This window comes from Tiliqua scincoides, chromosome 4 (assembly GCF_035046505.1).
Source record: "Tiliqua scincoides isolate rTilSci1 chromosome 4, rTilSci1.hap2, whole genome shotgun sequence".
NCBI lineage: Eukaryota > Metazoa > Chordata > Lepidosauria > Squamata > Scincidae > Tiliqua > Tiliqua scincoides.
In genome coordinates, this window is record NC_089824.1 from 185,916,474 (window position 1) to 186,204,831 (window position 288,358).

A 288,358-nucleotide genomic window follows, 5' to 3' on the forward strand; every position below is an offset into this window, starting at 1 on the left:
TGCCACTCCCCTGCATCTAGCATTCTGTAGCATTCTGTTTACCCTTGCACACCCCCAGACAGCAGACTGCGACTTGGGTTTAACTTGGGCCAACTTATTAAACACAAGTGACCAATTTTTAAAACATGGAACCTATTGAATACATTGTCCCTCTCTCGCGAGTCTGGGGTAGGTGAAAAAACTGCCATCCACAGCCAATTTGGATGACCGAAAAAAATTCCTACCTGGCCCTCATGAGTGACCAGGTAATCTCAGACATGTTCAGACCCATAAAGGCTTGTAACCTGTAATGGAGTTTTTTTTCCCAGAAATCTGTTCAATCCCCTTTTAAAGGCAGCTAGGCCAGATGCCATCACCACATCCTGTAGCAAGGAGTTCCATAGAGTAATTACATGCTGAGTAAAGAAATATTTTCTTTTGTCTGTTCTAACTCTTCTGACACTTATTTTTAGTTGCTGTTACCTGGTTCTGGTGTTATGCGAGAGAGAAAAGAGCATCCATCTATCCATCCTATCCATCCTATCCATCCCCTGTGTAATTTTGTATGTCTCAATCATGTCCCCCCTCAGGCGCCTCTTCTCTAAACCGAAGAGCCTCAAACTCTGTAGCCTTTCCTCATAAGGGAGATGCCACAGTCCAGTAATCATTTTGGTCTCTCTTCTGCACCTTTTCTAATTCCACTATGTTCTTTTTGAGATGTGGTGACCAGAACTGAACACAATATTCCAGATGTGGCCTTACCATTGATTTGTACAATGGGATTATAGTATTGGCTGTTTTATTCTCAATTCCCTTGTTAATAATCCCAAACAAGGAATTGGCCTTCTTCACCACTGCTGCACATTGGATTAACATATTCACTGAGCTATCCACCAGCACCACAAGATCTCTCTCCTGATCTGCCACAGACTGCTCAGAACACATTAGCCTATGTCAAATTTTAATTTATTTTTTTTTGCCCCAAACAGTGCCATTTGCAAACTTGGCTACTTTACTGCTTATCCCTGTCTCCAGGTCATTTATGAACAAGTTGAAAAGTACCAGTCCTAAGACAGATACCTGGGGCACACCGCTTTTCACCTCTCTCCATTGTGAAAATTGCCAATTGACACCCACTCTCTGTAATCCATAAGAGGACCTGCCCTCTTTCACTGACTGAAGTTTTCTCAGCAGCCTTTGGTGAGGAACCATGTCAAACGTCTTTTGAAAATCCAGCTATATCATATCCACGGGTTCTCCCATATCCACATGCCAAAAGGTTTGTGAAGACACTTGCCCTTACAGAAGCCATGTTGATTCTCTCTCAACAAGGCTTGTTCTTTTATGTGTTTTAAGATTTTAACTTTAATGAGGATTTCTGCCATCTTACCCGGAACCGATATAAGGCTGACTGGCCTGTAATTTCCCAGGTCCCCTCTCCTTCCCTTTTTAAAGATTGGTGTGACATCCGCTATCCTCCAGTCCTCTGGCACCATGATGGTTTTAAGGGACAAATTGTATATTATAGTTAAGAGATCAGCAACTTTGGGTGCAATCCTACCCTGCCCTGAAACAGGCAGGCCAAGAGGCTTGTGCTGTATCCAGCGCAGGATAGGAGCCCAAGGCTGCTCAGCCAGAGGCAAGGGGAAATTTTTCCCCTTACCTCCGGGTAAGGCACCCTTTCCTTATGGGTGTCTGCGGACTTGCACCACTTCCTGAGGTGGCACAAGTCCGAGGAGAGTGGAGCAGCTTCATGCTGCTCTAAACTCCCCGGGAATAAGTGCTGGATCCCAGCCCCGCCTCCCACTCCCTGCCCACCCACCCGCCCCCAGGGCCACCCCCTGCCCACTCTCCCCTGCCCAGGAATGCTTCCCTCCCACCTCCTCCCCGCCCACCCCAGAGACTTGCATTGGCCCAACTGGGCCGACACAAGCCTCGCCAAGGAAGCCGGCACGGAGGCTTGTATCAGCCTCTGCAGGCTGGTGCACCTCTGAGTGCCAGCCTGACTTCCTCCTGAGGAGGTGCAAGGCCTGGGCTGGTGCAAGGCCCTTTGACTGCGCCCTTCATTCTTCAGTTCCTTAATAACTCTTGGGTGGATGCCATCTGGGCCCTGTGACTTAGTGATCTTAAATTTATCAGTTAGGTCTAAAGCATCCTAACCAGGTCTACTCAGGAGTATTTTGTTCAATGGGGCTTACTGTGGTTAGAATTGCAGCCTTAATTTCTTAGTGAAGAGGGGCTGTTTGGGCAGTGGTATCTGGCCAAGGTCTGCTGTGAAGACAGTTACAAAGAACTCATTTAAATTATCTGCCATCTCCACGTCCCCTTTTATCTCTCCTTTCCTGCCCTCTCCATCCAGTGGGCTAACTGCCTCTCTGGCAGTTTTCCTACTTCTATCATACAGTACTTGAAGAAGCTTTTATTATTCCCCTTAATGCTGCTAGCCATGCATTCCTCAAAGTCTTTCTTGGCTTCCTGTATCACCTTCTTACATTTCTTTTGCCAGAGTTTGTATTCTCCTCATTTGGGCAAAATTTCCATTTATGGAAGGAAGCTTCCTTGCCTTTTCCAGCCTCTCTAACTTTGGCTACAATCCTAATCACACTTTCCTGAGAAAATAGGACTCACTTCTGAGTAGACCTGGTTAGGGTTGTGCCCTTTGCTCGTTAGCCATGCTGGCACCCTCCTGGACTTAGTCGAGCCCTTTTTTCTTTGCAATACACACTTTTGCTGGGCCTCTACTACCATTGTTTTAAACAGCCTCCATGCACTCTGGAGAGATTGGACTCTTTTTCCTACCCTTTCAACTTCTTTCTAACTAGCCTTCTCATTTGATGGAAGCCTGCTCTTTGGGTTTTTGTATTGGATTTTGCCAAGGTTTTTTGTATTGAATTTACGTGCCATTCTTCCCCCAACATGCATGTCCCCCAACAAAATCTTAGCACAAATATAAAGCAATAGGAGCTAATAGTAAATGTACGTAGAACCTTAGAGAACATTATGATGCAATTGCCTTGTTATAGTGTGCTGGACAGATTCCTGTTTACTACTTGCTGTAGCTCAATTTTATACATTTGCTTGGAAATAAGTCCCATTGATTCAAACAGGATTTGCTCTCAACAGAGCATTTAAAAGATTGCAGCCAGAATATTCTAAATTTTCTCATGGGGCTGAAATGTATTACTGAGCATATTTTTATCCCACCTTTCTCCCCCTTAAGGGGTCCCAGGTTTTTATCATGGTTTGCCTCTATTTCTTTAATTTAAAAATCCCTAACTTTAAAAAGTCTCCCAATAAAACATTGACCATGTCAGTGTACATATATGGGATATGCATATTTGACTACAGACTTTCTTTTATGAAATGAATGTTTGAATTGGAATATTATAAATATTTTTTGTGAAACAATGAGAAGAGCTTTGTGATGTTCTTTGGAAATGGAATTTCCTTTCTCCAGAACCAAGCGCTCTGAAATGTGTAGCATTTTTGCTTATTAGATGAAAGAATGTATTCTTTGCCTATGCGCACAACTAATGTAACTGGTAATGTGAATGACAAGTGTGAGGAGAACTAAGGAGACAATATTTATAAGAATTGTACTGTAAGCTCCAGCAGGTTTTGCTGGCAAAAAGACTATGGAGCAGTTTACATATGAAGCTGTAGATAAGGCTGAAAAATTGAGCCCATATAAGTTTTGATGGAACTGTGTCACCATGGATGGTCTGGCTACAGGATTGTACCTGGGATAGGTCCTAGTCTGTGAAAACATTTCCTGACTCCTTGAGGTCTAGTGTAGAATGTGTAATACATTACTGGGCCCAGCAAAGACTCGTCTGTGCTCTTTGCTTCCCCTGTTATCCTTGAAGGAGGCAAGAAATAATAGTACTCAGTGTCTTGAAAAATGAGAGATATCAATAGCATGGAATAATCCAGTGTTGACAGTGCTTCTGAAGTCATGCACTTGCAACATTTTCTATGGGGGGTGGTGGTAGAAGGGGAGTCCTATACCAGAGCGGGAAAGGGAAATGAATTGATATTGTAGTATACTACTGTTGAATCCTATGGGCCCACTGCACCACTAGAACTTGTATTCCAGTGGCAGGGTATACTTTACAAAGGTTTACGAAGTCAGTGTATGGATTTGGGTGGTGGGTGGGTGGGTGGAACAGGGAGGGGGAGGAATTGGATGGAAACAGGGCATGGAGGGGTGTGTGTTGAGGCTGGGAAGGGGCAGTGTTCACAGCAGCAGTTCCACCTATATCCTATCCTAGCACCTGGCCTTGACCGACTTACTTGGGTCCACTTGGACTTGTGCCAGCAAAATCACTGATGCGGGTCTGAGTAGACCCATCAAGACAATGGAGGCTTACCCCCAGACAAGGAACAAATGTTTCCTTACTTGGTGGAGACCACTGAGACTGCTCTCCTTGCAGGATACAACATGTACTCCAGTGGTGCAGCTGCATTGGTGGGGGAGGAAAATTTGGATAGGACAGGACTGCTAATTAATGAGCAATGAAATCCTATGCATGTTTCGTCAGAAATATGGTAAGCTCCACTATGTTCACAGGGCCTTACTCCCAATTAACTATGCATAGGATCACAGCCACTTGGTTAAAGGAATGGTGAATTGCTATTAAAGCACTATTGTGGAATTCAGAAACACAGTTTAAACACCTGATAAAAATGCTGATTAAATGATTTAAAAACATTGGACTTTGTACATGCTCAATTGATCTCATTGATGACAGTTCCATGATGCATCAAGATGCTTCTATTTCAAACAAATATTTACAAAAAGAGATAGCAAGTGGCAGCATTCCACCCAGCCATCCTTTTTTACCTTTTGCTGCTATATGCTGGAATGAGCAGGACAAGCTTTTTTAGCAATCTATAAAAGGGTTGCACATGCCATGAAGTAACTTTTCAACCCTTTCAACTCTTTTAATATAACCAAGACTTCCCTTTCAAACAAGACAAGAAGCCTGAATTTCGTTGTCTCTTTAACATTTTTATCATTTCTAATCTCTCTATCCAAGCCATGACAAATGCAAAGGGTCATTCTTTCCACTGGTATGAATGGAAAGAATTGAATTTGTCTCTCCCTCTATAAAAACTCTCCCAGTATCCCTTTTCAATCACAGAAGGTCTGAATATTTTCATCATGTCAGGCACACATCCAAATCTAAGATTATGTAAATGCCCAGAGAATGGCACATGATACAGCCACTATGCTGATGGCAACTCTGATGACTAAACTGAAGGGTGACATTTATTGTGAATTACTAGTAATTAAGTAAGAAAGGACTAGCATCTCACTGGCTTTGGGCTCCTTATTCTTTAGCTTCCCTGCATCCCAAGACCTGAGATACAAGAGAGACAATTCCAGAGAACTGATAATGCATGAGGGAAAGTATTAATGGAAAAAGTTCTTCAACAGAATCTACTACTGTACAATCTGTAGCAGGACCAGTCTTAGAAGCTGCGAGGCCCCCTCTAATTTTGAGGGACCCTCCTCTACCAATTTTTTTAGCTTGATTGGACCCAAACCAGGACAAAAAATGTTATTTCTGTGCAGGTGGATAGGACTCTGGTACGTTTAGTGGTACAGTGCGCACCCAGCCTGCAGCACTCCCCAAATCTAGCCTGTGGCTATCCTGCCCGCAACAGCTCATTCTGGATGAGATGGGGGAGAGGATGGTGCTGGGAGGGTGGGGAAAGAATGAGGCATGCATGCTGCCACCTGCATGGTATCCATTTTGGGCCAGTTGGAAGCAGTGGTGAGCAGGAGTCGTTTCTGAAGTGACCCAGTATCAGCCCAATTAGAAGCAGCAGTGAACAGGAAGGCAGTGCAGGGCCCCCACTGTGTATGGGGCCCAATTGGGTGAAATTGCCCCAATTGCCTAAAACAGGGGTCTCCAAACTTTTTGGCCAGTGGGCCACATCAAATATCTGGCGTGGTGTGGAGGGCTGGAAAAAAAAATTTAATATAAAATTTAAATAAATAAATTAGAGATGGAACTTAGATGAGTGAATAAATGAATGAATTGACTCATTCATTCAACCTCCCTGGCCCTCAGAACACCCTCCAGACACAATCAGAGCACAGTTCCGGTTATGTTCAGTTGAGTGGGCCAGAGGCTTTCAGGGGACAAGAGGTTGGCTGCTTGCCAGAAAGAGGCTTGCTGAGGGCTGCATCTGGCCCCTGGGCCGGGGTTTGGAGACCTCTGTCCTAAAAGCCAGCCCTAATCTGTATACAATTCTTACTTTTTTCTATCCTTTCATAAATCACATCTGGAAATCCTCTTGTTTTGGTAGGAGAGTCTTGGCTCTTGATGTTTAAGAGTAACCAGCAATGTTCTCTTTCCTCAGGTTTGCTTTTGGAAAACAACAGAACATCTCAAACTGAATGAAGCAGTGGGAGTTAGAGCAGAGCATGGCAAATACCTTTGTGACAGTACCTGATGCATACTGTCTCAGTGAGCCAATTCAGTATTATGGTGAGTCATATGGAAGTCATTTAGAAATACTGGCGAGACACAGGGCAATGATACTCCACTTCCCTCTCTCATGTTTGATGCATCGGGTACTGGTTTAAAGTAAAACCATTCTGCTTTAAAAACAATGTGTGGCATTTTAAAAAAGGAATATTTATATATCACTTTTCTCATGTCTCTGTCTCAATTGTCTTGTATAGAAGAGAGATTACAAAAGATTCCATATAACTCTCATCAGTGTTACTGTGGGACTAGATAAGTCAAGAATTTACAGCCCAGTCGTAACTAATGTTTATGACAGCAAAACAGAGGCTGCGCTGTCTCAAATGGCCATACAGCAGCATGCACAGTGTGCTGATCGTGGTGACCATATTGGAACTGCCATCACAGATGGCAGCAGTGTTGGTGGCTTGCTGCCATAGCTGGCTACCTGCAGGAACACAGGTAAGCCAAGGCAGGAGATGGGCAGTGAGAAGAACAGGAAGAGGAGGAGGAAGAGTGGAGGGATGTCTGGGCAGAGAAAGGGAATGGTGGACGGTGGATTAGGGAGGGATGGGGTGAATCCTGGCAGTAGTGACTTGTGCTGGGATCCTATCCTTGTCCCTTCTCCCCTTCCCTTCCCTTCCCTTTACTCTCCTTTACTTATGCCAGCAAAATAGCTGATATAGATCTGAGGAGACCCATAAGCAGAGGCTTACCCAAAGATAAGGGAGCAAAATTAAGCTCCTCCTTACTTTGAGGAGGCCTCCATGACTGCCCCCCCCCCAAAGCATGATATAGCACAAGCCCTGCTGGCATGCCTGCCTGAGCACTAGAGGAGTTAGGATTGGGCTCTTACTCAACTATTTGATTTCCCATTGATACAAGGTGCAAGAGAGAAAAATCTTTCTGATTTAAAAAAAAAAATACATGCTAACTGGTCTGTTCTCTAAAGGATAGTTTACCTACATTATAACCATGGCTTGGATCCTAAGGAGTGCATGTGGAATCCCAGGCACCTTATCAACATCTCAGCCACCTTATCAACATCTGTGCCCAATGGAAATGCATTCTGTGGGGTTGGGAGACCCACTGATACACAACCACATGGAGTACAGAGGGCTGCAGAATGAAGGGGAGACTGGCAAAAATAATCCTCTCTTTTGTAAACAGAAGCTTCTATTCACAAGAGAAACTTAAAATACAAATTGATGATTCTAAAACACTGAAAAGAATAGCTATTTTTATGTTGGCATTAATCAAGACACACACAGAATTTAAGTTAAATTAACTGTGGGCGCAATCCTAACCCCTTATGTCACTGCTTTCCAGCACTGACATAAGGGCAATGCAGCTCTGAGGTAAGGGAACAAACATTCCCTTACTTTGAGGAGGCCTCCGTGAGTGACACCCAACTGCAGAATGCAGCACATGTCCCATTGGCACCGCTATGCCACTGCTGGAAAGCAATGACATAAGGGGTTAGGATTGTGCCCTGTGTCACATGTGTGTTTTAGGACCCAATCCTTTTCAACTTTCCAGTACTGATGCAGCTGCAGTGCAGCCCCAAGGTGAAGCAACAAACACTCCCTTACCTTTAGGAGGCCTCCATGACTGTTCCCACCACCCCAGGATGCAGTCCATCCCTCATTGGCACAGCAGCATCAGTGCAGGGAAGTTGGATAGGACTGGACCCTTAAAGTAATTAGAATTTTGTTGAATTCACAGTGCAATCCTAATCCTGCGCTGGTACAGGCTGCATGGCCTGCACTATATCATATGCAGGGTAGAAGGCAGATGGAGATCACCTTGGGGTAAGGGGATATTTTTACCCTTACCTTTACCCTTAGCCTCCAGCAATCCCTATAGGGCTTCTCAGATTTGCACCAGCTATTTAGCTAGCACAAATCTGAGAAGCCCAGTGTAATGCTGGACCAGGAGGGGGGATATGATATGGTGTGTGCTGCCACGGCCAATTCCGCCACTTCCTGGGCCTGATCCTCCTCCCCCTCCCAAAAATACCCCTCCCTGCCTCCTATCCACCTTCCTCTCCCACCACCTGCACCACCTAGTGCAATCACACCTGCTCCAGCTGGTACAGGCACAGGTCTCCATGCCAGTCCAGTTGGCTCTCATCATTGCACTCAGAGCTGTTGCAGGGAAGCCTGAGCTGGCTCAGGTTACAGTCTGGATTGGGCTGTAAGGTTTTCTTCTTGGTTATGAAATGGCTACGGCTAAAATAATAAAATGGAATTTGTCAGTTGTCTTGTATCTAAAATGGTATTTCATAAGATTCATGGTTTACTCAAGTACCACATAGTTTCAAAGCAGCGTGTGGTCACAGTGCCTTGTAGATATTTTTGAAAATCAGCAGACAACTTGCTTTAATGCTGCCAGACATTCTATTAATGGCGCAGTCTCTCCATCAAACATACAATTCCTAGCAACAGCTTCTGCAGGCATTTGCAGGTTGCACTTCCAAAAACAGTTCTCTGGATATTTTGCAAATAATTAAACTAATTTAGGGCGCAATCCTAACCTCTTATGTCAGTGCTTTCCAGCACTGGTATAACTGTGCCAATGGGACATGTGCTGCATCCTGCAGTGGAGTGTCACTCATGGAGGCCTCCTCAAAGTAAGACAATGTTTGTTCCCTTACCTCAGAGCTGCATTGCCCTTATGTCAGTGCTGGAAAGCACTGACATAGGGAGTTAGGATTGCGCCCTTTGTCTTTAAAGATGTGAAATCCTAAATTAACCTACTATTTTATGTGCTTTTTCAAAATAATCTAGACGTCCTGCCAGAACATATCAGTTATCCACTGCAAGACCTTGACTTCCAGGCTGCTCCTTATTGTCAGTATTCAACAGTTCAGTTTCCTCCAGTGTTACAGACCCCACCTCCCCAGTCACAGTACAGTGCGTACAACTTGGACTCTCCGTACAGTGATGGACAATACATAATCAGCAACTGTGAACTCAGCAAACCCCCCTGCATGGGTGCCCATAATGATGGAGGAGGATATCTTGGACAGAAAAGACCCAGGCTTAGCCATTCTGCCTTGCGAATAAAGGGACAGGAAGAGCTCTGTGTGGTTTGTGGGGACAAGGCTTCAGGATATCATTACAATGCACTCACCTGTGAAGGCTGCAAAGGTAATGAGACAAGAAGATTGTTACTGGGAAGCAGGTACTCAGTGTTTCAAATGGAGGAGAATACTCATTGTCTAAGCATTGGTTAACAAAAGCCAGTTAAATCTTATGCACAGATAATAGGACTTACTTTTGGGTCAATTTTGAGTAGACAAGCAGAAGATGATGTATTGGTTTGGCAGTTGGACTTAGATCTGGAAGATCCAGGTTCAAATCCCCACTCAGTCATGAAGCTTCCTGGGTGACATGGGGCCAGTCACTATCTCTCAGCCTCACCCATCTCACAGGGTTGTTGTGAAGACAAAAGGAGGGAAGGAATCATGTACATCATTCTGAGCTCCTTGGAGGAAGGGTGATATAAAAATGTGAAAAATAAATAATAAGGTTGTGCTCTTAAATTATTTGATCCACATTATTTAATTAGTATTATGTTACATATACAGATTTCTTTGTACTCTATGTTCCCAGTAATTAACAACTGTGTAGTAGATCTGGAAGCATAGCACAACTAATATCAATTTTTTGAAAACTTATTTTGAAAACTTGTTTTCTAAAAACTTATTTTACTAGATATAAAGGGTTGTATTCTAAGTAAGTGGCAGCTTAATCCCATGCATCTCTACTAAGAAGTAACAGTGCAAGCTACGCATGTCTACTCAGATGTAAGTCCCACTTAGTTGGATGAGACTTACTCCTAGGTAAGTATGTATAGGATTGCAACCTGAGTTATACTGAGTTTAATTCATTTTTGTCTGGCCCACAGGTGTACACATTTGGTCCTTGTTGCATATATGCAACATTGGGCAGAAATGGCTTAATGGAATTTATTCCCAGATAAGTGTGTATAAGATGGTAACCTTACAGTCCAATCCCAACCATTCCCTCCTCCATGGCTGCACCACTGCAGCATGCACTGCATTCTAGGGGGGGGGGGTCCTGTAGATTTCCTCTGGGTAAAGGAACATTTATTCCCTTATCTGGGGTTAAGCCTCCAGTGCTAGAACTAGTATACTTGGATCTGCATCAGTGATTAGCTGGTACAAGTCCTAGTGGACCCAGAAAGACAGATCAAGGCCTGGAAGAGAGATAGGGTATTGGTGGTGCCACTGCCACCAGTACCTCCCCCTTCTAGGCCTCATTCTGCCCACTGTTCCTTCTCAGTTTCCTCTCCTTTCCTCCCCCTCCCCATCCAGTTCTGCCCACCCCTGCCACTGTCAGACTCATTTTCCTCAGTCCTTCCATGGTGCTGCCAATTGCAGCAGTTTTCTTAAAATGGCTGCTGACAGCATACTGTGTGCACCACTGAACACTATTTTAAGACAGTGGAACTGTGTTCCACTGTCATAAACCCCTCTGCTTGCTGGCCCATTAGGGCACACAGGCTGGGCCATTAGTCATGCCTAAGAACCGTATAAATCAATGAGACAGGATACAATCCAATGGATTGAACTTTCAAAATAATTTTTCTTGGCTCTACTAAACACATCCTAAACTATCAATCCAGTGCATTTAATTTGATCAATATAGCAAGCTGCACACATGCAGATTTGGAAAAGCAAAAACTTTTGCATTTGTCAGAAATTCAGCAGCCCAAATGATCATATGTGCATGAGAATATCATAATGGAATGTGCTGTTTGAACTGATGACGACCAGGTGAAATGCATAACCAGAGACATTAGTAGATCCTCCTGTGTGCAGAAGAGAATGGAGGTGGAAGTTCCTGAAAGGTGAAAAGTTCTCTAAATATTTTGCCATCAGTTGCCACTACATTTTGCTACTTTGAACATGCAAACATCTACATTTTTGAAAGATCCTCAACTTCAAAGCAAGCCCTGAATGACTGTTGTAAGTAGACTCCATCCCATTGTATGGCAAAAAAAAAATTAGCACACAATTTATAAGAAAAGAGACATGGAATGAATTTTTGGAGGTGTGTAGCCCTGCCCCCTAGTGAGAGAAAAAATATATAGGTGCTGTAGATATATTTCCATGTTATTATCTGCAAAATTGCAACAGTATCTGTGACAGTGATGCACACCTTGCTTGTTGATTTGGAATGGTATGTACCATCTGCATAAATTCTCATTGTCTGCAAATATGTGGTTTCTCTTTGTTCTCATCCTCACTCTTTCACATTCTGGACTACTTCTAGGATTTTTTCGACGAAGCATCACCAAAAATGCAATCTACAGGTGCAAGAACGGTGGTCATTGTGAAATGGATATGTATATGAGAAGGAAATGTCAAGAGTGCCGCTTGAAGAAATGTAAAGCTGTGGGGATGCTGGCTGAATGTGAGTGTCCCAACATTGTAACAGTCTGGTTTCTAACCAGTTGTTCAGCTAACACATTGTCCTTTCTAACTACATTTAAAGGCAGCTAAATTGTATTACTAAGTAAGGAAATTTTTTAATTTAGAGAATGGCACCTAAAATTGGAATTCAGAATATAGGTGGTGTTTTTTTCTGCATCTATGAGCAGAAATATTGCCTGAAATGAGTTTGTTTGTTGACCAAAACTTGGCCCTGCAACATGGCCTAAAGACACATGCTATGATGGCTTTGCTAAAGCTAAGCAGATCTGGGTCTGGTCAGTGTTGGGATGGGGTGGAAGCCGGCCCTTGAGTTCTGTGATTAAAAAAAAAAGGCAGACTCTAAACGAAACGAACTATTACAGTATGGAAAAAGTTATACATATCTGGATCCTATTCAGAAGTCCCAAATGGGACATTGCTGTACTACTTTTTTCAGTTACAGTTAAGTATGCTGCAGTCTTATTCTTCCCACTCTCAGGGCACCAAGGTTTATCCCACTCAAGAGCAGGGGCAGAACACTTTGGAAACTTCTGAGGTTGGCTTTGTGCTGCACAGAACTCTATTGTATGTGACCGCACAGAAACCACAAAGGAGAAGCAGAAAAACTGTAGGTAGCTATGTTGATCCATCAGAAACAAACCCAAAATCCAAAGTTGGTCCATCAGAAACGAACCCAAATCCGAAGTAGGGTAATACCTTTAATAGAACCAGCTAAAAAAAAAAAATCACAAAGTACAGTAGAAAGAAAGCTTTCAAGGTTCTAAAACTTTTTTCAGACTGGATATTAAGCCAAATAAGGGAGATGCTTTCATTATTCTACATCCAATGTTGGCTATAATGTCAGCACTTATGGAACACTGGGGACTGGCAGTAATTTCTTCTTTAAACAGGAAGAAAATGTTGTGAAATAACTTGTCCCATGAAAGCATCAGAACAAAAGCAGATGTAAATATAGCACAGTACAGCAATCCCAATCTCCCAATCCTTGGTAGTAATTTCAAGTAAACATGAATAAGATGAAGCGGCATATTACGGAACCATTACTGTTGTGCATTTAGACAGTTGATAAAAATATTGGCAAAATATATGATGTTTATACAGTGTTAGAAGGTGAAATTACTTGTCACCCAAGGAGGGAAAGGGCGCAATCCTAACCCCTTATGTCAGTGCTTTCCAGCACTGACATAAGGGCAATGCAGCTCTGAGGTAAGGGAACAAACATTGTCTTACTTTGAGGAGGCCTCCATGAGTGACACCCAACTGCAGAATGCAGCACATGTCCCATTGGCACCGCTTTGCCAGTGCTGAAAAGCACTGACATAAGGGGTTAGGATTGCGCTCAAAGTTGATTAGATTTATGTAGTGTTAGACTTACATGGTCCGCACAAAGGCTGCTTAAACAATGACAACTTTCTGAAGTTTTTCCATTATTTGAGCAGGCCTCTGTGCAGACCATGTAAAGTTCTAGAATCTAGAACTTGCCTACATATTTTACATTGGTATATATTTCTAACAGGTTTGTTAACAGAAGTCCAGTGCAAATCAAAGCGGCTCAGAAAGAAGAGCAGCTTCCTTTGTAACATCAAAATGGAAGATGAGGGCGTAGATAACAAGCATGTATCCTCAACAACCAAACCTTTAAAAGTAGGATTATATTTCAACCTTTCAATTAATTGTTGCATTTAATTTTTGATTTTGCCTCAAAGTCATGTATGCCTTTCTATTAAAGGTCCAGGAAAGAATGGAATTTACTCCTGGGGAACATCAGCTCATTGATCATATTGTGGCTGCCCATCAAAAATGCACAATTCCCCTGGAGAAAGCAAAGAAGTTTGTATGTTTTCAGACAATACATGCCATGTCATTGTTACATTTAGTATCTTAACTTTGTAATGGTATACAGCTTGTTAATCCTACCTATTTTTTTAAATTTAGTTGCAGGAAACTGTCAATCCTGAAGAAAACTTTCTGCGACTCTCAGAAACAGCAATGCTCCACGTTCAGGTACTAGTGGATTTTACAAAAAGACTTCCAGGTAACTTTTTCCATAGAGTATTCTGTAAAATAATTTATCACACTTTGTCATCTATTGCATTACTATACTATATTGCAGGACTTTTCAATCTTTTTTTTTTTTTTTTTTTTTTTTGCAAGTACCACTTTTCCAAGAACCTTTTTTTGCAGGTACTGTTTCTGCAAGTACTATCACTGCCACCAGAACCAACAGCTGCACAGGAATAAGTGGCCTCACAGTTGGGACTGCTCTCCCCTTCCTTTTTACACACTGTGCCACATTACAAGGACCAAGTAGCTGCACAGTCACATCTTACCCACTAGTGCACCACCATCTCAGCCATCTCCCCTTGCAACACAAGCAGGACAGTGGGCCAAGCAGGACAGTGCCATGTGGTTACCATGGCAGTGTGACCAAGTATCACCTGTCATACCGTGAAGTACCACTAGTGTAACAGCACTGATATAATTTGTCTAAATGGGTAGTATGTTTATTTGATATATATCCACTCTATACACTTACATTAACCTGTAGCATTTTAACATTACAACGTCCCTAGCGAATCCTGGAAATTGTAACCTGAAAATACTGGTAATTCTGGACTTGTCCCCTCACAAAACCACAGTTCCCAGGATTCCCTGGGACGATGAAAGACAGTTAAACCATTTATGGTCAAACAAAATGACTTTGATTGACTAACCCAGGGGTGTCAAACATAAGCCCCAGGGGGCCAGATGCAGCCCGCGGAAACTTTTTATCTGGCCCTCAGAGACTCATCAGTGCTTAGATGTTACTGCTGTAAATTGGCTCTCCAATTGGATATCACCCCCTTCCTGGCCCTGATCCACTATCCCCACCCTATCACTGCCCCATTCTTCCCCCTTTCTGTCCCATTCTACCACCTCCCCACCTCCCTTCAACCCCCTGTGTCAATGTACCAACATCAGGGAACTTCCTGGCAGGCTGGCACACAGAGCTAGCCACTTGCTCCTTGCAGCAGTAGCCAGGCCACATCAAACAGCTTGTCATCATTTTGACAGTGATAGGTCACTTGAATGAGTGTTCCAGTAGTTCAAGGCCTAATTAGGATTGGTCCATAGGTAAGGAATAGGGGGGTGGGCTGCTCAACCCTTCTTGTGCCATTGTTGTGCTTAACTTCCTGCTCTCACTTGCTTCTCTCACTTCAGGGGAAAAATGTATGAGTCTTTTCCTCCACGGAGGGAAAACAGCTGAAGGGAGGATTCTGGTGAAAAAATGGCCCTAAGGGTAGTTAAGTAGCTCTTCCCCCATTCTTCTATTACATGCCTTCTTCCCCCACCCCTCTTCCTCTGTTCACATTCACAGAGTCCAGACATTATTTTCTTAACCCAAAGAGTTGTGAAAGATACAGCTGTGCTAATTTGGACCATGTTATCTATATTGTGATTCTACATTTGCAATATAAAATGAATAAATCTGCATAGGCAACTTATATTACCACTCAATGCACAATTATTAAAAGATATCATTAGGATTGTCTACACCAGGAGTGTCCAAACGTTTGGCAGGAGGGCCACTTCATCTCACACTGTGTCAAGGGCTAGGGAAAAAAATTAATTTACATTTAAAATTTGAATAAATTTACATAAATGAATATATTAGAGATGGAACTTATAGGAGTGAATGAAGGTCTTTCGATAGCTCAAGGCCTATAAAAGGCTTTGTGCAAAGCAAGGCTGGCCTTTCCTTCACTGCCGCTGCAGCTTCACAGATGTGAAACAGCAAGCAGCAGAGATAAAACTTGGCTTGCAGCTTGCTTGAGAAATCGAACAGTTGGCCCTTGCGCTGAGAACAGTTGCGTTGGGCCAATGTGGGCTTCAGCAAGTGTCTGGAGGGCCAAAGGCTCATTGGAGACTGGGTGCTCTTGTGGGCCAGTTTGAGGGTCCCCGAGGGCTGGGGTTTGGACACCCCTGGTCTGCACTTATAAGATTTTTCAGACTTATGCTCTGATTACCAAAGGAAGATGTTCTTGAAGATGCTTGAATACAAGCTCAATTCACTAAAGAGCTAAGCCAAGCTTAAGGTATATGTCACCCTATATTTCCTACTTGTTTTTCTGTAGGATTTGAAAGCTTAGCCAATGATGATCAGATTGCATTGCTGAAAGGCTCCACCATTGAAGCAATGTTTTTACGTTCAGCCCAGATTTACAATGAACAAGGTATAGAATGCCAGTCATCATTCAGTGAAAGTAAGTTCTAAAGTTAATAGCTTTGTAAAATTTCATTAATTACTGTGTATGCATACTTGCCAACTTCTCAGTTCACTTTATGCGTTGTGAAAGTTGTGCTTTCCCAACTGGTCCTTTTCCTTTGGTAGTAAGGCTTTATCCCATTTTCAGGGGTAGGCACCTTATGTGTAGAGGTGAGAGAAAACAGTTTTATTTTTTTCATGGATTTTGGCGTTTTCCAAAAGTTAGAAGTGTATAAAGTTGTGTTATGTGTTTTTATTCAAAATTAACATTGTAATTAAAAATTATAATTGCTTAAAAATGTACTGGGTAGATGATATTGGTGATATAATTTCAGCAGACACAGCCACAGTCATTACCCATGCACACCCCATTCAATAATAATTAAAAAACCAAATAAAACAGGTGTTTTTTTTTTGCATATTTCAGTTTTTTAAAAACCCATTTTTGCCTAGCCAACAGGTGTACACATTTGGTCCCTGTTGTGTATATGCAGCGTTGGACAGAAATGGCTTAACACAAAAATGAGAAGTGCAGAAAGCAGTGTTTTGTGTTTTTATTTTGTTATATATATATATATATTGTATTGGCAACCTTCAGTCTCGAAAGACTATGGTATTGCGCTCTGAAAGGTGGTTATGGCACAGCGTCCAGTGTGGCTGAAAAGGCCAATCCGGGAGTGACAATCCCTTCCACACCGGGAGCAAGTGCAGTCTGTCCCTGGTCTGTCTCCCTGGCTATGGGCCTTCCTTCTTTGCCTCTTTGCCTCAGTCTGTTGGCCAAGTGTCTCTTCAAACTGGGGAAGGCCATGCTGCACAGCCTGCCTCCAAGCGGACCGCTCAGAGGCCAGGGTTTCCCACTTGTTGAGGTCCATCCCTAAGGCCTTCAGATCCCTCTTGCAGATGTCCTTGTATCGCAGCTGTGGTCTACCTGTAGGGCGCTTTCCTTGCACGAGTTCTCCATAGAGGAGATCCTTTGGGATCCGGCCATCATCCATTCTCACAACATGACCAAGCCAACGCAGGCGTCTCTGTTTCAGCAGTGAATACATGCTAGGGATTCCAGCATGTTCCAGGACTGTGTTGTTTGGAACTTTGTCCTGCCAGGTGATGCCGAGGATGCGTCGGAGGCAGCGCATGTGGAAAGCGCTCCGTTTCCTCAGTTTATATATACTCCCTCAGTATATATATATATACTCAGTTTATATATACTTCCTCAGTTTATATATACTCAGTATGTATATATATATACAGTTTATATATATATATATATATATAGGAGTTTCCTCAGTTTATATATATATAAAAGAATGTTGTGTTGTTATTGAATTTCATTTCCCTTACTATAGATCATATGAAATTTTCTGACCAGGCTGTGTGTAGTCAAGATAAAAGTACATACTCCATAGAAATTTCTCATACAGAAGATGGTCCAGCATCTACTACTACAACAGGTAATTATACAATCCACAGTGTATTAGTAAAATATTAAAGCATTTCAACAGTTGGGAAAGTTTCAGAATCTATTACGAGTCCTTGGGTTGCTGGATTTTGAATGAGTGTCAGGGGAGGTGTGAGGAGAAGCCAGACTGACCAAGGGGAGTAGTGCCTAGTGGTTTCAGTGTTTCTGTGACAGTAGCTGAATGGGAGAGGATGGCATCTGGTAGTTTCTATCCACTGCCACCATCCCAGGCTAAAGAGCTCAGGTGGGACAGGACATCTGGGAACCCCCCCCCCTCCTTCCAGAAGAGCACAAAACCTCAGGGATTTTTATTTAAAATCAAGGCTACAGTAGCATCTGAGAATGATCAGGCATGACAGCCCATTTCATTACCCTGAACATGGACTAATCAGGCAAGAGTCAAAAGATATCTAGCTTATTAAAAATCCAGAAGGAATTAAACCAAGTGGGAATAAAGGGAGGGGATATTATTATTATTATTATTATTATTATTATTATTATTATTATTATTATTATACTTTATTTTTTACCCGCCTTTCTCCCTGAAGGGACTCAAGGCGGCTTACAAAACAAGGTTAAAACACATTAAAAACATAGTTTAAAACCGATAAAAAATAACATATTGTAACATATTGTAAAAACAGTAGTCAGATAAAAACTAATCAGATAAGAGCATAGCGCAGCAAATTAAAAAAGGATCATTATCTTCCAAGGACTTCCAAACAGAAGGGTCTTCAGGCCTCGCCGAAAAGTTTCAAGAGAGGGAGCAGTTCTTAAGTCAAGGGGAAGGGAATTCCATGGTGCCACTACTGAGAAGGCCCTATTTATTGCCGCTGGCCCACGTACCTCCCTAGGCTGTGGCACTTGTAAAAAGGGCTTTTCTGATGACCTAAGAGGACAGCCGGATTGTACGGGAGTAGGCGGTCTCTGAGATACCCTGGCCCAGAGCAGGAAATATACAGGCTGAAAATATTCAAGCTGATACAAGCTGATACATTATCTGAAAATATAATTACAACTTTATAATTTTGAATTTTGTTGGATTATAAATTAACTGTCCTTGGATAAAGTTTGTGCATTGAAGTGTTTATTGCCTTGGTTTGCTACTATTGTTTGGGAGTGTGGCTGGATGTTTTGACATTCTTGCGGATTGAGGAATGCGGTTGCCAAGGCTACAAGTATAAACACAGTAGATAAGAAACAAAAATAAAACAAGAACAGTGTACCAGTGACATTTAGTGGATTTAAAAAGACATTGCAAGAACTGGATTTGTGTCTATAAGTGGAGCAAGGAAGATAATACACTGAAGACATCTAGTGGTCTTAAAGAACATTAACCAAGGTGGCAGCTAAAACAGTGAAAGTCTGAAGCTTGCCAGCCTTGGAGATGGGACTTGGAAAATTAATACAAAGGGAATCAAAAGGGAAAGACTGGAAACAGACTATGCAAGATAATATGGAAAAACTGTTGGCAATGGTACAGCAACAAATCAACCAATCTGTACAGACCCAAGCCAGCATGGATGCTTTAACTAAACAATTAGATGCTTATAAGAAAAGATCAAGATAAAATATCGAAGACAGAAGAAAATCAGCATAATGCAGAGACAACGTTAATAGAAATTCAAATGGATAGTGCAACTCGAGTGGTGAGGATACAAAATATACCAGAAGAGAAAGGAGAAGATATGTCACGATGGATTGCCAGATTAATATTAGAAGGGATTGATACATTGATGGAGGAGATATTTAAATAACTGGATCCAGTGAGAAGAGTGAGGACTTTTTATCAGAGAAAACACAAATTACCAAGATAAACTTATGTGAAATTCATCAGAACCTTTTACAGAGATAAATTACTGAAGGCCTCACAGGAAAAGGAATGGATAGCGGATGACAATAAAGTTAAAATTTTGAGATATGTTCCATGGAGTGTGAGGAAGAAGAGAAAGAGAAAATGAATGAGGTGGAAATAGACAGACTTTCAGAAATTTTGGATCACCAACAAAAACCTACACAAATTGAGCAATGGAAACCTTTTTATGCTTGGTTGAAAATGAAGTTTTAGAAATATATGATAGGGCATTTAGATGATTGTATTATATATATAATTTGATATGATATGATAGATGAATGATGAATGAAAAATATCAAGAGGTAAATTTAGAAGACGAAATTGATTAAGATATGGAATGATTTATTAGTTTTAGCAATATATGATGATATATGATTTCCTGTACCCTCTTTTGTGTGTTATGTTTTTTGTGTTTTTTTGTGTTGTGTGTTTGTTTATATTAGTTTTTGAAAAATATTTAAAAAAATTTTAAAAAAAGAAAATATACAAGCTGTCTGATAGAAAATGCTTGTACTTGGCTGGATAGATATAAAGAAAAGATTGACAAACAGTCAAATCATTACTAATTTTCCAGTGGTAATGTAGCACAGACAACAGGGCTCGTGCTGTATCCTGTGGTGATGGGGCAGTCATGGAGGTGTCCTCAAGGTAACATTTCTTCCCTTACCTCAGGGCTGCATTGTGGCTGCATAGGTGCTGGAACATTGGTTAGAACTGGACTGTAAATTAGGTACAATAACTATGAGGTGTCATCTCTATGATGTCTGCATTTCATCATTGTGACATTGGCATGTCATTGGTGTGATATCTGTGTGTCATCACTGTTTCCCTTGATGTATTTAAATACATTATTATTATTAACAGTATTTATATAACGCTTTTCAACAAAAGGTTCACAAAGCGGTTTACAGAGAACAAATCAGTGAACCATTGTAGTTTAGTGGTTAGTACTGAATTAGAACCAGAAAAATGTGAGTTGAAATCTTTGCTCAGCCATGAAGTTTACTGGGCAACCTTGGGATCAGCTGCTATTTCTCAGCCTAATTTACAGAGATATACTCAAGTCCCTAACCCCAAGTCTTGAGCCAAGTCTCAAGTTCCTGTACAAATTCTCGAATTAATTCTCAGTTGGGTCTCTGACCCAAATTCTTTGATCACTGCCAAGCAGCTGGGGAGTAGAAGGCACTTCTGACTGCTGGCTCCTTGCTGCCCAGCAGATTGGCAACAGTTAATCAAAGCCTGCAGGTATCCTGGAGCTCCAGGATGCCCAGAGGCTTTGATCAATCACCACTGATCAGCTGGGTGGCAGGAGTAGGCACTTCTGTGTGCCGAAAATAGCTTCAAGTCACAAGTCCCCAGCTTTGAGTCCTAAGTTGAGTCTAAGACTTGATGGATGCAACTTAAGTCAGACTTAAAACCTAGTTGCGAGACTCAAGTGCCCATCCCAGCTAACTTACCTCACAGAATTGTTGTGAGTATAAAAGGAGGAGCCATGTTCACTGTCTTGAGATGCTTGAAAAAAGGACAGTATGTAAATGTGAATTTTTTTACCAGTTATTTAAGCTATTTAGGGCACAATCCTAACCCCTTATGTCAGTGCTTTCCAGCACTGACATAAGGGCAATGCAGCTCTGAGGAAAGGAACAAACATTCTCTTACTTTGAGGAGGCCTCTGTGAATGCCACCCAACTGCAGGATGCAGCACACATCCCATTGGCACCACTATGCCAGTGCTGGAAAGCACTGACATAAGGGATTAGGATTGCGCTCTTAAGTAATTTCCAGCTATTTACCAGCTAAGGTAATTACCATCTATTTAAGTATTAAGAAATACTTTAATAGCTAGTAAACACTTGCATATGCTAATTCAGTGGTTCCCAAACTGGTGGATTGACAGCAATGTGATTGCCAAGATCATGTTGCTGCAGGTGTTTTCAATTTACCTGGGAGTCGCTATGGCTCTCTGGAGGGTCTGAAAAGCCTGTGACCCCCTCTGCAGCTCTTCCTGAAGCTTCAAAATTTTGTTTAAAAAAAACAAAAATAAACCCAATTCTGGTTTTTGTCCCAAAACAGGAAGAATTTTTTTTCCTTTTTACAACATCTCCAACCCTCAAGGAGGGCTGGGGGGCGGGGAGTTTGCAGGCTCCCCAGGCCATCTGGAGAGTCATAGAAACTCCCAGGTAAGTTATAAAATCCCTTCCCTGCTCGGCAGCAGTGCAATTCTGGTGATCATGTTGCTGCCCCCACCCATGCAGACTTACAGGGTTCCCAAAGTCCCAAGGACTTTGGGAACTACTGTGCTAATTCACTATACATACCTACATTTTATTTTAACTCATCGTTCAGTGAATGTCTTGTCTTGCTTAGATTGTAGACCTGGCAACAGGACCTGTATCTTGCTTTTTCTTTATATAAAACATCTGATCTGTAGAAGAAAAAAAATCTTTTGATATCTTCTGTTTTTTAGGTATCACTGAGGAGTTTATCACTGCATTATTTTACTTCTATAGAAGCATGGGAGAACTTAATGTGACTGAGACCGAGTATGCTCTGCTTGTTGCAACTACTGTATTTTTTTCAGGTATATTATTTAGAAAGTAATTGAATACAGAATTAATACAAGAACTAAAGACTTTCAAATAAAATTTTATGTCACAAAGTATGTGAGAAGTTATGATAATTATAGATATTTATTTATACATTTATTCTCATATTTGATATTTTATTTGCTAAGAAAAGTGCACTTCTGTTTTAACATCTTATCCTGAATTATCATTTGGGATTCTCCTTCAACTGCTGAAGTTAATATTTACAACAAATAAAACAAGTATATTCACACATAAACATAATTATTCTTGGCTTATGAAAGACTTCTGCAAAGCCCGTAGTCAATGACACAGGAATATTTTCTCATATTAAAATTGTTTGTACTTAAATTTAAACTGTTGGTTCATAAAAGCTATTTTACTTATACTTCTAAGTAATGTTACTAACATCCAGAGCTGCTAGAAACATCTTTGACTTTGTTCAACAGTATGTGATACAATATGTAAAGATGTTACTGAGAAATAAGAATGTCCTGCTATGCAACAAACTTTCAGCAACAAACTTTCACCCAAATATTTTATAAAGGTTGAAGTTCATGGGAAGATAGATCTTAGATTGGATAGATGCCTTGGCATCATGATTCTGAATTTTTTTAAAATAGAATTTTAGAAAATGGGGTTCAGCAGAATATAATGCCATTTTACTTTTCTTGAATTTCAGATCGGCCACTCCTTAAAAACAAACAACATGTGGAGAAACTCCAGGAACCCTTTTTAGGAATTCTATACAAGTATTCAAAAATTTATCACCCTGAAGAACCACAACATTTTGCACGTCTCATAGGACGGCTCACTGAACTTAGAACCCTCAATCACAACCACTCAGAAGTGCTAATAACTTGGAGAACAAGGGATCCTAAACTGACCTCCTTGTTTTGTGAAATCTGGGACTTGCATTCAGCAATTTACTAATTACTGAAATTGTTACACAAGCCTGTTTTCTAAAACACGCTGTTTCCAAAGTGTTGTACGTACTCTTATTAAAACATCTTTTACATTAAATGCCTACAGATTTATTAAACAAAAAATACTGTGATGTGATGATTATTAAAAATATACATTTGTTAAAAAAAATTATATAGTATAAAATCATGTTTTTGCAGGTGAAAAATATGAAATGAGTACAATAGGGATCTCTCAGAATAATTTAATCAGGGAGCATGACAAAGCATTCGTTTGGGCCCCTTTTGGGGATACAAAGTTTTCTTTAGGGGCCCTTTCATTTGATCATAATTTCATATGTTCATTGGATTATAATTTCTACAAATTACAGTATGTAAAACTATGTATGTTTACACAAAATGTGAATGCTAGTCTTCACACAAACATCCCAGGAAATTTCCGTTTCCCCTGCTTTGGCTCCCAGGCCCCCCCCTTTTTTTTTTGACACCAGGCCCAGGTATAATGTACCCCCTGCAACCCTCTCTCATGAGGCCCTCATGAGACAGAAAATGTGAGATCCCAGGAAACTTTTGGGCCCCTCCTTTGGCTCATGGGCCCCCTATTTGAACCTGGGCTTAGGTACCATTTACCCCCTCTCATGGACCCTGTAAACGATCTATGAAACTTTTTGCTACAACCTGGAACACAGATGTAAAAATGTTAAGGATCTGCACCCAGTCAGTTATACATGCCATTAAGCATACTGAACCCACTAGCAAACAGAGCAATCTATTCTGAGGGGGGCAATTGGGGGCTAGAATCTCTTGCCTGTTGACTAGTGGACACAGCAGAAGGTGGAGAGGTTGTGACAGGATGGGAGAAAGAATTGGTCACCTATTCTCTATGTTATGTATTATTTTTCAAAATAATGAGAGAATCCAAGCCTATATGCAAAGTTATATGTTCATATATAGATGGGCATTGCACACAGAGTGTTCTTCAAACTCTTCCCCCCAATAATGTTTTATACATTATGGGCGCAATCCAAACCTGCGCTAGAGCAGGCAAGCCAGGAAGATTGCGCTGCATCCAACACAATTTCGTTGGCTGCAGCGGCTCAGCCACGGGCAAGGGGAAGCTCTTCCCCTTACCCATGGGTAAGGGCTGCATGCCCCTATGGGTCTCCTTGGACCTGCGCCACCTCAAGAGGTGGTGCAAGTCCAAGGAGAGCAAAGTGGCATGAAGCCACTCAGCTCTCCCCGGGGACGGGGGCTGGGATCTGGTATAACTGCCAGCCCAGCCCCGCCCCTGGCTCCCCGCACACCCACCCCCGGGCCCGCCCTCCCCCTGCCCAGATATGCCCCCGCCCCTCCTCACGCCCCCCACACCTACCTTTGCCACTTGTGTCGACACAAGAGCACCAACAGAAGCAGTGGCGTGGGAGCCGTGGCGGAGGCTTCTGCCTGCCTCTGTGTGTTGGCGCATGTAAATGCGCTGACATGGCCCCCAGCAGCGGAGGAACAAACGTGCTTTACAGCATGTTTGCGACCCTCCTATGCCGGCCCAAGGGACTTGGGCCGGCATAAGGGGCACTTTGGACTGTGCCCTATCTCAGTTTCTTGAAGTGAATCTTGGTTGATTATAGTGCTTCTGTTTTTACACAAATGCTTCGTTGGTGCGTGGTTGATTATAGTGCTTCTGTTTTTACACAAATGCACTTCTGAATAATAGTGCTTCTGTTTTTACACAAATGCTTGGTTAGTGCTTGGTTGTAGTGCTTCTGTTTTTACACAAATGCTTCTATTAAATTAATTAATGCTTCTATTAATTAAATTAATTAAATTAATTAATGCTTCTATTAAATGCTTCTATTTAAATAGTGCTTCTGTTTTTACACAAATGCTTGGTTAGTGCTTGGTTGATTATAGTGCTTCTGTTTTTACACAAATGCACTTCTAAAATAATTTCTTCAATCCATGTCATCCTCACGATAGCATACCCCTCTTGTCTGCCAAAGCCAAATACAGGCAAATTTTTTTTACCAAGTATTTATTAATATCATTTCTAAATCATAATGAAAAACAAAATAATGAAATCATTATGTGTATAATTAATTTCCATACAACACAAAAAGAAGTAGCAAATTAACAAATTATCAAACAAATTATTCTAATTTCCTCTGAAATTTATTTTTGATGTCTTTTAATCAATGATGTATTCTGCAGTGATGACCAGTTGTCTGAGCAAAAAGATAAATAATAAATAAATAAATATAAGACATCTCAGAGATGTAATCCATATAAGCCTTCTGCTTAACCTTATAACAGCTGCCTTCTGAGTTCTGGGGCATCTCCAGCTCTTTGTAAACAAAACAAAATCCTGCCAACTCCAAATCATGTTTTGCTCTTTTCAGATCTCTGGCATGCCAATTCCTGTCCTGTCACCCCATTCCTGGTACCAATTTGTCTTTGCACCCCACTTCTGGTACCACTCCTATCCTGCCAACTATGCCAATTTGTCCTCTCCAAAACATTCCCTCTCCCTTCCAATGTTCACTTTTTGGCTAATTAACATCTCCCCTTCTCCAGAAACAGCAACTGTGGTGTGCAGAGGAATAGCTGGACACCCTTACCAATTTGAGAGCAATTAACAAAATTTATTGCCACACAAACACTCACTGCAATTCCTCTTGTCCAGAGGCTTTCCCTTCCCAAAAACTTGCTTAGTACATGTCCAAAGCAGCTTCAAAGCACAGTCCAATTTTCCCAGTCCAATCCAACAGAATCCCCACATCCTTTTCCTCTGTTTTCTTCCTTCATGTTCCTTTCCAGCAGAGTCCCGGCATTCTCTTCCTCTGTGTGTCTCCAGCAGAGTTCTGGCAGTCCCCTTCTCTATGTGTCCTCCAGCAGAAGTCCTCCTGGCAGTCCCTTTTTCTGTGTCCCTTTCCCTCTTCTGCTTTTTATTCTTGCAGGTTCTTATTGTCCAAAACTAGGCTCATGGTGTGAGTCATCTCTTTAGACCAGGGGTGTCCAAAGTTTTTGGCAGGAGGGCCACATCAGCTCTCTGACACTGTGTTGGGGGCTGGGGGAAAAAAGAATTAATTTACATTTAAAATTTGATTAAATTTACATAAGTTTACATAAATGAATATATTAAAGATGAACTTATATGAATGAATGAATGAATGAAGGTCTTGCAATAGCTCAAGGCCTATAAAAGGCCTTGCACAAAGCAAGGCTGGCCATTCCTTTGCTGCCGCTAGTGCATCACAGACGTGAAACAACAAGCAGTGGAGGGAGCCCTCATCCCATAGCTCACACGAGAGGTCAAACAGTCGCCCTCAAGCTGAGAGCAGTTGCGTCGGGCCAGTGTGGGCTCCAACAAATCTCTGGAGGGCCAGAGGCTCATTGGAGACTGAGGGCTCCCTAAGGGCCGCATTGAGAGACCTCAAGGGCCACAAGTGGCCCCAGGGCCGGGGTTTGAGCACCCCTGCTTTAGACCATGCAAAGTCCCATCAACCCAAATGAAGCTCAGGTCCATCAAAGTCTCTCTTGGCCTTAAGTGATTACAGCAGTGGACACTAGCCCTTCCCTTCCCAGAACCGTCAACCAGCTGTCAAAACATGGAAATCGCTGTCAACACCACATCATCTACCCAGTGATCTCCTGATCTTCCATTACAATTATCAACTGGCAAAATGTAAAATGTTTCTGATAAATTTAGGTTTAGCATAAACAGATGTTTACTGTAGTGTAAATAGTTTATCAGAATATATAGCTAATACTTTAATACATAAGACATGCATTTTGTAGATTACTAAATTTTTCAGATATATATTTGTCTAATAAATGCACTATTAATTTGATCTTCTGTAGCAAGAGAAATGATTTTGTATCCATACAGCTGGACCAAAGATCTGTACTTGTAAACTACTGTATCCAGTACGACAGTCCTGTGCTTTAAAGTTTTGTGGTGCTGGGATGAAAATGTGGAGAAAAAGAGATGAAAGGATTTTAGAAATTAAATTGAAGAGACAGTTAAGGGTGACTGGATCTTGTTATTTCAGGAATCCTGTGTAAAGTTAATTTCAATAAAGGAAAAGGGGGACAGTATCATCTTTCAATAACCCTTATATTCTGGATTGCCTGCACTATTTTAGAAATACATTGAATCTAAAATGTTTCCCAGCTCAGCCAGTCTCTTTGAAATCTGCACTGTCTCTGAATTCTCACAGTCAAATTACACTTGATCAGACTGCTAAACCCCTTTGTGCTTTTTTGACTTTAAAACTGGTGCAGAGGGATCTGAAAAGTATTAAATATTCCCCTCCCGTCCCCTAGCCTGTGGCTGCTCCAATGAGACAGATGTTTTTAATAAAATAGATAGATATATCATATCTTCCACCTCACATGCGATTTTCAGCTCCAATATTTGGGAATGGTGCTGCAAGCTGTACAGTTTTTAGAACAAAAAAACGTAACTGTTCTTCTTGAGCCCGGGGACTTTCTGAAGCCACCTGGATAACAAAGGGTGTGTGATATTCACAAGTTGATCCCACAAGCGGTTTGAAGGAAAAGAAAAAAAGACTCATTAGAATGAGGCATTACTCAGATATTAGCCTCCTGACCATGTTTGCTGTGTAACCTGCTTTGTGAACCTTTTTGCTTGAAAATTATTATTATTATATTTTTGCACAGTCATGTTGTTTTTGACTGGATTTTGTTTGTATCCACCTATCGAGTCCTTCCCAAGGACCTAGGATAGGTAGCTATTTTTTGTCTTCATGATATTGCGTTACAAATATCGCCATAGTATATGCGCTGTTTCTAGTAAGGCAGCCTTTTGTAATTGACTGATGGTGCATGTACTCATCCTGATGGTGTCCAACTGCTTTTCCAGATGTTTCAGGATAGCACCCAAGGCCCCAATGACTATTGGGATTACTCTTGCTTTCCTGTGCCACAGTCTTTCAATTTCTATTTGTAGGTCTTTATACTTGGTGATTTTCTCCAGTTCTTATTTTCAGGTACTGCAATGGTTACTATTCAAACTTTTTTTATCCTTCTTATCAATGATGGTTATGTCTGGTGTGTTGTGTGGCAGATGTTTGTCGGTTTTTATTCTAAAATCCTAGAGAAATTTGACTTCTTTGTTCTCTAAGCGATGATGATGATGATGATTATACGCCGGTTATACGCTATTATTAATTAATTATAATAACAACTAAATCAAAGATTTTCAAATAGAAATTGAAAGGCTGTGGTAGAAGACCAAAGTGATTCCAGTGGCGATTGGCTCTGTCAGTGCTATTCCAAAACACCTTGAAGAGCACCTGAACAGCATCGAGGCAAGAGAAATTACCATCAATCAACTGCAAATAGCAGATTTACTGGGAACAGCTTACGTTTTGCAACAAGGTTTATAATATCAAAACAGGATAAAAGCCAGGCATCCCAGGTCCTGGAAAGGAGTTGATGTCTAGATAAAACAAACCAGTCAACAACACCTACTTGACTGTGCAGAAATCTCATAATAATAATAAATCAGTAAATATCAGAATCTAAAAATTGAAATCCAAATGTTATGGTGCAGACCAGTAGTGGTCATCCCAGTGGTGAATGGCACATTAGGCGCAGTCCCAAAAATGCTTGAATTACATATAAAACATCTGAATATTGACAAAATTACTATTGGTCAAATTCAAAAAACCACCCTGCTTGGTTCGGCGCACGTTATTCGCAAATATATTATGATGTCCTGGATCTGGACTAATAATTAACATCAAGTCCAGCTAAAGAACTGGCAGCTGTGATATGAGAAATAATAATCATGCAACAACATGAAAACGAAAAATGGCTACCCATCCTAGGTCCTTGGGAAGGACTCAAAATCCAGTCCAAAACAACATGTCTGTGTACATATAAGATGATGTGTACATAGAAGATGTATAGTTAGTTGGCAACCTTCAGTCTCGAAAGACTATGGTATCGCGCTCTGAAAGGTGGTTCTGGAACAGCGTCTAGTGTGGCTGAAAAGGCCGATTCGGGAGTGACAATCCCTTCCACACTGGGAGCAAGTGCAGTCTGTCCCTGGCCTGTCTCCCTGGCTATGGGCCTTCCTTCTTTGCCTCTTAGCCTCAGACTGTTGGCCAAGTGTCTCTTCAAACTGGGAAAGGCCATGTTGCACAGCCTGCCTCCAAGCGGGCCTCAGAGGCCAGGGTTTCCCACTTGTTGAGGTCCACTCCTAAGGCCTTCAGATCCCTCTTGCAGATGTCCTTGTATCACAGCTACCTGTGGTCTACCTGTAGGGCGCTTTCCTTGCACGAGTTCTCCATAGAGGAGATCCTTTGGGATCCGGCCATCATCCATTCTCACGACATGACTGAGCCATAGAAGATGATGATAACAATAACAATAATAATGGACAGCCCAGTCCTGAACTGCCCAATGCACTGGGACTGCTGCGGAGCTGAAATGGCTGCCACAACATTCTGTGTACAGGGCAGCTGCCGCCGGCTCCTTGGGGGAAGGGGACTTTCATCCCTTTCCCCCAGGTAAAGCAAGCAGCCCTGCAATGGGACTATTTGATTCTGTGGAAGGGCTGCCGCAGAATCAAGAGCCTCCAATGGCCCAACATGGAGTCTCTGGATGTGGAGGAGCAAAGCTCCTTCAGTTCCACCTTCCTGCTGCCCCACTCCCGCCCTCCAGCACGCCTCCTCCCTGTCCCACTTCCTCCCTCTGGCACGCCTCCTCCCCACTTCCCCCAACCTCTCCGCCGCCCAGGGGTTTGGGTGGCCACAGAGCGGCTGAGCAGCGGCGGTCCACCAGCGCTGAGCTAGCACTGGTGCTGGACCAGTGCAGAGGGCTGCAGACGTGCAGTTTGCAACACTCAGCACAGGTGGTGCACTGGCGTTAGGAGCTCAGGATTGGGCTCCCAGTCACAATAATAAAATACAGTCCAAAACATGTCAGTCAAAAATAGGTGATGATGATGACACCTATACCACCTATACCTACTGCTATAGGTGTCTATATTGCTATAGACACCTATAGCAATAGGAGAACAAGGAGTGTAATTAAAAACCACAAGGCAGGTGAGAAAGACAGAGCACATGGTTTCTTCACTTCCCCCCCCCCATCTCCAGCATCTGCCTCTTGAAGGAGCGCTGCACTTGTCAGCTGCTGTCTTCCCTAGAAGTGACAAGCAGCCTCGCCTGCTGAACCCCTTCCTTCCCATTCTGCTCCTGTGCGCAGCGCAGCGCAGCACAGCATTCATTCGTGGGGCGCTGAAGCCTTGGGGCGAGACCGCTCCCAGCCCAGTGACAGCACACCACGTGACAGGAGAAACCGAAGGAGACGTTTGCTCGCAGGAGGCGCCCAGTAGATGGGCCACGCCCACGCAGGGAGGGGCGGGGGGCCGTCGCTTGGAACGCTCAACCGCCCTTCGCGTGACTGGCGGTTGAGAGTGTAACTGAACATAACAGCCTGCAGAAAACCGTTAAACCGCCACCCAGTGCGCGTGAGAGGGCTGTTTCCCGCCTTTTTAGTCTCACAGTTTTCGGCTCACGAAGCTCGGGGCTGCTCTCCCTGTAATCGAACTGGTCTTAACGTTCCTGCCACCCACACGCACAGCTTTCGCCTCAGGTACTGACTGCCCTCATGCTTGGCAGAGGCAGCTCCAGAGGGGGGGGGGCACCGTCGAAGACAGCTCGTCTCCCTGGCTAGACCCACCCCATAGCTAGCTCGCCCCATTGCTAGACCCAATGCTGAATCATCTGCTGGAAATGATGAAGATGAGCCTGCAGTCCTTTGAGTTCCCACTTGAGAATTGCATCCACATTTGAATACTCTGGCAAAACCAAGAGGGCTGAACTTCAGAGACATTTAAGACAAACCACACAGAGTGGGCTTTGTACCAGAGACGTGGGGAGGCAGGTGAGGCAGAGCCCCCCCCACCGGAGTCCTTCGTAAAGCGCCGCTGCTGTGAGGCGCCCATGCACCCACAACGCACGTGCAGAGTGCATGCATTGTGGGTGCATGGGCACCTCACACGCCAGCGGCACTTTTCGAAGGACTCTGGTGGGGAGGCTCTGCCTCACCTGCCTCCCCACCCACCACACATCCCTGCTTTGTACCATACAATCCCTGACCATTTTGAGGTACAGACCGGTGACCACTAAAGATAGTGCATCTGATGAAGTGGACTATGCCCTGGAAAGCTTTTGCTGAAATAAATATGTTAGGCTACAATTCTGTACATACTAATTTGGATGAACATCCCATTGAAATCAATTGAACTGACTTCCTGGTAGACATGTATAGGACTGTGCTTTTAGGGCCCAATCCCTAAAAGGGACATGTATAGGATTGTGCTTTTAGGGCTTGCCACTGGCTCGCACTGTCACAATCGTTGCCATAAGGCATGTCTGCAGCCCTCAGCGCTAGTCCAGTGCTGGTGCTGGGCTAGTGCTAGTGCTAGTGGACCACCTGCCACTCTGTGGTCGTGCAGACCGCCAGGTGGCAGAGAGGTAGGTGGGAGTGTGGGGGGAGGTGGGGAGGAAGTGTTCTGGGGCAGGGGAGGTGGGGTAGGGTGGGGAGAGGGCAGGGAGCAGATATGACAAGGGCAGGGAGCGGAGCAGGAGGGAAGCAGGACTGACATAGCAATGAAGTTGGTACAACTTCAGCATAGGATTGCACTGTTAATTGCTGATGGTGACTAGACAGGAAAAAAATATGTAGAGGAATTGACTGATTCCTGAAAAATATGTAAATTGCTGATGGTGACTAGACAGGAAAAAAAATATATAGAGGAATTGACTCACTGTTTTGTACTGAAAAGCACCATGCAGTACTCTCAATATCTACTTAAACAAGTGCATCTTAAATCATTCTGTGCATTTCGTACAACTGTAATTGGAATGTAATACGTACGGTGTCAGGAATGTACATTTGATTAAAATGAATACTCCCCTGAACATCAACAGTGTTCACAAGTGATACATCATTTTAGACTAATAGACATTATTATTATTTGTGAAAGCACCTTGAGGTTCCTCTTTAAAAGTTCAGTCCTTAATTTTGATGGTCTGAGACAGAGACACTGAGGCAAATTCATTCTCTGCCTGGAATGTACATTAATTTATTTCTGTTGTACATAGTGAATCCAGTTGTTCAATTTTATACACTTTCAAGGCAGTTTACATAATGATAGACTACAATCCTAAATGTGCGTATGTAAGTCCCAGTGACTGGGTGTTACTTCTGAGTAGATATCCATAGTTTTGCACTGGCATGGAGTTGCCTGGGAGTTTGTTTTCCCCCCGCTTCTTTGTGCTGGATGGGCTTAGGATATGGTGGATGTTGTGCTACCGTTGCACTGACATAGCAATGATGTTGGTACAATTTCAGCATAGGATTGCACTGTTAATTGCTGATGGTGACTAGACAGGAAAAAAGTATATATTGCCTTGCAGTCTTAGAAAATATACATTGCTCTGTAGATCATGGAAAAGAGGGATAGGAAACAATATACTGAATGTATTTAGTCAAGAATATGACATTGACAAAATAATTTGAGATTTTCATTATTTTGGGTTTTAGGCTGAGAGAATGGAACAGGAGAAATCTTTTAAATTTAAATTGTTTGTACCACCAAGGTTGAATAATACCCAGGTATCTGCAGTCAAACCACAGACAAACACTGGAGATGGAGGATTCTTTCAGGTAAATAAAAGCAATGTCACTGCTTTTTTTTAAATAGATAAATCAAGGAGCCCTGGAAGCGCTCGTGCATGGCTCCCCGCACCCCTGACAGACTGCTGCAGGGACTGGTGAGTGCAACCTAGTCCCTGCAGCCCTCCTGAGTGGCACAATCCTGGGGATTGTGTTGCTGCCTCCTCCTTGACTCCCCCCTGCCCCCGCCCCTTAAGGGGAAAGAGGCCAGGGTCTTCAGGCTGGGGCGTCACAACGCCCCAGTTTGATAACCACTGCCTTGAGGAGATCTCCATACTGCTCACTTCCAGCATTGGATGCTGGCCCCACTGCATCAGCGCTGGTTAGGACTGGGCTGTGTATCAGCAAGGCCTATAAATCCCATTGTAGGGAGGTGCCCTCAGGCATTACAGCACACTGACTTAGGAGGATGGTGACTTCAGTGACCTCCAGGGCCTGTCTGTCACTAGAGGCAGTTAGCAAGATGTCATCATGGAAGACAGAGCATGTGTTCACAAAGCATGATCATACCTGTGCCTTTGCATTAGCTGATTCAGCCTTTGGCTGCAGGGTGCTTCAGAAGGTGGTACAGAGTTTGATAGTGTGATTCCCACCGTTAGGGAGGCTCTGCTTTTCTATATCCCAGCAGTTCAGACTGACCTACAGAGGGACCACAGGAGAATGGAGAAATTTGAGCTTACCCATGAGTTCCCTTTCTCTGTCATTTTTGTGTGGGTCATTCTGCCAACCCTAGCTGGATTGGAGTGACAATTCTCAGGGTTGGGCAAGCCCCCTGTGCTTAAGCATTTACATCCTGGAGATATTGTTTTCTCTTAATTTTTAATCTGATGTTACCTGTTGGCTATAAGTTTGAATGTTGCTATACAAGGGAGGCTTTCTAGGTCCTCACACTGATCTGGGGACTGAGGGAATTCTCTCCACTTGGTTACCAGACCATGCCTGGTTATCAAGAGGAGGAGCATTCCAGCAATTTTGACTGACCACAGAGAAGGGAAATTCACAGATGTGCTCAAATTTCCCTGGTAACTTTCACTTGAAGATAACATTATGCTTTGAAATTTCAATTTAAGTTTGCTGTATGTATGTGTATGCATTTTAAAATATGTTTTTATAATATTTGATTTTATCCAGGATTTTAACAAGGAAATGGAAGACAATTATAACTTGCCTTTTGGAATGAAAAGTAAGCCAAAACACATAGAAGCCATAGGTAAGAATAAAACATGGAGATGTTTTATCTCTTAATTGGAGATGTTTGGTCTCATAACTGAAACAGCTACTAGATGATAGCACCGTCCTATGCATGATTACTCAGAAGTTCTATTGTGTTCCATGGGGCTTACTCCCAGGAAAATGTGTTTAGGATTGCAGCCTGGGAGTGAGTTCTTCTGGAGTCACAATTCAGGACTTCTACAGTATTTAAAGTTGAACTGCTTGTCTTAAAATTTCACTTTGATAAACAGTATATATAATTGGTTTGCTATTATACTTCTGATAAGTCAGAAGTTGGTATATCTACTTTATATTCTCTCTATAGTCTACTGGTATTTATTTCATTGATAGTTGTATTTTATTATACATTGTGCAATTTCTTACTAATTTCACAACAGTATTTTTCATTATGTGTATTCATACTGGAAATAATCAAATGTGTAATATTATATTTTTCAGAACCCGTTTCACAGAAAGTAATACCTATGATGGGGATAGATCAAGAGGTTAGTTAGGCATATATTCTATGTAGCATAAAATAAAAAGTAATATATTATTAGAATTATATGAATGTGTTTCACATCTAATTTTTCAATTCTACCTGCTTAGTGCATCTGGCAGAGTGTTTTTTAACCTTAAGGATATTTGCTGGACTCCTATAGTTAGTTTGTGACAGTGACTGGTGCAGTTGTCCTACATGTATAGATGTACACTCACAGCCAAATCCAAACATGCACTGGTACAGCTAAACCAAGTGGGCTACGCCATATCCAGCACAGGTTGGAAGTAGGCTGGAGATCTCCTCAGGGTAAGGAGATATGCAATGCTTCAGCCAGCCCAATGCAGCTACTCGGATCTGTGCCAGCAAAATCATGGGCACAAATCAGAGAAGCCCTGTGTAAAGCTGCCAGGTTCTGGAGAGAGAATAGGATACTGACCTTGTCCCCTTTTAGGCCTGACCCTCTGCTGACCTTGTCCCCTTTTTGGCCTGATTCACCCCTCTTCCATCCCTTTCTGCCCTCTACTGTCCCATTGCATCCCCTCCCCTCTGCCTTCCCCCTGCCCCTGCATAGCTCAACGGAGTACTCACTTCCGCCAGCAGATCCTCCATTGCATAAAGCTCTGGTGGGCTGGCGCAGGCATTCCTGCCAGTGCTGCTTGTACTGTAGTCGGAAATGTGTTTTATGGCACATTTGTGACACTCAGGGCTGGTGCAGCAGCTGCTGTACCAGCAGATGGTAAGTTATAGGATTGCAGTGTCAGTCTTGCTGTATGAGGATCAAGGAATTGATATAGGAATCCACCATCTGAACATGTAAACTGGGGCTCAGTCCTATCCAACTTTCCTGCACTGATGCAGCCGCAACGCAGCCCTGAGGTAAGGGAACAAACATTTCCTTACCTTGAGGAGGCCTCTGTGGCTGCAACCCCAATTCAGAATGATGTGTGTGGCAAACTGGATAATCACTGCAGATCAATGGACTCATTGCCTTTGCTGTTAGTTGCCAATACCTGTTTCCCTGATCTAATTGTGAATTTAGGTCAGGGAATAGATAGATGCAATTAGATGCATGATTCCCATCAGATTACTGTATTTGCATACAGTTGCATACAGGATAATTTTACACATGGTTATTTCATTATCTGATGGGCAGCCCAATCCTGAACTCCCATGGCGTGCAGCTGTGGTGGCACTGGAAACAGCTACCACCACATCCTGTGCGCCAACGGCAGCCGAGGGCGGTACCTCGAGAGAAGGGGACTTTTGTCCCCTTCCCCTGGGTAAGGGAAGTAGCCCCGCAATGGAGCTACTCAATTCATCACCGACCAAAATGTCAGGGGTGAAGTAAGCATTCATGTCGGGTGCAGAGCCCCACAAAAACGCGCAGGATCCGGTGAAGCAGAGCTCCACTGGTCCTGCCTCCCTCCCTCCCCGTTCCCTTCCCCTGGCACTTCTCCCCCTACCCTCTCCCTGCCTCCTTGTCATGCCTCCTTGCCGCCTTCTCTCTGCCAGCCTCTCTCCTCCCTGGAACACCTCCCCGCCACTCCTCGGCCCCCGCTTACCTTACCGCAGCTTAGCGGTCTGTGTGACCTCCAAGCGGTGGAGGCCGGGTGCCCGCCTGGCGCTAGCCCAGTGCCAGCCAGCCTGGTCTAGCATGGGCGCTGGCCCAGCATTAGGCCTCGCAAATGTGCATTATGGCACGTTTGCGACAGTGTGCTCTGGCAGTAAGCCAGGGTGTCGAGTCCAGGATTGGGCTCTCAGTGATTCCTAACATATGATCTGCAGGCCAAATTCATATCTCAGAGCAATTTTGTCTGGTTCTGAGTGGCCCGATTAAAAATGATTTCAATTAATAAGTATAAATTTAAATTTTGAGTGTGCGTATTTGTATACTGTGTAGTTCGTGAACACATGTGAACTGCAACTGTGAAATTCTTACTGTTAGGTGATGCCAACTTTGTTAGATAGCTCACCACTTCCAACTAACTACACATTACATGCAGGTGTGTGTTGAACCTTGTCTGCTGATTTAAGATCAAACATTCTTGGAACCTCAAGAACAATATTAGTTACAATATAGTGTGCAGAAACTGTGGGGTTGGAAAGGGTTAAAAGCCTCCTCTGCTTTAAATTTCCCCCTCCCGAAGCAGCTTTTAATTTTTAAAAATGGCTTAAAAACAAAAGTTGCATGCATACAGTATGTGAAATTTTTGCCAAGTAATCAAGTTCCAATTCTCACTTCGCCTTATCTCCAGGTCAATCAGAGCGCAGAGCGTTTAGCTCTGAACAGTTTGTTTCTCAGCTGAGCTGTTGCTTGAGCTGTTGCTGTTGCTCAGCTCAGGCAGGCACCTCCTTAGTTGCTATAGTTACTTTCCAGGGACATTCCAGCCAAAGTTAAGCTTTTATTCTCCTTCCCTCTGCTGCAGCCTGGTTCTGCTTTGCAAATGGTTGCAAAGCAGATCTGTTTTTTGAAACTCCAGGATGGGACCCTCTTTTCCAGGCTACAATTCAGTGCATCATTACTTAATAACACCCATGGAAAGCAGTGGGTCTACTTCTGAGTAAAAAGGGTTGCAAATATCTCATCTCTCTGCTGTGAATTGAAGTGCACGCTCTCAGTTATGTGTTATGGGTTGTATGTTGTATGTAGAGCTTCTGGCTTAACATACCAGACACCTTAAAGGTGTCTTTGATTCATGGTTCTCCTCATGTCCACCTTAAAGGTCGATTTGATTCATGGATCTCCTGCAGTGGTTCCCAACCTTCTTCACTTGCATATCCCTTGGCAATAATAAATTGTACCCTTCATATTAGCAAAATGTTTGTAATAATACAAGCCCTCATCTCCTCTCTATGAAAACCCAGACTTCATGTATTCATCACAGTGTTTTCTCTTTTTATCTGTTTGAGGAACAGAAGACTCTGCCTTTGCACTGTTTTGCACCAGAAATGTGCTGAGAAATTCTGGATGATTGATCATTTTCCATATTATGTTTCAGCTTTTTTACTGTGCTGGTTTTCAATCACTGGTTCATAGATGAGTTGATGACCAAAAACTAGCTATTGGTGGGGCTTTCACAGCCAACTAGCTACCTCCCTTCCTGCCTTGCTGGTTCTTGCAAGGCATTCCTGCCTTGCAAGGCATTCTGGAGCCTTTTTCTGCCATTATTTCATTCTTTTTCAATTACCCCTAAAAGTCCTGTTGAGTGTCCCTGGGAGTACGTGAATCAGGTTGGGAATCACTGTTTTACTGGTATGTAGTTTACACTTACTCTGATAGTGTTTACAAAAAGGTGGTGAAGACCAGAATTTAAAAAAGAATAAAAATGTATCTTATGATTTTTTGCTATGTTTTTAATAAATTAGAGACTACAGTTCTTAGGTAACAATTAGTGGTAGGTTATTTTTCAGGATCTGGCCTCGGGTAAAATCAGACAAAACTGTAGTCAGACACCCCCCTATGTTTAACCCCTGACTTATCTGAGGGTCATAGAAAATTCCATGATTGTTGGCTCAAAACCTGCCCTCAACTTATCTGTGGGACTTATAGGTGAGGATCTGCGGTGGCTTCTTGGATTGCATAACCTGGCCATCCCTGATCTAAGCTACTGATAGAAGGGATGTGATTACCATTCAGGTCTAGACTTTAAACTGAAGTATGTCCTAGAATTAATAAGCACAAGTTAAGCACAATAATTTCTTGGTATAGGTATATAATATTTGATGGGTTTCCTAAAATTTACTTTTTATAAAGTTCCAGAATAATGCTACTTTCATTATCTCACAATTTTCTGTGGGACATTATCAAAAGCAGGAAGAAAAACTAAAGAAATGGAGTGCCATTTCTGAAATTCAGATTGTTATTTAATGCACCTACTTACCTCAGAACACAATCCTAAGCCTAAACCGGCTCCCGCCAGAGGGACAGGCATGCACACTGTTGCAAATATGCCATAAAGCGTGTTGCAACTACACAAAGGCCAGTGCTGCAGGCCTGCAGCAGCAAGACTGCACTGGAGGGTGCCCACTGCCTGGGGCAAATCCCATGCTGTGTGGTGGGGAAGTGGAGGGGGGGTGAAATGGGGTAGGGAGGGAGGGTTTCAGGGGGGGGAGGGCACGGCGAAGGGTGGACAAATTCCTGGAGGAGGAGGGGATGGCGGAGAAGGCCACCACCACCTCCTAATCCCTGTCCTGGCCTTGAAAGCCCTACATGGGACTACTCAGTTCTGCACCGGTGATTTAGTTGGTGCAGCTCTGAGAAACCCATAGAGGCTGATGGGGCTCAACACAGGGTAAGGGAACATTTGTTGCCTTACTTCGAGGACACTTGCAGCTGTGTCTCTGCCCACACTGGATACTGCTGTGGCTGTTTCGATACTGCTGTATCACAGTGCAAGCAGCTCAATAAGGTTTGGGCTGTCAAGTTGGTACAGCTCTTGGTTTAATCTACCTCTCATTGGTATCTACCACATATTGCTTGAATGCTTCATACTCTTCTTGATACCCCCAAAGGAAAGTTTTAAACACTGAGATGAATTCATACATTTAGATTAAACAAGCTTTATTCTTTAAAATACAGGTGTGCCACCATAGACACAGGGAATCTGTTCTAGTGACAACCCCCCTCCCCCGGAATATGGAAACTGTGGATATTAATATCAGAATATTAATAGCGGCCTGTGCTCCCCCATACCCATTAATGTTCTTTAAAGTCTTACTGATAAGCGTTCCATGCTTTAAACAGAGTACTATAAGCATTCTAACTTATATTGCAAAGAGAGCAGGCTGCTGGCAGCCTGAACAACTGAGGAAAATAGAACTAATGCTAAACAAGCAGTGGAAGTTAATGGTTTCCTTTTTAGCTTTATGTCTAGTTTCATCAATTATTCAGGCTGCTGGCAGCCGGTTCTCTTCGCGCTTAAAGCTTGAATGCTGATAGCACTCCGTTTAAAGCAAGAAACACTTACAGGTAAGACTTTAAATAGTGTTAATAGGTGCACGGAGCACCCTAATGTTAATAGGTGCACCCCTCCCAATCCACAAATAATTGAAATCCAGCATACTAAATCTGCCGATATGGAGTCTCGCATGTAACTTTTCAGTAAATGCATTTTAGATTAAATTAGAGAATCTTGCCTTTGTAGAATGTAGAAACAATGCATGAGCTTTATTCAAGACTTTACAAAGAAGCTGAAAAGATCAAGAGATGGAAAGTAACTGTAGAATATGAACTAAAGGAAAAGGAAAGAATATTGCAAGAAAACAGAAAGATTACCGAATCACTGCGAAAAGCCATTCAAGAATTACAGGCAAGTGTTTACAACATTTAAAATGTATAATTTAAAATAAGAATAAGATCCTACATTTAGAGCAAGATTCTTGTGCAATGCCTTGCGATGAGGGATCAGCTCACAGTTCAATATTTTTCCCTTCTGCACTTGTTGCATGTGACTGGGTCATTATGAGGAATAGGAGGTCAATGATTATGACTACATAAGCATGTTAATAAAACATGTTTATTGTTATGTTATTGTTACGTTTATGTTAATAAAACATGTTTATTTTGCAAACTGGATTGCAACTTAGCTATAATTTTGTTATTTACAGGGCGCAATCCTAACTCCTTATGTCAGTGCTTTCCAGTGCTGACATAGGGCAATACAGCTCTGAGGTAAGGGAACAAACATTCCATTACTCTGAGGAGGCCTCCGTGAGCGACACCCAACTGCAGAATGCAGCACATGTTCCATTGGCATTGCTGTGCCAGTGCTGGAAAACACTGACATAAGGGGCTAGGATTGTGCCCACAGTTAATTAACAGTAAATGAACTACTGTATGTTGTGGAAGTGAAAAAATAAACAGACCATGATATGCAGGAAAGGGATTGCATTTTTTCTCCCTAATAGTAGGAAGAGAAGCAGCCATGAGTTCAGTACAGTTGGCCCTCCTTATCTTCCAATCTTCTGGTTGCGTCCAGGAACTGGTCTGAGGCTTGGGGAGGCCATGTGCAGAAGGGCATTAGAAATGCTCTTCTGATATTCACAAAACCCGGAATTGAGTTTCTAAGACCTCCAGGAGACCTTGGAAACGTACTTCTGGTTTCCGCAATCTCCCATGGACACTGAGGGCCAACTGCAGCCTTCTGCATTATCTGAAGGGAATGATCCACGTTTTTGGCAACTTGTATTCTTGCGCCTTGTATTGGGACTTATCATACATGCATATTTAGTTCCTCAAGATTTGGGAGTAGGATTCTGACACCAGAGAGGCCTCTGTAGGCCTCAGAAGGGCCTTTGGAGCTGGCCTAAAGTTTTCAGAAAAACTGGCCTTTTTAGCACTTCTGGAGGCCTTTCTGAGTCTGCACTGGCTGTGCATGGCCTCTGCGGACCTCAAAAAGGCTTCCGTATGTGACTGAAGAACATCTCCAGTCATGTCCAGGAGTTCTGATCTGGCCTCCACCATGAGTTCAGAACCCATTGTTAGTTCAAACCGTGGGTTCCGAATTCACGGATACGGAGGCAGGAGCTGTACCACTTTTCAGCAAAAAAGCTTACAAAACTGTTTACATAGGAAAAGAAACATAAATGATTCATTGTTCCAAAAGGACTCACCACTGGCGTAGCTAGGGGGGGCGGGACACTAAGTTTCGCAGGGAACATCACCATGGAGTGCAGCAGGCCCCTTCCTTTGGAAGCCATTCACCTCCGCCCCCATCCAAATGGCTCCAAAGGGGAGGGGAGGAGCCGCTTGCACACTGTGGTGAGGTTAAACAGAGGTGAATGGCTCCCAAGGGGAGGGGGAGGGGCCGTTGCACTTTGCAGTGAGGCTCCATGCAAAACTTAGCACCCCGTCCCCCCTCTAGCTTCGCCAGTGGGACTCACAACCTAAAAGGGGGCCTAACAGACACTGGAAAAGTTGCTATGTTGTGATGAGCAGGGACAGTTGATCTCCCCTTGCTAAATATAAGAAAACCTCCACTCTTTGCACCAGTTAGCAGAGATTATGTATAATTATTTTATAAGTCAAATATATATAGATTTGAAAGCCAAACTGAATAAATCCATTTACCATAAACAGAATGTATTTCTATTTGAGTCTAATAATTAGTTCATCTAATCCAAAACATGCCTTTTGTATCTTGTTTTTTTAAATATATAGTTTGAAAATGAAAAACTTAGCCTGAAACTGGAAGATGAAATTCATACAAATAAAGATATTCTAAAAGAGTAAGTATTGCCAAAAGAATAGGTTATGTCAGCGGTTCTGAAACTTTTTAGCACTAGGACCCACTTTTTAGAAAGATAATCTGTTGGGACCCACTCGAAGTGATGTCATTAACTTGGAAGTGATGACATGGCTTGAGGCGACATCATTCAGTTAGGCTTCAAACCTAAGTCTTGATCAGTCAAAGGTCCTATTACACAGCATATTCATGCTGTTATTCTGCATAGCTCAGAATTCAAACATTCCAGCTCAAAAGCCAAAGCAGAACACAAACTTGGATCCTTCTAAAACCACACAGCTTTCCCCCCTTTTCCAATATCCCATCTTCCCACCTCTTTAGGGCAAAGCATCATGCCTCTCTCCCACCAACAACCCACCTGCCCAGCAGCTCTGTATTTTCAGCTCTGTATTTTCAGTGGCAGCTGAGTTAGGTGCTATGTGACCCACCGGAAATGGCTCACAACACACCTAGTAGGTCCCAACCCACAGTTTTAGAAATACTGGTTTATGTCTTTTTCAGCTTATATAGTATCTTGAGGCAATCAAAAGCCTCAACCTAGGACCCAATCCTTTGGGCCTGCTGTGCTGCCAGAATTCATGTTATGGTGGTGCAGTGTGCTTTACAGCACTTGCATAGTGCCATTCTGTGCAACTAGGCTGCCATCATGCATCTCTGGCTTCCCAAGTGGTTCTGGTGCTAGTCAGTTCAGGGAGTGGGCAGTGGGTGGAATGGGGTGGGTAGTGGGAATAAAGAGGTGGAGACCAGGGGAAGGAGCAGGAGACATCATTGCTGATATATTAGCCCCTTTTCCTGGCCTTGATCCAAGTAGGTCCAGGTAGAGCCATCAGGGCAGCATAGGCTTACTCATAAGCAAGGAAAAAATTTCCCTTACCCAGAGGAGACCTCTGGGACTGCACCCACTCAGGATGCAGTGCACTCCAATGGCACAGCTGCATTGATGGAGGTTAGAAAGGATTGGGCTGTTATTCTTTCAAGAGCTGTATAGTTCATTACTAATTGGTAACTATTGATTGCAAAGCTGCCTAGTTAGGGCCCAGGTAAGCACAACATGGGTGCTCCATGTTTGAAACTCCTAAAGTCTTTGCCCTAAAAGAAAACAAGGGGTAGGATTTGTATTTGGATATGGTGAGTGGGGTGGCTCCCAGCCTTTTTCTCTCTTGTTGAAGCCCTGTCCAAATTCAAATTTTAATTTCTTTTATCTGTAAAGTGTAATGAACCCTCATGATAGTAGGGATGTTATATTGGATGTAACCATTTTTTCCTAGGAACAATGCAACAAGACATTTGTGCAACTTGCTGAAAGAAAAGTATGTGCAATTGATGGAGAAGTCCAACAAGTGTAAATATCCTTAAATATTTGCATTTTTCAGTATTTTAAATAATTTCCCCCTCTTTTATAATCCTTTGTATGAGAACAGTATAGTGTAGAGCAGCTGTTTTCAAACTGTTTGTACTCTGGAACCCTTTACACTCCTGATAGGAGTCTTGGAGAATCCTGCCAGCACATGCATGGAGCCTTGGGGAGCATAGCTCTGAGCCCAATACCAAATACTGACAATGAACTGGAACAGGAGGGGAATGAGAAGGGAGGGAGAGCCACAAACATGGGAGACGGGAATGATGGACAAGCAAACTGGGCTGGGGGCAGATGGTTGCCACTTATAGTGTGCTTATATAGCCCCTGAAGGGGTCTTAGGAAATCCCAGGGTTCTTAGGAACTCACTTTGAGAAACTCTGGTGTAGAGGACTCTAGAATTTTGTTCCCTTCCTTCATATAACTTTGTAACTTCCTTTCCCATATCAGCTTTACACTAGTTCTGCTGTTGTAAAATGGCAAATCAGCAGCACAGGAGGTCCGCTGCCATACTAGGGAAGGTAGGCCTGATGGTGCCAGGGGTATAATGGGGTGAGAAGGGTGTTCCCAGGAGGAGTGGAGGGAAGGGAAGGAGGAAGAATGGGGGTGGAATTGGCAGCACTCATGTGCACCAATATCCTAACCCCTTCTTTCTGCCACCCTTACATGCCTTGGACTTACACTGCTAAATAGCAGGTATAGATTTGAGGAGTTCCATGGTGGTGGTGGAGGCTTTCCTGAGGGTAAGTGAACAAAAACTCATGTATAACTAGGAGACCTTTCCAACTGACCCCCCCCCCCCTTGTGGATGTGGATCCAGCGTTTGTCCTTTTCCTCTTTACCTTGTACTTTGAAAGTGGTTTTGATAGCTAAATACCATTCTTAGAGCCTGGTTTTTTAAAAAAATAATTAATCTCACTCATTTCAGTGCCTGAAACTCTGTGCTCAAAGAGAAGAGGCTTTTTCCATGCCCAGCACATTCACATTTTTTAGTATGCCTCTGCAGGTATACTTGTTTTGTCTCTCTGAACTCATTGTAATTGGCCACAATTTTTGGACTGATGCCCAATTGAGCCAGAAAAATATTGTTATGCACTTCTGTCTTACTTCTCTGAGTGGTGAAAAGTTTCAAGACCTGCAGCACAGCCCAAGTTTGGACTTCCTTTGATGGACAGCAGGGCCACTGCATACAGTTGTTCAGGTTGTGTAATGCAGATGGGTGCTACATCCATTCACATCAGAAGGAGGAATGCAGGCAGAACATCACTTCTGGTGGGGAGATAGGGCTACCTTTTTCTAACATGTCCAAAGGAGCCTTTTTCCAATTTGCACAAAGCCGCTGTATGGGCTAGCAGTGGCCATGATGGAGAGAGCACTGGAGGTTAAAGTATCTTTGTAATATTTGCTTTATACAGGTTTAAACATTTGGGTGGACTTAGGCAGCACATGCGCCTGCAAACAAGATCAGCTACATGTGTCTTCTAAGCATGTATGCAGCTACTAGTTACCAGTTCTTCATCTTGGCTTCCAGTGCCATCTTTGCCAGATCAAATTCTAACCCTCACTCTGCCTTTTCCAAAATCTGCAGCTCACATTGCCTTTATCTTTCTCACAGACCACACTAAGGGGGAAAGCAGAAGGGATGGGCCAAGATTTGGATGACTCAGAACCCAATCCTGGGCTTAGCATGCCAGCTCACTGCCAGTGCATACTGTTGCAAATGTGCCATAAGGCATGTTTGCATGCCCTACCAATGGATGAGCACCAGTGGTAGCCCAGCGCTGACCGGCGCCGGGCTACCACCGGGTGAGCACCTGACCTCCACCACTTGGCAGTCACGTGGACTGCCGTGCAGTGGAGAGGTAAGTGGGGATCTGGGGGGAGGCAAGGAGGAGGTGTTCTGGGGGGAGGGAATGGGGACGGAGGGAGGCAGGACCGGTAGAGCTTTGCTCCACAGGATCCAAAGCCTCCATGTAGGGTTCACCACCTTATACAGAGGCTCCTGATTCACTGCCCACCTTTGGGTTGGCAGTGAATCGAGTAGCCCCGTTGTGGGGCTACTGCGCTTACCTGGGGGAAGGGGATGAAAGCCCCTTCTCTCGAAGTGTCGCTGGTGGCTGACTTGGTGATGCAGGTTGTGGCGGCAGCCATTTTTGGCGCCGCAGCCCAGACAGCTCAGGATTGGGCTATCAGATTCGAGTCACGAAAACATGCATTTTTCATGACTTGTACAGACTCAGGTCACACATGCCAAAAACTTGGGCACTGACTTGGGACTCGGGGTATTACCCTAAAATGAAAAGACTTGAATAGACTCGAGTCAAGACTCACTTTTGTGTGTGCTTGCTTACTTGTATTTTCCCCCCGACGCTTCTGGGGCTTGACTCGTTTTTCAAAAAGGTTTGGAACCAAGTCAAGATGACTCAAAAAACAGCTCAAGATGAGTTGTGACAGCTATGACTCGTTGAAGACTAGTCAAGAGGGGTGGAGACTCGGTACCCAGCTTGAGTCTCTGCGCTGTGACTCCGGCACATCCCTGGAATGCAGTCACCTGACCCTTAGTGTGCACCAGGGTGTCCAAACTGGCGTGCATGTCGCATGGGGCTCTTTGACATATAATGTGCCTCATTTTGGTATATAATATGCAGAAATAGGTTGGCTGAGCTTTTTTTTTGCATCTTAATTAATATAAAAGGTGAATAAGAAGTTTTTTCAAGCTTTATAATTGTTTACTGGGGATAAACGGAGACTTCACATGATTAAAACAATAATTTAGTGTTCATGGTGAGTAAATATATTTAAGAGTTTAAATCCTTCTTAAATATTGCAGCTCTCAAACACCTGAAATGTATCATATGTTTCTCTTATGCACTGGCATAGCTAGAGGGGGGACGGCGCACTAAGTTTTGCAGGGAGCCTCCCTGCAGCATGCAAGCAGCTCCTCCCCCTCCCTTTGGGAGCCATTCGCCTCCGTTTAGCCTTACCACAGGGTACAAGAGGCTCCTCCCCTCCCCTTTGGAGCCATGTGGGTGGGGGGGAGGGGAAACGGAGGCCAGTGGCTCCCAAGGGGAAGGGGAGGAGCTGCTTGCACACTGCAGGGAGGATCCCTGCATAACTTAGTGTGCCGCCCCCCCAGCTACTCTAGTGCTCTTATGTTAAGCAAGTTTAGCCACCCCTGCTATATAACATGGCCCCCAACTGTCAGGTAAATGTACAGCGTCCTGAAGACCCCTGTGGAGTTAAGAATCATCAAGTAGTCTCCTAGTTATAGATTAACAAATGCACTGGCCTCCATTCCTGATCGCTAACATGTTACCATATATTTTTGTCTATAGGCAATTTTTTTTATTGCACACAGTTATTATTGAAAAGAACCGTTTTTCAGTTTATTTGTGTTCCCTATCAGCTCTATGCCATGTTATTTTCTATTATCTAGTTACTCATGTATACTTTTGTCAAACTCCATGAACCAGAGAATAATTTTAACTATTTACATACTTGGGTGAGACTAGTGTTATATTCTCTGAATTGTGCTGGTATTGTTGATTTTTTAATTTTAGATTCCAGGGGCTGCAACTGATGAGAAATAGAGCAGCTTGCCTCAGAGGGCAGCTTAACAGCTTCTTCTAGGTTCCAGCTTTTGTATTAGCTCTATTCATATGCTGTAAGAATCTGGAACAAGTTTAGCAAGTAAAGCTTTCCTTGGTATCTATATAAAGTGCTTAATTTTTATTTGTTGGGCTGCTTTTAAAAGCAAGAACTGGGCCAGTAAAAAAGTTGATAACCGTATCATTGAGAATATGTTGCTCTAGTTTTCTGGGGTTTGTATCAGTTCCCCATAACCTTCTAGGCAACAATTCAATTTGTTTATAAAACAAAGGCTGCAATCCTATTCTCACTTTCCTGGGAGTAAGTCCAATTGAACACAATAGGACTTACTTCTGAGTAGACCTGCTTAGGATTGTGCCCTAAGGGCGCAATCCAGAAAAATACTTGGGCCAGGATCCCTTGCACTGGCCCAGGAGGGTCACAAATGCCATAAGGCCAAGCTTGGCCGACACAAGACTCTGGGGTGGGCGGGGAGGAGGTGGGAGGGAGGTGTTCTGGGGTGGAGGGAGGGCAGGTGGTGGGCGGCCCCAGGGGTGGGCAGGTGGGGAGTGGGAGGTGGGGCTGGAATCCAGCAGTTATGCTGGATCCCCACCCGCATTCCTGGGGAGTTTGGAGTGGCTTCAAGCAGCTCCGCTCTCCTCGAACTTGTGCCACCTCAGGAGGTGGTGCAAGTCCAAGGAGACCCATAGGGGCCAGGGTGCCTTACCCAGAGATAAGGGGAAAAGTTTCCCCTTAACTGTGGCTGACCCACTTTGGGCCCCTGTCCTGCGCTGGGTACAGTGGAAGCCTCTTGGCTTGCCTGTTCCACCACAGGCTTCCTTCAAGGTAGAAAGGAGAATAATCCCTTTGTATTCATTGGCTTGGTTCAGATGTCACACAAAACTTGGCTTAAACATAGTCTATGTGATGTTCATGAACTTGAGTCTCAGCACTCACCCCTCCTTTTTGCACAGGAAAGGAGGAAGTTTTAAACCTCTGTTTCTGATTTAGAAAAAAAAGAATTTATTTTGCTGTCCACACCAGAAAATAGTGGCTTGTTGTGATTAGAGTGTATGAAGAAACCAGAATATATGGTATTTCATATTTTGGCTTGTATATAAGCCTGTGGTTACATCTGATGAAGTTGACTGTAGTTCATGAAAGCATATGCTGAAATAAACCCGTTAGTCTTTAAAGTGACTCAAAACTTGTTGTTTTCCTATTTTTGAAGACTGACAAAAGATTGAGTAATTATATTCAAGAATAACATGTCATTTGTTTTTCTCGTTATTATTGACATTTTATCTCTGAAGTTCTTATGCATTAAAAGAAATAGTTAATCTTTCATACTGCTAATCCTATTTTAGATGAAAAAGAACGAGAAGAAACCAGACAAATGTATGTGGAGCTTAACAATAACATTGAGGTAATAAAGAAAACAGATTTCAGAATAATGTAATTGAACATCTTTGCTTAGTTGCTGAGATCTTGAAACATTTTAAAACAAATGGGCAAGCATGTAGCTCACAAAGCTGTGCTTTGTATCCCTGGTATTGGCCAACCCACCAACTGGCTGTGAAGCCAAGCAGCTCTCTGGGGTGGTGGTGGTGCAGTCAGACTGCAATCCAGTACACACTTACCTGGGAGAAAGTCCATTGAAGTCAATGAGGCAGTTCTCAGAAACTGCTGTTTGTAAGGATCTTTTACCAAGAATATTATCTGTATCCTGGTCCAAAGGTAAGAAAATCTGATGAGTAGCACGTTTTATAAACTACCTCTTATCAATTTTTCTATGTGGGCTATTGTCTTATATTTACTTACAGTGGCATTAGAACAGTATGTGTTAGTAATACAATGCTTCTGACCTAGCTAGCAGTCCAGCTCAAAGTGAGAAAGTACCCTGGAGTTCTCTGGGACAGTATAAAAATTTTTTGGTGCTCTCCAAGTTCCCTCTTCCCTGGTAAAGGAAAGGCAATCTATTAAACTGAGGAAGGCCCTCATGCCGGCACAGTTGGTGACAGACATTAAATAGCTTCTCCTCTGCTTAAAGAAACTAGTGTTCCAAAGATTCTGACCAATTGCATCAGACCTATTTTCTCTGACTGCATCAGACTTCAAAGACTTTCTAACATCTTTTGTATTCTTTCTTCCATTAGAGCAATGCTTCCCAAACCTCTACAAGGGAGTTGGGAGCACTGTAAATTGTTGTGGGGGAGGGGGGAGGGCAGCAATGCGATCCCCAGGATCACACTGCTGCAGGGAGGAGGGGTTTTTTTACACTTACCTGCAGCCTATGCTGCAGTTCTGGGGTGTCCAGGGGCGTGTGGGAAGCCCTCTGCAGGGCTCCCCATGACTGGAGAAAAATGGGAAAAAGGACACTTGCAGTTTTCATGATGAAACTGGAAATGCCCTTTTCCCCCTTTTTTACAGTTTCTTCAGATGGCTGTTCACATCTCTGAACTCCCCAGTACTGCAGCACCAGCTGCAGGTAAGTGTAAATGCCCCCCCCCCCCGCAGCAGTATGATCCTGGGGATCACGTTGCTGCCTTCCCTCCTCCCCGCCCCTTAAAGGGGCATTGGTCAGTGCTTCCCAGATGGGTGGGTTATGACCCACCAGTTTAATTTATTATTTTTTATTATTTTATTAAATTATACCCCGCCTTTTTGCCCATCGGGCACACTTTAAGAACCACTTCATTAGATATACCCTGAACACAAGAGTCTATATGCACTCCCAAGTGGTCTGTTACTTGTGATGGTAACAGAGTGTTTCTTTTGATATACCACAAAACTATCGTATTCCAGACACTGAATGGTCTTCTCTGTGTCCAAAATCAATTGGCTCCTTGATGGGCCTCTTAATTATAAATCATCCAGGTAGGGATGAATGCACACCCCTTCCCTTCTTAAGTGACACACCAATGCCACCAGTACCTTTGTAAAAATTCATGGTGCCATCACCAGATCAAAAGGAAGTGCTCTGTATTGATAATGGTTCTCTGAGTATCCAAGTGGAGATGCTGTCTGTGACAGTCTCTGATTGGAATATGCAAATAAACATTGGTAAGATCTATAGAGAGATATTAGTAAGATCTGCAGAGCTGCCAATATTGACTTAGTTGTTTCCATCTTGAAAGTGTATTTATCTATCTGTTCAACGCAGGATTGGGAACAAATCAGTTCAAATTGCGAAAATGCATGATTTTTGCTGACTTGGCAACTCATGAGTTGCACGTGTGGAAGACTCTGAAAAAGACTCAGGGCCCTCCCGACTTGGCATTCATCCCCACACATGCTGACAAGTCTGCCTGTGTCTGAGTGTGCTTGCTTACTGTTTTCGCAGTGTGAAAAACCTTGTGGGGCCAGCATTCCTATCGGGCAAGCAGCAGGGAGTTCCAGTCACAAGGCGAGGAAGGGTTAATGCTTCCTTTCCCAGTCAAGTGGGGGGAGGCAGGAGCGGGCTTTTTGCTGTCTCTGATGGGAAGGAAGAAACTGATTATCATTGGACAAAGGATGGGTTTTCTCTTATTGTCTTTGACTGAGGGAGGGCAGGAGGAGCAGCCAAGGGCAATTGCCTTATAATTGGCTGCAGAAGCCCAGGGAGGAGGAGAAAGGAAGAGGGGAAAGGGGGAGGTTCGTAGTGATTACGCTTCTCACTGCAAGGCTAACTACTGTAATGGAGATCCATTACAATGGAGATCTATTGTTACTTGGAAGGGAGAACCCTCATTGAATGACTGACTACAGTAGGACTACTTCTCAGTAGGACTGCAAAGGATTGGATGAGCTGCTTCGTGTAACCCTCCTCCCACTTGCCTCTCTTACAGTCCCTCCCACCCCTCCCGCCCTGTTTACAGATGGGTGGGGACACAATGGGTATAAGTAAAGAGAACTCCGACACATATGCATATCCCAGCAATAGCCCTGTTTTTTCCACAGCAGGCTTTTTAAACTGGGGTGGGGGACTTGACTCGTGTCCATCAGAGTCACTAAAGGGAGACTTGGTTAAAGTGTCCCCGTTAGGATTCTTTTTCAACTTGACTTGAGTCAAGCCCCGCTGGATTTTCCCAACACTGGTTTCCTTCACCCACTCATCCATGGTCATGAATGACCAAATATGTGCAAATTAAAGCAGGCAGGCCCCAATTCTTGACTAGAGACCTGGTGTCAGCCTGATTTGAGTTTGCTTGATTTCTCTTAACTACCACTGGAAGTTGACCCAAAAGACCTTCCTTTTTAGGTACTTTTAAACTTTGTCCGTTTTGGCCTAAACTTTTGCTGTTCATTAGGCTTAAATCCTTGTTTGTAACCACAAAATGAACTCTGATTTCTTTCTTTAAAATATTTCTTCTATCTAGTCGGGAGTACTTTTCTCTCGCTGTTCTCAACCAGAACAGTCCAAGGCCTCACTGAACAACTTGCCCTCTACAGAAGGAACCACCACCAACCTTGCCTGAATCTACCTGAATCTCCCTGCCAGGTTCTCAGTCAAATATGGTGTCTTGCAATAGCATTATGTATCATTACTGTAGACCAGGGGTGTCAAAAATAAGGCCTGGGGATCAGATGCAGTAGCGGAAGCTCTTTATCTGGCCCTCAGGTTCTCTGAGCACCACCAGCAACTGCTCTCAGCTGCTGAGCTATGCTAAGGTATCACTACTGAAAGTGCAGCCTGAGTAATAATTGGGCTCTCCCATATCTTGAAAATATGATCAAGATTTGCATATTTTATCTTCTGTCATTCGTAGCTATTGTGTCCAAAGTGAGAAAAAGTACTTACTTCTGATTATCATCTACTTAATGACTCCACTTCCTGCTTAATGAGACCACTTCTGGCCCTCAGTAGGTATCATGAATGCTGTTCGGCCCACTGTATGAAATGAGTTTGACACCTCTGCTAATATCTCTCCTACAGCGCAGTCATATCTTGTACTGGAACAGGCAGGCCAGGAGGCCTGTGCTGTATCCAGCGCTAGGTTGGGGCCTGAAGTGGCTCAGCCGGAGGCAAGGAGAAACTCTTTCCCTTACCCCCAGGTAAGCCACCACAGTCCCAATGGGTCTCCTCAAACCTGCGCCACCTCTGGAGGTGGCATAAGTCCGAGGAGAGCGAAGCAACTTGCAGCTGCTCTGCACTGCTTGGAGAACAGAGTTGCGATTCAGCATAAGAGCCGAATTCTAGCCCGCCCACCCCCAGGACCACCCTCTCCCAGCCCTGGAACACCTCCCTCCTGCCTTCTCCCCGCCCTCCCCAGACTCTTGTGTTGACTGAGCTCAGTCAACGCAACCCTTCCACCTCTTCAGATAACTCTCCCTCCTTACTGGAAAATTCCTCTGAAGAAGATAAAGTGAATTGTTTTTCTAGCCTTTTTTCCTTATGCAACTCAGAGATATTATCTTGATTTGTCTTTTTAACTTTTAAGTTTTAGGTTTTTAAATTTTCCCCTCTTGTTCTTTGTCAGTAGATGATTCATTACATTCTGAGAACCCACTAAAAGAAGAAGATGAAGAAAAAGAGCCTGTTCCCTTCTCAGGAGAGGGACTAATAATTCATCTCTTTTCAGACTGCCTTTTAGATGATTGTCTCCTCCTTTCTTGATTTAACTCAGAAGAAGAATCAACCCTTTGCCCTTGTACCAATCTAAGCTCTAATACCATTTCTTAGCCAGGAGTTAAGCTACCTTTCTCCATATTAGATGTCCTTCCCCAGGAAATTCCTCACCAGATGACATATTTTAAATTTCATGTATAGAGAAAAAACAAGCCTCAGAAAACCAAGAATGCTGGCAAAGTACCACTTGTAGCTTCATAGACCTTACAAACTGGTCTGCTCTCTGCTTTCCTTTTCTTGGTTATGCCTGTGCACTCAATTAAATTTCAAAAGCACCTCAACCAAAATTTTGCCAATCAATCACAAATTGCAGCCTCACAGATAAGTATGCAAGAACCCAGTCTCCACACTGCTCTCCTTTCTTTCTTTTGCTTGTGTGCAGCAAAGATTAAGACACTTGGAAAAAGCTCTGGCAGCCAAACACCCCTTGCAGCTTTCCAGATCTGCTCTGTTGTCACGTGGCCATTCACTGCTTTCTTTTAAAACACAAGGCGATTGGAAAGAGCTCTGGCAATCAAGAACACCACTCGCAGTCTCTCAGACCTGCTCTGTTGTCACATGGTTGTTTGCAGTCTTTTTTAGATTACTCTTGTTTGTCCCAGAATTGTTGAGGGGGCGCCTAAAGAGACAGAGGAGTGCAGTGCCTCCTCTGAGCTTGGCGCTGCGCTGCTATAGGCATGATGAAGGTCAAGCCTTCCCAGGCGCAGTGAGTCTTTTCAAGTCGAAGTCAGCTGCAGCATGTGAAACACGCCTGGCTGACTTCTGCTGCAAGCTGCTTCCTGCAGGTCCAAATCTTGCTAATCAGTGCTTTCATACTCTGTTGTCTCCTTGCTGCACCTGCAGCTAGAAAAGAAATACAGGCTACCTGCCGCCAAAAACTGGTGGGAGCACAAAATTTGAAAAAGTTCTTGAAAAATGCCAAAATATTATGGTATTTTCTACTACAGACAAACATCTATTGCACAATACACCAGAAATAACTGTAGTTGAGAAGAAAAAACAAGTCAAAATCATTGATATAGCAATATCAGGTGAACTAAAATAAAACAATACTAAGATTTACAAATAGAAATTGAAAGGCTGTGGCAGAAGAAGACCAACATGAACCCAGTGGTGATTGGTGCCCTTGATGCTATTCCAGAACACCTTGAAGAGCACCAGAACAGCATAGGGGCCACAGAAATTACCATTAATCAACTACAAAATTCAGCTTTACTGGGAACAGCTTATATTTTGTGATGGTAATTATAATATCAAATAGGACAAAACCAGGCAACCCAGGTACTTTGGAAGGATCCGATGTCTGGATAAAACAGGCTAGTCAATAACACTCACCTGACTGTGTGAAAATAATAATAATAATAATAAAATAATGCAGTAAAAAACAGAGTCTGAACAGTAGTTGGCACTGGAGATGGCTGGTTTAGATGACATCCCTCAAAGGTCTGGATTTGGCTCCCAGACTGCCAGACTGTATGATTCTACAGTCTTATCACCACTGTTGTTTAATACCCATATGAAACTGCTGAGAGAGATTGCCCATAGCTTTAGAACAGGGGTGCCCAAACCCCGGCCCGGGAGCCACTTGCAGCCCTCGGGGGCCCCCAATCAGGCCCTCAGGGAGCCCCCAGTCTTCAATGATCCTCTGACCCTCCTCTGGCAAGTCTCTGGACTTGCTGGACCCCATGCTGGCCTGACGCAACTGCTCAGCATGAGAATGACTGTTTGACCTCTCACCTGAGCTGTGGGATGAGGGCTTCCTCCACTACTTGCTGGTTCATGTCTGTGATGCAGGAGTGGCAGCGAAGGCTGACCTTGCTTTGGGCATGGCCTTTTATAGTCCTTGAGCTACTGCAAGACCTTCATTCATTCATATAAATTCCATCTCTAATAAATACATTTATGTAAATTTATTCAAATTTGAAATGTAAATTAATCTTTTTTCCCGGCCCCCGAACAGTGTCAGAGACATAATGTGGCCCTCCTATCAAAATGTTTGGACACCCCTGCTTTAGAATCAGGTATTATCAATAAGGTAATGACATCCAAGTCTACATTTAATTATCTGAAGGGTGAAATAGATGTTGTTAAATCTAGATCTGGAGACCTAAGTCTACAAGGGGCATTGTTAGCTTCTAAAGCAATCCAAGGATGACCCTATTTCATTTTTCTCCATCTCCTCCAAAGTGCTTAGGATGACATATGTGCCTCCCTAGTTCATTTTTCAGTTCAGTTTAAGTCTCCCCAGTTTAAGTAACTGGTCATGTTGCTCTTTAAAAAGGGACTTAATTTTATCATTTCATTTTTAGAAGACATGAACTAGTCCACAAATAGAAAAGCATATATTCATTGGCATTTTAGAAATATTGTAATTGATTTTTAAATTTGTATTTTTTAGAGAATGATACAGGCCTTTGAGGAACTTCGTGCACAAGCAGAGAACTCCAGATTAGAAATGTATTATAAATGTGAGAATCTTATTTAATGTGTGTGTGTGTGTGTGTGTGTGCGTGCGTGCGTGCGTGCGTGCAGTTATATAGTAGAAAAAACCTATCTAAGGATGTTCAACAAGAGTTGAACAAATGATGTGAATGATGATTTATTTCCTGTTTCCTTACTTGATTCTCTAGAACTGCTATGTTTGTAAGCCATCTCAAATAGCTGAAAGAAATGCAAAAATACGACTTCGTCTATGTTTATATTCTTGACTGTTTTCTCCTATATTTGTGTTCCTGAACTCTGAACTATTCCTGAACACTGTTTCTTCTATTCTTTGCTTTGCTGCATCCCTTGCTCTGTCTGTGACATTAAGGATGCAATCCAGAGTCGCTGGCGCCGGCCCAGGAGGGTCACAAATGTGTTGTAAAGCACATTTGCGTCTCCTCTAGAGTTGGCTGGGCTGGTGCACGGACATGTGCTGGCCCACGGAGGCTGAATCTAGCCTACATGCTGACTTGGAGATGGAGCCTTGTGTTGGCTGAGCATGGCCAACACAAGGCTCTGGGGTGGGTGGGGAGGAGGCAGGAGGGAGGTGTTCCAGGGTGGGGGCAGGGCGGGGGGGAGTGGGAGGTGGGCTGGGACTCAGCTCTTATGCCAGACGCTAGCCCCTGTTCCTGAGCAGCATGGAGCGGCTTCAGATCGCTCTGCTCTCCTTGGACTTATGCCACCTCTGGAGGTGGCCAAGTCCAAAGAGACCCATTGGGGCTGTGGTGGCTTACCCTGGAGTAAGGGGAAGAGTTTCCCCTTCTAGCTGAGCCACTTTGGTTCCCTATCTTGCGCTGGATACAGTGCAGGCCTCCTGGCCTGCCTGTTCCAGCGCAAGATAGGATTGCACTGCGCAAGCCCAATCCTGAGCTCTTCTGAGTTGGTAGTATGAGCATACTGCCAGCGCTGGATGTCATAAACATACCGCAAAGCACATTTACAGCACCCTGCATGTAAGGACTGCTGGCACTGGCCCAGCACCAGTCAGCACTGAGTTCAGCACCATACAGATGCTGCCTAGAGCAAGGGAAGAGCTCTGGGTGGTGGTAAGGTTTGTTGGGGTGGGGGTAGGTGTTCTGGGGTAGGGAGAGTGGTGCCAATAGGATGCAGCGATAGCCATTTTGGTACTGCTGCTCCTCTGGGTGCTGAGCAGCTCAGGATTGGGCTGTAGCTCCTTTAATAAATTTGTTACTGGCCTTCCCTCAATCTGCTTGTTCTCTGCACATCCAGTCTGAGTTTCAGTAGTTCTTCTCAAGGGTTTTTATATAACAATTTTACGTAAACTTACATAATCTTATGTACACTACTTCTCAATGAAAGCATACCATTTATTTACCTGTGTGTCACTGATGAACATAAAATGAGGAAACACTATCTACAGTGAATGTGTTTAGTATAGGGATAAAATATTCCTTTTTATGTAAGGAATACCCCTTCCTCTATCAGGAACAGGAATTCACAGGTAAGGAAATTCCATTTTTTAAATTTGTAATTACTAATCTAATTGCTAATTGCTAAAAATGACTGTTTTTATCATGGAAGTAAAAGAAGAAGCAGAAAACACAGCACAGCTTGAAAAAGATTACAAAAGAGAGATGAATATCATGGACAAGGAGGTTTGTTTTATTTCTGCTGATATTTATCAAATTGAATTATTTGTAAACATTTATAAAAGGTATACAATCTATGAATCAATCTTCTAAACATATTTTATTAACAGAACATATTAACATATTTTATTAACAGAAACAATGCAGTTTAAGTAGCATACAAAGGGTGGTGCTGTGGGGGGGGCAATCTGCCCCAGGTGCTTGACACAAGAGGTGCCAGTCCCTTCAAATGCTGGGTAGACCTGGCCTCCTCTGGGAGGAATCTTGAAGTGGAAATCTGGTCTATCTGGCATTTGAATGCTGGGTAGACCTGGCTTCCCCAGGGGATTTCAAGGCAGAGGTCAGATCTATCTGCTGCTTTGAATTCCAGGTACACCTGGTCTCCCCCAAGGGATCTCAAGGCAGAGGCCAGATCTACCATGGCTTCAAGCAGCCAAGTACAGGACAGTGGCAGCAGTCCACCTTGGATACCAGTGGTACCAGGTATACCACTGATGCACTTCTGTTAAGAACGATTAAGTCGTAGAAATGGTTTGCTGCAGTAGAAGTAGCTATATGTGCAAGTTGAAGACATTAACAGAAATCTGAAACTTTGAGGGTAGTCATGAGACATATCATAGGACAGGGGTGCCCAAACCCCGGCCCTGGGGCCACATGCGGCCCTCAAGGCTTCTCAATGAGGCCCTCAGGGAGCCCCCAGTCTCCAATGAGCCTCTGGCCCTCCAGAGATTTGTTGGAGCCCACACATGCCCAACACAACTGCTCTCAGCGTGAGGGCAACTGATTGACCTCTTTGCATGAGCTGTGGGATGAGGGCTTCCTCCACTGCTTGCTGTTTCATGTCTGTGATGCAGTAGTGGCAGCAAAGGAAAGGCCAGCCTTGCTTTGTGCAAGGCCTTTTATAGGCCTTGAGCTATTGCAAGACCTTCATTCATTCATATAAGTTCATCTTTAATATATTCATTTATGTAAACTTATGTAAATTTGTTGAAATTTTAAATGTAAATTAATTCTTTCTTTCCCCGGCCCCCAAAGCAGTGTCAGAGAGATGATGTGGCCCTTCTGCCAAAAACTTTGGACATCCCTGTCATAGGAGAAGAGCAACTAGATAAAATATTGATATGTTTGGAAACCGATGTGATAAAGTGGCAGTAAATAATTTCAAAACATGAACTCATCAAAATGGTTGGCTAATCTGTTGTTTTGAACCAGAAAGATACATTACCTCTAGATCAGTGGTTCTCTAACTGCTGGGTCGTGACCCACCAGTTCATGTAAAGGTTGTCCTGTCCCTTTAAGGGGTAAGGGAAGGGGAGAGGCAGGGAAGCGATTCCCAAGACTGCATTCGTATGGGGGGGTGCTTTTCACTCACGTTATGTAGGCAGGGCTGCAGCAGGCTGCAGGAAGTGCGGGGAGCCCAGCGCATCCCTCCACACCGCTCCTAGAGGCTTGGAACGTTCAGAAAAAGCGGGTGCAAAAGCACTTCCGTTTTGCAGGAGGTGCTTTGCTCCTGTTGTTTCTGAACGTTCCAAGCCTCGGGGAGTTCTGTGGAAGGCTGCACTGGGCTCCCCGTACCTCTGCAGCCTGCTGCAGCCCTGCCTACCTAACGTATGTCAAAAGCACTCCCCCTTGTCCCCCATACACATATGATCCTGGGGATCATGTCGCTGCCCTAGCCCCTTCCCCACAAAGCCCCTCCCTCCCACTGAGGGAGTAAAGCTCCCTCAAAGTTTGAGAACCACTGGTCTAGAGAGCAACATTATTTTGTGGGAAGATTTGTTATTGAATGAATTTTTCCTACATCTTCAGTCAAGAAGTAAAGCTTCTGAAACTGACAGTCTCATGCTTGTGACTGCTCTAGAGCAAGCAGCACCAGTGGGAAGGCCTGCACTGTCCCACAGGTGCTGAATCCAACAGAGAGGCCGTCAGTGGAGGTGAGTGCTCCTCTGAGCGGTGCAGGGATGGCGGGAGGGCAGCAGGATGGCATAACGGAGGTAGGGAGTGGGCGGAGCAGGGGAACAGCAGAACAAAAGTTGTACCAGCATAGGTTATGATTGGGCTGTGAAATGGCATGTGTATCATTTCCTAAGACATTGTTATTTATATACTTCAACTGCTCTTCATTTTATTAGGTGTCAGTGTTGATAGCGCAAAATAATGACAAAGATAATAAAATGAAAGAAATAAACATTCAGTTTTATGAATCAAGAGAGCTAATTACTGAGTTAGAAGAAATAAAAAGTAAGAATTTTTGATCATTCTCAATGACATTATTAAATGTAATAGTACATAAATGTGAATAAACTATAGGTGTTTGATGTCCTCTCAGAAAATCTTTGGCCCTAGTTGGAAAGTGGATGGTGTGTGTACATCTATATCTTAACAGCAATAGAATGTAGAAGCCAGGCCTGGGGAATCTTCCCTCACCCCTGCCCCACCCCCAACTGGCCATGATGACTGAGGTTTTATGCAGTCCATGTTTTAGGATTAGTTCTGTGAGGATATCCTTGCTCATGGTTTCTAGTTAGAGGACTTGATTTGCCAAGATATTTAGTAACATTTGTTTAATGAGAAGTATAATATACATTTCTATGTACATGTAGAGCATATTTTATGCAAATACCTTTAAGAAATATCTGAAGAAATAAAGATACACTTTATCTTTAACACTTCTAATTTAGAACAGCAAGGAGAGATGCTAAAAAAAGCACAAATGGAACAACAAAACTTGTTCATAGAAATGGAAGAGATGAAAAGTTCTTTGCAAAAGGCAGAGGTATTATCTTGCAGTATTTTTGTAATAAAATGAAATACAAATAAAATAAAGACTTAACGTGCAAATTGTTAACAGTAGTTTAAAATGAATCAACTACAATAGCTTGTCATGTCATACACGTTAAATAATTTTAATATTACTCTTTATTCTGCTTAGAGTGCTTGTAAGAGTTTAGAAACTGAATTGCAAACTTCAGTAAAAACATTAATTCAAGTCACTGAACAAAAAGAAATGATAGCAGAAGAACTTAAAGAGACTAGAGTTTTGCATGCATCAGCTATTGAAGAATCCCAAACTACCATTTTGAATTTGAAGATGTTGCTGGAAAAAGAAGAAAAGAGGTAAAAATGGTTTTATCTCTAAAGATCACCACTAAAAGAAATGAGTGAGTTTGGAAAATTGACTGGAACACTAGGTATCTGTGGTCCAATCACATGTTCACTCACAGGCACTAGCCCTAATCCAACCTTGTGCATGTGAAGCCGTCCTAGAAAATGTCAATCATCATTTTCAATATTATCTATGCCATCTTTGCTTTACAAAGATGCTTTACAAAGAATGAGAGGACAGGAACCTGCCCTAAGGGGTTTACAATTTACAAATTGACACAAGGGAAATAGCAGAGGAAAATGGGGATGGGGGAATCCTGGGAAAAATATATTATTATTCAGCTTTACTGAGGGCCCAATCCTATCCAACATTCTAGTATTGGTGCAGCTGTGCCAATGGAGTGTGCACTCCCTTGCAATGGGGGGGGGGGTGTCACGGAGGCCTCATCAAGGGAAGGGAATGCTTGGTCCTTCAATGTTGCCGTGCGGTTTCATTGGTGCTGGAAAGTTGAATAGGATTAGGCCCTTAGACTTAATTATAGTAGGATATGGGGATTAGGGGTTGCTAAAGAAAAAAGAAAAATGTCACTTTCTCAATCAGCTATTGTGGAGGAAATAAATTCAGTCTCATCACTTCTACTACCAAAAAAATGATAGGCACAGTTGCATCTTTCTAAGAGGGCTCTGCAACTGTATGGGAAGCATGTATAGACCATTCATTTTGCACAAAAGCCGAGACTGCTGGCACAGCACCTTCTGTGCTGGCACTCAGGGCACAGCTGCCAGCACAAACAGCTGGCAGCTCCAGATGTGCACCAAGCCCTCACTAGAGCAGCTAGGTTGGCAGGGAGTCTTCCAGGGGAGGATTGGGGTAGGGTTTGGGTTTGGCTAGGGTCATGTTAATGGCAGGCCAAGGGCATATATCAGTGGTGACAATATCCAATGCCTCTGACCCAGGCTCAATATCCCCCCTGGGACCCACTCAGATTTACTCAGTCAAAGAGCTGGTGCAGATCCAATAGGCCAGCGGTTTTCAAACTCTCTGGGAGTTTGAAAACTGCTGTAAGTCCTTGGCGGGGGACCTGCAGGGCTCCCTACAGCTTCAAAAGTGAAATTGGAGCGATCACGCTCCACTTCTGCAAAACCTGAAGTTTTAATGGCATTTCTCACCATTGTGGCACCCAGGGCACACCTCCAGGGGTGCTATCCCCCACCTGGAGGTGCTGCACCCCATGCCCACACACCTCAGCACACCTGCGTCCTCTCTGCCTCCTTGCTGCCCCCGCCCCTTAAGGGAGCAGAGGCCAGGACCCACAGGCCGGGGCGTCGCAATGCCCCAGTCTGAAAAGCCCTGCAATAGGCCCTTTGGGCACTAGGCAGTGGCAGAGTAGGTAAGTATAAAATACCTTTAGTGACATATTTATTGCTGTTAATTCATTGGCTGAAAGCAAACAGTGAGGAGGCAAAACCAGCTGAAGATGGATAAAAGACATTCAGATTAAAAAAAAAAAAGTTGGCACTCATTCACCCACTCAGCTATAGCTTATCTTCCATGCCCATATTTCCACACAGTTTTCTACCATTTAGGGAGGCGCTTCCAAGTAGTCAATATGTATCTTAAAAACTGGACATCTTTTTCCCTCCTAAGTTCATAGATATTTGACTTACTGAGTTTAGCATCTTTTATATTTGTAACTAAATTACACACTTAACATTTATTTTAACAGACAGAGAGAACTCAGAGATGAGTCTGATATATTGATTTTGAAACTCCAAAAGAAAACTACTGAACTAGGTATGTTATGGAGAAAGAAATGGAGAAGCTGCCTTTGAAGAACCAATTATAATTTACAATTAAGTCATGCCCAAGTCATGCTACTGAGAACCATTCAACTCCCTTTCTGTATGTATATATGTACTTAAAGGCACAATCCTAACTGGGTCTACTCAAAAGTAAGTCCTATTTTGTTCAATGGGGCTTACTCTCAAGAAAGTGTGGTTAGGTTTGCAGTCAGGCAGCCTAATCCTGTGCTGCCTGGAGCTCCCAGACCCAGCGGCTCCACGGAGGGCTGCAGCCAGATCCTGTGCCTCCTGCGCTTCCGCGGGAGGCTCCTCAGGAGAAGGGGATGTTTGTTTCCTTCCCCCAAGTAAGGGAAGCAGCCCTGCAATGGGGCTACTCACTTTAGCGGTCGCCGCTAAAGTCACTCATGTAGGACGAGTGCCTACACACCTCATGTCCTGCATGAGCGCCTTGGTTCCTGCAGAGCTTGTCTCTCCCCTGCCCCCCAACACACCTCCCCCATGCCCCCGGCCACACCTCTCCCCTCCCTGGAATGCCTCCCCATGCCCCCAGCCACGCCCCCGGCAATGCCCCGCCTCCTGTTCTGCAGTAAGTCCCACAAACATGCCTTATGGCACGTTTAAGACTAAGGTCTGCGGCGCAGAGCCATGCCGCGGACCTCAGGATTGGGCTCTGAGGCTGCAATACTAACCACACTTACCTGGGAGTAAGCCCCATTGCCTATAATGGGAGTTACTTCAGAGTAGACGAAGTAGACATGCATAGGATTGGGCTGTAGGTATTTTTCTTGTACAGATGTGTAAATAACTGTTGCTGGTGTTGCGGCTCAATAACCACATTGTTCCCGACTGTTTGAGAAACTGTTTAGTGCTACTGTTTCTTGACTGTTAATTGAGTTATTATCAAAGTACAACCATATTTGTTCAGAACACCTTTTTTGTCCTTTGAACCACCAGCAACTTCAGCCCTGGAGTGTTAAATAGTCACAGAGCGTATCCCTGATTCCTTTGGCAGCCTCCTCACATGCTCTGTATTGAGAGTGTGGTCTGGCTGGGAGTTGGTTTGGCAGTTGTGAGTGCAGGGTACAGTGGCATATCTGGCAGGGGGTCCAGGGAACCACGTGGTCCTGGGTGGCAGATGGGTAGGGGTTCACTGCCCCCTGTGCTTACTGCCTTCCCCCCAGGGTGTGGCCTCCCTGACCTTCAGAAAGTGTTCTAAAGCCTTCTGGAGGCCAAAAATGTCACTTCCTTTTTCTAGCCAAAAACCGGAAGTGATGATTTTTGGTCTCCAGAAGGCATTAAGTCCTTCTGAGGGACAGGGAAGTCACACACTGAACCTCTACCAAAAACTCAATGTTTTTTCAGCCAAAAACTGGACTTGATGATTTTCAGCCACTGAAAGGCCTTCTGAGTGTCGGGGAGGCCACACCCTCAGAACACCTCCAGGAGGGAAGCAACAGGCATGGGGTGCAGCACCTCCAGGTGTGGAGTAGCATCCCTGGAGGTGTGCCCTGATGCCACAATGGTAAGAGATACCGTTGACAGGGAAAGCACATGATTTGAGCAGCCAAGGGAATGCAGTGAGAGGGAGGTAAGAAGCAGGGATCTTCCAACTAACAACACACCCGTAACTGGAGAAAACATCACTCATCTAGGTGATGAGTATTTGTTGAATCAGGAATTTTCAGAGATTTTATTTGTTGGGGCTGCCTGGAGATGAACTCTTTGCAAAGGGAAGGGGAAGATCTAGGAACGAAGATAGTGGGAGTAGAAGTGCTATAGGGAGAGTGGATGGGCATCCCAGCATGACAGCAACCAAGATCATGGAGGTTTCTAGGTTCTGTTGAAGGGGTGAAATTGGAAGCTAATGGGGACCATGGTGAAAGTAAAAGAATGGCTCTGCAAACCAGGCAGCAGTGTGTGCTGCACCTGGAGAAAGTATTACCTGTGCCTTTAAACAAAGGCTGCAGTGTTGGGAAAAAGGTGTAGGAAAAAAGTCTCTTATGAAAGTTGGTGTGGGGAATTAAATACCCAAACCAAGAAGTTTCTTGCCCTGAGAAAGGCAAAACCTTAGAGGGAAATTCCAACCCCTTTTCAACAAACAAAAGCTGCTGGAATTTCTGGAGACCTAGAAAGTCTTCCAAATGATAATTGGCAGCACAGGAAGGGGGACTAGTATGGTTTGTGCCAGAAAGAAAACCTTGAGGTATGATGAACGTGTTCCTGTAGTCAAAAATCCCACATGAATCAAAACCCATGGATTTGATTTACAGATGTATTTTCCTATGGAATGCACATTTGGTTTGGGGCCAGATCCCAAATGGGGATCCACTGAACTTAATGGAACTTACTTCTGAGTCAATAGGCATAGGATTGTACTGTTCATTTCTTAATTTATGTTATATTCTTTTGTATTATTTTATTTGCTGCAGAATTGATGACTAAACTGAAAAATGAAAACGAAAAACAACTTGCGGAAATGACAGCCACTTTGGTAAGGCACGTCTTGTTTATGCTGTCTTGCTAATAGAAGTTGTTAAACCTTTCTAGTACATCATCTGAAGGGGATTAGGTTATGGAGTACATCAGCTCTCCCATGCCACTCTCCACTTTCTTCCCCATTTTGACCCCTGAGTTTTGCTGGAGTGCCAAGCTGTCAGTGCACAGTTTTTATTTATTTACTCATCTTGTATCCTGCTTTTCTCCCCTAAGGGCACCCAAAGCGGCTTACAGAACCATTAAAAATAATATTTAATTACAGTAATTATTAGAACTTCCTTTAAATGTCACAAATAAACAGAACAGGACAATTATAAACAATAAACAATTGTAAATATTGTAAACTTAAAGTTCAGTAATACAAAATGCTTTGTGAAAATGAACACCTTATAACAGAACGCTGAAAAATGCTGTCTATTGCTTATTTCAATATCAGTAACAATTTCAAAAAACAGTAATTTAAAAATGACACTTGTAAATAAAGGACTGCAAATGTTCATCTCCTCCCCTCTTCTTCCCTTACTGCCAGTGGCGTTACTAGGGTTTGTGTCATCCCCGGTGCAGGAGGCCAGCGCATCATCCCCATGATGGACCTCCTCCCATGCATTGGGTAGGACAACAACATGGGTGGTGAGCGTGGTGATGTACCATCGCCTCACCCATGCTTGTGTTCTGGCTGTACCTTTTGATAGAACACAGATAATTCATTCCAGTTTTTTCATTCCATTCTGCTGTAAATTACGCATTGAATGGTATATAACATGATGGTATTATTCCTACAAACTGCAATTTTAGTGATTTTGGTCACTAGTTCTGTGCATTCTGTGACCTCCCCATGTGCATCACCTGTTGCAGTCCGCACTCCCTGCACTCCTCTAGTGACGCCACTGCTTAACGCTAACCGCAGTTAGTGACAAACTAGTTTTCAGTCATAAGTATAAACTGTGGTTAGGATTAACTCCCAATGCAGACATATTGTCTTGGTGATTTTGGAAAAGGGCCTTCACTGTGGTGGCACCAAAATTATGGAACTCCCTTCCCCAGTTGGTAAGGTCAATACCATTCTTGTTTCTGTTTTGGTGCTGGCTATAGTTTTTTTCTCTCTCTCTCTCTATTTTGTTCAGCCTTTCCCTTATGATAAATTGCTGAGTTACTGCTTTTGTTCAGGAAACCTCACTGTTGCTTTTCCTTCTGCTACTGCTATTGTATTTTATTTCGATTCCTCTCCCCTTTTCCATGATTCAAAGCAGTCTTCAACGTAACAAAAACATAATTTAAAATAACTAAAAACATGTTTTAAAAATACAATACAATAACAGATACTTTAAAAACCAACTAATAGCAATAGCATTTTACTTTGATTTTAGTTCTTATTTGGTGTTGTATTTTTTTCTTCGTTGTAAGCTTCCTTGAGTATCTACCTAATGGGAAGGGAAAGTATAGGATATAAATCTTTTAATTAATAAATAATCATACTTAAGCATACTTAAGTGACTATTAACCCTGTATTAACTCTGTTTTGGAGTCTGTATTGCTCCTACAGCTATATAATCTCTGCTCAGTCTCTCAATTCACTGTTGCCTCTCAGCCCAATCCTATCTACACTTTCCTGAGAGTAAGTCCCATTGACTCTAATGGGACTTGCTTCTGAGTAGATGTGCATAGGATTGGGCTGTAAGTCTTGATAATATGATAATTTTTTGTTTTATATACCTGATTTTAAATAGAATATGTATTATAAGATGATTTTCAAATATTTTTCTGATAATTTAGGAAAATGCAGTCAAAATTCAAAAAGAGTTAGAGCATCAGTTAGAGAATGAACGATCAGAAAAAATTGTATTAGTAAAGGAAAAGGAAACCAGAAACTTGGATGATTTGGCTATTCAGGTGAGATGATTCAGTTTTCTTTTGAAGAACCATTTAAGATGTTGCTTCAAAGCAATTTAATTGCTCCAAAGCAATTTTGAGTACATTTAAGATGTACAGACTGGACCTCGGTATCTGTTGATGTGGTTTCCACTGATTTGACTTACCACTGATACCAGGGTTCACCTTTAAATGCTTTGTAACAAGGAAGAAAAGCACCAAAATCCAATTTCCTACCGTCTTGCTGTTGAATAATTATAATTTTATTTCATTAGATTCCACTATTCACCTCTTCTAGTGACTGAATGTAGTATAGTGTTTATACCAATCAGTGGTGATGCAGGGAGGGGTGTGGGTTGGAGGTGTGCTGGGGGGAGGGAGGGAGGCCAGTCTGCGGAGCTCCACTTCGCAGGATCCAAGGCGCTCGTGGAGGGCTCGGTGCACTACACGAGCACCTTTACTTTACCGCCAACCTTTTGGTCGGTGGTGAAGTGATTAGCCTCATTGCGGGGCTGCTTACCTTACTCTGGGAAAGGGGACGAAAGTCCCCTTCTCCTGAGGCGCCTCCTGCGGTAGCCCGGGTGTGCAGGATCCGGCGGCAGCCATTCTCGGGGCCGCCAAGGCTGGGCGCCTCGGGCAGCTCAGGATTGGGCTGTCAGAATGTCTAAAAATATTGCATCTCAGAATGTCTAAAAATTTTGCAACCCATTTCTGATTTCACAATCACAAGCCAGGGGTGAGTTGTGATAACTATTTTTGACATTCAGAGGTTCAGTTCCCTGAACTGGAGGCCAGTGGTGGCGGAGCTGAGTTTAAAAAAGCCCATTTGTTCCCAGTGGTGGCGCGATCCTGGGGCAGAAGTGTGACTAGGGTGGAGCCTGAGGGGCACTTGCCCCTGGCACTATGCCAAAGGGGTCACATGACTATCCCTCAAGCTCCACCCTAGTTATTAATGAGGTGCTGGCAGCCTCAAGCCCCCCACCCCTTCTCCTTCTAAAGGGAACCTCCCCAGGAGAAGGAACAAGGAGGTGAAGCCACCACAGCAAACACTCCCTCCTCAGGGTAGAACATTGTGACATCATTGCCCCTGATGCTAGGGCAGTGCCTTACGCTTTGGTCCTGGGGATCGCATCACTACCATCCCCTGTCCCTTAAGGGGCCAGAGACAGAGCTCCCCAGGCTGGTGTTTTGTGACCCACCAGTTTGAGAACCCTGGCCTGGAGAATATGCTTACCAGTGTGAAAGCAGATATCTGGAAGCTGTACTCCTGGCTAATGAAATCTAGTTGAAAAAAACTGGGCCTGTTGCTATCCAAGGCTGTTAATGGCTAATTCAAGGAAGATAATGATCCACTCAAGGACAATCTTAATCTCTAATAGTTTGGCCTCTGCTCAAAAAAACTGAATCTGAGTTCAAAAATTGAATAGGTTCTTCAGCCAGCTGGCATCCTCTCTGCTCTTTTAGAAGACTGTTTAGCAGTTGATTGAGCAGCATCTGGAGACAGCTTTCTACAGTCTAGTCCTATTGCATGTTTGCCCAGAAGTAAGCCCTGCTATTCCCAGATAAGTATAATGTAACTCATCTGTCCTTTGGCCTGGTGACAGTCACTCATGTCTCTTTCACCTCAAATGACTGTCATTCAAGTCCTTGCAAACTGTACAGAAATCTCAAAAGAATATATGGACTGCCTCTTAACAGGAATGAGTTGCTGAAAGTATATTACATTTCAGTGTCTGCAAATGGCTCTTTTTTTCCCCCAGTAACTGATGACATTTCTAAACCCCCAAGGGCGCAATCCTACCCTGCACTGGAACAGGCAAGCCAAGAGGCTTGCGCTGTATCCTGTGCAGGATAGGGGCCAGAATTGGCTCAGCCAGAGGCAAAGAGAAATTTTTCCCCTTACCCTTGGGTAAGGCGCCCTGGCCCCTATAGGTCTCCTTGGACCTGTGCCACCTCCAGAGGTGGCGCAAGTTTGAGGAGAGTGGAGCAACTTCAAGCTGCCCCAAACTCCCCGGGAACAGGGGTTACCTGCCTGCCCCTGGGGCCACCCACTGCCCACCCTCCACCCACCCAGTAACGCCTCCACCCCGCCTCGTCCTCACCCATCCCAGAGTCTTGCATTGGTCCATCTGGGCCAATGCAAGGCTCACTGCACAAGCCACCATGGAGGCTGGATTCAGCCTGTGTGCCAATGCACCTCTGTGTGTTGGCGCAGCTTGCTCGCGATGAGGTGCAAATGTGCTTTACGGCACATTTGCAACCCTCCTGGGCTGGCAGAAGGGACTTGTGCCGGCCCAAGTGCAGCTTAGGATTGCACTGTAAGTGGTATAAGGCCAATATATCTTCCTTCCATGTCCCCTGTTATGGTATATGAGAATCACTGAGTATCCTTTCTAAAGATTCCACTTTTGAGGATGTGTCAAAAGTAATTGTTGGTGATTGCTTCCCAGTTATCAGAATCCCTCCCTTTTCAGACTATTATCTCCAAGCCTTAACATCTTTCAGAAATGTTGTAAAGCTTATCTGTTGGACTAGACATTGGAGTTCACACTTAAGTTGGGTTCAGAAATGTCAGCTAATTTGATGAAATTATTTATTTTATATTGCTAGAGTATGTTGACTCAGAGCTGGAAATAAAGCAACGCTTCCTCCACAAACCAGAATAACATTTCATTGAATTAATTGATGATGGATATAAAAATAAATAGACAAGCAAGCTGTATGAGGGCTAGGATTATTGTTGGTGCAAAAGCATTGGCTGCTATTACTGCATGACTTGGTCATGTCGTGAGAATGGACAATGGCTGGATCCCAAAGGATCTCCTCTATGGAGAACTCGTGCAGGGAAAGCGCCCTACAGGTAGACCACAGCTGCGATACAAGGATATCTGCAAGAGGGATCTGAAGGCCTTAGGAATGGACCTCAACAGATGGGAAACATTGGCCTCTGAGTGTTCTGCTTGGAGGCAGGCTGTGCAGCATGGCCTCTCCCAGTTTGAAGAGACACTTGGCCAACAGACTGAGGCAAAGAAGGAAGGCCCATAGCCAGGGAGACAGACCAGGGACAGATTGCACTTGCTCCCAGAGTGGAAGGGATTGTTACTCCCGAATCGGCCTTTTCAGCCACACTAGATGCTGTTCCAGAACCACCATTCAGAGTGCGATACCCTAGTCTTCCGAGACTGAAGGTTGCAAACAAGTACTCAAACTGAAGGCACAGTTCAATCATGGGCACAGTGTCACTTGCAACTACACACCAGTAGATGGACCCTAGCACTCAATCATGTGCAGGTAGTGCTGGTTTACAAGAGACTAAAGTTTAAGACTTGCTAGTGCTGTGCTGTTTTCCTTGCACCAGCTCAGGTTTGATTGCAGTCTTTTTATTTACAAAATAGAATTATTTGGTTTTTGAATTTTTGCAAGTTTAATCCTCATGAATGTATTCCATTATGTCTAAATTTTAATTTTGTACATTTTGGGCACTACAAATACCAGTATTATTTTTAAATAGGTGCATGCCCAAGAACTTTTAGACAGAAAACAAATTCTTGAGGGAACCATTGAGAAATTGCAAGAAAGAGAAAAAGAACTGAAGGATACTCTTCAGATCAGAGAGGTGAATAACATTTTAAAATATATTTTCATATTTGTGCGTCATTATTACAATCTTACAAGGAGAATAGTCTGAAACATTTTCATATTCTAAACCAGTTATGCAATTTGCCATTGGGCTTCTTGCCTATGATGAATAACAATTGCAAATTGATGCTACATCTAAGTGGTCTTCCCTCCTAAATGTTTGCTTCATACTGATGGGTGTGCACAGATGACTATTTCTGTAGTTCAGTGGGAGCAGCCTCTTCCATACCACTACTGTGGCACTATTGCTTGATAATTGTACAAATATAATGGAGATGTGTGTGGAATCTTACTGCAGGGGGAAATGGGTATGTCTACAGTAATTCCTGATTGCAGCCACTTTCTATCGTCCCTTTCAAGTTAGTGGCATGATGAAACTGACTAACTGGAGCTCACACCTCATTGTTATCTTTGGCTACTGGCTAGGTTGCTCCTTCTGTATTTGGCTGATATTTCCTCAGTGGAAGGTGATGGTTGGGAGATGTCTGAAGATATCTTTTAGTGTTAGCCATTAGGGTTTGGAGGACACTCCTCAGAGAAAGAGAGGGGCTAATGTAAGGTAGCTGGGGGGGGGGGGGTAGAAGCAGTTTCAACAAAGACAGAATCAGACGGAAAGGAAGGGGAGAAATCACTGACCGCCAAAATTACCTTTATGGAATATCAGGCCTCTCTCTGGGACCTGGTGTGAAATAGTGAATTTTCTGCCTGGCAGAAATTTGCATGCTGTATGCCTCTATTTATGTTCTGCATGTATTTGCAAATAAAACAAATTCTATAAGCCCACAGTTCTCCCTTATCCAAAGGAAACAAAACCTGAGTAACACTACCCCTAAACCTCTCATCACTTTGGGAAGAGAGGAGTCTGCAGCAATATCTGCACTAAATGTATATCATGAAGACAAGTGTACTGAATCTTTTTTTTAAAAAAGTTAATAGCAGCTGTATGTATGTAAATCCAAATTAGACCCATGGTAGTGGGAGGTGTGTGTGTGTGGGATAATAACTTTTTTTCCATTTCAAATTCCCACCAAAGCTATTAGTCCCACTAGGGGAAACAGGTGGATACCAGTGTTCCTATACAGGACTAATGGCAGTCTCAGTGGGAGTTTTAATTGAGGAAAAATGTTATCCCCTTCCTGTGTTGCAGTTCCAGTGGGAAAACAGTATAGAAGGAAAGGGTCCATCCATCCAAGGAACACTAAGGCCCTAATATAACCCCATCAGCTGCTATTAGTTTTATTTTAATGTGCAAAATCATTATCAGGAATCTCCTGTGTCACTCCTAGGTGCACCTCAAGTGGAAAATACCAGACAAGATTCTCAGACACAATGCAATGGGAGGAATTCCAATAGGTTCAAGGCACAGTACAGGAGCAGCCAAATTTGCTTGACATAAGAGCCACATACAATACACTTCATGTGTTTGAGATCTGCAATATTTTAGAAGCATATAAATTCTTAAATATGCTCACCATGAACATTAAACTTAATGTTTTAATCCAGTAGACTCTGAGTTTATACCTGATAAATAATTATAAAGCTTGAAAAATTTTATTTACCTTGGGTATTAATTGTGATACAAAAAGGAGCTCGGCCAACATATTTCTGCAAACTGCCGTTATATGTCAAAGAGCTGCATGTAGCTCCCGAGCTGCGGTTTGGCCAGCCCTGGCATAGTATAACATAGTTAGAGGTGATTCTTACTGCACTGACTGCAAAGGAGAAAATGTATCCAGTTTTTAACAGCCCAATCATATCCAGTGCTGGTACAGCATGACCGCACAACCCATGCTGTATCCAGCACTGGAGTTGAGTAGACTGGAGGTTTCCTCAGGGTAAGATAATATTTGTTCTCTTATCCCTTGCCGAGCTCCAGCGTACCCAGTGGGGCTACTCAGATCTGCACCAGCAAAATCACCCTATGATTTTAAGCCCTAAAAGGGGGTTAGGATATGGCGGAGGCCTCCTCCACAGACCTTGTCCCTTTGAGCCCAATCCACTTCTGTTCTGCCTTCCCCCTGCCCTTGCACCACTTGGCACTGTACTAGGCCTTCCCACTGGTGTTACGTACTCCTGAATCTTTGCAAGTGTCCTTTACGGCACATTTGTGATGGCTAGTGCTGGCGCAGCAGCTGCTGTGCCAGTGTTAGCAACCCTTAGAGTTGAGCCATACGTGTTTAAATAATGATTGTTCAAGAGCTCAGAAGAAAATTATTTATAATAGTTTTTTTTTAGAATGTTGTATGATTTGGCGAATGTTCCCATACTTTTCCTCACTGCAACATACCTCCTCCTCCCCAGTGGATTGCGACCCAGTGCTCAATATTCCACCACAAAGTACTTTTAGGAGCCTCTGGAGGCTACTTCCAAGTTGTGCCAGACCTACAACCCACTCCATTGGTCTCTTAGGGCTCCAGAATTCTTCATGGAAGCAAACCAGAAGTTGCTCTCGGACACTTCACAAGGGATTCTGAAGCTTGTGGATTGGGTTGCAGTCCCAGTGCGACCCGGAAACCACCTCTGGATTCTCTGAAAAGTGCATTCTGGCAGATCATAAGGTTGCAATCCACAGTCTGAGAAATGCTGGCCTAATTCTCTCCTGAAGTTGTTGGTAGCAATATAATTAATGTAAGTTCATATATTTTGTCTACAGGAAAAAATACATGATCTGGAAATGAAGTTATCGAGTGCATTTGAAAATAAACAAAATTGCTTACAGCAACTTGCAGCACTGAAAACAGAGCTTGAAAAAGAAAAGTATGTGTTTACAGCGATATACAACTGCATTTTAAAACAAGTAACATATTGTTTACAATTTTTTTCTTATGTTAAGTACTACATTTAACAGGCTATCTGAAAGCTTAAGCAGAATGTATACCAAGACAAAATTAATGTAGTATGGAAACAGTACATTCTGTCCTACAACAAATTTTGTCCTGGCTCCATTGTCTTTCATTGTTACTGTTACTAAATCACCGAACAGGTGCGATCAACAGCTAAAACAGTAGAGTCCTACAACACCTGAGCTAAAGCCCACTTCACCAGATATTACTGTAGTGCACCATAAGATTTGCTTTTGCTATAACAGAAACAACTTACACATTAATTCTTCACTGGAATATTTTCTTTAAATCGGGATTTTTTTATTGTTTCCCTTTCAGGAACTATGAGTATTGTGTCCATTGGATATGTGTGGCTGGAGGCTCTCTCAGATTTATGGGCATTACTGCACTGCTTATAAAAAGTGTTTGTGTCATTTTAACTTGTATACCTGGATAAATCTTTACGTCAAAGCAGTTATCTAAATTTTGCAGAGCCACTGAGGAGTATCTGTTCTTATCTAAATCAGACACAAATACATTTTAATATGTTCATAATTCTGCATTTAAAGCAGGTAGTAGGGCACAAGCCAGACAAAGACAGGTATGATCAAGTCCTACTGATTTCAGTGGAGAACGTAAGCACTTGCATAAATATTTCTCCTTGATTCATGTGTCTTAAAAGTGCTTATTTTTCACTGAATTTTGCCTAGAAAGTGCACAGTGGATAATTTGTAACTATAACAATAATTTGTAACAAGTGCATAATAATGTAACAATTCAAAGTATTGTCATTGAATAGTTTTAAAAAGAAAATTTGAAAAATATAAAATCATTTCTAAGAATTCATCATTATTTTACTAGACTAATAAATGAGCAGTTAAGAATCGACTGGAATAAAGTTTTATTGGACAAAGAACATATTGCAACAGAGAAAAGCAATATACTTATTGAACTTAAGGCAAGTTGACAAATAATCTGGTTTTACTTTCTAATAATTATAGCATATTGTATTTGTATTGAACTGTGATGTTTGCATCTTGAAATATTAATAGCCCAATCTTATAACATTTTCCCCACCATAGCATGCTGCTGAATGCTATGGTGAAGGGGGGCTGATTGGGAGGCTTGGGAGGCAAAAGGAAAATATTTTCCTGTATTCCTTATTAAGCGCTTGGTAAGCAGGAGAAAAAGGGAGTGTGTTGGCTCACTCCAGCGAGGATAGCATCTGGGGCAAGCTGCTTGTGCTGGGTTCCACCCCTCCAATCTCCAACATGATCTTGGCCTTCCCCCAATATGCCGTGATTCTCCCATCCCTTGCACCACTGACTTACCATTGTTGGCGGGCCTCTTTTTTGCTGCCACTGTGCACAGGGTCCTTCCTTTTGTCTGTTGTGGCAGCCCAAAAGTGCAGGGCTCTGCATGCTTCCATAAGGTGTTTTATGATGCTATAAAGCAGTGATATTCAACCTTTTTTGTGCCAACCCCAATAAATACATGAAGTATGATACTGGGGACCCACTATTTATCCCTCTGCCCAGGACCTACTATCCAACCACTTCTGTCCCCATTGCCATCGACTCCCCACCTTCATAACGCTGCTGTTCACTATCTCAGCACTGTTCACTTTAACCAAATATTCTTATTAGAGAGAGCAGAAAACATTACCATGAAGCCTGGCACTAGTGAAAACTATTTTAGCACAATTGCAAAGAACCTAAGCTGGGACACAATCTCTTGGTACCTGAAAGGGTACACCATGTGCCTCCCCTTTTACCTAGTGGTGCTCTAGTCCAGTGGTCTTCAACCTTTTTCATTCCTATAAGTTGCTACAACCCCAGAACTGAGGCTTTGCAACCCATTGGGGTCACAACCCCAAGCATGAAGAACACTGCTGTAAAGCACATCCCATTGCCAACTGTTAGTTCCAGCAGTGGTGGTACCCAATAGGATTGGGCCATGAATGTATCTATTGTGAAGGGTTACCCCTAAATGAATAAACTGTTTCTGACAATTTAAATCTCAAGCAGAGATTCTGTTTATTGCACCTCATGTACTTTCAGTACAGATGATGGTAATTTTTTTCCCCAGAACAATAGAATGATGGGAGAAAATGCTGAAAAGCACATAGAAAACCTGAAAGAAACAAACATCCAGTTAAGGCAAGAAATAACACAGTATATTCTTACTGTAAAATATGTTTTTTTTAGGCAATACAGTAATTTCATTTTCACTTTATATATGAATGCTTTTGTACCTGTAAAATGGTAAGGATCAGTTCACAAATATCCTACATTATGAATCAATTTCAGATTCTTAGTAAAAAAAATTTAGGTTCAAAATCAATTTCTTTTACTTCAATTTAAAAATGCGGTAATGTGTAATGAAATAGTTGTAATGACTGAGGGTACAATCTTAACTTGCTCTGGAACAGGCAAGCTGACTGACCTGTGCTGAATCCAGGGCAAGGTAGCTGCAGGCTGGGGTGTAACTTGGAGTAAGGGGATTTTATTCCCCTTACCCCTTGTTGCACACCAGCCAGCCCTATGTGGCTACTTGAATCTGTGCCCACAATTTTGCAGGTGCAAATCTGAGCAGCCCATGTAAAGCTGCTTGGGCTGGGGGTTAGGATTTCCCTGTGCTGTCATGGCCAGTCTCACCCCCTCCGGGGCTCAATCCACCTCCTGGGCCACCTTCCCCCTACCCAAAAACGCCCCCTCTCCACCTCCATTCCTCCTTTTCACTGCCCACTCCCACCCCCAGATGCTGGCCTGTCTAGGTTTGCAAAAATGTACCCCATTTGTGTGCAGGTCTGGCTTCACTAGACCTAGCCTGCTCCCAAATAGCCAGAAGCATGCTTCACAGTACGTTTGTGACACTTGTGAGCTGACACAAGGGACTTATGTCACACAAGGGGGGGGGGCAGAGGATCATGCTGTAAGAAATACATCAAGTACTAGGGACCCAATCCAGATGGACCCTTACATCCATCCTTAGTTGTGGATAGCTCAATTGTGAGAGGACTGAAAATAGGGTGACAGGAAATTCCCATGCAAGGAGCAGTGCATATAGGAGACGAACTGGAAGATGTAAAGGCCTTTTGAATCATATCCTAGTAATATAGGCTGTAAACATGAATCAGTTATCTCTATATTGTACATGAATTCATTTGTTCTGCAGCAAACTTTTCAGTTGCAACCAAGCTAAAGTATCTCTATACTTGTATAAAGTATACCTATACTTGGCATATAGGAATGAACTGGAATCTCTGAAGGAGAAGATGAAAAAGAAAGATGAAGAAACCAAAAGCAAACTTGATGAAAGTAAAGAAAACGTATGATATTCAATATTTTCATGAAAATATTTAAATACTTTAACAAGCTGTAACACATTATTTATCATTAAAGGGAAGCTGTAATAACAATTACTGGACAACAGTCATAAAGTTCTTCATGTAAGCCTATACATGTCTGCTCACAAGAAGGTCTCATTGGATTCAGTGTGACTTACTCCCAGGAGAACGTGTCCATTTACACTAGCCATCTACAAGAATTAGGGGATGGTTGAAGAGAGATTCACTGCCCAATCCTATGGGCTGAAGGCACCAGCAGAATGCACTGGAGGGGACAAAACTGTGCAGGGAGGGGAAGGGAGGCTGTGGGAGAGGTGGATCTGGTGGATATTGTGCATACTGGACCCTATCTCCTTATTTTGCAGCCTTCCCACCTCTCCTTGGACATGTGCTAGGGAAATCACTAATGCAAGTCCAAGGAGACCCATTATGGAGCAGGAGGCTTATGCAGGGATAAGGGGATTTAAATCCTCTTCCCCTCCCAAGCCTCCCGATCCACACCCCCGTAGTTACAGCACACTGGCGTAGCTAGAGGGGAGCAGCACACTAAGTTTTACAGGGAGCCTCACAGCAGCATGCAAGCAGCTCCTCCCCTTCCCCTTGGGAGCCATTTGCCTCCGTTTCCCCTTCCCCCACCCACATGGCTCCAAAGGGGAGGGAGGAGCCGCTTGCATGCTGTGGTGAGGCTCTCTGCAAAACCTAGTGTGCCGCCCCCCCTCTAGCTACACCAGTGTTACAGCACACCTGATTTTGGTGCGGCTGCACCAGCGGGGGTGGGGAGATAGGATTGGCCTGTCAGGTTATTGTGTGGTTTATTCCTCCCACTTGTTGTGCAGGGATCTTATTGATCATGGCAGAATAACCACACCTCTGTGTTGCATAAGCAACTTCGGTTCTTGGCAGCCCTTGCTGCTGCAACATGGAATTCTTTTCTACTCTAATTAGAACTATAGTTTTGTTGTCATATGCAAATGTTGAGAATGCTGTATTAGTGGTCATAAACCATTACACAACTGTTCTTTGGTGGGGAGCAATGAGAATCAACCTAGTATAATTTTGTCATGTATATAGATCCTCACTGTTCTCATATTTGTCTTTTTATGCCTCATAAATTAATGAAATGCAGGAAAGCATATCTTTTTAGGGAGCTGTGATCACATTCTGTATCATGAGTATGTAAGATTGAGAACAAGATGTGGAACTGATTGAATCTTAAAGACAGAAGAAAGCATTTTAATTATAAGAATATACATTTTTTTAAAATATTTGTCAAATTTTACAATATATTTTCAGGTTAGAAACATTGAAAATGATATTTCAAAAAGGGAAAAACAACTGAAGACATTAGAAAATAAGGTATGAGAAGTAATAATCTGTTTACTATGCATAGGAAATCTAATAGTTTTCATCAGTGGTTCCCAAACTCCTACAGGGGAGTTGGGAACCAGGTAAGTGTTTCTATAGGTGGGGAGGGGGCAGCGCCACAGGGATCACACTGCTGCCACTTCCAAGGGGCTCTTTTACTTACTTGGGGGCAGCACTGGCTTCCTGCGGCATCCTGGAGCCTCACAGACACCTCAGAATGCCTTATATGGCATAAAAACGTCACTTCTCGTTTCCCAAAGAAAACTGGAAATTGTGCTTTTTGACCGAAATGGCCATTCTGAAACCCACAGAGACAGCAGGTGGATGCACACTGCCTCTGCAGCCTTCAGAATGTTCTCCAGAGGTGACCGGAGCACTGCTCCGCTCACCTCCGGAGGGCTCAGGTGGGGCCAAGTCTGGCTCCACAAGTGTCCAGAGGACCACATTGAGCCAGATCAGCGGATGCAGAATATGTAGATATAGAGGCTCCACCTGTATTCAAAATAGCATGAGTGGAAAGAAACTTGCAGAAGAATACTTTCCTTCCTCCTCTTCCTCTCCACTGAATCCTCCATAAAAGCCTCTCATAAGGATCAATGAATCCTTGGAACAGGGTAGTTAGGGGTCTGCTGGGGAAAGGGGAAAATACACTAAAATTTGGTCAAAGCTCCTGCCCACACAAGGTGACTCTGCCTAACTTCCAGGGATTCCCCCCTCCCCTGTACTCCTCCTTGCCACTTTCTATGCTGTTCTGAGGGCTTTTTGACCACCACTAGCTGCTTACAGGGAGGTTTTTGCTTGCTGAAGTGGGGAGGCAGTATCCCTGAATTTTGGGCAGAGCCATCTTCCACAAGCAGAAGGGCTGTTCTTTGGAAGTTGGGTAGGAACATCCCTTTCCATGAACATCCTTCCTCTTGTTCTGGTTTGGATATAACCTACAATCTCAATCCTGTGCAGGATGCCACTTCATGATATAGAAGTGCTGAAACGGCCACCACTGTATCCTGTGGGGTCAAGGAGGCAGCCAGAACATCCTTGGGATAAGGGAACATTGGTTCCCTTACCCCATGTTGGGTCCCAGCAGCTCCTATGGGTCTACTTGAATCTGTCCCAGTTATTTAGCTGTGAGGAGACCTGTGTGGGGCTCTGAGGCCCAGGAAGCGGGATAGGATGCAGGGGCAGCCTCTACTGCTGTCCCTGTCCCCTTCCCAGACCTGAACCACCCCTCAGGCTGCCCTCCCCCCACTCTGAAAGACTGCCTCCCGGCTACCCTCTCCATGTTCTGAAATGCCTCCCCACTAGTTGTCAGGAAACTTACCTCTGGTGGCTCCTGGCAGTCAGATGACTGGTGTGCAGGCCCAGGGCTGACTGGTACTGGCCTCCCAGTCAGCACCTTTCCTCTCTTGACTGCTGCGATTTGCCTTATGGCACATTTGTGACTGCTGTTGCCAGGGCAGCACAAGAGAGACCAGTGCTGCCCAGCAATAGGATCATGTCCTTAATATTGATCACAGAGTGGTTGGTCAACTTCATGCAGTTATTGCTGATACATATATATCGTATTCTTAATCATGTTAGAATCAAAATAGGAACGCTAGCAAAATAGTAAACGTATAAGTGTGTGCCCAAGTATTTTTCTGAACCATGCAACCACAACTATTTTCAATCAAGTTGATCATGGCACTACTACTGTAGTCTACAATCATGCATTCGTATAAGTCCCATTATTTTCAGTTAACTTGTGCCAGGATAACTGTGTACAGACAGCAGGTTTAGCAAATTGATGCGTATGAACTATAACAGTAACTATGCAAATAAAAATGATTAAAATAATTCTTGTAATAACTTATTGTTTGAAACTGATTTTTTAAAAATACATTTTAGGTTAACAATTTAAAAAAACAAATAGAAACAAAAACCAAGAATACTGAAGAACTGCAACAAGAAGTAAGAACTGTCTTCGAGTAATAGAGATATAGACACAGAATTGTTCCATTTATGAAACACAGTGTTATTTCATAATGCCTGATATAATCCAAATTAAGCCTGATGTAAATACAGTGGTGCCTCGCATAACGAAATTAATTTGTTCCGCTAGTCCTTTCGTCTTGCGAGTTTTTCATTTTGCGAAGCGCGTTTTCCCATAGGAATGCATTGAAATTTAATTAATGCGTTCCTATGGGCAAGAAAAGTCAGAACAAAGTCAAATTTGGTTTACAAAGTGTTTATTAAGTGCTCTTTAAAGGCATACATACTGTACAGAGGATTTCAAAAATTTCAAGCACAAAACTTCAACTTTTTAAACATGACAGAAAAACATTTAAAAATCAGCAAACATGAGGCAGGACCATCTGACTTGAGGCTCAACACTGAAACTGAACGGAAACAGTCACAAACAGTCCTTGGACTGTGCAAAACTCTTCAGAAAGTACATTTTTAAGGCATGTAAACAGGGACATCATACAGAAACCAATACAGAAACTTTTTAAAATCACCAAAGGACTCTCTAAGGCTCTAGGGGACACTTGTACACAAACATTTTAAGGTTACCAAGTGAGGCTGAAGTGTCTCAACCTACAGGACCAGTCTTTTAAGTCAGGAAACTGGAGGCAGACAGAACTGTCTCCACATCACAGCAGCAGTCTTTTACATTCCCAGAGCTGCGGAGGGTCTCTCTGGGGATGGCACGAACGCTGGTCAACTGGGAGAAGGCACAGTAGAGTAGGCAGGGACACTGGCAAACGTGGAGAAGATGCAGTAGAGTAGGCAGGGACACTGGCAAACGTGGAGAAGATGCAGTAGAGTAGGCAGGGACACTGGCAAACGTGGAGAAGATGCAGTAGAGTAGGCAGGGACACTGGCAAACTTGGAGAAGGCGCAGTAGAGTAGGCAGGGACACTGGCAAACTGGGAACGGTCTCAGGCTGGCTAGCTAGGACAGAAGCAGTTTACAGTTACCCAAAGACAACCTGGAGACAGACCCCTCTGTCCCCCAAGTCTCAGCATCACTGCTTTAACTTAACAACTTGGACAACTGGGAGAAGGCTTCAAGGCTTGACTTCAAGGCTTCTAGGAGGACAAGGAGGAGGAAGAAGGCAACTGGGCACCACTGGTAGAAGCAGCTGGTTCCTCTTCCACTCTTTGCTTTTTCATGAAGAACCTCTCCATGGTCTGCTGCTTCAGCTGCCTTTTCAGCACCCCTCTGAAAGAGGACATGATCCTTGTATCAAACATGTTCACAAGGTCATGTGCCAGAGCCTTGTCTGGGTGGTGCCGCTGTGCATAAGTCTGCACGTTTTTCCACTGTTGGCAGATGTCCTTCAGTTCCGTGGCAAAGTCCTCAGCCGCAGGAACCTTGGAACTGGCAGCCTCTCCATGCCTGACCATGCTGTGGATTCCAGATCTGGTTTTGAATCTTTCAAACCAGCCTCTGCTTGCCTTGAAGACTTCTGGCTCAGCTGAGGTTCCTGGCTCTTGCTGTACGAGGTCTGCGTGCAAGGCCTTGGCCTTCTCACAAATGACAGCCTCAGTCACTGTGTCCCCTGGACGCTACTTCTCTTCCATCCAGATGAGCAGCAACTTCTCCACCTCCTCCAGAACAGCTGGCCGGTTCTTCACGATCCTGGTGACTCCCTTGGCTGCATCTGTCGCAAGGATCTTCTCCCTCATCTTCAGGATGATGGTGGATGGATTCCTCCCGTACTCCCTGGCGAGGTCTGTCACTTGCATGCCTCCGTTGTGCTTCTGGATGATCTCCTTCTTCATTTCTAGTGTCATCTTTGTCCTCTTCCCGGCCTCTGCAGGAGCAGCCTTCTTGGGACCCATGTCAGCAGTTGCTACGTTCGCAAAAACAAAAGGCAGTGCTTCACATCCGCTTCACGCACACCTTCCCACCCCTGGCCAAACCTGCCCGGGACAAAAAAGTGGCATAACAGCCCCCCCCCCAACACAGGAGAACAAATGCATATGGTGAAGCTACGCTCCCTACCTGGCCAAACCTTCCCGGGCCAAAAAAGTGGCATAACAGCCCCCCCCCCAACACAGAAGAACAAACGCACATGGTGAAGCTACGCTCCCTACCTTTCCACTGCTTGAGATGTCCCTGTGAAGAAGCTCCTTAAATCCTGGTCTGGAAAAATGGTTGCAAATGAGTTCCACAGATTCCCCAAACTGCTGGAAAAACTCCCCTAACCTCCCCAAAACAGCAGGCCAAAACTGGCCAGCTGGTCAGCTGGCCCCCCAAAACGTACCTCAAATGCTGGCCACCACTTCCCAAAAGTTATGAAAAGTTCATAACTTTTGGGTAAGAAACTTACCTTAACTGCTGGTAGTAGGTTCCCCAAGGAGTTGGTGAACTGCTCAGAACAGTTGACCAAAGACAGGGTTCGCCCACTGCACATGGAGAAGTGAGCCCAGGCTGCATTGGGGAGGCTTTTTAAACCTCCAGGCACAATGCATCCTGGGTATTAACGGTTGTGCAATTTAAAACAAACCAGGACAATAAAAAAAGGAAAAAATTCATCTTGCGAAACACGGGTCATAAAAATTCGTTGTGCGAGTCACCAAAAATTGCAAAACGCTTTCGTTTTGCGAGTTTTTCGGTGCGCGAGGCATTCGTTATGCGAGGCACCACTGTATATCCTATTAAGGAGACAACAAATAAACGTTTCCACCAAATCCAAGTGAGGTGTTTGACAGCCCAATCCTATGCATATGGAGCCTCTTATGAAGTGGAAGGCGCTTCCACTGTCATAAAATGGCTGTTGTTGAAGCTTGCAGCACACTTTCAGCAGCCATTTTGCACATGCTGCTGCAAGATGCAGCAGTGCCGCAACTCTGCCACTGTACCCTGCCATGCTTGCTGGACCAGGTTAGGTAGTAGTGGGAGGAGGGGTGGGAAGAATGGGGACTGGGAGGGTGGATTCAGCATGCCTGATCCTATGCCCTCTGTTTGGAAGCTGGTGCCTCTTCTCCTGGCACCAGCTAAAGAGCTTGCACAGATCCAAGGAGACCTATTGGCGAGCAAGAGACTTATGGAGGGTAAGGGGAAATAATTTTCCTTTTCCATCTGGACACAGCAAGTGCCTTTTTGGCACAGATGTATCAACCAGGAAAGGGAAGGATAGGATTGGGCTGTTAGTCTAAGCGTCAACCTGAGTAATGCTTCCATGAACAGAAGCACACTCCATTAATATGCGCTCCCTTCAAGAAAGGAAGAAATATTCCACTTTCACTGAGGCCACTTGATTGAGAAGAAGGGACTATGTCAGTGGGACTAATCATGTAGCGACTACTGCTGTTCACAGAGGGAACTTGTGTTCATGGAAGCATTATTCTGGATGCGACCCTAAATATTTTAATGTATGTAGTGTAACTGATAGACTATAAAAACTAGGAAGTCTGTTTGTTCAATCTTTTCAGTTTTTATTTGTAGCATTTCCCCTATGTACAGCTGACCTTGGAAGCTTCCAGAGCTTTGTTGAACATTCTGCCCTTTGTTGGATAGGATCTAGCATGCACCATCACTGCTGGATCCATCCCCTCCCACAGCCTCCTTACCTTCCTCCTCCTCCCCACCCCATGTTGCCCCTCCCTACCACTGCCACACTGGGGTCTGGTGATGGATGGGTTGTGCTGCTACCTTTTGCAGCAGTGCTACCAAAATGGCTACCAATGCAGTGCTCCTTGTTCTGTTGGTGGCCATTTTGTGATAGCAGAACTCTCTTCTGTCACGAAGTGTCCGACAAGCAGCCCATTCTGGCATAGGATCCTTGGTGGCTCACACCTTGGTGGCTCACACATCAGCACTAACAAAGGCCCCAGTTTTGGAGGTTAGAACAATTCTACTCTCCATCAAGATTAATTCTGAAGATGCTGTTTCTGGACTCCTCTCCTGGATCAAGTATTGTTGGGATCCACACTATCTCTGACAGGGAGTTTGTCAAAATTCATGATGTGCATCCTTTCCTAGAGGCAGCAGGGGGATTGGGAATACAATCAGTCTTGAAGTAGGAGCCTAGTTTACCACTAGATGATAGTGTTCTCCTGTCAACACGAGCGACTCCCCTTGCCCTACCTTCTGAGCTGCCTGTGTAACCAGAATTGCAGTTGGAAGCATACACCTCTGTCATGCCTTTGAAACCTTCACCAGGCTGGAGGAGAGTGGGAAGCTGATTCCGCCCATGGAGGACTTAAAATTATATGAGAGCATCATAAGGCATTATGCTCCATCAGAAGGTGAAGCTTATACACCTGTAACCTTATCAAAGCTTGCTGCCTTTCCTTCTGAGTTCATAGACAGAACTGCATCATTCTGGGCAAACAGGCTTTTTATCTGCTATCAAGGAAACTGCAAGGGCAAGAATGTTTCCACACAACATCTAACCCACTGGGTGATCTCTGCAGGTGTGGCTCCAATGGTTGTACCATTCTTCAAATGCTAAATTTTCAATTGAGAAAGCATGACATTTGAATTTAGGGAGTAGTCTGAGGGATTGATCATTTTGCCCACCCTTGAGACACATGGTATGCACGGAGTTCCCCCCTGAAGAGCAGAGGCTGAACATTTGACAAAGCTCTTGAAATTTCTGAGGTGAGCTCTACTCATGTGCAGAAGTCAAGCATGTGCATCTGTACTGATGGCAACTCAAACTATCATTATAGGTAAGCAACCTGCCCTTTTGCGCACATGGGTCTGGAGCACATAGGGTAAAAATAACAATTTCAGAAAGAAAATGACTATAAGGGGAAGAGCTAAACTCTTCCTTCTTGCTGTCCTTTAGATCAGTGGTTCCCAAACTCTCTGGGAGTTTGGGAACTGCTGTAAGTGCTTGCAGGTGAGGGGTGAAGGCAGCAATTTGATCACTATGATTGTGCTGCTACCAGGGACAAAAGCGTTTTCATTTAACACTGGCAGCGCCAGCTTTCCAGAGGGTGCAAGGAGCCTGCAGACCCCTCTGCAGAGTTCCCCAAGTCACAGAACAGCTGAAAATAGTGATCACAATGCCCTTCTGGTTTGTGGGAATGCCTGCTTGTGGAAGTGCTGCCTGGCAGTGTAAATTACATGCTGCTGACACGCAACAATTCGCTGGCTAGTAGCCATACACATGGGTCGACAGAGAGAGCTCCTGCTGGCACCAACAGTAAGTTGGCGGTGGGGGTGGGCAATGGGAGGAACAGGGTGGGAAAAAGACGAACAGGGAGGGAGGGGGTGGATCCCAGCAGCAAAAGCATGGGCCAGATCCTATCCCCCCTCTCCCTAATTCTCCTCAGTTCTGTGCCTATAAAATGGCATTGAGCATTTTGGCAGTGGAGACTTGTTGCAGGGTAAGGGAACAAAAGTTCTCTTACCATGAAGAGACCTCTGCGCATAGGATGCAGCGCATGTTCCGTTGGCATGGCTGCATTAGTGGGGGGGGTTTAGTTAGGATTGGGCTGATATAATTGCGTAAATATCACAATACTGTATAAATTGGACATTAATCAAATATGTAAAACTGATTAACACCTAAAACTGTTTACAGAATAAGGTTTTGCGAAAGAAAGTTGCTGCAGAAAGCAAGCAATCCAGTATTACTGAAGCAAAGGTAGGAAGAGATTTCAATATGTGTGATATTTAAATCATTATGTGGAGGTAGTAGTCAGGAATTGGAACTGCCAAGTGTTGATCATAGTGAATGAAGATTTTAAGTCTGAATCAGTAGGAGTCAATGGCATTACTTGTGACTTTGTTTCTCTAGGAGAGCTCTGAACTTCCTGCCTCTATAATTAGCAGAAAAACAAGATCCTCCAGTAAAAGATACCACCCTTCAACATAACGTTTTCAAAGCAGTTTATATTAGTAAGAATGAGAAGATGGTTGCCTACTCCAAAGGGAATAACAATCTAAAAAGAAATACAAGGGGAACAGCACCAAGAGCCACTGGGGGAGCAGCACTCTGCTGGGGTGGCCCAAAGTAAACCACCACCCAACGGAAACCCCCCAATGTGCACCACCCCAAATGTGCACCCCCACCCCCAAAAACATACAGAAGGTGGCAAGTCACCCCCTACTTCCTCACATTGCTCCTTCCTTGATCTAGTTAAATGAATCAAGTGATCTATTTGATCAAATCGGGATGTGTGGAATGCATTGGGAGCACTATCAGCATATCCTGCACTTCCTGTTTTAAGAACCTGCATGAGGAAGGAGCAACATGAACAGATGGAGGCTAGATTGCTACCTTCCAATCCACTTCCTTCTTCCTTTTAATGAGGAAAAGCAGTGGGTGAGGCAGAAAGCCAATTGGAATGGAGAAGGCAATGGGCTGGAGGGAAGTAATGACAGACTCGGTGTGAAGTACACCCTGTCTGTTTGCTGCTCCCTGCAATTTGGAGGCCTTTGATTGTACAGGGCCCAGGGGCCCCTTTTTTTGGATTTGATGTGCATGAAGTGTAGGTATTTCTCAGAGGCATCACTAGAGTTTGCCTCATCTGGTGCGAGAGCTCATTGCATCACCCCCATGATGATCCTCCTTCTGTACAAGACTATACCATACACATACAATATCATAAGCACAGCCAAAATGCAGTGACATCACTACCGTTGGTGTAACCCCCATTAACTTTATTTTAATGTATAACTGTACAGGTCACCCAGCAAATTAGTAACCAGCCAAAAACCAGTGGCCAACTTGATTACACTCAAAAAACTGAACAAAAGTTTTAGTATAGCTCTGATTCATGGAAATGAAAGCTGACTTATACTAACACCTTACTGGTTTTGTGCTGTGTCATAACAACACTTCATTGACTCTTGGCACAATCAGTCTCTGGTTTTGAGTTAAAAAAATTTTACCTTTCCAATGATATATAACATGATGATATTATTCATATATACAAATTTTCAATTTTGGTCACTAGTGGTGTTATCTCCCCTGAGGGCACTTCCTCCTTCTTCATCCTCTCCTCTACCCAGCCAATCAGCTTGTTCCCAGGGAACAAGTACACAGGGAGTGCCTGGGAGTAAGTCTTCAGTAATATAGATTAATATAGAGCCATTGCATGACTCTAGATCAGGAGTCACCAAACTATGGCCAAAACATTCAGCCTGCCACAAGATTTTATCCAGCACCTTGTTTCTTTTAGTCAGAGCATTTGCTAATGTTTGACATTTTAATGTTATTTATCATTTCTCAATTCAAGCATGGTATTGTTTCTTGGTAACAATACATGCATGGTATTGTAATTGTCACATTTCTCTTTTGTTCTGAATCATATCATACTGATTACAAAAATGATCTGAGTAAAACGTATTCATTCATTTAAATTTTATTTATTCATAAAACTGATTTTTTTTTTTTGGCCAACAAAAATGTGTAAAATATACAATGGAGCCCTCGTACTGAAAAGTACTGAGACCCCTGCTCCAGATTGTTGGATTATGCAAGACCTTGTGGAGGGAGGGGTGGAGGATGCATAGGCAAGTCTTCTGACTTTACAAGCTAAAAAATGTATTGAAGTTATTAAGCACTTCTGTTTAAAGGTGAATAAATTACAATCAGAACTGGAAAACATAAATATATTGTATAAAGAAACAGTTGATAGCTGCAACAAGGAAATTGAGCTGGCAAAGGCAACTGAAGAAAAACTTCTCAAAGAGGTAAAAGTTTATTATTTTCTTGTAAAATTGGGTATGGCATTAAGATATTTTACAGTATGATCCATCTGTCTATCTGCCAATCCCTAACAGTCTTACTCTTTGTCACAGTTTGAGTTGTTATGTTCAGTATGTATGTGAAAAATAAATGACAGAAAATTGGATTTGAAGTAAGGAGGAAAGGATGCATTGGCTTCCAGTATCCAATTTGTGAACTATTTTTGATCAGAGCCCTGAGAGCTACTTTGGGAGCAGAGAGGGCAAGGCAATACTCTTAGAGGGACCTTTACAGTCTTTGACTTTGGGAGTGGGAAGTGTGAAGAAGCATTCTAGACTCCTTCTGCCAAGCAAACTCTAGAGGTGTAGGAGAGGAATAATTTTTTCTGCTATTTTGTTCTTCTCCTAACCAAGGTAACTTGGTTTTAGAGTGTGGAAAGAATCAGTGCAATGTCAATGGAAAAATTGCACTGTTAAGTTGGATGGGGCCAAGGTTAGATTATGAGGGAGAGAGAAATCAGGGAGCATTGGATGTAGAATGGAGAATTGGGTAAGGGCAGGGGTAATGTCAAAGCACAAGTCCTTTTTCCTTCCAAGTTTGGATATGAGATGTTATGGGCCTCTATATGTTTATATTTTTATTATATTTAGGTAGTTTGAAATTTATAACGCTTTCAGTCCAGTCCTATGGTGCAACTCATGTTCTAGCAGTGCAACCTCTTTATAGCAGCATGAAATGCCAGCCACTGTTGTGCCCTGCCCAGCCACTGTGTATATGTTCTGGAGTTGGTCTTAAACATGGAAGAACCAGGTTCAAATCATTGCACAGCCATGAAGCTTCCTGGGTGATATGCAGTCTCTATCAGCCCAACCTACCTCACAGGATTGTTGTGAAGACAAAAGGAGGGAAGGAACTATGTACACCACCCTGAGCTCCTTGGAGTAAGGGTGGTATAAAAATGTGAAAAATAAATAAATGGCGAATGGCAAGGTGTGCGCAGCAGTGGCGCTGGGTAAGATGGTGGGGGAGGTGTGTCATAGGCAGACAGGGAGAGTTTCTGGGTGGATCAGGAGGTCTGGACCAAGCTGGAGGGGGTGGATCACAGCAGCAAATGTGTATGCCAAATTCAGTCTCTCTCAGTTTAGCCCATGCTGCCTGCTTACTCTCCTTGGATGCATGCCAGCTATAGCGCTGGTGTAGGTTCAAGGAGACCCATAGGACATCTGGAGGACTACTTTGAAGATGCTTCCTGATTGTTCCTCACCACCACTGTATGTAGTGTGTGCCTTCATGGCACAGCTGCATCTTTGCCAGTGGCGGGTGATAGGACTGGAGCATTAGGACGCAATCCTACCCTGCGCTGGAACAGACAAGCCAAGAGGCTTGTGCTGTATCCAGCACATGATAGTGGCCCAAGGCAGCTCAACCAGAGGCAAGGGGAAACGTTTACCCTTACCTCCGGTTAAGCCGTCTTCTCCCTGATGGGTCTCCTTGGACTTGCGCCACCTCCTGAGATAGCACAAGTCTGAGGAGATCAGAGTGGCTTCAAGCCACTCTGAGCTCCCCGGGAACGGGTGTTGGGATCCAGCAAAGTGCTGGATCCCAGCCCCGCCTCCTGCTCTCTACCTGCCCGCCCTTGGGTCACCCATTGCCCACCCTCCCCCTGCCCAGGAACGCCTCCCTCCCGCCTCCACCCTGCCCACCCCAGAGGCTTGCGTGGCCCAGATGGGCTGAGGCAAGCCTCAGCAAGGAAGCCACCATGGAGGCTGGATTTAGCCTCTGTGTGTTGCCGTATCTCCATGCCCCAATGCAGCTTACTTCAGAGGAGGCGCAAAGATGCTTTATGGCATGTTTGCAACCCTCCTGAGCCGGGGCAAGGAACTTGCACTAGCCCAAGTGAAGGGCAGGATTGCGCCCTTAGTCACGTTTCCATTTATGGCTTCTTGGAGTAGTCTATCCTTATGGGGAGAAGCTGCCACAATGAGTTAGACCCCACAGCTTCCATACTGTGAGAATTATGAATCAAGACAGAAAAAGCTATTAAATTACTGTAACACTGTTAAACTCTTGTAGCTTTCAAACATTTGTACATGCAATTTTTGAATTTCATTGAAATATTTATCTCATTCATTAATGTGTTATCAATAGGTAGAAAAAATGAAAACTGCAGCTGCTGAAGCAATAACAATGCAGAAAGAAATAGACATTCGATGTCAGCACAAGATAACTGAAATGATAGCACTTATGGAAAAGCATAAGGTAAAAATCTTACATACAGACATGGTCTGGACTCTACATAACATGTGGACATGTGAATGGTGTACTGGGAGGGTGTAGGTGCTCCTGGTGGCAAATCTAGTGAGCAGCATTGACGCCCAGCTGTGCTTCTCCAAGGACCACCTGCGCCTGCTGCCTCCTTGTCCTAAGGTGTTCTGAGGACCAGAGAGGCCACATACACAAACCATAAGTGCCTTTCTATGACAAGCTACACACAATGTAGGATAGTAGATGTTTATTTAATACATGACTGTCCCTTCCCATGTAGCATCAGTATGATAAAACTGTTGAAGAAAAAGATACAGAACTGGAATACTATAAGACAAAAGAACAAGATCTATCATCAGCAATTGGATCCTTGGTAAGAACTATAAGTAAAATAAGCATACCTCCTGAACTGTTTTCACCTCATAACACACTGGTGCAGTTAATGTGGGTTTGTCTAAAAGCTATCAATTTCTGTACCGTTAATAATATCAATTAATTATGTACTCTATGGTAAAGTGGGAGAGATGTGGCTGGCATTCTACTTCCCATCCACTGATTTGTTCAGTCCAATAGTAGAATGTCAACTTTTAGCTGGAATGGTTAGAGGTGACTATCAACCTTTAAGATAAATTTTCACAAATGCAGACAAATGTCCTAAGCATTTGAGGACGTTCAGCCCAATCCTGAGCTGTCCGGTGCGAAAGGCTGCTGCAGCACCAAAAATGGCTGCTGTGGCATCCTGAGACTCCTCAGGATGCAGCCGGCAGTTCCTTGGGGGGAGGGAACATTTGTCCCCTTCCCTGGGTAAGGAAAGTAGCCATACAATGGGGTACTCGACTCTGCACCGGTATTTAGTCAGCACATAGCCAAGACGCCTCATGTTGGGCCACCAGAGCTGACACAGGGCCCTGGATCCAGCAAAGCTCAGCTCTGCCAGTTCCATCCCCTTCAAGCCCCACTCCCTCCCCCACCATGCCTTCCCCCGCCCTCTGCCCACCTCAGAACACCTCTCCCCACATTCCGTCTTACCTCTCCACTACCCGTTGTTTCATGTGGAGCAATGAGTGGCAGACCTCAGGCCTCTGACTGGCGCTGTCCCAATGCAGGCTTGCTCTGGGCCAGCTCTGGTGCTGGACTGGTGGTAAGCATCGCAGACATGCTTTACAGCACGTTTGTGACTCTCAGTGTCAGTGCTGGGCCAGTACTGAGGGCTCTGGATTGGGCCCATTGTCTTCATTTGCTCTTTACAGCAGTTCGGATGCATGTGGAGACCTGTAGAGGGGGTTGCAGGTTCCCCAGATGCTCCAGAGAGCCATACAAAGTTTGGGAACTGCTGCCTTAAGGATACTATCTAAATATAGTAGTGCTGTTATATAAATAACTGGTTGACTATATGAATAACTGGTTGACTGGTTGATATATATATATCAGAAATGGGTTAAAGTAATGACATGTAGAAGCTATGTATCAGTACAAACACTCAAAATATGTAATGACATGTAGAAGCTATGTATCAGTACAAACACTCAAAATATAAATCCACACATTAAGAAAAATGTAAGTTGAGGCTTATATCAATACAAGTTTTCAGACTGCCAAGTGAAATAAGAATCTTTCTCAACCAATTAATTCTCGCAATTGTCATTCCTAGGAAAATGAGCTTTCTTGTAAAAAAAATGAAATTTGCTCTCTTCAGGAGCAGCTTAAAAGAGAAATAGAAAAGAAGGTATGAATTAAGTATTTTATTCTTATTACTCATATTTCATTCTGTGAAAATGATCTTGGTTGCTTTGTATTTCCCACATAACCACCAAAAGAGAGATTTCAGGGATTATAACACAGGCCAATACACATTTTGCTTCCTTACACCAATTCCTTGGTGTACTTGGGGTGCTGATTCCAAAAATGGCATCCGTTTTGCCCTATCACATCTAGTTTTGGAGACACAGCATAGCCTCTTTAGTGAATGGTTCAAGCAGCTTCCTCATGAGGACGCCTACGCCATGGCTTCCTCATAAGGAAGCTGCTTGAACCATTCACTAAAGAGACTATGCCCTGTCTCCAAAACTAGACGTGATAGGGCAAAACAGATGCCATTTTTGGAATCGGCACCCCAAATTCATATCAAACCACCATAAAGTTCGGGAAAAACTTTTCTGATCCTCAGTTTTGTAGGCCTGTGTAATAGGAGTTTGAAACTCCATATTGAGCTTGGGAATTATGATGATTCTGTGTTTTTAAGATAGCCCTTACCTGATTTCATTTTTTAAAAATACCAGGTTAGCCAGTTCACTAACTGTGAGTGATAATGTGATTCAGGGTGTACACAAATATATATATAACTTCAGCACTGAACTTGCTGTAGATGGACACTAACTACATCTTAGACTAAGGTTAAGACTACATCTTAACCTTTTACGATTACAGACCCCCAAATGGATTACCCAGTATGTCCCAATACTTCCTTCACCAGACTTGAAATCATCATCACCACGAGTCCTATTAGGTACCAGTATGACTTCAAAATATGTCAATAGCTTGGTTTTACTGTACATATGGATAGCTAGGAACAGAATGCCTCAATCCATATTGATAATGGTGATAGTTAATCTAATAACATTACAATTGTTTTTTAATTGTTTTAATACCCCTATGGGTATGGATATCCTCAGTTAAGAATCTGTTTTATGGACCAATCCTATCTAAAAGTACACTGGAGGAACCTGCATTCCGCCAGTGTGGGCTGCCACAAAGCAGCTATAAAGTGCCCAGCCACAACCTTTCCCACACATGCTGGTGATCGTTGGGAGATCCACCAGAGCAGGTAAGCCTGGCACAGGGTGGAACAGGGCAGGTGCAGGGAGGGGTGGAACTAGGAGGAGATGGGGCAGGTGTGGGCAGATCAGGCCTGTATGGTAAATGGGATTAACTATGGCAGTGCATGCCGAACACCGAGTCCCTTCCTGGGCTTGATCTGCCAGCACAGAGCAATGTGGACTTGCACCAGCCCCATAGCAGCTTACCACAAGGAGACCTTCGGCATCCAAAACTCCCCCGCAGAATGCAGTGGTGACCACTCTGATGCTGTTGCATCACTGAATGGGAGTTTAGGTAGGATTGGGCTACCCAACCTCTTCTGCCATAAATTCAGCTTTGGTGGGATAGGTTACTATTTTTCCAGTTTGCAGTAGAAGCTGGATTGGAACACCGCTGACTGACAAGCCTGACTATATCAGGCATAAAAACATTTAACCCATTCTATGCCACGTCTGCACATAGCACTGATAGGCTGGTTCTTGTGTCAGTCAGTCAGTATGAGATTTAGGGTATAATGGAGAGGTTTACTGGGAGGCAGTGGGCTTCTGGGACTCATTAAAAATGAATTCACAGCCCAATCCCATCCACAGTTTCCTGGGAGTAAGCCCCATTGAATCTAATGGGACTTTCTTCTGAGTAGACATGCATAGGATTGGGCTGTCAGTCAGTTATAATATACATAAACTTTATTTTCAACATTTTGAACTTTGAACAGTATTGTTACACTTTTATTTTTATTTCAAAAATAATCCCCACCTGTTCTGTTTCTCTTCTGGTAGCTGACAAGTGAATTGGTTAACCCAGTGTTTCTCAAACTGTAGGTCGGGACCCACTATGTGGGTCACGAGCAAATTTCAGGTGGGTCCCCATTCATTTCAATATCTTATTTTTTAATATGTTAGACTTGATGCTACCATGGGATGTGACTACATTTGGGGAAATGTTACAGACCTGTACTTTTAACAAACTACTATGTATATTCATTGAACAATGATAGTAAATGGAGCTTACTTCTGGGTAAGTGTGGGTAGGATTGCAGCCTAGAATTGTGAAACATTTTCCTGCTTGATGATGTCACTTCTGGTGGGTCCTAGCAGATTCTCATTCTAAAAACTGAGTCCTGGTGCTAAATATGTGAGAACCACTGGGTTAACCTAACAAAAAAGAAAAAGAAAATTGAAATTAGCCAAGGGCTACTTTAAAAGGACAGAATAATCATCCTTTCCTAGAAGCTCACCTCTCTCTTTTTCAGAGCACATTTTAAAATTTTATGAACAACGAAACTAAAAAAATAAAGCATCAAGCAAACATTTGCAGAAGTACTCAAGGGGGCACTTCTGAAAAACAAAGCAGAAACAGAGCAACATCCAACCTAAAGTATGAGTGGAGGGTGACAATTCACATTCTGTTTGAAGCTAAGTATATGCACCTTTCAGGAACAAAGAAAGGCAGCAGAGGAATCAGAGCTAATCTTGGATTTAAAAAAACCTAATCCTGCTTTTCTTTCTATATACTATACAGGCATGGCCCTCTATCTGGTGGGGTTCTGTCTGGAACCCAGCATGGTTAACTGAAACAGTGGATATGGGTGAATACTGCCCCTCCACCCTAAGGGCCGTCAGTGGCTTTCCCGGGCCTCCCAATGCCTTATAAAGCATTAAAAAGTCACCTCTGCTTTTTTGAAAAAACTGGAAGTCATATGTTTTTTGCTCTCAGGCCCAGTATGAGCCCAGGAGAGGCTGTTGATGGATGTCCATGGCCGCTACTGGGTTCAGACGACCTTCTGGAGGCAAGGGCAGTGGGTGTAGACTCAATCTGCGGTTAAGTGAATCCATGAATATGGGATCCTTTGATATGGGGGCCCCCCCTGTATATCTATTTATATACAGATATCAGTCAGTTATTGTTGGGTGGCAATGTATTTGGGGACCTAGTGGGGCATAAGCTACAGGCCCATGCCCAACCAACCATTGAAGCAGCAAGGGTCCACTGCTTCCAGTGTTCTCCATTGCTTCTTGATAAGCCAGGACCCTTGAAAACACTTATGGGGTAATTGTAGGAAGCAGAGGCAGTAGCAGACTTCTTTCCTCTGAGCCATTTTACAATTCCTGTTAGGAATTTTAGATGCTGGGGCATCTAAAAATTGTTAAATAATGAAAGAAAGAGTATGGTCCAATGTGCTTGCTTGCTCCTCAGTGCAAACCTCCCCATTAACATGCCCTTAACATAACAGGAGGCGGGGCAGCAGCAGTCAATCCTTCTTGTCTTTCACAATTTTCAAAATATCAGATGTCCTGTCCCAGGGCTTATGGGAGTTGTAAAATGGTGCTGAGGGAGCAAAGAGTATGGGCTGTTGTTTCTACTTCCCACTGCCTCCCTATTGCCTGCTGGTGTTCTGGGCCCTAGCTCTGACTGTGGGCTGGAGGTTCTTTGACATCAGAGGAAGAAGCAAATCTAACCCAAGGTTGTCATAAAGGAGCTTTACTTGTTTAAAATCTAAGAGCATCAAGCTTACAGGATTACCTCCAGATCTAAGACTTACAGCGTTTCCAAGTGACTATTAGGCTATGCAGCCTGCTAGCATAATCAACAAGGCCCAAGAGCAAAGCAATGGCTGAATACATAGGTTACATGACTTAGGGCGAAATCCAAATCTTTTAGAGTTTACGTGCTGTAAAGCACATTTATGTCTCCTTGAGGGGAAGCCAGGCTGGCGCTCCGAGAAGTGCCGGCCTGCGGAGGCTGACAGATGCCTCCGAGCCAGCTTCCCCTCAGCCGCTTGGGTTGGCCCACCTGCGCCAACGCAAGCAGAAAAGGTAGGCGTGGGGGAGGTGGGTAGGAGGAGGGAGAGAGGTGTTCCTGGGCGGGGGGAGGGAGGGCAATGGGCAGCCCCAGGAGCTGGCAGGCCAGGAGAGGGAGGCAGGGCTGGGATCTGGCAGTTATGCCGAATCCCATCCCCTGTTCCTGGGGAAAACGGAGTGGCTTCATACGCTCAGTTCTCCTCGGACTGGCGTCACCTCCTGAGACCTATTGGAGACTCATTGGGGCCAGCTGATGCCGAAGGAGACCCATTGGGGCCAGCAGCCCTTATACGGGTAAGGGGAAGAGTTTCCCCTTCCCTCTGGCTAAGATGTTGCTGGCCAATACAGTGCAAGCCTCCTGGCTTGCCTGTTCCAGCGCAATATAGGATTTAAGTGTATAAATTAGTGCTAAATTAGTATAACATGCCTTGTTCCCATCACTTGGGAGAAGGCCTATCAAGCAGGTGCAGCTAAGTTGATACACATGAAGAATAAACACCTGCACTGTTGTTGTTTTTTTCCTTCTAGGAAAGTCTGGCAAGAGAAGCAAAAAAAAGTGATATTTCTAAAAAAGAGAAAAAGGATAAGGTGACAAATTACTTCTGTTTTCAAGATGTCTTTGGTATTGTTGACATATTGCATTAGACTTGATTGTCATTTTTTACACTGTCATTTTTTTAAAAAAATTAATTGTTCACCCAGTCATGAAAAGCTTCAAAATAATATACCATACAAAATATGCTTAATTTCACAGTACAGTCATGCCTCGCCATCCATGGGGGTTCCATTCCTGGAATCCCTGTGGATACAGAAACCCACGGATAATGAAATCCATGGGTCAGGCAGGTTTGTAATCTTCCAAACATGACTGGAACTGTACTCTGGTTGCAACTGGAGGGCCTTCTGAGAGCCATGGAAGCCTCCCTGACAGAAGGCCTTCTAACAGCCCAATCCAGAGCTGCCTGGCATATGGGGCTGCAGCAGGTCTGAAAATGCCTGCCGCTGCATCCTGTGTGCTCAGTGGGCTAGCACCAGTGCTCCACTGGTGTTGAGCGCTGCAAATGTGCCTTTCAGTGCGCGCCAGTGGTGGGTCAGTGCTGACAGCATAGGATTGGGCCTTAAGGCCTCTGGAAGACAGAAAATCAACTTCCTGTTTTTGGCCTTCTGCGGACCTTTTTGAGACCTTCTGACATTCGGGGAGTCCATGCACAGCACAGTTCCAGTCATGTTCGGAGGACCAGGTCCAGCTGAACCTGCAAATTAGAACCTGCAGTAAGATAAAACCATGTGTCTGAAATCCACAGATAATCAATCTGGACCTTTATAATCACCCATTCCAACTCTAATCAGTTAAGCATTGAAATTCTACATATCCTAGAATGCATATCCAGTTATTATTAATATGCAATTATAAAGTTTGATTCAATACGTTATTGAAAAGTTTTAAAATGGATTAATGTCTAAATTAAGTCTGACCTTCATAAAATTCAGCAGAGAAGCCCTGTTATTAGCAAATTTGAGCAGGTTCAAAAATTTATTTGAATTCTCCCATACTGAAGATGCACATACTCTGTCAATTTAGACTAGCAATTTTCAACCTTTTTCATCTCACTGCACACTGACAAGGTGCTAAAATTTTCAGGGCACAGCATCAGTTTTTTTACAATTGCCTGCTCACATCCCTAATGACCCTACTAATGAATTACCCTCCCCAGCACATCTGTGAACCAGTGATGTGCTGTGAGGTCTAAGACTAGGGAGGCACAGCCATATGAATACTCTCCCTCGCTCCCTCAAGCTCAGTGGATCTTACCTTTCTTGAAAGAACACATTCTCTCTCTCTGTCTCCTGGAAATAAATTTTTTAAAAGTCACTTCTTCTTCCTCCACTCAGAGCTAGGGAGACCTCAGTGGCATTCCCCTTAAGGCAACTGGATAGCTGCCTCCCTTGGTGCTTTAGAGAATTGGACCCTTTGTGCACACTCCCTGCTTTTTCCATGGCTTTCTTAGAACAGAACAGAGGCAACTCTGCCTGTTGCCTTCCCAGTGATTGCTGATGCAGGAGCCCTACCTAATTTAGTGGACTGTCAGCCTCTCTTCACCTTGCTGATGGAAAATGCCTGAACTTGGCTGGAAAGCACAAAGAATAGTTTTCATCAGATGGATGCAGTAACCAGTAACATCTAGCAAATGGTGGTGGTTCATCATATTCACATATTGAGAAGTGGTAACATTTTTAGTTAAATTGGTTGGCAATTGTTTCATTCTTATTCAGTGTTATTATTGCTGTACTTAATTGTAGAAAACACAAACATCTGTTGTAGAAACACCTAATGCCAGTAGCTTAGATTCTCTATCAATTAATCCCAAAAAGAATATACCTCAACATTTTACACCTGTTAATATGAACAAGTTGGAATACAAAGAGAAGACTTCTTGGACACCTGCCAAGGTTTGTTGTTTAATACATTATATTTTTCCTTTGATCTATTTATTCTCAATAAGTTACTTGTTCAGAATTTGGTTTGGGTTTCTCATCTCTGTGCATACTTTAATTGTGTTTGAGAAAAATAGATTTTAAAAACCAGATAAAATAATAAGTGAAACTTGTGAATGAGGGGTTTGTCATCAAGATTCTGTTCCTCTTCTCTTCCATACTGAAATATGATGCCAAGGGTGCTTCTAGACCAAAGTCCCTTAGCGCTACCCAACGGTGCTTTTTTCCCCTATTTTCAGCGGCTCCAGGCTGCTCAGATCTGTGCCACCTCCTGAGGTGGTGTAGATTCAAGTAGCTCCATTGGGGCTGCTGCAGCATTACCCTGGGTAAGGGAAGGAATTCCCCTTGCCCAGAGGCTGAACCGCAACCGGGCCCCATGTGTTCTCAGTATGTGTTCTCAGGCCCGTAGAAAAGATTGTGCTCAAAATTGCAGCTACAGACTTCAGTTGGCAAAGGTCTGCCCTTTGTTAAAAATGGTTCCTGCTTCTCATGATGTTGAAACAACTCTGGATCAAACATTTCCTGAAATGGTTTCCTCCTAATCCTTGTTTGCCTAATTCCGCCGTTTTTGTTTTTAATTTTTTTTGGCACAATTATACTTTATTACTATTGCACAAATACAGGTGAACGTCATTTAGCAACAGTCTGATCAGCAATGGACCCCAAGCCTCTGGAGCTGAGGGGAACTGTGCTCCTCACCTCTGGAGGCTTTTCTGAGCCCTGCAGAGGCCGTGCATTTCTGCCAACAGCATCTGTGGGACTCAGAATGGCAGAAAAGGCCAAAAAATAGCAACTTGCAGTTTCTAGAGGTTCCACCTTATAAGGCATTCTGAGGCCCAGGGAAGCCACCCAGGAGGCATTTTTGGGCAGGTGGAGGGCAGTCTGGGATCAGGCCTGGGAGGGAGGTGGAAATTGGCTGTGTCAGCGCAGGCCAAATTCTAACCCCCACTCCCAGTCCAATTGGCTTTACACTCAGACTTGTGCCACTCAGACTTGTGCCAGTAAATTCGCAGGTGCAGATCCAAGTATCCCCATGGGGTGGCTGGCATGGGATACAGCATAAGGGGAGAAATATCCCCTTACCCCAAGTTGCACTCCAGCTGGCACCCACCTTGTGCTGGATACAGTACAGGTCATTTGGCCTGCCTGTTGCAGCACTAGTTAAAATTGGGCTGCCCATCAACCAAGACAATCTAGAAATTCCATTATAGACTAAGTGCCTTCTGTGTACATACACACTCAAATGTTTTGTATGCAGTACTCCTTGAATCTTTATCTTCAACATTCAGCTGGGACTTCATGCATGGTTTCCCTTCTTGGACCCACATACATATTAGCAACATAAGACAGAAGGAGTTGTCTTGTATACCAAGTCAGACCAGTGGTTAATCTATCTCAGACCTGCCTGTAGGCATGCATGCAAAAACTGTCACATAAAGTAGTTTAGGTGCAGCATAAGCACCACAGCCAGTGGCATAGCTAAGGGGGTGCAGGGGGTAGCAGTTGCACCAGGCATCAAGCTCTAGGGGGGCAACAAGCTGAGCTTGATACTAGTGACGAAAATTGTGAAAATCTTGCTATGTATAAATAATACCATCATGTTATGTATCATTGGAAAGGTAATTCAATGCAGAATGCAGTTAAACAAGCCACATTGGAATATCTGTATTCTATCAAAAGTTATGGCCAATTAACCAGAAAATGAAAACACAACTGTCTTGTAGAACAAAAAGTGGATTTGCTTAACTCCAAACTGACCTGAGTCTGATTGTTTTAAGTGCCAATGAGATGTTGTTATGATACAGCATGGAACCAATAACTTTTTATTTATTTAATTAAATTTGATTTTATCATGCGGGGGGCTACAAAATCTTCTTTGACCCCAGCTAGCGGATAGATGCCGTAGCTATGCCACTGACTGGGGGGAAGCAGCAGAGCAAGTGGGTGGTGAGCTGCTGGGGGGAGGAGGCAGGTTCCCCCCCCCCAATTTTCACATTTTAAAAAGCCTGCACGTGATGTCACTTCTGGTTGTGACATCACTTCTGGGGCAACATTTTGAACTTGGCACTGGGCTACACGATCATTAGCTACGCCACCGCATAATGCTGTAAAGGATCTCTAGATTTTTCCATCTCTACTATAACATATATATTCTTTAAACTATTGTGTTTATTTCATATAGACATACACTGTGAAAACACCTCCAAAATCTAAATTGCCAAGAGAAAGCATTGAACTACATTCAGAAGATGGAACAAAGAAGAAAAGAAAGGTTCTCCTAGAACTAGATACTCGATCAGAGAGCTCAGAGAACAATGACCTCCTGGTAATAATTTTAAAAATAAGAATTACATTATATTTTATTTGTAAACTCTTGAAATAGTTGAAAACATGCATATTGAATACAGGACCTAATATTTACATAATGTACCCCTTCCTTTGTAAACAACTACTGTGGTTATTTCTGATTTCATAATTAATATTTCTGGAAAACAGTCAGGACTTTATTCTTCTGAAATATAATAAATAGATATCACCTTGATGATCAGACAGAACATTCAGCATTCTTTCTCTACCGTAGCCAGGCAGATGACCTTAGGAATATCAATTGTCTGGCATGATGAAAGTAACTATCACCTGTCTTTTGTCCCCAACATATGATAGAACTGTATCCATGCTTACAAAATAAGTAACTAATACACACAAATACTTATTAGCACTCTTATTATAGTACAGCTATGTCAGTCATTTGTGGTCTAAAAGAAAAGAAAATTTTTTTGAATGTTTTCCTAATTAGTTACTTAGAGGCATTTTTACTTATAGCAAATAAGTAGGCAAATTGCTTTGTTTTTTTGTTGAATAGCACTGTTTTTGGATTCTTTAATTAAAAGTTACCTGTTAAATGAGTTGGGGTGAGCACTCAAAATCATTTAATGTATGAGAACCATAGATGCCCAAAGCCATGATGGTCAAGTATGCATACTTTTTAATTAGCAATGCATGTTTTTGTATTTTGATTCCACTTATGACTATATGCATGGTACCAACCACTATTTGTTATTCCGCCAGTGTGCACTCTCGCAAACGTGCTGTTAAGCAGGTTTGCGAGCCCGCAGTGCCAGCCCAGCGACGGAGCTAGCCCAGTGCCAGCCAGCACTGGGCTAGTACTGGTGGAAAGCCAGTGTTCCACTGCTTGGTAGTCACCCAAACCACTGGGCAGTGGAGAGGTAGGTGGGGGGAGGCAGGGAGGAGGAGTTCTGGTGCAGGGGAAGGTGGGAAGAAGGTGGGGAAAGGGCAGGGAGGACGTGTGCCAGAGGAGGAGGTGGGGCTCCAGAGCTGCCATAGAATCAAGTAGCCCCACTGTGGGGCTACTTCCTTTACTCGGAGGAAGGGGACCAACGTCCCCTTCTGCGGAGGGAGCAGTGGCTGCCTGGGGCATGCTGGATGCTGCAGCAGCTGTTTTTGCTGCCGTGGCAGACCCACACTCTGGGCAGCTCAGGATTGGGCTGCCACTCTTTTTAGGTGGGTTCCAATCCTAAAGAGTTTGAGAACCACTGATCTAGAGTAGTGGTTCCGAAACTGGTGGGACACAACCCTGGTCCCTTAAAGGGCGTCCCTTAAAGAGCGGGCTGATGGCAGCTACGTGATACCAAGGATCACGCCTCCACTGGGGACAGATGGGTTTTTGTGTTTTTTTAAAACTTACCTAAGCAAACGTTGGCCTACCAGAAGGAAGGCGCAGGGAGTCCTGCGGACACCTCCTCAGGGCTCCTCAAGCCTCAGAATGACTAGAAATAGCAGAACTCACTTCTGGTTTTGTGATCGAAAACCAGTTCCGAGTGTTAATTTTAATCATTCTGAGGCTTGGGAAGCCCTGTGGAGGCATCTGCAGGGCTCCCCTCCTCCCCTGGAGGCTGGCACTCACTGAGGTAGGTTAAAAAAAACAAAAAACTATTCTGTCCCCAGCAGTGGTGAGATCCTGGGGATCACGTTGCTGCCATCACCCAACCCCCACAAAGACTTACCATGGTTCCAATGTCCAAGTAAGCCTTTGGAACAGCTGATTGAGAGTAAAAAAGTAATTTGCATATGTGGCCAATCTTTGCAACAGTTGTGTTAAAATGAGACATTCTTTTGCACGTAACTCACAAAGTCATAATAGATATCATTATAGGAACTGAAATTCAGCTACAATAATGATATGCCAGGTTGTCAACAGGGATGTGCAGGATGTTTCTTTTCCTCTGGATATTAAAAAAAATGTAGATTTTTTTTTAAAATCCCAATCCCTTTACCTGCTGAAAGCTCTTGAGTAGGTGTTCCATGTGCTTTTTTTATTCTGAACTATGAGAGTCTGTGCAATTCATTAAGCACCCACCCATCCCCACACAATTCTAGCTCTTTCAGCTCTCTAAGTGCTTTCAGCTGCAATCCTAACCACACTTTCCTGAGAGTAAGCCCCATTGAACAAAATAGGACTTACTTCTGAGTAGACCTGGTTAGGTTTGTGCCCTTCATGGGTTAAATTAAAAATAAAAAGTAAAAGGGTTGTGTACCACCAGAGAACTATGTGATCAGATGTGCTTAGAGAAAGAAATTGCAACTGACTTAGCTGGACCATTCATCTTCTCAAAGTCTAACATATTGCAAAACAAAAACCCTTAAGAGAACAAAAAATGGAAATGTTCAGAGATAAAGAATTATGAGGCTAATTCTGTGACTCTAAACCTGAGTGGAGCATATCTTGTGATTGGTCCATTTCTTTATCCTTTAAAACTAGACTTTAGCACATCACAAGATAACTGGTGATAAGAAAATTCTAACAGATTTTATGTCAGTCAACTAAATAGCCAATTATTTCTTGCTGTTGTTTGACGAAAGTCATGTCTATTTAATCTTCTGTACTTTTTGTTATATAATGATATGTAATATAATATTGTTTATAGAATTGCATAATTTGTTACATGCTTCCCAGTCTCCTGAGTAGTGAGAAATTCTAGGAACATTACTGCAGAACTTAGTTTCTTTTAGATGAGCATCCTAGAGACTTAAGGTACCTTCATAACAGTGGTGTTCCCAGAGGAGAGTACAATGCTAACTCTTGCAGGCGCCTCAACAGGGCATATAAGTGGCCCCTCCCCCTCGCCTTTGGAGTCATTCCCAGCAGTGAGAGCAGATCCCTCCACTTTGCTCTTGCCACCCAGAATGGCTCCAAAGGCCACTTGCATGGCTCGTTGAGGTGCCTGCAAAACTTAGCATTGTGCACCCCCTTTGGGAATGCTACTGCTTCATAATATTTATTTTAAATATTTTTCAATATACAGTACAAGCAGAGCATACTAAAGCAAGCAGTGTCCCAAAAGCAGTTAGCATAGCCACTGAATTTGCATCAAATTCCTGGAGAGACCCCCCCCCCCAAGCTTCACCCCAGTTCCTAAGTAACTCCAGCCAAGACTTCTCAATTCTATCTTTTTATTTACTTTGCTTTAAAACTCAAAACTGCCTCAAACCATTCCTCTGTCTCTTACTACTAGCTGGAGAGTGATACCTCTCAAACTCTGAGAGATACTACATTCCAAAAGCTTAAGCAGTTATCAATATAACATGTTATGTCATTATCACCCATTGATAAAATATCAGCCCCAAATTTCTTATCTTTAGTTTAAAGATCATCAGTTTAACAGCATCCATAATAATATGGATGCATTATCAGATTAAGTTGCTACCCGCTTACATGTTATTTTTCAATATTATGTTAGAAGTAATTAAATAATTATTCCACGGTCTAAAAATATAGAAAGGGCTCTGTAAATATTACAATTTACACAAAAAACTTACTTTCTTTTCAAGAGTATTGTGTCAGATGAAGAAGTGTTTAAAACACTAGGTAAGGATCGTCCACAAGCTTCTCACCTGGGTATCATCACTCCAAAAAAGGTAACTTCTTAACTTGACTAAAACCCCAATTAAACATCACAATGTCTTTCTCAACAAAATTAATGGAGGATTTCAATTTTGTTTATAGGTTCAAACTACATCCACTCTGAAAACTCCCGCATCTTCAGTGAAACTTGCAGCTATTAGAAAGATGCGAGAGTCTGGATGGACTGCAGTGTCCAAAATGGATAGAAAGAAAAAAATGAAAGAAGCTGGAAAACTTTTTACATGAACCTAACTACTGCTATAGAACTAAATGTTTAGTTTATTCCTATATTTCAGTTTCAGAACTCAGTTTTACTTTTGCTGTATTCTGTCACAATAAGTTTTACATTTCAAATAGCCTGCTCATATTCTGTTGAAAAGATTGTGTTAGACTAATTAAAATGTTTTATCCTTCCCTTCCTAAGAATTTGCAGCCTGGTCTATTCTGCAGAGCTATAGTTGCATGTATGAAGGAGGATCCACCCAGGCGTCTTTCCTCCCTTCTGTCTTTGGAGCCCAAGTAATATGTATCCAGGGGCCTAGAGAGAAAGATGGCAAGTTAAAATAAACAAGAAATGTAAACTTTTTAAAATAAACTTGTAAAGACACAGTTTCATTAAAAAGTAAATAGCTAAGGCTGTTTTCCTGTAAATTTTATGATTCAATAACATAAAGCTTTTCTCATTTACTTTTTAATGAAACAGTATCTTTACAAGCTTATTAAAAAGTTTAATTATGTGTTTCCTTTTTAACTATAATCTTGCTTATGGAAAAAGAAAATTTGTATAGTAAGGTTCATGTTTTTTAAAGAAGTAGCAGAGAATTATTTATCACTGTTGGTAATGTAATAGCATCATTGTTTTAATTTATTTAAAAGATATATATCCCATCTATCCAGAGCTCAAGGCAGCAAACAAATTCACATTCAATAAAACCCAATCATAAAAAAACAAAAAATACATAGAAAAACACAAGTAATAAAATTCCAAAGCATCAGTGCCCATAAATCCCTCATAAATCACAGTGGCAGCATCAAGCAGAAGGTAAATTAATAGCAATGCAAGGTATTAAAATCAAGCCTTCCAAATACAACAGCCAAAATGGTATTAAAATAAAAAAAATGATGTCACCAGCAGCAAGAATAAAAACAACTCAGGGCCCAATCCTACCCAATTTTCCAGTGCCAGTGCAGCCATGCCAATGGGGAGTGCACTGCATCCGATGGTGGGGAGGCAGTCACAGAGGCCTCCTCAAGGAATGGGAACATTTGTTCCCTTATCTTGGGGCTGCATTGCAGTTGCACCAGTGCTAGAAAGTTGGATAGGATTGGGCCCTCACTCTCCTACCCTAAAATGCTAAAAGAAAGAAAAAATGTCTTCAGCTGAAAGAAAAAATGTCTTCAGCTCCCACTGGAATACTTCTCAGCGTGCTGTTCTTATCCCGTAAAGGAGGTTCCATCACTGCAGTGCCACCACAGAAAAGACCCTCCTTGTTGCCATCTCTTTAACTTCTACTAATGGTGACACCTGAAGTAGGGCACCTCAGATGACCTTAGGGGGCAAGCCAGAACATGCAGGAACAGAAATTCTTGAGGTACCCAATCCCAAGCTGTAGAAGGCGGCTACACCTACTTCCTTTACAGTACAATCCTATATTTATGCAGATGTAAGTTCCAGTGTATTCAGGGAGACTTGTTCTTGGGTAAATGTGTTGGCAACCTTCAGTCTCGAAAGACTATGGTATTGCGCTATGAAAGGTGGTTCTGGAACAGCGTCTAGTGTGGCTGAAAAGGCCAATTCGGGAGTGACAATCCCTTCTACACTGGGAGCAAGTGCAGTCTGTCCCTGGTCTGTAAATGTATACTGTAGGATTCCAGACTAATTCATTAGTCTCATTTTAACCCATTTTTGTCTGGCCCACAGGTGTACACATTTCGTCCCTGTTGCATATATGCAACGTTGGGCAGAAATTGGTTAATTGAACTGAATTGTACTTTTAATGAGCATAGTAATTTATGCATTTATTTTTGCTGTTTTAAATGTTCACCTGTGCCACAAGCCTTATAATTCTCCTGGTGGTATTTGAAATGTTTCATAAGTGGAAGAAGGGCTCTTTTCTTTTTCTCCAGGCAAAAATTCCAGTCTGTATTGTCCATGTTGAGCACTAAATGGTAAATGATCAATTTGAAGGTCTTCATCTTCATACACCATCAAACTGGGATTATAGGTTCTTGGTGCATCATATAAACCTCCTGATATTATGAGTGTGTCATCTGGAGTAGCATATCTGTCCACTGTAAAAAATTTTAAAATTTTTTTAATATTACTGAGAAAAGATAATAAACCCAAACAAATGCCAGGTGTAGACCCTTCTTTATTCAACAACACATTAACAGTTCTAAACTAGGCATGTCTACACCAAAGTAAGTCCTGTTGAATTGAATGGGACTTATTCCCAGGCAAATACGTATAGGATTGCAGCCTAAATGTATTATTCAGAAATATAGGAAATTGCCAATGTCCAAGCAGGATATACCAAATGTCCAATAAGACCACAACTATAATACAAAAAGTTGATATCAAGAGAAATATTTTGATTAGGATCCAAAATGCCACATGCCATGCACAAATGTGAGGGTTTTTCAATTCTACAGTGGTATCTTCCCCACTTCAGCCAAAAAGCTCTAGAACGACATCCCATGAAGCACAAAGGGCTGCTGCATGGACATGCAGACATAGTTTGTGTCCATGTAGACACCTCTTTGGATTCTGTCCTTTCCCTATAAATGCTCCTGAATATATTTCAAAACAGTATTTAAAACTGAAACGAATACTTTTTAAAATTAAAAATTGATATACTGAAAATTGCACAATATTTTCCTAGTGCGATCTCCCAAATATATTTTTTGTTTCTGTTTTTCTCATGCAAATGAGAACCTCCACATATTCCATACGTAATGCTCACTGGGTTAAACAATCAAAACTTCACATATAGGCTAATGGGTTCTGAGTTGTCTGACAGATCAGAAGAGAGATCTTGGGGTGCTGGTGGACAGCTTGATGAAAGTATCGTGAGGCAGCAGTGAAAAAGGCTAATTCCATGCTTGGGATCATTAGAAAAGATATTGAGAATAAAACCGCTAATATTATAATGCCATTGTACACATCAATGGTAATGGTACAATGAACTATTGTATCCAGCTCTCGTTGCCACATCTCAAAAAGGATGTAGTGGAAATGGAAAACATGCAGAGAGTAACCAAAATGATTACTGGGCTGGGACACCTCCCTTACAAGGAAAGGCTACAGTGTTTGGAGCTCTTCAGTCTAAAATAAAGGTGCCTGAGGGGGGACATGATTCTGAAATAAAAATTTTGCAGGGGGTGGATAGAGGGGTACTCATTTCCCTCTCACACAACATCAGGGGTCATCCACTAAAATTGAGTGTTGAGAGAGTTAGAAAAGACAAAATATTTCTTTACCCAATGTGTAATTTGTATGTGGAACTCCTTGCCATAGGATGTGGTGATGACATCTAGCCTAGATGCCTTTAAAAGGGAATTGGGCAGCTTTCTGGCCTTTCTGGAGGAAAAGTCCATCACAGGTTACAAGCCATAATGGGTATGTGCAACCTCCTTGACCTTAGAAGTAGGCTACCTCTGAATGTCAGATGCAAAGGATGGCACGAGGATGCAGGTCTCTTGTTGCCTTGTATGATCTCTGAGGCATCTGGTGGACCACTGTAAGATACAGGAAGCTGGACTAGATGGGCCTTTGGCCTGATCCAGCAGAGCTCTTATGTTCTTAAGGATGCAATCCTAAGGCACTCTTGGGTCGCACAAGTCCCTTGCGCCAGCCGAAGAGGGTCACAAATGTGTCATAAGGCACGTTTGTGGCTCCTTGGGAGTCAGCTGTGCCGGTGCAGGGACACATGCCGGCCCACAGAGATTGAATCCAGCCTCTGCACCAACTTCACAGGGGAACCTTGCATTGGCTGAGCTTTGCTGATGCAAGGCTCTGGGGAGGGCAGGGAGGAGGTGGGAGGGAGGTGTTCCAGGGCAGGGGGAGGTTGGTTCTGGGGGTGGGTGGGCGGGGGTGGGAGACGGGGCTGGGACCCAGCAGATATGAGGGATCCTAGCCCCCCGTTTTGAGCAGCGCAGAGCAACTTGAAGCCAGTCTGCTCTCCTCTGACATATGCCACCTCCAGAGGTGGTACAAGTCTGAGGAGGCCCATTGAGGCTGCGGTGGCTTACCCGGGGGTAAGAGGAAGAGTTTTCCCTTTGACCCCTATCTTGCACTGGATACAGTACAGGCCTCCTGGCCTGCCTGTTCCAGTGCAAGATAGGATTGTGCTGCATGTCCTGCATTCCCTACTACTGAAGCTCCATCTCTGTTTTCAAACCTGCAGCACTCCCCATATCCAGCAGCCAGTCTTTTTACCACTAGTTAGCACTTTGCATCAACAGCACACTTGTAACCATTTTAAATTGCATCTAGTTCTTCATTTGCATTAATGTACTGTACAGTGATTGTTTTCACTGAATGAATATAAAAGTTGAGTGCTGCAAAAAAACCAACAACAACAACAAAACTCTTGCAATCATTAATTGTGTACTGAATGTCACTGGTGTAGTGGACTTTGATCTTTCTAGTGATGGACATTGTAGAGAGAGACAGAAAAAAACTGCAATCAGAGCATTAATCTGACTGTATAGGTAAGAAGTTGTACTTATACGGAATGTAAGGTTTGCTTTAAAATGTTACTAAACCTCTGTTCCAGAGGATCAAAACAGATATGCCAATTTTTTAAAGGGCTTAATTTTCAAGAATAATAGAGAATTTCATTTCTAATCAGGAACATATTTATTATTGATCTGAGTTTAACTCGAAAGGTTGACCCAGGGTAGCATGCACCCTCCTCCCAAAAAGCAGTGAGTCGACCTCCCATCCCCTTGCTTACTGCTCACCATTTTCCTTCTTTGCAGTCTCTTCAAACAAAGCAGCAAAAGCACCCCAAGTTGTTTAGCTGCTCCTTGCAGCTTAGCGTGAGCTACAACACTTCCCACATGTTTGAGCATCCTTAGGTTGACCATACCATTTGGCAGGATGAGGTAGCCCATCTTAGATTTGAGGATACCATTAAAAGTCACCAAATTTTCAGTTAGGATGCAAATGCATTTTTATGAGGTGTACTTCCAATTGGAAGCACTTCTGTTCAAAAAAAGATATAAGGGCCTCAGATCATGAGATTGCAACATGCTGTTTTCCTGCTGGACACTACCAAACAAAACTACTTTTTGCCTCAAAACAACAATAGCCTCAGGGTTAACTTCCCCTCCTTGTGTATCACGATCTTGAGGAAGACAGGTGCTCTATTGCCTGTGTGTGTGTGTGTGTGTGTGTGTGTGTGTTTTAAAGAAGAGGTGCTTGTAGTTAAAAGTGCATTTGCATGCAGATCTATCAGTTGTGGAATGTTGTGTGAGCACTAAGACAGGATGAGAAAGCAAGCATGGGTTCTTTGACACAGTAATGATCCCATAGGTTTGTAGGAAAACACTGATTTTTGAAAGGAAAAAAAAAATGTCTCCCCAAACAGGAGGTACATGCTACATGTATGTGTTGCCTGCGTCCTGCAAGTCACCTTTGCCAGCAGTGAGTAATCATGAGCTCTCAAAGGGCTGGGTCCAGAAACTCACACTACAAAACTTATTCCTCTGCAGGTTATTAAGGTAACCATTTACAAAACCTGATTTACTAGATGCTTCTGTCCAAGATAAGCAGTATGGGGCATGGTCTGAGGGCATTGGATCAGTAGTTCTCAGACTTTTAGCACTGGGGCCCACTTTTTAGAATGAGAATCTGTTAGGACCTACTGGAACTGATATAATGACAGGAAGTGACATCATCAAGCAGCAAAATTATTAACAATTTTGGGGCTCAATCCTATCCAATTTTCCAGTGCCATTGCAGCTGTGCCAATGGAGCATGCACGGCATCCTGTGGTGGGAAGGCAGTCACAGAGGCCTCCTCAAGGTATGGGAACATTTATCTCCTTATTTTGGGGCTACACTGCTGCTTATGAAAGTTGCATAGGACTCGGCTCTCAGGCTGCAATCCTACCCATACTTACCTAGGGGTAAGTCCCATTTAGTATCACTGGTAAAAGCATATACATAGTAGCTTGTTTAGAAGTACAGAGCTGTAACATTTCCCCAGATGCAGTCACATACCATGGTAGCATCAAGTCAAATATATTTAAAATATTGAAACGAATGGGTGAAATTAGCTCATGACCTAACTAGTGGGTTCCGACCCACTGTATGAGAAACTCTGCATTCTTAGAGGCTGAGAGCCCAATCCTGTGCTCCGCGGCATGGCTCCGTGCCGAGTACTGTTGCAAATGTGCCATAAGACATGTTTACAAGCCTCACTGTCAGGCTCCCATCCCTGCTAGCCCAGCCTCCACAGCTCGGCGGTCTCCCGGACTGCTGAGCCACAGCACGATAAGCAGGGGCAGGGAGGAGGCGTTCCAGGCAGGGTGGAGGCCGGCGGGGGCAGAGAGAGGGCGGGGGAAGGCGTGATGCGGGGAGGGGGCTGGGCTGGAGTTGTGTCTCGGGGAGGGAGGGAGGCGGGTCCGTGGAGCTCTGCTCTGCAGGATCCAAGGCGCTTGCGGAGGGCTCCGTGCCTAAGTGAGTAGCTCCATTGCGGGGCTGATTACCTTACTGAGGGGAAGGGATGAAAATCCCCTTCTCCCAAGGCACCTCCCGTGGTAGCCCAGGGCGTGCAGGGTCCGGCGGCAGCTGTTCTCGGCGCTGCCGAGACTTGGCGCCCCAGACAACTCAGGATTGTGCTGTGAGTCTGCTTAAATTGCCTCTTCCATGTATGCTTGTGTGTCTGTTCATTTGGCTTGTTTGTTAATGCCTAATAAAAGTTTTTTTAAAAAAAAGAAACTGCATTGGATTGTGCTGTTAGTAAGGGTTGGGCTGTTATAGAAGGGCACTCAGATGATTGGCACTGGTGAAATGCAGAGTTTGAAATGTGATTTAAAAGATACTCACCTATTTCAGACGAGGCATTATAGAGTGGATGGTGGGAGTACTGATCTCTTCGCTTTCTATATCTGTTGAGAAGGTACACAATGAATCCTAGAATTGTCAGTGCAAGAATAATGGCAAAACCAATTGTTAAGATGGTCTCTGAATCCTTCAAACGAGCTCCTGCTGCAATGAAAAAATTTAGAGAGCTTACTAATACCTAATTTTTAACAAGTTCAATATACAGAAAAGTATTAACCCATTTCTGCCCAGCCCATAGGTGTACATATTTGATCCTTGTTGCATATGTACAACTTTGGGCAGAAATGGTTTAAAACAAAGATGATGTTGTTTTTGGTCTGCAGCATCTTATTAACTCTTTTAAGGTGTCCAGTGGCTAAGAGTTTTTTTTAAAACACATGTACTTTACCTTTCTTTGGTATGTGTTGGGCCTTGAGCCCACTCCTAGCTATATTTTTTATGGCTAGGATGATATAAGAAAAGCCCTGACGTCTGGGCTTGAAACTAAGACTCTGTAACCCTATGTGTTAATGTGAAATGATGCACAACTGTGTAAATAAGTTGGCGTCATGGACCTCAGGGAGAAAATGCTGAGTCAGAAGAGCAAGGGATTTTGGGAGCCAGTCACAACACAGTCATAAGACTATGAATCACCCTTACTGTGATTGGTGGACTCCAATATATAAGGTGGCTCCAATATATAAGGTGGCTGCCTCAGTGGATTGTTTGTGGTGGATGTGTGGAGAAAGTGCTGTTGGAGTTGCTGCTGATCTTGCTTGCTGTTATTCTACCTTGCTGTGTATCTGACCTTGGATTTATTTGATGACCATTCTTCTGCCTGCTCCTTAACAATACAAGTCTCTTTGCTGAAAGAACCTGCTGTGGCTTCTTTCTGAACTGCTTGCTTCCTTTAGTGCCCCACTATGCTGCTACTTTGCTGTGCTGGTAAGGAGACAAACACCAAACACCTCTGCCAGCCCAACAGTATGTGTCTGCACAGAATTCCCCCCCCCCCCCTAGAGAACTGAAGGTAATTTGAAATATGGATCATTGCCTGTGGTATTTACATGTATACCACTTTACCCTTAATAAACAGATGTTTGTTTCAAACACTTGTACCAACAAGGACAAGAATTTGTGGACCTTGGGAAAAGATGCTTCTCTCATACCACTTTCTTCAGCTCCTGTTTTTAAAAATTTGATATCCTGGAAAGACAAGTTGCTGGAGTCTGAGAAGCTCTATCTTTTCTCCAAGCAATTGCGTGAACATTTTCTACTTGTTACCATGCCCAGTGATAACAGATACAGTGGGCTGTGTTTCTGCTGCTGCTACCTCATTGTTACCCCTGCTGTGGTAAACTGATGATTAACTGAGATTCTTAAGGATCAAACTAGATGTTAAGTAGACATGTAATGTGATCCTGTGTGTGTGTGCTTTTTTGGAGAGTGTAGCCGGGGGGGGGGGCACTGACCAACAGACTGAAACTGCAGTGAGGGGATTCAGTACTTTCTCCTCTCGGCAGTTCTGATGCCAGCTTCCTGAAACTTTGTAACCTTTATTTACAGTAGAACCTCCAAAGTTGACCACCTCTCTATATTGACTACCTCCTTAAGTTGACCTAATTTCTCCAAAGTGGTTGTATCTTGACCACTTCGACCATTGCACAGAGTATTAATTTACCCTCCGTAAGTCGCCCACTGAACACAATACTGTGGGCCTGTGTTCTGTCTGGTTTATCCCATCATGGGAAAGCAAGAAACCACGTGACAATCCCTCCCCTACGCCTGTTAGCGCATGTACAAAAGGGTTTTTATAGGTGGGCACACTGCACATAGCCGACAGATCTGCACCGGCTGCTGATTGTACCTGGACATGTATCAAGTTGTGAGGGACATGAGGTTGCTTGTGCATAGTGAAGCCACTGTCCTTTCACTTTGGTTCCCATCACCAGTGCATTACTTTACACTTATATTGAAACACAACTGCTATTTTGCTGCCTATTCTCCCGGTCTGGAAAGATCCTTCTGGAGCACTTCACAATCCCTTCTGGTCTTCACCACTCAGAAAAGTTTAGTGTCATCCACAAACTTGTCCACCTCCCTGCTTACCTCTGTTTCCAGGTCATTTATGAAGATGTTGAAAAGCACCAGTCCCAGGACAGATCCTTGAGGCACTCCACTTTCCACCTCTCTCCACCGTTTTTGTCAATTGCCCATTGACACCCACTCTCTATTTCCTGGTCCTCAACCAGTTTCCAATCCATGAGAGGACCTGTCCTCTTATTCCCTGACTGTGGAGTTTTCTCAACAGCTTTTAGTGAGGGACAGTATCAAACACCTCCTGGCATTTAGTGAATCTGAGGAGACCCAGTGGAGACCAGGCAGCCTAAGTAAAAAAGTGTGGTTTTGGACCTCAACAAGTGGGAAACCCTGGCCTCTGAGCGGCCCGCTTGGAGGCAGGCTGTGCAGCATGGCCTTTCCCAGTTTGAAGAGACACTTTGCCAACAGTCTGAGGCTAAGAGGCAAAGAAGGAAGGCCCATAGCCAGGGAGACAGACCAGGGACAGACTGCACTTGCTCCCGGTGTGGAAGGGATTGTCACTCCCGGATTGGCCTTTTCAGCCACACTAGACGCTGTTCCAGAACCACCTTTCAGAGCGCGATACCATAGTCTTTCGAGACTGAAGGTTGCCAATACAATACTGGGGCTATGAAACATGCTATGGGCTGGCAAGGGATAGCATTGGCTTGTCTGTCTGCTATGAAACCAAGTTTTTTTTTTTTACTTACAATTTTTTTTAAGCTTATGAATTTTCAGGGATTTTTTTTTTAAACACTGATTGTGGGCTGTTTATTCTGTGTCTCTTGATATAGATATAGATGATATAAATAGTAAGCATCAGAAGAGGATCAATTCTCATTGATATTTGCAATAAAACTTTTAAAAAATCCAATCTAAATAATAACTTGGCCTTGCATTTGTTGTCCTGGGAGCTAAACATGATAATATTTGAATGCCTTTTTCCCGTATGTTGACCACCTCCCTATGTTGACCAATTTCCTCCAGTCCCTTGGGTGGTCGACTTAAAGAGGCTCTACTGTATTTAAAATGGCATGCAGTTGGAATTGTAAGTACAGCAGGAGCAAAGTACAGTACTGAATTCTCCCTATCCCACCACAGTTTCTGAATGTTTTGTGGTGCTTCTTCCTTATGTCTGTACTCTGCAAAAAAGCAGCATGCATGAAGGATGTTAATTGTCCACATCTAGTTGGACCCTAAACATATTCAAAATGCTGTGTAGTCCATCAATGCCATGCCAAACTGCTAGAGTTGCAGCCAGTCTGAGTGCTTGTTGCCTTTAGTGAAGAGGCAGGTGTTGAACTTTCCCTTTAGCAGAGAGGCTGGGTGCTCTTTGAATTCAGCAGTACATGATTAACCCTGGAATAACTTGCAGCTGGGTTGTCAATTCTATATTTACTCATAGAGGACATACAATAGCAAAAGAATCCAGGAATTAAAAAAATTTTATACACACACACACTTTGTAACTGAGTCACTTGCCACTGTGGTTCCCTCAAAGCATTTTTACTCAGAAATTGGTTCAATTCATGTTAAGGTGTAACCAGTGTTGACTTTTTCCAGGTAAGTGTGTTTAGGCTCACAACCTTTGGCAGCATTTAAAAACAGCTTAGTTACTACTTAGCTTGCTTTTATCAATTCAAAAGAGTGACTGCTCGCCACTCATCCAAACTGCATTTAAAGGAAGATAATTGGTGTTACAAAATACAACCTTATACTTTGAGAGGATATACAGCAATTACTTATTCTATGAGCAAACACATTTCTGGAACCCAGTGAAGTAAAAAATGCTTGGGATTTGGGCAGAGACAGTATTAAGCACACCCTCAAAATCTGGCTTTTACGGTTCATTTAGTGGGACTTCCTGCTGAGTAGAAATGGCTAGGACTGAGCTGTTAGCATGTAATGTGTCAATAGCTCATCATCAAGACATACCTGGAAACTGGCTAGCTGAACTGGAAAACAAGACCTTGCTACTGAATAGTAGTGGAGTTTGAGAAGGTTGAGTCATCAGCTTCCATGCGATTGCTGATGTTGTGACTTTGGAATCATCTTCAGTAGAGGCCTGATGTGCAGAAGTATTAAAAAATGACTTGGTAGCTAATGGTGTTGTCACCTCAGTTTTGGTTTCAGCAGCAGTATCTGATGGACTGTTTGATTCTGTATATGTACTCCAGTTGACATCTGCATTATACAGTGTGGTGATGTTGCCTCCTCCTTTTATGGATACAGTGGGCATTCCAGAGCTAGATACAGTAGCATTTCTTGCCTCATCAGTGGCCATTGTAATTGGCAGGTCATGGTTCCCAAGTGGTGGATAGTCTGTGGCCTGTAGTGATTGCACTACAATAAAGACCACAAGATACTGGAGATGATCATGGTATGTCCTTTTGTCCATTATAGCAGTTTGCTTTTCTTGATCACTTCTGCATTACTGTCTTTCTGTGAAAGTACATTTAAAAAAAACAATCACAAAGATGTGGAAATTAATAAAACCACTTTGGTTAGTATCTCTGAAGCAGCAGAGGGAGATATAAAGGAGCTGAAGATCTTAAACTCTGTTGTCCTCCTTATTTGGTTCTTCCATAGGGGTGCCCCTTTCTAGAATCCTGACAGGCTGGGGCTAAATACATATAGGTGTGTGTCACTTAACAAGGGGGATATGTTCTCCAATCCCTGTTATGTGATTAGGTTGTTAAGTGAACATTCAGCCCAATCTAGTGCCTTTATTGTGGTAACAGACACTCCCTTCCGGAAACTAGCTGGCTGCACAGGCTACTGGAAATAGATTGCTTCTTCTTTGCATTAAGAGCCCCTTTGCTGTGCAAACAGACGCTCTGCTGCAGGCTATGGGAGCCCTGACTGCCTCATTAAGAGCCTCTTTGTTGTGCTTTGACCACTGTCATATATGCAGTCTGTTGTTAAATGGAAGGTTGTTAAGTGATGCACCTGTATATTGAATCAATCTCCAATTGATTCTGCCCCTTGAGTGCTAAAAATGCTTAGAATTGAGACAACATAGGCCTTTCTCAACAAACACAATATTTCAATGGTTCAGTTCCAATGCCATTATTTATTGAAGCTGTCTGGTTCAAGAGAAATCCATCTCATGTTATCTCAGTTTGTTATTGGATTACTTAAACAATGAGATGAAGTTTGATTTTTTTTTTTTTAATTCATTTTCTATCCAGTGCCATTTTCCCCCCATCAATCTTCGGCTGCAATGAGCAGGTCTTCAGCTCTCAGTCTAGAATGGCTGATCAGGGGTGAGGGGAACATGAAACAAAGCCTTGGTTTATTTTCCAATTCAGCAGCAGGATTAATTAAAGGTAAAGACAAGGAACAGTCTCTTATTGCTACCTGACAATTCTTGAGAGTCATACTGCAGTGACCAGAGTTTTTCTTTAAATATAGCTAACTCTGAGGCCTGGGAAACTACAGTGCTAGAATTCACCTCAGCTGAGAAAGGCTAGACAATTTAAATGTTCCAAAATAAGAAAATGCAAAATTGGACAATTCATGTTTTCAACATACCTCAAGCAGCTGTTTTTATGGAGTAATAGAAATGCCATACACCATTTATTATTCCACATTATTACATAACCGTGTCCAATTTTTTAAGTCTCCCATCTTCACTTGGTATTAATTGCATAGATTTTAACTCAGGTAGATTTAATGTTCTATTGCATTTCTATTCCTACTTCAGTTGCACAAATGTTAGGCAAGGCTATTAATATTGTTCCTTTTGCTATCGTGTTTGCTACATGCTGTTTTAAACATACGTATTTTTCTTAGTCTGTGATTGGGGCAGAGCATGTCATGAAACCACAGCAGGGGGGCTAGGTGACTTAGTTCCTGCCATAATTTTTATCCTGAGTGTGTGCCCCCATAACATTTTGAAAAACACACAAATTGGCTTTCAGCTAATGCTTTGGCTAAGAAAAGGAAATAATGTGGGGGTGTGTGTGCCTGCAGTCTGAACAGAAACAGCAATAGAGGCTAAGAGCTAAAGCCCCACTGACCCACCTCCATGTGTTTTCAGCATTTCATGTGCCTCCTGCATGCTATTTAACAAGAAGGAAGGAAGAGAAAACAAGGACCAAGGGCTTGCATTTATGGCAAAGTCTTGTTTGGTCTTAAGGGCAGCAATTGCTCAGCTTTTTCTGGTGTTTTGGTTACCACTCCAGAGTTATTGAAGGCAGCTCAAATGGTGAATAAATGGTGATTAAATGGCACAGGGTGTGTGTGTGTGGGGGGGGGAGATATTCAGCCCCACAGCCTTTAGGACAGGCATTCGTGAAACCTGATTATATTTGGTCTGAAACACAATGACTGAGGGTGAGGTATTACCACCCTGTGTAAATGCTGTATTTGCAGTTTCTTCAGAACTTTCAAACTAACAAAGCACAGAATCTCGCTGCACAAAATATCAAGTCCTCTTTAACTCAATGTTAAATGTTATGTTTACAATAACAGAGATCAAATCCAAGTAACATCCTTGAAACTTACCAAATCAGAAGGAGGTAGTGGTGCTCATAGTTGCTGGTAGCGATCCTCATTAACAGATATTTCACCTTGGTGCGTTTCTGTTTACTTCATAACTGCAGGGTTGGGTGAAGTACAAAGAGATTGCTGTAGTAACAAGGGAAAGTATACAAGAGTTCTGAGTTGAGTCATGTTGAACTATAACTGACTGGGGTTGGGCTCACCTTTACTTTAAATATTGCTGGGAAACTTAACAGGAAGCATTTCAGTGCAAAATGAGTTGGCAGGCAGGTGTTTGTTCTGCAACTTTAGGATGAAATGTTACTCCTCCAATGATTAGAAGGAGGGATCCTTTCACTCTACTTCTGATTACATCTCTACCTTTTCTTTAGAAATGTATGAAAAGAAAGAGAAATCCAAGACTCACAATACTTGCATCTTAGGGACATACAAAATTAGATCTGCATAGAAACAGTGCTAAAAACCAAAGGATTCAGTGCTAATGAGGAAAGGAATACCAAAGAAATTGCAATGGTTATGTTAGCAAATGACCAAAAGGGATCCATGGCTTGCAAGTCTCCACTGAAAAAGTTACAACTAGCTGATGAATTTGCTTCCTGTTTCTACCTATGCAGTATTTACAAAAATCTGCACAACCTGTTTGGCCAGATATTGTAGGGCAGGAAAAGAAAGGAGCATCCGCATCAACTGTAGCCCTATCGTACCACTTTCAACTTAGAATAAAGTGTTGGCCGTATCTGTCCAGCTGAAGGTCATGTATGCATTTGCCAAAGTACACTCTAATTCCTGAACTATACCACAATGTAATTAAAGAGTGAAACAAGATGATTTTGACCATGAAAAAATAACAGGGCTGCCATGCATATTATTGTACTGGTGAGTATAACAATAGTGGTAAAAGTGTTATAACAAACTGAAATTAGGTTACCAGAGACTCTTGAACTACAAGAACTTTCCAAATGATGTTCAGCTTTGTCACTGCCTTTGAAATCTGCTTGGGAAAACCACACTAGAAAAATGTTGAGGAGGAGGTGGACATGAACTCTTGAGTAAAAATCTTGTTTGTAACAAGTTTCCTTGTGTAAAGGTTGAATATTTTCCTTGAAATAAAAATGAGCTCAGTCTTTTGAATTAAGGAAATCCCCCCATGCCAAAAGATAGGAAGCCAGTTTCATTTCTATTTCTGTCCCATGAATATTTTCCAGTATCTGTCCTTCAGAAACCAGTAGCATATTCAACCAGCTTCTGGGAACAATCCTTACCTTAACTAACTCGTATAACTGGAATGTAAACATGTTCAAATTGCTAACCAATTGGGCCTGTGAATGCTGTATGGCAAGGCATATATTAAGTGAATCATTAACTTGTACTCTATGCTGCTGCTGGTATATGAATTTTTTCCATCCAAAAGCTCACATTAAAAAATGGCCTGGTGTCAATGCTCTGAGATGCTAATTTCAGTCATGCAAGCTCATTTGCCACATGATGAAATATTACATCTCCAAAATGTCTGAAAAATCGACCATTTTTGTCTGAATGAGCTGCTCATCCAAGGGAACAGGTGCCCCAGTGTAATGGATGTTTGATTATTGGCTTTAGTTCAGGTTTTAAAGTATTAGTTTCTCTGGAATGGATCCAGACATCCTTGATATTATCCACATGGTAATGTGTGCATAGTGAGGCCTCACTGGGCATGCTCAGGAGACCTTTGCTCCTATGGGGCATGATGACATCAGCAGCTATATCAGAACCAGAATTGACCAAAGGTCAATAACTCACTGTTCTGGCTCAGAAACAATCTCACAAGTTCAAAATCTCACATGTTCTGCTTAGGAAGGAATTTAGCAACGTTTCTAATTTCTTAGACACACACAATCAGCCTTTGCCTCTTTGCTGCTCCCCCATGCATTCTGTAATTTAGCTAATTAGTAATTATAAAGTTACTAGATAAGCACTGTGTACTTTCATAGTAACCTATGATAAATATCCAGGATCCTTGCTTTAGAAGCCAAAATGATTGTGTGTCAAGAACAATAATGAAGAAACATAATGTGAGCATTGAGTTTATAAATGAAGGCATAAACCGATGGCACTTCTTTTGCTTAGAGAAAACCAAGGGAACAAAACTCATCATATCCTGGTTTGGCAATGTAAAGTTCACAGCTTGTCCTAGAAGCACAGAATGATTTCCATTGATTATGAGAGATCAGAGCTGAACAGCAACATGTCCATGAGTTGTTCAGGAGTGGGAAGGAGGGGGGAATCATGGATACATGATATATCAGGAGTGGGAAGGAGGGGGGAATCATGGATGAATTGAAATTCATCAATTCAGAAGGAATTTCAGCCAGTGCAGCTTTTCTTCATGCTAAACATCTGCCAAAATGTCCACTCCTACACAACTCGTAAAAGCACAGAAGGCCTGTTTTTGGTCACCTTAGTCCTAAGAAATGCTGGGTAGAGATTCTGTTCCCTGTCAACCTGCTAGGTCTACAGCCTTAGAACACATTTCTCGTGATAACTGCACATTTGCGCAACATCCTCATCTTCCTGCTTTTAAATAGTCATCTGTTGTATTTTTTGTGATAATACCTAACATGGAGGCACATCCAGTGCCCTGATATTGGATTCCTGGGATTACCCATCTGACAGCAACACAGCAGGGATGACTGGCTTCCATTTCATGAAAGTGTAAATCACTGATGTCAGCATGCTGGCTGTTTTGGTTAAGAGAAAGGTTAGACATGAATGATTCACACTGAAACCGGCTGTTACTGGAAGTAGCTCTCAGAGCTCAGTGGCACATGGGCAAGTCGCATAGCTAACTGGGTAACTAGCCATCCCTACTAGATAGGTCAGCTGGATTACCACATTGGGGAAGACTCTGGACAAAAATGAGATTGTGAAAAGATCTGGAAACAGGTGATAGCGCATCTTCACAAAACGTTTGGCATATGTCCAATCTGATGCAGTGACCCACAGGGCTTAGGAGAGGGGGTTAAAGAGGTAATTTGGACACGGGCCCAGGGTCAAAAAGGGGTCCAGGAGCCAAAGGAGGGGGCTCAGAAATTTCCTGGGATCTTATATTTTCCTATCTACTCAGATTTGTTGCCCACATGAGATGCTTGGGACACCACCAGGAGCGTGCAACTGCAGCTACTAGCAAGGGCCAAGGAATGCATACATGATACTCCTTAATACAGTATCAAATCTGGAAGGAAACCAAACTTCTACAGTAGCTCTTGGCTTGTGGATCGGCTTACCATAAAGGAGTGTATAGGACAGTGATTTACAACCTTTTTCATCTCATGGCACACTGACAAGGCGCTATATTTGTCAAGGCACGACATCAGTTTTTTGACAAATGACAAGGCACACTGCACTGCCAGTGAGGGGGCTCACCTCCCCCAATGGCCCTACTGATAATGACTATCCCCCAAACTTCCACAGCACACCTGCAGCCTGTTCACGGCACACCAATATGCTGTTGTACACTGGTTAAAAATGGCTGGTATGGATCAGGGACACAGCTACAAGACTACAGTTGGTGCAGAAGCAAGTTTTGGTATGCACAGGATACTTTCCATTCTAGTGTGAGCCTAAATATGATGATGCTAATTTTCTGCATGATTTTCTATATTTAAAAGATTTTAAAGAGATTGAGGAGTGTATTTGGTTTTCCACATTACTGTATCTAGCTGCAGATGCCACGTGGGTGGGTAGACCTGGGCTCCAAAGACTTTCCAGCTGTCTCCACCCTCCCCTGCTCTATTTCACCCCTCCCCCTTTGCGAAGGGGCTCAAAAGAAACTTTGTACCCCCTGATAAAATTCCTCTCAGAGGCCCCGCTGGCACTTCCAAGGGGAATCGTGTTATGTGTTGATGTCACTATCTCAAAAAGGATATAGTGGAAATGGAAAAGATGCAGAGGAGAGTGATCAAAATGATTACTGGGTGAGGGCACCTCCCTTACAAGAAAAAGCTATAGCATTTGAGGCTCTTCTGTCTAGAAAAAAAGGTGCCTGAGGGGGGGGCATGATTTAAAAATACAAAATTATGTAGAGGTTGGATAAATTGGATAGGGGGATGTGCTTTTCCCTTTCACACAACATTGGAATCAGGGGTCATCCACTAAAATTGAATGTTGGGAGAGTTAGAAAAGACAAAAGAAAAGAATTTCTTTACCTAACTTGTAACTATTATTATTTTATTATTAACAGTATTTATATACCGCTTTTCAACAAAAAGTTCACAAAGCGGTTTACAGAGAAAAATCAAATAACTAAATGGCTCCCTGTCCCAAAAGGGCTCACAATCTAAAAGATGCAAATGAATACCAGCAGACAGCCACTAGAACAGACAGTGCTAGTCTGTGGAACTCCATGTCACAGGATGTGGTGATGGCATCTGGCCTGGATGCCTTTAAAAGGAGATTGGACAAATTTCTGGAGGAAATGTTTATCACAGGTTACAGTATGTACAACTTCCTGATTTTAGAAGTAGGCTACCTCAGAACGCCAGATGCAAGGGAGGGCACCAGGATGCAAGTCTCTTGTTGTCTTGTGTGCTCTTTGGGGCATCTGGAGGGCCACTGTGAGATACAGGCAGCTGAACTAGATTGACTTTTGGCCTGATCCAGCAGCTCTTCTTATGTTAACTCTTGCCTCATTTGTGTATGGGTATGATTTATTCCCACAGAGCCTATAGTATAAATTTTCTTCTATCTGCAGTGTAGAACCTGATTGGGTATTTTAAAAGCCTTAGAACTTCAATCATTACTTCACAAAAAGTCATTTCTAGCTATCACTGTTGTGAAATAAAAAAATATAGACTTTGTCTATAAAGGGCTTCTGATATTCAGGTATGGGCATCAAATCGTATTCCTGTAGTCATACAACTTGTTTCCTAGTTGGCATCATACTAGGGATCAAAACAAATACACATCCATAAATAAATCCATGTATGTTCCATGTGTGCCCTGTCTCATCTAAATGTCTGTACCCTGTGTGTGTGTTTGCGGATAGATAGGCCACCAATATGTAATGTGGTAACTCTAAAAGCAAATGTGCATGGTAAGTATGTTTATCCATGAAGGAGTGTGCATGGGATTCTTTCATAGGCAAGCACTTTACTGCCATGTTTCTTTTAGCCTGGTTACACATACCATTCATTATGTGAAAACTAGCCAGGCTTTGATGGCTAAGAATTCTAAAGGGACCCTCCAGTCAGTTCAAGAAATGCTCTGAGGAATTTGTCTTATTGTCATGCTGAGAAAGAGCCACTGTTGGCCATAACTTTCATCTTTCATTCTCTCACACTACAATATTTTTCTATAACAATTGTGCAACAGTAAATGTAACTGAGGGATCAATGCTAGCCCACTTTCTAGCACTGACATAAGAGCAACGCAGCTCCGAGGTAAAGGAACAAACATTCCCTTACTTTGTGGAGGCCTCCATGAGTGCCCCCCAACGGCAGGATGCAGCACACATCCCATTGGCACAGATATGCCAGTGCTGGAAAGTGGGTTAGGATTTGGGCCTGAGTAACATAACCAGAGATAAAGGACCATTTGCAAGCCATGATTTCTTCTCTCTCAGTATAACATCAAGGCAAACACCTCCTAGCTTTCTTTGAGTGATTGGATAGCAGCTTCTGAATTATGAACTGACAAATGGTCCGTTCAGATAACACTGTTCATCTCAACACAGTCTCCTGCAAATTCAGATGCACGCACTCCTGGCCTACACAAATCCTGGCACCTCCCCTTGCTTCCTGGTCAGTTCTTTAGGTAGCCCAATCCAAAGCATATTTATTTGGAAATAAGTCCCACTGTGTTTAACTGGGCTCAGTGTCAGAGCATCTGTATAGGAATAAAGCTTTAATTACAGATGGGGATAGCTTGAGCCAGCATCACACCCAGATTTAGAGCATAACCTCAGGACAAACAGTTTATTGCTTTCTTTTGGGTGACCAGAGGACTTCTTCTACATTCTCCAGTTGAAGCTTTCCATTTTGCAAATGTATCATACAGCTGGAATCTAAAACTTGTCACCATGTCCCAGTGGCTGCCCACTGGTGATGTACTCACCTCTGCTCCCTCCACTCTTCAATGATCTGGCTCAGCTCCTTCTCACCACATTTCCACTTCCTCTCCATCTCCCTCTTCCTCTTCTAATCCAGGGTATGGAAGGAGTAAGTAGTAGTGGTGGAGAAAAGTAGGTGAACAGAGAAGAGTGCTCCCCCCAATCTGTCTGAGGCAACTACTTTAGCTGGCCCTCATGGATGGGCCAGCCCTGCCACTTCACACACCTCCACTTCAGTCATTGCTTGGTGACTGATAGAATAACTGGCAAGGTTTGGAGTTGATGGTAGTTTCCCTCTACTTCCAGAGAAATGCCAGCAACAATCTGTAGAAACTATTAAAGCCTGAGTTACTCTCCCATTAGGCTGTAGCGGGTAGGAGGGTGTTCATTGACGCTGCAATCCAGTGCCCATAATTCCAGTTACTTTTCCATATGAGAGCTGACTGAAACTTTTACTTTCTCAGAGATGTCCATCTCTGCCCACACTATACTGAACACCACTTGATTGTTTTCCAGCAGGAAGAAAAGAGTAAACATACACTGCTTTTCTCCCCCTGGTACAGAGGTAGCTAATGCAATGTGCTAAAAACAATACAAATAAACTGAATATAACCACTAATACAGTGCCAATCAGTGACTGAACCATATCACGACAACAGTGATGCAGGGGGACATTGGTAGTGCTGCTAGGATGAGAGCAATTTTTGCACCTTGCCCCAGCAACCACATCCAGGGCTCTTTTACATAGGCCCAAATTCTAACCAACTTTTCAGCACTGGCTTTTCAGCCAACTTTTCAGCCAACTTTTCAGTATGTGGCATCCTGCCATTGGTTGGCACTCACGGAGGCCTCCTCAAAGTATGGGAATGGTTATTCCCTTACCTCGGAAATGCATTGCCCTTATGTTGGAGCTGGAACATGGGTTAGGATGATACCCTTAGGCTGCAATCCTAACCACACTTTCCTGAGAGTAAGCCCCATTGAACAAAATAAGACTTACTTCTGAGTAGACCTGGTTAGGATTGTGCCCTTGGTTGTACAAGGGTTTGAAGAAAGGTTGAGAAATGGCTCCCTCTATAGAATCACTCTCCGAGCTACTCACTGCGTTACAGTCTTTATCGTGTTTGCTTTCACAACAATTCTTGCATGCATGTAGTACTCTTAGAAACTATTTTATAGATAGGGAACTTAAGCTGAGCAATGAATGAATATCCTGAGAATATACTGTTCAGGCTGCTGAGCAGTGACCTGAATGCAAGATTTTCTAGCTGCTTGATCACACTACCTTCCCAATTTATTACATCTTGCTTTTCTTCCATGTTGGTGTTATACATGGGGTTTCCAAACAGTTCCCCAGCTAGACACTGACCAGACCTAGACCCACTTAATTTCTGCTAACACCCCCTGCCCAATAAAAACCACCCACCCACATCATGTTGCGCCTAATCAGGTGGTACATTGCTTAACAGTTTTTCAGGCTTTATCATCTCATTGTCCTGTCCTGATTTCTGATAATACAACTGCTTCAAAAACTGGCCCTTCTCCTCCCTCATACACTATTCAAAAATATCCAGCGGGAGTTGTCCAAACTAGAGTGCGTGTGTCCTACAGATTGATCTTGCTTTTATGTCATTACAATTCTTTCCTGATGAAAAGCAATGCCAGTAAAGATTTTCTTAAATCCACATATATGTATCTTCATTTCATGAAGAGTGAAGAATTAATGTTAAAAGTAATTAACTTTGTGGTCCAGCTGCTAGGCGGAGATATTATAGTCCCACTTATTTTAATCACATTTCCTTTGCGCTCAAATATGAATCTTCAGTAGATCGTATAGCGATTAGAAGCAGCAATTAATGCAATTGTATAAACAGGAAGATCAGCCAGGAATTAACTAGGAGAGTATAAAATACGCTCAGAGCTTGCGTTAGGGTTATTTCCTCTGCAGTTCCCAAATGCAAAATCAGGTTCCTGTGTGAAAAACTGGCTGCAGGGTGGTTGGACAGGCCTTCCAGATTGGACATTTCTACAGACTTGATAGGTGCGTAATTGGCCTGTATTGCAGGTGTTGGCTGAGGATGAATGTGACCTATGTTCATGGACAGTCCTATGCAATCTGTGCCCAAAGCATCAACTTTTTGGATCAGTGTTAAGAATTTTCCTAGGGAGAAATTTGTTGAGAGTGGTCAAGGTTTCCACCAAAGGCTCATTGCATTTGCCTGCATTCTATTCATTGCTCAGAACTTGATTTTCCATTCTAGTGGATCTGCAAGTGATTGCTTTTTTCCAGCCATGGCTAATACTAGACCATGAATACCTGATCCTGAACTGTTTGTTTGATCCTTTTTGCAATGTAACTAGTGTTGCTTTTGTTGGGAGGCAGTGCCCAGTTTGGCTATTAGCTCTAGAGACAGCCATGTCTTGTTTGTGTCCTTTTGTTCTGCCTAAAGAAAGGGAGGGTCAGTTTTCCCAACTGAAAGCCTGCTGTTGTTCAATGGGCAGAATGTTATAGTGAAGTAAGAACAGCCACATAGTTAAGGTGTGGATACTTTATTGAGTGGGTGTGTGAGCATACATCTGAATAATTTGAATGTGGGGGATCACACTTGCTCTTTTATTATTGCTGATCCTTAAATACTCAGGGAGTATGGGGACCAAAACAAGAGAAAGCAATGCCTGACAAAAGAGGACTGGTTCCAATATAGAAGTTCTCTACCACAGTAAGAAAGATCAATTGAGCATGAAAGCATCCCACAACTCTGACATTCCCCAGGGCATTAATTTACATTCCAGATGTCCATATATATTTAAAAACATTTTGTTTCTGCCTTTCTTTGCTAAAAAGAGGTTCCCAAAGTGGCTAATAATTCAAACCTAATAATTCAATAGTAATTATTCAATGAAAGCATATTACAGCCTTTAACTGGTATATTATTGCCTTTGCATGAATTTACAGTTGCAATTAACATGCGGTTTGAGCACATATACTGGGGCCCAAGTGACTTTAAACTTTAGGGAATATCAGTTGCTGCTCCCATCCCAGTTCAGATCTAGACTGTAGCACTGGTAGGAAGCTTATCCTGCCCCACCTCCTCTTTCTCTTTGTCCCATGAAAATCACTCCTGCATGCTTTTAGCCTCAGCAGGGGAGACTTACCAGAAACCATATTATGAAGGATTGTGACCCAGGATACTATTCCTGTTAGTAACCTACCTGCTTCTGCCTCTGACTTCACAATGTCTAATTCAGCTTTGCTTTTGTCTCCAGCATGAATCCTGCCCTTTTAATGTCTCTCTCCATAGTCTTTGTCCTGACTTTGGGGCAGAGCATGTCGCTCTGTGTTCCAGTTGAATACATCATCCACGTGGAGAGGAAAGAATGTGCCTACTGTCTGGCTGTCAACACCACTATCTGCGAAGGCTTCTGCATGACTCGGGTACATTCTTACAAGATGTGAATGAGTCCCTTCTTGCAACATTTGACTAGCCATTGGAAGAGAATAGCTGCTTTAAAAAAAATGGAATGAACAGCAGTCAGAATATTACAAAAGTGGCATCAAGGGAGGATCATTTGAAATCACTTTAAGCCATTTGTGCCCAACGTTGCATATATGCAACAGGGATCAAATGTGCACACCTGTGGGCTAGGCAGAAATGAGTTTTAAGTATGTGTGCTGATCGTAAGGTTGGTAGCTACTGTTCTTGTTTTATTAGGCACTTAAATAACTAGACACAGACAAGTGTAACTGTAAGATACTGTCCTTGTCTGCAGACTTTCAAACCAAAGTAGACTAGGGCAGTGCTTCCCAAACGTTTTAGCACTGGGATCCACTTTTTAAAACAACAATCTATCACAATCCACATAGCTTTACTAGACAAAAAGAGATCTAGCAATAACAATAATAATATTAACAATAATAATAATTGGTTATTGGGGTCCTGTGCACCCAAGAATGCTAGAGACCTTACATATAGTATGCATGTAGGCATTTATTAGACCAGGGGTGTCAAACATAAGGCCCAGGAGCCGGATGTGGCCAGCAGAAGCTTTTTATATGGCCCTCATGCTTTCAGCTGCTGAATAGTGCTGAGGTGTTACTGCTGAAAGGCAGCTCACACGAAAATTGGGCTCTCCCATATCTTGAAATATGATCAAGATTCATATATTTTCTCTTTTGTTATTTGCAGCTAATGAGTTCCTAAAAGTGTTTTTGGTTATGACCTGTTTAATGACATCACTTCTTACCTAATGACATCATTCCGGCCCTCAGCAGGAATCATGAGTGCTATGTGGCCCTCCATATGAAATGAGTTTGACACCCCTGTGCTAGACTTTTCCCAGACATGGAGTTCAAAGACTGTTTCCCTAAACCTTTATACAGTCATTCCAGGATACCCAGAAGTCTGAACTGGAGAGCAAGATGTGCAGTTAGGGACTTCCAGGCCAGACAAAAGGCTGAAACTGGGTTCACCTGTGATCTATAGCATGCCAAATACTAGAGAAAATTGGAAAATGTTACATTTTTAATTTGGGGGTAGGAAGATTATCTCAAGCCACAGGTTAGCATTCCAGCCATAAGAGCAGTCTATCCGGATTGCCCACTGTTGCCATTTTCTTCTACAAACTCAGCAAGGCTGTTTGCAACTGGCTCGCGACCACTGGTGGGTCCCAACCTGCAGTTTGGGAAACACTGAACTAGGGGATCATAGGGGGAAATGAAATGAAAATTAAGGTTGAGGTACAAGAAGAAATTAGCCAAGAAGTATAAGAGAACAGCTTTGAAGAGCAATGTGAATACTGGAGGAAGGGAATCCTATTTGTAGGATTCAGAAACAGAAAGTGCATGTGAAGAAGGACCATGGAGAGGCAGGAGGTAGAAGCAGTGAAGGGAACAGGAAGGATTGGAGCAAGACAGGACAGCAAAGGCACAAATGAACTGGGTGGTTTTAAACAAAAGCTGTAATTGAGATGGAATAACCACTGGCATTCCTTTACAGGACAGCAACAGTAAGAAGCTACTGCTCCGGAGTGCCCTGTCCCAGGAAGTCTGTACGTACAAGGACATGGTGTACAGGACTGTGTTGATCCCTGGCTGCCAGCACCATACTGTCTCATACTATACCTACCCTGTGGCTGTGAGCTGCAAGTGTGGGAAATGCAACACTGACTATAGTGACTGTGTGCAGGAGGCCAGCAGCAATGGTTACTGCACTATGTTCCAGAAACTATATAATCCATGAGATCCGGGCTGCCTGACACACACACAATCCTACCAACACATGCAAAGCATTGATTGCAAAAGAATAAATAGAAGGGTGGCATATTCAACATTTGTTCTGTCAAATGATTCGGGGAAAGAAACATGAAACAATAATGTGCTGCTTTTGTTTTCCATTTTACATGAAACTCAGAGACAAACTGAAGTTACAGTGAAAGGGAAGATCTCAACTCCAGCAGGCATGCCTACAAGTACGTGCTTTTTAGAGCGTGGTTGTGTAGACAAACACATGTATTGCAGAATGAAACCTCTCAGGGAATCTGCATTCCTTCACTGGGTGCACTGCTCTTTTTTTCCGGAGAGAAGAGGTTGCCCTCTTCGTTTTGCCTTGTTAGTCTGAGGAGGTAATTTGCAAAGGCTAGAACCGCAGTGATTTGTTCAAATGAGCTCCTTCAAGCTGAATTTTGTGGCTGAGTTTTATGTGATCTTACTCATGAGATCTCTAGACAAAAATTATGTAAAAGATACTATTTTGTTATCTCAAAGTTGTTGAATTTCTTCTTTTGTTCTAAGCATTATAGGTCCTGATTTTACTCCATCTCACAGACAGAGCAAGGAGTGTTTATTCCTAACAGGGCTTTGCTGGCTCAATATTGTTGCCCTTGGGCTAATAAAGGTGGGTGAAATTGGTGCTGTAATCTGCTCACACTAGCTGTGCTCCACACAAACCTTGGGAACAATATGCTTAGAAAGAAATTGGGAGTTATTATATGAGAGAACATGAAACCCCCAAATGATAACAAGCAAGCTATCTCTGGTCAGTGGAGCTCTGGCCTCTGCTAACTACAATGAGAAAAAGTAGTGTAGATGCTAGTGAAGTCTTTCTGGGGAAGTTTCAATGAACAAATCAAATTGGCACTGCTCAGACGAAGTACTTGTCAGATCACATAGAAGAGAGAGAAATAAAAAATTAGATAGAAACTGATTCAGCCCAATCCCATGTTCAGACCAAGCCCATAATTACAAGCATAGATAGCATAAGAAAAGAAGAGGCCCACTGGATCAGGCCATAGGCCTATCTAGGCCAGCTTCCTGTATCTCACATTGGCCCACCAGATGCCTCAGGGAACACATAACAAGAGGCTCACATCCCGATGCCATCCCTTGCATCTGGCATTCTGAGGTAATCTACTTCTAAATTCAGGAGGCTGCACATACATATCATGGTTTGTAAACTGCGATGAACTTTTCCTCCAGAAATTTGTCCAATTCGCTTTTAAAGGCATCTAGGCCAGATGCCATCACCAAATCCTGTGGCAAGGAGTTCGACAGACTAACTACACGCTAAGAAATATTATCTTTTGTCTGTCCTAACTCTCCCAACATTCGATTTTAGTGGATGTCCCCGGTTCTGGATTTATGTGAGAGGGAAAAGAGCATCTCTCTATCCACTCTGTTCATCTTCTGCCAAATATTGTATGTCTCAATCATGCCCCCCTCAAGGCACAGTAAAGAACATACACACAGCGCTGACACTATGTTGATTTGGACCTTTTTATTATGCTAGGTAAATGCATTTTGCTTGCTTTGCACATGAGCAATTTATTATATATCTAAAGACCAGTTTATAATCCCTTAGAAAAGAACACTTAACTCCCCCCCCCCACTTCTTGATGATAGTCTCTAAGACAAGCCCAATGATATAGAAGTGTTTCTTCCCAAACTCCTACAAGGGAGTTGGGAGCACTACAAGTTGTTGCAGGGGAGATGGGAAGGCAGCAATGAGATCCCCAGCATCATGCTGCTGCAGAGGATGACAGCCCTGCTGAGTGCTACACACACACACAGTATCTCCATTGCAGTGTTGGCTGCAGGTTGGTTAACAAAACCCCTCCTATCCCCTGCAGAAGCATGATCCTGGGCATCATGTTGCTGCCTTCCCTCCTTCCAGCCCCTTAAAGGGCAGGGACCAGTGCTTCCCTGGCTGGTGGGTCACAACCCGCCGGTTTGGGAACTACTGATATAGACATTCTTAGATATATTGTTAATTATAAACAATAAAATATTTGGTTACTTTGCTGGTGCATTTGCATAGTCTAAATTCAAATTGTTGCTTTGGCATTTAGCAGTCACCACAGGGTCCAGATCTTCATTCTAGGTAACTATGGCTGCAATCCTAACCACACTTTCCTGAGAGTAAGCCCCATTGAACAAAATAGGACTTACTTCTGAGTAGACCTGGTCAGGATTGTGCCCTGAGTAGGTTATAAACACATATGAATAATAACTCATACATTTTGTTCCCCTATCCGTTTTTGCTGTATGAGAAAACAGCAGAGAGAATTTTACTTCACTGAAGCTGGAAATATCATACCAGGGGTAAATGAACATTAGCTACAAAAGCACAATGGCCCAGTTTGGTTCTCAAATTCTTCAAGAAGATTTGGCCCCACAAGTCTGTTCCACTAACAAACAAAACATTTTCTGATACATTCTCCCATAGCCAGGCTCAATAAATGGAGCCATGGTCATTCCATTCTCATCATGGTCATTCCATTCTCTAGTCTCTCAAGTCCCAGAGACTTGCCTTCTTCTTTGCACATGCAGATGTCTGTCCTGCTGTCTTGGTGTCACATTGATGACTTTTGAAGTCATAAGCAAAATACACAAATATCATGTATTAGAGAACTGAACAGCCACGGTAGCCACCAAATCTTGGAAACATTTACAATAAACCTAGTGCCCTTGGCTTTGAGTTCATGTTCCCTAACAGAAGGAACAACTGTATGTCAATCTGCCATTGTCTGCTGGTACTTCTTCTGGATTTCCTTTCAGGAAGTTCAAGGAAAGAGAAGGGAAGCCTAGGGGGAAAGTCTTCCATCCTGCCATAGCTCGATAAGGAACTCTCCAGCACCAATAAAGTAAATGCCTTGTGCTATACCAAAGAGAGGTGCAATGACCAGTGCTCTGCAGCTAGCCCCCTTGAAGAAGGCTGACGGACCCTCTTTCATCCAAAGCTTCCTAAAAACAAAAAAAGCACAACGCACTTGGTTACATGACTTTGCATTACATTCTTCAAGAATTATTTCATCTGTTTGCATCTCAAATATTACCCATAGGCCATAGCTCTGCCATCTGCCACAGTTTTGAACATTTGACTCCCTTCTGCACCTGCAATTTCTTACCCTCTCCACATAACTCTTATACACAGGAGAAAAGAACACAACCCCAAATTAGCATGATACATGTAAACTTAGTGCCAATACAAAAATGATGGTCCCCATGTGGAGGTGCTGAAAATTGGCTTGAAAGTTCTTTTCCACTGACTTAACTGTAGGGTAGTCTTTGTGGCAGGGCCACAAAATCCTGGCAGCTGCTCTCAAGCAGACTGTCCATAATAGGGATTAATCATGTGGCAAGTGGTTTTCAAATACTAAAGTTGTGTGGTTAGGAAAGATCAGTTGCATGCAATCTGAGCAGAGTAAGCACTCACAACTGCATAGGTAACTTAGGTAAACTAAGGGCAATTGCTTTGACATGGTTGAAAAACCAGGAGGCCTGGCAGAATGTGTGACTGTTTTTCATACCTTCTCAAGTGGCTAAACTCCTCCAAACAAACAACACCTTACATATACTCCTGCCAAACAGTCAAGTTGTTCACAGTGCTTTATAGGTTTTTCATTTCTTACCTTGCACAATCAATAATTCCATTATAGCTCTCTTCATTTCTTCCCCTGCCCATTGTTTGAAGACGTGTCTTTATTACTGCAAAAAAAATATTAATTGGTCAGCTAGAGGAATATTACAAGTAAGGTTGAGAGCACATGTCAATACTTCCTTCTGATCCAAACTCACTGAAAACAGCATAACCCTGGAAATAACACTCTTCCCTGAACAGAAGACCTTAAACCATCTCAAACTGTAGCTTTCAAAGACCTACAAAAACAACCTTCTTCCAGTATTTCTCTGTGACTCTGGATTACATGAAGTAGAACACAAAAGCGGGAAAGAAGGTGATGTAAACATTATCTTACCATCACAAGGATTGACAGACACGGCTGCCACCAAGGCAGCTGTGCAACCAGCAAGAAAAGAGTGGAAGAAGGGAGCCTTTTCCTCCAGAGAATCTTGTCTTGCTTTGTTCAGGTGGGCAAACAGTGGGAAGTAGATGATGGAGAATGGAACATCCCTAGAAGAGAAGAGTCATTCAGTTCACATAAAGTCATATGGAAAAGAGACAAGGAGATGAGAGAGGCAAAGAGGGTGCACCAGCTAACCTTAGCAAGGTAGCTCCAAGACCCTTGTAGAGACCCTTAATGCCCTGGGTCTGCAGAAGCTCAGCTGCTATCTGAGTGGCAGATATCCTCCTTGAAAAGGGAGCAGGTCCCACATTGTATCCTCTGGTCAGAATGGGATTGACAGCAATGACCTTGCATCCAGGAGATGGACAGGGAACCCTGCTCACAAGCTTCTGAGATGCTGCAGTACATGGAGAAAATATGTGAGTGGCTCATTATTCTGATTTGGCTCTCTCCCTTCCCTCAACACAGACAAGTCTTGGAAGCTATTTAAATCTGACTATTTGAAAATCCTGAACTGAATCCTGAACAGAAGATGGCCTAACTACTTTGTCATCACACTTTTAATTGATACAAAGTTTGCGCTCATGGGATTCCCAACTGCTATATCAAAGTCTGGACTGTGAGTTGGCTTCTGATCTCCTGCTTCTTTCTCCAATATTGTTCCTTGTCTCTGGGGTGCAAAACACTCATGTCTGACACCATTTCTAACCAAACAAAGCAGCAAGATTCTCCATGTTTCACCACGATATCTTGCCTTCTTTAGTTTGATAGCCCAATGCAACCTAAATCCCCATGCAGCAACGCAGCGGCATTAGTGTGGACTGTGGCAGCCAGCACCAGCAGTAACATGATTTGCCAGCACTGCCTTTAGTGTGCTTTGGGCCATTAGAAGCATTTCCCAGTTGTGGAACTGCTTTGATTTTCAGGAATCTTGGTGCCAAGTTGATATTATTCACAGTTCATTCATTCACAAATAATATGTGCCTGCAAGATATAGCTTTGCTAGTTTCCTGCCTGGCCCCAAAAGATCAAATCCTTATGGATGTTAGTATAGGATAAGATTGTAATTCATCACCTATCCCAAGGAAAAAAAGATTCAATGGCAAATAAAATTAAGTAATGCTGACACCCAGGCAAACTTAACTCTGTAATCTATAGTCTACCAAGATTGGGTATGAGTTTCACAGAGAAGCTTCACAAGATATGAACATTTAAAAACATGTTCTCTGAGATGAGGCTGACATATGAAGAAATACAGCAAATGCTCTTACCAAGTCTACCTGCATCCTGCAGCTGAATCTTCAGCATTTCCATTGGGGTGGTGATGATTACCTGACAGGTTCCAGCACCACAACCTGCAAGCATCTCCTTAGATAATGACAGAGTCAACCTAAAAGAAAAACAAAAAATTAATGGTTATGGCAGAGTAAACGCAATACTGAACAAAATCCATTCAGAATACCATTTTTATTATATACAAGCTAGTCACAAAGGACAGACAGAATCTAAGCTGGGTCTCCATAAGCAGTTGAAGACCGCTTATGCGGTCTTCTAAGCCCACCACTCCATAAGCAGTTGAAGACCCACTTAGTGGGTCTTCTAAGCCCACCACTCTCTTCTCTTATCTCCTCCACACTTCTTCTTCTGCTCCATTTCTCTCTTCTTCTCTGTAAGCCGCTCTGAATTTTTTGTTGAAAAGTGGTATATAAATAATAATAAATCAGGAAGCGGAAAGAAAAAAGCCAAGGAGCTAGACACTGATGCACCACTGGGTTGAGGTGACACCATTGGTTTGGGGTGGCATCTAACATCCCACCATGGTGCAGGAGGGTTGGTTCTGATTGCAGTAATGCAGGGTTATTTCTTTAAAAACCTAGTTACTTCATAATACTATCTCAAGGTTTCCTCAGCTTCTCATTGCTAAAATTTAGTATGTGTGTAAAGACAGGTACAACTGTGCAAATTCAGCATTATGCTATTAGTGTTGAATGATCATTATTATACCCATATTAAAACCTAAAATAGACCTTTCCAGAAAGGGAATGACTTGTATATGAAAAATATTATGTATCTGCCAGCAAGAGACTCAGGGAAATGAATTAAATGATATTAAATTAAGCCAAGACTGTTGGAAAAGACACAATCCAAGGGACAACAAATTCTTGCAGTTAACCTCACAACTACATATCAGTATTATAAGAACTGAAATTATCACAGTCTCATGATTTTATCTGTCCACATGGTACTGCATTTGTACTGCAGCGTCCTGGCAGACTTGTTGAAATCTTGAAGTTTCACAGAAATGTGATAACAGAATACACTACACATTTATATTACAACATATTGATTTTTGCAGTTAGGAAAAAGGACTGATGTACTGGAGTAGTGATCAATGCAAAGAGGAAGTAGTACAAAGAGGAGCAAAGTACTAAGCTTTACAAAAGCCACAGGGCGGAACCACATGATGACTGTCTAAACAATATTATTCAATACACAATAAATGTTGCTATCTCTTTCCTATTGTTTGCTTGCCTTCTCTAGGATATTAGTAATATTGAACAGAACATGGCTTCATTCTTTCCTAAAGCTTTTCAGGTTTGCATTATTGGCTGCTTCTACAGAATCAAGCCTTCAGATTCAAAAGGTGGACGTAGCCTGTAATTTATGCAACCTATAAATGAGGCAGTTCTAGCATCTCATGTAACATACCCATCCTTGGCAAGCAGATGCCTAAAATAGTCATTAGCAGCCAGTTTGATAGCCTTCTCAGGTGTTACAAGTGTCAGATTCACTGCTGCACCTAAAAATAAACACATTTGTGCTTAATAGCACTCAAGAGGTATTCCTTGTCTTAAAATCTAATCCAAATAATTCAAAGTTAGTGGCAGGCCACAACACAAGAAGTATCAGATTTAAATATATAAAAGCACAGTTCTGGTTAGCATGGGCACCCCATTAAAAATTAACCTTTCTGCTTCCTAAAATATGTTCTATTTACAATATTACACAATTTACGGTGACAGAATTCACGTCAGTACAAGACAGCTATCAGGAAGTCAAGAACTTCAAGACAGTTATCATGGAGCAAGCAGCTACAGGACTGCAGTCTTCCACACACTTATGTAGAGATGTACTACTGATTTCATCCACAGCCACATGGCAACTGCCTATGAGTAATGAGATCCCATGTGGCTCAGAACTTGTGTGGATGATCACACCAATCTTTTCCACAGAATCAGCACTCTCAGTGGTAAACTGAAAAGGGATGACAGCCTAGAGCCTAGCAGCTTGTGGTCTGAGACATTCTACTCTTTTGTAATGTCTCAATGCTGTGTTGCGCATCTCAATGTCAGCAGATTTTCTACATGCTTTTTGGAGCTCAGCCCACTGAATGTTGCATCATGTTACTGGTCTCACTTCTGGGGGGAGGCAGGTGTTCAGAGGTCCCTTGAGTACCACCAAACACCACCTCCAGTACCACTAGTGGTACCTGTACCACTGGTTGAGAAAAACCAGGTTGAATAACCCTGTATAGGATTACAGCCCAAGAACATTTATATACCACTTTTTAACATGAGTGTTCACAAAGCAGTTTACAAATTCTAGCTAGCTAAATAAATAAATTGTTCCCTGACCCAAAAGGGCTCACAGTATAACAAAGAGCCACTGGAGTTCATTGAAATCTGTAATCCTGGCTTTTTCCAGCATGATAAAATTCCACTAGAACTGTGACCACCTTTGATCATTCCAATGAAAATGAATATATTCAAGAAGTTGTATTATTATAGCCAATTATACAAAACATGGCAATAACTCACCTCTGTACATTCCAAAATAGCCTTCTGAACGTAGCGTTTTAATTAGACAATCCAACCTAATCAGGGCAGAATAAGTGCATGGTCAGAATTCCTCTATCATCAAGACATGGAATTTCTGGATGTAATATTTTGAACAATTCCAGTAATAATTGTAATATTATCTACCTCTCCCCCCCTATGCATTTACACTTAGACCTAATACAAAAATCTCAGTGAGCAATAAGGAATGCAGTATATGTTATTGTTTAAATCTTGGCCAGCATCTTGGGAAAAAGTTGCACAAGAACAAATTCAAAACTAATGACGTGCCAGCTTCATTACTGCCAAGATTTTCAATGGCAAAGGATGGTTGTATCTGACATTAGAACCTGATAGCAATGAACAGAATGATATCCATGTCAAGAGAGCATATCAAGCCTTTGAAGTACATCTTTATTTAAATGTTTAAATGGTTTTTTTTAAATTACAAGCAAAAGATCAGAGAAGGGAATACTTTATTGTTATAGCCACTGAAATGTAGCATACTGCTGAAGCCATTACAAATGTTGTCCTGGGACAACAAAAAGAAAACTTATTTTTCAACAACTTTGTTACATATTTGCTTTACTTCATACATCTGTACATAATGTACAATTTATCAGTGAGATAATATCTACTACTTTCTATACCTGTTCGTTAGTTGAAGATAAAGTATTGATTTTGCTTGTTTTTTGTTTGTTTTATACACTGTTTTTAAAAGTCATATTATTTTAATCTGTGAGGCTCCATTGTGAAACAAATGACAGGGCAGAAATAACAAACTAATCCATCACTGATGGTATATCTGTATTTAGGTGCATCTGTCTATAGGTACTGATCAATGGTGAAGAAGCTGCTATTCTAAATATGCTTTTAGGAAAGATCATTTTAGTCAAATAAACAGAGTCTGAGAACTTCCACAACTATGAGAACTCTTAGCTTGAATTAAATCATGAGTTACAAATTTAAAGAAGAAGCAAAATGTGAAGATGAAATTAAAAAAACAACAACCCAGTGTGCCTTGGATGCATAAAAGTTCTCTAAAGGAGTTTTAGAAGAACAGTATCTTTACTGGTTTGACTTTCCTTTTTCAAAGATCACTTACATATTTTTGTAGACTTGCTGCCCGCTCCTTTGATTCTGTAGCCTGGTTTTAACCAGGTCTATAGGAAATATACAAGTAACTCCAATTATCCCAGCAGCTCCTCCATTGATGAGCTTAGCAGGCAAACTGAATGAGAAGAAAATATAAAAAAAAAATGGCATGCTAAGAGGATGAGGATTTCCTGAAGTTCCTCTGGGTTATGTTGAAGCAATGTATAAACCCAATGCATCATTTCAATTTCTTTGGCCACTGGCTCTTCACAGCTTTCTGCATTAGTACTGCCAAGCTTTTAGTGTCACTTCCAGTGTAATGATGCTAGCATGTGCCCCATGTTAAAATTATTTGAAAACATGAATTGCCAAATGGATATGCCATAAGAGCATCCACTTGCTTGCTGTTTTGGTGGTACATACCCACATTAAGAGACTTGTACCATTTGGTGGCATCATATGCCAGTCATTTATTTTTTCATTTATACACTATCTTTTGCCTGAAGGTGACTAACAATAAATTTAACATAAAATCATGATTTTTAATAAATCCACAAAAAATCACAGGTAATAATAATAGAGAATAAGCAACCAGCAGACAGTAAATTAAATATTATATATTATTATATTATATATTAAATATTAAATTAATATTATTATTTACAGTAATTATATATTCACAGAAGCCCTCTTCCAAACAAATACTGAAAGTCTCATGGAATGTAGGAAGTTCTGAAAACATATACAAGGTGAGGGGAAGGGTTAACCCCACATTAGGAACTTCTGCAGCCAGGAGCCACTACAGAGAAGGCCCCAACTTATGTGGACACAAATCACACCTCACCCAATGATGACATGTAATAGAGTCCTCATCTGAAAGATCTCAACAGGTGGACAGGATCACATGGTAGCAGGTAGCCCTTAAAACTCATAGTTCTCTATCTGAATTAGGTCTTCTGCTCCATTCCTTCAATCCATACAAGATCATTGGCTATAAACTTTCTTACTATTCTCCTACCTATGGGCACTATATTTAAAAAGGAGCAACCACTCCTTACTTGTTTAGTCCACATGTGATTATTCCTCAGGTACACTTATACTTCTAGTTTTTATGAGATCTAAAGGGCCATAACAAATACATAACAATGGAGTTTAAATAAACTCCTTTTTGCAATGAAATTTGAAATATTTTCAAGGGCAGATAGAGAATAAAATCCTCACTCTCAGCCTGAAATGTCACTTCTACCTCCCCCCACTTTGCACTTCCTATGCTTGGAACAGCCAACCCAGGGAATTTTCTTGAGTATTTTACATGCCTTCTTAAATTCATTTTTTCCTACAAAACCAGTTTTGGAGCATCAGAGTCACCAGAGTTATCTGCCACTGGTTAACCTCACCAGCTGCCAACTTCACTATTACATTACTATTTGCTTCCTTCATTTTTCAATCACTTTTGCACTTTATATAGGACCTGGAACACTATTAGTCTAAATATTAAATTGAAAAACAATATTAACGCACTTGATTTTGTAGCACTTGTTCTACTCATCATTTAGATCTTTCACTGTATTTCTTAAACCTTAGTCAGGACACGTACCTAATCTGTTTCTCAGCCATCTTCTTTGGAATCACACCGGGAAAAATGTTCCACAGTCTTTTTGGTCAACAATTAATACAAGCTGCCAGTGGTAAGAAGTTGGTTCCTCGATGAGACAATTCTGTCTAATCTCTGCGGAGTGAATTGAAGCTTTAAAACCCATCAGTTGTTCTATATATAATCCAGAGCTTCTCATTGGCTATTTGGGTCTGTAGGCATTTCAAACGGCATCTCAAATTCAGTATGACAAATCAGAATACTTCTCACTCTTGTTGCACCAACTGTCATCACCTGTGTTGTCATTAATTTCTAGATGACTAACCTATACTTTTAAGATGCAACTGAAGTCGATTATTTTTGATGTAGGAATGACTGTGCAACTGTGAAATTGTAGGGAAGATGACACCTCCTTGGTGGTGAGGACAGAGAAGTAATCACACATGATACAATTTCAAACCATAATTTTCAATCAACACAATAAAAAAAACACAACCTGGGCTGCAACACTTAAACACATGTTTTAGGGAATAAGGGCCAAATCCTATCCAACTTTCCAGCACTGATGTAGCCATACCTATGGGGTGTGCACTGCATTCTACAGTAGAAGGGCAATCATGAAGGCCTCTTCAAGGTAAGAGAACATTTGTTCCTCTACCTCAAGGCTGCACTGCTGGAAAGTTGGATAGGATTAGGCCCCCCAGTCCCATTGAATTAAAGTGGGAGTTCTTAGTAAATATGCTTAGGATTACACCAAATGATTTAGAGGGAGGTTTCCCACCTTCAATCTCAAAAATGAGCACATGGGCAGTAATGTTAGGGCTGAGACCGATGTATATTCAAAACTTCTTGATGCATACTGTAGTCCATGAAAGTTTACGCTGAAAAAAATGTTTGTTTTTAAGGGGCCAGAACATTCTTTGTGATATAAAAGGGGCTAAAAGTGTGGTGAACTCTCACTCAGTGCAGTGTTTAACATAAGTGTGATTGTAGCACAGTAGTGGATTGAAAGCTGCTATGCTACTTGGCTGACTGCTCTGTCACTATCATTTGCCTCTTAGAGAATGAAGCACACTATAGGCTGGAGGAGGTTGCCGCTGTAGGGAACTTTCTTTTCTAGCAGCAGATAAGACATCAGCTGTGAAGAGCAGGCAAATGTTGGCTCTGTGCATGATCCTTCATGCACAGCAAACTTACTCGGCTGCAGCTGCCACAACTTCCTCTGGTCTCAGGGCAGCAGCTATAAGGTGTTTCATTTCCCAAGAGAAGGCAGCAGTGTTGGTGGGCTTGCAGCAGAAGTAATGAAGTAGTCAGACAAGTGGCTGTAGTGTACGGCTTTTTGCTCTTACAGTCAAATGGGCTTTTTAAAATGGACTTAGAGGTGTCAAGTCTCATTTAATCTCTCGTGGCCCTTTATTTGTCGGATAACCTGTCAAGAAGTTATCACACTCTAACCACATTGTATTCTTCTCATTTTTAATCTTAGGTTTAATCAGCATATCCTTTTTAGATGCATACAAAATCATAAATATTGTATATACCAGCGGTTTTCCAACTTTTTAGCACTGGGACCCACTTTTTAGAATGACAATCTGGTGGGACTCACTGGAAGTGATGTCATTAACCTGGAAGTAATGTTATGGCCAGAAGTGACATTATTAAGCAGGAAAAATCTTAACACCTCCCCATAGGATAAAATCAGATCAATTTATTAATACATTAAAAGTTTACAAAAAGTTTAAAAATTTTATTTAAAATAAAGAAGAACTAACCCACCCAAGCAGTTGCAAATTTGTTTTTAAAAAAATTCCCCACACTTCCCAAAGGCTGCAATCCTATCCACACTTACCTGGGAGTAAGCCCCATTGACTATCATTGTTAAAAGCATATGCGTAGTAGCCTGTTAAAAGTATAGTTCTGTAACATTTCCCCAAATACAATCACATTCCATGGTAGCATCACCTCTAATATATTAAAAATAGAATACACATGGAAATGAATGGGAACCCACCTGAAATTGGCTCATGACCCACCTAGTGGGTCCCAACTCACAGTTTTTGAGAAACACTTTGTTTTCTGGGAAGTCAAAACATATGGGTTGCATCTGCAACAGCATGCTGAAATGTGTCAGAGCAATGCCAGTGTCACATGGCTGCATAGTCCAGTCACTTAGAATTCCCTGTGCACACAATGCTCATGATGCTAAATGGGTTAGCTAAATGATATTCCATGTTAAATGAGTCAATGATCATGAAGTGGATCAGTCCTGGGGATAGAGTTTCCACTACTAGCAACAGGGGAGGATGCATTGCACAAAGAATGGGATATTATTAGCCTGCAATCTAATGCCATAGGCAGGTCATCCCCAAAGCAGCCTACAGTAACATTTCAGTTGGAATGCTAAAGAGTCTCCATTTCAAAAAGGCTGCTTTAATTCTGTTTAATTCAGTTGCGAAAAAGAATGACACCGCTAGGACTTATGGGACTGCCCCAATGTATCATAGTAATGCCTATGTCACATGAGCAGCATCACACAGTCACTAGGAATTCCCCACTGTACCCATAAAGAGATGGGTAAAATGACCAGTATTGGTCTTGCCTGAGAAAATATTGAAAGTATCTAAATTTATTAGCCTTAAATTTCTTTTGACATTCTGCAACAAACCACAGAAAAATGAAAAGCAAGTGCTAACCTTTTACGCATAATGAATTAAAAAAACAAAACTAAAATAGCCAAATGTGCTTAGTTGTTTTGCTTGTATAAAAATCCACAGGTTCACAGGTTGTTCTTGTCCACAGGCTGTTCTTGTCTTTCTCTCACTACTATATTTTAAATACATTTTCATTATATAAATACAAGTCCAATTATCTGACAATATTTATTTATTTAGAAGATTTCTACCCTGCCTTTCCTCTGCTGAAAATAAATCCAGCATCTAAGATTGATATTCAGTCTCCCCAGAAAATCTTCTTCCCCAGCTCTGTAAGAAGACATAAGAACAGACCTGCTGGATCAGGCCACTGGCCCATCTAGTCCAGCTTCCTGTATCTTACACTGGCCCACCAGATGCATCATGGGCTTGTAACCCATGATGGATTTTCCCTCCAGAAATCTATCCAATCCCTTTTTAAAGGCATCCAGGCCAGATGTAATCACCACATCCTGTGGCAAGGAGTTTCACAAACTATACGCTGAGTAAAGAAACATTTGTCTGTCCTAACTCTCCCAACACTCAATTTTAGTGGGTATCCCTGGTTGTAGTGTTCTAGGGGATAAGAACAAGAAAGGGAGAAAGTCACAAAAAAGGTGCATCTTCAAGTTATCAGAGAACACATAGAAATGACTTGGAGCCAAGGTGTAAAGGATCTCCTTCCACACATGGCGCTCTACTCTCCATGTTCATCATTGGAGGTCCTGCTTTGCACCCCAGTGCCTTCGATCTGTTTGATCGGAATGCATGCTGGGGCCTTCTCAGAGTCAGCACCTATGTTGTAGAAAGTTCTCTTTCAGGAGAGAACTGTTTTTAATATTGTTTTTAATGCATTTTAAAAAATGTATTGCAAGCCACCCTAGGCCCTTTAGAGGTCCAAAGCCAAGATGAAAATGTTACATATGCACATAGCTTATCATGGGAGAAGCAGGAGAGAGACAGCAGTGGACTGGTTATGCTTTGAAGCCATCTATCATTAAAGCAGAAACGAATGCCAATGAGAATGAGATCTGGGGATTTATTTTAGCAGTGTGCAGGGCATACCAAGGGTGTACTAACCTGGTTCCAAAAATGAGTTTTTGGTCACTATCAATTCTATTCTAGGGAAAAAAATGCACTAAACATTTCAAAGGTATTTCACATTTTACTCTTCCTGCTGCTGAGGTGAGAGATGGAAGGTGGCTTAAGCACAGCAGGGACTGTGAGTTCCCAAGGTGCTCTCTGTAGCATTCCATCAGTCAGCCTCCTGCTGGGAGTGCAGCAGAAAAAGGCCTGCAGGCAATGGGGTTGGTGCCAGATGCCTTCAGCAACAATATCTTGTTCCATTCCCCAACCCCATGCTGTGTTTGGTTTCATGGAGGAACAGCCTGCAAGAAAAACCTCTGCCTAGTAATACTGGCCTACATACTCCACAATTCCCACCTTCTTCTGGAAGGGCTTATTAACAGATGCATGCTTGGCAAGAGATTATGGGCAGGACTACCCCATCCTGATAGAAAGCGCTGCATATCATACAGCTGTTGCCACCAACAGAGAAGCTCTGCTAGAAGAAAGGTGGCTATCAACTGGGGAGCTGGAACAGACCGTCTCTTTCTAGAAGTGTTGCTTGGTACTAGCTCTGTTCTCTTCTGCCGTGGCCTCCCCTTGCCTTCCCAAATGCTGCATGGAGCAGATAAAGGAGGCCGACCTGCAGTGGCACAGCTAGCCACTCTGGAACCTGGGATAAAGTTAAGAAGTGGGTGGCATCACTTCTGGGTGTGATGCCACAACCATGTTGTTTTTTTTTAAACGGTTGCCTCCCCCCAGCCCAGCCCCTCTCCTGCTCAAGAGGCATGAGCGGTGATTGGAGTCTCTGCCCCCTCACTCCCCTTGCTCTGCTGCTCACCCCCACCCCAGCCCCCTCTTGCTTGCCCCTCAAGTCACCTGTTTGCCCCACCCCAACCCTCCAGAGCAAGTGGCCAGAGACCGATCACTGCTCTCCCTCTTGCAGAGCGCTCTTTTCCAGGCACTTTTTGCAAGAAGTGTGAACGGTGATCCGGACAGGGGAGTTGCAATTGCGCAGGCGTGAGGCCAGACTGTTGCCCTCAGGCAGCCTGCAGCGTGGGCAGTTGCCACCCCTGCAATTCCTCTAGCTGCGCCACTGCTGACCTGGAAGGTGCCAACCAATCCCTGCTGCTGGTTGGCCACCCCTGGGGCAAAAGAGTAAGCATGACTGCCCCTTTCCATCTCTCCTACAATTCCTCAAATAAAATCCCTACTTTTCTTTCTTTCTTTCTTTCTAGCAGCGGAGCACCTTTCCTAGTTACATGACAGGCAGAAGATTCAACAGGTGCAGCTTGTTGTCAGCCCAGAAATGCAGCCCCAGGAAAAGTGCTGGCTGCTGAATTTCTTCCTGTCACGCAGCCCCTGAAGGTCCAGGAGCCCCACCTGCTGGGCAAAGGGCCCACCACAGCCTTGGCACCCGCAGTTCTCCAGCTGTCTCCCACGCCCCTGGCACTGATTCCTTTCTGCAGCTTCCTCCGGCCCCAAAGCTCCTGAGACATCCGAGCCCCTGCTGGGCATCCCCGCAGCGCGCCAGCTTTGCCACGGACGCCACGTCCCCAGAAAGACCTGCCTATGAGAATGGGATCGGGGCGCCTGCCAAGCTGAAAGGCCAGCTTCCAGGGGAGTCCCTCCCTCCAGTCTGGGGGCGGGCAGCGTCTCCTGGTCTCCGTTCCGGGCAGCTCCTTCCGCGGCTCTTCCACTTACAGCCGAGAAGGGAGAGGACGCCTCCTCGGCTGCATCTGCCAAAGGCGCGCTGTGGTTGGGCAGGGCCAGCACAGTTCATCCAATGACAGGAAAGGGCCCCCTCTATGGCTCTCCACAGAGGAATTTTATCAGGGGGTACAAAGTTTCTTTGGGGCCGCTTCCCAAAGGTGGGGGGGGGGGCAAAACCGAGGGGAGGGTGGCAACAGCTGGAATAGTCTTTGGAGCCCAGGTCTACCAAACTTTCTGATACAGAGCCCAGGTCTCTGCCCATGTGGCATCAGCAGCTTGATACACTAATATGGAAAAACCAAACACACTCCTAAGTCCCTCTAAAATCTTTGAAATATAGAAAGTCATGCACAAAACTAGCACCATTGTATTTAAACTCACACTGGCATGGAAGGCGTCCTGTGTATAGCAGAACTTGCTTTTGTAGCAGCTGTAGCCCCACAGCTGTGTCCCTGATCTCCTTCATGGCAAGCGGATCTACGCACCAAAGAGCTATTGTAGCAGGCCAGCAAACATCCAGAAGAGGGAAATGATTACTTTATGCCTGGCACTGATTTTGCTGCAGTGGCTATCATTGATCAGTTGTGATTGATCAGTTATTTACAATTTAACTGTGGATGTCTTAATGTTGTGACTGCTAAGATACAGTCTAATGTTGTGACTGCTATGTGCTTTCATGCATCACATATGGTAGAAGGCTGGCCGTAGTCAGCTGCCTGTGCTGTTGCAACCTGTCTAGGGATGAATCAAAGAAACCAACCAGTGGCAGCACTAGGGTTTGTGTCCCCTGGTCCAAGAACTGATTGCATCACCCCCATGATGGACCTGCTTCCGTACCAGACTATCCAGAATTAATGACAATATCACACGCACAACCTAAATGCAGTGGCACCACTAGGATTGGTGTCACCCCCATTAACTTCATTTATTTAAATATATAACAGTATAGGTTACCCAACAAATTGGTAACCAACCAACCAAACAAACAAAAAACCCATGGTGAAAAACTCCACAACCAGGGAATAAGAGGGCAGGTCCTTTCATGGATTAGGAATTGGTTGAGGACCAGGAAGCAGAAAGTGGGTGTCAATATTTACAGTGTGTCAATTTTTACAATTTTTACAGTGGAGAGAGGTGAAAAGTGGTGTGCCCCAACGATCTGTCCTGGGACCTATGCTTTTCAACCTGTTCATAAATGACCTGGTCATAGAATGTGGTGATGGCATCTGGCCTGGATGCCTTTGAAAGGGGATTGGACAAAATTCTGGAGGAAAAGTCCATCATGGGTTACAAGCCATGATGTATAATGTGTAACCTTCTGATTTTAGAAGTGGGCACCCTCAGAATGCCAGGTGCAAGGGAGGGCACCAGGACGTAGGTCTCTTGTTGTCTTGTGTGTTCCCTGAGGCATTTGGTAGACCGCTGTGAGATATAGGTAGATAGGCCTTGGGCCTGAACCAGTGGGGCTCTTCTTATGATCCAGTGGGGCTCTTTTTCTCACACAACTGAAAAAGAGTTCTAGTATTAGCTCTGATACATGGAAATGGAAATGGACTCATAGTAACACCTTATTGGTTTCCTGCTGTGTCATGACAAAACCTCATTGACTCTTGGAACAATCAGTCACATAGGTCAATCTTGAGTTATGAAAATCCACTTTTTGTTACATAAGGCCCTTGTGATTTCCTTTTCTGTGTTTGGGGGTGTAACATTTGATAGTTATATTAGATATTTCACAGTTTGTTTCATTGCATTCTGAATTAAATCATGCTATTATTCAAAAATATCAAGATTTTCCCTTTTTGCCAGTAGTGGTGTCACCCCCACCCGGCGGTCACCCAGTGCAATCCGCACCTCCCTGCACCTGCTCATCTCTGCCTACTTGCCTCCACTGCTCCTCCTTCTCCTGCCACTGTTTGGGTGAGGAGAGGGAGGGATGGAGAGAGGGAAGAATGGATAGATGGGGGAGAGATGGATGGGGAGAGGGACGGATGGGGGGGGGAGGGATGGATGACCGAGTCATGCCAGTGGCTGAACTACATCCCAGTCCAACCCCCTCTCCGGATTAGCAGCGCGTGGTGCCTGCTCTGCTGGGGACGTGCGAGGGAGAGCCCCTCCTGCGGGGGGGGGGGGGCTGAGCTCTGGGGACCTGGTCTTGTCTCTGCCTGAGTGCGCGGCTGCAGGGGCTGCTGGGTGCTGGCCCCTTCCCCGCCTCCCTCTGCCTCTCCCTCGGCTGTGTCGTCACGGGGTTCGCCTGACCAGCAGCCCAGCAGAGCTCCGTGACGTCGCCGCTCCAGCCCTGCCTACGCGGCCCCGTCCTACGCCAGGTGAGCTACCTGAGCTCACCTGCCCAGGCTCTTCCAGTGCCTCCTACAGGTGGGCTGTGCCTGTGACGTCAGTGGGGGCGGAGGGGAGCCCCGCCTATCCCTGACCAGCCCCTCGGCTCAGCCCCTCATCGCAGGCAGACAGGAGGGGGAGACGCTCCTTTGCCCCTCACCTCCGGGGTGCTGCTGCTGTGTTCCCACCCACACTGCTTTGGCTGGGTGACTCTTCTCCTGGGACAAGGAAACCCCCCCTCCCCCACTCCTGCCCTCCAAGCAGGACTGGTCTGACCTGTGCCTGCTGGTGCCAGTGGACAGCAGCCCCCAGGGAAGCGCCCCTGCCTGCAGCAGGGCAGGGGGGGGGGGGCTCTGCACCCTTTACCCCTTCGCAGCCTGTCGGGTGCTTCCAGTCCCAGAAAGGATGGCACCTCTCTGGGCTCCAGCCACACCACTCCAGAGCTGGCCACAAAAATGCCTGCTTGCCACAGGACCTGTGCAACACCACGAAAAGACCCCCTCAGACTCTGAGAGCGAAGGGCAGGGGGGAGAGAGTCCGCCAGTCAGCTCGTGTCTAGCACCCCGTCTGTCCAACCCCCTTTGAAAGGCATCTAGACTGTCAGCTGCCATCACCACCACATCCTGTGGCAAGGAGTTCCACAGACCAATCAAAGTCAGGCAGCCCTTTTCCAGCCTTCCCAACCTGTGTGACTAACCCACTTTAAAAGGCATCTAGGCCTTCAGGGCAATGGCATCACTAGGGTTTGTGTCACTTGGTACAGGAGGCCAGCGCATCACCCCCATAATTGACCTCTTCCCCTGCAGTAGCTGCAGCTGAGCTGCACGCCCGTGGTAGTATCCCCAGCATCCCATGCAGGCAACAAGTCTGAGTAGGTAGGAAAATGTAATATTCCAGGAAATTTCTGGGCCACTTCTAGTGGCTCCTGGGCCCCCTTTTTGACCCTGGCCCCCAGGTACAAATTACCCCTTTCACCCCCCTGTCCTAGGCCCTGGCTCTCTATCCCTCCCCCTTCCCCCTCATCGAGAGAAAAAATGACCATAGGCAGGTGGCTTCTCTCCATTGTCTGGTGATGAGGAGGTGATGCTGGATTCATATCAACTGAGAAGAGTTGCAGCCGTGGTGACCAGATACAATGGTATATAACCATGGTATAGAAGAGGAATTTTGGCAGGTGCAGCTCAGGGTTTAAAAAGGAAGGATTTTTTAAAGGGTTTAAAACTGAAGGGTTTAAAAAGCCACACCTGCCAAAACTCACTCTTCTAGGTATACTATGGTTAAAGGTATAGGCACTATGTCCTCCATTGTATCTGGTCACCCTGGTTGCAGCAGTTGTGCGTACTCCTTGTATCTGTGGAGGAGAGATGATTCTCCTGAGAATGTGGATGCCTTATAGATGTTTGTGGAGGATCACAGGGAGAAGGTGTCCCCTCTCTACAAGTTCTCTTCTAGCACAGTATTTATCTTTGTTGTAAATATGGTTAACCCTGACAGCCAAACTGTAAATTATGGCTACAATCCTGGTTACACTTTTACCTGACAATAAGCCTCACTGAACAGAGTGGGACATAGTTCTGAGATTTCTAGGATTGTGCTGTGCAATGGTGTAGCTAGAGGGGGTGCAGAGCACTAAGTTTTGCAGGCACCTGAACGGGCCATGCAAGCAACCCCCCCCCCCTTCAGAGCCATTCTGGGCAGAGCCATTCTGGGAGGCAGCTCTGGTTTGCTCCCACTGCCTGGAATGACTCTGAAGGGGAGGGGAGAGGCTGCTTGCATGGCCCATTCAGGTGCTTGCAAAACTTAGTGTTTTGCACCCCCTTCTAGTTATGCCACTGGTGCTATGTGTTTCCTTTGGTGTCACTTAGTGTGGCAGGAACTCCAGTCAGAGCAAATGTGAGCATCAGTGGGTCTGTAAGGTATGTACCTTACATACATACATACATGTATCTTACATCTTTCACTCTCTTGTTTGGCTGTAGCGCCTGGACTGGAGAACATCAAGGAAAAGGTTTTTTGAATACTCCTTGGTGGTGTTATTCGTGAATTTGATTGTTGGATGGAAAATGTTGACATATTTCTTAGATTGTTCCAAGCTTACTGGGGAGAGCTATGCCTGCTGTCCTCACCCTCTGACACAGATGTGCCTGCTGTCCACAGTGCTGGCAGCTAGGGATTTGCCATTCTTGTGCAATAGGGCAGTGCCTGCATACATGTTGATGGAGGAGCTCTGGAAAAATCTAGGGTAAGGAGAGGTTAATATTGCAGACAGAATTGAGCCATGCATCCTCTCAGCTTCATCTCTTTGCTATCTAGCTGTGGCCTCCCCAGAAGGAGTCATATTAAATACCGCAAGAACTTGGTTTGTAGGCCAGGCTGTCCTATCCCAGTGGTCAAAATGCTTAGCTCAGCACAAAGACCAAATACCTCAGACCAGACCAGTGACATTGGATACTTAACTTTGAACAAGAAATGAATGAAAAGCAGCCAATTTTTAAATAATATTTTTTCCTTGGTGTTTCAAACCTGTTGTTCCCATCCCCTGCTGTTTCAGCAGCTGTATAAAATGCAGAAATTCAATTGGCTAAGTTTTCAGTCACTGAAACTCCAAGTCAGGAAAAATTCCAAATATAAACTTAGTATTTTTCTTAAATTTGTCCTAAATAGCAATTAAAGCCCATCTGCTATAATTCTGATTGGGATAATCTTCTATAAGCCCCTGCAAATACTGATAAGAGGGACTATAGTCATTGGCTTGCAAATGTCCCGGGTTCATTTTACAGGTAGGAGCAACAAAAAACAACAAAAAATTCCTGTCCAGAACTCTGGAGAGCTACTGCCAGTCAGTGTTAATATTGAGCTAGATGGACCAATGACTGTCTCAGTGTAGATGTACAGCAGAGCAGGTATGAATCTTTCTCCATAGAGGACCTCTGACAGGGTGCGTGTCTGTCTTTTTAATGTGGAGTTGGCTCTGTCAATAAGAAGGAAGAAGGGATAATATAACAGGACTGGCATAAGATTCCATGACATCTTTCCAGAAGGATCAGATTCATTTTCCAGTACTATATTTCAACAGTGTAGAGCATTGAGGAAAGGGAGGAACAGATGTTGGGAAAAGAGCAAAGAAAGGAACTAGATATAGAATCATAGACTGCTAGCATTGGGAGGTGCCTTAGGTTATCTAAACTAACCCCATGCTTGCTGCAGACAATTATTACAGCATTCCTGACAGGTGGCCATTCAGCTTCTGCTGGAAAACCTCCAAAGAAATTCCACTTCTGTGCAAAGCAGGCTGCATAAATCTCTTTCCTGGAAGTTTCCACCCATGTTTTTGTCCTGCCTTCAGGAAACACAGAGAGCAAGTGTCATGAAGAGCAAGGAGGGCTTCCAGAGACCACCCGCTGATCTAGGGCAGTAGCACCTAGTGTCAGGCACTCACTCTCTTTCCATTCCCCTCTCTTATACTTGGTTTGGATACGAAGCTTAGTGGGACAAGAGCAGTTTTAGTCTGCTGCCACCTGCCTGAGATTTGATTCCCAGAGGATTCAAAACCCCTCCCCAAGAATAATATTCAGGGTTGTTATTGCTCTCACTCTGACAGTAGTGCCTGCTCAGTAGGGAGGCTGACAAATCCACTGCACCTAGAACACCGCAGAGGTTTTAAACAAAGAGGTTTTATTAACAGATGGGTTAGCAGTTGAGAAAAAAGCAATATCATCAGGCTGATATCGTTTATCGTATGTGGCCCTTATGTTAAGTTTGGCCACCCCTCACATAGAATATACTGAGCTAGGTGGGCTAAACCTCTGGCTTAGTATAATGCAGTTTCATATGTTTGTCTTACATCTGATCTTGTCAGGTTCATCCTAGCTAATCCGATTCAGTTTTGCATATTTTTTGCATAGCAGAACCACTTATTGGAGTGCAAATGTAAATGATTCTTGGCATAAGCAATGCTTTGGACTTCCAGGTGACCCTCTATGTTCCTCTTCTATCTAGTGGCTCCAGTCCAGCCCTTTCTTCCCTTCTTCACCCTCAGTGAAAGCTGAAACATCTCTAATGGCACAGTGCACACTTTTAAAGAGGAACCCCCAATGCCTTTTATCCTCTTTTACCCTTGCAGAAGTGCTACAGCTATAGTTGCTGTAGTTTTTCATTGCTCTGAAAGATTCCTTTTAATTGTATGTGCCTAATATGGTGGGGATTATGAAGAAATCTTCATAATAACTAGAGAAGAAATCTTTAAGGATGAAGGGCTAGCCAGCTTCACAAGGTTCCATGACAAAAACTTTAGGAAAAACTTTGCCAAAGATTTTCTAAGAAAATGAATAGACAGTGCTGCAAAACTACACCATCATTTAGGCCTGTAGGATGAAGATAATACCAGCCTTGCTCTCTGTCAGACTGAAATAATTTTGCTGAAGTGTAAGAAAGAACCAGAGGTACTCCTTCATTTTGAATTTGCAGAACAGTGAAAATGGCAAAATGAAATACCCAGGGCCAAAACGTATTGTGTGCATCTCTTAATGGCCCCATTGTACTACCTGTGTGTATTACAGCACATCCTCAGTGCCAATTTTGCTTGGAATCATGAACACCTCCCCCTAAAGCTGCTCCATTCCACTGCAGAATGTAACACCAGGAGTATGTTTGAGAAAAGAAGCTAGTGTATGTCACAAACAGCCCAATAAAGGTAAAGGAGCAGGGACAAGCAATGGGAGCTCACCCTGTTGCAGGGATTCGAACTGCCAACCTTACAGTCAACAGGCTCGTCAGCGCAGAGGTTTAACCCGCTGCATCACTGTGTCCCATATATGTCATAAGCAGCCAAGTATAGGATAGGAAAAAGAAGTTGCACGTAAGTTTTTAATTTCAGATTATTTTTATTAGACTTCTGCTTCAACTTCAATAGAGAAAGGATGATTAAAAAAATGCATTCCTAGAGCAGGCCAAAGTAGAACATGTCACAGTAACAGAACAATTGCTAACACATTTAGCAGCTAGGGGAAATGACTAGGTGGTGAACATACTTGCTTTCCCATGATAACAGCTTGATGCACTGATGCTGTCTGATAATATCAGGCACACTAGGGAGGGGGTCTGTGTGGAAGATGATATTTGTTTACATTTCTACTGACATTTGAAGAGCTACTAAAGTCTCCTGCACAAACTCTAAAATATAGGCGTTTAAGGTGGAAATAACAATTTTGCACATCCACTGCAGTAGAAATGGTACACCTTTCACATAAAACAATGACTTCCAGTGGGGTATTTGCACAGACCATTATGGCATGGCGATTTTGCGGTCCCGATTCTGTTAGTTCTTGCCTGATCCCTGCTGGTTGCAAGGAGTGGTCAGGCAGGACTCTCCAACAGATATAACAACATACCACTCACTGTGGTTCTGGAACCCTGAATAGGCATCCCCATGGATCTACCTGCAATTGCAGTAGGCAGAACAGAACATCTATTACTGCATCATGTACCCAAGGCTCCATAAGGGACAAAAGTGAGAAGCCTCTCCTTATTAAATGCATGTTAAAGGGTTCTCAAATTCTTTTCCCCTCCCTCAAAGATTAACAACACTGCATGTTAGCAGTGGCAGAGCACTGAGGTAGACCACATATTCTGTGTTTGATAACCTAGGAAGTGCTGCCTGCCAGCAGTCATGTTCTAAAGACATTTGGGAGGATCTGATCAGCTACCTCCATGTCTTCCTTGGTGTTCTGTCTAATGCTCCTGCTGGGTCCTTACAGTGGCCATTTCTCACAGTGCTTCCTCTTAGGGAAGACACTGCACTCCCTGTGTTAGGCTTTGGGTATAGAAGGAGCTGCACAAAGAAAAGGTTGTTTCCCAGAGGAACCCAAGGCACCTGTTGGCCCCAATAATGACTATCAATAGGCACAGCTCTCACTAACTGTTGGCATCATTGCTGATCTAGTAAACTTGAAAGAGAGCTAGTTTTCATCACCCTATGGGCATGAAGCAAATCACTCTCACCAAGGTCTGGAGTGGTAATCTCCAGTGTGCTAACTTGTACATAACAAGAGTCTGGGTCATGGAACGAATTTTGGAAAGATGTATATCCACAAGCTGACTGAGTGATCACATGCTCACTGGTTGTACACTATTACAGTAATAGTAAAATGCCATAGAAAAGTGCAGCGTAAGAAAGGGATAGAGTTAAATAATCATCAGCCAGCAGTTGCTGGTATTGAAAGTACAATGCCTTTTACGTGATTTTCGGGATCAAAGGACTCCCCACCAATATGATGCTGGAAATCATTTCTGAGATGGTGAGGTGGGAAGGTTACAGCTGTCAAGTTTTTAAAGGCACTGATAGATTTTTCTTAAATGCATGCAGTGTTTTAGGACACAAAAAACAATCCAGAAAAATATGCATCTGGTACCAATTACAGTTCTGGCCTGGGATTCCAAGCACACCCTTGAATTATTTCTGGAAAGCAGATGAATTCAATACAGGTACAATTACATGAAACAAATACAGTGGTACATGGGGAAATCAGAATTCATAGAAAGGCATTAGTTCAAGTCTGCTTTTGATAAAATATTTACTTTTATAACTGGCACTCAGCCCTATTTCCAAAAAGGCACTTATAGGTACAGAAGCAAACTACAAATGGCATTTGGGAAGCAAGACTGTTTTGATGTCAATGATGAATGAGTCAAAAGTCAACATAGCATCACTATTCTGATGCCAAACAACAATGTCCGTTAATTCAAGCAATGGCTTGTGTATGTCCCTTCTGCGCTACTTCTTTTAACAGTGGGTGTGTGCAATGCCCAATCTCCCTGTGTGGATACTATACCCCAGCCCTTGGGATGCAACCCACAGCTTAGTTATCAGGAGTGTTCAGCTGGCAGTGGTGAAGACTGCATAGGACAGAGACATTTCATAGAAATGTCACAAGCTAAAAAGGGGATAACTTTGAGCCATTTTGGACTTAATCTTCATGGTTTTGCTTTGGAATTTACAATGTCAGATTAGCAAAGGAGTGAGTGGGTATGTGTAGCTTCCTCTGCCAGTAAGGAATTTAACTGTCAGAATGGAATAAAGGTGAACTCTCCCTTCAACGGGATATAGGGCAGCAGCTTGCCTGTCTCACTTACTAAAACCAGGCAAGTAGGTGTAAGCAATAGACAGGAGAAGGCAGAACTGCTAATCAAGACTGAGGGATAATCCAAATGGTGCTTCCAGTGCTCCTGATTTGGTTCTGGAGCATAAAATGGGAGAGCAGGAAGCTTTCTAAGGAACAACAGATAAGACAGGGATATTGAAGACAGGAAGATGTAGGGATGGGTGATTTCATGTTGGGGGGGAAGACTGCACACAAGTTGGGAATTCTCTCTCTCTCTCTGACATACATGCACATATACACATACACACACTTGGGTGCACGCTACATTTAGAATGAAGGCCCTGATATAGCAGACTTTCCCTGAGGTCTCATATGTTTTAAATATGTTTTGATGGCATAAAGGCTCATGTATATGGAATACTATTTACTAGAAAGCAACAGCTTCCCTGCTGACATATTCTGTTTGATAGCCTGCTCCCACTCAAAGCAAAACATAACTGAATCCCCCCCCCACCAAAAAAAGACAGAAATGCAAAATCATCACCTTAAATAATAGCTTGCCAGAAATGAGCCAGATATATAAAAATGCTAAGGGTACACCTCCCATTCAAGTCAATGGCAAGAACCCAGTGATTTTAATGAATTAGGATTACACCATAAACTATTTCTCATTGGCTAGATCACTGCATTTTAGTAGAAATAAATAAAAATAAAAAGCACAGATAAACTGTAAACATACTCCTGAGGTATTTCAAGGTATTTCATACATGTTACAAGGCCCTGCAGTAACCCTAGCTCCAATTCTCAGGCAGAATTAGCAGTAATTAGAGGCTTTGCGCCACTTTTTGTATTCCAAATTTTGATGCATGTGATATTAGTCACAACCCTGGGGACAGGATCTCCTGAAAAGTCTCCTGAATTTTGGCCAGAAGATCCCAGCCCTGCACTGCTAGCACTGCTTCTTTGCAGACAGTCCTACCTGAAGAACCAGCCTTTGCTCAAGCACTGTGTGCATGTTTTTCAGTCGTGGAAGTGGGTAAGGCAAAATCAGACAATTGGGCATTTGCTTTAAAAATGATTAGGAATCAGAACTTGTGTGGTGGATACATCATAATCGGTCACAGCCAGGGAAGAGAGAGAAGAGCACACTGTCCCTGTGATCATCTAGAACTTCCTACCCCTTTCTCTAGTCTCTTCACTTGTTTGCACATAACCCATTTTTCATATACGCTACTACTGGGGAGCATACTGCAAACATACAGCACAGCAGTGATTAATTTGTGTGGCACAGTCCAAACATCCTCCCTGAAAGTTGCTAGCATGAGTACCACATGGAGGAGGGTTGTGCAAGTGTCACAGCCACCTACTAATTATTGTCTGATGTCGTTAGTGATGTTAGTGGGTCACTAATAAGACCCAACTACTTCTAGCTGCCCCCCTGCTTGAATGCTGACTATATTTTAAAAAAACTCATTCAAAGTCCTTGGCATCCGTGTGCTCCTGTACAGCACAACTACCATACTGAAATGCTCACCCAGCGCTGGAAAAAAAGAGTCAAATTTCAGCAAGACTTTCCTCCTACACAACCCTGACCTGCCTTTCCTAACAATAGATTGGGTCATGATCTAGTCAAAGTTTGAGTTCCACTGATTAAAATGGGAGAGTCAAACATGTTTTTAACTATCCTCCATTTAAATCAATAGGACTCAACTTTTTTTTTTATTGAATCATACACACATATTTTTTAAAAAAATTCATCTGCTACTTATGCACTCCTTTGCTGTGCACAGCCAGCACAGGAGTGCTCTTTTAATGACCAAGAAGCTGCAAACAGCAGCATGATGAAGCAATTGCTTTGCATAAATGTTCAACTCTCTGCATCTCCATGTAGGACTGGGAAAGACTGCCTTCTGAAAACCTGGAGAGCTGCTGCCATTCAGTCTACACAATTCTGATCTAGATGGACCAATACGCTGACTTAGTAGAAGGCAGCTTCCTATGTACCAGCATGGTGTTTCACTTGGGAGTATCACATCTATAATGTCGTTCAGGCACAGTTTTTGATTGTGTGGAAAGGAGTTTCATTTTTCTGGAGGTGAGAGCTCAGCAGTGCTGCTGTGGCACTGCTTTTTTGCAATGAACTAAGAGTAGCATTAAAATGAAGATTCCACACAGCACTGAGTACAGCATTCTATTTTCCAGCAGTAACCTTCCTGCTGACCAAAACCCTTCCATAATACTGCTCACCTAAAAGTACGTCCCATTCATCAAAGATCCCTTCTGGCATTATTTGAAAGCATGCTGCTTGCTGCTCCTGCCCATTTATTGATTCTTGCTGCTTTAGAATTAGTAATGCCGGAAGTATATTAATTGCATCTTGAATAGTCTTTCTTAAGTGCTCCGTATTGACAGTTATTGTTTTCGCTTGCATCCTGAGTACACTTCTGTACTGCAGCGAGTCATGGACTCTTTGCTCACAACAGGAGAGGAAACTGAACGCTTTCCACATGCGCTGCCTCCGACGCATTCTCAGCATCACCTGGCAGGACAAAGTTCCAAACAACACAGTCCTGGAACGTGCTGGAATGCCTAGCATGTATGCACTGCTGAAGCAAAGACGCCTGCGTTGGCTCGGTCATGTCGTGAGAATGGATGATGGCCAGATCCCAAAGGATCTCCTCTATGGAGAACCCGTGCAAGGAAAGCGCCCTACAGGTAGACCACAGCTGCGATACAAGGACATCTGCAAGAGGGATCTGAAGGCCTTAGGAGTGGACCTCAACAAGTGGGAAACCCTGGCCTCTGAGCGTCTCGCTTGGAGGCAGGCTGTGCAGCATGGCCTTTCCCAGTTTGAAGAGACACTTGGCCAACAGTCTGAGGCTAAGAGGCAAAGAAAGAAGGCCCATAGCCAGGGAGACAGACCAGGGACAGACTGCAGTTGCTCCCAGTGTGGAAGGGATTGTCACTCCCGAATTGGCCTTTTCAGCCACACTAGACGCTGTTCCAGAACCACCTTTCAGAGCGCGATACCATAGTCTTTCGAGACTGAAAGTTGCCAACAACATGTTGTTTCCACATGCTCTGTATTGACAGTTATTGTTTCCAATGTAGGGCTTACATTGCTGATTTCATTTCATTATGAAATAGCACTATTTTCATATATAAAAATGAAAAGATAAACAAATTGAGATGAAACCAGTAATTAAAACGTTTCCCTCCCTTGCAAGAGCTGGAACTGGAATTAAGGGAGCATTTAGAGAGGCAATTCAAAGGGCAATGAACCATCTCCCTATCAATACATCCGGCCCTGCAACTCAAGGGGAAGCAACAAAAGAGAGAAACCAACAAGCAGGAAGCTTTTAGTAAAAGGCACAGGGAGCCCCCCAAAAGCCTCTAAAGCAGTGTGCCTATCCATGACATTTGCATTTTCAATTTAAAAAAAATTTCCACAATTCAAGTCTGGAAGAAGAAAATAAAAAACCAGGAAAATAACACAGAAAACACTAGAAGGCAGTGTTCTGACCTACAACATTGTCTCAATTCTCCATAAAAGGTGAATAAACAAAGCAGGGCAATTCCAGACCAAACTGCTAATCTAGAAGCCATCCAGTAATCCAACAGGTGCAAAACTGTGATTAAAGGAAACCAACCAACCAACCAAGAAATGGATCTGTTTCAAGAAGACTAAGCTCTTCACTGTGGCCCAGCTACAAAAGGCTTCCTTTTTTTATCCTAACAAACTTAATTTTGGACCGAGTGATTTACTAACAGATCTCAGCTGATTGGGTGCTACCCTCTTGTTGCATTGCCTTCCTTCCCTTGGGATCTCCACTGGTTAAAAATAAGGTGCCTGGCCTATCAGTAAAGGTGTTTGTTTCTGGTGAGTAAGACAGGTTTACAGCCTAAGTATTGAATACAATGGGCTTACTTCTGAGTAAGGTAAATAACACCATTCTCAAACACCTTTACCTATTAACTGTTCAGCACTTGGTCAAATCAACAAAAAATCCTGCAAGGAGATTTTGCTCAGGAATAGATCCTAGTTGATGACTTTTGTTCCCCTTCCAATACGATTGAATAAATATAAATCTCTCTGAGCACTGCAGAGATTGGATAAAGATTTTTTCAAAAGGCCTTTGCTCTTCAACAGATAATTAGCAAAGAGGAGTCCGCTTGCAAAGGGCTCTAGCCTGGGCATGCACCCAAGTGTATATACTGCAGGAATATGCATGCAAATACAGATACCCACAAATCACACATACAATCATACGGAGTACCGTATATACAGATATCTGTGCAGTTGCACCACATGCATCTGTGTGCTTAAACAAGCACACATGTACTTGAACATGGAAATACAGGCAGTGTTTGCCTACACATATGTGCAAAGTCACATTGCAAATAAATCTTAGTTTTAAATGCGGCCATTACCTTTTTTCCCCTCAAGAATAAGACATTGGTAACCCCATCCTGTTTGCGCACATCAGACTTCTTTGACTTAAAATTTTAAATGCAAATTCTCAGGTTCACCAAGTGTCCCCTTTTCTCTGTCAGTTGGTTAACACCACAAATTAAAATGGATTACAGTTGTTAAGCTGAGTGGGCAAGTGCTTCTTGCAGAGTTCTGTCCAGAAGCCCTCCAGTCCCTGGTGCGAAAATAATGCTATGCAGCAAGAGTTCTAGAGCATGTCTCTCGTGTTACGGATTGCACAGCAGAGGACCATGCTGAAGATCATGCCAAAGATCTGAAAGATAAGGAAGATATCTTAGAAGTTTCCAGAAAACACTTGCCAGCTTTTGTTGGTAAGCTTGACCTTTAATTATTGTTCTCATGCAGGTGTGTACAACTGAGTCCAGTGCTTCATTCACCCACACCATTGGGCACAAGATGACAATAGGATGGTACCGTTGGTTTGCAATCCCATGCATGCTTAGCCTCAGAGTACACCCTATGGAACACAGTGGGACTTATTTCTGTTTAAACATGCAATGTATTGTGCTGTAAAGTTTGAACGTGTAGCTTCTGATCTTCAGGTCTTGACCACTCAAACATCTGCTTACTTGGCCGAAGTCAATTTTATTCTTCTGAAGCATCTCTTGTTTCTAGACTCCTGAGTTTTACATATCCAGGTTTTTACCAAGTGATATTAGGTAGCACACAAACCTCCATCAGTGTCTTGTTCAGCTCACTTACAAGCCTGGTCTGCGGTCTCTGTCATCAGAAGGTAGCCTAATCCTTAATGTGAAGTCAGACAGGACTGACACATGTAAGGCAACTCTCACATATCCAGGCCTCTGCCAGTAAAATGCATTAGAATCAACTGCTATAGTTGGACTCCTAGATCACAGTGACACCTAGAGGCAGCATCATTCAGCTGCTGAACTATAAGAAGTTTCCGTGGAGGAGAAACAGCATTTCAGTGAAAATGAAGTGACCGAGGAAGAGCCTACAAGACACAGATATCTGTCCCATTCAGGTATAAAACAGAGGGTATGCTGCAGCCTGGGCAGGTAGAAAAGCACCTGAAGCCACATGGGAACATGTGAAAATAAAGTTTTGATGGGGAGGGGAGTTCAGCTCCTCTCACTATTTATGTCAAAATAAGACCCCCAAACCAATTTATCTGTGAAAGGGGCAGACACATGAATAACAGACATGTCTGCCCCGTCATGAGTGGTTTGGCTTAGACAACTATTTGCTAATGAATCTGGAGATGCTGAAAGGCTGTTTCTAACTCTGAAACAAGATGTGTTTAACTCTAAATTTGATCAAAGAGTGCTGTGACCAGAAATTCCTAGCTGGGCATTTCTTCTCCACAGGTGTATTTCTCCATTCCCTGAATAAATTCCATTCCATTCCAGAAAAGCTAGGATGCAAGTCCTGCACAGACAGGGACAGAAATAGTTACAATGTGTCCAACCCCTCCATGGTCAGCAAAGTTACAGCATGGGGAGAGGGGAAGAAAGAAAACTGGTTTCCTGGTCCCCTGCAACATCAGGGAGCCACGTAGAATATACCGAGAAAGGCCTTTGTTTAGTATACTGACCTTCCCCTCCTGGTCTGTTCACCTTTTAATGCCTGTGAACGCTACTATCTTTCATTAATTTATATTTTACTTTTTTCTACAATCAGACTGTGTTGGGAAAATAGAAAACTATTCCTCTCACATGCTGTTGCTGATTCACATTACCATATTTTGAACCTGTCTGTGTCAAAGACAGTTCCTTTATAAGTGATTGAGACCCCCCTCATAAATACTGGGGGGCATTTGGCCCTTTCCTCTTCTATAAATGTTTCACTTCAGCCTATGTTTATATTAGCAGGTGGCGACAGCTACATATAAGGTTCCGGGTGAGGTCTGGGTTTGTGTTGGGGATGTGTGTCTCCATTATTGCTTTTGACCTGGAATAGCCAAGGTTTTAGCCCAACATTGTGCAGCATCTGCCAAAGTATTTTACTAATGTACAGAAGAGCTAACTTTTTCCCCCAATTACAAAAGCAGGTGCTAAGCCCTGAGTTCCTAGAGATTGCAGCAACAGAATGATGGCGTTTTCCCTAGGCATCTTGCATCTGTCTTTGAGGATCAAGCCTCCACTTTCTTCAATGCAGCAGAGTTATGAGAATTCCATGCTTGGCTGTGATTTTACTGTTCTGGAAAGCTTTTGCAAACACCACATGGTAGGTAATAACAAAAACAATAACAGCATCAAAACAGAGAACTACTCACTGTAATTCCAGCAATTCCAATCCCAACAATGCCAACTAAATGAAGCTTTGAGTCTACAACATTCCGGATTTCATCCAAGCAATTCTGTTTAAGACAGAAAGAAGACTTGTATTACTTCCTGAAAATGCCTTCCTATCTCTACTAAGGCCAATTTACTCAACCATCTCAGCCAGTGGCAAGCACAGGGAAAAGGCCAGCCTGAGCCTTCTCCAAATTGCTTAATTTACCCTGTTTTTCAATGCAAATTTTGCCTCTACTTATGCTGTGGGCATTTCTTTTCCACTGTTGTTTCCTCTGGCTGCCCTTAAGAACAGCAGCCTAGCAGTCAGCTGGCAGCAGCCCTCAGAGGCAGATTTTGCCCATCATCCTTACCTTTCTTGTTGTTTCCACACTTAGGATGCTGGTCTTTTGCATGCTAACACTGTGAGATGGGCTGTAGGTGAGAGATGCATGTGACCCAGCAGGCCACCACAGAGGTTCCTGCTGGATCTTCTGTGGTCCTTTATATTTGGCTTGTCTGTGTATTAGGTGTGTCAGTGTCCAACCACCTCTTCTTACCACCCCTGGATGCCCAAGCACTGGACCCCGATAACACATAATTTTAACACTATATGCTTCATTTTAAATAATATCTACTGTTTAATGTAGATGGTATTCTCATTATCTTTTGTCTCTGCAAACTGTTTGACAAGAATCAAATAAAGCCTGCTTGGCTGCTATTTGGGTGCTCTCTCATCACTAACCACAAGAAGAAGATGGGAGCAGGGGACTGTGCAATCTCCAAACAATGATAAGGGTGTTTTGTTTTGTTTTCCCCATTGTGCAGTGTGCATGTATGCACCAGTTATTTTAGCAGAGGGTAGGAGTGAAGAGGGAAAGTGTTATTCTGCCACACAGTACTTATGACATATACAGAATTTCAGTCTGTATCAGGGGTGTCAGACATAAGGCCCGGGAACCGGATATGGCCCTTAGAAGTTCTTTATGCACCCCTCAGACTCTCCCAGCACTGTTATCAGCCGCTGACTTGTTCTGAGGTACCACTGTTGAAAGGGCAGCCCGCATGATAATCGGGCGATCTCCCATATCTTGAAAATATGATTAAGATTTTCGTATTTTCTCTTCTGTCATTTGCAGCTAATGAGTTCCTAGGTGAGAACAATGTACTTATTTCTGGTCATGATCTGCTTAGTGACATCACTTCCTGCTTTATGACATCACTTCTGGCCTTCACCAGGCATCATGAATGCTATTCGGCCCACTGGATGAAACAAGTTTGACATCCCTAATCTACACTATTACAAATGCTATGAACCTGGGACACCACTGCATTTCACATAAAACAGAAGCAGCAGGGGAAATACAAGGTTTACTCAGTTAAAACCTACTATGGAAAATTTTGGGCACACTTATTCAATTGGAGGGTTCAAGAAGAGCTGGATGGCCATCTCTTAGGGATGTGGTTGTCGTTAAGCACTGAACAGGGGGCTGGGCTAAAGAACCTCCAATGTCCATTCCAATTCTATGATTCTGATTCAGTCATGCGTTTCATGAGATTCTGCTAGGCTCCCTTTTGTCAGACTGACAAGAGTTGCCAGACTTGGACATTTAAATATCTAAGATTTCTAAGGTCACAGGTGTTATAAAATGGGACCTGAAGATGATGCAAAACTGTGGTCAGTGAGTGGTAGGTTATCTGAAGCTGTGCCCCACCATTCCTGACTTCTACTCCATGTTTCCTCAACTCTTCCATCTGAAGAGAAAGGCCCTCCTCCTCCTGCACTTTCAGGGTGGCTGAATGAACCAAGATACAACATTCCATCTGCAGTCTCTTCTTGTGCTGTGGATTCCTATCCTATCCTTGATGGGTCCAGTGTTGTTTTCTCTGCACTGGTACACTTCAATCTTTGAAAAACAGGCGTGATGGTGGAATCTGGTACCGGGGTAGGGCCCAGCAATAGCAGGGCACAGTTCATTGGTTAAAAGGTAGAATCAAATGTATTTGCAAAAATGGCCAAGATTAGCTTCTGCTGCCATCTGCCTCAGAACAGAAGAAAAAAGCTGGAGAAACACAAATCATTTTGGGTAAAGTGGTAACCCTACGTCTCAGCTGTGACATGGACAGGGGCCTACACATCTCAGGCAGCCCTTCTTCTAGGGGACAGTGATAGTGGGGGACGCTATTTGTGCTGTATAAATCTGTATGAATGTCTTGGACACTGGAAATCTGCGAAGGCAGATTTCATGTCACAATTTGTCAATGGACAACAGTTTTTTCATACTACAGGGAATCTGGAACAACTGGTTCAGATATCCTGGAAAGATGCACGGAAACATCAAGGACAAGGAAAGTAGTCAGGCTGCTAATGAATGCCTCCTTCATTAATCCCTGCTTAGTATCTTGCATAGGTGATGCACAGATTCCTAGAGCTGCTGCTGGCTGGTAGGCAGTTGCTTAAACATCAGTTCTACTGGCATACTCCTCAGTGGCATCTCAAATGACTAATGCAAAGAACAAAAATGTGGTGCCAAATGGCCTGTGTCCAAACCATCTCCACTGGCTACACATACAAATACTCCCACCAGTCTATTTGACTTGCATGTCTCATCCCATTCCAAAGCTATTCTTGCTACAGTGTCAGAAAGACATGCCTTGTCAGATGTACTTACTCTGGACTGCTCCAGGTCTTTTGGACAGGTGGCCCTCACTTGAACATCATTTTCTTTCCCACAGCATTGAAGCTAGAGAGACACAGATAAGGCTTTTAAAACCCCCACCAAATGAGAGCACTTCTGAAAAAAATCTGTTCACCTACACCAGTGGTTCCCAACCTTTAGGAGCTCAGGACCACGAAGGCAAAATTTGAAGACGGCAGGGACCACGTGCAACCCCCCTCCCCCGCACACAAAAAATACAATTAAATTTGTAATACATAAGAAGATTATTTAATAATTAATGTGATGGTTGTGCTTACATTTGCTTCACTAGCTGTGAAAGTCTTGGGTTTACATGGAATACATGGAACACAAAATAATTCCCCCCCAACTCAGAGGTTTTCATACCCACCCAATTCAATCCGGTCTCTTTTCCCCCACACCAGACCACATTACGCACAGCCCTTGCCTCTTTTAAGTGTGGAAAAGCACCTCAAAAAGGGAGAGGGTAAGCACAAGGGGATGATAGACAAGTCATGCAAGGTAGTTAAATGAGCCAAAAGAAAGCACACACATCCCTCCACAGTTCCTTTTGTTACACAGCCCTGGCCCTGCTCCCCCTACTTGTGAGTCCAGAGTCCTTAGGAAAGTGTTCAACACAATTTAGGCAGGTCGGTCCTGAAGAAGAAGCACCAGCTCAGAGCGACATCTCAGAATGGCTGCTGCATGTCTCAGGAAGAAAAGTCCTTTTGGTGTGCACTGCAAGGTCTTTAGAGGGGGAAAAGCCTCTCTTCACTTCCTGTTCTAATTGCTGTCATGCTCTAGCTGTGGACTACTTTGGTTGGAGCTGTGAGCAAGCCTATAGGTAGGCTGCAGCCACAAAACAACAGCTGCCTACTCTGCATTAGTCTGTGCAACTCCTTGCCCAAGGTGTGATGATGGTGTCTAGACTAGATGCCTTTAAAAGGGGATTGGAGAAATTTCTGGAGAAGTCCATCACAGCCACAGTGTGACCCATTCCAGGCATGTCTACTCAGAAGTAAGTCCCATTATAGTCAATGGGGCTTACTCCAAGGTAAGCATGCATAGGATTGCAATCTGAGGAGATAGGGGAACTGGCCAAGTATGGGGTGGGGGAAGGCTGCTCTCTGAGGAGGAAAAGTCAGGGGTTACACCTGCTGTACTTGGCTACGGTGGTGCCGGTACTGCAACTTCTGGAATTGCTTCTCCCCAGGTGGGCAGCTTGCAGTAAGACAGCAGAGATGCTGCCTGTTTCCCTCTCCAAAAGGGGTGCAACAACCTGGTTGCCTGGATCCCTTGCTCCACCCCTGGGCATTAGAAGAGCACATCCAAGGGGCCCAATCCTGCCAACTGGGGAGGGGGTACCAGGGCTGGGGGTTGAGCATATTGTTTCTCCCCTCTCCTGCTGCCACACTGCCTCCAACTCCCTTCCTCTGTGTTCCCTGGCCAGCTGGAGTCCGGACTCCCAGGGAAATCACATCCAGAGAAACCTACTCCCAGGGAAACTCCCCCAGCCAGCCAGCCAGCCAACCAGCCAGCGATGCCTTTGGGAGCCTGCTCCTTCTCCTCCTTGTCCTCATTACTCCCATTCCTCCCCCTCCTCAGGCCCCTCTCCTCCCCCCCTCAGGCTCCCCTTCTTCTCCCCCCTCAGGCCCCCCCCCTGCAAAAGGGACTTCCCAGGCTGGCTGGAGTCTTGATCTGACTCCTGAGAAACCAGGCTGCCAGGGCTAACCTGAAGGGTCAAGGAAATGGAGGCAGTAGGCTGGAGGCAGTGGGCGGCAGGGCACCTCTCCTCTGCATGCAGCTGAGCCATGAGGCTGCACAAATGCGCATGCACCTTGCAAGGTGCCTGCGCTTCACTTTTTCGCTTGTCTGGGCACTCACAGACAAGGAGGGAAGGGAGGTGGAGGGGGGAGGCAGGAGACAGAGAGGCTAGGCTCTGATCGGCTCTGAGTGGCTGCTGGTGCTGCAGTGGCTTTTTTGCTTCCTGGAAGGGCATTTTTTTTCTTTTTTCACCAGAGACATCATGGACCACCAGGGAAGGGGGGGGTGCTGTGGACCACCAGTGGTCCTCGGACCTAAAGATTCATACTGTGCTCTCAGACAAAAGTTGAGAAAGGCCCCAGGTACGCTTGTTCCAAATGTGTTCCCCAAAGTTTATACTTTATGCTGAAACAGGGGCAAGATTGCTCACATCAACAGCTATGATCCTACTCCTCTCCCTCACAGTCCTCCATTCTGCACCAGCAAAATAGCTTGCTTAGAACTGAGGAGACCCATAGGGAAAGCAGAGTCATTCCCCAGGTAAGGGAACCAAAAGGTAAGGGTCTCTTTTACCCTGAGGGGAGCTCTGCTACTGCCCCCCCCCCCAGGATGCTGCATTTGCCTCCTTGGCATACATGCATCTGCAGCGGCAGTTTAGTTAGGATGGGGGCTAATGATCTATACAGCTTAGAAGCAAATCCACTTAAGGTTCCCTTAACTTAGAAGCAAATTCCATTAAAATTAAGAGCCCAATCCTAAGCATGTCTTCTCAGAAGTAAGTACTATCATAATCAATGGGAACTACTCAAAGGTAAGTGTGGGTTTCTACTACCAGGTAAGTGTGGATAGGATTGCAGCCTAAGGGCCCAATCCTATGCAATTTTTAAGGGCCGGTGCAGCAGTGCCAATGGGGCATGCACTGCATGTTGTGGTGGGGCAGCAGTCACAGAGGCCTCCTTAAAGTATAGGAACATTTTTTCCCTTACCCTGGGGCTGCATTGTGGCTGCACTGGGGCTGGAAAATTGGATAGGATTGGGTGCTCAATGTACTAATTTCTGTGTTTAGGACTGGGGGGTTGGGTATAACTCAGATCTGGATATCCTTTTTAATCTTACAGGACTCGAAGAAAAGTGGTTAGGTCCTGAAACTTGATGATTTTGGCAGTTTAATGAGGCTGTATTAAGTCTGACTTTAAATGAAGTTACCAAAATTAAAGGAACTGAAGCACAGCAAATTAAAAGAACTACTGGAGTCATATACAATTCCAGTGAGAATATAAAAGAGAAAACCTTGCGCTCTTGAGTCTTTTGATCAGGCTCTCAGAACTGTCCCATAGCAAACATTAAAGTACCAATATAAACTGGGGAGTATAAATCTGCCCATTAGTTTAGGATTGGCTCAGAGTTTCGGTCACACTTTTTATTTAAAAAAATATGTATAATATGAGATTGAGGGCCCAAGTGATGGTAGGCTATGACAAGATAAGACTGGTCAGTGTAGCATGAAAGAAGACACATATTAAATAAGATTTAACACTCAGATCAGTAGAATTCTACTCACTTCAGCCCCAGTGAGGTCAGAGTGGGACCAGGGAGGACTGAATTCAAATCTCAACTCAACCTGTTGGGTCACCTCGGCCCGGTCAAATCTAACCCACTTCACTCAGTTATTGTGCCTGGGTGATGCGGGGGGGGGGGGGGGAAGGGGGAGAAAACTTGTATATCACCCTGGAAAGGTGAGATGAAAATATAATATATAAAAAGAAAAAAAAGCACAGAAGCTTGTCTTTAAAGGAGTTTATATCAGGGAAGCAAGATGGGTTGCTTTCAGCGAAAGGGAAAATTCAGGTGCTCAAAGGAGTACCATCAGGACAGAGTCCAGCCAAATGACTGAAACCACCAAGAAGGTCTTCAACATAGTTCTAGAATTTTCTGTCTATTCTAGTATGTCTGCATTAATATCTAAGCCTTAAAACCAGGTCATGCAGTCTCTGAGGAAGAAAAGAAAGAAAAAGAAGCCTTTGTTCTTTTGAAAACTCATAAAGGCAACCTTGATGTGCAAAATATATCTGAGTTAATGCAAGTAACTCACTGCATCATGAAACTGGATGAGAGTTTTGTTGCCTTTCCCACCATCGCTCACATAATTATTATAAGCTTCGTTATAGATGTTCTGGACCTCTTCAACAGCCTGCAAAACAAGACAGATCATCTTAATGAAACAGTGAATGGGAGAAAAATAGAAACAGTGGAGGTTCGATATATGCACAGCTTTTTGGCTTCTTTCCAGTCCCTGCATCCACAGGCACTGCAAGATAAATAAAAAATTGCAGCTCAACAGATGTTGAGGAAAGCTGCAGCTGTTGCTGGAAATACAATCTTAAACACATGGAAGCCCAATGGAAAATATCCTGGCTTGTGATGTTGTACAAAGCAGATGTTGAACACCTTGCTGGTTTATGGAGGCAACAGGACTGTGAGACAGGGCTTGGGTGAGGGTCTCTCTCCAAGTAAGAGGAGGACAAGTGGGCAGGTGTTCAACTATCTCTTGGCCCACCAGGCTGATCTGACATTTCACTCCAGTCATCATTAAATATGTACTTTGGGGGTGTAAAGCAGGATTTGGACAGTTGTTTCAGTTTGGGCAGCAGGGGATTGTAATGCTTAATATACATTGCAGGAGAGGATGAGCATATAGGAGCCTCAGTTCTCTACCTGAATTACATATTTTAAAGGGGCCTACTGAAGGTGTCTTGCCCAAGGACACCTCAGAACCAGCATTAGCAGCAGACCTGAATTCTCTACTGAAGGCATATTTCACAGAGGTACCATCACCACCTAAATATGTCCTGCATGAATAGGCCTGAGAAAAACCACTTGTACACTGTCAGTCTGAAAGCAGTCTCTTATATCATGTTACATTCTGAGGGCTCAAACCTCATCCACCAAATACAAGAGACCATTTCACTTACCACTTTCTTGCCAATAAAAGCAAAGACTCCTGCCGTGACTTCAGCAGCAAAAATCACCAGCAAACAAGTAAAGAACTAGAAAAGGAGGGAGACAAAGTGACAGGTTAGAGCCAACATGATGTCTTGTGCATAACATCTCAAACCTTTCATCAGGGTTTTTGTAATGAACATATGATGTTGGACAAAGGTAAGGGAGCACAGAGGATCCTTGCTTAGAAGTGAAGACAACACAGAAGAAAATGCAGGTGAAAGGAATCTATCCCAGTTGTAAAAATGCCCAGTGGAGATGGTTTGACAAAAGATAATGGAGACACTGTCAATTGATTGAAGTAATACAAGAAGCTCACATGATAACTTCCCTCTTTTGCTTTTCTCCTCTGAGATTTATAGCACATGAAGCTTCCCGGTATATCAATTACTTACTGCTCCAAGTAGACACTGAGATTCTCGTGCAGCTCCACAACATCCAAAAAATCCCACTGTCATCATCAGCACGCCTGCTCCCACCAGCACATAGACTCCTAGAGGACCAAGGAGGGTTAACAGAAGGTTTGGGGGGGGGGGAGAGAGGGAGAGAACATGAGATGTCTTCTCCTGAGATTCTATGAAAAAGTCCACATAGAAAAAAGCCTACCCAAGAATTGCCCAAAGGAAAAAAAATACCCTAACCCACTGAATCCACCCCCCCCAACCCATGTGGACAAAGTGTGTATTAGCCTTTTTCTATATGGGCTTTTTTTCTTGTTACCCTTCTCTGGATCATTTACTTCCTGTGAGTCAGGATGGTTCTCAGCTGCTTCCCATCCATTCCCAAATGCAACTGGTCCATACAGCTGCCTTTTGCTACCAGACAAGCCAATAATGCAGTAATCTACAAGAATCAAGGTTCTTGCAAAGAAAGTAATATTGGGAATTGTCCCATCTGTAAGGGCTGTATATTTTTTAGAAATGTTTTCATTATCCATATCAATTCCTCAGATGTTCACACAAACATGTAGCTGAAAACTGTTTGGACTTTGTGAACTACAAGAGAAGGCTCAAGGACTCACACAAATTCAGTTGTTGAAAGGTTTTGCAAACTATGGCAAACTGCAGCTTCCACACAGAACACCCACTTTCAGCTATCCGCTCAATAGAGGGTTTTTACAGAGGGTCTGGTTCTGTGTTATCTCAGTTATGCTGCACGACATTATTTTTCAAAGGCTTCCCTGAGGTTGATCACATTGTATGACGAGGTGAAGGCACATGAGTGCTCACATGGCCTTGGACTGAAGTCCAGCAGCTGACCGAGATCCTGCCACATTGACACAACTTTTGGAATGCCAAGATGCAAAACCAGAAGTTCTTCACTAGAGGGCAGAATATACCCTTCAGACACCCACTATGCTGTATAAGAGACGATTTTCAAGTTTGTTTCCTTCAATTTATGTGTTTTTCATTTCTTCAACAGAGCTGTTGCTGTAATGTGCACCAATTTTTCTATTCCTCCATAATGGAACATAGAGCTGCCTTATACCAAGTCAGTCCATTGGTCCACCAACCCTGACCAACACTTGCTTCCTCAGGTCTCTTCAGGGGTTGTTCCCAAGCCTGCCCCAGTGACCCAGTGTTCATGTAAACCCAACTCTGAGCCTCCAAAACATGTACTCTACCATGCCACTAGAAATCGTTTTGTTTAAGAACATAAAATAGTAACTGCTTCCAGTTTCCAGTTCCTCTATACTCTGCAGAGAGGTACTGCTTTCACTGATGTTTCGCTGGTCACCTGTTTTTTCCTCCTCCCTCACTGCTAAGCCACCAGAATTTCTCTCTCCAAAGACACTATTAGGTCTTTGGTAGCACAATCATGAATGCACAAATGCCAATAGCCCACCAAATGGAATCTTCTGCAGCAACAGCAGTAGGAATTACAGAGATAGAATTCAGCCCCGTTGCTGCTGTCTCCAAAGACTGTTCTATAGTGCCACGTGACACTCCATGACTTAGGGCGCAAGCCTACCCTGCACTGGAACAGGCAAGCCAAGAGGCTTGTGCTATATCCAGTGCAGAATAGGGGCCCAAAGCGGCTCAGCCAGAGGCAAGGGAAAACTTTTCCCCTTACCTCCAGGTAAGCCGCCTTTTCCACTATGGGTCTCCTTGGACTTACATAGGAACATAACATAAGAACAGCCCCACTGGATCAGGCCATAGGCCCATCTAGTCCAGCTTCCTGTATCTCAAATGCCCCAGGGAGCCCACCAGATAACAAGAGACCTCATCCTGGTGCCCTCCCTTGCATCTGGCATTCTGACATAACCCATTTCTAAAATCAGGAGGTTGCGCATACACATCATGGCTTGTACCCCATAATGGATTTTTCCTCCAGAAACTTGTCCAATCCCCTTTTAAAGGCGTCCAGGTTAGACACCATCACCACATCCTGTGGCAAGGAGTTCCACAGACCGACCAAACGCTGAGTAAAGAAATATTTTCTTTTGTCTGTCCTAACCCGCCCAATACTCAATTTTAGTGGATGTCCCCTGGTTCTGGTATTATGTGAGAGTGTAAAGAGCATCTCCCTATCCACTCTGTCCATTCCCTGCATAATTTTGTATGTCTCAATCATGTCCCCCCTGAGGCGTCTCTTTTCTAGGCTGAAGAGGCCCAAACGCCGTAGCCTTTCCTCATAAGTCCACCACCTCCTGAGGTGGCGCAAATCCGAGGAGACCGGGGTGGTTTGAAACAGTTCCAAACACCACAGGAATGGGGGTTGGGCTCCAGCATAAGCGCTGGATCTCAGCCCTGCCTCCTGCTCCCTGCCCGCCCCCCTGCCCCCAGGGCCACCCACTGCCCAGCCAGGAACGCCTCCCTTCTGCCTCCTCCCTGCCCACCACAGAGGCTTGCGTAGGCTTGTGTCAGCCTCCACAGGCCGGCACTCCTCTGAGCGCCAGCCTGGCTTCCTCCCGAAGAGGTGCAAACATGCCTTATGACATGTTCGCGACCCTCCTGGGCCAGCGCAAGGGACTTGCGCCAGCCCATGGGCACCTCTGGATTGCACCCTTAGGCACATTCCTAACTCCTAAACAAGGGAAGAATCGATGCAACTCACTGATGGTGCCATAAATTAAGGAAATAATGCCAGATCCTTCCACCGTCTGTTCAGTCCATGAAGCTCACTGTTTCAGGGTAGTAAATATTTAGTCAAGTTGCTGTGACTTTTGAATTGCATGGCCTGCATTTGTCCGATTGTTGAAACCAGCAACTTTCTATATCTTTTCTCTGTTCCCTGGAGGCCTCCTAATTAGAATGTGTCCCCAGAAAGGACCTAAGCTGTGCCCCTCCTTGTTTGGTATTTTAAATGGGGACTTGTAACGTCACGTTTCTTTCCTTTTTCCCACATGATTTGCAAGTTGAGCTTTTGATATGAACACTTCAGGAAGTTTCAACACAGAAGAAACAGATTTCAAGATTCAGGCCTCAATTGGAGGTCTTATGCTTTTGTGCAAAATAGTTGTGGCTTCACTTGAAAATATATTGGTGATGTAAATAATTTTCATCAACTGGTGTTCACATCTACTTGCAATATTTTAATTTAATTTTAATTTTAATTTAATTTAATTTTCCAGCATTTATGCAGCCACAATGCAGCCCCATAGTAAAGCAATAAATGTTCCCATACCTTATGGCAGAGGTTTTCAAACTCTCTAGGAGAGTTTGAACAGCTCTAAGTCCTTGCGGGGGGGGGGGAGGCAGTGAGGGCAGGGGAAAGCAGCGACGCGATCCCCAGGAGGGGCTTGGCTGTACTTACCAGAGCCTCCTGTGTCTTCCAGGGGTGCGGGAAGCCCTGCGCAACCATCTGCAGGGCTTCCTGAAGCTGAAGAAGTGAAAGTGGAGCGATCGCACTCCATTTCCAGTTTTGCAGAGGAGGGGCACGATCGCTCCACTTTCACTTTCTAAGCTCGGGGAGCCCTGCAGACGGTTGCGCAGGGCTCCCTGCACCCTGGGGAGGCTGCAGGAGGCTCTGGTAAGAACAGCCAAGCCCCTGCAGCCCCCTAAGCGATGCGATTCTCAGGATTGCATTGCTGCCTCCTCCCTGCCCCTGCCCCTTAAGGGGAAAGAGGTCACAATGCCCCAGTTTGAAAACCACTGCCTTTTGGAGACCTCTGTGACTACCTCCCCACCACAGGATACAGTGCATGACACAATTGGCATGGCTGCACTGGCACTGGAAAACTGAATAGGTTTGGGCCCTCGGTCTATTGAGTTAATTCATGTGGAGAGGAAAGTCTTCATAATACCCTTTTAGTAGTGTTGCCTGGATGGGTGTCAGCCCCCATGCCACACGACACCCATCCTTACTCACCTGATGTGACATCTGGAAGTAGTTTGGCAGTGATGCAATGATGTCATCCTGTCACTGCATGACTGTCAAAGTTCTTCCAAGAATGCAATTTATGGCTGCTCGAAGCCTAAGGAGATGGGAGGGCCCATCAGCCACCAAACATGTCATGGGCCTCCGCTTGGTGGGGGCTTGGTTGGTACACCCTTCACTCCCCAGGGCATGTCACCCAGAGCGGACTGCTCCCACCCCATGCTTTCTGCACTATTGTATCTTTTGTTTCAAGTTGAAATTTGGGGATAACAACATGTTACATAGAAATACCTGTGTAGAAATACCTCAATGCCAATTTTTAAAAATGAAAAGTGATCCTGGGAGAGAGGAATCTAGAATAGTAGCAGGGAGAGGAGGTGGTTGAGTTCATTCCCTTCCTCCAGCACAGCCTGAACCTATATTCCCTCTCTCTTGTACCTTCTTCCCACTTAAAAAAAAACAGTGTCAGCACTCAATTAACCTGCATGCATGATCAATGCATAGTTAGCTTCCAAGTTTGTATATGGGGCCACTACTAAGCCACCATGTCTTGGCATTGGACTTTCTCAATTCTCCATTTGCCATCTTTATTTCAATAAGCAACAATGCTACAATGCCCAACTCTGGCCTCTTCAAAGAGCTTTAATTGCCAGGCAATTTGCCCTCGCTCCAGTGCCTTTTAGCATTTCCCTGATCTGACTCACTGAGCTGAACTGTCATCTTCAAGCAAAGCTTCCCTTTTAAGGCATGTTCAGAGGAAGCACTTCTAACCTCTCTCAATAAATACATTCCCTGGTGGAGGAAAATGTGTGGCATGCCCTGCAAAGGCTACTGAAGACATGGATGAAAAAGCTACCTTTTCACATTTCCCTTTAAGAGGGCCTGCCCTGCCCTGCCCTGCTAAGATTAAGCAGAGCCTGGTACGCCCCCTCCCCCCCAGCGCTGACTTCAGCTGGAAAATATGAAGGAGAGAGGTTTGAAAAGCTCTCATTGACACTCATATCCACCCAACATTACTCAATCAAGATAAGGTCATTTTGGTTCAGGACTGTTTACATAATTCACAGCATTTAGACCAGGGATGCTTAACTTCTGCATTGGCAGAGAGCATACTGGTCTCTGGACAGAGTGACCCAGGGGCTAGGAGCAATTTCGCTGCCTTCTCAGACTCTCCTGTACATAGTGAGGCTCCATAGTAAAGTTAGTGCCAGCCAGCAGCAAAAACTTAGCAGTGACAGAGCAGATGAGTGCTGGCAGAACTGGGGTGTTGCATACAGAGATGTAATATGTGAAGTGTTGAGTGTGTTACATTTCATATTCTTTTTGTTATGAGCAAAACAATGTAGAACTTTAAAAAAAAACAACCACAAGGTCTCACAAAACGACACCTTAATTAAAATGTGGTTGCATCCCCTAGGGCCAGAGAAGCTTTGAAGGCCACCTGGCAGCCACTGATTTAGCCAGGGTGAAACAATTGCCCAAGTCCCATCAACTTATTCCTACTGCACACAAGATAGCGGCTCTTCCCGCCTTAGTTCTAAGAGTGATCTACCCGAGCCTGGTGGAGGAAGAGGCAGGCAGCCACCTCACAACATGGCTCAGCACCTAGTAACAAGCAAAAAAAAAAAGAAGAAGAAGAAGTGCATTTTGTGCCAGGGGCAAGGATGAACAGGGCCTTTGTCTCAAGTGGTGAATGCAGAATTCCATATCTCCACACTGCTTCTGAAATGGCTGGGGAGGCAGTTCTGCAGCTGCTAAGCCGGGCACGTTGCGTGTGTGTTGGGGATGGAAGCTGGCCCTCTTCCAGGAAGGCAAGCTATATATGACTCGATCCTTCCCTGCTTTGGAGTCCTGTCTCTGAGGTGACAGGCAAACCTTCAGCCAGTGTTTCTGCACCTAATTAACCTCAGAGGAAGTTTACTTGTTTATGCAGCTGGCATGTTGTGTGCTAGAAACCCCACAGCACCAATATCAGCCTGGCTAATGATGTAACCCCTCCGCACAGTTGGTGACTGCTACCATTGTAAAGGAGCCCAAGTTGAGAACAGATAATGCTTTGCTAGGCACGGAGCTTATGGTATTTTACGTACAGGGTGACTTTAAGTTCAGGCAGGGGCATACTGAAATGTCCTGGAACCTGAGGAGGTGATGTAATGTCATGTGATGACATGTGACATCACTTCTGGGTTCCCCCGAAACAAGAGGCAGCAGCGGAGTGTGTGCAATCTCCACACTGCCGTGTCCCTTTCTCTTTGGAGGCTCAGCTGCAGGGAGCTCTGCCACTAAGCCCAATGGCTTCTTCCTCTCACTTTGTGACTCTAAGTATACCAACGAAACAGGAGGAGACAGGGCAACCACCCCAACCTCCTCTTCCTGCTTCAGCATCAGAGGCTTTGAGATCTTGCTGCTGGCAAGAAACTAGGTTTCTTGACACATATGAATGTCCCAAAGTTTCCATAAAACAATGCCAGCCCACTGGGAAATGCAAGTATTTATCTTTTCTGCAATGTGTGAAGCAGTCTGAGCAGGGATTTAAACCCATGTTTCAAACCAAACCTTGAGCCACTTCTGTATAGCAGGGCTATGAAGCTGACATTTGCTGGGAGCTGGGCAATGCAGGGTGAGATGCATGATCAGTATCAGGATCAATAAAATTATTTGCCGCAGCCCATAATTACATTTTCCCCTTCTCAGTGGATAATTTTCCAAGTTTAATCGTCCAGAATACTGGATAGAATCTTAGGGGCATAAACAAGGCTCCCACTGACATCAGTGGGCCCATGACTGCATGTTACTTAGCCAACATTAAAGGGAAATTAAGCTCCCTACAGTCTGAATGACAATCCAGAAAGTAAATGGCTCAAGATAATTAGAAACACTGCATTGTAAATGTCCTTTCTTCTCCTCCTCTCTCAAAGTTGTTTCACTCTCACAGTAAAACCGAACCATTCTCTATCTTTTGTTTAATGGAAAAATGTTTGGAAAGCTTTTACAGGTTTGAAGTATGATTGTGATTACGTACAGTACTCATACTGTATTGAATACTGACTCCAGATTTACCCTAACAATTCAGAATTGTGAAAGCAACACCTCCCACACTGAAGTAGTCCTGGTACTGTAGTAGGCCCGTGTTTCGCTGTATGGCAAATAAGAAAATTAAAACGGAGCTTTGGTTTTATCTATTCTTATTCAAAGTACTTGTTTTAAACCCCCCTTTTCCCCTCTGTAAGTGTCCTGCCCTGTAATGGGTCTCCTTGTACCTGTACCAGCGATTTTGCTGGTGCAAGTCTGAGGGGAGAAAGGGGACAGGAAGGCTGCTGCTGGAGGGCATAGGATCTGATATGCACCATCACTGCTGTATCCACCCTCTCCTGCAGCCTCCTTGCCCGTCATTCCTCCCCCTCCCTACACTGTTTTGCTCCCTCTCTGCCTTGTTCCCCCCTCCCCCCACCTTCATTGGCAGGTGGCTGGTGCTTCATCAGCATGCATGGGAAGGCTCTGGCCTTTTCTCTGGTGCTCTGGCAGAGTGCATTATGGGCATTTTTCGGCAGTCGCTCTGCCGAATGTGCTTTTCACGGAATGCACTTTTGGAGTGGGCTGTTAAAGTGGCTTGGAGGAAATAGTCTAATTTGTATGGTAAGGTATTTGCATCAGAGAATTTTCACCATGCCACCATAAACATGTTTCTTTTTTTGGACACTTGAGGTACCTTGGTTTAAAAAAGAAATAAAATCACTTGTTCTCTATGGTGCAATTAAAAAATCACAACAAAATGGGCACCCCACATAGCAGCACTTGTAACTGGAAAACCAGCCCTTCATTCAAAAGTTCTGAGATGCTCATATTAGGTGATTACAAAGTTTATCTGGGAACAAATAAAAGTTCACATTTGTACACTTCAAAGAAACAAATCTTCTTTTGTTCAGAAGAAAAAGTCATGGTTTCACTTAAAAGCAGCACCTGATTAATTTCCCATTAAAAGTTCTCCCACAAGGTGATAGTAATGATTGCGAAGAAATGTATTCTTTTTATGCACCTTTGGGAATAAATAAAGGAACCAATTAGGTCCCACTCATATCTACATCTGCCAAGCGCTCATTCAACACAAATTCTTTAATCTAAAACACAGTCTTGACAACTTTTCTTGTGGAAACAGATTGTAAATAACATCCTCATCACTTTGGATAATTAAAAAAAAACATGCAGGCCACCTAACCTTTTTGCAATATTTTCAGCTGTAATCCTGTAAAACTTGAGGTCTATTCTTCTAATAAGAACTGTTGCCTTCTAGTAAAAAATTAACAAAGGTAGTAAAAAAATCAAGAGCCAGTGCTTGAAAAATGCTGGTACATAACGATGGATATACAATAACTGCTAGATATTTTTAAATACACAATAAAGCAAAGAGCTTGGATTTGATATCTCTGAAAAATCACTGGATCCAATACTCAATCTATATTACCAAATATCACAATACTGAATTTCAAAAGAAGCTCAGTGAAAACAGTTCTGTAGTTGACCCCAGATAAACGTACTATGATATACTTGACAAAGCTTTTAAAATTTTGGAAGTGTCAGGTCTGCTGATTTCTTAGAACTATAGTGGAGCTGTGTACTTTCTGGCTATCCTGAAAGTGACTAACTTGATTTTTAGTCAAGTTATATATTTTGGTCAAGTTATATATCAAGTTTTGGTCAATGTTATATAGTATTTTGGTCACTTGACACTCATGTTAAACGCAAGGAACTACTTTTTTAATTAATAGAGAAAATGCTGCTAGAAAATGTGTTAATGTCAGTAAAAACTGTCTGGACCCAGTAGTGGAAAATTGACTCATGCGCTGATTTCCAAACAGCTAAGAAAAAATCTGTGAATGAAGTGGAGAAATTGACTGAAATCACACAGAGTGGAAATGAGGACTATATACTATAGGGCTTTGCAGGGAAACTGAATGTATATTTTAATTAATATAATACACATTCTTCATAAACCTAACACTGAAACAACATTTTAATTTATTAATATATTATTTTCAAGATAAATAAAAATGCATTGTATACGCATGTTTATTCTCTTGTTCTTGAAAAGAAATTATTCCATGAAATGAGTTAAAACAGTTATCATAAATCAGACAGGCTTATTTTCCACCTGTTTTGTGTGTACATGTGTTTGCCAGAAAGACTTGGTAGCCCATGCCTTGGGGTGTGTGAATGTGTGAGAGAATCACTGGGTTTCCAATGCAGCGATTCCAGACAAAGATCAGATTAAATCAAATGAGATCATTAATAACCAACATCACAAATCAAAAACAAAACAAAAAGTGACACCTGGGACTGAAACCTCCCTTTGGAATGGAATAGCCCATGACTGTGTAAAAACAGGATTGTCCTATGATTTGGTAACAAGTGGAAACAATCCTGGTTTTGAACACTGGTACAACTTTACCTGGCTGCAGCAGAGACAAACCTATGAAACCCAGGGAACTGAACCCAGGGCCTCGAGTCCTAAATACCAGGCCTTAACCTCACTGCCCCTCCCCTCCCTCTCCTTTCAGGAAGTTTGTGCCTTACAAGTAGCTGGTTTTGATTATCTGAATGTCTTGCCTGCTGGAGCTATGCAATTCCCTATAGAGAGCTAAGGCAGCTGGCACTTTAGTCAAAACAACAGGTCTCCCTCAGTACCTCTGTTTGCCCGTAAATTCAGTGGGGGATTCCTGAAAGCAGGTGAAAAACAAGCCTCAGGGACTGAAGCTTGGGTACAGGAGCAGACTGTGCTCTGGTTTAAGTATATGCACAGTCACATCAGCCCTTCTTTGGCAGATCAAGCCACATGCTTGCAAAGTATGCTTGGAAAGGCATAAATCTCTTATGAACGGCCACAAAAACCTCTTTGCTCCAAATCTGCGTTAATACTGATCACTGTATATTAAAGATGCTAAATAAAAGTGTCCAGTGCTTTTTTTCATTCTCATCACAATCCTAGGATGTATATCAGAATTATTCACATATGTGAGATGGGGGAATTAAGACTAAAGGCCACAGTCTCATCAACCCACCTATCCACTAGAAAGACCATTTTGGTTTCTCACCTTCAGCAAATGTGCTCAGGCATTTCCTTATTTCCTGAGATGGAAATAAGAGGCTACTGTTAGAGAGAAGTCTTGATATTTTGATCATGGCACACACAGTTGATGAGAAATGGCATCTTGATCACTGCCCACCATCTCCAAATACAGCATGGGAAAAGACTTTTCTCTTCAGCTATATTTGGTTTCTTCAATTATTACTTTCCTCACCTGACATCTTTTTAAGAGAGCCACTTCCAAAGCTGCTGGGATATTCTAAAATGAATGTTGGTGCAAGTATCCAAAACATTAAATTTAACTCCGGAGACATTTTAGTCTGCGGTCTCCTGCTTTCGTCACCCACAGGTTTGTGGTAGCTCTTCGAACATCCTCCCATTAAAGTCATATTGACCACTGAGCAAGAGGTTTCTCCCTCATAGGCCAGTGGTTAAGATACTTCTAGTATTTCTTTCTGGTTTGGGTATCACACTTGATTCAGCTTTCATTGCATGCCAAGACAGTCAGCAGGATTTAAGCAGGTGCTGTAGTACAGAGCTGAAACCTCCAAACTTGACAATGTTACAGCCTAACAGGACACCAGAGAGCAAGCTGGAACTTGCTCTTATTAAAGCTGGGTTGCTTGCGTGGGCACCCACCTCAACGGAGAAAATCTGCTAATCTCTTTCTAGGGCAGACATTACTTCATATCCTAGAGAGCACAAGCTGTCTCTTTAGGGCTTCTCTGAAACAAAGTGCAGCCACTGAAAAAGGAAAGGCCTGGTCACGCACAAAGCTTCCAGCCCTAGCAAATTTCGCCTCCCACAAATGTAAGAATATCTTAGGATCAAAAAAAGTTTCCAGTCTAAAAGAGTTAAGGTGCTTACAGTGCAATCTTATGTGTGCCCACTCAGAAATAAGACCTTTGTAGTGTAATGGGACTCATTCCTGGGTTGCAGCCCAAGAAATTCACTTCTGTGCTAAAAAGCAGAGAAATGGTAAGTTAACAGTGACTCAAGGCTTCTAGGAGGAATTTTATCAGGGGGTAAAAAATTTCTTGGGGCCCCTTCCCTTCTCTATTGGATCATAATTTCTACAAATTACAATATATACAACTATGAAGGCTTACACAAAATGTGAATTCTAGTCTTCACACATTATATGCAAACATTTCTTGAGATCCCAGGAAAGTACTGGCTCCCCTCCTTTGGCTCCCAGGCCTCCCTTTTTGACCCCAGCCCCAGGTACGATGTAGCCCCTGCACCCCCTTTTCATGAGCCCTGGTGAGATTGGAAAATGTAAGATTCCAGGAAATTTTTAGGCCCCCTCCTTTGGCTCCTGGGTCCCCTTTATGACTCTGGGCCTGGGTACAATTAACCCCCTGCAACCCACTCTCATGGACCCTGCACTGAGCCCATGTTTTTCAATCTGCTATGATGTTTTGTATTTAATGTTTTAATTTTTTCTTCCATTTTTGATTTTTTGCTATACTCTTACTGGCCACCCTGTGCATCCCACTATGGGGGTCAGAGAGGCAGGATATAACATTTTAAAATAAATGGACAAGTTACGGCACATTTCAGCAAGTTAAGGCACCTGCCCTGGACATTTGTCCTGTGAAAACCCTGTTGTTCAATAGCCCTGGTACACATGCTAGCTCCTTAAAACCACTCCTGACAGATTTCCAGGTGCTGCTGAGAAACCAGTGCGTGGCTAGAGGGTGTCAACTGCAGCATTTTTCACATAGCCAAAACCAGATCTAGCTGACCATCGGGAAAACTAGAAAACAGTAGTTTCCGTGGGGAAAACACTTATTTGGCCCACCCAAAAGCACTTAAAAGGCTATCCATAAGAAAAGGAAAAAGAAGGTAGCAATGCTGAGTCTGTGAGGATGTGTCAGCTTTTAAACTGATCCCTGGGGGAAAGCCGACAGGAGCCGAGGGACATCCAGTTCGGGACTCCTCATCCCTATGGGATGAGGATGGGGAGGTTAGAGAACAACAAGGCAAAGGCAGAGTAGGAGAAGAAGTTGGGAATGGTAGCATGATGGGATGTGATAGACAGTTTGGCACAGAGGATGCAGGGATAAAGGAGCTAATAAGCAGCCCATCCTGGGGCATTCCATGTACAAATGCTTTTATGCAAATGCCCGAAGTCTCCGAGCAAAGATGGGAGAACTGGAATGTCTGGTGAGAAGGGAAAACATTGACATAGTGGGAATAATGGAAACCTGGTGGAATGCGGATAATCAGTGGGATACTGCAATCCCGGGCTATAAACTCTACAGGAGGGACAGGGAAGGGCATGTTGGAGGTGGGGTGGCTGTTTATGTTAAGGAAGGGATAGAATCCAGCAAAGTAGAGATTGAAGGCGGGTCTGACACCACCATAGAATCTCTATGGGTTAAATTACTAGGCCAGAGGAGTGATGTAATACTGGGGGCGTACTATCGTCCTCCAGACAAGAAACTGGAAGGGGACCCTGAAATGAGGAAACAGATCAGGGAGGTGACAAGGAGGGACAGGGTTGTAATCATGGGGGACTTCAATTATTCTCATATTGACTGGGTCAATTTGTGTTCTGGTCACAAAAAGGAGACTGGGTTCCTTGACATGCTAAATGACTGTGCATTAGAGCAGCTAGTCATGGAGCCCACCAGAGGGCAGGTGACTCTGAATTTAATATTGTGTGGTACACAGGACCTGGTTAGAGATGTCAATGTTACTGAGTCAATGGGGAACAGTGACCATGCTGCGATCTGTTTTGACGTGCATGTCGGGGGAAGAGCACCAGGCAAATCTCTCACATAAACCCTTGACTTCCGATGAGCGGACTTCCCTTAAATGAGGAGACTGGTTAGAAGGAAGTTGAAAGGGAAGGTAAAAAGAGTCCAGTCTCTCCAGAGTGCATGGAGGCTGCTTAAAACAACAGTAACAGAGGCCCAGCAGAAGTGTATACTGCAACGGAAGAAGGGCTCGACTAAGTCCAGGAGGGTGCCTAACGAGCCAAGTTAGAGAGGCCGTAAAGGGCAAGGAAGCTTCCTTCAATAAATGGAAGTCTTGCCCTAATGAGGAGAATAAAAAGGAACATAAACTGTGGCAAAAGAAATGTAAGAAGGTGATACAGGAGGCCAAGAAAGACTATGAGGAACACATTGCCAGCAACATTAATGGGAAAAATAAAAGCTTCTTCAGATATGTTAGAAGCAGGAAACCCGCCAGAGAAGCGGTTGGCCCTCTGAATGGGGAGGGAGGGAAAGGGGAGATAAAAGGAGACTTAGAGATGGCAGAGAAATTAAATGAGTTCTTTGCATCTGTCTTCACGGCAGAAGACCTCGGGCAGATACTGCTGCTCGAACGGCCCCTCCTGACCAAGGAATTAAGTCAGATAGAGGTAAAAAGAGAAGATGTTTCAGACCTCATTGATAAATTAAAGATCAATAAGTCACCAGGCCCTGATGGCATCCACCCAAGAGTTATTAAGGAACTGAAGAGTGGCTGATCTCTTGATTAAAATATGCAACTTGTCCCTCAAAAGAGCCATGGTGCCAGAGGATTGGAGGATAGCAAATGTCACGCTGATTTTTAAAAAGGGAAGGAGAGGGGACCCAGGTAATTATAGGCCAGTCAGCCTAACATCTATTCCAGGTAAGATGGTGGAAGGCCTCATCAAAGATAGAATCTCCAAACACATAGACGAACAAGTCTTGCTGAGGGAGAATCAGTATGGCTTCTGTAAGGGTAAGTCTTGCCTCACAAACCTTTTAGAATTCTTTGAAAAGGTCAACAGGCATGTGGATGTGGGAGAACCCGTGGACATTATATATATGGACTTCCAGAAGGCGTTCGACACAGTCCCTCACCAAAGGCTACTGAAAGAACTCCAGTCAGGGAATTAGAGGACAAGTTCTCTCATGGATTGAGACCTGGTTGAAGACCAGAAAACAGAGAGTGGGTGTCAATGGGCAATTTTCACAATGGAGAGAGGTGAAAAGTGGTGTGCCCCAAGGATATGTCCTGGGACCGGTGCTTTTCAACCTCTTCATAAATGACCTGGAGACAGGGTTGAGCAGTGAGGTGGCAAAGTTTGCAGACACCAAACTTTTCCGGGTGGTGAAGACCAGAAGTGATTGTGAGGCGCTCCGGAAGGATATCTCCAAACTGGCAGAATGGGAAGCAAAATGTTTCATGGGCAGATGCTTTTCAATGTAAGTAACTGTAAAGTCATGCACATTGGGGCAAAAAATCAGAACTTCACATATAGGCTAATGGGTTCTGAGCTGTCTGTGACAGATCAGGAGAGAGATCTTGGGGTGGTGGTGGACAGGTCAATGAAAGTGTCGACCCAATGTGCGGCGGCAGTAAAGAAGGCCAATTCTATGCTTGGGGTCATTAGAAAAGGTATTGAGAACAAAACTGCTAATATTATAATGCCGGTGTACAAATCAGTGGTAAGGCCACACCTGGAGTATTGTGTCCAGTTCTGGTCACCACATCTCAAAAAGCTGAGATGACCTCCTGATTTTAGAAATGTGCTATGTCAGATGCAAGGGAGAGCACCAGGAAGCAGGTCTCTTGTTAACAGGTGTGCTCCCTAGGGCATTTGGTGGGGCCACTGTGAGATACAGGAAGCTGGACTAGACGGGCCTATGGCCTGATCCAGTAGGGCTGTTCTTATGTTCTACTGAAAGATGCTCTTATAAAGCTCAAGGCACTGCTGGGGTCCTTTTCACACAATGGCAAACCATTACTCCCCTCTAACAAAATATAAGCCACTGCACTTCGATACAGAAGGTGCACATGAGAAAGTGTGTAAGGACATTCTTGCTTCCTGCAAAGTGGCACTTTTAGACAAAGCTGTCAGGTGTGAGGAGAAAGAAAGGGCCACTGTGCTTTTAACAGCTGTATAGCAAGTAGGAAGCACCTCAGGAGGTGAACTGCCTCTCAGGCCTCCGGCACTGTAGGTGAGAACATGCATAAATAGCCCCTTCTGCGTAGTTTCAAAGGCACAGGAGTTCTGTACTATACTCAGTCAGGCACAGCAGCAGTAGCCAGGATTAGAATAATCCCCCAGAAGGCATCATAGACAAGTGGACTGCAACGGCCTCTCATGAAATATAGAAAAGGGAAATACTGTAACTGGTACACAGATACACTAGTCCTGTGCTATCACTGGGAAGTTAGGTACAATAATGATGCCATCATTACAATAAAAATGGCATCCGTTTTGCCCTATCACAACTAATTTTGGAGATATAGTATAGCCTCATTAGTGAATGGTTCAAGCAGCTTCCTCATGAGGAAGCCATGGTGTAGTCTTCCTCAGGAAGAAGCTGCTTGAACCATTCACTAAAGAGGCTATGCCGTGACTCTAAAACTAGACGTGATAGGGCAAAATGGATGCCATTTTTGGAATCGGCACCCCAAATATACCCAGGAATTGCTGTGACATTTAAGGAAGCAAAATGTATGCTGGCCTGTGTTATCAGTACATGTAGCCCAGTAACTTTGATCTGGTGCTGACAGCTCGCCAGTGCCTCCAGTAAGCCTATCTGGTGGTGACAGCTTGCCAGTGACTGCAGTAAGCCTTTGTACCAGCCAGAAATTGAACTTCTGCATGCCAAGTGTGTTCTCTACCACTTATAGCCCAATCCTATTCTCTCCCCCCCCCCCCCACTGATACAGCAGTACTGAAATAGCCACTGTTGCATCCTGGGGTGGGGGACCAGTTGTGGAGGTTTCCTCTGGGTAAGGGAAAAATAATTCCCTTACCCAGGGATGAGCTTCCATGGCATGGGAGGGGGATTATACTCAGACCTGTGCTAGCAACATTGCTGGCACAAGGCATATTCCACACTATGGAATCAGGTCCAGGAAGGGGGCTAGGTTTCAGTTACCATTGCTGTCGCCAAACCCACTCTGTTCCTGGACCTGAGCCATCCACTCACTGTCCCCGCCCCATTCTGCCACCTCCCGCACTATTCCGCTGTTCCCCACTATTTTACTTCCATCAACGGGGTCTTCCTACTGCTCTGGTGCACATGGGAAGGCTCCGGACTTCCCACCAGCACTCCAGCTGCGTGCAAGTTTGCGCACTGCCAGAGCACCTTTTATGGTTGGTGTGACTGCTTTATGGCAGTCAGTGCCAGTGGAACACTGCTGTCCAGACTGATTAGGTTTGTGCCATAAGTGATTACCAAGGAAGGAGGAGAAAAACCTCTAGACCTCTCTGGAGACTTTTCGGCAAGGCCTGAAGACCTTGTTTTTTTTTTTTTTTAAATCAATCAAACCTTTATTAGGCATAAAAATTAACACATAATATCTCTAAACAATCCAATATATAAATATATGTTAAAAAGCAAATAAAGATAAAGGTTAAAACACAACAATTTACTTGCGCGGTAACTCCAGGTTGCTTAGGACCAACAGATTAGCCCTCTTCAAGTTACTCAGGTGTAAAAATTTTGCAACTGGAAGGGTCACGAGGTTAGAATCTCCCGCTAACAAAAATTGTAGGCAAACATTCTCAGAAAGACCTTTTTTAGTTCTTAATAATGGGAGAAGGTACTGATCTCTAGGCACTTGATTGCCAACACAGTGCAAAACAATGTGTAAAAGAGAGTCTACCTCTCTAAGGCCACAGTTACAGACTCGTTCTTCCTTCGGGGCATTTCTAAACTTGCCAAGTAGGTCTTTAGAAGGCAACACATTGCAGCGAGCTAATGTAAAAGCCCTCCTTGCGAAGGGGCACTCCAAGAAGGTCAGATACTTTGGTTGTTGACCAAATGTAACACTTAGTGGAAATTCAGGGGCGAACATTTTTTTTGTGCTGCACCCAGAATCTCTTGCCTTTCTATATCAGTTAATCTTGTTATCAGGAGCCTAACAGAAACCTCAGGTGTAGCAGCTCCTTGTAGATCTGCCTCGAGGCCCATTTGTCTGATTTTCTTATAGAAAAGAGCTAAGCACGGAGATAACAGTGGGTCAGACAGTATCCCTTTTAACAAGGGGTTTTGATCAGCCCTGAAGCACACTTTGGCCCAGTATTTTAAGAAACGGGACCATGCTAGAAACTCCAGCCTATATTGGCCTGTCTCCAGGCAGAGTGCCGCATAGGGAACGCAATGCGGAACACCTAAGACTTTGTATAAAAAATTTGAATGGATCTTTTCAATCAAATCATTTAATGCTGGCATCCATATAGGAATGCCATACAAAATTTGAGGTGTAACTTTAGCTTGGAGAGCAGCTGGAACAAATGAGTTACCCCAAGAAAAGAAAAAGCGGGTTATAGCCTGGACAACTAATTTGGATGAGTTAATTACTGTGAGGCGATGCGAAGACCAGGAGTGCCGGTAGTGGAACTGGAGACCAAGATACTGGAATTCCTTGACTTGTTGTATTGATTTACCACTAAAAAGCCAAGACTGCGGTTTCCAAGAGTGCCCAAACACCACAACCTTGGACTTATCATAGTTTAACTGCAGGGCGTTGTTGGTAAAATAATCTATACAGGGGTTAACCAGTCTCCGTAATCCTATTTTAGTGCGAGATATCAAGGCCATATCATCCGCGTACAAAAGTAAAGGAGTTTCCACTGAACTTAATTTGGGAGAATGCGTATCAAAGTTAGCTAAAAAGGGAGCCAAATCGTTGATAAAGAGATTGAACAAAGTGGGAGCAAGAACACACCCCTGTTTGACCCCCTTGTTGATTGGAATTGGGGCCGAGAGGCCACCCCTTGGAGATAGTTTCACTTGACAAGAAGCGTTTGAGTGAAGGGCACAGATTAATATTAATAGCCTTTTGTCCAGTCCCATCTTCCCAAGTTTATCCCAAAGTCTATCTCTATCTATGGAGTCAAAGGCCGACTTCAGATCTAAAAAGGCCACGTAAAGTCGGGATTTATTTTGAATCCTTTGTTTAGAGATTAGATGGGATAATACCGCACATTGATCAATTGCGGACTTGTTTGGCCTAAAGCCTGCTTGCTCTGGACCTATGATGTTATGATCAGAAATCCAGTCCGAGAGTTTCTTCAGTAGATGGGAGGCATACATTTTCCCTGCTAGATCTAAAAGGCTGATTGGTCTGTAACTGGGGGGAAGTTTTTTATCACCTTTTTAAAGATGGGAACCAAGATGGATCTAGTCCAGGTGTCCGTAAGTACCCCAAATTTATCAATTCTAGTGAATAGTTCTGCAATTATTGGGGCCCACCACTCTGGTGCTTCTTTATAAATATCTGGGGGAATTGAATCTGGTCCCGCTGCTTTGCCCTGTTTTAACTGATTAATGAGTAAAAGAACTTCGTCCACAGAGACTGCAGGCCAATCTGGGATATCTGACGGAAGTGGCATGTTAATGATGGAGATAGGTTTAGATTCATCAAAAAAGATTGATTTGAAATGTGCCTCCCACATTTTGGCAGGGATTGCTGTGAAGCCAGTTGAGTTTTTATAGAAACAGCCTGATATAATTTGCCAGAAATTCTTGACATTTTTAGATCTCACAGATTTGATTAAAAGTGACCATCTCGCTGTTGCATTGCGGTGTAACGAGGCTTTGATAGCTTCCTTAAGTTGGGCAGACAACTTAAAATAGTGTTGTAAATTTGATCTGCTATCAATTTCTCGAAATTTGTTATATGCACTGCGTACAGCGATCTTCAGTGTCAAGCAAGTCTGCTCTATCTTAGTAAAGTTCTTTCACCAGCCCTCTGCTCTTTGAGGCGGAAGTATCCAGCCCAATTTGTTCTGGAGAGTTGATATTAAAACCTCGAATAAGGTCATAATCCCTAGTTGGTTGTCTGGATTCAGAGTGGATAGCTGAATCATGTCCTCAGTTTGTAACAATGCGCAAAAGGACTCTTTAGTGTCTGCATCCCATTTAATTCTTTTAATTGTGTCAAGGTGGCTTTCTTCCACCTATGTGTAGGAATTATGATGGCGATCTGAGGAGTAGGCCACATCACATATTAAAGGTAAGTGATCACTAGACTGTGGGTAACCCACTCTAAAATTCACTATCTGTGAGAGGAAATGAGTAGAAACCAGAATGTAATCTATAACGCTCATACCTCTAGTTGAAATATGGGTATATTCGCCTTTATCCCCCAATAAATTTAGGCCATTTAGCCAGGTAAGGCCATTGATAATACAAAATTTAGCCAGTAGAAGCCCGGCAGCATTAATTGTTCTATCTTTGGACTGCCTTTCAAAGAGACAGAACTCTGGTAAGGTCATATCAATAGGCAGATCTAAAAGTTGATGGAAAATATCATTATTGTGTCCCACCCTAAAGTTAAAATCTGCAGAGATTATTGGTATAAGAGCAGGATATTTACCAGTCAGTTCATTAATTATGCCACTGAAATATGCCCATTGCTTTTCGGTTGCCACTTTATCATTTACAGGTGGCATGTACACATTTATAACCATAAAACTTTGATGTGGCAACCTCAGCTTAATTGCCTGGATTTTACAATAGCTATCAGCCATAAACAGCAGCTCATGCTTAAAGACTGGTTTCACTAATATGGCAAGACTGCCGGCAGGACGACCTTTTACTGCGCTCTTCCGTGCTGGGAGTGATGTTGCAGAGAATCCTTCAAACTCAATGGGTGTGGTAGCCCATGTTTCCTGCAACAGTATAACATCTCTATCCCTTAAGATTTCCTCTAGCACTTTCTCCTGTGATTTTGCAGACCAGCCAGCAATATTCCAGGATAGGATTTTCAGCTGGCCTTGGTGGGCTCCAGGAAGTCGATGTGGTAGTAGTCAGTCTGCTGGAGTTGAGGGAATTTGAATTTCTGAGCCCCTCTGCATACTTGTGGCAGGTGGTTGTGGCCCAGGCTTGACCGTAATAGTCTCCAACGATCTTGACTTAGTTTCCAAATGGTCCAGTGGATTAAACTCTTCTATAGCATTGCCTGTTGCTGCTACGGCTGGAATGCCATCAGAAACAGGATGAATCAATGGTTGTTGGCTTGATTATCTGCTGTTGAAAGCTGAGATGGTTGTGCCATGGCTTCCTCCAAAGCAGTAGAGGCAGGTTGCTGTTTAATATGGATGGGTGTATTGGGCATCTCCATCACCTCCATTTTATCATCTGGATGGCAGGGGCCACTAATGATGGTCTCTTTTAGTGGAGGGACCAGATGGTCGAAGGACTGTTTCTCACACTCAAGTGCCTAGACTGAGCTAACAAGAGGTGGCACTGTAGAAGGAAAGCCCCCAAGAGAGAAGGAGGAAGGCATGCTTCCCCTAACTGGGGACTCCTGGTACATCTCAGTCTGATAAGACACCCTCAAAGAGGGCTCATTGTCTGAAGGAACCATTGGAGAATCCCATGGAGAAGATATACTCTCACATGATGTGAGAGGATGTGTAGTCTGCATCATATCCAATAGCTCCTTCCAGAGCATTCCCACTTTCTGCACGGTGTTTCATTGTTCCTGATGAGGTAGAGCTCTGAATGCCTCCAGGGCCTCCCTAGTCAGCTTGTCCTCATCCACATCCGGTTGAGGCAACAGGTCCATAAGCTGGAAGCTTGTATCACAGCTGCAAGAACCAGATTTTACAGATGGCCTCTTTGTTTGTAAGAACACGCTAAGGAACACTCCTTAAGGACTCTCCTGCCCAGCTCCGAAGAGCCTTCAATCTTTGATAAAGCCTCCCAAGGTTTGTTCTATGACTCCTTACAAACAAAGAAGACCTTGTTGTTTAATCAAGCCTTCTGACTTCATGGCCTTTTTAACATCTTTTATACATCTTTTAGTTGCTTTTTACAGGCTTGATTCCTCTAAGTACTGCTGTTTTATGCTCTTTTATTCTGACTTTTATCTGACTACTGTTTTTATGGGTTCTGCTAATGTGTTTTTTAATGTGTTTTTATCTGTTTGTGAAATTATGTTTTAAACTGTTTTATATGTTGTTAGCCGCCCTGGGTCCCTTTGGGGAGAAGGGCGGGATAGAAATAAAGTTTTATTATTATTATTATTATTATTATTATTAAAAAGAGAACATGAATGTTCTGTGCCTCAATGTTTCCACTGTGCCAAGTATTTAGCAATGCTCATTTTAATGGCAGCATGGGTACCACTATATGAATGGGAATCCATGCTGGAAGATATTGCATGATGAATGGAAAGGATGTGGGATGTCTGACTGCAGAACAGATAGCTGAGAATTACAGGGAAGAAAAATGCATAAGGAGTGGCCTGCATTAGGAAGTTCAGAGTGCCAATGAGAATTATAACTCTGTTCAGAGATTGCAATACCATAGTAACTAAACCAACAGCTAGCAGAAACCTGGCTAGGGCATCAGGGGAAGGAAAAAGCACCTCTGGAGCAGGATTAGATCCATTAAGGCAGCCACAGCATCATCGGTGAACAAGTAGAGACTGGCTGTTGAACAAGATTTAGAGAGTGTATGAGGCAGGAAATGTGGCTGGATGTTTTCATGCGAGGCAGTGGAGCAAAAATGTATGTCAAGCCAGAGAAGAGGTACTAGGAAAAAAAGGGATGGGAAGTAGCTGCTGCTGGAAGCATTTATTGTTTTAGGTTCTTGATGCATCTGCAAAGTATTGTTCCTTCTAGCACAGCTAGACCCCATACATATAGGATTAAGGGTAAGCATTTCCAATGAGAGAGGGTCTTGCTTCCAGGTGATTTCAAACCCTTGTATCTCTCTTTTTAGAAATAGAGCAGAGCTCATGACAGCACATTCACACACTGTGTGAAGGGGAAAGAACAGGAGAATTCAGTGTAAGTGTGATACAGTGTTTGTTTGCTGCTGCAGAAAGCTAGCACGCAAAGCATATCTAAGAACAAATGAGATACTCCTGCTAGATCACCCAATCACTTCTGAACAGGAATACCTATTCTTTTCAGCTACTTAGGGCTTCACTACAAATCCAATACTTCTACTTTTTAACTTGGGAAATTATGGACAGTCCAACAATTCACACTGTACTAATCAGGCAAAATTAACACCAACCTAGTCATGACCTCCAGTAACTTCAGTTACTTCAATTACTCGTAATTTAGAATTCCTCTGCAAATTTGATTCTATTCCTTTCACACTTTAATCAAAATTCTGAGATTCTTTCCTGCTACAGGGAATTGCATGAATATAACACAGTTAGAAAGATAGAAGTATCAACAATTACTGCTGTTAAGAAAACACATGACATTGTAACATACATTAAGGGCACAATCCTAACCCACTTTCCAGCACCGACATAAGGGTAACGCAGCTCCAAGGTAAAGGAACAAACATTTCCTTGCTTTGAGGATGCCTCCGTGATTGCCCCCCAACTGCATGATGCAGCACACGTGCCATTAGCACAGCTATGCCAGTGCTGGAAAGTTGGTTAGGATTTGGACCTCAATCACACACATTGTGGTGTGTCACAGATGCTCACATTTCTGTTTTGCATTTCGAATGTTGTACTCTGACAAGTTTGTGTGTGTAAAATCTGCCAGCTAAAATCTAACATTTCACAGTTTGTCACAAAAGCTTATGTCATAGTTACAGTCTTAGCCTTTAAGTGCCAGAAGTCCCTTTTTTATTTTTGAAATACTAGCAATCCACCAACATTATGAATGGGTAATGGGGTAGCACCGGGGATCAGCCAGGTTGGGCATTGGCCAAGAGCTCAAGCACATCACAGGAGCCCCCTGGCTGGGTTTAATCCACCCCGTACCACTGGCTGCACCCAATGCACCATTAGAGAGCAGGCAGGGGTGCTGTGTGAGCCAAGAGCAGAGCTTTGCGCCAGGGCCCTCAGCTACTTGATGCTGGCACTGATGGGCGTCAACCACCTACCTACCTACCTACCTACCTACCTACCCACCCTTTTGATCAGATCCTCCATGAAGACTAGGAAATAAAGCACTGGCACTTTTGTAGGCAGGGGTAAGAATGCCAGGGCCTTGCTATATATAGCCAGCCTAACTTTAGAACCACAGTTCACCCTCTCCTCTATTGTCTGTTTATATTCCCCAAGATCTTGTCTTACTCCCAGATGGCAGGTGGGAAGATTCTGCAGAGGTCAAACAGTTTGGTTTCTATGGTGCTAGATCTGTATTTCCTGTCTGCCTGCCTCCTGCAAGCTATATATTTAACGCCAACCAAAGACGACTCTCAGCCCACCTGGCAGGGCTCTACACCTTGCATTGCAGCACACGCCTCAGCTGTTAGCACAGCTGCCTGCCTGTTGCCATGAGAACAGATGTGGTGGCTGGAAAAGATGAGCAGAGGCCTGGCTTAAAGAGCAGGGTCAGTGTGGGATCAGCCCAAGAGGGCAGAAGAGGCCTTTGTGTGGGCAGAGATGGGACTCTCCACAGTAGCACAAGCCAGCTCAATGGAAACTACAGGACTGTAATTATCAATTATTGTAAAGTCAAAAATACTGCAGATCCTGGAAAATTCCTCCATAAATAAGCAGGAGACAGAAAGCAGAAAGCTCCAGACATCCAAACAGCAGTTCCAACCAATCATACGAATACTGGCTAGGCCAATCTGGGCTGCAGCAATTAACTAAACATTCTGAGACTTTACTCATTTTTGTAGCTCCTTACTTTTTTGGGGTGACATGTTTCTCAGCCTCTCTGTTTCTAATCCACAGTGTTTGCCTTATATCTGACAACACAGAGGAGGAAAGAAGGTTCACTGGCTGCCTTAGAGTAATTCAGTGAGTGTTTTATACTACAACAGTGATTCATCAAGCCACGTACCAGGGAGTCCAGAACACCAACTTCAAAATGCGCCTTTCCCTGCAAGATTTTGTGAACTGCACATAACATACTCACAACAGAAAAGACACAAATGCTCACAGAACATTACAGAATACAGCATGCACAAATTCCCAAATAAGTTGGATTGTTTGTGCTGGATAAAAGAGATCTCATTGGCAGGTAAGAACTGATTACAAATTCCATATATCCAATCTCTACATTTAGTGACAAATGTAGGTGGACCTGGAAGGTAACTTGTTCCAGGGTCTACTGTGAGCCCTGGCTCTACAGATCAACTCGGAGACATATAAAGCTGTCCTACATTGAGAGACCATTGGTCCATCTAGGTCCAATTGTCTACACTGACTTGGCACAGATTCTCCAGAGTTAAAGAAGGGACATTTCCCAGCCCTGTGTGGAGATGGCAGGGATTGAACCGGAGACTTTCTGCATGCAGAACAGATGCTCTACCATTGTGCTATGGATAGATCCAACCAGCAATGTAGTTTATAGACTTCAGCTAAAGTTCTTAGGGTCACATGCTTATATACTTGAGAGTAAGTTCCGCTTAACTCAAATTTACTTCCAAGAAGACATGCACACGATTGTGATACAAGTGTATTAATGCAGGCAAGGTGTATTCATGCTGGAAAAATGCCTTTCTTTTTGGATAAAAGGGACAGAAATGGAAGCCTCCTTGTGTTGTGCAGCATATCACACTCCATGATACTACCAGGATTCTGCCCCTCAGCGGAGTTCCCGATTAGAATTGCATCTCTGGGGTTTGTTCAGGGAAAAGCCACCATCATGCTGAGAAGAATCCCATCAAAGTATCCTTCTGTCTTCACAATGGAAATGGAAGGGGTTTATATCTTGAAATCAAGCAGCTGAGCAGCAATCCACCGTCTGCCCACAGATGATGCCCAAAGAAGGCAATGTTGCACTGTGTTTAGTCTGATCTCATTGGAGGCGCCTGGCTGCACAAAGCCAGAGAACGTCTGTGAGGCTGCCAGTGTAAAGAGATAGGAAGAAGGATATTTAATGTAACTGAGCAGTTTTACATCTCCCTGTCACATTGATTATCCGATTCTCTTCCTTCCACCAAGTTCCTGAGCAGCTGCCCCAGCAAAGAGAACAAAAGCAAACCACAAAATGCTCTTCATAAATCAGAATGTGCAACTGTCTGCTATAATGGGCCAGAGAGCCCAACACAGAGCTCCTGATACTCTTCCAGAAACAATTTGGAAAAGTACTAGTGAGCCCACAATCAGGTGAATGGCTCTGAATGACACCATGCAAGCGGGTGAAGAGGATGGGAAGTAGCTCTGGGCTGGAAAGTGCACAATGATTGTTCACTCCTGTTCTGGGTACATCCAGCAAACCACTTTCAGAGCTTTGTCTTTTCACTGTAATTTGTCCTCAATTGCAGGTATGTCCCACTGAGTCTTGACAAATTTGGCAGTGCTAACATGAACTAGTCTGTTACCTAAGCAATATCAGTGAAGGAAGACTACAGCAGTGCTTTGCTACAGCTTCACCTATCCATGAGTTACAGATTTTCCTTTCTCTCTGCTACAATAAGGCATAGCTTGAAACCATTAAGATACTGAAGCAGCCTTATAAAGAGTTAGTCCATTGGTTGATATAACGGGCTGTAGGTTGCTGACCCCTGGCCCACACTGACTGGTATTAGCTTTCCAGGGTTTCATCCATGGGTGTTTCTCTGTCCTTGAAGACGGCAGGGATTGAAGCTAAGACCTCCTTCAGGCAATGTGCTCTATTACTGAGCCACAGCCTGTCTCCAAATGAGCATGCTCAGCTGCCATCTTGGAAACTTTAACCCAATCTAACTTAAGGCCAGTGACTACTTGGACAGTGCCATACCAATGGCCCATAAAGCATATATTTGGTTGGAAGAACGTCAACCTACATGGCCATGATTGAACAGCAAAAAACACAAAGGCAAATTTTATTGTTTTTGATACAGAAACAATTACAAGATGCTGCCTTCTTGTGGTGAAGCTTCTGCTGAATTTCCACAAGTGCACATGCTATTTAATAGAATGGAAAAGATTTTTTTTTTGCTACTCTTGCTATATCCAGGAAATAGTTAAATAGAAATCTCACCACATGGGGGCACTATGAGAAAAGTGAGACTGCCCAAAGTGAGGTACACTGACGGGAATGGTCAGTGTATCTAACAGACCATAGGAGAGCCATTTCAGAAGTACCAGACCCCATTGGGGACGGACATGCTACTGCTTGTTTACCCATTAGGCCCTTTACATAGGCAGTCACTCCATAAATCAAAATGACATGCTTTCTTCCAATTTCTCTGACTTATCCATTTTCCTATGTGAACAATGGATATTCTAGGACGGTGTTTCTCAAACTGTGGGTCAGGACCCACTAGATGGGTCATGAGTCCATTTCAGGTGGGTTCCCATTCATTTCAATATTTTATTTTTAATATATTAGACTGCTATGTGACTGCATTCAGGGAAATGTTACAGATCTGTACTTTTAACAGGTTACTATGTATAAAAAATATATACGATGATAGTCACTCCTGGGTAAGTGCAGGCAGAATTCCAGCCTAGGATCGTTAAAATTTTTCCTGCTTGATGATGTCACTTCTGGTTATGACATCACTTCTGGTGGGTCCTGACAGATTCTCATTCTAAAAAGTGGGTCCCGACACTAAACGCTTGAGAAACACTGTTCTAGGAAGATGTCTTCATTTGTGTCCCCCTCCTCCTACTCACTGAAAACCAAATTATACATTGTGCTAAATGCATCAATTAAGAAATGTGCTTCAGGTCTGGTGGAATCACTTAAAACACACACACACACACACACACAAAACACTGAAAGGCAGTCTAGATCAGAACCATGGTGTATGGGAAGCGGGAATTAATTTTTTCCTATTGTGTAATTTTCCCACTGGAAATCACTCTTCAAGCTGCAATTTACCCCCAAAGTGGCTGACACATTTAATGTGTGGTTTGGCCCTGAGAAATCGCATAAATGGCAAATTGGCAGGGCTTTTCTCAGTTGTGGCATTTTGCCTTGGGAACGCTTTGCTCATTTCAGGTTGTCAGGTGCCCACCACTCTCTGCTTTTAGGAGACAGTGCGAGATGCTGCTATCCTCCCGAGCACTGAACAGAATCTTGATTTTTATGACTGACGATTTTATCACTGTGGCTGAGTGAGTCTTTTATTATTTATGGCTTTTACCCCATTTTAAATTTTTATCACTGTATTGTGTTTATTGTCTTGAAGTGTTCTTAGCCTTCCACTGAGTGACAAGATGGAACTAGTTCAATAAGAATAAAAATTATAGGTAGCAAATGTGGGCATTCAACTTCCTTGTCTGCGATCACTGTGACCCAAAGTAAGGGTGGTATCAGGCGCGGGCAAGGCCAAGCACTGGCTGAGCAGTGCTCAGCCAGTGTGTTCACCAGAGGGTGCACTTGGCTGGCTGACCCCTAAACACTCAGGACCAATGGCAGCTGTAGTACCCAATGTGGCATCAAGGGGCGGACAGTGGGCATCATAGGGCCCTCAGTTCAGGGCTTTGCTTTGGGGTCCCAGCACTAGCCTAAAGATCTCTCATGCTGGACTGCAATCCAAAATGGTAAGGGCATTGCTTCCCCAGTCCTGGATACTTTTGCCCAGTTCAGGGCAAGAATATCTTTTTTTTTAGCCTCTTCCTTTTGTCTGGAGTTGGCCTGGGGCTGAACTTATGGAGACAATGCCATTACTTCCTGCTTCTTTGCTTGTTGACATAACATGTGCCTGGATAATGGAGTTTAGGGAAGCTTCCTTGCCCCAGTTTCTTGAAGCTAGAAACAAGAAGACTTTGAAACAGATGCTGGTAATATAAGTATGTTTCCTGTCCTGTTCTTATTAGATTCTGTGCTTGTTTGTACAATTTACTCACAAGAGTGGCTCTCGGGGGGGGGGGGGGAGGGAAGGCAGTAATTAGAATTATGAAATTTTGATTTGAACTATGGTTATACATTTAGGGATTTGCTTTAGTGACACACTTCAGACCACCCACACATCTTTGGGTTTGTCTGCACAGATCAGCAGTGACTATAGCACTTAATGATACCCTATTTATTTTCCAATGGGGCTAGCATAGTCTAAGGCAATTTGGATGCAACTCCCTATGTATTCCAAGGGTACAGGAAGCTGATGTGCTCTAACTGCATCATCTCAATGATCATACGTAAGGAAAATATTCTGCTGCCAACTGAACAACTACCATGTGCCTGTAGCTGATATCTCTTTGAAACAGCTGAGGCCAACACCCCAAGATGCTGCACGAGGGCACTACAGAATCTCAAGTTGCAAAATGAATCGAACTATTAATGTATATTAAAAGTCCCATAAGATACAAGACCTGACTGAGTAATTTACAGCCCAATCCTAATTTAATCCTCCCCCTCTGCCCATGCAGCTGCACCAAGCATGCACCGCATCCATTGGGAGCATCCATTGAGAGCCAGGGTGGTGTAGTGGTTTGGGAGGTGGACTTAAACCTGGATGATCCAGGTTCAAATCCCCCCTCAGCCACAAAGCTTCCTGGGTGACCTTGGGCCAGTCACTTTCTCTCAGCCTCACCTACCACACAGGGTTGTTGTGAGGACAAGAAAGAGGGGAGGAGCAGCTGTGTAAACTGCCCTGAGCTCTTTGACGAAAGGGCGGTATAAAAATGTGAAAAATAAAATAAAATAAATTGGGGAGGCAATCCTGAGGTCTCCTCAAGGTAAGGGAACCCAACAGATTTCCTTGGATCTGTGCCAGCTATTCTGCTGGCACAGAACTGAGTAGAGTAAGGGTGGGGGAAAGAACAGTGTTAGGAACCTGATACACACTGGGGCTACCGCGATACACCTCCCTCCTCCCCATTCCACCTGCCACCCCCCTTCCCTGCCCAGACACTTCCTTCTTGCCCCGTTCCTCCCACAACTACCCCTGCCACCAATTTACTGGCACTGGGAGGCCTCTCTACCAGCTTGTGCAAGCAGCCACTAGCCGTGGCACTTCTGCTAGTGAATTCCTGTTCTGCTGGAGATCCGCACAATTAGGATTTGAATGAATACAATCTATTTCAAATCCCCATCACAGCTCTAGGCAAATAGATGGCTCTTTCCTTCTGAACCTCCAGATCAGGTTTGGGACATTCCAACATAGCATTAGGGCATAGGATCAGATGTCAGGAGATCTGTAAATGGAAGCTCATGTACATTGAAGAATGGAGAATCTGCAAAGCAACTGGCTGCCTAGAGAATACACAGTGTCTGTATAAGGAGTAAAGCATTCATTTGTGTATGTTTCAACTTGACATGTTGATTCCAGGATAAATATTTGCACAAGGAAGGATCTTCTAAGCAATTCGGTTCTTATTTCCCACAATGAACCTAACACTGCAGAAAACTCTTCCCAAGAGAATACAACCGAGGTGAAAATTGCTAAATGTTCTGGTTAGTGTACTTGCCCAGTTCTGACAGTTGAGAAACAGACCCCCTAAGGAAGTCTTGCCCTTTTGTCCCTTTATCCTCAAAAGGCTGGGCTCTGGGCCAGCTCCTAGCTCTACAAGAGACACTTAAAGCTATCTAGACAGTAGTCAGTCCTTAGGAGGAATAACAGAGGGTCTGGGATACCATGGGGCATCTTTCATCCTCGGCACAAAGTCAGCTTTGTCCGTATTTCTCTCATTCTGCCTGTCAGCCTGTCTAGAGCTCGCTGATCGTAGCCAGGCCAACATGGCTGATTTGTGCCTTCATCCTTTTTTCTTGGATAATGGGAGTTATCCCTCCACATTTGGCACTGAATAAGGATGAAACACACATGATGATATGTTTGGTCACAGGATCCCACATTATACAGAGGAGGTTAAAATAACTGGAATCAAATTTCTCTTTTGCACAGTCCTGTGTGTTAATTCCCTGCTTTTTGGATGCTGCCCAGGTTGATGTCCACATGGGCAAATCCCCCCTGCCTTATGCATGAGCATCTGTAACTCCTCTGGTGCCAGAGTTGGTGTATTCATGAGGAAAGGTGAGGTGGATCACCTTGGGAGGCAGATGGATGCAGGTGGCATGCCAAGTCCATTGGCCACCTCCTCAGTTGCTTCACTTTTCCCCTGCTTATCTCACCTCCTGTTTTCACACAGAGCAGAAGAATGGGTCAGAAGAAGAAAGTCTGGAGAATTACCACCCTATTGCTCCAAATGGAGAAAAAACCTTCCTTTTCTGGCAGTGGGGTGGTGCTTCTCAACTTCCTTTGTCCAGCCTGCTCTGTTGTTCTATTTCAGGGGTGCCCAAACCCTGGCCTGGGGGCCATTTGCAGCCCTCAGGGGCTCCCAATTTGACCTGTAGGGAGCCTCCAGTCTCCAATGAGCCTCTGGCCTGCTGGAGACTTGCTGGAGTCTGCACTGGCCCGACACAACTGCTCTCAGCATGACGACTGACTGTTCAACCTCTTGCGCAAGCTATGGGCCAAGGGCTCCCTAGGCTGCTTGCTGTTTCACATCTGTGAAGCAGCAGTGGTAGCAAAGGAAAGGCTGGTCTTGCTTTGCACAAGGCCTTTCGTGGGTCTTGAGCTATTGCGAGACCTTCATTTATTCATATAAGTTCCAATTTCTAATACATTCATTTGTGTAAATTTATGTAAATTTTAAATGTAAATTAATTCTTTTTTTACCTGGCCCCCAACAGTGTCAGAGAGATGATGTGGCCCTCCTGTCAAGAAGTTTGGACATCCCTGTTCTATTTGGAAATAGAAGCAAAGTGAAGGCCATGGAGGAAAAAGGGAAGAAGGAACAGTGGATGTGTGGGTGGACTGGGGGAAGGCCTGCCAAAGATTGTGGCAGCAGAATTGGAGGAGGTGGGAGGGAGTTGCTTCCATCCCATCATTCTACCACCATCCACTGGTTGAATGGGGCAATTCACTCAGCTCAGAGAAGTGGGTGGCACCAGCAGCGCACTAACACATGCATCAAGGGACAAAAAAGGGAGGAGTGATGAGTGTGCGAGTGTGTTGCCTGGCACTGGGGTTGCTGGTGTGTGTACTTCACATGCACACATGCTAGTGGGTAGTGGGATTGGAGTGGCATTCCACCACCATTTCAAGTGGTAGAGCAGCTGGGGCCACTCATCTGGGGCTGCCAGCGCAACAAATTAGGGTCAGCTTTAAACAGGCATACCTTTATATTGGGGCTTGCTATTCATTTTGTCCTGCCATTTAATCCCATTCCCCCCCCTGTTCAAAAGGGGCTGCTAATTTTCCATTTGCAAATCTAATGCGGATCCAGTCATCTCTCTTGGGTCATCCCCTTCTGCTTCAGGTGGGTTGTCCACATTTAAAAAAACAAAAACACAACAAAACCTTTTAAAGCTCAGCATGGACGGTCACTTATTTCAACATTCTGTTGGTACCTTATTTGTAAAACCAACAGCCAACTTTAAAAAAAAACAAAAAAACTTGCCAAATGAAAAAAATTAAAAAGCAAAAAGAACAATAGAGACACACATAAGGCCTGGTTCTGCAGCCCAGAGACTCTATTCTCGCTATAAAGAAAGTCTGAAATGCTGTGGAAACCTCAACAATGAGCATCACACAACTTGGCATTTCAACCATGTGTCTAATTTGCACGAGTGACAGTCGGAGACTGTTGGCATTCTAGGTGGCTGTGAGGGATTGTTAGCACAGAAGGCTTGACAGCCTGGATCCTGAACACTGCACTTGATATTGCACAGATGTGCTTTCTTTAACCCTAGATGGTCAATGCTCCCAGGCCCTCCCTTTTCTGCTTGGCATGCACCATTATAACTGAGCATAGTTACCACAAAGCTGTTGTGAAAGCACGCAGAACTGTGCTCTCCAGGTATTCCGTTTCCTGACAGAGAGTGAAGTGGATGCTGACCCAGTTATGTGGATGCTTACCCAGTTGGGACTGACACAGGACTTACCCATATAAAAGTAATCTGGGGATTTTTCATCAGACGCTAAATCTCTCATCACCCCTCCAAACCGCAGCCACAGCCCAAATGCGACAACACCAGATCCTGCCAACTGGAAAAGCAAAACAAAATCCAAAAAGTTAACAGTTAAAAGGAAGGCTGACGAGACCAACAAATCAGTAAACAACTCTCCCCCTTCTTCCTGGAAACTCCCAGGGTAGATGATGTGGAGTCCTCATCCACATGCAGCAATACACAGGCTACAGTTGGCGTGCACACACTTTTGTCAGTGGAACCAAAACGATGAACGCTGCTGTGCTAACAAAGATGTGTAACAGATGTGCGTAATTTGAGCAGTGAGCCTGTTGTGGAAGCACATTTGCTTATTGAGAAGTACAGTCTTTTCTCATGGGCTCAGTTCAGGGAAACCCAGTTGTATGTGTTTAGTGAGAGTTTGACAACACACAGTTCTGACTGAATGAAATGCCATGATGTCACTCACCATTCCCTCCCTCCTCCTGAAGCAATTTTTCAGCATTTAAAAAAATGGATTCTGCTTTTAAAAAAATTAAAGAGGGGGCAGGCAAATATACATTTAATTGAATAAGTGTAATGCAGTGCATTAAAAATAAAAAAGGCAGACAGCCTGCCTGAAGCTAGTGGGCAGGGAGGGAGAGGGGAGACAGACCAGGGAATCAACATTCAATTTGCTACCCAGTATGCCAGTCATATGTGTTATGATGGCAGGAGGAAGGCAGGTTACCAAAAGTTAGGGATGAAAAACAAGACCTGCAGTGAGTTCTGATTTGCATTTATGCTTGGCCGCACTCTGAGGCTATATGCACACACAAAATATGCATTTACTCACTAGTGAGGAGTTGCTTTTGCCTCTAGTGTTAAAGTTTAGTAAAGGGTGTCAGTTTTGTGCAACTGATTATCTACACATGATATCCCAAAACCCTTTGAATAGGCCTTGTGCTTTGTAAACATCCCAACCTTGTAACTCTCAGGAAGGGCTCTTCTGCCCTAGGTGAACCCCCCAAGATTATGGTTACTTCCTTTTGTACTAACGGAGTTTACCAAGCACTTAAGTACAAGTCCATCAATAGCATGACAGTCCCAAAAGCACATCAATAACCTTTGCTAAGAATTCCCCACAGCAATTCCAGTTTGTTTCTCTCACTATGTGGAGTTATATGTGAGTTAGGAAAGCGGCAGCCTTCAGTATAGAGTTTTGTGTCAGCTGGATAGTCAACTAGTAAGTCTCCTAATAAGGCAGAAGCAAGTCTTTTTATTAAAGAGCACAAGAAGCCCAGGCAGATCTGACTGAACTGGAGATCCATCAAGCTCAGCATCCTGTTTCCAGCAGTGACTAACCAGGTACCTCTGGAAAACCAAAAGCAGCATGTGAACTTGGCCATTGTTTCCCAATAACATATATTGTCTCTACACCTGGGGGTTCTATGCAGCCACTATGACTATAGCTTAGAATTCATGTCATTCCCATTTGTGACCAGGAGCCACTGATCAACCCTCCCCTACATTAATCTATCCTGTCCCTTTTTAAAGTCATTGAAACAAATGGCCACCACTACATCATGAGGCAGCAAATTTCATAAATTGATTCAAGCAACTGATGAGTTCACTCTCACTTCTAATAAGAGGTCTCACTCCATGCCCTCAATGAAAGTCATACCCTGTTTGTTACTGTGCAGACAGAGAGCAATGCCTTTGCTAGGAAAAGCCCACACCCCGTAACAATCACAGAGGTTTGATGCAGATAGCTTCCACATCTCCAATCACACTGAAGGGAATGGAGGGGGGAAAAGTGGACCCAGCCTCCTCAAGTGGCAGAGAGTGACTGAACAAGAGACAATGGCCAAGGCTTTTAGCAAGGCCACACAACACACAGCTTTGTGCTGCTGCTCTTGGATTCCCAGCTGCAGCTGACTGACACTAGCAGCCTCACAACTCAGAGCTCTTCAGCTCCCTCTGAGGGGAGACTGCGCCACCCTCAAGGGCCTCAGCCTTTTTCAATAGAAGGACGTACCATAACTCTTCAGTTGTAATAAGGAACACACTCTTGGCTGGCAGTTACTCTCATCTACAATAGAACTTTCACAAAGACACAAAAGGAATGCTTCTGCCTAACAGAACATCTAGCAAGTTGGGGCACAGGAGCTAGGTGAGGGCAATAAAAATAAATACATAAGAGTGTACAGAGGTCTACTCTGAGTAGGAGCAGAGTCATACTTGTGAGTAAGAGCCCAAGGTACAGGCACTTGGAAAAATAAGTAAAACAGAGGAGGATAAAGTGGAAAGCAAGCTTTTCTTCTTGGTTTAAATTAACCCTATACTTAACCAAGTTAAATTTAATCTAAGTTAGAACATAATCTAAAGGTTCAGTAAATCAGGACACAGGATCTAGGTGAGAGCAATAAATAAATAAATAAAATAAAATAAAGGGGCACACTTAATAAGAGCAGAATTTTAGCAATGCTAAAAAGGATTTAAACCTTAGTGTGTACATTCTACCAAGCCAAAAACCTCTTAAACCAGTGCAGTTTAAACTCAAACAAAAAACCAGCTTTAGGTTAAAAAAACAGTCCAACCTCAGAGAACTGAAGTAGGAGGGTAAGAACCTAGGAAGGGCCAGTTCCCACCCAGCCAGGGCAATTTAGCATAGTCATTGTCCTTTAGGTCATAGCAATTGACCTTTAGGAGTTGATAAGAGCTCCATTAGGCAAATCCAAGCACCCCATTCTGGAAAATCTCACCTGGGAAGACCAGCCCCTTTTCAATCAGCAAGGAGGGAGAGAGGAGGAGCTAGCTAGGAGTATAAAGCTAGTGCCTGCCACCATGTGAGACTCTCTGCAGAAGTGGGCGTGGCCTCTGGGAACCCAGTGCCTTGGGAACAAGGTGCCGGGTAAGGCACCTCGAGTTTAGCATCTGGGTGAGTTCAGCAGCAGGGCAAGGAAACCACGGCCCGAGATACCGCCCTTTCTCTTCCCTTGAGAAGAGGGTTGCTAACCAGTGTAGGGTTTTTAAGTACCCCTAAACAAAAACAAACAAAATTAAAAGAGCTATGCAGTCAGACAGCCAGCAGCAGGGTGGGGGCTATCCAGTGTTTTGCATTGAGTGCCACATGTATGAATATATGCCTCTGGGGCATAAGTCATGGGTGTGTCCTTGGTGTAAGGAGCTCCAGGGACTCAAGGAATGCATCCGCTCCCTTGAAGCCTTGGTGACCGACCTGGGGAAGCAGAGGAAGGCAGAGAAGGACCATGGGGAGACTTCCCGGGACGATCAGGCTTCGTCCCAACCTCAGGCATGCAGCTCCTCAGCTGCCCGGGTGGGAAATCTCAGGGCTGGAGAAAGTCTTCCTGGAGAGGAGGGAAACAATCCCCTAGGGGGGACCCCTTCTCCAGGGGACTGGCCCATATCCGAATGCACTCAGGAAACTCCTCAGGAGGAGGGGGTTGGGGGCTTCTTGTAGTGGGGGATTAGATTATTAGAAACAGAGAGGTGGTTTGCGATGGATGTGAGGACCGCATGGCGACTTGCCTGCCTGGTGCAAAGGTTGCGGACATCACTTCTCATCTAGACAGCCTGGTAGATAGTGCTGGGGAGGAGGTAGCGGTTGTGGTGCATGTCGGCACCAACGACGTGGGCAAGTGTAGCCGGGAGGTCCTGGAGGACAAATTTAGGTTATTAGGTAGCAAGCTGAAAGCCAGGACTTCAAAGGTTGCATTCTCTGAAGTGCTACCTGTTCCACGTGCAGGGCCAACTAGGCAGGCGGAGATCAGGGGTCTCACTGTGTGGATGAGACGGTGGTGTAGGAAGGAGGGGTTTGGATTCATTAGGCACTGGGGAACCTTTTGGGACAAGTGGGGCCTGTACAAGAGGGATGGGCTTCACTTGAACCAGAATGGAACCAGACTGCTGGCGCATAACATTAAAAAGGTGGTAGAGCAGCTTTTAAACTGATCCCTGGGGGAAGGCCGACAGGAGCCGAGGGGCATCTGGTTCGGGACTCCTCATCCCTATGGGACGAGGATGGGGAGGTTAGAGAACAACAAGGCAAAGGCAGAGTAGGAGAAGAAATTGGGAAAGGTAGGGTGATGGGATGCGATAGACGGTTTGGCACAAAGAGGATTCATGGATAAAGGAGCTAATAAGCAGCACATCCTGGGGCATTCTGTGCACAAATGCTTTTATGCAAATGCCTGAAGTCTCTGAGCAGAGATGGGAGAACTGGAATGTCTGGTGACAAGGGAAAACATTGACATAGTGGGCATAATGGAAACCTGGTGGAATGCGGAGAATCAGGGGGATACCGCAATCCCAGGCTATAAACTCTACAGGAGGGACAGGGAGGGGTTTGTTGGAGGTGGGGTGGCCATTTATGTTAAGGAAGGGATAGAATCCAGCAAAGTAGAGATCGAAGGTGGAACCGACCATAGAATCTCTGTGGGTTAAATTACTAGGCCTAAGGAGTGATGTAATACTGGGGGTGGACTATCGTCCTCCAGACCAGAAACCGGAAGGGGACCTTGAAATGAGGAAACAGATCAGGGACGTGACAAGGAGGGACAGGGTTGTAATCATGGGGGACTTCAATTATCCTCATATTGACTGAGTCAATTTGTGTTCTGGTCACGAAAAGGAGACCAAATTCCTTGACATGCTAAATGACTGTGCATTAGAGCAGCTTATCATGGAGCCCACCCGAGGACAGGTGACTCTGGATTTAATATTGTGCGGTACTCAGGACCTAGTTAGAGATGTCAGTGTTACTGAGCCATTGGGGAACAGTGATCATGCTGCAATCCGTTTTGATGTGCATGTCGGGGGAAGAGTACCAGGCAAATCTCACAAAAACCCTTGACTTCCGATGAGCAGACTTCCCTCACATGAGGAGGCTGGTTAGAAGGAGGTTGAAAGGGAAGGTAAAAAGAGTCCAGTCTCTACAGAGAGCATGGAGGTTGCTCAAATCAACAGTAATAGAGGCCCAGCGGAAGTATTTACCACAATGGAAGAAGAGTTCGACTAAGTCCAGGAGGGTGCCCGCATGGCTAACGAGCCAAGTTAGAGAGGCTGTAAAGGGCAAGGAAGCTTCTTTCCATAAATGGAAGTCTTGCCCTAATGAGGAGAATAAAAAGGAAGATAAACTGTGGCAAAAGAAATGTAAGAAGGTGATACGGGAGGCCAAGAAAGACTATGAGGAACGCATGGCCAGCAGCATTAAGGGGAATAATAAAAGCTTCTTCAAATATGTTAGAAGCAGGAAACCACCAGAGAAGCGGTTGGCCCTCTGGATGATGAGGGAGGGAAAGGGAAAATAAAAGGAGACTTAGAGATGGCAGAGAAATTGAATGAGTTCTTTGCATCTGTCTTCATGGCAGAAGACCTCGGACAGATACTGCTGCCCGAAAGGCCCTCCTGACCAAGGAATTAAGTCAGATAGAGGTTAAAAGAGAAGATGTTTCAGACCTCATTGATAAATTGAAGATCAATAAGTCACCGGGCCCTGATGGCATCCACCCAAGGGTTATTAAGGAATTGAAGGATGAAGTTGCTGATCTCTTGACTAAAATATGCAACTTGTCCCTCAAAACGGCCACAGTGCCAGAGGATTGGAGGATAGCAAATGCCACACTGATCTTTAAAAAGGGACAGAGAGGGGACCCAGGAAACTATAGGCCAGTCAGACTAACGTCTATACTGGGTAAGATGGTGGAATGCCTCATCAAAGATAGAATCTCAAAACACATAGACAAACAGGCCTTGCTGAGGGAGAATCAGCATGGCTTCTGTAAGGGTAAATCTTGCCTCACAAACCTTATAGAATTCTTTGAAAAGGTCAATAGGCATGTGGAAGTGGGAGAACCCATGGACATTATATATCTGGACTTTCAGAAGGCATTCTACATGGTCCCTCACCAAAGGCTACTAAAAAAACTCCACAGTCAGGGAATTAGAGGGCAGGTCCTCTCCTGAATTGAGACCTGGTTGAAGACCAGGAAACAGAGGATGGGTGTCAATGGGCAATTTTCACAAAGGAGAGAGGTGAAAAGTGGTGTGCCCCAAGGATCTGTCCTGGGACTGGTGCTTTTCAACCTCTTCATAAATGACCTGGAGACAGGGGTGAGCAGTGAGGTGGCTAAGTTTGCAGATGACACCAAACTTTTCCAAGTGGTGAAGACCAGAAGCGATTGTGAGGCGCTTCAGAAGGATATCTCCAAACTGGCAGAATGGGCAGCAAAATGGCAGATGTGCTAAAATGTAAGTAAGTGTAAAGTCATGCACATTGGGACAAAAAAATCCCGAAGTGGATAGAGAGATGCTCTTTACACTCTCACATAACACCAGAACCAGGGGACTTTCTCAAATTGAGTGTTGGAAGAGTTAGGTCAGACAAAAGAAAATATTTCTTTACTCAGTGTGTGGTTGGTCTGTGGAACTCCTTGCCACAAGATGTGGTGATGGCATCTGGCCTGGACGCCTTTAAAAGGGGATTGGACAAGATTCTGGAAGAAAAATCCATTACAGTTACAAGCCATGATGTGTATGCGCAACCTCCTGATTTTAGAAATGGGCTATGTCAGAATGCCTGATGCAAGGGAGGGCACCAGGATGAGGTCTTGTTATCTGGTGTGCTCCCTGGGGCATTTGGTGGGGCCGCTGTGAGATACAGGAAGCTGGACTAGATGGGCCTATGGCCTCATCCAGTGGGGCTGTTCTTATGTTCTTAACATTGTTCTGTCTGAGCCACACATGTTTGAATATGGACTTGTTTGCCCTCCCCTGGCAGAGCTTTGCTTTGGAAAGTACATCTTCCCAGCTGCCTCGAGCAGAGTCTTCAGCCATTCCCCAATGACGCCACAGATTCCCAAGCCAGCTCCCTGAGCTGGGCATCAACAACATCACAGCTACCTTGATTGCAAACCCAGCACATTGATTCTGTTTGTATGGAGAGAATGCTTTGGTGGCTAGATGCCCAGTAGTTTTCAAAGTGCTGCTGAATTATTTCCTTTCAGGAGCCAGCCCCTCCTAATTAGGCAAAGATACACCATTTAAAGAAGTGGCTGTCTTATATTTAGGGGAAGCCCAAGCTCTTCCATCACCCAAAATGATGCATGGTAGCACCCTTGCCCAACATGGCAGCACCACCACTCCTACATCAGTGAACATGCACCATCCTCCCCCTCCTCTGCTACTGCCTCTTCTTGTTAAATTGTGCCCGACTATATAGTATCCCTCTCATAGTTGCCACTGCTGGTGCCACACCTGGAGTATTGTGTCCAGTTCTGGTCGCCGCATCTCAAAAAAGACATAGTGGAAATGGAAAAGGTGCAAACGAGAGCAACTAAGATGATTACTGGGCTGGGGCACCTTCCTTAAGAGGAAAGGCTACGGCGTTTGGGCCTCTTCAGCCTAGAAAAGAGACACCTGAGGGGGGACATGATTGAGACATACAAAATTATGCAGGGGATCCATTACAGGTTACAAGCCACGATGTGTATGTGCAACCTCCTGATTTAGAAATGGGCTACGTCAGAATGCCAGATGCAAGGGAGGGACCCAAAATGAGGTCTCTTGTTATCTGGTGTGCTCCCTGGGGCATTTGGTGGGCCGCTGTGAGAAACCGGGTAGATGGGGCTCGTCAGCCTGGGAAGGCAGCTCATCTGAGAGAAGGAAAACTCTGATCCCAAACCTCCACTGCCTTGTGGCTACATCCAGTTAAGGAAAAGGCTTCAGGAGTCAACCTTGAGGCAAAATCAGGAGCCGGAGTCCCTGAGGCAGTTCATGGCTGAACACAGTCACGTTCTGGCAACTCCTGCGACGCCGCTGGAACCAACCGTATTGGCTTCTGCCTTTCCATTGGACCATTTCAGTGACGTGGAAAGGGGGGATTTGCTGCATGGGTAAAAGCCTATCCTCCATACCTACTTTACCCAGGCTTCACATACTGAGAGGACACTGTTCCAGAGCCACCATTCAGAGCGCGATACCATAGTCTTCCGAGACTAAAGGATGCCAACAGCTGTGAGAAACAGGAAGCTGGACTAGATGGGCCTATGGCCTGATCCAGTTCTTATGTTCTTATGCTTCTTCTACGATTAATACAAGGAATCATTTTGTCATTACTTTTGCAATACAATTGCTTTGTTAACTTTGATGGAAAACAACATATACTCTAAATAGTAATAATACCTTGCATAGGCCACTCTGGCCCTCTTGATCAACTCTACACCAAGCGCTACAGTACTGTGAAAGAGATTTCCTGCAGTATCTCAAATGTATCTGTGGTTCTGCCTGGCTACCGTTTACTCAGTGGTAAACCATATTTGAGGGAATTTCTGCCACAGAAAGCTGCAAATGGCAGGCTGGAGATGCGTTCTTGACTGAATCAGCTTTTGCAAAGTTCCTGAAAAGATCTTCAGACTTGACTGGGGAATGAGTGGCTTATCCAGAGAGCATGTTGCCCTTCACTTAAGTGCCCCAACAACAAAGGCCCTCACAGGAGTCGACCAAAGCAAACACAAACAGGTCCTTTAAGTGGGGCTGGCTGTCAAATCCTATCACCAAGATGCTGTTCCAACAGTCACAACTGATTCCTTCTCCTCTCTTCAGCATCACTCTTTCCCCATGAAAGCTCAGGCTGAAGGGGACAATTGCCTGGAGATTGAGGTTAATACAATTATATTGAGACTACTACAAAATAGTTAGGAAAAGGTATGTATATCTCCTGTGCATGCATACGCAGTATGTTCCAATTGTCCCAAGTCTGTCTGTAATTTCTGGTTCATGTCCCTGGCAAAAACCAACCCTCTTGGGGGAGATGCTTTGAAAAATATTGGTTAGTGTGCACACCTTTGGACCAGAATTCTTCAGGTTTCAGTGCCCTGTCCTGGACCTTTAACCATGAAGGCCAGCCTCTCAAACCTCTAGCATTCAGGTAGCATGCGAAATGCCCCCTTTACCAGGCAGCATGCCAGCTGCTACCTCCTCCCCTGAATGGTTGGATGGATGACCCTGCTAGACATTATGTATCTGAATGAAAAAGCGGCTAGATGTGTCTTCATGACTAGTATGCACGCATGTAGGTAGGCACAAAATGTCAGGGAACAACTCCTTTTCCAACCCCAACCCCCCACAACCACCTAGCCAGTTTCTGAATATTAGTGGATACGTTGCACTTATTTTATAAGCATAGCTGCAGGCATCATGAGTTTAAAAGTGTTATGAAACATTTTTAAATTTAAACTAAAAAGGAAGTAGTTATGGTTAGTTTTCGAATACATCCTGCTTTAGAAGTTTGTGAACAGGCTTTGGCACAGTAAACGTGTTAAGAGAAAGAAGCTCGCTTTGGGTGTGAGGGAGGAGGGAGGTGTATTTTCCCCACAGCCAGTGGCCCTCAATGCAAGAGCAGATGTCACACATACAGTGTCCTGTTTTCATCTGTCAAAAACTGGAGGGTATGTGAATAGGCCAACAAGCTCAGGGTGGAGGAACTGTAGCACCTAGTCTGGAGAACAGAGAGACCCATTTTCTTGTTACCCATTAAGTTCTATGGATGTTGATGGCACTATATAAATAACACTTTCATTGCCTCTGGGGTGGCAAATTGGAAAGCCAGCTAATAAGCAGCTGGGTTTTACTTTTTGGCCTCCAGTTGCTGCTCTCTACTATATTGTGATTCAACTGATCACTCAGTGTTGCTTCTTTTCTCTTTACTTCCTTCTTTCGACACCCAGAGACGATTAGTAGAGGAAGACCTGGACTATTTCTGATATGCACCAGAGTCCACTTTCTTCATACCCAGGACTATATCTTTGCTGCCATCTCCTCTAGATGGGGAGGGGATGGAGAAGGAAGGGGTGACAATTTGCCCTGCTGCACCACTCCACATGGGACACGCTTACAGCTCATGTCCTCCCAGCTAATTTGTACAATCCACCCAACACAACAAATAGTTTGTTCCAGGAAACAACCTGCTTCAGAGCAGAGCAAAATTACCAATGGCAAATAAATCCCTTTACATCATCACAGATCCAAGTGGAAATAAACATCCCCTTGGCAGCTTCACCTAACCGTGCACTCCCAGTGAGCCCGAGTACTTGGCAAGCAGCCAAGCTCCCTACACTGCTGCCAAGAGCAATTTCAGGGACCCTGCTGGGCGGCTCTATAGTTCTACAATAGCACAGACCTGTGTGCACAGTGGGCCTGAGAATGGGGCAGCTGGGAACCATCAAGCTTGAAAGACAAAGTCACTTAGAAGGAAGAAGGGCCCTCTGTAAAAACTCTGCAGTGGTGGGAAATGGGAACTTTCTCTTATTTCCAGGCACCAAAGCAGACAGCAAGGGAGCTGCAGGTGCCATGCCCTGCTACAATGGAAGAGCAGAAAAGCAAAAAGCCTCAAAGGAAAAAAAATCCTGATTCAAGCTCAGGATATTAAAAAATAAAATAAAGCAAAAGAACAAAAGCCCAAGTGCTGGGCCCAAAACAAAGAGGTACTCCAAGACACAGCATCAGCTATAGGGCTATTTACTAAATCAAAATAAACTGTTAATTTTTTAAGACAAATGAAATAGCTAAGGTCATCTCAAGGCTGTCTCAAGCAAGAGTGAAAAGTCACTTTTGATCAATGATAATCAAAAGGGTGCACCTGTACACACAGGGGACACAGACCCATTTTATCCCTTAAATAACATTTAGCATTTAAATGAGTCATTCTAAGCATGCAAATCACTTTACGTGCATTGGCAATCCACAACAGGCCTGTAAGGTAACCAGTATCATCATCTCCACAGTGCAGGTGGGCAATTGGGGCTAAGAGATGGTGACTTGCCTAAAGCTTAAACACAACACCAGAACCAGGTGACATACACTAAAATTAAGTGTTGGGAAAGTTAGGACAGAGAAAAGAAAATATTCCTTTACCCAGCATGTAGTTAGTCTGTGGAACTACTTGTCACAGGATGTGGTGATAGCATTTGGCCTGGATGCCTTTAAAAGGGAACTGGACAAATTTCTGGAGAAAAAGTTCATCAGGGTTACAAGCCATGTGTAAGCCTCCTGATTTTAGAAGTAGGCTGTCTCTAAATGCCGGATGTCTCTAAATGCCGGGGGGCACCAGGATACAGGTCTCCTGTTGGTCTTGTGTGCTTCCTGAGGCACCTGGCGGGCCACTGTGAGATACAAGAAGCTGGATTAGGTGGGCTTTTAGCTTGATCCAGCAAGGCTCTTCTTTTGTAAAGCTATCTAATAAGGGTACCTAGTAAGGGTATAATTGAGGTGTGCTTTGAACTAGTGACTTGCCTCTTAGCCATTATACTGTACTAGCTTAAGGACATGGCTGGGGAAACTATTGCATTAGTCACAAGAAGGGCAGACATACATATAACTAATGACTACACTAACTTTTACACAGTTGATTATTCTGGGGGAAAAAACCAATAAAGAACCTTAATTATTCAATTATCCCCACAGTATTCATAGTAGAATCATGAATTTAAATGAACAATTCCACTATCAGGGTGAATTTATCAGCAAATTACAAAAGGCTTCTCTAGCCCCACACTAGTGTCATGCCCCTGAAATACACCTCCCTCTAGAAAACACCTATACAAACATGTTAGTCATGCTTTGTTATCTGCAGGGGTTCCATTCCCGGAATCCCCATGGATGCCAGAACCCACGACTAATTAAGTCCACAGGTCAGGCACACCAGACCCTCTAAGCATGACTCGAGCTGTGCTCTGGTCACATCCAGAGGGTGTTCTGAGGGGCAGGGAGGCAGTGCACAGCCTCCCCACCCTCAGAATGCCTTCTAAAGGCATTTCAATGCTACTTCTGGTTTTTGGGTGGGGGGAGGGGGGACCGGAAATGACATTTTAATGTCTTTTAAAGGCATTCTGAGGGCAGGAAAGTGGCATGGGGCCTCCCCAGGCCTCAGATCACCCTCTGAATGTGACCAGAGTACAGCTCTGGTTGAGTCTGCAGGGCATAGGTACTGCCAATCCACTGGTTCAGAGCTTGCAGTTTGATAAAACCATGGGTCTCAAACCTAAGGATAAACAGTCTGGACCTGTACTTCGATGCAGCACACTTTGGACTTACCATGGCACATCTTTCACTGTACCACACACCTAAGAGATATGCTGATGTAACTCAACTTTCTCAAACTACAAAGGGATCATATTTCAAACAGCTTCCTTTGCAGTTACTGCCCTCATGGGTCCTGCAGTGGCAATACCAATAATAATATCAGAAGTACACCAGAGTTCGTTCGTTCGTTCATTCGTTCCATCCATCCAACCATCCGCCCGCCCGCCCGCCCGCCCGCCCGCCAAAAGAAGTTGTCACCTCAGGTAGCAGAATGGCAGGGGACAAACATCTTTGTCTACCCATTCAGCTCCACTACTTCTTCTCCAACTTCTCCCCCCAGCCCTGGATTGGAAAAGGAGATGGACTGGAAGAGGAAGTGAGAAGGAGAGGAGAGTGGTGGACTAGAGAGTCAGACAAAGACTCTAGCTTACCACTCTTCTCACACATTGTGTTCTACTCTGGCTCCCTTCTGCCATTCCCTCACTCATGGGAGTGGGAAGTACACATCACTAGGTAAGGGAGGGCAGCATCTGGCAGGCCACTTCAAGTGCAGAAGATCTTGGGCCAGCCTGGTCGTCATTCTTCACATCTTCTACTGCAGCTTACCATGCTGTAGAGGAGAACTTCAGCTCATTAACCGATCATTTGACTACCAAAAACCCAGGGAGACAATAGTCATTAATATAGTAAGCTGATGCTACTTAAACCATAGAACCTTTTAAGTGAGAGAAGTGGAGAGTGTCTGCCTGACTCTCAGTAATTTTCAGCCTTTTTCATCTCACGGCACACTGACAAGGCACTAAAATGGTCAAGGCACACCACCAGGTTTTTGACAATTGACAAGGCACACCATGCTGCCGGTGGGGGGCTCACATCTCCCATTGGCCCTATTAATAAATAACCTCCCAAATTCCTGTGGCACACCTGTGGACCACTTGCGGCACACCAGTGTGCCACGGCACAGTGGTTGAAAATGGCTGCTCTAGCCTCTCACTCTCCAAATGAGCAGTGGGAACGAGCTAGAAGGAAACTAAGAGGGTAAAACAGAAAAGGAATAGGAGGAACTAGTTTTCGAGGCATGTCACTGCATTTTCCTTCCTCTGGGAGCCTCACAGCTTAAAAGCAAAAATGTATTTTGGGTGGGCAAGGCTCTCCACTTCATTTACTTTGGAGCAGGGTAATATGTGGTGTATGCACCACCCATGGCTTCTGTGCCCTGAATTGTTTAGTGCCTTATAACACAGACAGCTGAGACCACCCTACTGAAACACAGAAGGCTCTTAGGACGAACACTCAACAAACTCCAGAGGCAACAATGGGTGTGTGTGCATTTTGACTCCAAGACACAATGGAAAAGAGCAGCCCTTGAACCAATAACTTTTAAACAGTGTAAACTTTTAAACTTATAGAGTTCTTAGATCAAAATGAAACAAATTGTTTAAAAATTCAATGCCAGGACCATGAGAATTTCAGCGTATGTGCAAACACGAAAAACCTGAATCATAACGTTCAGGATATTGAAAACGGAGAGACATGCACCCAGGCTGATGAGCAGCTTCCTGTTACCCGCTTAAAGTAACGCACCACCGGAAAGCAGTAGCAACATCTGGCTGGCATTTCACTGAAAAGAGCTGTAGCTGGAAAAAGCAGAGTTGCTTTGTGCAAGCTGCCCTCACTCCCTGTTCAGATGTACAACTCCAAGGCTGAAGGCAGATGCTATCTTCAGGACAAGCGAGTATCTAAACAAGCCCTGACTATGAGCTGGGATTCTTTGTACGGTGGCATCTAGATAGCCGATGCCTTCTCTCTAGGAGAGCTCATCTTCGTAATTAAGTCTTCAGATATTGCCAAGGATGCCACAGGATGGATTTGCTTCAGTGTTGTATCTGAAGCAGCAACTTGCCTATCTGTCCCTATGATGTGTGGGACATGGCAGAACCCAATTAAGAATGCTGAGAGTCCCTAATCTAGCTGCAAGGTGTTAAATCTATAGGTTATCATATGCTCTACTATTGGAAAGTACTTACTTTCCAAAAACTTCAACACTTTGTATAGTTATGTTTAAACAAAACCCTCCCCTGAGCCAATTCTAAATTGTCTTGTCTTTCCATTTTGGTATCCCATAGATGCATGGTCTACACCTCTCTCTCTCTCTCTCTCTCTCTCTCTCTCTCTCTCTCTCTCACACACACACACACACACACACACACACACAGAGCTGCCACTGAGTAATTGCTTCTCAAGAACCCCACAGTCTCTGGTGATTCAGACACCAGTGAGATGGACCAAGTCATTGCTCAAGAGATGCAACACTGTGTTTTGTGTGATGCAGTTAATACAGCTTGCTACGATCAGCATTTGTGATGAGGATCCACTTGAGGCATGAGAAGACAATCTTGACTCTTTCACAGCCCACTCATGAACAAGCCTGGTAAGTGATCAGGCCCACAGTTTCCTGTTCAGACAGGCTGCCTCTCCCAAATGCTTTGGACACATACTCAGTACAGAAATAAGTAAACCATTCAAGCTCCATGCAGTAATGGACCTTACAAGGCAAGCATATACACAATTTAGCAGAGGAAAAATCTCATTCTCCTCCCACTCACTGACATTCCATTGTAGGGATACTACTTTCAACTTACATTATTGTTATTTGTTCCCCACTTTCCAAGCATTGAAGAATCCAAGGGCTGAGAGTTACAGGGCAGTTTCCTTTGGGCAAGAGAGAATCTTTATAACATCTATTCATAACCCTATACTGCCCCAGAGATACACTAGTTCCTGGTGGTTTGGGCTCGTCCTGACTCACATTTGGTACATCACTGACATAACAGTGTATCACAGTCCTGTTAAACAGCTACCTCAGTTGCATCCTCTGCCCATGAAGCAGCTCTGGAGTTCATCCTTCCAACTGTTCCTTAATGTTCCTTAGGAGCCCAATTATCCTATCTGGCTAACAAGACTAGACAGGTACTCTCTCTGTACATGTCCAGGATCCTCTGATTTAATAAAGTGGATTCGGAAATCAGAACCTAAAACCAGACATTCAGGATGAGCAAAATCTGAGCTACTACTATTTATTATTATTATTATTATTATTAAGAATACTTATATAAAGCTTTTCAACAAAAAGTAGTTCACAAAACAATTTACACAGAAAAACAAATCAATTTCCTAACCCCAATGGACTCATATTGTAAAAAGAAATGCAGAACAGATACCATTGACAGCCATTGGAAAACATGATATACTGGAGTAAAGAGGGACAGTTTCTCTCCCCCTGCTAAATATAACAGGACACCACAAAAAAGATGCCTCTGCTCAATTAGCAAAGAGTTGTAGCTTGCCCTTCCCCAAGAGGAACAGGAAGTTTTCAGACACACCCACAAGTCAGCCCAGGGAATGCACAGCTGTTGTACATTCCTCTTCACAGCCAGGGTTCAGATGCACAGAAGCTTCAGTCCACACTGGTAACCTCATCTAATCCACACTGGTACCACAGCCATCTACATAGCACAATGAGGCCATTGTGGGACTCCACAAAATTTGTTCATCAGGCTTTTGGATGTCAGTGTGGAGATGTTGTAGGAAGCAAAATATCTACCTTTCCCTGGGATGTTTTCTGCACTGTCAGGTTTAGTGCGCAGGAATTGGAGCAACCATATGGAATAGCTGCCATGGGAATGATGAGCTCAGCAGTGCAATTGCTCACATGGTGCTGGATCCACAACTTTGGTGAAAAAGGAAGCAAGTATGGGGTATGTCATACTTGTATGTATGGTTTGTAGGGATGGCACAAAGGAGGGGGTTGCATAGCTCTTCCTGAACTTCTAAATGTTGATGAATTGACCCCCTGGTGCTGCTGTCCTCCCACGAGTGTGTAGCTTTCAAAGACTTTTACATATCTACAAAGGTGACCTCCAGGCCACTATCTTGGTTTGGACAGCTGAACTGCACTATAGAATTTCACAGGCCTTACACATACTTTGGTATACACTATTTAAATCCCAAACACTTAAAGTTGAACAGCTGCAAAGACAGCCTCTACTCTAGATACTGTTCAATGACAAATTGCTTTTGTAACTAGTCTCAGCATTACATTAAAGTGTGTGTTGAAATTTCCAATATGTGTTAGACTTTCAGCACAATCCTATGCATGACTTCTCAGAAGTAAGCCCCACTGAGTTCTATGGGACTTACTCCCATAGGACTTACTCCTATGGGACTTAAGTGTTATAGGACTGCAGCCTTTTTTTCTTGGTTAGTCTAGCTATACAACCATAGAAAGAATACAACTCTTCAAAAACCACTTCATTGATTTAGACCCAGTTTGCATGCAATGCCAAACCATGCCTTAGCACTACAGAAATAAGTCTCAGGGAACTGTGAGTTTATATGTTGCCTCTCAGCTCCTCTCTCATAAAAGAGAAGTAGAATGAAAGCTTTAGAGCACATTTCTACACTGGGTCAGTTCAGATATCACACAAAGCCAGGATTGAATGCTGACTTTTGTGTAATGTCTACTAGCCTCACAAATGCATGCACCCTCCTCCCTTCAACACATGAAGGGAATAATTCTACTTCCGACTGTGGTTTCCAAAAAAGCCAGGGCTGGCTATAACACGTGAAATGGCTGATCCTGGTTTATTCAAATTCAGATACAGATTCTTGTTTATACTGAAACTGTGGTTTGAATAAGCCATTCAAAGCTTATTCAGCCAGGCCAAGCCAGGATTGGTTTGAAACTATGGTTTGATATCCCAGTTTGTTCTAAGTCTAACTAGACTGCAGAGAATTGCAGTTCTCTGAGGCTGTATGTAACATGGAATGGGAGTTTGTTCTTAAGGTGAAAGCAGAAGCTTCCACTCTCATTGCTTTTCATGTGATAGATGTGGGGAGGGCTTAGGCTTGTTCACATAGTGCTAAGTGATTGCTCAGTGTTGCATCTGAACTGGACTTTTGATTTCTATTGGCTTATTGTCCCCTGATGCATTGTTCCATAATGCTGTAACTTTGGGAGCCGAAAAAGAGCATATCCTGCAAGTTTTAATTTAAAAACATATTTGAAGTACACTATGGCTGGCTGAGAGCAAGTTGCATATTGTCAGCTCTCCAATTGTCAATAAGAGTCTCGTATCATAAGACTCTACATCCTGCTTTTCTTGAGCCTCAGGCAAAGAAAGAGAGGAGTCACCCCATCTATTAGCCACTTTAGAATCATCAGACAGTTCAGAATTGTCAAGTTCCAATAGAGAATTCTTTGTTCTTTCCATAACGATTATAACTCTTCCATAATGGTGGGTTCTTGCCAGATTCTACCACAGCAACAGTTCCATAAAGCACAATACTGACAAGAACAGCAAAAAGCAAAATAGAATCTAAGCTCTCATCTTGGAGTACCTGACAGATACTAATGACAGACACTGTTGCATTAGAACGTTTGGTAGAAAATGAGATGACTGATTCAACATGAGCACAGCATCTAAAAAACACTAGTCCTGTTCAATCAGAAGTTACCCTGTACATTCACTGAACATTGGAACAGGGAGTGTAGCAGCACACTGGCCAACTGAGCTCCTCTATGCCAACATGAAAGTTCCAGGTTCAAATCCCCCCTCAGGAAGGGTTATTTTGTGCAGTTGGCCAACCAGAGCATTGGGTGTGGCTAACTAGCACTCGCCTGGTCCCTTTCCTCATACATTGGTTACCTTCTATGTAAGCTACAGATGTCCTCCAAATTACGACATGAAGTATGGGATGCTCCCTGACAAAGAGGTAGGTCATTTAAGAGAAAAGGCTATTATCTGGTCAAATGGAGCCTCATAAGAGACTTGTAGACACAACAAACAGCAAAAATAGAACATCCAACAACCAAGAAGCCATATCCTATTTGGAAGAAATTCTACAAGAGTGCATTATTAGTGCACTCTTATTATTAGTGCATTGTGGCAAATGATAAAAATAGCTAATAAGGCAACTTAGAAGCTGAATTTTAGGGGCCTAAATTCTTGTAGGCATCAGCCTACTTCAACAGTCAAGTTTGATGCTTGAAATCAAAGGAGAAGATGGAGACAGTAATGCACAGTTTTGGCTGCTATCTTTTGACCTGCCACTAGTGGCCACTGTAGCTTGCCCCTTGCATTTGAAATGAAGCTTATTTATTCTGCACTTTAACTTGATTGGTGTTACCACTTTTATTCTGGTGAGGCTCCTGTGCTCAGAAAGCTACATCACAAACAAACTTCAACAGGAAAAGCTACTCCCATACACTTTGTACAGAACTGCTGTACCATCTGCTGGAAAAGGTTTCACCTTATGATTTCACCAGCTCATTCAAATGTTAAGGGTACTGGAGCCTTGGCAAAAATCAAAAGGAGATAACCATTGTTTAATCACTGTGTAGGATAAACAGGTACATTTTCACTCTTGTTAAAAAATTAAGCAGCAGAAAGCAGTGGCAAGGAAGGGGCCATGCAGTAGCCCTGCAAACATCCATGGTAGTAGCTGCTACTGCAGAGCCTCCGGTGTGATCAGAGATTGGAATTGGCCAGATTTGATTTGAACATTTACTAAAACAGCATACACAGGCTTGTTTGCAAAGGAAATGGGTGGCTCAGAAAATGCTCTTTAACCTGTACAGTGCATTGATTTTTGGTAGTAGTTGCTAAGGTACAATGAACTATTATGACCCGTTAAACATAACACAAAATGTTCCTTTCACAGGAGTTGCACCATTGTTAACTGGGCAACACAAGTCACCTTGTACCCCGGAACTGCAAGGAAATAGTATTAAATACAGAGGAAACCCCTAAGCTGATATGGTAGCAGTGAGATTTTAATCACACAAAAGAGGAATTCAACCAAAAAGTTCCCACAGGGAGGAAAAAAAACCAATTCTGTGATAGGGCCATGAGAGATGCTGATTCAAACAGTGTTTCTGATTGTAATATCTTACACCCATTAACAGCTACACGCTTGTAGAAACCAGTTCCTTAAATGTTCTGGCTTATGTGACTCAAAAAGCTAAGGATAAAGCCAGATATAAAATTTTTAAAATTGTGGGAACCATTTGAAAGCACTGTGAGTGTGTTCACTTCAAATGTACCTGTGGTTCAGTAAATTTTTGGCAAAAGTCAGCTGCATGTGATGTTGACAGGTCAGCACCTGTGATGTCACCCACCAAATCTCCACTCCAATGCCCAGTTCAGCTTTAATTTTCATTTTATAAAAAGGAAAACTTCTTTAAAAATCAAATGTATAAATGACACTTTTAAGAAAACAAGTGGCAGAAGGCCTACCTGAAGCATGGGAGAGGAAAATGCTGGCTCCTGAGCCAGCATTCTGTCTGCTGGAATGTCTGTCATTTCAGTTGTAATGCCAAATGGAAGGCAGGATCACCCTGGGGCCAATGAACCCACTATTAACTTTCATTTTATATTATCTCTGTCTTTATCCTAAAGCTTCAGAATTAAAACAATTCTAATTCTAAATGAGTTAGAAGGATTGGACCCAAGGTTTTCCATACACAGTACCCCCCCCCCAAAAAAAATCCCTCAATACCACAAAACTTCAAAATTACCACAGATTCCTAGAGCACATTCCTGTGTGAAGAAGGACCCAATTCTATATTACCTGAGTTCTAGTGCTGAGCTGGCTGGTGCTACATGTTGTAAACATGCCATAAGGTGCATCCATAGCACCTGGGAAGGAGGGCCCGCTGGCCTCAGCACCGAATGCCAACATCATGGAAGTTGCTGAAGGTAAGTCACACCACCGGGCTGCAGAGCAGGTTTCTGGCATGGAAGGAGGTGTTCATGAGGTGACTGGTCCAGGAGGGGGTTCGGACCAGCAGAGCCCTGCTCCGCAGGGTCCTATCGTCTGTGTCAGGTTGCAAAGTCTCATACAGAGGTTCTACAGTCTGCGCTGGCAAAACAGCCAGCACAGACTCAGGTAGCCACATTGTGGGGCCTGTGCCCTTACTTGGGAGACCCTCTGGCATCCTCCACAGGGCCACAGGATACAGTGGTCGCCATTTTGGCGCTGCTGCACTCTGTGGTCCTGCAGGGGATAGGACATATAGGACATTATGCCCTACCACAATCCTCCACATGTTTTCTCAGGAGTCCAATTTTGTTCAACAGAGCTTACTCTCAGGTAAGTGCACACAGAACTGTGCTGTCTGTATATGAAAATCCATAATTAAATATTGTACCACAAAACCCATACACTACTATATGGTAGTAAGCACTACTACTTGTTCCCTACTAATGAAGCAAAGAGGCACTTTTTCAAAATGATGATTCTCTTATACATAGCAAGGAAAGAGCAACTGTCCCTACTCATCCCAGCATATAATTTCTCCAGTGGTTTACTGGTGTCTCCTGTGTTTCGTGTTAGATTGTGACTTTTTATTGTTGAAAAAAGCAATATTATTATTAATAAATAAGAAGATATGTTTTGAATACTTTTTGTATAACACAAGCAAAAGAGTATCCCGAGAAGAGCGGAGGATGTTAAAAATGGCCACAGACCAAAAATGGCCAGCCAGACTTTGTTTATCTGTTTGTCTGCTCATATTGATTTCACTATTTTTTGCATGAAAACTTATGCAAATAACAAAAGAAGGTATACCCCTATCAACAGAAATGATCATATGGAAATCCATCACCCTGCCTCCACTGCATCTCACATCAAATGGAAATAACAAGATGAAACCATTCAAAAAAAATAAAGATTTAAAGTAAGAACAACCTTTGACTTTACAGTCTGAAGACACAAAGGACTGGATATTCATGCATGGATCTCCTGACATTATGCCTTGCAGCTGAACATATGAACTTCCTCCATCTAAAAGTTGCCACATTTGAACCTTAGGAAAACAGCACAAGTAGTATGTATCTGAGCTGTGAAGTTGCTGGCAGAAAAATGCGCATGACACTGCAATCTTATACAAATTTACCAGAAGTTCCACTGTGGTCAGTGGGGCTCTCTCTCAACTAAGTGTGTTTAAGATTGCAGCCTTTGAGTGTAATCCTGCAGGAAGGGCCTGTCTTTGATTTCATCAACTCTTGATTTGAAACTTGAAATAATAATTATGATGCTGAACATAAATGTGTGAATAAGGCCATAGGTAAGTGCCTGTTCCGATTAAATGGGATGAATCTGTGGCTCATTTACTTCCCTGCACTGCCCCTGGTTGCATATGTTCTTGAGACTCCTCTGGTGCCATTAATATCTGATCCAATAATCTTTCCTGCTTAATTCCATACACGTTAGAGTTGTGTGAACAGTGCCTTGGAGGACATTATGCAGCTTTCTCTCCAATTACCACCAAGTGAAGTTCATGCTCATTAAGCTTCTAATGCCATTTCGACTGTTAGGGGTGCTGCAAAAGCACCTACAACAAGTCTCAAGAGAGGAGGGTTCCTGATGTTCAGTTACAAAGGCTAAAATCCTATGCAAAGTTACGTGGCAGTAAACCCCCTTAAACTCAAACTGGGTTCAGAGTAAACATGCTTCAGATTGCACTGAATGTGCATGACGTGGTTAGCTCTTAACCTCTCGTGGGGTACATAAAAACCGATGTTTACACACAGAACCCGTGGGAGAAGCAGGCTTGTCTGCGATACTAAATGATGGCAATTGCAGCCCCATCATCCACCACAGGGCAAGTGCATGCAGAATCACACATAAGTCATGCATTCAGTTTTAATGAGGTGTGAGGGAGGTTTTTTTGTTTTGTTTTGTTTTTTGGCCAAGCTCCAACAGCAACACTGGTACAGGCCAGGCTGTCCCCAGATATTCATCTAAGTTTTAATACCATGTTTCCCTACCTTCGCTGCTAGGATGCAATAAGGTCAAGGGCAAGTTTTCATTTTCAACACCTGCTTGCCGACAACTCAAACTATGAGTTCAGCTGCTCAGCCCAGCTTGTTTGATCAAGCAGGCAGCTGTACTTTGCTTTGTACCTGTGCTTTACTCATTTGCTATTCTTTGTTTTTCCCAAAAGAGATTTTTTTTTAAAGTGTGTTTTAGGTTGCACGCTGACATGACAAACAATACAATGCATCCCTGCCACATCCTATATTTCCCAAACATAACTCCCAAACTTGTTACCAACTACTGCATATTCAATACCCAACCACATGTTGCTTTTTAAGTGATATTGACAGGTCTTCTATCCATGATCCCTGATTGCAGCTGCTCTTTAGAGCAGATTATTTCTGCTCAAATAACTTCTGATGCACCTTAACTTTCTTGAGCAAACTTTCAGCATACTGGAGAGATGCTGATTGGAGAGCCTGCACCGCACCTCTGTAACAACCACATCCTGAGGCAAAATTTCTTTTTGACTTATCATTCCTCTGGCTTTAAGTCAACCACATCCTGAGACAGAAACCACGGGATGAAGCAATGACTAAATGGGAGGACAGTGTCCTTGCGATCAGCAAGAAGTATCATCAGATCTTGGGGAGATCAGGGGATTATGTGCAGATGACCAAGGTACCCTATTCCCCAAGCAAGAGATTAGGAGGGGAAGACTCAGTAGCTCATGGCACAGCACATTCTTTGAATGTATAAAGCCCCAGGTTGACATATAGAAGCAAGGCTCTGAAAGACCTCCGGTCCGAGACCTCTGAGAGTCGCTAGCTCACAGACTGAGCTAGTAAACAAGGTAGATTGGTATTGACCAGCTTCATATGCTCAGGACAGAACTTCTACTAAAGGAAGTAAGAGAACAGGCAAGTGATAATTCAGCACAGTCCCATAGCAACTAAGCATGAATGTCAGTTGGTACTGGGCATCAAATGTATTGAAAAATCACAATTTATTTGTTTGTTGCTTTTGTTTAATGAACTGATATTTCTAACCCTTATGGCTATGGAGATTATAGCCTTCAAAGTGTATAGGCAATTATTGCTGAAACATCAAAAGACAGAAAGTGCTGTATAGATAAGAAGACAGCTATTTAGTGTCCTTACATTTCTACAGAAGCAGAATAAATTATGCAAATACACATATGCAAATGTTCTTAATTTGCACAGCTAGCAGAGCAAAATGAGGCCTTTGGTCTAACTCAATAATTTGCTCATAAATTTGTTTGCCTGCTTGCAATACTGGAATACAGGAATTAAATGTGGCACCCTTGCTCAGGACACAATTCTATGCTTCAAGCTCAGAAACCAGTTCACCTCCCCATTGCTTTCACACCCTTTTCAAGAGTAACCCAGATCTTATTGATATCTTTGACATCTGAGGTATTAGAATGAAGGGGGCACCAATCTAGATTCAAATCCAGCTTCAGCAACCTGATCTATTTTTGTGGGAGTCAAAATGGGAAAGGTGCATGGTAATGTGCAATATGACCTCTGTATTTGAGGCTTTTACTAGCTCACAATAACAGAATTCATATTTTCTTGGTGCAGATAGCTGATCTGTTTCTAGCAGGCCGTGTATGCCTCCACTGGACCACTTACATCCTGGTGCTACACAAGCTCCAAGAAGCCTAAGCAAAGATGTGGAAGAACAACAGGGCAGGTATATAGCCACACACATCATTGTGTGTGGAACTGTGGGATTGTGCCCAAATTTAAGAGCCCCAAAGCACTCCCTTAAGAAATAAATATTTTTGCTGCTCCTTGGATTAGCAGCACTGCCTAGGCGCACAGCTCTGGGCAAGTGTTGATAGCAAAACAATGGCAAGGATAAACAAATGTACCCTGTTGTGGCCGTCTATTTCCTTTGCTGTTTCTATGGTTTCACTGAAGAGCTTTTTCCTTCTAACAGCAGGCTGATACTGGTGCTCAGACCTGGGCGATATATGAGATATAAACTGGAATGCCAGCAGTTATAAGTGACGTTTGTTTATTCTGTTGGGGAAATTGGTTGTAAATATCGCTACAAACGGAAAGATTCTAGCCTGTGAGCAGCAAAGAAACCCATATTTCTTGCACGCTCGAGAGCCGAGCAAGAGAAGTTTCATCCAAATGGTTCACACAAGACAAAGTGCAAACTTCCATTCATTCTGTAGCCTAGAACGCACTGAGCCTCTGTGACAGATCCTCTGCCATGTGACCAGAGATGCAGAAATGAAGAGTGGTTTCTAAGAAAGGAGATCACAGTCCTGCAGGCGGGACAACAGAGTGCTCGTGCTTGTAAAAATAGTTACTGTTGTCAAAAGCAAAAAGAGGCAGTCTGTTCAACCAGCCAGGGACTTGACTGCAGATCAAAACCAAAGCTAACTAAACTTTATCTAAGCTTGCAAGATAAAACTAATCCTCAGCTTTCCTTTTGCGGAAGGCAAGAACTATTCAGATCAATCTTTGATATCGTCCAGCTCTAGCCATCTGGTTTTGGAGTTGAAGAACTTCTCTGTTGTCTGTATTCTCTTTGCCACTTGCTTGCAAGCACCTCGTCTCTAAGACAGCATGTACAGCCTGCCTGATCAGTGGTGGGAAGGGTGTGGACAGGGCTGCCGTTTATGGCAGCGAACATACTGTATCATAAGAGGGAAAGGATGTTATCTATACTGTATCCATTATTTGCCAGAGAGCCAGGAGAGATCAAAGCCACTGCCATGATCAACGAAGATGAAGTCTCTTAAGCCCCTTCTAGGAGACAGTGTAATTCCTCCATAAATGTGCATTGGTTGCCCAACTACAGGGGAGGTTCGAGATGATGGATACTATAAAAACATGATGCAGAGGGTGGGTACTGTGAGCTCATACTACCTGAACAGGATTCTTAAGCAGCCTTAAACAAGCAACAAGAGGGGTGAAAATCAACAAGGCTGCTACTCCTTCCCTTGCTGAACAATGGTGAAAGAGAATCTCAAACAGAAACAGAAGCTTTCCCCACTGAAATGTGTCACAGCAGTGACCTTATAGTAACTTTTGACACTTCAGAAGCTTTTTTTTCAGTTCCTTTTTGTTTAAGTTCTTCATAAATCTTGTCCTTCCTCCCCCCAACACTGAAGTTCCTACAATGATAGCAACCCAGCCATCTCCACCAACACAACGAAAGATGCAAGTCAGCAGAGTTAATTCTCTCCCCAATCCTGGAGCTTAGAGAAAGAGGAGAAGAGATCACAATCAAAAGTGGCAGTAGCACTTGTCAACAGTTGTTTTAGCTTACTGCACTACGTATGTTCATTTCTGGTAGCTGCTTATTCCATACAACAGCATTTCTCAAACTGTGGGTCAAACTGGTTGCAAGCCAATTTCAGGTGGGTCCCCAATCATTTCAATGTCTATTTTTTTAAATATATTAGACTTGATATTGCCATGGAACTGGCTACATTTGAGGAAATGTTTACAGAACTGTACTTTTAACAGGTTACTAAGTATATGCTTTTAACAATGATAGTCAATGGGGCTTACTCCTGTGGATAGGACTGCAGCCTTTGGGATGTTTGGGGATTTTTTTTTAAGACAGATCAGCAACTGCTTAAGAGAGTTAAACAGGTTCGTTATTTTAAATAAATTTTTAACCCTATACTTCTTGTATACTTTAACCTTAAACTGCTTAAGAGAGTTAAGCAGGTTCTTTATTTTAAATAAATTTTTAACCTTATACTTCTTGTAAACTTTTACTTAAACTTAATTTTGCCATATGGTGGCACTAAAATTGTCCTGCTTGATGATGTCACTTCCAACTGTGATATAACCTGCAGCCATGACATCACTTCCGGGGGGGTCCCGACAGACTGTCACTCTAAAAAGTGGGTCCCAATGCTAAAATGTTTTTGAATGACTGCCATACAAGAATCTCTATGCCATTTGGGGGTGTGCTATGATCTTTTCCGTTTTAGTTTGTACAGTACATCAACAATTTGCACCAGTGTATTTGGAACAAGAGGAATGCCTGCCTGGTGGATTGGGAGACAAACCTGCAGCCTCACACAGTAATAACTAGTATGAGTGAGATTTTCTCCTGACTATAATCAAACAGATCATGCTCCTTAAGCTGTTACACATAGCCCTTCATCCCTTACTTTTTGCAGTCCAGCCAAAACCACACAGATATTTAGACTAATGAGAACATCTCAAACAAGAATGCATAATCATGATGTATCCCAATGGTCCACATGAAGAAAGAGAGTGATGCCCATAACAAAAGAGGTCTTTCCAGGTAATCATCAAAGTGTGGGCACCCCCCTTCGGAACAAATATATTGACCAAACACACATAGGATTCTTACACATTTTGAGGGTAACATCCTTTCTCCAAGAAAATCTGCCCAGAAAATCACAATGCTTTATATGCATCTGCAATGATACAGATTTAAACAGCTCAGCTCTCTTGCAGAAGTCAGTTCTTATCACCATTATTTCAAACTGCTGGGGGTTTCTTAATTGACTTCCCAAGGCAAAAAAGTTGTTGCAGTAAAACACACCAGGATCCTGTTGGTTCTTGGGGCAAAAAGTACTTGGGTGCTTTGTAAATATCCAGCCTTTTTGTCTTGCAAGGACTGGTGCGACCCTGCTGTGCTTGGCACATTGTGAATGTGACTCTGTGCCCATATGTACTGTGAGGCACAGCTGCAGATATACATTGACAGATCACTGGCATTTTCACAAGAAGGATGAAGAAGCAGATGCCTCTTCAGGCCTGATGACCTCACTAAGGAAAATATAATGATGCTATGGAGAAAGGCACACTGAACAAAGAAAGCTCATCCACCAACTATACACTAAGCTGGCACAGGTGAGATTGCTAGATGCCCTGTATTTGAAGGATATATCTCTTATATCATATCATATGCCAGGCAATCCATTGCATGCTGCATACTCCAGAGCACACTATGAATTAGACACTTCAGTTTCACTATCTACTTAGGACAGTGGTGTTACCAGAAGGGGTGCCAAGCACTAAGTTTTGCAGGGCCTCATGGCAGCGTGGCAAGGGACCCCTCCACCTCAGAGCCATTCCAGGTGGTGGGAACAAAATGGAGGCCTACACCTCCATTTTGCTCCCACCACCTGGAATGGCTCTGAAGGGGGAGGGGTCCCTTGCATGCTGCCATAAGGCCCTGCCAAACTTAGTGCTTGGCACCCCTCTAGATACACCACTGACTTTGGAGAAGCTCCTAAGATGAGATGCATGCTCATCTATCAATACTGGGCCACCCAGAGGACCTACAGAGTCTGGATAGATGTGCCCTGCCACAGAAAAGGACCCATGTGTACGTATACACAGCAGAAGGACCACATGCATGAAATCATGCACACAACTCCTTCATGTTCTAGAAACAAACCAGCATTCCCATGGCAAGAACAGCTAGGCAGAGCTGGCCTCAGAGCCAGGTTGCTAATGCAAAATGACGCTACCAGTTTGCAAGTGCAGCCTGGTGTTGCCAACCTCCAGCCTCCCAGAGTTACATGTTACAGCCAGGGAACATTATTTGGGAGCCATTTAGTTATTTGATTTTTCTCTGTAAACCGCTTTGTGAACTTTTAGTTGAAAAGCGGTATATAAATAATAATAATAATAATAATAATAATAACATTATACATTTTACCTGCTTCAAAATGGTGATGCACATCAATGTTTTAAACCATCACTTTGGTCACAAAGCAGCACCTGATTCTGCATCCCTGCCTCAGTTGTGTGTTGAGATTCAGGGGCACCTGACTTACAAAACGAACCTTTCTTAAAATGAAAACTTTAAACAAAATAGCGAAGAATTCTGGTGCGCAACATAGTTTGGAGCATGGGCCAACTATATTGAATAGAGGCAGGAGGTTTCTTGCAAATGGTTCTAGTGGCCTCCCACCCCTGCAGCTCAGTCCCGATGATGACAACCATCCACTGACAGCTTTCATGTGTGAAAACAGCCACTGCAGATCAACCATGAGAGGCGGGATCAAACACAACAGCAGAAGCTTCTCCCCCCCCCCCTCTCCGAGATCCAGCAGCAGCAATTCAGCGAGGCGTTATTTACCTCCCAGAGATCCAGCTGAGAAGGAGGGTCAGGGGTGTGAACGCCTGGCCTCATCTCTGCCATGGGGCAGCCCCAAGAGCTGAGGGTGGGAGACCTAGGCTGGGCAGGGAGGAAACCCCAGGGGGCTGTGGAGTTGCTGATCAGGGAGGGGGAGGCTTGGAGCTCCAACTAAGGAACAAGGATCTGAGTAGGTGGCTATGCCCTGGCGGACCCTCCCGCTGCGCAGCCTCGCCTTTCTTTGCCCCCTTCCATCCAGTGGCGTAGCTACAGGGGGGCAGAGCACTAAGTTTTACAGGGAGCCCCTCCGTTCTCCCCTCCGAAGGGGAGGGGCAGGACCGCTTGCACGCTGCCGTGATTGGATCCCTGCAAGACTTAGTGCTTTGGCCCCCCTCTAGCTACGCCACTGCTTCCACCCACCCCTGTCTCCCCTGCCCAGGGATCGCCTGTTCCGCAGCCCCACACTGACCCAAAAGATGAAGTTGAAAATGAAGAGCAGGAACTTCACGCAGCGCATCCCTCCTTGCACTCGCCCCATGGCTGGCTGGCTAGCAGGCAAGCAGCTCTCGCCTCTCCAGCAGCAGCAGCACCACTAACGCCTCGCAAAGAACTCGCTGGCAGGAGCTTTCGCCGGCTGCCACTTCCCCGCCTGGGAGGGCGCGGGGCGGGGTCTGCGAGGAGGAGGCAGGTGCGGGGCGGGGTCTGCCAGGCGGAAGGAGACCGCCTCTCCCACGGGAGAACCGGTCTGTAGGATCTCCGCCAGCTGGCACCAAAGGGGCCGTGCGGGGGCTCAAGGTTGTCCGCGGGAAGAGCCCCATCATCGGTCCTGGAAGTGCTTCTCCGCGGGAAAAGCACTCTGCACGTGGTCAGGAGCATCCCCACCTCTTTCTGCAAGGAGAATTCCTGATGTTTCCCAGGGATCAGTAGTGGTTTTGGAAACAAATAGGTTTGCAATGCTACGCCCGCTTTCCTGAGAGTAAGAGCGTAAGAGTGTCTACTCAGAAGTAAGTCCCTTTACAGTCAATGGGGCTTTCTCCTAGGAAAGTGTGGATCGGATTGTAGCCTCAGAGCCCAGTCCTAGGCCTATCTACTCAGAAGTAAGTCCCATTATAATCAATGGACGGAGCTTACTCCCAGGAAAGTGTGGCTAGGATTGCAGCCTAAGTCCCACTGAAGTCGTAAGAACATAACACGTGAGGCAATGTGTTCTAAGTAACCCCGGAGAGCCTGTTCAGACTGCCTCGGTCAGTCGCCAGCCTGGAAACTGCCTGCTCTGCACACCATCAGAATGAGGTGGTGGAGTCCGCTAATAGTGGGAGGGACTGTACCGCTTTCGATTGCAGGTGAAAAACTCTCGGCCTTCTCCCTCCCGTGCTAGTTTTCTGCGTGCCAGGAGCTGGTTTTCTGAGAAACGCGTGAGGGAAGCAACAATGCTGCTGCCACGTTCATTCTGAACTGGTACAGTCCTTCCAACCACAGGACTCTACCACCTCATCCTGCGGCCCTCGTCGATCCAGTGCTAGAATGGCTCCAGAGGTTGCCATTGAGGTGTAAAGGACTGTCAGCCCAATACTAGCCGTGTTTACTCAGAAGTATGTCCCATTGTAGTCAGTGGGACTTATTTCCAGGTGAGTGTGCATAGGATTGCAGCCTGCACTGTTTATTTTATTTTATTTTTTAAAACAAACAACCCGGTGCAATTAAGGCTACCATCCTATCCACACTCCTGGAAGTAGGCCCTATGGACTATTAAGGGGCTTACTTCTGAGTAGATACACATAGGCTTGGATTCCAAGGCTGTAATTGCCTGCGTAGTTCCTCGGGAATGTCCCACTGAAGTAAGTGGAATTTACTACCGAGTAAGAGCCCAATACCATGCATGTCTACTCAGAAGTAAGTCCCATTGTAGTCAGTGGGACTTATTCCCAGGTGAGTGTGCGTAGGATTGCAGCCTGCACTGTTTGTTTAAAAAAAACAAAAACCTGGTGCAATTAAGTGTGCACCTATCCACACTTTCTTGGGAGTAAGACCAATTATTGACTAGAATGGGACTTACTTCTGAGTAGACACATAGGATTGGGCTCTACGGCTGTTGTTGCATGCGTGGAATGTCCCACTGAAGTAAGCGGAACTTCCTATCGAGTAAGAGCCCTAGCCTATGCATGCCTACTCAGAAGTAAGTCCCATTCTAGTCAATGGGGCTTACTCCCAGGTAAGTGTGGGTAGGATTGCAGCCTAAAGCGCGGTAAGAGAGACCTTCGCCGTCACTCTAGCGCTGAGCTGCGGGGGGGGGGAGCAAACCCGGTGCGGGCTTGGCTGCCTTCTGGTTATCCCCCGCCAGGTACCGAGGCACCTGTCAGGAAGAGGCCAGCCCCGCCCACGGCTCCTGGGAAAGCCCTGGGGAAGCTCCACTGGTTGTCAGGCTGACGCCGCCGCTGCCTGTGTTGTGATTTGTTTGCCGGTGGTTGTCAGGGGAGCCGGGAATCTGAGACAGAAGGGGCCGCCTCCTGCAGGACGAGGCTCTGCTTGCCCGGCTGGAAACCAGAGGGGGCGCTGGTGGGTTGCCCTGGGGCGACAGGCAGAGCAGGGTTTAAGTGCCCCATCTTGCGCATGTCTGCTCAGAGGTCAACCCCATTATAGTCAATGCGACTTACTCCCAGGAAAGTGTGGATAGGACTGCAGCCCAAGGCTGCGATCTTATCCACATATACCTGGGAGTAAACCCCACGGACTTTAATAAGATTTACTTCTGAGTAGACATGCATAGGATTGGGCTCTCCGGCTGCAATCACATTTTCCTGGGAGTAAGGCCCATTGACTATAATGGAACTTACTTCTGAGTAGACATGCAAAGGATTGGGCTCTAATGCTCCTGAAAAGGCAAGGAAATATGACCTGCCAGCTGAGGAAGGCAAAAACAAGGGGAGGGGGTGAAAGCCGAGGCAGAACATGAAAACTATGCTCACAGTGGCAACATGTTATTGCGTGGTCTTCAAGATCATGAAGAAGCTCTTTCCCCACCTCTTGTAGCTGTTCATTTAGAGTTTGTAGTTTAAAAAAGAAACAAAAGTATAGAAGAGGGAGGGACAGAGAATGGAGTAAGGGGGGGTCATTCCCTCAGCTGGTAACAGGTAGATCAGTAGTTCTGAAACTTTTTGGCACCAGGCACATTTTTAAAATGATACTCTATTGGGACCCACCTAGGTTTACCAGACATTAAAAAATGAGATCTGGAAAGATAGTTTATTTATAAGTGATAATAACCAGAAAAAAAGACCCTAGACCAGGGGTGTCAAACTCATTTCATACAGAGGGCTGAATAGCATTCATGATGCCTGCTGCGGGCCAAAAGTGATGTCATTAAAAAGGTCATTACCAAAAATAAGCACTTTTTCTCACTTGGGAACTCATTAGCTGCAAATGATAGAAGAGAAAATATACTTAACATGATCATATTCAAGATATGGGAGAGCTCAATTTTCAAATGGGCTTCCCTTTCAGCAGTAACACCTCAAGATGGTTCAGCCGCTGCAAGCCTGAGGGCCGGATACAAAGCTTCTGCGAGCCGCATCCAGCGCCGGGGCCTTATATTTGACACCCCTGCTCTAGACAGTGATTCTCACACATTTAGCACCAGGACCCACTTTTTAGAATGAAAATCTGTCAGGATCCACCAGAAATGATGTCATGACCAGAAGTGATATCATCAGGCAGGAAAATTTTTAATAGGCTGCAACCTACCTGCAATTACTCAGGAGTAAATCCCATTGACTACCATTGTTAAAAGAATATACATAGTAGCTTTTCAAAAGTACAGGTCTGTAACATTTTCCCAAATGCAGTCACATACTATAGTAGCATCAAGTCAAATATATTAAAAGTAAAATGAATGGTGACCCACCTAGTGGGTCTCAACCCACAGTTTGTGAAACACTGCCCTGGAACATTTATCTCCCTATATTTACAGGAACTGCAAGAACTCAGCTCCTTGCAGGGCAATTAGCAGCTATCTTGCAAACTGCAGGAGCTGAGCTCTTTGCTGGATAATTAGCAGCTACAGTATCTGATTTTTTAATAGCCTCAGGGTTTGAGGCAATTAGATCATTCCATCACCCTTTGGTGACCCACCAGTGGGTCCTAACCCACAGTTTGGGACCCACTGAGGTAGATCATTAAGGCTGAAATCCTGTACACACTTTCCTGGGAATAAGCCCCACTGGAGACAATGGGACTTACTTCTGTGAGTAGACAAGCATAGGGTTGGGCCCACTCAGTGGGGTTTACTCCTGAGTAGACTTTCATAGGGAGACAGACCAGGGACAGACTGCACTTGCTCCCGGTGTGGAAGGGATTGTCACTCCCGGATTGGCCTTTTCAGCCACACTAGACGCTGTGCCAGAACCACCTTTCAGAGCGCGATACCATAGTCTTTCGAGACTGAAGGTTGCCAATACAAAAGACTTTCATAGGATTGCACTGTCAGTGCTAGCTATCTTTTTATTTGCAAAATGTTTTACAATTAACTTCACAAATGAATGGGGGGAATAATTGGGAGTAGAAGAAATAGTAGGTGGGGAAAGAGTTCAGCCTACCAGCTTGCCCTTTCCCAGTTGCCTCCTTTGGAAGCAGCCTTTTCTTTTGAAAAATAGGACATCAGACCACAGTTGCTTGTGTTCCTGTATAAGTACAACTATTTTCCACAAATAGCAGATAAATCTATGGACTTACCTCACTAGATTTCAAGTGGGGACTCACATGGCCAAGCGCTCTTTGGTACAAAATGAGTCATACTGTCTTCTCAGATTTATATGCTTGATGGCCCTTTTCATGGCATATTTTGGGTGTCAGAGGGAAAGTCAAATCCAAACTGGGGCCAAGGATTAATCCTCAAGGAAGAGCTCCTGCACAAAATCTATTGGAAATAACAGCAGCTGGCCAAAATATGGTTGACAGCTGCCTGACATAGAAATTAAGCAGGTGAAAACGTTCTTGGCATGAACAGGAAAAACTTCACTTGCTAAATTTCTGTGTGTCGGGCAGCTGTTAAGGACACAGCAGCAGAGCCAGTGCTTTCCTCTTTTCTTGAAAGGTGTGGCAATTCTGGTTCAAAATCTTATTATACTAAGCTGCAGGCAACCCTGTGCTCCAGCAATAAGCCCCACTGAACACAGCAGAAACCTCTTTAGAGGAAACATACCTTGGAAATGCCTTTTCCTGACGTTTTGCAAAAGTTAATGATGCGGCTATCCCAAGCCTTTAAGCAGCTTCAGTGGCAGGATGAGAACATCAGGACCACACAGTTGTCATTTAAGGAGTGCCAAAACAGTAGGTGCTCCATCTGCTGCAAATGGAGTTTATCATTTGTTTCACTCTGGGGAGCTTGGGTAGATATGATACAATATCTGGTGCATTGCTCAAGCAAAAGATGGAATGTAATGAACTGGGAAAAATAGTTGGAATCAATAACAATTGTAATAATGTTTGGTAAATACTTTTAGCATTATACCACAAAGTGTGGTCTGTAGTGGTGCAGCCGCTTAGTGTTACCATAATTACACAGGTCTGGTTCTCATCAGTGCCCAAATGTGTGTCCTATGTGTCCCATTTCAAGTTTCCACCTGGACAGAAGGTCAGGAACATACTAAATAAGCTGATGTTTTATGGGCTTTTCAGATCATGATCCTTTTGTGTGAGTGAGTGAGTGAGTGAGAGAGAGAGAGAGAGAGAGAGCGAGCGCGTGTGCGTGTGCGTGTGCGTGTGCGTGCGCGAGCCCAAGACCGAGCAAGCATGTGCTTGAATGAAGATCTATAGAAATGAGCACACAAGCTTCTTTGCTATCATCCTGAATATGTTTTGAGATGATTAGATTTTTAAACAAAAATTAACAAAGTAAATTTTTGTTGTGTTGCAACAATGTTTAAACAGCATTAAGAAATCACATTAAACATATTTCATAATATTTAATTTTTTAAACATAATTTATTAAATATTTTATTTAATATTTAAACATAATATTTAAACATAATATGCTTATTGTAGGACAAGGTTTGCTATTGCCTGATGGTTCATTTATAAAGAGGTTGGTGCACCCTTCACTCTAGCCTAATGCAAAGCATAGCACATAATTTCTTTTTGTGGGTTTGAATGGCTTTTGCAAGTGCTCAGTGCCTGATAGAATGAAGCCACTGGGAATAATTGAATGCTTAAGGTAATTAGAGGCTTAGTATGGAAGAGTGCAGAGGGATGGGGATTAATAGGAGCCAGAGCTTGGTGTATGTGTGTTGGTATTAGGGTTCTAGTGGCATCAAAGTGCACAGACAGGACACCTCAAAGGAAGCTGGAGGGAGATGGAGTTTGGGGGGAAGGTGCTAGATGGTTCTAAGATAGTGGGGATGCAGTATGGGAATGAATTGAAGATGAAATGAAAGACACTGCGGTGAGAGGCCCGGAGGCATGGTGGGCAGGTGGAGGATACAGTTATGTGCTGTCAGCTTCACTTGCAAAATGACTAAAAACAGCTGTGCATACGGGTGGGGGAAAAGTGCACACAATCATGAAAGGTACAGAAGCTTTCAAATGTAGGGCATGCATATCTTTTATCAGTGTTGGAATACTTGCATCAGCTATTGGGGTGTACTGTGTTTCAGCAAAATACACCCCAGAAAAGTTAGTAGTATGAAAATTTCTGTATATTATTCAATACAGGCTTGTGCAGCTTAACAATCTGCTTAATGATGAACCCCATACAGGATGGCAGTCAAAGCACAATAAAGATGTTCTTAATGAGGCAATTGCATCCCCCAAAGACTGTAGCAGAGTGTCTGTTTACACAACAGAGAGGCTCTTAATGCAAAGAAGAGGTCATTTATTTCCAGTGGCCTGTGCAGCCAACTAGTGTCTGCCAGGGAATGTCTGTACAGAACAAAGGCAACAGATTAGACTGAATGTTCACTTAATGACCTAATCGCTTAACAAGAGGTTTAGGGAAATGTATCCCTGTTGTTAAGTAGTGCACACCTGTATAAAAAAATAGAATATATTGTTGTATAGTATATTAACATACTATGTTAACATACATGTTGTATAGTATATTAACATAATATATAGTATTTAGTATATTGCCCCTCTGAAGTCTGCAACAGGCGAGGTCATCCAGGATCGGGCGCAGCAGATGGAACGCTGGGTGCAGCACTACTCTGAGCTATATTCCAGAGAAAATGTAGTCACCGAAGAAGCACTGAACAACATTGAGTGCCTGCCTGTGCTGGAAGAGCTTGACAGTGAACCAACCCTAGAAGAACTTCACGTGGCCCTGGACTCCCTTGCCTTTGGCAAGGCACCTGGAAAAGACAGCATCCCTGCTGAAGTCCTAAAATGCTGCAAAGAGATCATCGTCACTGAGCTGCATGAAATCCTCTGTCTCTGCTGGAAAGAAGGTGGAGTACCTCAAGACATGAGGGATGCAAACATCATCACGCTGTACAAGAACAAAGGTGACAGGGGTGACTGCAACAACTACCGCGGCATCTCTCTCCTTAGCGTTGTAGGAAAGCTGTTTGCCCGAGTTGTACTAAAGAGGCTCCAGGTACTTGCAGAGAGCGTCTATCCAGAATCGCAGTGTGGATTCCGAGCCAACAGGTCCACCACTGATATGGTATTCTCCCTTAGACAACTGCAGGAGAAATGCAGGGAACAACGACAGCCACTCTTTATAGCCTTCATAGATCTCACAAAGGCTTTTGACCTGGTCAGCAGAGACGGCCTCTTCAAGATTCTCCCCAAGATTGGATGTCCACCCAGGCTCCTCAGCATCATCAGATCTTTCCACAAGGACATGAAGGGCACTGTTGTCTTCGATGGCTCCACATCAGACCCTTTTGACATCCGAAGCGGAGTGAAGCAGGGCTGTGTTCTTGCAGCAACCTTGTTTGGGATTTTCTTCACTGTCCTGCTGAAGCAGGCCTTTGGAACTGCAACAGAAGGCATCTATCTCCGGACCAGATCAGACGGAAAGCTCTTCAACCTCTCCAGACTGAGAGCAAAATCCAAAGTCCAGCTGAAATGTCTGCGTGACTTCCTCTTTGCCGACGATGCAGCTGTCACTACCCACTCTGCCAAAGATCTCCAGCAGCTCATGGATCGTTTTAGCAAGGCCTGCCAAGATTTTGGACTGACAATCAGCCTGAAGAAAACACAGGTCATGGTTCAGGATGTGGACTCACCTCCCTGCATTACAATCTCTGAGCATGAACTGGAGGTTGTCCATGACTTTGTGTACCTTGGCTCAACGATCTCCAACACTCTTTCTCTGGATACCGAGCTAAACAAGCGCATTGGTAAAGCAGCTACCACGTTTTCCAGACTCACAAAGAGAGTCTGGTCCAACAAGAAGCTGAGGGAACATACCAAGATCCAGGTCTACAGAGCTTGCGTCCTGAGTACACTTCTGTACTGCAGCGAGTCATGGACTCTTCGCTCACAACAGGAGAGGAAACTGAGCACTTTCCACATGCGCTGCCTCCGACGCATCCTCGGCATCACCTGGCAGGACAAAGTTCCAAACAACACAGTCCTGGAACGTGCTGGAATCCCTAGCATGTATTCACTGCTGAAACAGAGACGCCTGCGTTGGCTTGGTCATGTCGTGAGAATGGATGATGGCCGGATCCCAAAGGATCTCCTCTATGGAGAACTCGTGCAAGGAAAGCGCCCTACAGGTAGACCACAGCTGCGACACAAGGACATCTGCAAGAGGGATCTGAAGGCCTTAGGGATGGACCTCAACAAGTGGGAAACCCTGGCCTCTGAGCGGCCCGCTTGGAGGCAGGCTGTGCAGCATGGCCTTTCCCAGTTTGAAGAGACACTTTGCCAACAGTCTGAGGCTAAGAGGCAAAGAAGGAAGGCCCATAGCCAGGGAGACAGACCAGGGACAGACTGCACTTGCTCCCGGTGTGGAAGGGATTGTCACTCCCGGATTGGCCTTTTCAGCCACACTAGACGCTGTGCCAGAACCACCTTTCAGAGCGCGATACCATAGTCTTTCGAGACTGAAGGTTGCCAATACAAGTATATTAACTCAATTTTTGCATGTATTTTGGGATGAAACTGATTTTTTTTTTAAAGCAAAACCTTAAAATATAGCTATTCATGGAAGCATCCTAAGTAGGATAGAATCTTCCAGCACCTCTAATTTCCTCAGAGTGTGGTTGGACACGCCATTGGGGAAAGATTTAGTGTATCTTCACTGGAAGCTGAAGTGATCATCCTTGGCTCTGTGGATACAGGATATCAGCTTTTATGATCAGAAAATTCTTTTTGTACCCTGAAGGTAAACTGTGGAATTATTTCCACCTTGAAATCAGGCTAGTATGTTCCCTCCCTTCTGGGGAGTACATATTTAACTGTGTTTTTCTTATTTAGCTTTACTTAAATATTTTTGAACTTTGATATGTCATTGTATTTTTAAAAATCTAATTGCTGTTTTACTTTTAAATGTAATCCTCCTGCCTCTAAATTGTCTAAACCAGCTGTCTCAAAACTGTGTTCTGGAAAAGGCTTTTCCGGTGTGAACAGAACGGTCTGGTCCTTACCCTGCTGCTGATCTCCCCCAAACCACATGTGGGCCAGGCACGTCTGCCCAGAAATTCAGGTGCAAAGTCTACTGGGGCTACTGACCCCAGAAGCGTGTGGTTTGGGGGAGATCGGCAGCAACGTTAAGGAGGTTCCTCAGCAGAACAGAGTGTTCTGCTCACCCAGGGGATGGATTCGGCCGTGCGCTGGATCCAGCCCACGGGACACAGTATGGAGAGCATTGGTCTAAACCAGGGTGTCCAAACTTTTTGGCAGGAGGATCATCTCTCTGATACTGTGTCAGGAAAATAAAATTTGAATAAATTTACATAAATGAATATATTAGAGATGGAACTTATATGAACGAATGAAGGTCTTGCAATAGCTCAAAGCCTACAAAAGACCTTGCATAAAGCAAGCCTGGTGTTTCCTTAGCTGCCGCTGCTGCATCACAGATGTCAAACAGCAAGCAGCCCTCATTCCACAACCCATGCGAGAGGTTGAACAGTCACCCTTATGTTGAGAACAGTTGTGTTGGTCCAGTGCAGGCTCCAGCAAGTCTTTGGAGGGCCAGAGGCTCATTGGAGACTGGGCTCCCCGTGGGCTGGATTGGGAATCCCCGATGGCTGCAAGTGGCCCCCAGGCCAGGGTTTGGGCACCCCTGGTCTAAACTGATATTATTTTTAGTTGTAGCTTTAATGGTATTATGAACTGCCTGGGGAATCAATGTGGTTGAAAAGTGGTATACTGTATAAACACTGAGAGTTTATACTGAGACTAAACTAGGAATCAGGAATTTCCCAGTTGAAATCCAGACTCTGCTCTAACTTTACTTGCTGGCCTTGGGAAAGCCACTCCCTTTCAACCCATCTGTACTAGGAGAGTCATAATCCTCTTAAACTACAGGGTTGTTGTAAGGATTGCAGCAAGGAGAGGTGGCAGTAAGCACTTAAACACTTGAAAGTGCAAAAGTACTGTATTATGTCTATGAGACAACTCCAGCTTTGTGGGTGGTACATTTTTCATGTATAGTTGACTACGCAACCTCCAACATGTGGCTGCCAGTGCTGCATGACTATAATGTGAAGAAGCCAGGGATGGGAACTCCAGTCAATTGACTTGAGTCCAAATTGCTAAAACATGTGTTTGTGTGACTTGTGTCACACATCTTTATGATGTAGGACTTAACTTGGGTTTTGGGCCACTGACTTGGAAATGAGTCCCCATGAGTGCAGACTTGAGTCTGTCTGTAGCTGGGTGTGCTTGCTTACTTTTTTCTTGGCTTCCACATCGAGCAAAAGATCTTGTGAGGCAATCTGGAAGCTGGCATTGACTGGCGTAAGCAAAAGAATAGGTTAGTTCCAGTTAGGATGCAGGGACTGGGAGGGGGCTAAGGGGAGGGGGGAGGGTTAAGGTTTTTGTTTTGGGTAACCGAGGCAGGGGGAAGAGGGATGTGGGTCCTGTCAGCTCATGGGGGAGGGTGGTGGGAGTGGTTTCTCTTGTTCATCTCTGAAGGAATGGGCAATCCATTGGACAAAGGATGGGTTGCCTAATTTTTTCCTCTGGACAAGGAAGGGGGAGGGGGATTGATTGGTCATAGGAAAAAGTGACTTTCAGAGGCCCAGGGAGGTGGAAGAGGAGGCAGGGAAAGCGGGGGGGGGGGAGCAGTTCCTAGAGCAATTAAAACTGGACACCTGGTTTATTTCTCTTGCGTTCCCATGCTCACTTTCCTACTATTATGACACGTGTATCAAAAAGTCTCATGACTTGAGGCACAACAAGTCAGTAAAGGTTTCAGGATGAATTCCAACAGCTGCATGTTGTGACTTGTGTACAAGTTGAGTCAAAGGGGGCAGAGGAGACTTGGGTCTGGATTCAAGTCCTGGGGAGGTTCCTCTGGCACGTCCCTGGAAGAAGCCCCCCCCCTCAACAGGAGTGAATCCCTAGCTGCTTCTTCTTTTTTTTTTTTTTGCCTTGGTCTTATCACTCCTGCCTATACTGGCTTGTTTTTCAGCTGAGATTGTGCTTTGCTGACATGAGCAGATATTTGTGTGGCCAACATGCACAACAAATCAGGTTCCTTTGAGGTATGAATGGCAATATGCTGTGCTGTGAAGCCTGTCTTCAGGAGGTGCATCAAATAACAGTTTGTCCCCTTATTAACGATTTAAGTGCAATTAAGTGCAAGTGAAGTGCAGTTCAGACAAGTGTGATATTTCAGCTTTCCAGGAAAATGCAGGGAAGGATTTTCAGCAAAGTTTAAAAGTTCACTCACAGGTATAACAAAGATTAAGTTGCAAGGAGACTGTGTTGTTCATGCACAATCGTTGCAGCTACCGTTAAGAATAGCATAACAACTATGGCAGTGTTATCAATCCAAGATTATAAACTTTTACCCTTTTGTAGAGGAAAGATGCAGACACAGTACAGGGACCCATTTACTTTTTTTAAACAAAAGTCACTCATTGTGTTAGAACTAGTGATTCAGCTCTCATAAGACATCACACACTTGGTCTGCAACCTGTGTGTGTTGGGGGGGGGGTTTTCTGCTGCACTCCTTATTTTGCCCCTCTGAGTTCAGATTAAAGCCTTCTCGTCTTGTGTGATCTTGGGGAACTTTTTGGAATAGCATCTTCATAACCTCTTGGAAGGGAGAGAAGAGAGCCTGAACATGCCCCTGTCCAACTTTAGCTCTTGATCCAGAACTGGGCAACTTAGGACAGACTCTATTTGACCATACAGAAAGCTTTGGGAACAACTTGTCAGTCATGTGATAAACTGCTGTATAGCCTCAAGTTTTCAAGGATGCTTTTAATCAAGGAATACAAAAGAGTTACTTATTTGACACTGGTGACCAGAACTTTAAAGAAATAATGCCACACAATATTTTGGCTGTTCTGTCTGCTCAGAGATGCATAAATGACAGCACACGCATTTGTATTGAGCTCATGGCAAACGCTGCACATTTGAGCAGAGTGGATGAACTAAATCAACAACTCTGTGCTTTGCCCAGTAGAGAGACTGTGAGTTGTTTCCCCTAAAAGAATATATAGTGGAACATAGCTGCACTGAAAACTTTCCATGAACAGGCTCCATTCCACTTGACCTTAATAAGCATTGAGTTTGATGGTGCTGGGGCAGCTGCCAGCTCATAAACAGAGCTCTCAGTGTATGTGTGAAGCAGGCTGGAAGCTCTTGAGACATTACAATGCTAATGCCTGGAGGGGCTCATTTTCTTGCCTGGCCTATCTTGGGAGTGCTATCTCCATCAGAAGTCAGTAATAATAATAATAACTAGGTATTTTTAACCAGTAGGGCAGGTTAAAGAAACAGTAGCTGAATTTATAGTGATAGTAATAACTAGTCTTTGCAAAGCATGTTTAAAGTGTTCAAAATGCTCCACATATATTGTCCCAGGATTCCTTACAGAGGTTCTGGTGGGAAGGGACATAGCTCAGTAATAGCATGCAGAAATCCCAGGGCCATTTTCTGACATCTCCAGATAGGGTAGAGAAAAAGTCCTTCCTGAGACCCTGGACAGCTGCTGCCAGTCTGTCCTAGATGGACCAGCAGTCTGAAGCAGTAAAGGGCAGCTTCAAAAGTTCTTATTATTGCCATTCCTACATAGCACATGGCAAACTAATGCTGTGATTGCAGGAGACTGTCTTCTACCGAATCAGACCGTTGGTTCGTCTAGCTCAGTATTGTCAACACTGACTGGCAGTAACTCTCCAGGATTTCTGGAAGGAGATTTCCTCTGCCTCATCTGAAGATGGAGAGATTGAGTATGGGATCTTTGGTGTGCGAAGCATGCAGCTACCCCCTTGCATCTCTTACTAGGGGAGCTGGATTCTAATGGGAATTATTTCTGAGTAAATATGCACAGTAGGCTTGCACATCTAGTGCATGTGTCATTGAGGTGAGATTTCCTGTATAAATGCTTGCATAGTGACAGTTTTGTGACCATGGAAACAGATGTGTATGAATAAACGAAAGCTATGGTTACAATAAATTGGTGTCATATGCATAACCTAAATGCAGTGGCATTACTAGGGTTGGTGTAACCCCTGTTAACTTTATTTATTTAAATATATAATGGTACAGGTCACCCAACAAATCAGGAACCAACAAAATGGCACTCGCCATGTGGCCAACTTGATGGCACTCGCACAAACAAATAAGAGTTCTAGTATTAGCTCTGATAGATGGAAATGAGAGCTGACTCAAAGTAACATGAGTTGTTTGATTTTCTCTGTAAATCACTTTGTGAACTTTTCCTTGAAAAGCAGAATATACTGTTAATAACAATAACAACAACACATTATGGGTTCCCTGCGATGTCATAATAACACCTCATTGACTCTCAGAACAATCCATCTCATGGGTCAGTTTTGAGTTAAGAAAATCCACTTTTTGTTTAATAAGGCAGTTGCGTTTTCCTTTTCTGCTTATTTGTCCATAATGCTCGATAGAATACAGATATTTCAGTGTGGTTTGTTTCATTGCATTCTGCATTTAGTTACCCATCTAATGTTATATAACATGGAGCGCAATCCTAACCCATGTTCCAGCATTGGCACAGCTGTGCCAGTGGGGCATGTGCTGCAGATGGGGGGCAGTCACAGAGGCCTCCTCAAGGTAAGTGAATGTTTGTTCCCTTACCTTGGAGTTGCATTGCCCTTATGTTGGTGCTGGAAAGTGGGTTAGGATTGTGCCCATGGTGGTATTATTTGAAAATACCTAGATTTTCATAATTTTGTCCAGTAATGGTAACACACACATATCTCCCCTCCTGAGTGCATCACCCTGTAGTGATGTCACTGGGAGCAGGATCAGTGGAGGCAAACAGGTGGATAGAAATTGATGCTTTATGTCCATTTGCTGCCTGAGTCGACCACATAAGTTGGCCTCATGAATGGGCTGGCCTTGGATTCCAAGGTAGCTTCCTATGTTCAGCTGCCCACCAAGCAGACAGAAAGGTCTAAAGATCTCACTTTGGGTTCTTCCTGAATAAAAAATGCTTAGTAGAAATAGAATTTCTATTTGTGCTGGCAGAGAGAGCCAGCAGAAATGGCAGTACATATGTCCTCATTTATTTCATTATTTCAGTGCCAGGTAACAGCACTGTGTTCTGTGCCTGATGGAGGGTTTGGGCCATGTAACTGCTGGGCTGATGGTATATTTTCACTGGCTCAGAGAGTAGCCTGTATTGGAATTGCGGAAGATATTACCGAGGAGATAGGGTGTGGTGTCCACAGTGCCCCTTGCTCTAAGTGAATGCAGGATTAAGGCCCAGGTGGTAGCTGGAGGTGTGCTGCACAGCTGCAGCCACTAGAGGCTAAAGGAGATCCCTCAGGATATAAGGAGCACCTGAGATAGAAAGGATGGTGGGTGATAGGAGTGCAGGTTGGAGGTAGGAGAGGAGACTGACTGGGTTTATGGAATTGGGAATCGGATTGTGACTGGACTTTGGCTTTGAACTTTGATTTGGATACCCTGATTGATTGGACTGACCTACCTGGAACCTGACGGATTGGACAGTGACTTGGCTTATTGGCAACTCTGATTGGACTGGCTTGCAAGGCCCAGTGGCTTGGGATTTGGCAAAACAATTGGTACCAGGAGTGGGGTACAAGCCCAAGGCAAGTAGTATCCCCTTGTCTAACAAGAGAGCAAGCAAATGGATCTCTGGCAGATCTGGGAGGCCCTGGACCTTGCTATATGGAAAGCAAATGCTCCTGTCCTATTATGGAATGTCTGGGCTACTTTGAGCATTCTTTGGACCATTTTCCAGATGGTGCAGTATATGGGAGGACTCATTAAATATGGCATCCTTTCCCTGAAAAGGCTCAGGGGGTCAGGTGGGGAGGATGTGGAGAAGATAATTCTGAGAGAGGAAGTTGCCAAGTTAAAAGGGCTAATTTGCATTGAAAGAGAGAAAAATCTCACATATGTGAAGGCCTTTGCAAATGCCCACAAAGATATAAAGGCTGCAGAGAGCCTGTATAAGGCACAGGCAGGATGCCTGGTTGAACTGAAGTGCCGGTCTGGACTAGAGATAAAGGGGTGGGGCTGCAGGAGCAGCAAAGAGGGCCTCTTTGACTCTTTTCAGGCTGGCAGATTGGGAAGCACTGTGTTTGTTGCCAATTTGAAGTACAAAGTTGGCTGGAAGAAACTGAAGGATGTGTTCAGCATGGCCGGTGTGGTTGTCCGTGCAGACATTTTTAAAGACAAAGATGGCAGAAGTCGAGGGATTGGCACTGTGACTTTTGAGCAAGTAATTGAAGCTGTCCAGGCCATCTCCATGTTCAATGGACAGTTGCTGTTTGGTAGACAGATGCACGTGAAGATGGATGAACGAGCCTTACCAAACAGAGACTGCTCTCCTCCAGAGCAACCCCAGCAGCTTCCTCATGGACTTGGGGGCATTGGTATGGGGCTGGGACCAGGAGGGAGACCTATTAATGCAAACCACTTGACCAAGGGCCTGGAGATAGGCAACTTGGGACCTGGAACAACGGGTATGAAAGGCTTGGATTTTAGGATGAACAAAATGGGAGGAATGGAAGGCCCTTTCCATGGCATGGAGAGTTTGGGCCATTATCCTCCTAGAATGGGGCTTGGCAGGATGAATAAAATGGGCTTTGCTGCTGGAAGGGGGTTTGAAAGAGACTCCCCAAGAAATAGAATGGGAATGCCTCGTAGTTTTAGAGATGCCCTAGAGAGGGGAACAGATGGAAGTGGAGGAGCCAGCATGCCTGCAATTAATAGGATGGCCTCTGGACTTAATTGCAGGACCACTGGGATTGATAGGCTGCCCTCTGGGATGGGGCATGATATAGACCAAATGGGCACCAGAATGGATTGGACTGTATGGGAGCTTCAGCAACCGGTATGGAAAAGATGAAACAGACCAAGGGGTGGATGGTCCAAGAAAAAAGAGCAATTGATCAAGGGAACCACTGTGACACCAAGGGGTGGATTGTATTGGAATTGCGGAAGATATTACCGAGGAGATAGGGTGTGGTGTCCACAGTGCCCCTTGCTCTAAGTGAATGCAGGATTAAGGCCCAGGTGGTAGCTGGAGGTGTGCTGCACAGCTGCAGCCACTAGAGGCTAAAGGAGATCCCTCAGGATATAAGGAGCACCTGAGATAGAAAGGATGGTGGGTGATAGGAGTGCAGGTTGGAGGTAGGAGAGGAGACTGACTGGGTTTATGGAATTGGGAATCGGATTGTGACTGGACTTTGGCTTTGAACTTTGATTTGGATACCCTGATTGATTGGACTGACCTACCTGGAACCTGACGGATTGGACAGTGACTTGGCTTATTGGCAACTCTGATTGGACTGGCTTGCAAGGCCCAGTGGCTTGGGATTTGGCAAAACATAGCCTCATTCTCTGCCACCAGTGGTGCAATGAATGGTCTGCAACTGATGGGGGCTGAACTGTTCCTTGTCTCCAGGGCAGGGAAAGACTGTCTTTGAATGAAGGAAGGGACCCTGGTGACAACCAGCTCAGTGTTTGTTTCCCTTGTGCAGTCAATTGCCAAGGCTTTGCCTGGGCTGGCTTCCCATATTCCAAGGGAGAGAACATCAGGCCAGTCCAACTCAAACACTGGACATGGGGAAGCAAGGAATCCTCCGAAAATCATAATGTTGTGGGAGCTAAAATTTGATGGAAAAAGGTTTCCTCTGACTGTACACAACTTGCTGTTAGCAGCACGTTCCTTTAAGTTCTTCTGCTATTTATAGACTGTATTTCACTGAAGCCTGACCTTCTGCTCTAATTTTAAACCTGACCAGCCCATTCCAGTCCCAGTCACACTTCTGAATCCTAATCAGCAGCTCCTTTTTCATCACTGTAATTAACAGCAGTGCATCCCATGGGGAGGTGGGTGGGAAGGAACCCATGGGCCAACATTGGGCCAACATTTTGGTGGTGTATGTACAGGGAAGTTTACAAAAGAGGGGATAAAATCTGGTGTGTGCCATTGATGTTGAATCCACCATCCTCCTCACACCGGCTTCCTCCCCCCCTGCCCAGAAACCCCCCATTCTTCCCACGGCCCACTGCCAACTCACTGGCACTGGTAGATGGTGACATCTTTGCCAGGCTAGGTGTGTGACTGCCAGCCAATGTGCTGGTGGCCTCGTTGCACTTGCTGGCAGAGTAGGGGGAACCGGATGTGTAGAAGAGGTGGGAGGTAGTGGATCCTTCTGCTGGCATCCTTGTACTTCTGCTGGAAGAACACGCGTTCTTCCAACAGAGTCAGAGGATAGGTTTGGGCCAAGTCTTTGCCTTTGACAGCCACTGTGTTAGTAATGACACCACGCCCTTCCTCAGAAGCACAGTTATATTACATATTGCTTTGTACTAAGAGTTACCTATAAAACATGAGTTTGTAGGGACGCTGACTTGAAAAGGAAAACTGTTTAAAGCTTAACCTGCAGTACTAAGGACTAATCTAGATGTGACTTTAATCATTCATTGATCTTAATATTCTTACTTTGTCCTTAAGTAGCATGGTCAAGGGGCCTGTCATGAACAGGTAAAGGCTAGGCCCAAGTCTGTGTCCATCTTGAACTTGCAACTGCCCCTCTGCAGCTGGTGAGAAAGGAGCTAATTAGTGAGTGAGAAAGTATTTATCTGCTTCTCCGTGGCCAAGAGAACTAGATAACAGAGTCAGGCGCTCCTGGTGGCCCAAGGACATGTTCATCGAAGAAGATTGCTTACAGCTATATGGATTCTGGTTAGGTCAGAGCCAGTGAGCAAAAGTAGCCTATTGCCAGTCTTCCAGAAGTTTCTGACCTTTCTGTATTCTGTTTAGCTGCACCTGGGATAATTATCCTAAGGGTATAAATCAGGTGCCTCAGCGGGAGGGGTGTCTCTTGCCTGCTGCTTGTCTTCATTCGGCTCTGACTTCCAACCTGGGTGCCTGACCAGACAGGTAGCCTGGGAGCCATTTGCTTTCTCCTATGGTTGGAAGAACCAGGTGAGATATAGGAAATGTAGTGTAGGCAGCTACATTTATTTTTTTAGAACTGGTATTTTTCTGTAAGTCTTTATCTCATGCAGTTGCTGCCTTGTCATGTATGTGTAATCTTAATCTTTATTTAATAAACCAAAATATATTTTACAGGCCTGTGTTTGGTCTTGAATACTATGGAATGGGAGTCAGCTAGCCAGCCTCACTGCTTGGACTAGTTACCTCTGTAAAAGTCCAGAGGCCAGGCACAGCTCCAAGTAGACCCAGTAGGGAATGAAGGCTTACCAAAGGAAAGGCAACCAATTTTCCCTTACCTTGAGGAGGCCTTCACAGCTTGAATCTCACCTGCGGGTTGCAGCATGTATCACTCTGGGGCAGCTGCACTGGTGCTGGGGGAGATGTGCTAACCAAGTGTAGATTAGCCAATACATGAATGGCTCTTCTATGTGTTTTCCATTTGCTCCATTGGAGAGACCAGATAGGCGTACACAGATGTACAAAGCGACTGGGTCCCTCCATTTATCTGATTGGAGGAGTCGCCATGCATGGCAAACCTCTATCCACATTTAAACACACAATGGAGCCCTCTTGAGGGGTCTGAATTCCTTTCTCCAGCTGTTTTAGGTATCATAATAACCTGTTCTAGATCTTTAGGATTAGAGCTGTGGTTCTCAAACTGGGGCATTGTGATGCCCCAGCCTGAGAAGCACTGTCTCTGCCCCCTTAAAGGGCAGAAGGGGAAAGGCAGTGATGTGACTTCCAGGACCTCATTGCTGCCTGGGATTCAAAGGTTTTGTTATGTTTTTAACATACCTGCAGCCAGCACTGGAGTCTTGAGCCTCTAAACCTCTAAAAATAAAAAACAAGCACTCCCAGTTTTTGTTGCAAAAACTGGAAATGCCCGTTTTTGTTATTTTTAGATGTTTGGAGGTTCAGGGAGCCCTGAATATGGAGCCCCAGGCTGTGCCTCCAAACATCTAACATCCAGTCCCAAACATCCAGGACTTGAATATTGGCTGCAGGTAAGTAAAACCCCTCCTACCCAGGCGATTGTATCACTGCCTTAGCCCCTCCCCCTGCACACACTTACCTCTGGTCTCAAACACCTGAGGAGTTTGACAATCAAGGAATTAGAGTATGCCAGAAATTTAAATATTAAAGTATTTGCTTAAAGAAATTCTTGACAAGAATTTTGTTCACATTCCAATAATTGTAGGTCAGAGTCCTTGAGCTGAGAAATGGCATAATCAGAGTGGTGGTAGTCCTACCAAACCAGATTGGTATATTCGAACCAGGAGGATTAAAACCCTCTGCTCCCTGTTAGATATCCCCCTGCGCATACTATTTGCTCAGGGTTTTTTTAAAAAAGCATCTTCAGGGTCAATGATGTGCTTAAAGTCATGCTGAGTTTGGCCCAAATATGCTTGCTGGTTTGCTTATGCAATGAAAGTGGCTAATTTCTTTATAGTAATTAAATCAGCAACAATCACCGTATAGAACTCTTCTCCGCTGGTCTTTCCAAATGATTTGTTTAGGGCACATTCATGTTTAGGGCACCTTATTCATTTGTTTATTGTAAATGAGCTGAATGTTTTGCTCAAGATAACACTTCTATAGTGGGGAATATCCTCCAAATAGGCCCATCATTGGCAGTGTGAATGACATAGGAAGGTGATTGTGTTTGTATCACGTTCACTGATTGGAAAATGCCTGTGGCATTACTAGTGATGAGTGACTGCCCCTGCAGTGAATACTTTGTACATTTTAAAAAAGTTAAAACAAAATACTTTGGCGGTTGAGAACTCCCATCACATCACTTAAATGTAGCAGTATCAACAGTGTAAGAGCCCCCAGATAATATTACCCTGCCCAACCGCAACATGTCACTCTAATATCTGATAAATAGGAAATGGAAAGTATCCTGTGGTTGCATTTATCCAAACAGCATCTTCTGAGAATGCCAGTGCCTCATCCTTAGGCAGGCAATAAATTCTATGAGCACTTGTTGCCAGTGAACACAGTGGTTTTAGAATAATTATTGCACTATTTCATTGCCTTTTGCCAATTATTCACTCATACGCTGTATATCTTTCTCAGACCAAGGCAAATGTGCTAGAGTAGTGTTTCTCAAACGGTGGGTCGTGAGCCAATTTCAGGTGGGTCCCCATTCATTTCACTATTTTATTTTTAATATATTAGACCTGATGCTACCATGGTATGTGACTGCCTTTGGGAAAATATGGCAGATCTCTACTTTGAACAGGCTACTATGTATATGCTTTTAACAATGATAGTCAATGGGATTTACTACTGCATAAGTGTTGGTGGGATTGCAGCCTAGGATTGTTAAAAATTTTTCCTGCTTGATGATGTCACTTCTGAGCATGACATCACTTCCGGTGGGTCCTGACAGATTCTCATTCTAAACAGTGGGTCCCGGTGCTGAAAGTTTGAGGACCACTGAAGAGAAATTGGGGAATGGACATTTAGAGAAAAAGAGAAAAAATATCTGAGGTGTCCAAAGCAAGGGAGGGTTGATTTTAATGCTTTTGGAAAATGGGGACACAAGGCAGATGGACAGTGTGAACCATAATCCACTTTAAGTTGGTATTTTTGCTTCTCAAGCTGTTTACTATTCAGTGCTTCTCTCCTCTTAGAATATTAGGCAGATCAACACTGAGCAGGTTCCCAGCTGCACTCAGAGGCAACCCAGTACATCATATCTGTCTGTGCAGTTCTGGCTGCAGTTGCCCCATATAGCATTTTCTGTGCACCTGTCAGTATCTTTAAAGGGATAGACACCGGTCTCCTGTTCTAGGCCAGTCTTTTCATGAAGCAAGCACCATAAGCCTCATATGCCAAGAGGGGCATTTTCCTGCTCCTAATCTCCCTCTCCAAAAGCTCCAGCCCAAATCATTTGACTCTTTCCTTCTAGTATAAATGTAAAAATGCCTAAGGCTGGAACGGCACCTGTTCTCTCCCATGTAAGGGACTGAGGCTACAATCCTACACTCTTTCCTAGGAGGAAGCCCCATTGAACACAAAGGGACTTACTTCTGAGTAGACATGCATAGGATTGTGCTGCAAGGCTGCATCCTGCGCATACTTTCCAGTGAAAAAGCCTCACAGTGGAACTTAACTTCTGAGTAAACATGCACAGAACTGCTGTGCGGATGGGATAGCTGGTTGGTAGAGAGCAGGGCCAAGTGGCTCTTTTTCTTTTGCCAGGATTAGTGGATGTCCATATAAAGGAGGAAGAAGAGGTTTTGAGGACATTCACCCACTATGAGATGCGTTTGCCTTGCTTTGCATGGGACACCTGAAGGGAGTTGAATGTGAAGCTTTATGGAAACCAGCCATTCTGAGACAGGCAGAGCCTTGGTTAAGTTGAATGCCCCAAGCAGAGAATTCTTGATGATCCACTCTGGGTGTGTGACCACGGCTGCATCCTCACTGCCTCATTACCCTCAACCAGATTTGGAAAACACAAGTGTAAGGATAAAAGGAAATTAATGATGATTTTCCTAGATGTGGTTTTTGGGAAGGAATTGGAAATCATCTGTTTTAGTCCACCAGTTCCAACACCAGTGTGCTGAGTTACAGTCCCCCAGCCCAAATTTTTTTCCCCTGTAAGAGAAGGCTGCATGAAACAGCATGTGAGAATAGCCACACTGGGAAGTGAGGGGTAGGACAGGAGCCATAAGTTAAAAGCACGTTTAGAAGAAGTTTAACCAAATATTAAAATGTTGAGAAACACTTTTAGATGGAAAGGAAAAAGTGTGTTTGTCATATTTTCAGTCAAGTTATTTCCTTGGTGCGTGTGCACATCCAGTTGCAGTACATTGAAGGCATTGAAGTGCTGCAAGGAAGGCATTTTCTGGGATGAAAGTGCTGCAAGGGAGGGATTCCATTTAAAAGGAGGTAATCCCTTTTGAACTTGATGGGCCTTTGTGATGAATGCCCTGTGTTTTCCCCTGTTTCTATCTATGTTTCTGGACACTTTAACCTTCCCAGAAATTCCTGGACAGGGTCAGCAGCATAAAAAACTACTGAGGCAGTTATCTATAATAATCTTGCAAGCAGCCTTTATTTAGAAACTTCATTATTCCCAAATATGTGCTGTTTGTGAAGTCAGCTTCTCTTGTTGGCTACCTCCCCCCTCCCCCGCTGCCCAGAATTGGTATGTGCTTAGTGATTGGGAAGCCAAACTTGTCCATCTAGGTCAGGGGTGCCCAAACCCTGGCCCAGGGGCCACTTGCATCCCTCGGGGGCTCTCCATCAGGCCCTCGGGGAGCTCCCAATCTCCAATGACTTTTTGGAGCCCATGCTGACCCAATGCAACTGCTGTCATCAAGAGGACGACTGTTGAACTTCTCACCTGCGCTGTGGGACAAGGGTTCCCTTCACTACTTGCTGTTTCACGTCTGTGATGCAGCAGTGGCAGTGAAGGAAATGCTGGCCTTGCTTTGTGCAAGGCCTATTATAGGCTTTGAGCTACTGCAAGACCTTCATTCATTCATATAAGTTCCATCTCTAATAAATTCATTTATGTAAATTTATTCAAATTTCAAATTGTAAATTAATTCTTTTTTCCCCAGCCCCCAACACAGTATCAGAGAGATGATGTGGCCCTCCTGCCAAAATGTTTGGACACCCCTGATCTAGGTGAAGCAGGTGGGATGGAGTGATTAGTCAGCTTAATATCTTTTCCAGGTAAATAGATGGAAACCACTAACTTTCTAGAGTTCTTTGGGAGTGACAACAAGTATATGGATAGAGGCAGTCTAGTTGGGGAGAGAAGCAAGAAATGAAGCAAGAAATAAGGATCTGTCTTGGGACCAGTACTGCTTTACCTTTTCATAAATTATCTGGAATTAGGGATAAACAGCAAGGTGGCCATTCCAGATAGGAATGATCTGGGAGGAACTGGGGTCCAGGAACCAACACCAGTATTGTCAAGCACTCTGAGTGCATAAAATACTTCCATTTGAAGCCAGACTACACTAAGTAGCAGGGTTTGTCTTGGTGAATGCCTGACCTTTGGTGTTTTAGGGCCAAATCCTAGCCAGTTTTCCAATGCTGGTGCAGCCGTGCCAATGGGGCATGTGCTCCATCCTGCAGTGGGGAGACAGTCACAGAGGCCTCCTCAAGGTATGGGAATATTTGTTCCTTTATCTTGGGGTTTCATTGTAGCTACACTGGTGCTGGAAAATTGGATAGGATTGGGCCCTTAGTTGGCTTACACTCTCAGTACAGGTAGCCAGATGCCTAAGGGTCCAATCCTATTTAATTTTCCAGTGCTGGTGCAGCTGTGCCAATGGGGTGTGCACTGCATCCTGTGGTGGGGAGGCAGTCACAGAGGCCTCCTCAAGGTATGGGAACATTTGTTCCTTTGTGTTGGGGCTGCATTGCTGTTGCACCAGTGCTAGAAAGTTGGATAGGATTGGGCCCTAAATTGGTAAATGCAAGCCATCTGGGACTGCAAAGAAGCAAGTCTAGAGCATTTGGTGACTGAGCATTAACAAGGAGAGAGGCTATGGCTATTGAGCAGAGATCAATGAATAAAGGTGGCAGGGGAAAACAGTGCGTAAAGAGAGAGGCAAGAAAGAGAAATCAAAGGCAATGGATAGAGGGGGCAATTGATAGTCAGGAATTAGCAGGACCATGAACCCATCAGCCCCCCACTAAGTCCAGCTGGCTTCTGGGTACTTTTGAAATTGCTCTCTTAACACCAAGCACTCTCAGACCATGCACAGATCAGGTTACAATGGCCAGCATAGTCCATCTCCCAACCTGAGTTTCCCTGCTCTGGTTTTACACAGGGAGCAAGACACAAGCTTAACAGAGTGCCTTGGGTAGATAAGGGCCAAACCAACTGGATTCAGATACAACCAGGTCCCCTCTGTTTTCCCTAATGAAAACACAGCTGTAAATAGTTTATTTAAGAACTGAAATAGGACAGGCACTTCAAAGATCATAGGTTTAAAGATTCAGAGAGCAAAATAATACACAACAATTTAAAAATAATTAAAGCTAACTCCTAGCACTAACGCTCTAACCTAAGTAGAACTTACATCCAAGCATCTCAGTCCATTAGCCAGCACCACCACAGTTGGTGTGGCCCATACTGGAACTGAGAGACCAGAGCTCAGGTCCACAGACCAAGACAAAAGCTAACACAAAGGATTTTCCAAAAAGGTGACTCTTATATCAAACTATGACCCAGCAGCCGATCAGAAATTGGACCAGCCGAACTTTCAAGTTGGGCTACATGTGATCAGACTTCTTACTCATGGTGGGTCCCCCTCCCATCCTGAAGTGCACAGCTGTGGTGAATCTGCAATCAAGGTGTCCTTGATTAACAACCTTCAGTGAAACTCGCTATCTGCAGAGAGTAGTATGGCTGCTCCCACTATCTCCCAGAAGCAAGTCCTCTCTGATTAAAGTTCCTTAATGAGGAACTTTCTCACACTCTTGACTACATCCAGCTAGCAATCAACATGGCTTTAGGTAGAGGCTTACAATTGCTTTTACCCAACATATCCATTTCTGACACAGGGGGGATGTGAACAAAGGATGGAAAAGTTGAAAATGGGTTCCATGCTGAAGGTTGAGTATTAAAGGTGGATCCCATGTTTGTGCAAACTCATGATCTCTGCTACAAAGGATACATTCTTCTTACCTTTTGGCTGAATCACTCTGCCATGTGTAAAAGCAAGTGTCTCGTGTTCATTCATATTCCTGTCACTTCCAGAAGTGTGAATTGACAACCTTGTTCGAAAACTGCACATTATCTTTTCTGTTTGGCTCTTAACACAGTATTAGTATGGTGTATGGGAGATAATCTGATGTGGATTTATCATAATCCTTTAACAATTATTTCTTTTCAGCCCCACCTCATAAAAGGCAGTGTTTTGGCCATTTCTGCAAAAATTCTCTGTCTTAAGTGATATATACAGTAACACAGCGGGAAGTCACTGAACAGCTCAAAGTGACAAAGATTAACCCAGAAACTTCAACATCAAAAAGCCACTTTTGGCAATCTCACTTGCCTAAATCTCTTTCTAACTCCCTAGCACAGTATAATCTAGCTCTGAATTTCTCTGTGACAAATCCAAGCTTCTTGTTTGTTGGGCAAAATCTGAATATACGGGATAAGCTGAATCTGTTCACTTCATTACCTTCGTGCAACTTGAACTAGGTTTTCATTGTAACTGAAGTCTGAAAATAAATTAGCTATGTTGTATTTTATCTTTCTTACTGTTCTGTGGCACAAAGGGTACACAGGAAGCTCAAAGATGATGCACTCAAGTACAGTCCTAAGCATGTTTACTTGGAAGTCAACCCCCTTGAGTTCAATGCAGATAAGCCACAATAACTGCTCTGAGGATTGCAGTGCAGGGAATGTGGGGATGAAGATGTCTGAAGGCACCTCTGCTGCTTTTACTCTTGCATGAGTGGCAGCTCTAAGGGACCTGATCCAGATCAGAACCATGGCATAGTGGAAGGTTTATTTTTGCCCCTTTCCCATGCCACTTTAATACCAATTCACCAAGTTGTATTTGCCACCAGTTGGGGAAAAATTTAAGTATTGGGCCAAATAACAGCTTTGGTGGTAATTTTAATCAAGGTAAAGTGTAGGAGAAAAGTGCAGCCTTATTTTATTTGTATGTCCTTGTTGGTTCCAAAATCTGGGGAAAATTGTGCATGTGCTTAGCCATGCTCAGTTCCACAGTGGGACTGGGGGCCAAATCCTATCCAATTTTCCAGTGCTGGTGCAGCCGTACCAATGAGGCACACACTGCATCCTGCAGTAAAGGAACAGTCACAGAGTGCTCCTCCAGGTAAGGGAATTTTGTTACCTTTCTTCAGGGCTGCATTGTGGCTCCACTGGCACGGAAATGTTGGATAGGATTGGGCCCTTACGTCCTAGTAAGTGTACTTACGGATGCAGTCTTATGGTCTATTTTCATGACCAGTTCAGTGAGTGGCAACTATAGGAGAGGCCTAATTTGTGCTGATCCTCTAAAGTTCTGTAAACTTTTCCAGATCACTGCAAACCACCCTAAATGTTACATGAACATAAGAAGGGTTCTGCTGAATCAGACCAGAGGCTCCAGAAATCCAACAACCTATTTTTCACCAGAGTCAACCAGTTGCTTCTGGGATGTTCAGAAGTAAGACGTGTACGCAAATAGCCCTCCTCTGCAATGGCTTCTTAGCAAATAGTATTCTGAGACATACTGCTTCTAAATTTGGAAGCAGCATATGGAAATTATGGCTAATAATATTTGGTAGATGAGTCCTCCATGGATTTGTCTAATCTCTTGTTAAAGCCATCTACAGCCCAATCCTAACCTGCACTGGAACAGGCTGGCTGGCTGGCGCAGGGTTGGAGGTGGCTGTGGCACATATCGGGGCAAGGAGATGTTTGTCCCCTTACGCCGAGCTAAATTGCTGGTGCAGTTCTGAGCAGCCTAGTGTTAGGCCAGGCTGCTTGGGAGGAGGGTTAGGATGAGACCTAAATGCCAAAGGCTGGTCCCACCCTTCTCCCGAGCCTGGCCTACCCACCGCCCTCCCTGGAACACCCACAAAATGCCCTTCCCAAACCCCTGTGCTGGCAGCCCACTGCTGGCGAGAATGTACCTTTATTGGGGCTTGCTCAGGGAAGGCCAGTGCACGGTGGCATGAATGTGCTTTATGGCACAGCAACACCTGGAAGCTGGTGCAACGGACTTGTGCCAGCTTAAGCGCATTCTAGGATTATGCTTCTTGGCTGGGGTGGATTCAAGATGGCCACCTGGTAGGATCCCTGCTACTGTGCTCCTGCTTTATGCCCTGATATTTCTCTTTAGTTGGATCCTTTGATTCTTTTTCCTCCTCTGGATGCTTCCTGAGTCCTGGTAGAGCAAAGCAACACTACCAGCTGTTTCCAGTCTGCACCCTTGTCTTTGGATTACAGTGGATTTTAAAAAGCTGCTTCGATGGGGAAGAGGAGAAGGCATAAACACTCCCCTGGACAGGGCAACTCTCCTATCAAGTCAGCCAAGCAGCTACGTCTGGAGGATCTCCCAGCATGGTCAGACACAGTAGGTGAGCTCATGAATCTCGCTTCTCCCAACAGATATGAAGCTCTTCATGTTTCCAAATCAGAGGCAGAGAGGAATTATCAGTCTCCCCTCAGTCATACTGGCACAGCGTCAGCCTGCCCTCCCTCACCCACCCTTTCAGCTCCCTCTCCACAGGATAAGCAGTCATTATCTCAGCAGAACGATCCCAGTAACTGCTTCTTGACCTTGTTGGGCGATTACAATATTATCATTGGAAACACGCTCCTTTTTGTATGTAAACAGCTTAATACTATTCTTGCGCAGCTGGACTCACTTCACAAGGCCATTCAACCGCCTTTACCTTCCCTCTCTGCTCAAGCTTTGGGTCTGAACTTTAACAAGCCAGGGGAAGCTGAACTGCTGGGGCTGCGTGAGAATCTGGATTGTGGAGAAGCTGCCTATTGTTTGTTGAAAAATCAGATACTGCTGGAATTCCAGGATTCTCCCATTCATAAGGGGCGCTGGGCCAATAAACTGAGGGCAAAAGACTCTCTATGCAGATTATTATACCTTGATCCATCTCAGGCTGACTGTGTTGATCTGCAGGAAATCATAAAACTCCCTTGGATTCCCCAGTCTCCAAATTGGACCCGGCTTCTTTTGAAGTTTGGCACCTCTCAGATCCCAGGCCAGCTGCATGGGAAGAGTTTGTTTCTTCGGTCCTTTGGCATTTTCTTGCGGAGGGTGTTTACCGACTTGATTATTAAACCTCTGCTCCCAAGGTACAAAATGCAGCCTCCCCCTCCTCTCCTTCCATCCAGCCTTGCGCAGGCTGGCTCTGTGCCCAGTCACTGGAGGAGAGATCATCGTACCCAGAGTGTGGGAGTTGCCAATTGCTTTTCTCCTGATTCAAGCCCCTTGGTGCTGCCTTGTGCTAATGAGTTAAGGTCTGCAGCTGACTCTCTTGGAAATGCTTTGCTTCACCTGAAGTCTTCACTGCACAAGCCACAGGCTTTTGCTTTCTCCCAGCCAGTTAATTCAACAATTGGCTGTTCAACTGGTGCAGCTTCTAATAGCAAATGGCAGGTCCAGCCTTCTGGCACTGGCACCGAACCTCAAGCACCAGACCAGGCACATTCTTCGTTGATTTCTGAGACGATGGGAGCTCCGTCACCCTCTGTCTGCATACCCCCCCTAACTGGAGCAGATGAGTCTATGGATAGCTCTCCTTCTGAAGCCTTTAAGCCTGTGCTGATGAATGAATCAGCCAGTGAGGTGGACTATCTCAATGGAGTGGGTTTGCAGTGCCATTCAACTAACACGGAGGAGGTCCTGCATCATGTTGTGGCTATCCAACAATTGCCTAGAGACTCAGCCCAGGTCTTGTCATCTTCCCCAAGCTCATCACAGCCTAATATGAACTCCTTATCTAAAGCCCTGGATGGGGTACCATCAGGGGCAACATCTGCTGCTCCCTGCGATGAGGAATTGGAATCAGCTCTTGTGTCCTGTAAAGCTTTGCCAAAGATTCCTGGCTCCCACCTACCCTCCAGGTTCCTTGGGGACATAGAAGTGAATGACCAAAATTCAGGTTCAGCTAACGCAATTACTACTGCCCTCCCAATGCATTTACCTACTGACGACCATTCACTCATTGCAAGGGCGCTCCCAGCCCCCAAAGGCCCCTTGTCAACAGAACAAGGCCCTAGGGCAAATCCTCCTGCATTGTTGGCTAAAGATCTGATAATGGAATTACAGCTGGAGGGGGATGACATTGTGGAGGGTGCCATCAGCGCCTTTAAGGAACTCACAAGACCAGAACAAATAAATATTATCAGATCCCTGGACAGGGTTAAAGCAGAACTTCTCAATTATAATACGGAAACTTCGACCTATGAAATCCATTCTCTGACCCTTCCAGTGCCAGCATCTGCTCATCAATCTGCTTTAGAAGTAGCCACTGAGGCAATTCCCGTCCCTTATTCCAGGGATTTTACACCTTCTCCGGTGACCAACTTAGCCCTGAGTAGCTGCATGTCTCATCATCCTTCTGGTGCTGAGTGTCCATCAGGAAGCAAAGATTGACTAATTAATGCTTCTCCAGCCCCTGCTACTTCTTCCCAACTAAAAATTCTTTCCTGGAACATTGCAGGGTGGAAGAATAAGAAAAATGACAGTGGTTTCTTAAGCTATCTCAGAACCTTTGACATTATTCTGTTGCAGGAGACATGGGCTTTGGACCATCTGTATATCCCTGGCTACAAGGCTTTTGTAGTACCTGCAACTAAATCCACCTCTAATGGTCGTCCTTTGGTGGGCTTAGCCAGCTTTGTACTGAAGCAGTTTAAGTCATGCCCTCTAGACATCATTCCAGGCTGTTGCAAGATACAAGCACTGAGGGTGTCTTTTGCAGACATTGACTTAATTTGCGTCAACACTTATATCCCTCCTTTGCTTAATAGTTTACAAAGGACCCAGCTCTGGAATGATCTTTCATCATGTATGAATGACCTCAAGAGGGCCCACCCCCATGCTGAAATTCTTTTGCAGGGCGATTTAAATGCCAGGGTGGGAAATTCAGCAGATATCTTTCGCAGAGCCTGGGATGTGGTTGATGACAGCTCCCTCCCCCCCATTTGCGCATTAAGCAGGCGGTCCAAAGATGCATACTATAATGCTAATGGTATGGCCCTTGCTAAGTTTTCCATCAGCTCTAACATGATCTGGCTCAATGGTCTAAGAGAGTTCCCCAACGCTGATGAATTTACTTTTGTATCCTCTCGTGGTGCCAGCGTTGTGGATTACATTTTAGTTTCCACTAAAATGAAACATCATGTGAAAGATTTTGCCATTGGGGACCTAACCCTTAGTGACCATCTACCTTTAATCTTGGTCCTTGACCTCCATTCTGGGAGTGTTCCATCACAAGTTGAGATGGATACAAATCCAGAGGGTAGGTATAAAATTGTGGCTAATAGCGCCCTTTCCCCTAATTTCCATCGTCTAAGTACGGAACCAGCAAGCAGAGATTTTTTATCAGCCATTCTACAGGATCCGGATCCTCTTGTTCAAATCAAATCCTTTGAAGGTTTTATTGGTCACGTTTTTAAGGTTTTGAGTACGAAGCCTAAGTTGGTTGAATCCTGTGGTGCATTTGACAAAAAGGATTGGTTTGACAGTGAATGTAGGAATCTTAAGGTGTGTATTAGGGCTTCTTATTTAGATTTTAGAAAATACAATGACTCCAAGTGTTTGGTTAAATACTCTATCCTTAAAAAACAACTAAGTGTTTTATTGACAGAGAAAAAGAAAAGGTTTGTTTTAACTCAGTGGAACAAGCTGCATCAAGCAATTCAACAAAAAAATAATAAACAATTTTGGGCAGTTGTAGCAGGTTCGTGTAGATCAGAAACATACGACCCTGCTATTATTCCATCATCTACATGGGTTCAACACTTCACAGACATTTTTTACGATAAGAGCAAATCCCCAGACGCCTACCCTGACTTTACCTCTGTGGATCTGCCTATCTGGCCTCCTGTGACCCCTGAGGAAATTAAAGAACTAATTATGCAATTGAAGCCAGGGAAGGCTGCAGGTCCAGATGAAATACCACCTGAGCTTTTAAAAGGCGATCCGGAATGGTGGGCCCAGTTACTTGCCCACGTCTTTACAGTGATTGACAGTTCTGGCCTATTGCCCAATGTCTGGCTTACAGCGACAGTTATTCCTATCCATAAAAAGGGTGACCCTACCACACCAGGAAATTTTCGGCCCGTTAGTTTGCTTTCTGTAATAGGTAAGATTTATGCTAAATATCTATGCAATAAACTTACTCTCTGGGTTACTTCGCAAGGCATCTTAGGCCCCGAGCAATCTGGCTTCTGTCGGGGCAAATCAACTTTGGACAATTGTTTGATCCTATCTCATTTGGCCCATAAGCAGGTTAGGATATGCAAGGCTCGCCTTTATGTAGCCTTCCTTGATCTGAAAGGTGCCTTCGATTCTGTGGATAGGGAGCTTCTTTGGTCCAAGTTGGAAAACATGGGGATTGATAAAAGATTGTTGCTACTGATTAGGTCCCTCCATCTAAATACTTCATGCAGGGTTAGACGCTCCTGGAGTGGGAATCTAACTCATTCCATCGCTACCAACAAAGGGGTCAAACAGGGCTGTGTCTTGGCCCCCATGCTTTTCAATCTGTTTCTAAACGACCTTGCCCCATCCCTGAAGGAAATAGATAGCCATTGCCCGAAGCTTGGCGTAAGCCAAGTGCCGCTACTTCTGTATGCGGATGATGCAGTACTGATATCCCGTACTAGGATTGGCCTAAAACGTCTGCTGAATCGCACTGAAGAGTATCTTCTGTCCAACAAATTGCAAATCAACTATGCTAAATCTAAGATAATGATATTTGCCAATAGATGGAAGGCTTTTAAGTGGTCTTGTAATGGCAATAAAATGGAGCAGGTTAAGCATTTCAAGTACCTGGGAATCAACTTCCATTACAGGCTCACTTGGGCTTTTCATCGTAAGGCAGTGCAGAACGCATCCAAACTGGCGTCCTCAGCTATTTCCCGTTTCTTTTTTACCTGCGGCAATGGTTATGTTCCAGCTGCTCTGGAGGCATTTAAGGGAAAGATTCTTTCCCTGGTCCTTTATGGCTCTCCCATCTGGTATAAGGCTATTACCCAACCATTAGAACGCATTCAAGCCTCCTTTCTGCGGAAGATTTTGGGTTTACCCAGGTGCGTTCCCTACTCGGTTCTGTGTCTTGAGGTGGGGTTAATTCGGCTAAAGACGACTGCTTGGCTTAGATTATTGAAATTTTGGTTTAGGACTTTATTTAACCCTACCCCCTCTGGTCTAATGCTCCAATTATTGTCGGATTCAGTCCTGCCATTAGAGATCACTGATCTTCTAACCAAGCTCAAGTCAATAGGGCTGGACACTGCAGAGCTAGGCATGATTGGGTGTGATGCTGCTTACAGAATCGTCAAAGAAAGAATTCTTGACATCGAACAACAAGAGCTGTTTAGTGCCGCCAGAACCACATGCTCTCCACTCTATCTCCATGTTCCAATCAGTTTTGGGAAACTGGCCTCCTTCTTTTATCACTTGGAGTGCCCACAGGCTCGGAGAGCATTCACACTTGCAAGATGTAATGCTCTTCCATCAGCCGTGTTATCGGGCAGGTTCAGTGGTATTCCCTACTCGGAGAGGAAATGCAAGTGTGGTAGGGATTGTATTGAGACCATAACACATACCCTTTTCTACTGCCCACTTCATGATGTCTCACGCAAGAAATATCTAGGCCCTTTGCTAACTAGGATGCAGGGCTGGGAGGACTCAATCATGCTTCAGTCTCTCCTTTCCACATCTGACTCTGAGACCCTTGATAGGGTCGCTGCCTTTTTATCTGGGGTAATTGCCAGGCAGAGCTCTGGAACTCTGGGCAGTATGTGAGGAAAAGACTGATGTCTATGTTGTGGTGTCTTTGTATATTTTTGTTTTGTTTTGTTCTTTCTCTGTATTTTATGCCAATAAAGGTCTACTGAACTGAACTGAACTGAACTTCTTGGCTATTAGCCATCACTGTATCTTATGGCAATGAGTTCCACAACCTAATTATGCACCTGGTGCAGAAGTACTTCCTCTTGTCAATTCTGAATCTTCTGCTACTCAGTTTCATTGGGTGCTCCAAATTCTACTGCAATGGGAGAGGAATTAGTGATCAGTGTCAGTGTGTCAGGAGCTGAATTCAGAGTATAGTGGGACAGGCACTTATTTAGCTTGAAATACACAGGGAGCAGCTGGAAGCCTGCATGGGCAAAGTTTTCACTGCTGCTGCCACATGCCAAATTAGCTGCTGCAAGCCTTGGCTCTTGTCCTAATGCACTATTTCTGTCCCCAGATGGTGCCAGGATAAGCTGCATCCTTTATCCAGAAATTCTCCACTGCTGGCAGAGTTTTTCCATCAGGAGTTTCAAGTGACATCTATAATTAGCCCGTGTATCTGATAAACTGATAACATGTTTTTGGAGCAAAACAGGAAACTGCTTTAATATCTAAAGCACAGTACAATGGTTTCAATTTCACGAGTGAGGGAGATCCAGGAAACATATTATTATACTTTATTATACATATATTATTATACATATATTATTATACTTTATTTTTACCCTGCCTTTCTCCCCAAAGGGACTCAAGGCACCTTACAAAACAAGGTTAAAATAACTTAAAAACATAATTTAAAAACAGATAAAAAACATATCATAAAAACAGTAGTCAAATAAAAACTAGTCAGGTAAGAGCATAGAGCAGCAAATTAAAAAAGGATCAGGCCTGTGAACAGATGTTAAAAAATATTAAGAGTTCAAAAGATGTTTAAAAGGCCAGGAACTCAGAAGTCTTGTCTAAACAGAAGGGTCTTCAGGCCTCGCCGAAAAGTTTCAAGAGAGGGAGCAGTTCTTAAGCCAAGGGGAAGGGAATTCCATAACGTCGGTGCCACTACTGAGAAGGCCCTATTTCTAGCCACTGCCCCACGTGCCTCCCTAGGCTGCGGCACTTGTAAAAAGGCCTTCTCTGATGACCTAAGAGGACGAGCCGGATTGTACGGGAGTAGGCAATCTCTAAGATACCCTGGCCAGAGCAGTATAGGGCTTTAAAGGTCAAAACCAGCACCTTGAATTGGGCCCAGAAATGAATGGGCAACCAGTTCAGCCGCTGGAGAAGCGGACTGACAGAGTCAAACTGCCTACCTTCAGTAACCATGCGGGCCGCCGCATTCTGCACTAATTGCAGTTTCCGAACCATCTTCAAGGGCAGCCCCACATAGAGCGCGTTACAATAATCTAGCCTTGATGTCACCGTGGCATGGATCACCGTAGCCAGATCTGCACGATCCAAGTACAGCTGCAGCTGGCGCACCAGCCGAAGCTGAGCAAAGGCCCTCCTAGCCACCTGGGAATCCAGGAGCAGCTGCGAGTTCAGGTGGACCCCCAAGCTGCGGACCTGCTCCTTCAGTGCAACCCCATTCAGTGCAAGCTGATAGTCCAGCACCTGCTTTGAGGATTTCCGAACCAGGAGAGCCTCTGTCTTATCCGGATTTAATTTCAGCTTGTTAGCCCCCATCCAGATCCTCACTGCCTCCAGACAGCACTCCAGGACCTCAACCGCCACCCTGGAGTCTGGAGGAGAGGATAGAGCTGGGTGTCATCAGCATATTGATGGCACCCCACTCCAAACCCCCGGATGACCTCTCCCAGTAGTTTAATGTAGATATTAAATAGCGTGGGGGACAGAATTGAACCCTGTGGCACCCAGCACCTCAAGGGCCAGGGTGTCGAACAGGCATCCCCCAGCCTGTTATGGAGGATATATATATCCAAATACATGGATATTTGCCACAGTGCTGCTGTTTTCTGTTGTAGCACAGTTATATCTTGAAGTCCTTTAAAGATAATTTAAGAATAATTGCATATTGGCTTGTTTCACCTGGCAATGCATTTGACCCTTGAGTGCTTGGGAGCACTTGGGAGTGCTTGGCTCATTTTTGAGGCTGAATGAAGAGTCAGCCTCAGGCAGCAGATTGGCAGAGGGTGCCCAACTCCACCCCCGCCCCCACTTGCCTTTACTGGTCTGCTTTCCAGTTTCTGGACTAGAAAAGAAGGAAGAGGAAGTGCGGAAGAGAGGAGAGTGGTGGGCTAGAGTGTCAGATTCAGATGTTGGTGCAGCACCAGGTAAAGGGTGGGAGCAGCATGTGGCACACTATGTAGGCACCAGGAAGTATTGGACCAGACCAATACTTCTGGAAGTATTCTTTATTGGGGAAATAGCCATCTGCATGCATTTTAAGATGTGTTCCTGTACAAATGATACTAGATGTGCCATTGATCTGAAATTCTCCTATATTGTGGAAAAGATTTGTGAGGACCCTTGTGTAGTATGAAGTTAGCTCCAAAGAAGAATTTCCTTTCCCTAGTTCCCAAAGTATCACTTTTGAGTCTCCCTGCTGGTTGTGCTCAAAGTTATAGTATTTGATTTGCAAATTGGATTACCATTGTGCTGAAAACGCCAGTTTCTACAGCTTACTGCCTTTAAAAAAAAAATCAGGCAGATGGGCAGTAAAAGTTAATCCCAGGTCACAGGGGGCTGCTGCTGTGTCCTGTCATAGCACCGGATATTTTCCCCATTTTTCAAGATTTGGCAGTGTCTTGTGAGATCCCTAGGCCCTGTCTCAGAAATCTTAAGTGACTGGATGCTTGTGATCTGCTAACCTGATTTAAATGAACTTGAGTGAAAAAACGTCTATGACTGGGAATTTTCTTTCCAAGGAATTTGTACACATAAGTCAGGAACAGTCATTTTTGTTCTGAAGTGTGCTTGGATGACGGTCACTGCCCTGGGATGTTTTTATGCTCTTGTTTTGATTTTTTTATGTGCTTTTATTGCTGTATTTTATGCTGTGTTTTGTTATTTATTTATTTATTTATTTATTGGATTTGTATTCCGCCTTTCTCCCCGAAGGGCACCCAAGGCAGCTAACAAGTTAAAAAATACTAATTTTAATTGATGATATTTCTGATACAATAAAATATAATTTTATTTATCTTTTTTTAAATTGCATTTTGCTGTATTATTTGTAAGCCACCTTGGGTGCCCCTTTGGTGTGGGGAAATGTGGAGGTATAAATAGATTGGAGACTGCCAATCATTTCTAGTAGTTGTTTGCTGAAAGATGCTCCAGCTGAAAGATATGTGAGCCTTTTCAGTGCTTTGTACCAATTCTCAGAAACGGCCCATTCCTGGCACCTATTAAAGGATGGCCAGCTTGTGTTTGAGAGAGGGCATTCTCTGGCCTTTACAAATTGCATTTCTCCATTGTGCTAGAATGGAAAGCAGCATGGAAACAGGAAATGAAACTAAACCAAAGGGAGGAAATGTCCACAGTTTGGGACCTGGCTGCTTTTTTGTTTTTTTTTTCTCCTGTGGTAATAGTGATACAAAGCCTATTATTTCAAAGGGAGTCTGTCACACAGCCCAGCCTTATATTCCCCATTGGCTTGTATGTGATGTGGTGCTATGTAGCAGGAATGCCACAAATGATTTCAGAGGTCCAGGCTCCCTAGTCAGACTTTGCATCTCATTTTATGTGCTGCTGGTGCCATCTGCTGTTCAAAGCCATGAAGTGTTGTTCCCGTCACATTCCCAATGTTCTCTTGGGCAGAACGAAATTCTATCAGAGGCTTCAAAAACAAACCCTTTGCAAAAGGGAAAAAGATAAAACATTATTGCACAAGCCCTGTGTGCAAAGATGGATGTTTTGCTGTGAAGTAATGATAATATTATTCAGCACTTTGTGCTTTGAGGTGCTTTTCAGCCGTAGTGTTCCTAGGGCTTATGCCACCCCTGGGTTGCCCCCTGGTGTGCCTCCCCCTGATCCGGAATTAATTGCAGTGACATGATGGTGTCAAACAGCAATTACTTCCTGCATGCTCCAAGTGGCTGTGGTTGCTCGGAGTGGCTGGGTCGACCACTATTTTCATGCTAGTGCAGTTCAGATAGATAAATCATTATGATAATGTTTTAAACAGTGCTGTCCATTTACAGTACATAGTACTAAAAGTGTAAGAAGAAAAGGGCAGGTTTCTATTCTGAGGAGCTTACAATCTACATGTTTTAAGTGCAGGAGCCAAGGGAGAAACGGGTGAGCCCAGGGCACAAGGGCTGAATGAACGTTTCTTCGGCCTTTTCAGCCACACTAGACGCTGTTCCAGAACCACCATTCAGAGTGCGATACCATAGCCTTTCAAGACTGAAGGTTGCCAACATGACACTCTGTGGCTAATCCTTTCATCTAATTATTCATTTATATATTTGTATCTACTTTAACGTCATATTTATTGTTAACATGTTTTTGTTGAAAAAAAAGAAAGAAAATGGGTGGAAGAGTTGTATCACCGTTCCAAGCAATGAGCAAACAATCCCCAACTGGTCCACATGTTAATATGACCTGACAGGCCTTTCAAAAAAAATAACTCCTGCATCTGTATCCAATCCATCCTGTGGTTAATTGGTATATAGATGAGGTTCCTGGGAAGCTTGATTCTTCTTTAAATTCATGGTGTTTTGAGATCTCTGCTGTTAAAAGGAAGTTGTTACTTAACTTAATGAGCTTCCCATGTATGCTAGTTTTTCTCCCTGGGAGATGCAGCCACCCTACGAAAAGGTCACTGTCACAGACCAAGCAATTGCTGGTCTTGCTCGATGGTCAGACTTGTTTTCAGTGGCATAGCTAAGGGGGTGCAGGAGATAGCAGTTGCACCAGGCATCAAGTATTAGGGGGGCAACAAGCTGAGCTTGACACTAGTGACCAAAATTGTGAAAATCTTGGTACGTAAGAATAATACCATCATGTTAAATATCATTGCAAAGGTAATGTAATGCAGAGTGCAATGAAACAAACTGTACTGGAATATCTGTATTCTATCAAAAGTTATGGCCAATTAACCAGAAAATGAAAACACAACTGTCTTGTGGAACAAAAAGTGGATTTGTTTAACTCTAAACTGACCTATGAGACTCATTGTTCTGAGTGCCAATGAGATATTATGATAAAGTATGAAACCAATAACTTTTTTTTTATTTACTTAATTAAATTTGATTTTATCATGCAGGGGGGGCTACAAAATCTTCTTTAACCTCGGGTAGCAGACTGATGCCTCAGCTATGCCACTGACTGGAGGGAGGCAGTGGAGCAAGTGGGTGGTGAGCTGCTGGCGGGAGGAGGTGGGAGCCTCCCAATTTTCACTTTTTAAAAAGCCTGGGTGTGATGTCGCTTCCGGTTATGACATCACTTCCAGGGCAACATTTTGAGCTTCGCATCGGGTTACACGATCATTAGCTATGCCACTGCTTGTTTTGTAGTCCCACAGTGGGAACAACAAATGCCAAGGCATGTGCACTTCCATTTCTGTGCAAAAGAATCAGTTTTGCTAGGAAGAGGGCTGAAGGTCATATTTTGGAATGATGGAAGTGACAACAGCAAGCTCAAAGCAAGCAGTGCTGTAACCTAGTTTTGAGATGTTCGTTTTGTGTGTATTTTACACCATTTTTGTGCCATGTGAGATTAATCCCCCACTTTCAGCAAATTTTCCACCCATGGCCAAAGGATGCAATGCTATTTTCAAAGAGGTGGAGGGAAGAAGGCATTTGCCTTCTTGTTTGCTAGGGAGGTTCCTTGACAACTTTGGTTCTAGAGCTTACCTTCTCAGCCAACCTGTAGTTGGAGTGAATGCTGGGAATGGATCCTCTGAGCTCCTAGCATTCTCTCTGCTGGCCACTTCCCAAGAAACGGTGGCAGAGCTGGCAGTCAGAGGAGGTAAGCCCTTTTTATCCTCCTCTCTCAAGTTCTCTAAGCATGCACAAAGAAGATGGGGCACTGGCAGGTGGTAGGCTGCAGAAGGGGATACATGGCAACCCACTCCCAGCTTGCTTCCTACCTTAGCCCACCATCCTAAGTAAAAGGTTCAACTGACCTCAGGACTGGGCCAGCCCTGCCCTGGCACTGTTGTTTCATTTGCCTATAATGAGGAATCGGTCAGAGTAGAATATCCTCAGTTGTGTTTTTGGTTATGGGGAAGGGGACAGTTTTTCAGGATGTTTCACTGACTCCAATAGGAGTCTTTTAACCCCTACATTACATCCCAGGAGTAACCAACCCCTGAGTGAGCAGCAAAGGATTTTGAATTCCCATTCCACTCCTGAAATGTCATCCATTCCACCCCCACCCACAGCACTGTGGGAGTCTGTTGTGGAGGGTAGGAGTTTCCAGCAGAGCAATACATACAGCTGCGCAGCAGAAATGTGAAGCCGATGCTCAAGGCTGTCCCACAGGAGGCTCGTCAGTTGCAAATAACCACGCCAAATGAAAAGGCTGGGTTCCACCACCAAGGTATATTTACAGGAGATATATACAGCAACTTAGCAGACAGCAGCACTGGTCAAACAGACAGCAACACACATCCAGCTCCACAATCTCCTATGCCCCCGGGAGAGTTTGTTTGCAGGCCTGCTTTATGCATACGGCCGCACCCAAACTCAGGTGCACAGGGTTTGCAGTTAGTATCACCTGCCACTTGGATACATGGAGCACAACAGAATCAAATACCTACAGGCTACATCAGGTACAGTGCCTGTAACATTTCTCCTGTGAACAAGACCTGAGGGATTTCTCAGGTTTCAGACCTCAACAGAGTCTAACTAGTGCATGAGGGATGATGCAGGTGAGGCATGGGAGGCTATTGCTGACTGGTGAAAGGGTTTTGTTGTATTTGGCCTAATTTTTTCTGTTGCCATAATGTTACACTCTGCTGTTTTAAGGAGTTTAGGATTGATCAAGGTGGTTAGGATGACTCTGAAAATCAGCAGTATTGTATCCCCAATTCCATTTGTGTGGCAGGAAGGAGAATCAACATATCGTCACTGTTGTGTTTATCTATTTATAATGTGCACGAGACACTTTGTAACATTAGTCTGTTTTTTTCTGCATCTTCAGATCAGAGTGCCTTGCAGATCAGATGTAATTTTCCAACTTCCATTTTCTCTTCAAGGGTTTTTCCCTAGCCATCAGTTTAGCTTTCTTTCGAAGGATTTGTGCATATGGGTTTTTGCCATGTGCTGTCCTCGTTTGTGCTTGATTTTAACTTATGGTGTGTGTTCTATCTTATATGACTTCAGTGTGTGATGTTATGTTCGTGCCCTTAATTCGCTTGAAGTCTTTTATAAACAGCCCAATTTGGTGTGCACCTGATACCTACCTTTGCACAAAATTCTGGCTCCCACTTTTGATCATGCTGTTTTGTACTTTCTGCACTCAGGCCTTTGCCAAGTTCAAATATTGTGCAACTCTGCAGAGCAAAGGCTAAAGAAGAAACAACATCAAGAGTCTGGTTTCCCATCTCAAGTGAGAAATTTTCATGGAATTGCAATTTAATCTCAAATTCCAGGCAATCATGCAGAAGTCTTTGGCTCTGTCTGACTCTTCTGGAATCAACTAACTGGCATTCACTCATCTGTTTTCAAGCACTGGCTGGGTCTTTCAGTTTGCAATCCTCCAGATGCTGATATGGCTGCTATGCACACATGGAAGATCATTGGGGGGAGGGGCTGAGAGAGTGATATGGGTGCTATGCACATGGATGATCACTGGGGGCATGGTGTGGGTTCCTTCTGTCTTCTAGTCTAAACACTGCAACCAACTCTGAGTTCATACAGTGACCTAGTGGTCCTTTGTACTTTCCCATTTTTCCTAGAATTGGCTCCAGTTTAGAATCATAGAATGCTAGAGTTGCAAGGGACCCTAGAGGTCACCAAGTGCAATCTTTTCTATGTGCAGACAACTACAGCATTGCTGACTAAGGTAACCATCCAACCTCTCTTTGAAAGCTTCCTGTGAAATAGAGCCAACAGCTGCATGAAACAGACTACATGCAGTGGTTCTCACACATTTAGAACCCACTTTTTGAATGAGAATCTGTCAGGACCCACTGGCAGTGAAGTCATGACCTGAAGTGACATTATCAAGCAGGAACATTTTGAACAATCCTTGCAATCCTACCCACACTTACCCAGAAGTAAGTCCCATTTACTATCATTGTTAAAAGAATATACATAGAAGCTTGTTAAAAGTACAGGTCTATCAGATTTCCCCAAATGCAGTCACATACCATGGGAGCGTCAAGTCTAATATATTAAAAATAAAATATTGAAATGAATGGTGACCCACCTGAAATTGGCTCGCGACCCACCTAGTGGGTCCCGACCCACAGTTTGAGAAACACTGGGCTACAGTATTCCGATGCTGGACAGCACTTACAGTTAGGAAAGTCATCCTCGTGTCTCGCCTAAATCTACTTCCTTGTAGTTTCAACCCCTTGAGAACGTCAACCAAAAAACGTTCACAAAGTGGTTTACACAGCAAAACACCTCAAAACACTTGTGCTCTATTGCTGAATCTGGTGGTCAGATAGCTTAGTGCCAATGGCAGACCTTTCCGTTTCAGCCCATCTCTGTTCCAAACATACAAGTTATCTTATTTTACAGCAAAAGGTCATGCCGGTGAGTAGAGCTGACCTCCTGCCTGTGACATATAGCATCTCCCCTTGCTTTTCTTCCTGCACAGCTCATTTCTGGCATCCTATCTCATAAGTGGTGATAAAATCACTGGGAGGAAATATTGTGGATAACTCAGTCATGGAAAGCGGTTTCGTTCCCTTTTGTTAGTTTAACTCTAGTTTGCCCTTCTTAAGTCAATCTACACATCTGGTGAGGAGCCACAGCTCTGTGGTAGAGAGCATACCTTGCATGCAAAAGAGAAGACAATGTTGGACTAGATGGAAAAAATGTCTGACTCATGATACGGCAACTTCCCATGTTCAGATGAGTCAACTTGGAGTCCTGCTGTTTGGTGTTGATGAAATTGAGAGAGATGGAGCTCAGAAGTTGCCATTACTCTGACAGAAGCTGTTGGGAGAGTTGTCTGCCTTTTCTAGCAATGGGCAAGTGGTAACTTTTGGCTAGCAAGGTAACAGGGGCATGTCTGCTCTTGAAAATTAACAATCCCAGCAGCTGCTGTGTTCTGGATTCTCAATAATATAGTATCTGATAGGCCAGTAAACAGTAAGTCATCAGACAGAAGAAGGCCTCGTGAAGTGTTTAAGTTTGACTTCATTTATTTATTTGCGATGAATGGAGCTTTGGAGATATTTTGTTTCCAGGGAGGCCTTTGAGCCAGAGGCTATCAAGAGAACCTGGCAAATATTCAGGAAAAACAGGAATCAAAGCCATTGTTTAGAAATACTTAATCCCGGGCCAATTCCAAGCAGCAGGAGGGTGTAAGGATAACTTTTCTGTATGATGTTGTGACAGGCCCAGGAACTTGGATGACCATGTTCATGTAACAGTACAAGTTCACTCCTGTTGTGAACCTCTAGGCGCATAGAATTCTTTGTGGGATTATGGACAAGTACTAGGTTTGCTCTGCTGCCATGGCTTTCATCTTCATCCTATTTCTAGCTAAGCATCTTGTCTTTTGAATGTGTTCAGTAGGACCACGGCAGTGGAAGCAACGCAGCATGTGTCCTCCTCATTTCCTTTTAGATCTCACTTGGATAACTGTGTGAGGGAATCAGATGTGCTTTTGCACATAGGTGGAATGCTTTATTTCAAGTTGATTCTATGCTGGTCCACATGGAAACTATAGGTACTGTATAGCTCACCTAGTTCAGCCAAGGCTAGACAGCCAAGTCTGGCAGGAATCTCAGAAGCTTATAAGCAGGGCAAGAATGTGATGGCTGCCCATTTCATTTGCCCTCAGTATCTGATACTCAGAGGAATACTTGCTGTCTTAACAGGTGACTGTCATAGTAGGATCCTCCATGTATTAGTCTATTTTTTAAAACTAGTAGCTGCTGTACATCTTGTGATGGTGAATTCCACTAGTTAATTATGCATTGTGTGAAGAAACAGGTTAAAAAACAGGTGACTTCCTATGGTGAATTTATTTTATTTTAAGAGATTTATACCCGCCTTTCCTATGCTGAAGCAAAAGCCCAAAATGGATTACAAAGCTTGATAAGCAAGCACAAAGTATTGCAACAAGTAGAAACATCAAGTACAGCATTAAAACATAATTTTAACATTACACGGTTCATAAAAATGTAAATTTGTTAACATTACATGGAGCAAAAAGAACTCATTGAGCCAATGGAGAACAAGTACATCCAGGGGGGCAGTCAAGTTACAACAGTATCAATCAACACTACATAGTATGATATACAACAGTATATCAGAGACACAAAGAACAAATATTCAGGAGATAAGGAAAACCTGGTTTCCTTATCTTTTTGTTGTTTACAAAAGAGACTTCCCCTAGTTCTACTTGCTTTGTCAATTCTAATAAGGCTGTAAGTGTAAGTGGTCTGGAGACTTCTTTCCATCTATTGTCTTGTAGAGGCCATTTGATTAATGCAGACTCTGCTGTGCACAGATTCTCTCTTTGGAGACAAATCCTGGTCTGTGACAAGATTACAAAGATGTGAGTGCTAAATAGCTTTTTCAAATAATGGCAGTTAAATATAGATTTTGCTGGAGACCATGTCGTGTATTTCCAAATAACCCTTATGGCTAAACTGAGTTTTGTAAACAGTGTAATTCAAGCTCTTCATGTTTATACAAAGAACTTTTAAAGCACCTTTTAAAAAAAAAAGGATCATCGTAGTAAAGAACAAACAAGCATCACAAGTCTCATCCTCTGAACCTTGCAGAGCTTTTTGTAAAATAAATATGTATTGCTTTTTGTTTGTTTTCTGTGTACATTGCAGAGGGGGAGCAGGGAGGAAGCAAACAGAAGTATTGCTCTCCCTCTGCAATACCGGGTAGATGGGACTCGTCAGCCTAGGAAGGCAGCTCATCTAAGAGAAGGAAACTCTGACCTCAAACCTCCACTGCCTTGTGGCTACATCCAGTTAGGGAAAAGGCTTCAGGAGTGAACCTCGAGGCAAAATCAGGAGCCGGAGTCCCTGAGGCAGTTCCTGGCTGAACACAGTCACGTTCTGGCAACTCCTGCGACGCCGCTGGAACCAACCGTATTGGCTTCTGCCTTTCCATTGGACCATTCCAGCGACGTGGAGAGGGGGGATTTGCTGCATGGGTAACAGCCTATCCTCCATACCTTCTTTACCCAGGCTTCGCACACTGGAGAGGACACTCCAACTTCGCCATACGGCGTCAGCACAACACGGGAAGCAGCAGTTACCGGTTATAAGTCTTTGCTCGATTGGCGTAGAGCATGACGCCAGGGGCTGCTTCCAACGGTGGGAGAGATCATTGCATCTCATTGGGCAGCTACCGCCCGCCTTAAGCTGGGCAGTCCCCAGCCAGTAAGGTGTTGCCTCACCACGGTCCATTAACCTCACGGGGTGCGTGGGGTTTAGGGTGAAAACTGACAAGCGGATCAACAATTCTGCACCATGCAACAGAAAACAGAAAACTCCTGCCCTAAAGCTGGGCACCTGGAACGTAAGGACAATGACACCTGGCTTCTCTGATGACCTGCAAGAAATAGATGACGCATGCAAAACAGCTGTCATCAACATGGAGCTGAGCAGATTGCAGATGGACATCGTCGCCCTTCAAGAGACGAGGCTGCCAGATTCCGGATCTGTCAAGGAGAGAAATTTCTCATTTTTTCTGGCAGGGAAAACCACCAAACGAAACCAGGGAACATGGCGTTGGCTTTGCGGTCAGAAATACCCTGCTGAAATCCATCATTCCACCTACTGTGGGAAGTGAAAGAATTTTGTCCCTGCAGCTCCAGTCATCAGCAGGACCTGTCACTCTCATCAGTGCTTATGCACCGACTCTGTCGTCTCCAGCAGAAGCCAAAGACAAATTCTATGATGACCTGGCCACCACTATCAAGAAGATCCCTGTAAAACAGCCATTGTTCATCCTCGGCGATTTCAACGCTAGAGTTGGTGCTGATAACAGTTCATGGCCCACTTGCTTAGGTCAGTTCGGCACTGGGAGGATGAATGAAAATGGCCAACGCCTGCTAGAGTTTTGCTGTCATCACGGTCTCTGTGTCAGCAACACGTTCTTCAACACAAAACCCCAACATAGAATCTCTTGGAGACACCCAAGAACAAAGCACTGGCACCAGCTTGACCTGATCCTAACCAGATGCTCCAGCCTTCCCAGCATCAAGATCACACGCAGTTATCAGGGTGCTGCCTGCGACACTGACCACTCCCTGGTGTGCAGCAGAGTGAAACTGCAAACAAAGCGACTGTATCACATGAAAAAGGAAGGAAGACCTTGCATTGATATGAGATCAAGACCCTTGCAAGACCCAGGATCAGAGAAAAGTGGAGGAATTTGCACGAGCGCTTGAGGAATCTCTTCCAGGCCCGGCCGATGCAAATGCATCCAACAGATCAGAACATTTCAAGAATACCGTTTATAACACTGCCTTGTCCATATTCAGCAAGAAGACCAACAAGGCGGCAGACTGGTTTGAAGCCCACTCTGAGGAGTTGACACCAGTCATTGAGGAAAAGAGGAGAGCTCAAGCAGCATACAAGGTCTGTCCCAGTGAGCGCAACCTGCAGGTCCTCCGAGCTGCTCGCAGCAAAGTCCAACAGACTGCCAGGAGATGTGCTAACGACTACTGGCTCCAGCTCTGTTCCGAGATACAGATAGCAGCTGACCCGGGCAACATCAAGGGGATGTATGATGGTATCAAGCAGGCCCTAGGTCCAACACAGAAGAAAATTGCCCCTCTGAAGTCTGCCGCAGGCGAGGTCATCCAGGATCGGACGCAGCAGATGGAACGCTGGGTGCAGCACTACTCTGAGCTATATTCCAGAGAAAATGTAGTCACCGAAGAAGCACTGAACAACATTGAGTGCCTGCCTGTGCTGGAAGAGCTTGACAGTGAACCAACCCTAGAAGAACTTCACGTGGCCCTGGACTCCCTTGCCTTTGGCAAGGCACATAGAAAAGACAGCATCCCTGCTGAAGTCCTAAAGTGCTGCAAAGAGATCATCGTCAATGAGCTGCATGAAATCCTCTGTCTTTGCTGGAGAGAAAGTGGAGTACCTCAAGACATGAGGGATGCAAACATCATCACACTGTACAAGAACAAAGGTGACAGGGGTGACTGCAACAACTACCGTGGCATCTCTCTCCTTAGCGTTGTAGGAAAGCTGTTTGCCCGAGTTGCACTGAAGAGGCTCCAGGTACTTGCAGAGAGCGTCTATCCAGAATTGCAGTGTGGATTCCAAGCCAACAGGTCCACCACTGATATGGTATTTTCCCTTAGACAACTGCAGGAGAAATGCAGGGAACAACGACAGCCACTCTTTATAGCCTTCATAGATCTCACGAAGGCTTTTGACCTGGTCAGCAGAGACGGCCTCTCAAGATTCTCCCCAAGATTGGATGTCCACCCAGGCTCCTCAGCATCATCAGATCTTTCCACAAGGACATGAAGGGCACTGTTGTCTTTGATGGCTCCACATCAGACCCCTTTGACATCCGAAGCGGAGTGAAGCAGGGCTATGTTCTTGTGCCAACCTTGTTTGGGATTTTCTTCACTGTCCTGCTGAAGCAGGCCTTTGGAACTGCAACAGAAGGCATCTATCTCCGGACCAGATCAGACAGAAAGCTCTTCAACCTCTCCAGACTGAGAGCAAAGTCCAAAGTCCAGCTGAAATGTCTGCGTGACTTCCTCTTTGCCGACGATGCAGCTATCACTACCCACTCTGCCAAAGATCTCCAGCAGCTCATGGATCATTTTAGCAAGGCCTGCCAAGATTTAGGACTGACAATCAGCCTGAAGAAAACACAGGTCATGGTTCAGGATGTGGACTCACCTCCCTGCATTACAATCTCTGCGCATGAACTGGAGGTTGTCCATGACTTTGTGTACCTTGGCTCAATGATCTTTGACACTCTTTCTCTTGATACCGAGCTAAACAAGCGCATCGGTAAAGCAGCTACCACGTTTTCCAGACTCACAAAGAGAGTCTGGTCCAACAAGAAGCTGACGGAACATACCAAGATCCAGGTCTACAGAGCTTGCGTCCTGAGTACACTTCTGTACTGCAGCGAGTCATGGACTCTTTGCTCACAACAGGAGAGGAAACTGAACGCTTTCCACAGGCGCTGCCTCCGACACATCCTCGGCATCACCTGGCAGGACAAAGTTCCAAACAACACAGTCCTGGAATGTGCTTGAATCCCTAGCATGTATGCACTGCTGAAGCAGAGACACCTGCGTTGGCTTGGTCATGTTGTGAGAATGGATGATGGCCGGATCCCAAAGGATCTCCTCTATGGAGAACTCGTTCAAGGAAAGCGCCCTACAGGTAGACCACAGCTGCGATACAAGGACATCTGCAAGAGGGATCTGAAGGCCTTAGGAGTGGACCTCAACAAGTGGGAAACCCTGGCCTCTGAGCGTCCCACTTGGAGGCAGGCTGTGCAGCATGGCCTTTCCCAGTTTGAAGAGACACTTGGCCAACAGTCTGAGGCTAAGAGGCAAAGAAGGAAGGCCCATAGCCAGGGAGACAGACCAGGGACAGACTGCACTTGCTCCCGGTGTGGAACGTATTGTCACTCCCGAATTGGCCATTTCAGCCACACTAGACGCTGTTCCAGAACCACCATTCAGAGCGCGATACCAGAGTCTTTCGAGACTGAAGGTTGTCAACAAATGGGTTTGCTCTGCTGCCATGGCTTTCATCTTCATCCTATTTCTAGCTAAGCATCTTGTCTTTTGAATGTGTTCATTAGGACCACGGCAGTGGAAGCAACGCAGCATGCGTCCTCCTCATTTCCTTTTAGATCTCACTTGGATAACTGTGTGAGGGAATCAGATGTGCTTTTGCACATAGGTGGAATGCTTTATTTCAAGTTGATTCCATGCTGGTCCACATGGAAACTATAGGTACTGAATAACCCACCTAGTTCAGCCAAGGCTAGACAGCCAAGTCTGGCAGGAATCTCAAAAGCTTATAAGCAGGGCAAGAATGTGATGGCTGCCCATTTCATTTGCCCTCAGTATCTGATACTCAAAGGAATACTTGCTGTCTTAACAGGTGACTGTCATAGTAGGATCCTCCATGTATTAGTCTATTTTTTAAAACTAGTAGCTGCTGTACATCTTGTGATGGTGAATTCCACTAGTTAATTATGCATTGTGTGAAGAAACAGGTTAAAAAACAGGTGACTTCCTATGGTGAATTTATTTTATTTTAAGAGATTTATACCCGCCTTTCCTATGCTGAAGCAAAAGCCCAAAATGGATTACAAAGCTTGATAAGCAAGCACAAAGTATTGCAACAAGTAGAAACATCAAGTACAGCATTAAAACATAATTTTAACATTACACGGTTCATAAAAATGTAAATTTGTTAACATTACATGGAGCAAAAAGAACTCATTGAGCCAATGGAGAACAAGTACATCCAGGGGGGCAGTCAAGTTACAACAGTATCAATCAACACTACATAGTATGATATACAACAGTATATCAGAGACACAAAGAACAAATATACACTCAGCAAACAGTATCAATCATCGCTACATAGTCTTATATACAACAGTATAACAGAGACACAGAGGGTAAGTATCCACTCAGCAACCAAATGCTAGATGAAACAGATATGTTTTGAGCTCTCGCCTAAATGCCATGAGAGATGAAGTTGTTCTCAGTTTCCCTGGGAGAGCCTTCCATAGTTGTGGCACCATTACAGAGAAGGCTTGTCCCTGAGCTGCCACCTCTCTCAGTTGAGACAAAGGTGGCACTTGTAGAAGAGCCCCTTCAGCTGACCTAAGAAGATGGGCTGGAATGTATGGAAGGAGGTGATCTTTCAGGTAGACCGAACCCAGGTTGTGAAGGGCCTTAAATGTGTGAGTATGGTGGGGGGCTCCTGGAGAGAAAAGCTACAAACCTTTTTCCTGGACATTTCCCTTTTGCACTCTATCAGCCCAATCCTGAGCCGCCTGGGGCGCCCAGGCTCGGTGGCACCAAGAACAGTTACCGCCAGATCCTGCGCACCCCGGGCTACTGCAGGAGTTGCCTCAAGAAAAGGGAACTTTCGTCCCCTTCTTCCAGGTAAGGGAAGCAGCCCCACAATGGGGCTACTCACTTAGCTGCTGACCAAAAGGTCGGCGGTAAAGTAAGGGTGCTCGAGTAGGGCACAGAGACCTACCCGAGCGTCTTGGATCCTGCGGAGCAGAGCTGCGCACCCGCTTCCCTCCCTCTCCCTGGCACACCTCCAGCCAACCCCCCTCCCCGTATCATGTCTCCCCAGCATGCCTCCAGCCCACCCTTTCTCCGCGCCTCCCTGGAATGCCTCCTCCCCACCCCTGTCCCCATCTACTATGCTGCCGATAACCTGCTGAGCTGCGGGATCTGGGCAACCGCCCCGCGCTAGCCCAGCACCGGCTGGCGCTGGGTTAGCACGGGTAGGAGCCCGGCGGTGCTGTAAGGCATGTTTGTGACAGTGTTCGGCGGCACAGAGCCATGCCACCAAGCACAGGATTGTGCTCTATGCCATTCAATGTTGAATAGAGGAAGCTGGCAACTGGACATGTCCTTAGAATTGCTTGTGCGTCTGCACAATTTCACTTGTGCAATTTTTTACTCTAGTTTGTTATCCTTCACCACAGATTGTGTTATATTTTTACAGGATTAGTACCACTACCTCCTCGTAATGCAGTGTACAACATGCCTTTTGAGTCTGTCTTTTCTCCTTTGTTAGTGGTGCATCTGGTTTTTGACCACACATTTTATTTCCAGCCATACAAATAACTTCAGACATTGTGATTAGCCAAAGCATAGAGCCATTTTGGGCTTCTTCTCTGTGATCCTGGTATCTCTTCTTGCACTTTGTGGGAATCCACAGTAGCCTGGGCTGTCCTTAGTGGCAAAGCCAGATGATAATTTAACTGTAATGAAAGGGCATCTGAACAACAGAGGTGACATATTTGTCTTCCCCTCACATCTTATGAGGTGATTCACTGCTGCTGTGTCATTATGTAAACAAGATAGCTGAAAGTGGCCTGTGGGCCTTGAAAGGGACGTAGATTGTATCTGTTGTCTTGTGTGCTCCTTGGGGCATTGGTGAGCCACTGTGAGATTCAGGAAGCTGGACTAGATGGGCCTTTGAAGAACACATAGGCGAACAAGCCTTGCTGAGGGAGGATCAGCACGGCTTCTGTAACAAACCTTTTAGAATTCTTTGAAAAGGTCAATAGGCATGTGGATGCAGGAGAACCCGTGAACATTATATATCTGTACTTTCAGAAGGCATCTGACACAGTCCCTCACCAAAGGCTGCTGAGAAAACTCCATAGTCAGGGAATTAGAGGGCAGGTCCTTTCCTGGATTGAGAACTGGTTGAAGGTGGTGTCAAGAGTGGGTGTCAATGGGCAATTTTCACAATGCAGAGAGGTGAAAAGTGGTGTGCCCCAAGGATCTGTCCTGGGACCGGTGCTCTTCAACCTCTTCATAAATGACCTGGAGACAGGGTTGAGCAGTGAGTGGCTAAGTTTGCAGACGACACCAAACTTTTCTGAGTGGTGAAGACCAGAAATGATTGTGAGGAGCTCCAGAACTGGCACAATGGGCAGCAAAATGGCAGATGTGTTTCAATGTAAGTAAGTTTAAAGTCATGCACATCGGGGCAAAAAGTCAAAACTTCACATATAGGCTAATGGGTTCTGAGCTATCTGTGACAGATCAGGAGAGAGATCTTGGGATGGTGGTGGACAGGTCGATGAAAGTGTCGACCCAATGTGCGGCGGCAGTGAAGAAGGCCAATTCTATACTTGGGATCATTTGAAAAGGTATTGAGAACAAAACAGCTAATATTATAATGCTGTTGTACAAATCTATGGTAAGGCCACACCTGGAGTATTGTGTCCAGTTCTGGTCGCCACATCTCAGAAAGGACATAGTGGAAATAGAAAAGGTAAAAAAGAGAGCAACTGAAATGATTACTGGGCTGGGACACCTTCCTTATGAGGAAAGGCTACGGCGTTTGGGCCTCTTCAGCCTAGAAAAGAGATGCCTGAGTGGGGACATGATTGAGACATACAAAATTATGCAGGGGATGGACAGAGTGGATAGGGAGATGCTCTTTACACTCTCACATAACACCAGAACCAGGGGACATCCACTAAAATTGAGTGTTGGGAGAGTTAGAACAGACAAAAGAAAATATTTCTTTACTCAGCGTGTGGTCGGTCTGTGGAACTCTTTGCCACAGCATGTGGTGATGGTGACTGGCCTGGACGCCTTTAAAAGGGGTTTGGACAAGTTTCTGGAGGAAAAATCCATTACGGGTTACAAGCCATGATGTGTATGCGCAACCTCCTGATTTTAGAAATGGGTTATGTCAGAATGCCAGATGCAAGGGTCTCTTGTTATCTGGGGTGCTCCCTGAGGCATTTGGTGGGCTACTGTGAGATACAGGAAGCTGGACTAGATGAGCCTATGGCCTGATCCAGTGGGGCTGTTCTTATGTTCTTATGTTCTTTGGCCTGATCCAGCAGGACTCTTCTTATGTTCTTATGTTGGAGCTGTGTCTAGGCTGTGCATGCTGTCTCTGCAATGCTCCAAAGGTGGCTGCTGTTTGCCCAGATGTCTGGTGTTGCTCCGTGATCATGATCGTACCTTTCTGGAAGCCAGTGAACAGCTGTGACTTGCGACCTCCCAGTAATTAGGGGAGGATTTATTATTGGAAAATTGGGAAGAGGGTGCTAACTGATTAGCTGACTGACACATTCACATCTCGCTCCCAGAGATGCTGATCGCTGCAGCCTCTCACTCACCAGCAGCACTGTCTGGTGCTGAGTAACTCTGAGGCATTTCCCTGAGTCCAAACAGGGTAATTTCTGCAGCCAGTTCCATTTCATTTCATGTTGTCAGCACAGTGGCCCCAGAAGACCTCTGATTGTGCTCGACTCTCCTGGAATAGAACATGTCCGTGCTGCTGTCTGCCTTTCATGGAACTGAAGGCGGTAGGGAAACTATTCCGAGGGGCATTGCGGGCAGAGAAAGTGGCTAAATTCAGAGTGTGTGCCTCGGTGTCAAGGAAGTTTACTAGACAGGTTTTAAAGTATGCATTTCTGTGGTCCTTCAAAAATGCACTGAGGCTGGAATGTGTAATGGGAGAACTCAGCGGGGAAAGGGGCTGCATACTTTCCCTTGTCTTTTTTTATTTACATAACAGACTGTGGTGACATGTGATGTGGTGAGGAAAAATCATTCCCCTGGAGCAGTGCTCTCCTGGGCTACAAGCACAGCTTGTGCCACCCAACTCTGCCACTTCCCAAGCAGGCTTCACCTCAAAGACCAGGCCTCAGATTTCACTGGGTATGAATCTTCACAAAATAAATGAGCAATGAGACAGGTTAACCACCTGTGGGACCTGTTTTCAGCATGAGGGTAGGGTGAGGGCAGGGCCTGGGAAGGGCTTGGGAATAAATATAAGAAAAGCACTGCTGAATCAGGGCAATGGACCTCCTTGCCCTGCATCCTGCTTCCCACAGTGGTCCACCGGCTGCTTCTGTAAAGGCCACAAGCAGGAGAGAACAGCACACTTTTTTCTCTACTCCCAAGCAATTGGAATTCAGAGGCATACTCTGGTACTGCACAGCCATCATGATTAGTAGCTATTGATAGACTTGTCCTCCGTGAATTTGCCCAATCCTCCTTCAAAGCCACCCAAGTAGTGGAGATCTCCACATCTTGTGGCAACAGATTCCACAGGTGAACTACAGGCTGTGTGAAGAACAGCCGCCTTTTGCGTATCGTAAATCTGCCACCAATCAGTTTCAATGAATGTCTTTTTGGTCTAATATGAAGAGAGAGGCTCAACAAGCACCTGTTGGAGATGCTTTAAGAGGACTTCCTGCCTAAGGCAGGGGTTGGACTAGATGACCTATTAGGTCCCTTCCAACTCTATGATTCTATGATTAGAGAGAGGGGAAAAACCTATCTCTCTCCCCACCATGCATAATTTTGTAAATCTCAGGGCACAATCCTAAGCCCTTATGTCAGTGCTTTCCAGCCTTGTCAATGGGTCCAACATGTCAATGGGTCATGTGCTACATCCTGCAGTTTGGTGTCACTCACGGAGTCCTCCTCAAAGTAAGGGAATGTTTGTTCCCTTACCTCAGAGCTGCATTGCCCTTATGCCAGTGCTGGAAAGCACTGACATAAGGGGTTAGGATTGCGCCCTCAGTCATGTTACTCTTTACTCACCTTGTTGTTCCATGCTAAAAAGTCCCACACATTAGTATGAAAGGTTCTCCAGACCATTGATAGTTTTGGTTGCTCTCTTTTGCCTTTTCTACAGTTCTACAATATCTTTTCTGAGCTGGGGTGAGCAGAACTGTGCAAAGTATTTCAAATGTGGCCCAAATGTGATATTATTATGTATAGGGGCATGATTATATTGGCAGTCTTGTTCTTGATACTTTTCCTTATGACCCCTGGCATGGAAATTGCCTTCTTTACAGCTACCACACTGCAAGTCAATGTTTTCACTGAACTCTCTGCATATCTAACATCAGTGGCATCGCTGGTGGGGGTTGGGCCACTTCAGGTGTTCCTAGGCAGGGGGAGGGCGGGTGGTGGGCAGCCCTGGGGGCGGGCAGGTGGGAGTGGGAGGAGGGACTGGGATTCAGCAGTTATGCTGGATCCCAAACCCCATTCCCGGGGAGTTCGGAGCAACTTGAAACCACTCCGCTCTCCTCAGGAGGTGGCGCAAGTCCGATGAGACCCATAGGGGCAAGGGCACCTTACCCAGGGGTAAGGGGAAAAGTTTCCCCTTGCCTCTGGCTGAGCTGCTTTGGGTCCCTATCCTGTGCTGGATACAGCACAAGCCTCTTGGCTTGCCTTTTCCAGTGCAGGATAGGATTGCCTCCTATGTTGATTGATCTTTAATTTCTTGAATTTCCCCGGATCTCTTTTTAAGTATTGATGTTATATTGGGTATCCTTCAGTCTTCTGGCACAAAGTACTTATTTTTGTTAGAAGATCAGAATTTCATATTTGAGTCCCTTAAGAACTCTTGGGCATATGCCATCTGAACCCAATGATTTGTTAATTTTGTGTTTATCAATGCATGCTAGATCCTCATCCCTTTCCACTTCTATTTGATTTGGGCCCAAATTCTAATGAACTTTCCAGCACTGACATATCTGTGCCAATGGGATGTGTGCAGTTGGGTGGCAGTCACAGAGGTCTCCTCAAGGTAAGGGAATGTTTGTTCCCTTACTTCAGAGCTGCATTGCCTTTACTTCGCTGCTGAAAAGTTGGTTAGGATTGCGCCCTCAGTCCTTCAGACTTCCTCTCTGAGAAGGTCAGTTAAGACACATGTATCTGCCCTATATATTCTGAAGTGAAGACAGAAACAGTTTCTCAACAATCTTTGTATCCTTTTTAAGCTTCCCTTTTACTCCCCTATTAGGGCAGGAGGTCTGGTCTAGAGGGTAGAGCCTCAGTCTGCCTGAAGATAACATCCACAAGGTCGCCAGTTCGAGGCCACCGGGACCGTGCGACCTTGAAGCAGCTGACAAGCTGAAGCCGAGCTATTTCCATCTGCTCTGAGTGTGGGAGGATGGAGGCCAGAATGTGAAGCCAGATTGGAATGAAACACCTTGAATGTAGTGGTTCTTGAAAGAAAGAACCTTCTTTCAAATTGTAAAAATCCCTATTTAATAAGGGATTTAAATAAAAGCCTGCCTATGTAAACCACCTTGAATAAAGACCAAGAAAGGCGGTATATAAATACCTGTTGTTGTTATTATTATTATTATGCAATTGTCTGGCCAACTCCCTGGCAAGTTTCCTGCTTTCGATGTATTTAAATAAGTTTTTGTTTTCCTTGATGTTTTTATCCATACAGTTTTCATGTTTATTTTCCTCCCCCCTTATTATCCTCTCACCTTTCTTTCACCACAGTTTATATTCCTTTTGTTCTGTGAAATGCCAAAATTGTACTAGTCTGCAGCCCATCACAACAAATGCCTACCACCAAGGAAAGAGAAGGGGGGCCCAGCCCCTGGTAGGACAGGGTGACCAGACAGCCTCTTTTTCCAGGTCATGTCCACCTTTTTCGCCTCATGTCTCCTTTTGCCTATGAGTGGGCAGCGCATAGCCTTCTTGTAATTAAAAATTATATTTGATAAATTATATTTAATATACTTTAAAATTTTATATTAAGTAATAAAGTGTTTAACCACATGAAATCAATATACAAATGTTTTTAGCTTTTATTTTGTCATGTCCTACATTTTCCTTGGATGTCCTAAGTTTAGGGGTGACTTGTCCACTTTTGCACATATGACAGTGTGTACCTTGCAGAGGATGTTCTCACATCTGGAAGTTGTCCTCTGTCCATTCATTATCCTATGAATAATGAGGAAATAAAAAACATCCAGAGGCAGGAGTATGTAGACATTGGAGCAGGGATACAGCTGAAGCTGACTTTGGTTCTGCCACTCTAGTCCCTACCACTGGTATGCAACAGTGGTTACTGTTACTGCTGACCAGTTTAGCCTAGTCTATAACCAAAGTTTCCTATCAGAAGCCAAGAAGTGCTGAATCTGAACACAAACTGTTTCCTAACAGCCTTGGAGTCGGATTCTTGGGGACCATTGGGCATGTCCTATGCCCTCCCCTTTCCATGCATGCCCACACTCACCCTCTCCACTCTCATCTGCCCAAAAACTGGGTGGCAGGTGGAAGAGCATTCTCTTTTGTGCTGCAGCCCCAGAGTAGCTCAGAGCAGTGCTGCACCCAGCGTTCCATCTGCTGCGCCCGATCCTGGATGACCTCGCCTGTGGCAGACTTCAGAGGGGCAATTTTCTTCTGTGTTGGACCTAGGGCCTGCTTGATACCATCATACATCCCCTTGATGTTGCCCGTGTCAGCTGCTATCTGTATCTGGGAACAGAGCTGGAGCCAGTAGTTGTTAGCACATCTTCTGGCAGCCTGCTGGACTTTGCTGCGAGCAGCTCGGAGGAACTGCAGGTTGTGCTCACTGGGACAGGCCTTGTATGCTGCTTGAGCTCTCCTCTTTTCCTCAATGACTGGTGTCAGCTCCTCAGAGTGGGCTTCAAACCAGTCTGCCGTCTTGTTGGTCTTCTTGCCAAATATGGACAAGGCAGTGTTGTAAACGGTATTCTTGAAATGTTCCCATCTGTTGGATGCGTTTGCATCAGCCGGGCCTGGAAGAGATTCCTCAAGTGCTCGTGCAAATTCCTCCACTTTCCTCTGATTCCGGATCTTGCTGGTATCAATGCGAGGTCTTCCTTCCTTTTTTGTGTGATACAGTTGCTTTGCTTGCAGTTTCACTCTGCTGCACACCAGGGAGTGGTCAGTGTCGCAGTCAGCACCATGATAACTGCGTGTGATCTTGATGCTGGGAAGGCTGGAGCATCTGGAGAGAATCAGGTCGAGCTGGTGTCGAGCTATATTCCAGAGAAAATGTAGTCACCGAAGAAGCACTGAATAACATTGAGTGCCTGCCTGTGTTGGAGGAGCTTGACAGTGAACCAACCCTAGAAGAACTTCACGTGGCCCTGGACTCCCTTGCCTTTGGCAAGGCACCTGGAAAAGACAGCATCCCTGCTGAAGTCCTAAAGTGCTGCAAAGAAATCATCGTCACTGAGCTGCATGAAATCCTCTGTCTCTGCTGGAGAGAAGGTGGAGTACCTCAAGACATGAGGGATGCAAACATCATCACGCTGTACAAGAACAAAGGCAACAGGGGTGACTGCAACAACTACCGCGGCATCTCTCTCCTTAGCGTTGTAGGAAAGCTGTTTGCCCGAGTTGCACTGAAGAGGCTCCAGGTACTTGCAGAGAGCGTCTATCCAGAATCGCAGTGCGGATTCCGAGCCAACAGGTCCACCACTGATATGGTATTCTCCCTTGGACAACTGCAGGAGAAATGCAGGGAACAATGACAGCCACTCTTTATAGCCTTCATAGATCTCACGAAGGCTTTTGACCTGGTCAGCAGGGAGGGCCTCTTCAAGATTCTCCCCAAGATTGGATGTCCACCCAGGCTCCTCAGCATCATCAGATCTTTCCACAAGGACATGAAAGGCACTGTTGTCTTTGATGGCTCCACATCAGACCCTTTTGACATCCGAAGCGGAGTGAAGCAGGGCTGTGTTCTTGTGCCAACCTTGTTTGGGATTTTCTTCGCTGTCCTGCTGAAGCATGCCTTTGGAACTGCAACAGAAGGCATCTATCTCCGGACCAGATCAGACGGAAAGCTCTTCAACCTCTCCAGACTGAGAGCAAAGTCCAAAGTTCAGCTGAAATGTCTGCGTGACTTCCTCTTTGCCGACAATGCAGCTGTCACTACCCACTCTGCCAAAGATCTCCAGCAGCTCATGGATCGTTTTAGCAAGGCCTGCCAAGATTTTGGACTGACAATCAGCCTGAAGAAAACACAGGTCATGGTTCAGGATGTGGACTCACCTCCCTGCATTACAATCTCTGCGCATGAACTGGAGGTTGTCCATGACTTTGTGTACCTTGGCTCAACGATCTCTGACACTCTTTCTCTCGATACCGAGCTAAACAAACACATCGGTAAAGCAGCTACCACGTTTTCCAGACTCACAAAGAGAGTCTGGTCCAACAAGAAGCTGACGGAACATACCAAGATCCAGGTCTACAGAGCTTGTGTCCAGAGTACACTTCTGTACTGCAGTGAGTCATGGACTCTTTGCTCACAACAGGAGAGGAAACTGAACGCTTTCCACATGCGCTGCCTCCGACACATCCTCGGCATCACCTGGCAGGACAAAGTTCCAAACAACACAGTCCTGGAACGTGCTGGAATCCCTAGCATGTATGCACTGCTGAAACAGAGATGCCTGCGTTGGCTCGGTCATGTCGTGAGAATGGATGATGGCCGGATCCCAAAGGATCTCCTCTATGGAGTACTCATGCAAGGAAAGCGCCCTACAGGTAGACCACAGCTGCGATACAAGGACATCTGCAAGAGGGATCTGAAGGACTTAGGAGTGGACCTCAACAGGTGGGAAACCCTGGCCTCTGAGCGGCCCGCTTGGAGGCAGGCTGTGCAGCATGGCCATTCCCAGTTTGAAGAGACACTTTGCCAACAGTCTGAGGCAAAGAGGCAAAGAAGGAAGGCCCATAGCCAGGGAGACAGACCAGGGACACACTACACTTGCTCCCGGTGTGGAAGGGATTGTCACTCCCGAATCGGCCTTTTCAGCCACACTAGACGCTGTGCCAGAACCAACATCCAGAGCGCGATACCATAGTCTTCCGAGACTGAAGGTTGCCAACATTGCAGCCCCAGATTGATACCAGTAGGCCTCAGGGTCATTATGGATGTCGGGTGTCTTGTCTGGTGCCCAACCTGATGTTGGCCTTATGTCCTAGGACAGCTTATGCAGCTTGACCAGAGGCTGTAGAGTTCTGCTTTGAGTTCCATCTCTCTTAAATCTTAATGTAAAGTAGGGTTCATAATTGGGATACATTATAAACACAAAAATCTCTTCTACACCTTTGTATTTTTCTCTCTGATTGCAGCTTTCTTTTGTAAACACCTGTTTTTTGCATTCATTACCAGTTGCTTCCTTTTCAGTTGAGGTTTCAGATGTTTGAAACATTATTTTGACATTGTTAAACGAAGACGCATTTTTATCAGCTTCAGTTTTTGAAGGGAATGTTCCACACTTAATGGTCAAAATTTGGCAGGCAGACACCTTGGCAGAAAGGTAATCCCTTCTGTGACATGAATGCAAATATCTCGGTGTGATGGCTTAAACTTTCTTCTGTTAAGTCAATTTAGCATTGATTTACCTTCATTTGCATTTCCTGGATCATCTGTAGATTTTGCCCGAGGTTTACTGCCAGAAGCCTGTTCTGTTTAAAGGTAAGGTGTAGTCTCTTTGGCAAAATGAGAATCAGTGTTTGAGGGTCAAACTGTTGAATAGGTGCCAGATCTCTAAAAGAGAGAGAACGTATTTCTGATTAATATCAGAAATAGTTGCACACACCAATGATCTCAAGACTGCTTCTGGATTTAAAAAAAAAAATCAGGCAAAATAAGACAGTTTGGACATGCATGACCACTCCTCCTGCTCTGGACACAATTTGCTATCACTTCATACTGTGGTTTTTATCAGCTATTTATGCCCCCATGTATCAGCCCCATTTATCAGCGATACATGCCCCCATGTATGGCTAAGAGGCACTTTTTCAAGTAGGTGCTCCTTTTTTTTAGCAGGGGGAGAGTAACTGGACCACCTCACCCCAGCAGTGTCTGTTCTAGTGGTTGTCTGCTGGCGTTCTTTTGCATCTTTTAGATTGTGAGCCCTTTTGGGAGCCATTAGTTATTTGATTTTTCTCTGTAAACCGCTCCGTGAACTTTTAGTTGAAAAGTGGTATATAAATACTGTTAATAATAATAATAATTAATATTTTCGTTATCTGGAGAATCTGTGTTTTGAAGCAGAATGTGAGGTGTTTGGGAATGACCCACACTTTTGGGGGAGGTTTAATTTTGGTTTGTCTGTGTGTGTGAGTGAGGAAAGCCAGGATTTTTTTGGTGTAGCCTGGTTTCGTGAGCTTACAGTAATTAGCTTTTTTTCTTTTCATTTTCTGGGAAGCTTTTTGTTCTGTTCTGGTAAGTCAAGTGGTGTCATCTTGGATCCTGACAAACTGCTCCACTGTGGAGAGTCTGACTCAGTGGCACTGAAAACACTTTCATTACTAGGGCCTATCCCTAGACAAACATTACAGATAGAATTACTAAGGAGGCTTGACACTAGGGGGACCTGCAAGCTATATAGCCATAGATAAGTTATGGATGAAGCTGAACTTGACATCTGAGTTCCTACCGATTTCAGGTGAAGGAACTGTTGCATTTCTTTTTCATGTAATGCCTTTGCTTTTATTGTACACACGTATCAAGCGTTGTTGAAAGGAAGGTCCTATGAAATGTTCAAAAAAACCCCAAGGTTTACTAGGTAATACATTCCTGTCTTCTTTGCACAGTGGCCCACATATCTACATTTAAGTTTGGTTAAAATAATAAGACATGTACGATTTATTTTTAATCCAGTAGTTGGAGAAGATTATTAGATGTATCCAATATGAATTGATTAAGTCTGTCACATAATACACAGGTTTATGGCCCATACCTTTCTGGGCCTTGCACTGATGGAATTCATGTCCCATCAGACTTTGTCTCTGGTGCAGCTGCTGCTGTGATGGTGTGCAGATTGGGGCCACCAATGCAATCACCTGTCAGCTACTGCTTTGCTCCAATGATTTCCTGAGTCCCCATTGGAGCAGGTGAGTCAGTAGAGGGAGCATCCTGGGGGAGGATCAAGGTGGGGATTGGGACCAGTTGGAGGTATGTTGAGGGTGTACTGGGGGTAGATATTATTGGCAGCTATGTCGATATTCTATGCCTTCAACCTGGGTTCGACATGCTCTCTTGGACCAACTCAAATGCTGCTGTGTGCTCTGGACCAACCCAGAATAGGATTGGGCTGTGGTGTTCAGTCACAGCTGAAGAGGCTGCTGTTTTTCCTGTCTCAGTTGTTTTCAAGACAGTAGATTTCTTCCCAAACCCCCAGTCCCACTCGTAAGTTGTGATGGTCTCCGTGGTACATTTCTTGTTATATTGCAGGAAGGTTTCGAT

The 288,358-nt window shown here is 44.0% G+C and overlaps 6 protein-coding genes across 10 annotated transcripts; 3 read left to right on the forward strand and 3 right to left on the reverse strand.

Moving 5' to 3' along the window:
• The first annotated feature begins 6,388 nt into the window (after positions 1–6,388).
• On the forward strand, positions 6,389–23,000 carry LOC136648556 (bile acid receptor-like). Its single transcript, XM_066624672.1, has 10 exons — positions 6,389–6,479; positions 9,248–9,610; positions 11,762–11,902; positions 13,439–13,566; positions 13,652–13,756; positions 13,858–13,957; positions 16,038–16,166; positions 17,515–17,619; positions 21,950–22,063; positions 22,750–23,000. The coding sequence occupies exons 1-10, from the start codon at positions 6,389–6,391 to the stop codon at positions 22,998–23,000; spliced, it is 1,527 nt and encodes a 508-aa protein (XP_066480769.1).
• Positions 23,001–32,578: 9,578 nt separating this feature from the next.
• On the forward strand, positions 32,579–102,936 carry SYCP1 (synaptonemal complex protein 1). Its single transcript, XM_066624674.1, has 31 exons — positions 32,579–32,692; positions 33,833–33,911; positions 34,373–34,419; positions 39,560–39,724; positions 41,575–41,642; positions 42,928–43,001; positions 47,972–48,030; positions 54,611–54,680; positions 56,239–56,312; positions 58,439–58,547; positions 58,988–59,082; positions 59,239–59,423; positions 61,139–61,206; positions 63,644–63,705; positions 65,484–65,600; positions 69,091–69,195; positions 71,872–71,975; positions 72,902–72,998; positions 74,129–74,199; positions 75,290–75,371; positions 76,683–76,745; positions 78,639–78,701; positions 84,277–84,339; positions 86,277–86,393; positions 88,537–88,647; positions 88,934–89,026; positions 90,305–90,379; positions 96,573–96,722; positions 98,950–99,093; positions 102,618–102,704; positions 102,793–102,936. The coding sequence occupies exons 1-31, from the start codon at positions 32,579–32,581 to the stop codon at positions 102,934–102,936; spliced, it is 2,955 nt and encodes a 984-aa protein (XP_066480771.1).
• Positions 90,725–125,746, reverse strand: LOC136647646 (uncharacterized). 5 transcript variants are annotated; one of them, XM_066623303.1, is made up of 6 exons: positions 125,627–125,746; positions 116,332–116,454; positions 113,758–114,264; positions 109,747–109,908; positions 104,736–104,982; positions 90,725–92,624 (listed from the first exon to the last, which is right to left on the reverse strand). In XM_066623303.1, the coding sequence occupies exons 3-5, from the start codon at positions 114,218–114,220 to the stop codon at positions 104,750–104,752; spliced, it is 858 nt and encodes a 285-aa protein (XP_066479400.1). In that variant the 5' UTR covers positions 114,221–114,264; positions 116,332–116,454; positions 125,627–125,746; the 3' UTR covers positions 90,725–92,624; positions 104,736–104,749. The 5 variants fall into 5 exon arrangements, with proteins under 5 accessions (XP_066479400.1, XP_066479401.1, XP_066479402.1 ...); XM_066623304.1 differs by lacking the exon at positions 90,725–92,624 and adding an exon at positions 98,527–103,228; XM_066623305.1 differs by lacking the exon at positions 90,725–92,624 and having other exon boundaries at positions 103,530–104,982; positions 116,332–116,423.
• On the forward strand, positions 125,682–127,653 carry TSHB (thyroid stimulating hormone subunit beta). Its single transcript, XM_066623307.1, has 2 exons — positions 125,682–125,849; positions 127,411–127,653. Exons 1-2 carry the CDS (start codon positions 125,682–125,684, stop codon positions 127,651–127,653), a joined length of 411 nt encoding a protein of 136 aa, XP_066479404.1.
• A 2,282-nt stretch (positions 127,654–129,935) lies between these two features.
• On the reverse strand, positions 129,936–138,332 carry LOC136648897 (mitochondrial glutamate carrier 1-like). Its single transcript, XM_066625208.1, has 9 exons — positions 138,242–138,332; positions 136,655–136,780; positions 135,532–135,587; positions 134,423–134,513; positions 132,985–133,103; positions 131,909–132,110; positions 131,666–131,820; positions 131,321–131,396; positions 129,936–130,652 (listed from the first exon to the last, which is right to left on the reverse strand). Exons 1-9 carry the CDS (start codon positions 138,259–138,261, stop codon positions 130,493–130,495), a joined length of 1,005 nt encoding a protein of 334 aa, XP_066481305.1. The 5' UTR covers positions 138,262–138,332; the 3' UTR covers positions 129,936–130,492.
• Positions 138,333–150,906: 12,574 nt separating this feature from the next.
• On the reverse strand, positions 150,907–228,097 carry TSPAN2 (tetraspanin 2). Its single transcript, XM_066624795.1, has 8 exons — positions 227,933–228,097; positions 199,420–199,522; positions 167,707–167,804; positions 167,284–167,358; positions 166,404–166,502; positions 162,542–162,613; positions 159,872–159,955; positions 150,907–157,888 (listed from the first exon to the last, which is right to left on the reverse strand). The coding sequence occupies exons 1-8, from the start codon at positions 227,999–228,001 to the stop codon at positions 157,823–157,825; spliced, it is 666 nt and encodes a 221-aa protein (XP_066480892.1). The 5' UTR covers positions 228,002–228,097; the 3' UTR covers positions 150,907–157,822.
• Positions 228,098–288,358: the final 60,261 nt, after the last annotated feature.

What these genes read in the sequence shown, in the direction of transcription:
- LOC136648897 (XM_066625208.1), bottom strand. Translation starts at nt 138,261, where the DNA reads ATGGCTGAGAAACAGATTAG. An exon ending in CAGCAAGTCTACAAAAATAT is followed by an intron (nt 135,588 to 136,654) that starts GTAAGTGATCTT and finishes TGCCCTGATTAG; the next exon opens with GTTGGATTGTCTAATTAAAA. An exon ending in GGAATTATTGATTGTGCAAG is followed by an intron (nt 130,653 to 131,320) that starts GTAAGAAATGAA and finishes TTTTGTTTTTAG; the next exon opens with GAAGCTTTGGATGAAAGAGG.
- LOC136648556 (XM_066624672.1), top strand. Translation starts at nt 6,389, where the DNA reads ATGAAGCAGTGGGAGTTAGAGCAGAGCATGGCAAATACCTTTGTGACA. An exon ending in CACCTGTGAAGGCTGCAAAG is followed by an intron (nt 9,611 to 11,761) that starts GTAATGAGACAA and finishes GACTACTTCTAG; the next exon opens with GATTTTTTCGACGAAGCATC. An exon ending in TTTTACAAAAAGACTTCCAG is followed by an intron (nt 13,958 to 16,037) that starts GTAACTTTTTCC and finishes GTTTTTCTGTAG; the next exon opens with GATTTGAAAGCTTAGCCAAT.
- LOC136647646 (XM_066623303.1), bottom strand. Translation starts at nt 114,220, where the DNA reads ATGGACAAAAGGACATACCATGATCATCTCCAGTATCTTGTGGTCTTT. An exon ending in TTCAGCTAGCCAGTTTCCAG is followed by an intron (nt 109,909 to 113,757) that starts GTATGTCTTGAT and finishes TTTTCATTGCAG; the next exon opens with CAGGAGCTCGTTTGAAGGAT. An exon ending in TAATGCCTCGTCTGAAATAG is followed by an intron (nt 104,983 to 109,746) that starts GTGAGTATCTTT and finishes AATTTTTTACAG; the next exon opens with TGGACAGATATGCTACTCCA.
- TSPAN2 (XM_066624795.1), bottom strand. Translation starts at nt 228,001, where the DNA reads ATGGGGCGAGTGCAAGGAGGGATGCGCTGCGTGAAGTTCCTGCTCTTC. An exon ending in AAGACCTGGAGCAGTCCAGA is followed by an intron (nt 159,956 to 162,541) that starts GTAAGTACATCT and finishes TGTCTTAAACAG; the next exon opens with AATTGCTTGGATGAAATCCG. An exon ending in TTGGAATTGCTGGAATTACA is followed by an intron (nt 157,889 to 159,871) that starts GTGAGTAGTTCT and finishes CTTATCTTTCAG; the next exon opens with ATCTTTGGCATGATCTTCAG.
- SYCP1 (XM_066624674.1), top strand. Translation starts at nt 32,579, where the DNA reads ATGGAACAGGAGAAATCTTTTAAATTTAAATTGTTTGTACCACCAAGG. An exon ending in AAGCCATTCAAGAATTACAG is followed by an intron (nt 39,725 to 41,574) that starts GCAAGTGTTTAC and finishes TTAAATATATAG; the next exon opens with TTTGAAAATGAAAAACTTAG. An exon ending in AAGAAAAACTTCTCAAAGAG is followed by an intron (nt 86,394 to 88,536) that starts GTAAAAGTTTAT and finishes TGTTATCAATAG; the next exon opens with GTAGAAAAAATGAAAACTGC.
- TSHB (XM_066623307.1), top strand. Translation starts at nt 125,682, where the DNA reads ATGAATCCTGCCCTTTTAATGTCTCTCTCCATAGTCTTTGTCCTGACT. An exon ending in AAGGCTTCTGCATGACTCGG is followed by an intron (nt 125,850 to 127,410) that starts GTACATTCTTAC and finishes ATTCCTTTACAG; the next exon opens with GACAGCAACAGTAAGAAGCT.